General features: G+C 46.9%; 70 protein-coding genes across 70 annotated transcripts; 33 read left to right on the top strand and 37 right to left on the bottom strand.

The window, feature by feature from the left end:
- Window positions 1-116: 116 nt before the first annotated feature.
- N7496_010712 (uncharacterized protein) lies at window positions 117-1,117 on the bottom strand (the record flags this gene model as incomplete). The annotated part of the gene is made up of 3 exons (XM_056703625.1): window positions 117-343; window positions 608-905; window positions 959-1,117. 3 exons carry the CDS (start codon window positions 1,115-1,117, stop codon window positions 117-119), a joined length of 684 nt encoding a protein of 227 aa, XP_056552625.1.
- A 2,064-nt stretch (window positions 1,118-3,181) lies between these two features.
- N7496_010711 (uncharacterized protein) lies at window positions 3,182-4,490 on the top strand (the record flags this gene model as incomplete). Its single annotated transcript, XM_056703624.1, has 3 exons — window positions 3,182-3,329; window positions 3,385-4,135; window positions 4,199-4,490. The coding sequence occupies 3 exons, from the start codon at window positions 3,182-3,184 to the stop codon at window positions 4,488-4,490; spliced, it is 1,191 nt and encodes a 396-aa protein (XP_056552624.1).
- Window positions 4,491-8,111: 3,621 nt separating this feature from the next.
- Window positions 8,112-10,320, top strand: N7496_010710 (uncharacterized protein; the record flags this gene model as incomplete). The annotated part of the gene is made up of 3 exons (XM_056703623.1): window positions 8,112-8,195; window positions 8,249-10,227; window positions 10,275-10,320. The coding sequence occupies 3 exons, from the start codon at window positions 8,112-8,114 to the stop codon at window positions 10,318-10,320; spliced, it is 2,109 nt and encodes a 702-aa protein (XP_056552623.1).
- An 823-nt stretch (window positions 10,321-11,143) lies between these two features.
- N7496_010709 (uncharacterized protein) lies at window positions 11,144-12,108 on the bottom strand (the record flags this gene model as incomplete). The annotated part of the gene is made up of 2 exons (XM_056703622.1): window positions 11,144-11,703; window positions 11,751-12,108. The coding sequence occupies 2 exons, from the start codon at window positions 12,106-12,108 to the stop codon at window positions 11,144-11,146; spliced, it is 918 nt and encodes a 305-aa protein (XP_056552622.1).
- Window positions 12,109-12,141: 33 nt separating this feature from the next.
- N7496_010708 (uncharacterized protein) lies at window positions 12,142-12,397 on the bottom strand (the record flags this gene model as incomplete). The annotated part of the gene is made up of 2 exons (XM_056703621.1): window positions 12,142-12,252; window positions 12,329-12,397. 2 exons carry the CDS (start codon window positions 12,395-12,397, stop codon window positions 12,142-12,144), a joined length of 180 nt encoding a protein of 59 aa, XP_056552621.1.
- A 5,259-nt stretch (window positions 12,398-17,656) lies between these two features.
- On the bottom strand, window positions 17,657-17,968 carry N7496_010707 (uncharacterized protein; the record flags this gene model as incomplete). Its single annotated transcript, XM_056703620.1, has 1 exon — window positions 17,657-17,968. The coding sequence occupies one exon, from the start codon at window positions 17,966-17,968 to the stop codon at window positions 17,657-17,659; it is 312 nt and encodes a 103-aa protein (XP_056552620.1).
- A 351-nt stretch (window positions 17,969-18,319) lies between these two features.
- On the bottom strand, window positions 18,320-19,489 carry N7496_010706 (uncharacterized protein; the record flags this gene model as incomplete). Its single annotated transcript, XM_056703619.1, has 3 exons — window positions 18,320-18,721; window positions 18,773-18,997; window positions 19,058-19,489. 3 exons carry the CDS (start codon window positions 19,487-19,489, stop codon window positions 18,320-18,322), a joined length of 1,059 nt encoding a protein of 352 aa, XP_056552619.1.
- Window positions 19,490-19,500: 11 nt separating this feature from the next.
- On the bottom strand, window positions 19,501-20,289 carry N7496_010705 (zinc finger BED domain-containing protein; the record flags this gene model as incomplete). The annotated part of the gene is made up of 2 exons (XM_056703618.1): window positions 19,501-19,677; window positions 19,738-20,289. The coding sequence occupies 2 exons, from the start codon at window positions 20,287-20,289 to the stop codon at window positions 19,501-19,503; spliced, it is 729 nt and encodes a 242-aa protein (XP_056552618.1).
- Window positions 20,290-22,727: 2,438 nt separating this feature from the next.
- Window positions 22,728-25,478, top strand: N7496_010704 (uncharacterized protein; the record flags this gene model as incomplete). Its single annotated transcript, XM_056703617.1, has 4 exons — window positions 22,728-23,264; window positions 23,326-24,036; window positions 24,101-24,845; window positions 24,904-25,478. The coding sequence occupies 4 exons, from the start codon at window positions 22,728-22,730 to the stop codon at window positions 25,476-25,478; spliced, it is 2,568 nt and encodes an 855-aa protein (XP_056552617.1).
- Window positions 25,479-26,503: 1,025 nt separating this feature from the next.
- Window positions 26,504-28,852, bottom strand: N7496_010703 (uncharacterized protein; the record flags this gene model as incomplete). The annotated part of the gene is made up of 3 exons (XM_056703616.1): window positions 26,504-27,581; window positions 27,649-28,470; window positions 28,527-28,852. 3 exons carry the CDS (start codon window positions 28,850-28,852, stop codon window positions 26,504-26,506), a joined length of 2,226 nt encoding a protein of 741 aa, XP_056552616.1.
- Window positions 28,853-33,015: 4,163 nt separating this feature from the next.
- On the top strand, window positions 33,016-33,428 carry N7496_010702 (DUF2841 domain-containing protein; the record flags this gene model as incomplete). The annotated part of the gene is made up of 2 exons (XM_056703615.1): window positions 33,016-33,235; window positions 33,286-33,428. 2 exons carry the CDS (start codon window positions 33,016-33,018, stop codon window positions 33,426-33,428), a joined length of 363 nt encoding a protein of 120 aa, XP_056552615.1.
- A 10,743-nt stretch (window positions 33,429-44,171) lies between these two features.
- On the top strand, window positions 44,172-45,795 carry N7496_010701 (alpha/beta hydrolase family protein; the record flags this gene model as incomplete). Its single annotated transcript, XM_056703614.1, has 3 exons — window positions 44,172-44,756; window positions 44,841-45,025; window positions 45,123-45,795. 3 exons carry the CDS (start codon window positions 44,172-44,174, stop codon window positions 45,793-45,795), a joined length of 1,443 nt encoding a protein of 480 aa, XP_056552614.1.
- A 1,131-nt stretch (window positions 45,796-46,926) lies between these two features.
- N7496_010700 (ankyrin repeat domain-containing protein) lies at window positions 46,927-47,301 on the top strand (the record flags this gene model as incomplete). Its single annotated transcript, XM_056703613.1, has 1 exon — window positions 46,927-47,301. One exon carries the CDS (start codon window positions 46,927-46,929, stop codon window positions 47,299-47,301), a length of 375 nt encoding a protein of 124 aa, XP_056552613.1.
- Window positions 47,302-52,012: 4,711 nt separating this feature from the next.
- On the top strand, window positions 52,013-54,271 carry N7496_010699 (uncharacterized protein; the record flags this gene model as incomplete). The annotated part of the gene is made up of 8 exons (XM_056703612.1): window positions 52,013-52,178; window positions 52,237-52,477; window positions 52,544-52,802; window positions 52,839-53,310; window positions 53,359-53,438; window positions 53,491-53,644; window positions 53,701-53,978; window positions 54,029-54,271. 8 exons carry the CDS (start codon window positions 52,013-52,015, stop codon window positions 54,269-54,271), a joined length of 1,893 nt encoding a protein of 630 aa, XP_056552612.1.
- Window positions 54,272-56,625: 2,354 nt separating this feature from the next.
- N7496_010698 (uncharacterized protein) lies at window positions 56,626-58,323 on the bottom strand (the record flags this gene model as incomplete). Its single annotated transcript, XM_056703611.1, has 1 exon — window positions 56,626-58,323. One exon carries the CDS (start codon window positions 58,321-58,323, stop codon window positions 56,626-56,628), a length of 1,698 nt encoding a protein of 565 aa, XP_056552611.1.
- A 520-nt stretch (window positions 58,324-58,843) lies between these two features.
- N7496_010697 (UDP-glucose-sterol transferase) lies at window positions 58,844-59,635 on the top strand (the record flags this gene model as incomplete). Its single annotated transcript, XM_056703610.1, has 2 exons — window positions 58,844-58,896; window positions 59,020-59,635. 2 exons carry the CDS (start codon window positions 58,844-58,846, stop codon window positions 59,633-59,635), a joined length of 669 nt encoding a protein of 222 aa, XP_056552610.1.
- A 92-nt stretch (window positions 59,636-59,727) lies between these two features.
- On the top strand, window positions 59,728-61,668 carry N7496_010696 (glycosyltransferase; the record flags this gene model as incomplete). Its single annotated transcript, XM_056703609.1, has 3 exons — window positions 59,728-60,800; window positions 60,855-61,458; window positions 61,522-61,668. 3 exons carry the CDS (start codon window positions 59,728-59,730, stop codon window positions 61,666-61,668), a joined length of 1,824 nt encoding a protein of 607 aa, XP_056552609.1.
- Window positions 61,669-63,496: 1,828 nt separating this feature from the next.
- Window positions 63,497-64,618, top strand: N7496_010695 (uncharacterized protein; the record flags this gene model as incomplete). Its single annotated transcript, XM_056703608.1, has 1 exon — window positions 63,497-64,618. One exon carries the CDS (start codon window positions 63,497-63,499, stop codon window positions 64,616-64,618), a length of 1,122 nt encoding a protein of 373 aa, XP_056552608.1.
- Window positions 64,619-64,702: 84 nt separating this feature from the next.
- N7496_010694 (HAT dimerization) lies at window positions 64,703-66,704 on the top strand (the record flags this gene model as incomplete). Its single annotated transcript, XM_056703607.1, has 3 exons — window positions 64,703-64,951; window positions 65,256-65,394; window positions 65,995-66,704. 3 exons carry the CDS (start codon window positions 64,703-64,705, stop codon window positions 66,702-66,704), a joined length of 1,098 nt encoding a protein of 365 aa, XP_056552607.1.
- A 923-nt stretch (window positions 66,705-67,627) lies between these two features.
- On the bottom strand, window positions 67,628-69,519 carry N7496_010693 (ankyrin repeat domain-containing protein; the record flags this gene model as incomplete). The annotated part of the gene is given in 2 exon segments (XM_056703606.1): window positions 67,628-69,073; window positions 69,088-69,519. The coding sequence occupies 2 exon segments, from the start codon at window positions 69,517-69,519 to the stop codon at window positions 67,628-67,630; spliced, it is 1,878 nt and encodes a 625-aa protein (XP_056552606.1).
- A 5,028-nt stretch (window positions 69,520-74,547) lies between these two features.
- N7496_010692 (uncharacterized protein) lies at window positions 74,548-75,443 on the top strand (the record flags this gene model as incomplete). The annotated part of the gene is made up of 3 exons (XM_056703605.1): window positions 74,548-75,050; window positions 75,105-75,111; window positions 75,213-75,443. 3 exons carry the CDS (start codon window positions 74,548-74,550, stop codon window positions 75,441-75,443), a joined length of 741 nt encoding a protein of 246 aa, XP_056552605.1.
- Window positions 75,444-76,335: 892 nt separating this feature from the next.
- Window positions 76,336-76,662, top strand: N7496_010691 (uncharacterized protein; the record flags this gene model as incomplete). Its single annotated transcript, XM_056703604.1, has 2 exons — window positions 76,336-76,468; window positions 76,493-76,662. 2 exons carry the CDS (start codon window positions 76,336-76,338, stop codon window positions 76,660-76,662), a joined length of 303 nt encoding a protein of 100 aa, XP_056552604.1.
- Window positions 76,663-76,666: 4 nt separating this feature from the next.
- Window positions 76,667-79,349, top strand: N7496_010690 (uncharacterized protein; the record flags this gene model as incomplete). Its single annotated transcript, XM_056703603.1, has 5 exons — window positions 76,667-76,693; window positions 76,773-76,919; window positions 76,977-77,294; window positions 77,676-78,804; window positions 78,862-79,349. 5 exons carry the CDS (start codon window positions 76,667-76,669, stop codon window positions 79,347-79,349), a joined length of 2,109 nt encoding a protein of 702 aa, XP_056552603.1.
- Window positions 79,350-81,016: 1,667 nt separating this feature from the next.
- N7496_010689 (GFA family protein) lies at window positions 81,017-81,471 on the top strand (the record flags this gene model as incomplete). The annotated part of the gene is made up of 2 exons (XM_056703602.1): window positions 81,017-81,091; window positions 81,151-81,471. The coding sequence occupies 2 exons, from the start codon at window positions 81,017-81,019 to the stop codon at window positions 81,469-81,471; spliced, it is 396 nt and encodes a 131-aa protein (XP_056552602.1).
- Window positions 81,472-83,488: 2,017 nt separating this feature from the next.
- Window positions 83,489-85,692, top strand: N7496_010688 (arrestin C-terminal domain-containing protein; the record flags this gene model as incomplete). The annotated part of the gene is made up of 4 exons (XM_056703601.1): window positions 83,489-83,852; window positions 84,071-84,906; window positions 85,175-85,250; window positions 85,310-85,692. 4 exons carry the CDS (start codon window positions 83,489-83,491, stop codon window positions 85,690-85,692), a joined length of 1,659 nt encoding a protein of 552 aa, XP_056552601.1.
- A 9,764-nt stretch (window positions 85,693-95,456) lies between these two features.
- On the bottom strand, window positions 95,457-96,302 carry N7496_010687 (alpha/beta fold hydrolase; the record flags this gene model as incomplete). The annotated part of the gene is made up of 1 exon (XM_056703600.1): window positions 95,457-96,302. One exon carries the CDS (start codon window positions 96,300-96,302, stop codon window positions 95,457-95,459), a length of 846 nt encoding a protein of 281 aa, XP_056552600.1.
- A 2,290-nt stretch (window positions 96,303-98,592) lies between these two features.
- On the bottom strand, window positions 98,593-99,243 carry N7496_010686 (uncharacterized protein; the record flags this gene model as incomplete). Its single annotated transcript, XM_056703599.1, has 1 exon — window positions 98,593-99,243. The coding sequence occupies one exon, from the start codon at window positions 99,241-99,243 to the stop codon at window positions 98,593-98,595; it is 651 nt and encodes a 216-aa protein (XP_056552599.1).
- A 4,549-nt stretch (window positions 99,244-103,792) lies between these two features.
- On the bottom strand, window positions 103,793-105,582 carry N7496_010685 (MFS transporter; the record flags this gene model as incomplete). The annotated part of the gene is made up of 2 exons (XM_056703598.1): window positions 103,793-104,974; window positions 105,064-105,582. 2 exons carry the CDS (start codon window positions 105,580-105,582, stop codon window positions 103,793-103,795), a joined length of 1,701 nt encoding a protein of 566 aa, XP_056552598.1.
- A 3,458-nt stretch (window positions 105,583-109,040) lies between these two features.
- On the bottom strand, window positions 109,041-109,369 carry N7496_010684 (uncharacterized protein; the record flags this gene model as incomplete). The annotated part of the gene is made up of 3 exons (XM_056703597.1): window positions 109,041-109,068; window positions 109,148-109,158; window positions 109,211-109,369. 3 exons carry the CDS (start codon window positions 109,367-109,369, stop codon window positions 109,041-109,043), a joined length of 198 nt encoding a protein of 65 aa, XP_056552597.1.
- Window positions 109,370-112,568: 3,199 nt separating this feature from the next.
- Window positions 112,569-114,170, bottom strand: N7496_010683 (uncharacterized protein; the record flags this gene model as incomplete). The annotated part of the gene is made up of 6 exons (XM_056703596.1): window positions 112,569-112,671; window positions 112,735-113,066; window positions 113,121-113,161; window positions 113,218-113,583; window positions 113,634-114,052; window positions 114,103-114,170. 6 exons carry the CDS (start codon window positions 114,168-114,170, stop codon window positions 112,569-112,571), a joined length of 1,329 nt encoding a protein of 442 aa, XP_056552596.1.
- Window positions 114,171-117,386: 3,216 nt separating this feature from the next.
- On the top strand, window positions 117,387-118,177 carry N7496_010682 (uncharacterized protein; the record flags this gene model as incomplete). The annotated part of the gene is made up of 3 exons (XM_056703595.1): window positions 117,387-117,868; window positions 117,921-118,042; window positions 118,119-118,177. 3 exons carry the CDS (start codon window positions 117,387-117,389, stop codon window positions 118,175-118,177), a joined length of 663 nt encoding a protein of 220 aa, XP_056552595.1.
- Window positions 118,178-121,351: 3,174 nt separating this feature from the next.
- N7496_010681 (uncharacterized protein) lies at window positions 121,352-121,765 on the top strand (the record flags this gene model as incomplete). Its single annotated transcript, XM_056703594.1, has 1 exon — window positions 121,352-121,765. The coding sequence occupies one exon, from the start codon at window positions 121,352-121,354 to the stop codon at window positions 121,763-121,765; it is 414 nt and encodes a 137-aa protein (XP_056552594.1).
- A 3,272-nt stretch (window positions 121,766-125,037) lies between these two features.
- Window positions 125,038-125,659, bottom strand: N7496_010680 (uncharacterized protein; the record flags this gene model as incomplete). The annotated part of the gene is made up of 3 exons (XM_056703593.1): window positions 125,038-125,395; window positions 125,478-125,517; window positions 125,647-125,659. The coding sequence occupies 3 exons, from the start codon at window positions 125,657-125,659 to the stop codon at window positions 125,038-125,040; spliced, it is 411 nt and encodes a 136-aa protein (XP_056552593.1).
- Window positions 125,660-130,109: 4,450 nt separating this feature from the next.
- On the bottom strand, window positions 130,110-130,298 carry N7496_010679 (uncharacterized protein; the record flags this gene model as incomplete). Its single annotated transcript, XM_056703592.1, has 1 exon — window positions 130,110-130,298. One exon carries the CDS (start codon window positions 130,296-130,298, stop codon window positions 130,110-130,112), a length of 189 nt encoding a protein of 62 aa, XP_056552592.1.
- A 323-nt stretch (window positions 130,299-130,621) lies between these two features.
- Window positions 130,622-131,442, bottom strand: N7496_010678 (alpha/beta hydrolase; the record flags this gene model as incomplete). Its single annotated transcript, XM_056703591.1, has 2 exons — window positions 130,622-130,972; window positions 131,029-131,442. 2 exons carry the CDS (start codon window positions 131,440-131,442, stop codon window positions 130,622-130,624), a joined length of 765 nt encoding a protein of 254 aa, XP_056552591.1.
- Window positions 131,443-132,116: 674 nt separating this feature from the next.
- N7496_010677 (uncharacterized protein) lies at window positions 132,117-132,403 on the bottom strand (the record flags this gene model as incomplete). The annotated part of the gene is made up of 2 exons (XM_056703590.1): window positions 132,117-132,251; window positions 132,338-132,403. The coding sequence occupies 2 exons, from the start codon at window positions 132,401-132,403 to the stop codon at window positions 132,117-132,119; spliced, it is 201 nt and encodes a 66-aa protein (XP_056552590.1).
- Window positions 132,404-132,436: 33 nt separating this feature from the next.
- On the bottom strand, window positions 132,437-132,828 carry N7496_010676 (uncharacterized protein; the record flags this gene model as incomplete). The annotated part of the gene is made up of 2 exons (XM_056703589.1): window positions 132,437-132,593; window positions 132,671-132,828. The coding sequence occupies 2 exons, from the start codon at window positions 132,826-132,828 to the stop codon at window positions 132,437-132,439; spliced, it is 315 nt and encodes a 104-aa protein (XP_056552589.1).
- A 241-nt stretch (window positions 132,829-133,069) lies between these two features.
- On the top strand, window positions 133,070-134,193 carry N7496_010675 (uncharacterized protein; the record flags this gene model as incomplete). The annotated part of the gene is made up of 2 exons (XM_056703588.1): window positions 133,070-133,860; window positions 133,911-134,193. 2 exons carry the CDS (start codon window positions 133,070-133,072, stop codon window positions 134,191-134,193), a joined length of 1,074 nt encoding a protein of 357 aa, XP_056552588.1.
- Window positions 134,194-134,708: 515 nt separating this feature from the next.
- Window positions 134,709-137,035, bottom strand: N7496_010674 (uncharacterized protein; the record flags this gene model as incomplete). The annotated part of the gene is made up of 4 exons (XM_056703587.1): window positions 134,709-134,819; window positions 134,869-135,559; window positions 135,808-136,672; window positions 137,011-137,035. 4 exons carry the CDS (start codon window positions 137,033-137,035, stop codon window positions 134,709-134,711), a joined length of 1,692 nt encoding a protein of 563 aa, XP_056552587.1.
- A 207-nt stretch (window positions 137,036-137,242) lies between these two features.
- Window positions 137,243-138,094, bottom strand: N7496_010673 (Methylenetetrahydrofolate reductase 1; the record flags this gene model as incomplete). Its single annotated transcript, XM_056703586.1, has 3 exons — window positions 137,243-137,348; window positions 137,464-137,606; window positions 137,681-138,094. The coding sequence occupies 3 exons, from the start codon at window positions 138,092-138,094 to the stop codon at window positions 137,243-137,245; spliced, it is 663 nt and encodes a 220-aa protein (XP_056552586.1).
- A 3-nt stretch (window positions 138,095-138,097) lies between these two features.
- On the bottom strand, window positions 138,098-138,511 carry N7496_010672 (Methylenetetrahydrofolate reductase 1; the record flags this gene model as incomplete). The annotated part of the gene is made up of 2 exons (XM_056703585.1): window positions 138,098-138,334; window positions 138,491-138,511. The coding sequence occupies 2 exons, from the start codon at window positions 138,509-138,511 to the stop codon at window positions 138,098-138,100; spliced, it is 258 nt and encodes an 85-aa protein (XP_056552585.1).
- A 592-nt stretch (window positions 138,512-139,103) lies between these two features.
- On the top strand, window positions 139,104-140,475 carry N7496_010671 (methionine adenosyltransferase; the record flags this gene model as incomplete). Its single annotated transcript, XM_056703584.1, has 3 exons — window positions 139,104-139,213; window positions 139,286-139,371; window positions 139,475-140,475. The coding sequence occupies 3 exons, from the start codon at window positions 139,104-139,106 to the stop codon at window positions 140,473-140,475; spliced, it is 1,197 nt and encodes a 398-aa protein (XP_056552584.1).
- A 4,848-nt stretch (window positions 140,476-145,323) lies between these two features.
- On the top strand, window positions 145,324-146,052 carry N7496_010670 (uncharacterized protein; the record flags this gene model as incomplete). The annotated part of the gene is made up of 2 exons (XM_056703583.1): window positions 145,324-145,857; window positions 145,912-146,052. 2 exons carry the CDS (start codon window positions 145,324-145,326, stop codon window positions 146,050-146,052), a joined length of 675 nt encoding a protein of 224 aa, XP_056552583.1.
- Window positions 146,053-147,292: 1,240 nt separating this feature from the next.
- On the top strand, window positions 147,293-148,486 carry N7496_010669 (zinc-dependent alcohol dehydrogenase; the record flags this gene model as incomplete). The annotated part of the gene is made up of 3 exons (XM_056703582.1): window positions 147,293-147,949; window positions 148,022-148,376; window positions 148,440-148,486. The coding sequence occupies 3 exons, from the start codon at window positions 147,293-147,295 to the stop codon at window positions 148,484-148,486; spliced, it is 1,059 nt and encodes a 352-aa protein (XP_056552582.1).
- Window positions 148,487-149,736: 1,250 nt separating this feature from the next.
- Window positions 149,737-150,843, bottom strand: N7496_010668 (uncharacterized protein; the record flags this gene model as incomplete). Its single annotated transcript, XM_056703581.1, has 3 exons — window positions 149,737-149,816; window positions 149,879-150,021; window positions 150,140-150,843. 3 exons carry the CDS (start codon window positions 150,841-150,843, stop codon window positions 149,737-149,739), a joined length of 927 nt encoding a protein of 308 aa, XP_056552581.1.
- Window positions 150,844-151,546: 703 nt separating this feature from the next.
- Window positions 151,547-152,899, top strand: N7496_010667 (uncharacterized protein; the record flags this gene model as incomplete). The annotated part of the gene is made up of 1 exon (XM_056703580.1): window positions 151,547-152,899. The coding sequence occupies one exon, from the start codon at window positions 151,547-151,549 to the stop codon at window positions 152,897-152,899; it is 1,353 nt and encodes a 450-aa protein (XP_056552580.1).
- Window positions 152,900-157,242: 4,343 nt separating this feature from the next.
- N7496_010666 (uncharacterized protein) lies at window positions 157,243-158,105 on the bottom strand (the record flags this gene model as incomplete). Its single annotated transcript, XM_056703579.1, has 2 exons — window positions 157,243-157,481; window positions 157,541-158,105. The coding sequence occupies 2 exons, from the start codon at window positions 158,103-158,105 to the stop codon at window positions 157,243-157,245; spliced, it is 804 nt and encodes a 267-aa protein (XP_056552579.1).
- A 493-nt stretch (window positions 158,106-158,598) lies between these two features.
- On the top strand, window positions 158,599-160,573 carry N7496_010665 (Velvet factor; the record flags this gene model as incomplete). The annotated part of the gene is made up of 5 exons (XM_056703578.1): window positions 158,599-158,617; window positions 159,334-159,504; window positions 159,583-159,679; window positions 159,727-160,300; window positions 160,517-160,573. The coding sequence occupies 5 exons, from the start codon at window positions 158,599-158,601 to the stop codon at window positions 160,571-160,573; spliced, it is 918 nt and encodes a 305-aa protein (XP_056552578.1).
- Window positions 160,574-164,117: 3,544 nt separating this feature from the next.
- On the bottom strand, window positions 164,118-164,531 carry N7496_010664 (ribonuclease H family protein; the record flags this gene model as incomplete). The annotated part of the gene is made up of 1 exon (XM_056703577.1): window positions 164,118-164,531. The coding sequence occupies one exon, from the start codon at window positions 164,529-164,531 to the stop codon at window positions 164,118-164,120; it is 414 nt and encodes a 137-aa protein (XP_056552577.1).
- A 1,749-nt stretch (window positions 164,532-166,280) lies between these two features.
- On the bottom strand, window positions 166,281-167,242 carry N7496_010663 (uncharacterized protein; the record flags this gene model as incomplete). The annotated part of the gene is made up of 2 exons (XM_056703576.1): window positions 166,281-166,865; window positions 166,934-167,242. The coding sequence occupies 2 exons, from the start codon at window positions 167,240-167,242 to the stop codon at window positions 166,281-166,283; spliced, it is 894 nt and encodes a 297-aa protein (XP_056552576.1).
- Window positions 167,243-169,023: 1,781 nt separating this feature from the next.
- N7496_010662 (uncharacterized protein) lies at window positions 169,024-169,773 on the top strand (the record flags this gene model as incomplete). The annotated part of the gene is made up of 1 exon (XM_056703575.1): window positions 169,024-169,773. One exon carries the CDS (start codon window positions 169,024-169,026, stop codon window positions 169,771-169,773), a length of 750 nt encoding a protein of 249 aa, XP_056552575.1.
- A 2,203-nt stretch (window positions 169,774-171,976) lies between these two features.
- N7496_010661 (uncharacterized protein) lies at window positions 171,977-172,834 on the top strand (the record flags this gene model as incomplete). The annotated part of the gene is made up of 2 exons (XM_056703574.1): window positions 171,977-172,213; window positions 172,418-172,834. The coding sequence occupies 2 exons, from the start codon at window positions 171,977-171,979 to the stop codon at window positions 172,832-172,834; spliced, it is 654 nt and encodes a 217-aa protein (XP_056552574.1).
- A 638-nt stretch (window positions 172,835-173,472) lies between these two features.
- Window positions 173,473-175,238, bottom strand: N7496_010660 (arrestin C-terminal domain-containing protein; the record flags this gene model as incomplete). Its single annotated transcript, XM_056703573.1, has 3 exons — window positions 173,473-173,832; window positions 173,914-174,875; window positions 174,959-175,238. The coding sequence occupies 3 exons, from the start codon at window positions 175,236-175,238 to the stop codon at window positions 173,473-173,475; spliced, it is 1,602 nt and encodes a 533-aa protein (XP_056552573.1).
- A 1,814-nt stretch (window positions 175,239-177,052) lies between these two features.
- N7496_010659 (uncharacterized protein) lies at window positions 177,053-177,268 on the top strand (the record flags this gene model as incomplete). The annotated part of the gene is made up of 1 exon (XM_056703572.1): window positions 177,053-177,268. One exon carries the CDS (start codon window positions 177,053-177,055, stop codon window positions 177,266-177,268), a length of 216 nt encoding a protein of 71 aa, XP_056552572.1.
- A 100-nt stretch (window positions 177,269-177,368) lies between these two features.
- N7496_010658 (uncharacterized protein) lies at window positions 177,369-177,745 on the top strand (the record flags this gene model as incomplete). Its single annotated transcript, XM_056703571.1, has 2 exons — window positions 177,369-177,411; window positions 177,480-177,745. Coding segments are annotated over 2 exons (309 nt in total), but the record flags the coding sequence as incomplete, so codon positions are not given.
- A 2,759-nt stretch (window positions 177,746-180,504) lies between these two features.
- N7496_010657 (uncharacterized protein) lies at window positions 180,505-182,048 on the bottom strand (the record flags this gene model as incomplete). The annotated part of the gene is made up of 3 exons (XM_056703570.1): window positions 180,505-181,217; window positions 181,648-181,804; window positions 181,860-182,048. 3 exons carry the CDS (start codon window positions 182,046-182,048, stop codon window positions 180,505-180,507), a joined length of 1,059 nt encoding a protein of 352 aa, XP_056552570.1.
- Window positions 182,049-184,974: 2,926 nt separating this feature from the next.
- Window positions 184,975-185,694, bottom strand: N7496_010656 (ankyrin repeat domain-containing protein; the record flags this gene model as incomplete). Its single annotated transcript, XM_056703569.1, has 2 exons — window positions 184,975-185,378; window positions 185,418-185,694. 2 exons carry the CDS (start codon window positions 185,692-185,694, stop codon window positions 184,975-184,977), a joined length of 681 nt encoding a protein of 226 aa, XP_056552569.1.
- A 9,038-nt stretch (window positions 185,695-194,732) lies between these two features.
- N7496_010655 (Ty1/Copia family ribonuclease HI) lies at window positions 194,733-194,981 on the bottom strand (the record flags this gene model as incomplete). Its single annotated transcript, XM_056703568.1, has 1 exon — window positions 194,733-194,981. The coding sequence occupies one exon, from the start codon at window positions 194,979-194,981 to the stop codon at window positions 194,733-194,735; it is 249 nt and encodes an 82-aa protein (XP_056552568.1).
- A 38-nt stretch (window positions 194,982-195,019) lies between these two features.
- Window positions 195,020-195,512, bottom strand: N7496_010654 (Ty1/Copia family ribonuclease HI; the record flags this gene model as incomplete). Its single annotated transcript, XM_056703567.1, has 1 exon — window positions 195,020-195,512. One exon carries the CDS (start codon window positions 195,510-195,512, stop codon window positions 195,036-195,038), a length of 477 nt encoding a protein of 158 aa, XP_056552567.1. The 3' UTR covers window positions 195,020-195,035.
- A 1,671-nt stretch (window positions 195,513-197,183) lies between these two features.
- Window positions 197,184-197,621, bottom strand: N7496_010653 (uncharacterized protein; the record flags this gene model as incomplete). The annotated part of the gene is made up of 3 exons (XM_056703566.1): window positions 197,184-197,244; window positions 197,363-197,446; window positions 197,527-197,621. The coding sequence occupies 3 exons, from the start codon at window positions 197,619-197,621 to the stop codon at window positions 197,184-197,186; spliced, it is 240 nt and encodes a 79-aa protein (XP_056552566.1).
- A 645-nt stretch (window positions 197,622-198,266) lies between these two features.
- N7496_010652 (uncharacterized protein) lies at window positions 198,267-198,680 on the bottom strand (the record flags this gene model as incomplete). The annotated part of the gene is made up of 3 exons (XM_056703565.1): window positions 198,267-198,326; window positions 198,405-198,496; window positions 198,593-198,680. The coding sequence occupies 3 exons, from the start codon at window positions 198,678-198,680 to the stop codon at window positions 198,267-198,269; spliced, it is 240 nt and encodes a 79-aa protein (XP_056552565.1).
- A 2,733-nt stretch (window positions 198,681-201,413) lies between these two features.
- On the top strand, window positions 201,414-201,890 carry N7496_010651 (uncharacterized protein; the record flags this gene model as incomplete). Its single annotated transcript, XM_056703564.1, has 2 exons — window positions 201,414-201,649; window positions 201,866-201,890. 2 exons carry the CDS (start codon window positions 201,414-201,416, stop codon window positions 201,888-201,890), a joined length of 261 nt encoding a protein of 86 aa, XP_056552564.1.
- An 8,513-nt stretch (window positions 201,891-210,403) lies between these two features.
- Window positions 210,404-212,307, bottom strand: N7496_010650 (uncharacterized protein; the record flags this gene model as incomplete). The annotated part of the gene is made up of 3 exons (XM_056703563.1): window positions 210,404-211,137; window positions 211,177-211,356; window positions 211,422-212,307. The coding sequence occupies 3 exons, from the start codon at window positions 212,305-212,307 to the stop codon at window positions 210,404-210,406; spliced, it is 1,800 nt and encodes a 599-aa protein (XP_056552563.1).
- Window positions 212,308-212,742: 435 nt separating this feature from the next.
- On the bottom strand, window positions 212,743-214,617 carry N7496_010649 (uncharacterized protein; the record flags this gene model as incomplete). The annotated part of the gene is made up of 3 exons (XM_056703562.1): window positions 212,743-212,924; window positions 213,000-214,007; window positions 214,068-214,617. 3 exons carry the CDS (start codon window positions 214,615-214,617, stop codon window positions 212,743-212,745), a joined length of 1,740 nt encoding a protein of 579 aa, XP_056552562.1.
- Window positions 214,618-217,731: 3,114 nt separating this feature from the next.
- Window positions 217,732-219,499, bottom strand: N7496_010648 (Glutamate decarboxylase 4; the record flags this gene model as incomplete). Its single annotated transcript, XM_056703561.1, has 5 exons — window positions 217,732-217,764; window positions 217,814-217,919; window positions 217,966-219,071; window positions 219,186-219,213; window positions 219,267-219,499. 5 exons carry the CDS (start codon window positions 219,497-219,499, stop codon window positions 217,732-217,734), a joined length of 1,506 nt encoding a protein of 501 aa, XP_056552561.1.
- A 1,053-nt stretch (window positions 219,500-220,552) lies between these two features.
- N7496_010647 (SBDS family protein) lies at window positions 220,553-221,140 on the top strand (the record flags this gene model as incomplete). The annotated part of the gene is made up of 3 exons (XM_056703560.1): window positions 220,553-220,716; window positions 220,842-220,965; window positions 221,084-221,140. The coding sequence occupies 3 exons, from the start codon at window positions 220,553-220,555 to the stop codon at window positions 221,138-221,140; spliced, it is 345 nt and encodes a 114-aa protein (XP_056552560.1).
- A 347-nt stretch (window positions 221,141-221,487) lies between these two features.
- N7496_010646 (ATP synthase alpha subunit vacuolar) lies at window positions 221,488-223,544 on the bottom strand (the record flags this gene model as incomplete). Its single annotated transcript, XM_056703559.1, has 4 exons — window positions 221,488-221,544; window positions 221,595-222,491; window positions 222,547-223,214; window positions 223,424-223,544. Coding segments are annotated over 4 exons (1,743 nt in total), but the record flags the coding sequence as incomplete, so codon positions are not given.
- A 481-nt stretch (window positions 223,545-224,025) lies between these two features.
- Window positions 224,026-225,690, top strand: N7496_010645 (F0F1 ATP synthase subunit alpha; the record flags this gene model as incomplete). The annotated part of the gene is made up of 1 exon (XM_056703558.1): window positions 224,026-225,690. One exon carries the CDS (start codon window positions 224,026-224,028, stop codon window positions 225,688-225,690), a length of 1,665 nt encoding a protein of 554 aa, XP_056552558.1.
- An 886-nt stretch (window positions 225,691-226,576) lies between these two features.
- Window positions 226,577-226,981, top strand: N7496_010644 (uncharacterized protein; the record flags this gene model as incomplete). The annotated part of the gene is made up of 2 exons (XM_056703557.1): window positions 226,577-226,712; window positions 226,809-226,981. 2 exons carry the CDS (start codon window positions 226,577-226,579, stop codon window positions 226,979-226,981), a joined length of 309 nt encoding a protein of 102 aa, XP_056552557.1.
- A 2,723-nt stretch (window positions 226,982-229,704) lies between these two features.
- Window positions 229,705-230,700, top strand: N7496_010643 (uncharacterized protein; the record flags this gene model as incomplete). The annotated part of the gene is made up of 1 exon (XM_056703556.1): window positions 229,705-230,700. One exon carries the CDS (start codon window positions 229,705-229,707, stop codon window positions 230,698-230,700), a length of 996 nt encoding a protein of 331 aa, XP_056552556.1.
- Window positions 230,701-231,052: the final 352 nt, after the last annotated feature.

The raw sequence follows: 231,052 nt of genomic DNA, 5'->3' as shown, positions 1-231,052 counted from the left end.
CTAAAACCCTAAACCCTAAAAAAGACGCAATAGACGTCTTTGCGGAACGCACGCAGGCAGAGGTCTACTAGCAGCTGGAGCAGGAGTCGAGATCGCCCTACGTCAGCCCGGTGCTCTTAGAGGCGACTAAAGATGTCATAGAAAAGGATAAAGTCCTCCCGGGCGCGGACGATCTGCCAGTACCGCGCGTGATAGGCAGATTGGAGACTAGGCGTGTTAAACACAAGGTGTGGACGGTGGGTAGGCAGGAAGATCATCGCCGCCCAATCGATCTTATCGGCCATCCAGGCGTAGCCGGTGCGATTAAGATGTACGCCAAGCGCCATGCCCTCCTGCACCCGCTCTGTATCGGAGCCATCACGGGGGCGACGGGTACGGCGATCGATCTAGAGTCCCACACTGCGGCGGAGATAGGCGCCCTAGCCGCCGTACGTACAAGAGAGACACCGGAGGAACATCATCATCACCCGGCTGTGCTCCCAATAGACAAAGTTCCGCGGCTATATACTATATATCAACTCAAATCCAAGACAGAGCTTATTAATATTCCAGCGCCACTAGTCTATTATCACGGGCGTCGGATACACAAAGAAGGGCCGGGAGGTACCAGGCAGGATAAGCGGCATATCGGCCGTTCCGCGTGCACGCCAGATAGCGTCCATAGCTTTGAAAACGGCCCCGGTCACTCTGTATTCCTCGCGGGTCCCGTAGGACCGGAACCGATAGCCTTCGAGAGCGGCATGGCACCGGAGCTTCGTATAGAGGTAAGCCCGGAGCACTATTAGTGGAGAGTGGCTAACGGCCCCGCCAATATACTGCCAGGACCGCACTATACCCGGATCGAGGGCAAGGGTGTCTAAGCCTTGGTGGGTAAACGGGTAGTGGTTCCCAGCGGCGAAGATCTCCTTTGACGTGTTGTAGAACTAGATGTATCGAAGGCCGCGCTTCTAGATCGGACTAGACTTAGCGGGTGCGATGGTGAGAGAATCGTGATCCCGCACGAGGGACTGGGGGTAGTGCTCGATATGCTACCCGGGTGGAGGACGGCAGGAAGGTACTGCAGGGGGTCGTTCGGCGGAGGAAGTAGAGTCCCTAGATAAGCTCTCACCCGAGTCATCCTCGGAGGTTGGTGAGTCGTGAGGTGGTGGGATAGCCGCGTCACTAGTAGTAACCTACTGAGAAAATCGATCGAGGCAGCACCGGCGCCAGCATAGGGTCAGAGGGAGATCATTAGAGGGATAAGAGTAGAAGGAGCTGCGATGGGAGATGACCTCTTTAGCAAGATCGTAAAAGTCCTGCTGGAGATACGCTAGGTCGACGCCCCGAGTCTAATCACGGAGGAATGTATCCCGGGCACCGGCCCAAGTGGACCGCTAGGTGGCGGTCTTAAGATTTTTAGCTATCAGGATGATCTGAGTATCTAGAAAATGCGAATAGCCATCGTGGGAGACCCGACGTTAGATCTCGGTCCACAACGTAGCCAGACCACTAGGCTGAAGCCGGTAATGTAAGTCCTGCGCATAAGACGGCCCGGACGTAGCGCCTATGCGAGTTTCTCGGCTGCGAGCGAGGGCGGTTCGCTCAATATGCTCGGCACTAGACGGGAAGTGCTACGTGGCCGACGAGGGATAGACCGTATGGACAGCGGGCAAGAAGATCTCGTCCGTCCAAACCTGCTAGTCTGCCTTAGGGATCACGAAATGGTCGAGGTCAGGATGAAAGAGGCGGGGGAAGAGGAAATAGACTTTAACGTCCGAGAAACCCGCAAGACGACCGAGTAGAAGATAGGGGACGCGATAGAGAGGCTGTTACCGACGCCGAAGCCGGCCGTTCGCCGCGAACCACTACACCCGAATCGGGTCTACGTGGAGGGAGCTTTGGAGGTTGCTTACTTAGGGACGGGCGGCTTTCCAGTGAAGGCCTTCGCGCGCGACTGCTAAGCTCGACGCAAACCCGCCAGCACTGTCGATATCAAGCGCAACACGAAGACTCCTATCGTCGGGGACCGTATCCGATTCTAGGTCGATAGTAGGCGGCTGGAGGGCTTGCTCCTCTCCAACGGAACGTAAGCCAGTGAAGATCTTACGACGCTCGGCTAGGGGGAAAAGAGAGTCCCATGCAGTCGGATGCTAAGCAATCTGTCCATTCGCAGGCGGCTGGAGTAAGTCTGGAGCCGCCCAGCCAGTCATAGTTAACAGGCTGACTGTTTGGGTTGGACCCGTAGGGGTTGATGTCTAATGCGAGCCAGTATCGCAGCCATGATGCGTCACGAGTTGATCGACAAGAGCGGTAGCTAAGGTGTCTAGTAGGAGGCTTCCTGATGCGACCGGCGCGGTAGCAAAGTCAGGGTAATCTACCGTAGGACTAGGAGTAGGATTTGCTATAGGCTCCTGGGAATCTCTAGGTAGTTCGTCGTCGTTCAATGGGCTAGGTTCGGGGACGAAAAACTCCGGCTCTAGTGGAGAACATAGTCGTCAGTGAATGGTTCTACGGAGTGATAGACGTCCTTCTATCGTCAATCACTAACTAGTAGGATCTAGGTCCAGAGGCCCCCCGGATACCCCTATCGAAGTAGCGCCACCGAGACCCTCGGACCGATCAGGTTCCTCGTTATATACCGGAGGGATAGCGTAAAGGGTATTGTGCAGGTCGTCTAATTAAGTGGCTACACTATGGTTCTCGAGTGGAGGCGCTGGCATCGCCCGGGGATCGTGGTTGAGAAAGATATTCAAGAACGTGTCTGGGGTCTCGGTGGCCTCTGCCTGGCGCCTACGACTCCGAAGCTGAGCTACCCGTGCTCGTGTGGCTACTCGTTAAGTGGCATACTCAGTAGATCGGTCAGGCCGGGCCATTTTGGAAGCCTAAACCAACAGGAACTGCCATTGTATAATAATAGAAAGCAACCAGCAACAGATAGAAGTCTAGGCGAGAGTAATTACCGCTATTGTGCGGAATAGACGGGTGCCTCTTTGAATGCGATACATCGCATTTAGATGTGGACCCCTCGACGGCTCACGAGCAAGTCAGAGTAGCGCCAGAGCGCCCTCGTGCAGGAAAGCCCCTAAAGTAGCGGGGTTTGACCTTAAGGACTGTTAGGGCTCAGCGGTTGGATGGATAGCGTCGACTCGCTTCCACATCGTTTTCTAACCCGATAGTTCGTTAATATTATAATCGAGAACCGATGTCGAACCCGAGGAGATTTGCCGCTAGTGTGTCAACTGTTGCTGAGAGCGCTTCCGACAGTATTAGTTTACCAGAAGTAACAGTACCGATCTCACGGGCACTTAGCACCGTGGAGCGGCGCGGGGAGAAGCGTACTCGCTCGCCTGGTAGGTTCAACTCCTCTAGCGAGATAATCAGGTCTAATACGTTGCCGGATACTAGATCCGACCGATAAAAGCAGCGAAGACAGTGACGTTCCGCTGTGGCTCCGAGGCGCGGAAACCTCAGAATCCGACGAAGACGATAGTCCTGCTGCGTCTACGCCTGTAGCGCCTACCCCGATTAGTCGTACGCCGCGACACAGTCCAATCGGTCCAAAGGCTAGCACTCGGTCAGGAGTGAATATAGCGGATGAAGGAAACCCTGCGGATAATGTCTCTAGCAAAAGCTTGCCCGCTAAGGCAAACCAGATCGAGGTAGTAGATCTCACGAACGTGGGACGAATGCCTCCCCCTCCTCATCCAGTCGAGAGGCTTATGCAGTCAGAAAGCCCGGCCCCAAGGTCGACAGCCAATTTTGGGGCGTTATACGACAAGGGGGATATGCTCACTGCGGATAGACATACACGCATGCAGGAATGGATCGCGACGGCTGAAGTGGCCCACCTAAGTCAGGCACCTGTCTCACGATCGCATGAAGGGTTAAGGAGATCTTCATCGCTTATATCAACAGATCCTCGATTTGTGCATCTCACTGAGAGGACGCCGAGAGAATCTCGCGGGCGCCCTAATGATAGGTCGACGACAAGTAGTAGTCGGCCCCGACAGAGATCTAGCGTCCTAGCCGATCTGACTACCGCCGCCCGGCTAGAGCGCAGTGTAGACTGGGCCTCGGTGATGGATGAGGGATCATCGACAACAAGCAGACCGTCGAGAGAATCCGAGCGGGCTTCACTAGCACTAACCGATATAACGTAGCTAAGCGTCCGATCTACAATCCCCGGATTCGACGTAGATAGCTTAAGGACACGATATAGGGAGCCATTAAGGGATAAAGCGCCAACCAGCCGACGGCCGCAGCCCCGTGCAAGGTTTGCGGCACCGGTCTTGCAGGCGAATCTCAAGAGAGAGGATAAGCTAATCGACGAGTGTGTCCGACAACTATCTAATAGTCGCCCAAAGCCGCCGGATCCAAAGAAGCGACGACGGGAGCGGGTGCTATGGTCCCGTGAGGAGATTGCGGCCCTGATACGGCTATGGTGCGTCCACGGAAATTCCTGGGCGTGGATTAAGGCAGAGGATGAGAATGCTATAAGACCTGTGTTGTAGCTCCGTACCTAGGTGGACCTAAAAGACAAAGTGCGGAATATCAAGCAATACATACTACGGTACGTTTATTCCGCGGCCAGTATTCGTGGCCGACACTAATCGAGGCATAGACATAGAATCCAACTCCCAACAGAGTTCGGCCAGATCACGCTCGGCCGAGATCGGATTAAGTCGGTTACAAGGGCGCTAGCTCAGCGATAAAGGATGAATGGAGATCCTAGAGACTTATTACGCGGGAGGGTAGGCCCTATAGGGCTTGACTAGATCGAGTGGGTCGAAATTAAGTTGAATGGCATAGAGTACATACCCGCGCCTGTCCCTCAGCCAAGGCGGTAGAGAAAACCTAAACCCTAGATCGCGAGTAGGGCCAGGGGGCGTTTTTTAAGCCCCTTATATCTCCACAAAAAATAAGTATTTCTGTACTAAAACTTATTACTAAGTGCTGCCTGCATCTGTTATTATGAATGAGAAGTTTCAGAGCCTCCCAACATATATTTAGTGAGAAAAAAGGGGTTTGGGATTAGCTTCCCGATTAGGCCAGAAATTGTAACGGGAGTGGTTCTGCGGCCAGGGCGACCGTACATTTCCACAATGAAGAATTATTATTTAACAAAAATTTGACACAAGGTACTTACTCGCTCTATGATACAGATTTGAAATTTATATAGCACTTTACGACGTGGTTGTCGAGAAAAGGGGGAGTTGTGACTGTTATCCCGATTAGGCCAGAAAATGTAACGGAAGAGATATATATTCTGCCGTCCCCACGGGAGTCCAACGGCAAGCTCGATTTTGCCAACTTTAGACAGCTCCCACGTCATCTACAAAGCTTCGATTGGAAAGATAATAGTACCATAAGAATCCTGAAGATTATCTCTATCGAATGATGTTATTTTTATGTTGATCTAACGAACTGGTTTCGGGCTCGATTCGCCTTCTAGAACCAACGCCGCCAGCCTGAGACCCTCACCGTGATATACTACGAGAAGGTCGTGGGTGTCCTTGGTGGTGAAGCCTAGACAAAGGGCATCAATGGGGGGTTGCGTGCATGCATTTGCTATGGGTACTGGAGCGGCCTTCTTTTCGTATTAGATGAAACCCAACGCGCATCGACCCTCGGTGTTGGCTGGCCCGTTGGCGAGACTCTGGTCGGGAACAATAATCGAGGGATGGTCACTGTGGTCTTCTAAGAATGGCTAGAAGCTTTGACGGTCAAAATCGAATCTTTCCATGATGGCGTCTTTCCTGCGTAAATCAGCGCGTGTCCAGTGGAGAAGATCGGCACGTACTAGTTCTGATATACTTCTCGAAACCCATCCGCCGCCATCCACTCTTTGACATAGCCGGGGGAGATGCCGAGAGACACCACACGTCGGGAGATCAGGCATGTGGCGAGCGTACCCCTCTGACTCCGGAATCGTGTCAACTGCTCATTCGCTTGGGCTATGAGGCTATCATCCTCCCATGGGTTAGCGTCGGAATGGTGCATTCTCCTTGGATGTCAGATGTGGGAATCAGATGTGAGTTGATGTCAAACAGAGTACTGACTCGAATCCAGTGAGGATATTTATAATTTGGCTTCCATACCGAACTCATGGCTCTCCTTTGAAACGTTGAGCAACGGTGATCAATTGCCATCAGAGGCAACAATCTGAGTGGTGAGAAGGAAACTTGACTCGCTTACTTCAGATTCGTAGATCGAGTTTGGTATGATGATTGGGATCGCCCAGTGAATGCTGCTAGATTGTTGGTTATGGATTTGGTGCTCAACGTTGAGCGAGAAGCTCGCTCTACCCAAGCAGTGCATTAGGGCATAGTTGATGGAGACATCCAACCAGCGCTTTTCTGGTGTCCGCTGAAAGGTTAATTCAACGTTTTTACACACTGCTATGTTTTTTAAGCAGGCACGTTGATACCTCAACTACTGGTAGTTGCACCAAACCTACAGAAAAAGCCGTCACATTATCGAACTCCACTCTCGGAAAGCAAAGTTCCTCAACGTCGACTCGCGGGCCCAACAGGCAGGTAATTCCTTGAGGACTTCACACAGTTTGACCTGCTCGCGGCATGCAAAGAGCATACCCTTGACGCCAATCTCCCCTCGCCAAGCACAAGGCACAAAGCAGACATGTTTGCTACTGATGCATAGGCCCAAAATACGCCTTCGGCCGTTTTGGGAACTACTGTACGTGGACCCCAGGAGACTGAACACTTTCTGGCTTGTTTGTCACTTCCCCAGCAGAGGCTCTAGGAACTTGACGCCGATTGATTGATTGATTGATCGATTCATAGACTGTCCCAGCCGCCCTATTCTACAGTGCCGCCCGTTATTGCCTTCCATATCTGGAAACAGAGAGATAGTCTTTCAAACCCTAGTCACGTGGTCAGCTAACCTCTATATGGCTAGCTTGGTACTTTAGGATTTGTTCCAGGGTTGCGTGATATTACTGGAAGACGCGCGCGTCGCACGCATCGGCCCTGAAACGAAAGGCAGGGGGAATAGGAATTGGAAGGCAAAAGCAACGTTGAAGTGTTTTGAATGAAGCGGGAGTGCGATTCAAAAGTAAATGAACCAATGAAAAAAAGCCTACCAGATGACTAATACCCGCAACACAAGAGATGACATAAGCTTTCGAGTCAGGCGCATTCTTATTTAGATCGTGGAAGTATATCAGCGTAGGAGGTCTTTCTTGGTCTTTGTGAACGCCTCTCCGGAGTGGGTGTACTTGTTTGTAGTGAATCCTTAACTTCATCGAGCGTGTCAGACCACGTAATCTGAGTGCTTTCCGCGTCTTCGTCAACAGGAGTGTTTGATCTGATAGGCGTTGCAAGCGGAGCCCCATGAGATTGCGATGTGGATTTGAACGGTGTTGTTGAACCAGCTCTGTGGGACCATCGGTCAAGGCGTTTTCTTTTCCCGATCGTGGAAGAAGGTGTTGGCGGAAGACTACTTGTTGGTGTTGGCAGAAAATGTATGTCGTCTGCCACGACAGCTAGTTGACGATCCTCTTTTGTGACGCCGAAAATACGACCCGTTAAAAACACATGGGTGCCCACATTGAGTAGTGGAAAATTTGCCCAACGCTGCCCATTCTTAAAAAAAGCGGTGATGGGAAAAGTATGGGGGGTACGGGTGGACGGGTTGTAAACAGTCGTTTGAAGACGATACTGCCAAATTCGAAATCAGATTCCCCCTCTTCCACTCGTAGATTGTTTCCCAAACCCTAATGCGAAGCACACTAGTCAAGATTTAACTAGCGTGATAAAGACCCCTGTCTAGCTGCTTCGTCTTGCATAAACGGTAACAAACGGGTCATTCGTATCATACAGTAAAGCTCCTTGGAGTCTCCTGGAATTAGTGATGGTGTAATTACAAAATCGGCCAACTGATTACGAAATCTTGAAATTTCACTTTTTTTTCTCATTTCAATTACATTTCAAGGGGCTGGTGCCGCTGAGTAATCAAAGACGGTAACGCATTACAGCCAATAGGAGTAACACATCCTGTTTCTGCCGAATATTCTTTTGGATATGTTGTAGCTCATGGCAACAGCTACCAGGATATAGATCTGTGAGATGTTTGGGATGCTCCTACCCCTTTATAGCTATATGCCCTTGGAAATGGCTAGTCAGTCTTCTGCAAAGGCTTCCTACACCGAGCTCGAGCTTCAGAGGTGCTTTGAAATCTTACAAGGCGATAAAAAGGTAGCAATAATATTGATTCACAAGCCTATGCGTGCTCCCCTGACTTCGGCTAGGTGCCTCAAGCAAAATGCCTCGGGTGCTTGAAGATTCGCGCCAAAAACACGACGCGGCAGAGCGAGCATGTTAATAAATGCACGAAAGCACAGGCTCTGATGGATCCTGAAACCAACACGGGGAAGAAACAGAAACTCCTAAGTTTCTCTGCTTCTCAACCATCTCGAAATATTGATCAGTTAATAGCTCAGGTCTGCTTCACCGGAGCTAGGCCCTTCAACCTCTTCGAACAGCATGAGATGCGCGACCTCATCTATGCATTAAGTCCAACATACCAAATCCCTTCCCGCCACCGAATCGCCGATGATCTCCTAGATGAAGCATATAATAGACTACGGGAGGAGGTGCTGAAGGAACTGCGGAGAACCGAGTTCTTGAATATAACGGTGGATGAGACTACTAATATCCGATCCCAGCGGGTAATTGTGATGACTATAACAACTCCAATGAAGTCATGGTTTATCTACTTGAATGATATGGAAGACAAGACACTTGATGCTGCTGCTATTAGCAGTTGGATCTTGAACAGGCTCCAATGTCTTCTGTTACAGCTAGATAAAATAGCTGACTGGAAGAGAATCAATTCTATCTCGACGGATACTTGTTGTGTTATGAAGTCGGTCTGGGAGAAGCTTGAGCAAACACCAGAACTCAGGCACTGCTTCATGATTCCCTGTGACTCTCACGGGCTACAGTTGATCATGAAGGATATCGTTGACCCAAAGAGCTCCAAGGTCCCTCGAGCAGGGTCAGTGTTTAAGCAGGCTCTTGAAATCGTTGTCTTCTTCCACCACTCACCACTCGAGTACGCAAGGATGCAAGCAAAGCAGATTGAGAAGTGGGGTAATAGAAAGGCTTTAATTGCATCCGTCATTACCAGATGGGGAACGCAATATACTATGCTATCCTCGCTTCACGACTGCCAAGAAGCTATCTGCGAGTGGACACTTATCACTCCTGCTACTTCGACTGCTAGGGGAAGGGAGATTATTCGGATAGCGAACTCGCATTCGTTCTGGTGGGAACTAAAGGGATTAATCAAAATCCTTAAGCCTCTACATGTTGCCCAGAAACAGTCCGAAGCTCGGAACTCGTCGATTATGGAGGTAACGCAGCGGTGGCTAGATCTTCATGAAGATCTACGAACATTAGCCTCCCAAACATCTCTTAAGGACGATTTCTTATCCTATTTGGATGGCATAGGCTGGCAAAGTCGAATACTACGTCAGCTTGAGCCTATTCACTGGGTAGCCTATCATCTTGATCCTGCTAGAGTCCCTGGGAAAGTTGACCAGAGCTCTCGAAATTATATCGAAGGTGTCCTGCGGCCTGTACAGAACGACGATAGAAGCTCTTCCGCTTGGCACGAATTTCTTTCATTTAGGCAGAGAACGGGAGCTTTTTATAATGCCTCCTGCTGGAAGGCCCAGAGCCCATCTCTCTTTTGGCTTGAAGCAGTACGTTATACTATCCCCTATTACAACGGAGACCTTACTTACGATATTCGTATACAGGAGGACTTTGCTCCGCTTCTTGCACCCTTTGCTCGTCGTCTCTGCAATACTGTCGCGAATTCGGCGGCAGCGGAGAGAGCCTTTTCACAGATGAACCTTCAGCATACAAAAGTCCGAAATAGACTCGAGCCTCACCGCGTTGAGAAATTGCTCTTCGTGCAGATCAATAAACGACAATTCCGGGCAGACCGTCCTCCCGAAGTCGCGCAAGAATCACTACTTCAAGAAGAGGATGACGAGATAGAGAGGGTTTTACAGCGAAACCAAGTGCTAGACGATCTATCAGAGGGCTCAGACCAACATCAAGAGCAACCACCAGAGCAGCCATCAGAGCAGCCACCAGAGCAGCCACCAGAGCAGCCATCAGAGCAGCCATCAGAGCAGCCATCAGAGCAGCCACCAGAGCAGCCACCAGAGCAGCCATCAGAGCAGCCACCAAGGCAATCATCAGAGCAATCACCAACGTCTGCCCTAGTTTCAGCATTGAATTCAGCATTGACTTCAGCTTCAGCATCAACGAATCCCGCCCTCATTTCTGCGTTGAATTTGAGGCTTAACTCATTGTTGAAGCCAACTTCGGAGCTTCCCCTTAGCCCTTCAACGATACCCACAACAGATTCAGGTTCAGCTAATCTTATGCGGACGAGGTCGAAGCGTGTCTCTGAACGGTCTGAAGGAGCTGCAGATAATTCCGGGCGGCCAAGCCGGCGGCGGCGGGGATAGAAGCACCTGATGTCGATGTCCCGCCCGTCAGTTTGAAGCTTTTTATTGGTAGAATAGCGGATAATCATTACTATTTTGGGACTAGCGCCATTTCAAGATTTCAAGGCCCATTTCAAATTACATTTCAAGCAGCCAAATTTCAGTAATTTCGAAATTTTGAAATTACATTTTGCCTACACTACCTGAAGATCTACATGTAAACAAGGCAAACACTCGTGGATCACCTAAGGGCGTTGTCAGGATCAACCTCCTTTTGCAGCATCCCGACACCCACAGCTAGACCTGGCACCAACCCGCGGGTAACCCTCATAACCCTCCACCTAACCCTCCGCTTGGGCGGATCAGGTTCCAAGATTCCGACCCTCAGGTGCGGTAGCTCGAGGGTCGACCCTCAAGAGGGTAACCCGCGGGTAAACCTGAGGTGCGACAAACATGACAAACAGGTAAAAAACGTCACTCGGGGTCAATTGCATATATTATGTAGAAACAGGCCGTTTTCTCTTGTAATTGTAAACTAAAACTTCATTACTATATGGCCTTACAGGAGCATTTAGTGTATATCATAGGTTTATCTTCGAATGGGTTATAGGGCTTTGAATGATTAATTATTTACATGATCATTTAGATTCGAATACAGGGTTCTCAAGTCTTAAACTATTAAACTATATACCTATCCAGAAGTCTTGACCTTTTCCGCATCCTACCTGATACACGATGCTGCGTATTAGGTAAGGGTGATACCGAGTTCTCTTCTGGATCCGCAAATTCATCGACGTTAGAGACTCCCTCATCATCAAAAGTGACCGCCGGCCGCTTTCCAGCAGCGACCTCTGAGAGTGGTGGTGCGACCGGTGTATCAAGGTGCAACTCGATGTCTTCCTCAGTATCACTGATAGCCTCGGAGCAATGTGTCTCGATGTCGAGTTCTTCAGACGTGGCTGCGATCTCTTGCTCTGAAAAATACTCCTGGAGAATCAGCCGCTGCTCCTCCTTGATATCGAACCTTGTTGTACACAAATATAACATGATATCGCGAACAGTTTCTGGGTTCAACAAACCCCGGCGGTAGTGGCAAACGTCCCGAGCAGAGTTGAAAAGACGCTCAACTCCGGCACCAGTCGCTGGAATAGACATCATATCACGGGTAATGCTTATAAGAATAGGGAACTCCTTCTTATTATTTCTCCAGAAGATCCGCGCGGATTCATCGATAGTGTCTAAGAAGGTCAGTTTGATAATTCATTTAGTAGGTTTACCCACTTACCACTCTGAAGATATCTAGTAAGCTTATCGTGCTGCGGACCGGTTGATAGCTTCGATAGATCACGCATATAAGCCCTCTCAAGCGCTGATTTGGTTATTGATAGCCTACTATCAGACTGTGTCATATCTGATGGTATACGTCGGCTATATCTCTCGAAAAGAGACTGGAGGCTCTCACGGTATTCCTTCTTATAGTTCTTTCCTGTGTGATCCGGGGCCCAATCACTTATTGAAAAGAACTCCATCTTGTTTAACGGATCCAAGATCGTTCCAATTACATAGAGATCACCTTCGACATCATCTGTCATACCGTAGTATTTCGAGAGTTTATCTTTCGCAGCCTCAAGGGAGGAAAGCATTAGCTACTTCCAGGAAACCTTCTTTCGACGAAGCTAACGCATAGATCTTTCAAGATGATCAAAGAGCCTATTATAAATACTAAAGATGAGATGAATACTCGAGTCTTTAGTTTGACAAACTAGCGTAGTGAACGTGAAGAAGGGCTAAAGGATATAAAGTAGATAGTCAATCTGTCGCCATCCCTCTATACTTAAAGTAAAATAGGGTTAATCATGGTACGAACAGTACTCGTCGAATATAATATAAAGCCTTTTCGCCCGTCGGAGCATAAGAAACGTCGAATTCCATCGCGTACGAACGTCCTGGATTAGGACAAGCTTTTACCCATTAGACTGGAGATTCAGGAAGGCTTCCTTACGTTAAGGGCTTCCGTTAATATAAACCGCAAGACCTCGAACCTATAAGGATAGTTAGTGATTTATATAAGACACTTAAATAGAAACCTACCTTGTTTAGAGTATCGGCGATCTCATGTTTCTGCTAGCGCGCACGAAGTAAACGTACACGATCATCAGACCATGCTAATTCGGCAGTGTCGTTTTGTGGTGAAGCCTTGATTTTACCAAGTAAATCAATCAGACTTAATTAAATGATATGCGCAAGGCAGGGCACTTGAATAATCGTAGAATCTGTCTTTAGCTATAGTTCGCGGATTAAATCATTCACCGCTGTGATTAGCGTCTTGTTATTAGACGCATTATCAGTTATTACCGCTAATACACGATCGGTGATTTAGTGTTTTTATAAAATCTGGAGAACAACCTCACCGAGGTTCACGCCAGAGTGAGTTCCAGAAAGTGGCTCAAACCCAAGGAGAACCTCGCGATACTCCCATTCCTAGTCTATGAAATATCCCGTTATAGCCATGAATGCATCCTAGAATAGTGAAGTCCAGCAGTCAAGCGCAAGTAATAGTTTTGCACTAGATAGGAGCCGTTATAGTGTGTCTTGTTGATACTCTATAACGAAACTCCGGAGGCGCTCGCGAATGACCTTTCTCGATAGGACGCTTAGTGGTGTAGGTGCTAGCCGTGCGTAGGAAAGGAGGTCGTGGAATTCTTAATGCTCGAGGAGTCGGAAGGGTAATTACGATGTAGTGATAAGATTAAGAATCTTCTGCTCCCATATTCGTTGGGTAAAGGTAGGCGCTAGTCTTCTTTCGGCCTAAGGGAGAGTGAACTAAGTATTAGTATTAACGTTAATATAGGCTAGTTCGAACATACCGCGTCACTAATTAGTTAATGGATACTACCAGTACCTTTCTTCGGTAGTCGTTATCGGCACCTTAGTCCATCGAGATGTTTCTGCATCGTCGACGTTCCAGTATGGTTCGTAGCTAGATGCGCGAGAACTATACGGCAGTGATTGCATATAACCCCTGGCTTTCCATCTTTGGCATTTGCAACTTGCTGAAACCCTTCCCAGCACTTTGCACGACGGCTTCCAGGGCTTATATCCCAGTTAATACGCTTCGACTTACCGTAGTCAGTGTGAAGCCACCACTAAACGAATTCTGTAGACATCGCTAGTGTGCAGATAATGAACTCGTTAATACGGTCGGGCCTGATTCGCGGAAGGGTATCTAGGGCCTAAGATACCGCACGAATCTGAACTCGATTATTCGGAAGGTCAAGGGCTAAATCAAACTGGCTCTCGGACTAGAAGTGACTCTGGCTTTCGCGTTGGGAGAGGGAATCGTTAGGGAGGAGGAATTGGATCGCGTCTAATAGCACCCTGTCTGGAGTTTCGAAGCTAGACGATGAGTAGACTTCGGAGAGCTAAGACATAATAGATTTAGTAAACCAGAAGATAGTATATTAACTGAGGATGGAGATAATAGAGAACTTACTGATTTGTTTACGCGAAAAGACGTGCGATTTTCTTGGGGTATCTATTTGACCCTGTTGTATATGCTAGAATTGATGTATCGTTTTTTGTATCTACCTATCGAGATCTTATTCGCTAGTATAGTGGATAACCCGAGAATTAACCCTCCCCGCACCTCAATACACCTCAATACACCTCAAAGAGACCCTCGATTAACCCTCCCCGCACCTCAGTACACCTTAGTACACCTCAAAAAGACCCCCCATTACCCCTAAACGCACCTCAATACACCTCAAAGAGACCCTCAGTTTAAGAAAATATTCTTGACCAGAATGTCTAAGTCCAACAATTAGCATATTTGAACCGAATTGACGACCTACCTATATCATCTGACCTAAATTCTTAATAGTAATTTGATAGGAGAAGACTTAACGATTCAAATAATATAAGAATAAGGGAATTTAAACTCTATCTTTACAGCTTTCTTAAAAAATAGTAGTACTACTCATAAAGATACACATGCTTTACAGGCTCTACGATATATATATCTACAACTTTACATGCTGTTTTGCCGATGACCTTCATTAACCACCTACCGCATCAATATTATTGAATATCACTTGACATTTATATATGACCATGCCTGCTATTTACTTTTGTATGATTATTTCTCCAAAATTCATCATATTGATAGAGTATTCGATGAAATGTCTATAGGTTGACGGAACAGCTGTAAAAAACAGAGATGAATCATCCATTTTATCCAGCCAAAAGAGGAAAAGCGTCGAAAAATTATGCAAATGCGGGTTCATGCGGGTCGATGAGGGTTACCCTCCAGCGACCCTCCCGACCCTCAGGGTCGGTTGAGGTGCGAAAGTCTGCACCTACACCTCTTAAGGTGCGGTGCAGGTTCTGAAATTTCGCACCGCGGGGAGGTGCAAAGCCAGGTCTACGCGCAACAAAGCGGCCGCCCTTACGATAGGGAATCCTCGGCAACAGTCGGGCCAGGAGTTTGTCTGCCAAACGTATAAGTTGATGAAAAGACTGCAGAGAAACGGAAACCACATCAACATCTGTTGGGTCCCTACTAGCAAAGACAATAAACTGCTAGGTCTGGCCAAAGAGCAGGCCAGAACCGCGACCCAGAAGGATGCCGTCCCACAAGAATCGGTCCCCAGGATGAAGTCGACAACACTGAAGATCGCTCGGTCTCAAGCAGCTCCTAAAAATGACTTGCCGGAGAAAGTAGGAAGACACGTGAAACGAATCGATGCAGCACTGCCAGGGAAACACACTCGACGGCTGTATGATCGATTATCGTGGAAGGAAGCGAGCGTGCTGGCTCAACTCCTGGCATGGCCAGACTCAATGGCTATCTCTATCGGATCAACGTTGCAGACACAGACCAGTGCGCATGTGGACAAGCAAGAGAGACCGTGGAACACTTCCTCTTCCGATGTCGCAAGTGGACCATACAACGAACAGCACTGCTGCAATGTAGCCAAACTCACCGGGGCAATCTCTCCTTCTTCCTGGGCGGGAAATCACCCTCTGACAATCAGCAATGGACACCGAATTTGGAAGCTGTGCGAGCCTCAATACGATTCGCGATCGCCACGGGCCGACTCGACGCCACCTAACCACGTCAACCAACACAACGACACCCTCCTCCCCCTTCACCAACCTACACCTATCACCTTGTGCCACAAATGGTGGACGCGCTTCAACTGCCGAAGATAGGATGTTGAACACTTGAAGAAGCGCCTTCAAGTCAGTCTACTAACCAACTTACTAACCCACAAGGATCCCTTTGATATCGACAGCTGAGAGGACATATGCTGCAAGGATCTATGTATGGGCTCGAAGGAGAAGGAGACACGGCATATGTATATTAGGACGTGTATCGATAGATCAGTTTTAGTTGCCCTTTCGGCTCAGCCGCCGGGCGTTAATGAATTGTGTGTGTGTGTGTGTGTGTGTGTGTGTGTGTGTGTGTGTGTGTGTGTGTGTGTGTACAGCACGGATTTATTCCGTACGAAACCAAATTGGATTTCCAAGAACAGTTCCTTTGGAAGAAAGAACTTGGAGGAGAAAGGCGAAGTCCCTCGGAAAGTGGCTGGGACCAATGAGTCACCCGTTGTGAGGTAGCGCCAGGCGACCATGTGAGTGTTCTTATGGTTCCAGTGTGTTCGACGCAACAGATTTCAGAGAAGCCCAGCGTTTGAGAGAAAACGAAAAGGGCAAAAAGAAGGGTGTTTTTCTTGAAGCCTTAGAAAGCCATTCAAGCAAAAAGCGGGGGCAGTAAAGAACTTCTCCCGTCATCAATGTGTTCAACATCTATTGGAAGCAATGGGTTCATCAAATCACAGGCAGAGCTGGGAAGATCTTGACGCTCCTCAAAAAAGCGCAAGTCTCGAAATAAAATATTGGTTGAACACTTGAACCACAAGAACGGCCCACATGGAGGCTTCACCAGTGACTCATTGACCCACTACTTCAGGGTCAAAGCCATCGATCGCCCACTTTCTGGTCACTGGACTCCTACCTCTCCGCTAATTTTGGTGGGGTAATGGACCACGCTGAAGAGTTAGTTATCTTGGAAAAAGGTCAACGGAGGTCAAAAACAATAGCGGCTCATATCGTCAGGATCTAGTCATAGACAGCAATTTGCTTCAGTGTTCATAAAGGTGGGAGGCCTGACGCCAGTCGCGCCGATTTCCTTGGAAATTGCCGGCGCCACTTTCAGCTAACGATTATGTCGTGACAGGCCCGTCAGTCCCTCTCGCCCTAGTCCGCATTTTGCTGCCTCACTTAGTCATTATTACTGTCTTAGACGGACCAACAGGCCACCCCTTTCAATGGGTGCTCGCCTCTTAGCCTCTTAGCCTCTTAGGTGAGCATTGATGCCTATTCAGGGGGCGAGCAAGCCTCATAGAATTGGCAATCATCTCAGCATGGAACGCGCTCAAATTTGAACAATTTATCGCTGCTATTCTAATGCAAGTGTTGGCCAATTAAGTGAAAATGACAACAGCCCCCATCGTGCTCAGGAACTCGCACTGCAGATACAGCATCTAGATGCTCAGGGAACGTTGTGTGCAGCTCAGAACCTGTGTTAACACCAGGAATTGACTATATAGCCTGATCACGATAATATGGAGTTGGTCAGATGTCCTACGGATGGTGTATATACCCTGACTCAGGCGCCCTGAGGAACCATACTCCCCTTAATTTCGATCCCCCTGTCAAATCACGAACGGCCTGAGAGGCAGATGCACCACTCTTGGACGACCAATGGGCTGGGTTAAGTTTGCACCGAGTGCGGATATTTAGCCGATACTGTTGATCGCACTGGAGATGGATTGAGTACTGAAGCGCACGACTCTATCACATACATACGCATAGGCTTCATCAGAGCCCACGTCGGCCCAGGCCCAACCCAGCCCAACCCACGAATGGGTTGGGCTTTGGGCCGAGTTCTATAGCCCACAGTGGGCCATGGGCCGAGACCTTTAGCCCATGATGGGCTCTGGGCCCCCAATTGGGCCACAAACAGTACAAACATGCCTAGGTTCCGTGACTGCATAATTTATGCAATTTCTGGCTATAATATTAAGTATTTCCTTTACATCTCGTCTTTCGATTGGAAAATTTTGAAGCAATTGAGATTAAGATTACAGCTTGAATTCAAAATGAATAGATTGGAATAATTATCACAAATCAATGATACTCAAACGCATCATCCTCTCGACTCTTACGCTTCCGTCCTGAAGCCCGTAGCTGAGTGTTATTCTCTGGCAGTTCGGGCTCAGTGTGGTCCTGGATAGTAGAAGAAGGAGCCACTTCTGCCACTATCTCATTATTCAATTCATTATTTGACTCCTCAGTATCACTGATTGGTTCCACTTCAATCTCATCAATCCTTTCGTCCTTCTCTTCCTTTGCTGCTTCAATCTCTTCACGAGAGAAGAATTTCTCTAGCCGATGAGACTCCTTCTCTTCAAGATCAAATCTTGAAGTATAAAGGAACATCATCAGCTCTTGAATTGTTTCGGATTTCATCCTTCCTCGTCGATAATAACAGATATCTCGAGCAGTGTTAAACAGTCGTTCAACACCAGCACCGGTTACTGGAACTGAGAGAACATCTCGCGCAAGAGCTGCAATCGCCGGAAAGCGGCACTGATTTTCTCTCCAGAACGCAAGAGGCCCGATATCAATTGTATCTATTAATCGGTTAATACTATTTAAATCAGAATTACGTTAAAATATACCACTGTCAAGATATTATATCATTTCATCAGCGGCTGCCTTTGGCTGCTTTTTACTTCCATTCAACATCTTGTCAAGTTTTGAACTTGGCCTAACTACTACTTCAAAGACTTATGAGCCTTGAGTATTAGAAAGACGATCTTGGTATGGAGCGAGAGCTTCTTGAAAGGATTTACGATAAGTATCGCGCCACTTTTGATCCCAATCATCAGTCAGAAAGAACTGAAACTTGTTGACAGGCGCAAGCATTGTATTGACCGCATAGATATGCCCTCGAACGTTATCAGTCTGAGAGTAACACTCATCCAACTTTAATCGACCAGCTTCGAGTGCGTCAAGCATATATTTTTTCCATAGGACACGCTTTCGCCGGAGCTGCTTCATTGACTGTTCAAGATGTTCAAAGAGTTTGTTGTAGACTCTGAACACATAATGCGCAGTGATATCTCGAGTCTTTGAAAGCTGAGTGGTATAGTCAAAGAATGGCTTAGTGATGCAAAGAAGATAGTCGACCTAACGCCACTCTTCATTATTAAGTAATAGATCCTCACGATCATACTCAACGCAGAAGGGTGTAAAGATAGCACAGAGCCGCTTTACACGACGAAGCATTAGGAATGTTGAATTCCACCGAGTCTTCACATCCTGGATCGGCATAAGCTTTGTGTCCTTAGTCTGGAGATTACTGAATGTCTCCCGACGCTGAGAACTTGCGTTCACGTAGATCGCAAGATAGCGGATCTTATTCAATGTGTAGAAGATCTCTCGCTTCCGGTGCTGTGCATTTACCTAGGCCATTAAAGACTGTTGCTCTGTCCACTTTGTCTCAGCTGTGTCGTTTGATGGGACTGCCTTGATATGACCAAGAAGCTGGTTAAGGCTGAGCTGGATAATATGTACAAGGCACGGAATCCGGATAATAAGAACACCATCCGATAAAGCTTGCTGGAGCGAATCAACTAATGTCTTGTTGTTTGATGCGTTATCCGTAGTCAAACCAAACACCCGGTCTTCAATCCTATGCTTCACGAGGGTTTCCACAAGAACACTACTCAAGTTTGTACCAGTATGCGCCCCATAAATAGGTTTGAAATCAAGTAGTACCTCCCGATAGACCCAATCCGCATCGATAAAATAGCCAGTGATCGCCATGAAAGCCTGAGAAAATGGGGATGTCCAGCAGTCAAGCGCGATAGATAGCTTACAACCAGCAGGAAGCATCCGAAGAATACGCTGTTGCCGATCCTTGACTAAGCTTTCTAGCCGACGACGGATTGTCATTGCGGAGGGGATTATAGGAGGAGATAGGGCAGAGCGAGCAACGATAGGGCAGAGCGAGCCATATTGATTAGGCTCTTGAACGTTGGGTGCTCAATGAGATGAAATGGAAGCCGATTCATAGATAGAAACGATAAGATCTCTTCTTCCCAGCCTTCTTGCGAAAAAGTAGCTTCGGTCGGAGTATCATCCTAAAGTAGCCAAAGTGGATTAGCAAAGTAATAATAATAATTATACGTAGTATAACCTACACCCTTCTTGAGAAATTCAGTGATTTCTGCGTTGTGTCCTTTATTGGCTTTTTGACACCCAGCGGTCGTGAGATGTCTTTTCATCGTTGATAAGCCATGACGCTGGTCCTTCCCGTCGGCTCCTTTACTTAGAGAATAAGGATGCTCAAGAATCTGGCCGCAGCGTTTACACATAACCTTTGGCGAGCCATCTGTTCCATGTGCCACTTGGTGAAAGTGGCTCCAAATATCTGACTGATGACTTGAATCCCAATGTATCTTGCTCTTTCTTCCATAGTCAGTCTGTAACCACCAGTCCACCCAATCACTATGAGTCATTTCGTCATAAAGAACAAATGCCTTTCTACGGTCAGGACCAACGCGTGTAAGAGAAGATGGAACCACAAGTGGGATAACTGGACGGAGGAATTCAGAGTCAAAGGTATCAAATGTTTGCTGACTGCTAGATGGACCTGGAGTAACTGGTCGATTTGAAGGCGTAAGATAAGCAAGAGTATCTATATCTCCGTCATAAAGCGACGACGCAAAGTCAGATTGCTGGCTTTCTGACATGGTAGTAGAAAGATGAGGATTTGAAATAAGGTGTTAGGAAGGGAAAGGGTAGGAAAGGAGAAAGGGGATATATACAGTAATAAGGCTAGGAGACGTGTTGACTTAGTGGTAAACACCGAGTTCAGGAAACAAGTACTTCTGATATATCAAGTTAATCGCTAATTGGTTAGATATCACGGGTTTAAGTGGGCCGAGCTCCTTAAAGCCCACTACAGCCCACCAGAGCCCACGAAAGCCCATTAATAGCCCACCAGAGCCCATAAGAGCCCATTAATAGCCCACCAGAGCCCATAAGAGCCCATTGATAGCCCACTAGAGCCCATAAGAGCCCATAATTAGCCCATTCCCAGCCCATTCCTATCTCCAGAATCTTCAAAATTTTCATTTCACCCTGAGAGTAAAAGCAGCCGACAATTTTCCACTCATCTTATCACCCTCTTTCGATATAAATTTATGATTAAAGAAGAGACTCATTTAATTTAGAATATAACGCTTTGTGCAGTAATGGTACAGATTGTATGTCCACGGAATCTAGAATAAGAATAGTCGCTAGTATAATTTGTTCAGTGTCAAAGATACACTTCGCCAAAAATATATCTCTGGAAGTTCAGACCCCATAACTCTTGCGACTATCCAAACACCACCATAATAAGTGATAGTATTGATATTAGGTAGTAGTTAATTGGTAACGGGTTGCTTCAGGTTGATCATGCAAATATTAACCTACATTTCATTCATTTTAGAGAAGGAAGTCTTGTTCATAAGAGTAAGAACTAGAACGGCGAAAAATGACAGTATTTTATTCTGATGATTCAGCAGTTTTATGAACGCCAAGACCTTGATTTTATGCAAAAATGGGCTTCTATGGGCCCCCAATGGGGGCCCATCGTGGGCTGGGGGTTGGGTCTTGGGCCGAAGTCCTCGGCCCATTCGTGGGCCCTGATGAAGCCTACATACGCACCACACCAGAACACAGATTTTGCTCAACTGCGACGGAAAGCTTACTATTCTTGGGGACAATCCAAGCGCCAGGGGCATTACCAATGAGTTCTTTGGAGCTCGACGCTCAAACGCATGGCTTGTCCGAAGCAAAGCTTGGTTTTGTGCTTGATCGGCGCAGGGGGTGTCTCATCTAGATTGCGGGTGCCCCGCTTATTTAAGGACGTGCAACACCGACCCAGGCCGCAAGGGGCAGAGAGGCGTCGGAAAATTCATCTCACTTCTCTTGCCATTGAGCACTCGCATCAGAATGCCGTTTTGAGCAGTCACCATCTTTTTGGGATAAGCAGTTGCCTCCAAAGACATCGCTCCTAGGAGCCCGCCCCATGCTCCTAGAGCGACGCGGACGTGCAGGCTATATTGTTAGTGCCAGTTTCTGATTCACACATAATCACTAGGCCTCTGCATGGTGCGGTCTTGGTCCTTAGGTCGAGGACCGCGGACCGGACCGCACGGTCTTGCGGTCTCGAATTCGGGGGTTGAGACCGCACCATAGTGAACCGCGGTCCCTTGCGGTCTTCACCACGGTGAACCGCAATTGCATAATTCTACCAAGACCTTCTCTTTTCGGCTACATAAATTGATGATTCATCCCATTTAATTACTGTTATTAAACACTGTTTTGGTCCCTTCATAAACATTTACTGTATTTCAGCATCAGCCACTATGAAAACAGATGAAATATACTCGTATATAGAAAATCTACTATTTAAAATACCTAGACCTGCCAGTACTAGTATATTTCTAAGTTCTAATAGAGAGGTTTAGTAATAATTATTGCTGGCTAGGTGTATGAGGTAAGAAATATATATTTCGATATCAGTACCTGACCCTATCTTCATCTGAGACTTCTTCGTTGAGTGTACATAACCCCCTACATACAGCTAAAATAGGTATTAAGGGTATTATCAGAGAGCTTAGATTCTCTAGTTAACTATTTATCTTGAAATTCTATATTCTACTACTAATATATCATAATAATCTCTTTTCAAAATTGGTTTCTCTGATATGAAGTGTAGACTTAGAAAGAAAAGGAGGATTATACTATTATATGGGCCTTCTAGCGGTCCTTTTCGGTCCTGTGCGGTCCTCCTCATGGTTCTCTGCGGTCCTCTGCGGTCAATCATAGTATTTCCTACTAGCTGTCTATGCGGTCTTCTGCGGTCTTTGCAGCCCTCTATGCGGTCTATCGCGGTTTTTCCTGCGGTTCTATGCGGTCTTCTGCGGTCTTCGTAGCCCTTATCCTATCGGATTGTAGTAAAGTGGAGCCTACTGCCTAATCACTATTACAATTCAATTTGATCTATCTAAATCATGCCTATAGCTTTCTCCTAGAGAAAATCCTTTATTCAGCTTTTTCTAGTAGACGGAAATATTTTAGCAGGTATCTCCTTAAGTCCTTTACCTCCCCCGTCCTATCCTATACTCATTTCGTCAAAATGTTACAGAGTCAGGCCTCCTCTCAGTTCTCTGATCAGTATCCCTCATCGGCTTTTGAGGATAATCCACGAGATACTTTCTCCTTCTTCACATCTGATGGGCTGTTTAACCTCGACGGGCGCGAAACGCCAACTTCTACTCCTAACGTGAACTTACTCCGACCGGCGATTCCTCCTGTTATCCCAGAAACACTCGAACGCGTTGGTCCTCCTAAAAGGAAAAACTATATCCTCTGGACAGAAATGGCGAATGAGGATTTCATCGTCTGGTGGTTAAAGACGGAGTATGGAAGTAAGATGAAACGGAATATCTTTGAGGGTAGACGCAATGCAGAATGTTGGGACCACTTCTACCAGGTCGCTACTATCCAGGATGGGTCTCCTAAGGTAATATGCAAGAATTGCGACCATATCCTTGCCCATCCTGCCGATAAGCGCCGGGGAACATCTACTATGAATAGGCATTATTCGCAAGTAGGTACCTGTCGGAGAGGACCGACTCAGTCGCAAGATATTAGGAAGGCTATCAAGAACGGGGTATGGATAATCAGTCTACCTTTTTCTAATTATTACTAATCTTATAAAATACCCCTTCTAGGCATATCTGTCGTCTCGTAAAGCATCATTTACGCCGCAAGCTTGGATGGAAAGGTTAATTACCTTTATTGCTGCCTCGCGGCTACCCTTCCAGCTTATTGAGCATCCTGAATTTCGCGCCCTTCTTGAGATGGCCCGGCTTGCTCCCTGCTTCCCCGAAATCCCAACTGCAACCACAGTCCGCCGTCATCTTCAAGAGATCGTGGAAGAACGCCAGTATACTCTTCTACAGAAGCTTCCTAATAGTGCTAAGCTCTCTATTGCATTAGATTGCTGGACCTCACCATTTCGCCAAGCTTTTATGGCAATAACGGGCTATTTCATTGACCAAGAGTGGAATTACCGAGAGCTCTTGCTTGGCTTTGAACCTCTACAGGGCTCACATACGGGGGCCTATCTAAGCACTGTCCTGCTTGACCTTCTTGAGAAGCATCGGATTACTGAGAGGGTGTTAACTATTACTACTGATAACGCATCTAATAACGGAACATTACTCGGTAGCCTTCAAGAGGTCGTCGAATCCCTACAGCTACCTAGTAGTATACCGGTTATTCGTATACCATGTATTGCACATGTTATACAGCTCAGTTTGAAGGAGCTCCTTGGTCAGATGGACGCGAACCCAGGAAACGAGAGGGAAGAGATTGAATGGACCGAGAAAGGGCATATAGCTCGGCAAGAGAATAGAAAGATCGTGGATACTCTGAACAAGGTCTAGCTCTCTCTAATCTCTTACTATTATCTCTCTTTCTTTACTAACTCGCACTATATTCTAGGTTCGGAAGGTAGCAGTCTACATCAACAAAAGTCCCCAGCGCCGCGAGAGCTTCATAAGGCTTCAGACGAAAGAGCCTAAGCTTATGCCTATACAAGATGTTCGGACACGATGGAATTCGACGTTCCTCATGCTCAGGCGTGCCCGGCGATTGCAGTCTGCCTTTGATGACTTCTGTGTCCAATTCAACCTCGCTGATGTAAAGATAGACAGAGATAAATGGCGACAAGTTGACTATCTTCTGTCAATCACTTATCCCTTCTTCAAATTCACTTCGTCTCTTTCGGCAACTACAGACGTGACTATCCATAACGTCTTTGGTATCTATAACGCCCTATTCACACATATTGATAAGGCGAAAGTGCAGCTAGCGCGAAAGAAGGTTGGTTGGAAGAGAGTGATGAAGTCCGCGCTTGACCGTGCGCGCGATAAGCTTACAGAGTATTATGGAAAGACTGATGATATTCCTGGTGATCTCTATGCAATTGCGACTATCCTAGGACCACGGAACAAGCTAGAGTTCTTCACAACATCTGAATGGGAACCTCACTGGGGGCCTCGCTATAAGCAGTCGCTAGAGGCTTACATTCAGCCTTACCGGCAGCGCTACGAAGAGGCACAGTCTACATCAACTCTCCAGCCCACAATTCAAGACGTCTCTGACATTGATATCCTTCTGAGACCTACTGTATCTCTTCAGTCAAACGTGACGGCTCCAGATGAGCTTACACGGTATCTTAGAAGTAGTAAGTTAATCTATATACCTCTTCTTATATACTCCTTCTCTTATACCACCCTCACTAGGTACTGTCGAAGCAACCCCTCTCGTTTTCTGGAAAGAACACCAAAATGAATATCCTATTCTGGCAAGCCTTGCTCGAGACATCCTTACAACACCAGCCAGTGGTTCTGGCGTTGAGCGGTTATTTAACTCTGCGCGTGATATCTGCCATTATCGCCGGGGCTCACTGAAACCGCAGACAATCAAGGAATTGATGTTGTTTATGTGTACAACAAAATTTGACGTGGAGTCAGAGCAGCTTGCCCTAGTTGATGAGTATCTTTCTACGCAAGAGAAGCAAGCAAAGAAAGAGCAGAAGGACGCCCAGAAGAAAGAGGAACAATTTGATCCAATTAGTGATAACGAGGAAGACCTATCCACTACTGAAGATTCTGCCGAAACTATCCAACTTCCTAGTGCGCGAGCGCTTGGAAAGAGAAGGGCTACCCCGGATCAGCTATTTGAACTTGACGATGATGACGATGAGGTTCCCCTGCCTGATAATAGCCACTTAGAAGAAGGGAGGACTACTCAGAGGCGTTCATCTGGGCGTGTTCCAAAGCGCTTGAGACAGGATGAGGATTTTGTATATCTTTAATAGAAACAAGAACCACATAAGCTATTCATAAGGAAATCAGTCAATCCTCGCTTTTTCGGTAGAAATCAACAGACACCAAACAAAGAATTATTCTTTACTCCTACCTCAGAATTATATAAAATTAAATATCATTTGAAAGCAGAATACTCAAAAATACAGGCGACTTCTACATAAATTATGCATACCTTGGGTCTAAGATGTTTTGCTTGTTTGCAGGACCGCAGGACCGCACCAAACCGCAGTGGTGCGGTCCCTAAAAATGTAGGACCGCCCAGCGGTCTCAAGGTCTGGGACCAAAGACCGCGCGGTGCGGTCTAATGCGGTCTTGGGTGCGGTCTTTCCGGTCCCGTGCAGAGGCCTAATAATCACTCAGGTTCCCAGGAGCTCAAAGTATTTTTCTACCCTAAAATGTTACAAAGTTAAGCGGTGATACTGTAGTTGCCATAATGTATCTATCTGAGTCCTCCTCCCCTCTCATTAAGCATTATATCGATCTGCTCCGTTCATCAAAAATGGGTCTAAAGTCATAGATCACACTCTGGTACAGTACTGCTATGAGCTTCCCCCTGGATTTTGTCTTGAGATGCGTCAACTAATACTACTTTCGTCTTTCCCTTACAATAACTGAAGCAACAAGTATTAACAATCCTAATGCGCAAGCCGCAAAAGCGGTACAGTGTTGCGTCCTTGCTTTTTTAGAAAATACCAAGGGAGCCGAATGCATACCGCGGCCTTAAATGAGCTTTGTCATCGACTATCCTCCATAGAAGAGATATTGAGGAGATTTGCATCGACTTTTGACCGACCAGGCACTTGCAAGCTCAGTCTTGAAGTGCAGCGCCATACTCCTATGCGTGCTCAAGCTTGGAGTGGGACTCGTATCGGGACTCGAACTTAGCCCTGCCCTCGGCGCGAAGCGAAGCGACCACATACTAGCAGATGAGGTTTCCTCTCTCTGTTAATAACGTAATCCACCACACCTCGGTATCAGATGTCCTGTAGGTACAGTAAGTCTAGGGTAATCGTCATAGATTGAGCCCAGGTTCAACTTCCAATCCAAGCTTAGAGGCGTGGCGCGAGAGAAGATCCATATAGATAAGCCAAGCTCGCTGCGAGGAGGTATCTTTGGCTGACATTTTGTTCAGCCACCGAGTAGCCTTCTTGACCCTCTCTGCGATATTATCTGCATCGGCTATGACAAACCGGATTCGCGTGAATAGTGCGATTAAAAGGATCGTGCTGGATTGCATGATATGGTGAAGAATACACCACCACGGGGATATCTCGTATAACCATACCGTGTCTACCTCATTAGGTAGAAGGTCGAGAATCTGTCCCGCAACTTGAACACACAAAGCAGCCATAGTATTGCACACAGCGCTGGGAAAGGTCGCAATGGGTAGGTTGGCAAGGTGGCGAAGACAGGGCTGTGAAATGATTATCTTGGTGGTGTAGAAGCGCAAGGCTAGACTGGCACGCTCCCAAGCAAAAGGCCGCGATGTATCGAGTTCGACGAAGTGGAATTCCGCAGGAAGACGAGATAGCCATCTGTCGGCCTGGCTATTAAGGGTAGAAATCTTGATTTCAGTTTCTAACCATGATCGTCTCTTCGCTCGAGGCGCGTACAGAGTTTCCACGGCCTCACGGGTGAGTAACGTTAAGTCCACTGCGTACAAAAAGTAAAGCGAACTATTTGGGGCAAGAGTCTGAGCTTTCCGCTCGACCTGCTTTCTTTTGCTGTCCAACTGTGCGGAACGGGTGTGACCGACGAGGCTCTCCCTGGCTGCAATCGCTGGCTCCGTGGAAAGCAGGGAAGACATCAACACACCCCGGGCTTCTTGATCCGTGATAAGCTGCATGATCTGCTTATTATTAAATTCCTCCTCGGTATACGGCAGCGGGAGAGGCGTAGAGCAGAAGGACTCAATGGTGCTGGGCGGTCGGCCGGTCATCACACATAGTATGGTATCTAACATAAAGAGCGCCCACCACACCCGAGATCTTATCTCCTTGGAAAGGTGATCAATGATAGAGCTCTCGCTACGGAGGTTGAGCCCCATAGTCACGGCTGATCGGATCGCAATACCAATAATTCTCCATGACCTAGACACAAAGATTCCCATCGGTCAGCCACCAGCTCACGCAAAAATAAATAAGCAGAAAACCAGACCTGTTAACCTGTCCGACAGACAGAAGATAGAAGGCTGTTAAGCCCTCGACTTGGACCTGCTGTAGGTCCGGGTGTGAAAGCAACGCTACATTGTCAATGCCGAGGCGCCACGCCCGCGTGAAATATACTAAATGGCTATCCGCCTCCGAGTGGGGCGAATGGCCCATCAGCAGCAAACGTCTCGCTGTAATAGCAAATATCAAATTCAACACTGCCAACCATCGTTTGCCAGGCCGGACTCTGGGATTCATGTAGAAGGAGTCACATTGACCAAGAAATGTGGTCATGCCAATGATCGGGAAGGCAGGGTGCACCGAAAGGAAGTAGCCGTTGATGAGTTGACTAGCGACGTTTTGAGGAGGGCGGGTCGAAAGGTCTACTTCGTCGAGGACAGAGATTTCTAGCTCATCTTGGAAGTAGTTGACTGACGAGATAGAAGGGCGATCGAAAGAGGTGCGGGCCGGTGTCGTGGTGTCTTGGTCCAGGTCCCGTTTGAGTCTATACAGCCAGGCCACCTCCGAGTGCTCGCCCACAAACCCCATAGCCTGGAGTTTCTCATCTCTGTTAAAATCTTCTTCAGTGTAGTCGATAGCCCCGGGAGTCAAGGGCGTGCCCTCGGGATCAGGGTGAGGCGTTAAAGGATCTGAATACTGGACAAAATGAGATGGTGAGGAGGCAATAATAGAGGGGCGAGGATGACTAGAACACACCTCCTTAAGAGTCTGGTCAACATGGCGGGCCGAAAGATTGTCTAGTCTGGGATAGAGGTCTTGCAGGAGAGTTTTGTAGGTTTCCAATCGTGCAGTAAGATCACTGAGTTGCCTAAGGAGTCGTTAGATGTGAGCTGATGCTCCATCAGAACTTCAGAAGCCACCCACTTGGCCATCTTCTCCCTCTTCCGATCGCTATACGAACACCGGACACCAGCATCCTTGCAACGAAGGCAGACGGGATGGTGTCCGCTACATTTAGCCTTTTGCTCTTGGCAGTTTTCGCAAGCCCGACTGACTCGACCGCTTCTCGCCCAGCTAATGGGCTGCGGGTTTCGAGGGATCGGGACTTTAGTAGTCGGCTGGTCGCCGGTGGTCAAGTCGCCACGGCCAAGGAGGGGGGTCTCAGGGAATTGGAATTCAGTAGGCTGTGTGTAGGAGGGGAACAGCGCCGATTCGGTCTCAGCTTGGTCCAATGGGTATTCGGGATTCATTCTGCAAGGCGTGAAGGGGAAAGATGCGCAAGAAACACGAGCCGAAAACCACAGAATATGGTTGATAAAAAGCTGTCTCTGTAATAGAATGAAATAAAAAAACAGAGAAAAAAAATATCCTGGACCTTTGAGCTGTGTGGGTTCTTGGAACGAGACTGGCGTACTGCGATATGCTAGACGCGAGAGCCGCGCTGACGAATGAGGCTTCGCAAACTTCCCTTGCATCACATTGACCACCATCGCATAGATCAATAATGCATGATTAAGTTTTCTTTTTGAATCTGAAGAGCAAAATGTCAAATTTGGTGCAGTTATTATCATAGGGTAGACCGGAAGATAGTCATGGTCCAAGAGCACGGAACTGGAAGTAGTGAGTGTGAGTCAATGACGCAAGTTCTAGTGGGCCTGGACCCACCCATGAAGACCTATACCCCTTAACAAAATCAGGTAGCACCCACAGAAGCCAAAAAAAGAAGACAAGCCATTTTACATTAAATTGTGCTGATAAAGTATCTGTCGATGCCAAAAGGTTGCTTTCTAAGCTTAATATCTCTCTGCGAACGCCTACACTACCAAGCAGTTGACCAAGTAGCAGTTTTAGCCAATTCACACCAAGGTACTTCCTCGTTGACCTAAGATCTCTAGCAGTCGGGTAAATTTTTCGGCAGCATCGTGAGAAACCTCAAGTTCAATAACCATAGCCGGCCACATAACTATGTTAAGAGTCTTAGTTCAACCAGCGTCCGCCACTTGGATCCTCCAGGAAGGCCAAGTGCCGGGAAAGTGAGGAATGTCCATTCACAATCCTGCAGCTGACTCTACTTCTGGCATTCGAGGCATGTAAGGGATATGACATGGATCGCATGGCTTGAACATAACAAAGCTATGAAAGTGTGGGTCGGACCCAGAAACAAACAACTATGTTGATCTAAAGTTGACAACAGGAGCCGCGCCAAGACCTAGCAAGCAGTCGGGCCGGTTATGGTTCTCGCATATCGTACTTCTGATAAGGCCCGAGTTAAACTTCCTTAGCCCCTCTAGTCCGGCTAAGGCTTCCGACAAATAACAGTGTTCCTACTGTACTTCTGAATAGCCAAATATGCGCTGCATATAACCCCTGTTATAGCTGTGAATTCCACGAAGTGAGACGTCAATCACTCCTTTATTCTAGGTAAAAGATCTAAGAGCCTTGCATGTTTCAGTTTTTTGTAAGAGTTAACTTGAACGGTATTGTAATTCGTATGACGTGTAGACATCGTGCCGTGGCCTATGACAAATTCTGACCGTGTAAGGTGCTCATTTTCTCGGACTTTGGTAGACGCTATCCGGTACAGCCTAAAATCTCGAAAAAGCTTGGGGCAAACCGAAAAATTGATTGCGCCTCGCCTGCGGGTCCAAACCTATTAGTGTGGATTAAGCGGAAATTCCCCACAACTAATCCGCTGATATTATTTTTTTTTCCAAGTACTCCTACAGGGTCGCTGCCCACCAGACGTCATGGGGAACCACTCCCCGCATTCACGGTTGCAGATGGAAGATATTTACAGCATTCTATCGAACATCAAGCAAAGTGAACTTCGCGATATCGCCGACCGACAAGATCATTCTCAGACGTTGAAGAAAGAGCTCGAATGAGGCTTTCAGATACCATCCCATTCTAAGTTTGGGTTTTAAGGTCCACAAACCCTTATGTGGTTAAATTGAGCTTTTCCGACAAGAGAGCCATGCATTGTAGGATAGCCTCGCTCATAAACAGGCGCGCTGCGCGCTAGGTAACTGCTAAAATGGTTAAAAAACCGGGTGTCTTATCCTTTCAACGTACACCGCAACGATGTTTGTTCTGTGGTTAGTTCACAGCGGCAGCATTAGTTTGTGCTAGAGGTCACCCTTAAGGACCTCCTGAGATCTAGGAGGAGGCCCGAGGGGCTTTCTGGATTTTGAATGCGCGGTATTGTCTTGGTTCAAGGCACAATACTTGGTACGTCTCGCAGGGGTTTACAGTTGTAAAAGGCAAAACAAAATCTCCTTGTACATGTACCCTTTCATATGACCTGGCGTGTCTGAGGCTGCAGCTGCACCAAGGTGAACTTACGCACGGACCCTTTGTAGGTTCATGCGCGTACCTTGTCAAAGTCAGGGACAGTTCTGCGGGAAACTTTCATAATGACGGTTAATTACATTAGTGCGCATGAACTGCCCCCGCCTACTAAGCGGGTGCACTAACATGATCCACGTTGTATAACCCTTGAAGCACTCGTACAGAATGGGCCGTGAGCCCCCATGTGAGATAAGATATTGGTTGGAGTATGCGAACCGTGTCGAAACCAGGATTTTTTTGTGACGCGATAAGTAGTATTTAGCGAAGGCTGCTCACGAATTTCTGCCAACATCGAGGGGTTGGTCTTTCATCATGACCCGATATTGCAGACTGAAACGCGCCTACACACGTCCGTGAGAGTACAAGGAACCTTGAAATAATTGAACGGGGCCGCACGACAGGTTCATCAATAAAATTCTGAGACCTATTCCTGACAATACTTCTGTTCTTCTTAACATTGTGATGCCACCTTCCGTTCTGTGGCCGGCCAGTTCTTCTGATCGGGAACTTGATCGTCGCGGCAGAGCGATCTAGCCAGGAAAGCATGTGGACACCCCCGACCAATCATTCAATTCTCCTTACATCAAGTAAATCCCGAGTCGCTTTGGCTACTGCTTTGGGGTATAATTAGGAGACTAGCACTTGGGTTGGAGGCAACTGAAGCAAGTAAAAGGTTCTTGCGACAGATTGCACAAAGGCGAAGCGCAGTGCGAACGCCCTCTAGCTGCCTTACCTGAAACAAAAGTACCGCGAACCAAGCGCCTGCGTTATCGCATACCTCAGCATCGTTGATCTGCTCTAAAGTGCGTACACTACTTTGTGAGACTCGCCTTGACTGATCGCCACTCGGGAAAAAAATGCCAACTGCCGACATGCGTCGCTAACTTTCGTGGTACAGCTGACAGTCGGATGTAGCCCGTGCGCGTGCCAACGCGGGAGGACTCTGGCAGCCACAGTGGGAACTATTGTGTGCTCGAGCCACCCACTTATCCTAGGCACTACAGAATAGTTAGTCCTCTAACTAGCTCGCTGCTCGCCGAGCGTTTACTTTCTACCCGCACCGTTATATCCGGCTCTACTATAACCACTCCTAGTCCCTCCAGTTCTCGTGTTAATGCTATCTTGCCGATCGCTATAAGTTGGCTCTCGCCATTTGGAGCCCATGCAGAAAACACCTGCAAGCCATGTCCCATGCCCCGTGAACTAAACTCAGCTATCATGTAGAGCTAGAACTTTTTTCGTGATGCATGGGCAGTGCAATCTTCCTTATTGGGAAGTGAAGCTGTCTCCGCAGACTGAAAGAAGGCGGGTCTAATTTGTTACGAATCGGAAAACGTGGAAATAATAGGTAAGATATAAATTTCGTGTCCTAGGTCTCTTCTCATTTCTTCATTCCAAAAGCATTCACAGTATCTTCTTGCTGGCTATTGTTTGATTCAGGCAACTCACATCCCCATCCTAGAGTCACTAGGTGCAAATTTTTAATTCAACGAACCGACTCTGAGGGAGAGGTGAAACGGGTTTCCACCACGACATATTTAAAATTAAAGCTGTTTCAATTTGAGTCTCTCGAATTGAAAATTTGGTCGATTTTTGACCTGAGTCTGCCTCAACCAGTCAGCAGTCGGCATTATTTGGTCGGTAGGTTGGCGCCAGAAACTGTCTGTCTGTCTACCTAAACGTGAGGCTCGGAAATTCAACGTAAGCAGTACGTTCATTCTTGTGTGCTCAGATCTAATTGACGGGACTGATCAACTTTGATCACTGTTTACCAGTGGCCTCTATTGAAATGTCCCGCATTATTTCTCAGCGGCCACCGTCTGCACACGTGCCTTATGAGACCTACACGCCAACGAGGTCCCGAAAGCTGCGGCAAACGAAGCAGCCAGGGCAGAGGATGCCACTTTCGCACCATGCGAATTGTCTGTGTCACTTGCAGCCTTACTCTTGCAGAATTCAAGATTCTGAATTTAAAGAGCACGACTTTGGTTTAGACGCTGGGTTGAAGGGTCTTCCATGCAGTGGAGGCCTTATATCAATTCATGAACCACACACTCTGGTCCGAATGTACGAAAAGGCCTTTCAAAATCTTCAACAGACCAATTGCCGCGTCCTCGCCAAAGCTTATATCAAGGTGGTGGAACCAAGGAAGCAAGTCAACTATCCATATAATGGACGGAAAGCAATCGGAGGGAGAACAGTCCAACTAGACCCCGAGCAGACCAAGCCGCCATGGTGGCCTCCCCAAGTTCGCCACCGCGAGCCAGACCATCTCCCTAAAGTTGGTACGTTCCTCGGATAACTCCATTCACGTGGATCTATTTAACCTCCATAGAGCGTATTCGACTACTGGTTCACATTCTTCGTGAGCTGCGTACAAGCCATGGTATTACTGTTAGAAAACTCAAAGAGGCGGATCGGGCTATTCGGGATCTGATTCGGCCCAAGGGCCGAAGGCCGAATCAGATTTCTGGATGAGCTCTACGAAATTAGAGAGCAGGAGGAACGGTCCTTAGACAGACAAGCTGGTAAGAAGTTCGAAGAAATCATAGTCATTTATGAGGCTAATATATTTCATGAAACAACCAAGTGTTTGAGCAGTCTTCACAAACTGCCACTTGTGACACAACGCGGAAGGCTGGCCACACTTCCGCATTTGGAGATGAAAGCCCCAATGCCCTAGACACCTTCCGATATATAGGGGCTTCCATCGGCAAATGGGCATATGGCCCTGAGTTGAATGGGCCTCTCGCTCAGTTCACAAATTCCTGGGGCTTGTCTAAATCCAAGCCCAGCTATCACGTCATCCCACATCAAGGTGCGAACGGCGAAGGCAACGAACTATTATTGTCCTACCCGGGTCAACATCCTGCACTTTTCAGTAATCGACATTCAAATTGGGAAGCTAGTGCTGTTGGGATATGGCCGGTTATGGGAAATGCTGCTAACACATCTCAACTTCCGAGTTACCATGCTAGTCCCGATGCTCAAATTCAAGTAGACGGATATGGTACGGTTTACCCTATGAGGGCCCCCGGAACACCATGGACCGTATATTCTGCAGAGTCACCGTGGGAGGAGCCATTTATGGGTGCAGGAGCGAATCAAGGTTAGGATAACTGATGATGCGGCAAGAGGGAGTGACAAGTGCTTGGTGTGGACAATGATCGTCTTCTGCTGTTTTGACAATAGAAATCAGAGGAAGTCGTTGGAGAAATAAGTTTCGCGGGCTGAAATATCTGAAGAGCGAATAATAGCAAATGGATTGTTTGATTTGATTCAGCACAAGATCGATTGGATATAGAGATTGACTTGTTTGGAAGCGTCAATCTGTGATCGAACGCTTGTCTAGATACCCATAGTAGGCTCCGAAGCTCGGCGGATAGAATGCAAATCGCTATCTACGAACCCAAGTGGTCAGGAGCCTGGCTGGGGAACGCTATACGCGAACGTAAAATGGGTAAGGGTGGGGAAATCGGGTATACGGTACAATCCTGTCATGTAAAGTGTGATAAATTCAACGCGCACAAACTGTCGGAGTAGGACCAGAAGTGGGTACTCGGAAGAAGGAATTACTATAGATCCGCATGTATTAGTCATTGTATTGCCCACCAAATTGCCAGCTAGGGGCTTCTTTGCAATTTAGACCTGTTGAAATCCGATTGGTGCACCTAGATGAGCTCAGCAGCCCAGTTCCGATACAAACCACAAACCTGAGGCATCCTACCCATGTAATAAATCTTAGTCAGTAAAAAGTCATGTGATAAAACCGAGTGCTCCATTGCCAAGAGTACTCCCTGGATGCTCCCGGGGCAGTCCCTCAGCACTTAAGTTTGCTTTCCCCAGTGCTGAGCTCACTTTTCACTCACTTTGCTCAGGGCAGGCGATCAAGATGACGTAAGAGCCTGCTCTATTCCATACCCGCTTATAGTGCTCCTCGCTAAAGGAGAAAGGCGGTTTGTGTTACGGGGCGTACCATAGACGCCTCAACGCCTTTGTGATCTGTTAGGGTTTGAACCTTTTTCTGCACAATGGGATCGTGTGTTTGATTCGCTTCCGAATCCCCGGTTAAGTCGCTGGAGAACCATTCTCGTATATAAACCCTTGAAGATCGGATTCAGAGATTTTCAAGATTCAGTCTTGTTTCCAATCTACTGCTACCTTTACATCTTCTTCTCCTTGCCCAGTTGACAGGCCCTACCCTGTTAAAGCAGACCCCCCTTACACCAGGATTCTGGTGCAAGGCTGGTCGAGCCGAAAGAAAGCACATCTGCAATCTAATCACACTACACGCCATGTAACCTGATAAAATTCTAATTTGACAAGAAAAATGGTTTCAGTTTTTAAGGGCTAAGGGTAGTAGAAGCTAAGGCCCAAGTAAATCTGTAATTACTACGAGATGTAGGTGACCATTTATGACCGGCAAATGTGTAAAGGATGGATATTATCTTTTACTCCAGGGGCTCTAGCTGTCTTCCTACTCTAGGAGATTGTTGGTGTTGTGTGTTTCAAAAGGAAGCTTACTTCTTCTTTTTGAGGGAATACATGAGGCTATATATACAACATGAAGTCCAAAGTTGATTGGAAACCAACTTCTTTCTTCCTATACATAGTGCAGGAATCATTTCCGATGTTGCGGTTTCAATCCTGATCGGCAACTGCCTCACATTACAACGAGCAGCCAATTCGGCCGGCAGAAGCTGCTGAGGTAGTATCGCATGAACAGGGCGATTTACCCTCTCAGCCGATTCAACCGGCTAAACGGGCTCCACCTAGGTGTAGTGGGTGTAGGCAGATTAATACATGTAAAAATCACTATATCTAGTTGAATTAATAGGTGTTGGTTGAATTAATCGTTTTTGAAATTCTCTAATGGGGGTTGGTGTACGGCTCGCTTATAAAATACGTTATCAAATGGTTCGTATGACAGATGCTGTGGGTGTAGTGAATAGGGCCTTGAAACTGACGCCGAAGCCTCATCACAGTACAGCGAACAGGCTTGTCCGGCGTTTGTGCTCGGACGCCGTCCTTTTGACACAGAACATTCCCGCTTGTTCGAACCAGGCGACCGGCTGAAAATTCAAACAAATAAAAATACCAACGACGGGATTCCTGTTAACGTCCCTTCCCTCAGCCGCAATGCGCCGCAACGCCGAGCCGACCTCCGCAATAGATTCCGCACTATATCCGTGCCTACCGCCCACCCAAAGCGGATCCGGAAGCGGTGGGTAGGCAGAAAGGCACTGACACCGTGCTAGGAAGGAGGTCCCCACAAGCCTTGCGTACTGTACCTTCTTCGCATGGAAGAACTGTGTAATCACATTACAACAAAATGTTACCTTAAAAAAAGGGAGCTACTAGAAAGGAACAAGTTATGAGGAGGATTATAAAGGTTCAGGAAGATGATCCGGTGTCAATTCAATGACAGAGTCGCGTATAACTCAGAATTAACTGCTAGCTTTTGACAGCCTGCAGTTTTTGGTCGCTTTTATGGTCCATGTAAGTCTCTCGAGATGAGACTGAGCACGAGAAACTTGCGGTTTACGTTTGAAATGTCATCCAACAGAAATTTTATTTTTCGAGGTGGTTGGATAGCAATCATCATCAGAGCGGCTCATTGTAGAGCGACAAGTTCGAAGTTATCAAGATGGCTTTGAGCTAGTTATCCTTTCATCATGAATTGGACTACCAATATAAAGGGATGTGAGTTTCCTGTACGATACACGACCCATTTGCGGCAAGGAGGAGCGTGGTGTACGATACAACCTTCTCTACGTGTCTAGGCAACAGGCAGGTGACGGCACCTCTTACTAAACAATGATCTTATAATATACCAAACAAAAAATTTAATGAGCATTCTCATCGGTTGCCTAAGTGCTGCTGTGTCGTATAAGAACAGAATAACATCCTGCCATCAACAGTATCTCCTCGGCAATGCATATGCGGATGAGGTTAGCTTCACCTGGTGCGGAAAGGGCAAAGTTTTTCCGTCGCCACGGATTGCATCCACGAAGCGTTGTGCATCCTATGGCGCAAGTGGCAATGAGGGAAACCTAAGAGCCAAGAAGGACTTGTTGAAGTTCTCAGCCGAAAGCTGGAAAAAGTCTCTGTGCTCCCAGACAGTCGTACGGAAAGTCTAAGAATCGCGGACTTTCTTATAAAAATTTAATTTCAACTTAACATCCGCCAAACATTGGACTGTACGGACGATAGGGCAGTACTCAAAAAAGCTTCCTGATAGATCTATTCAGGACCTTGGCCTAAACGGTGCCTTTGGCTCTAAGAAGAAGCAGAATTTACTTGCGCTGTACCTAGGTGAAATCGTTGTTTTCTCAGCGCAGGTAACAGCACTTCCAAGATGATGAGGGAGTGCCCATTTTTCTGGTTGGGAAGTACCCTGAAGAGGTCCTTAAGAGCGACATTTTGGCCCTCCCCTGTGATTAGTGCTCAATAGCTTCAAGATCCTGCCCCTTTCGCGTCCCCGTGACCAAGGTGAGCGAGTCCAGACGACGGCAATCGCAACGTGCAGATCTTTATCCCCATAGAGCTTAGGTGACAGTTCGAGCAGCCTTAAATATACATTGTCATGAAGAATGATGAACACAGCAAATAATGAAGCAATACGCACGATAACCGTGCTCTGGTCTTGGATAGAATCCCCGCAATGAACTTATTCGAAGGTACTAAATAGGTGGAACATTCTGAATATAGTGTCCTGCCGGCGTTGAAGGTGATGTTGAAATCACCGGTTAAAAATCAGGAATCTGGCAAAAAAAGGGGAAGGGCCTGTCAAAGATCTGAGAATGTCTGTATATGTACAACAAGAAGGGGCCTCCGGCTCTCCCGGATGGGCACTCTGGAAGAGCTGATACCACCGGCGAAAATCTCTGAAAAACTTGGCAGGTAGATCCCGTGGAGACTTCATTCAAGTCTTGGATGGCGGGGGGAGAGGGCCCACTCTCAACCCCCCACTTGCTATGAGCTGCCTGTCAAATTGTACTGCATTATCTTCCTTGGGCTCCAGTCAAGAAAATGGAAATATATCCGCCGACGATGATGATTATGAAAAGTTCTCTATGGAGCATCTTCGGGGTATGAAGCGTTGAAAGATTAGGACATGTACATGTCTCTACATATCAAAAGTGAGCCAACCACTTGTCTGCCTCGCTAAGACGACATACGATTGTCAATATCGTAAAATGGACCTAATTTCCACCCTCAACATAGAATTTTGCACGCACGGATAGGAGCACTTATCGATGGGCTTCAGAAGCGCAGGTGACAACGGCAACGCACGTCCGAGTTATTGGGCTTTGCACAACAAATAGAAATAGTAAACATTTTTTTTCGGCCAGAAGCCGTTCTCTTTGTGCATTTGCTAACAAATAATGGACTCTCAGTGGATATGCTTCGGAAAATCGAGACATTGCTGTACTTCCTGTCTGAAACGAACTCGGCGTAATTTCTTTCCCGTATGAGGTAACCCGAACTGTTTTCTCGGTAATGGTGAACACGGTACTTGCAAACTGCGGGATCAACGGATGAACCCATACCTTTCTCTGTGTCTGCCTATGTGATAGTACGGAATCTCGAGCCAGCAGAGCGCCTCGGTATACACCTGTACCCATTGTCCTTTGGCGAGGGCCCTGGACCACTATTGACGATGGTATACTGTTAGACTGCCCTAGCGGCAATTGATATACTGACGGACCAATGCCAGCACTTCTTTTCCAAGGGCCGTAGAGCCAAGTAATATCGGTGTCTTTATCCCTAATAAGAATAGAAAGTCAATCCCCAACCGTCTGTTAGAGTTACCGTAAGGAGAATGGCCCACCATTGAATTGACTTCGCAGGAGAGCACTGTAGCCTTCGATCTTGTTTTGCCCATGATCTCCAAATCGCGTTTTCTAGCCGCCAGTAACGCTCTAGCTGTGTCTTCCGTCGTCGAAGATAGCGTCTGGTAGACCACAGATCTTCGGGTTCCCAATAGAAAGACAAATAGTCCACATTTTGTGATATTTCATCTTCGACCAGAAGATCATCGAGGGGAGGTCGTGTCATTTTCGCTGTTTGCGACCGACTTTTGTCAGATATAGATGCTGGAAATTGTGAAATTCTCCAAAAGAATTGCTAGATTAGGTTCGCAGGGCATACAAGCTGGCGGTCGATTCTATTTAACTATCGTGCCCTCTCTCGTAAGTACGAAGGGCTAGAATGAGTGATTGTGGGCCTTCTTTGCACAAGCGGAAAAGTACATAAGTACGTATCTCGATTGCGGGTAATTGGAATGTCGAATTGTTCCAATCTGCTTTGGTTCCGGCAAGCACTGAACGATCGGAAAACCCCAGCCGTTCGCTCTACCATTGATAGAACAAATTGATTCTAGCTACAACCTTGAAGTGGATTATCGTATCTGTTATAAACCACCCAAGCGTCCACATCGTGCCACTACCTATAGTCGACTGAGTTTACTTACTGAAAAACTCAAAAATTTAACACGCCCGTTGAACATATTCTATTACATGGAAGGCATATCTAGGAACGAAAATGCTAGCTAGGGATGGGAAACGGAACAGTGGATCAAGGACCATCCGTTGGCGGTTAGCCACGTGCCTGTCCCATTCATTGCCCTTGTAATTTTGGCTAGGGTTCTTGTATTTTGATGCGATCATTCTTCGCGAGTAAGGTTATTCGAAGCGGGACTGGCCCACGGAGTAGGCTTCTGGAGCGGCTCTGAACTCTGCGAAGTAGACGACAAGTCCCAGCGTAGTAGATGAAGAGTCCCCTTACCCCAAGAAACAACAAGACCAAGATATTCCTTGACGAGACCCCTAAATCTTTTTTGAGAGATGCCGTTCCCTATGTAGGGCATAGCTCGCTTCCGCGAGAGCTAGTCTTAATTTTTATTTATTGTTCGCTCGCACTTTACGTAGGTAGTAGACCTTAGGCGCAAAGGCCAACCGGCTTCGGTATTCACAAGGTCCCAACAATTGGGTCACACATGAGGCCATTTGTTTAGAAAATAATGTCCACAAATATCTGGCAATATTTGTAAACCCAAAGTAACGACTTCCTGGTAGATATACATGCCAGTTCCCTTTAAAGCAAGAATCCAGTTATAATGTGGCCTTCCAACCTCAGTTTCAGACTGTACGAAAAGCTTAGAGGCCGAGGCCACAATGGCAGATCGAACCCCATCCTCTCGAAGAGAAAGGCCGAATTTCCTCGTTGGTTGGTGCTACCGACTGTGATCCTTAGCAACAGCATCGCATTGGCGGGCTGAAATTCTTGTTCGCTAGTCACTCTGGGTCTTGCTGCGTGTCTTAGGGACAAAAGTAAGGAATTAGGAAGACATGGACTCAGCCAATGTGTGCTAATTGGATGTACCATGCGGCGTGGAGGAATTTCACATTCTCAGCTCCAGTTTGTTGACTAGACCGCATAGGTAATTTTTACCCTTGTCTGTGTCCATTGCGGTAGCAATATTGTCATGGTCGCAGAATTCCAAATGGACAAAGTTGGTGAAATTTGCGCAACGATCGCCGAGCTTTTGGGGGCAATTCCTTCCAGCCAATTAAAATCCCTGGGACCGGAATGGGTGTTTTAGCCATGTCATGTGATACTTACCGGCCTTCCTCGTAACGTAATTCCCGATTAAGTCGGAGACCCAGTTGGACCGAACACACCCAAATACTATACTAAATGCAGGAAGACGTCATCTTTACTGGATTTGTAGAAGGACAGTACTCCATAAGCGTAAGAAATGACGCAACTTCAATGAGATATAGATTATATGATATTTCCTTGCATTGCCAAAAATACGCCCTGGTTGAGTGTTGCAGAGATATATGTCTACAACATGAGGCATATAACATTCATTGACCCGATAAAATACTTGGACAGGAACTTCAACTACTAGGATTTATTTAGATCTGATACGAAGCCTTGAATGCTGATTATCTAGTTATACAATATCGCACTTACTAGGCGTTTTGGGTGTCCGATTTGACTGGGTGTCTAGTTTAATTGGAAATTACGTTATCGCAATATTACATCTCTGAGATTCCTCGGTTTCATGTATTTTATCTCCAGTCGTGTAGTTCTTCGTACCGTTTGATTCGGCAGCAGCATATGACGAGAATGCGATACGCTCATTGTTTTACGGATAACGTGTCTGTGTGCAGCGTTTTTTGCTGTGTCAATAAACCGCTATACTATGGTTGCAATTAATGAGGCCAATGTCCAGTGTCCCAGGAAAGCTTTCTTGGCAATACTTGCTGTTGACACTGCAGTGACAAAGGTGGACAAGTTTGGAATAGAAACGGGTTTAGCACACATTTGCGATTTTTTGGGGCCGGGTCTTGACTAAAGTACAGTAGTCCTGGCATTAAACTCAATATAAATGCGGGTACTGTGTCGAAGTCCTCTAACTATACGAAAAAAAGAACCCTACAGCGCTGTTGTCTTATTAAACAGCGATATGAGACCGCAGGCGACCCCTTGAGACACAATAGCAAATTCACTTCCGAGGTGTACTCGCGGATACCGAGATGCTTCTTGACGGTTTTGACTGTGTGACTGGACGCGAGGGCTTTGACCGGAGAGAAGGGTAGTTAATGGCTCAAGTAATGCATTATTAAGCAGATCACAAAGCTACCCGCCGATCTTGATATGTTTGCAACAAGAATACCTACAAATTGGTTTCTCTACGTGAATCATATCTAGCATAAGCGATAGCATTGGAATATGCAACGAGAATAAAGTGAGACTCTAGCCCCGCCGGTCGCGTTCGTCAGGTTTTTCTTTGAGAAAATTTTCTCTACTTGCATAATTTGCTTGGGTAGAGTAACGTTTGCAATTGTCATATCCTCAAATATTCTCGGTATCGCACATTCACCACCAGCAACCCAGACATGCGAGGAACGAATCAGTGGCCAGGTATAGCTCACCAAAACTTCTATTGCTTCGATAATTTCGCTTCAACTTTTATAGGCAGATTATCAGGGTGGTGTCAAAAACTGTGGCATACCGTTACAAAGGTATGTCTTGTGTGAAGAAACCATGTTCATCTATTGATACTAAAGCAGGCCGGTTACTCGAGCGAAACAAGGCTTACTCGCAACCCGCGGTCAACTTCGACTTCCCTGGTATCGTCTACGGCAACGTTCTCTCTAAGCTCGATCGAATTCAGACTCGTCACGAACAAGACAGTTGAGTCAGCGGAAGACTTTGCAGACGACGATAGCTACGGCTCCTATGCATCCGAACCGGAGATCCCAGTAGATGAAACACAGCATGTCATCTAGAGTTTACAAGTCTCATATTGCCCAGAGCAGCCTTAGAGACAGCACTCCCGTAAACTTTGGAAAGTACAGTGAAGTTCCAATCATTATATTCGAGAAAGAGAGATATAACTCGGAGACTAGGAGGCGTTTGGCGACATAAATGGCATTCCCGAATAGGTTGCACCCGGAGAATTACATGTGTGAGGAGCACGAGTGTCTAGCCTTGTGTAGCGATTAGCTTAGGACATGAATAGAATATATGTTATTACGATGTTTGAGGCTCAAGCCAATTCCAGAACACAGATATAGCAAACTACCGGGCATATAACGATGATGGATTCATTGGCCCGATGTAGCTTGCTCTAATATATGCTGCAATGCGGGAGTGCTGTTAGGCCTGCCGACAGCTTTAAAGTGGTTGCCAGCCCCCTGAACGAGCTAACCATTGGGATCGCTAGGCGGGAACCCCTGAATGGACCCCTTCAAGAATAAAACGCGATCATGTAAGCACAATCATCAAAGGAAACTCGAACATTGATAGCGACATTTAGCAGTCGGAATCTAAGATTTGTTTCAGAGGCTCTACACAGTCCGTCGAGATCGACGGGAATGTTAATTAACAAGACTCACATCAGCCAATTGGCCGAATCTAGCTGAACCAACTTGACAATTAAAGCCATTATTCATTGGTTAGATAATAGCGAGTCTAAATCAGTCCAGAGTCAATGATTCCACTGCATATGGCAGAGACATGTGCGAGGAAACCTCTAGTAGAAACTGGCGACATCAAAGTCGTCATGTTGCTGGCATAATGGCTGCGAGTGCAAGGGCGAATTATTTCTATATAGTATGATTAGTATCGTCATAATCGTACCAAGCAACTTGACCTATGAAACCATGAACAGTGCCATCTCCTCTAGAGGGTCTCGCGGTTCCCATGTAATCATAGCCGCCCCATTCAAGTGAAAGAGAGGAAGTCCGAATTTTGCGAGTGCTTTAGAATTAGGTACCTCAGTTTCACACTTTGGCGATCTCTTTGCCGCAGTGATTATCTTCATGCAATACATCAGATGCCTCACTTTAATGCTTTTTGCACTTTACAGCTGCTATTCACATGAATAGTTCTTTGCGTTCTTGGGCACTGCAGTAAGCTCACTATGTCTACGCTTCTTTTATAGAGGATTTCCAAAACAGATTCCCCTCTAAGACACACACGCTTTCTATCCCAGCGCTCCACTTAGATTGCGCTAAACTAATTTTGGCTAGATAGAGCCCCTTCCCCGAGACATGGCGCTGTATCATTCATTGGCTGTAGGAGAATCTAGAACCAGGGCGATCCGGACGAGGCGCTAAAGTGGGTCTCCGGGAGAGTAAAAGTAAATGTCTAGGGGGTAAATTGTTCTCGAAATCTACTGTAACTGCGTTTAAATTCAGTCCTGGGGGAGTCAAAATCACCCCAGGATACTGTGAGACTGAAACTTTAAGTCTGAACGCTTACTGCCAGATTTGTACGTACGCGCCTCGTGCCCAAGATAGTTCATGGATCCTAACCGTGGTTACAACTAATAGTTGCCACGTACTTAACTCATACTGAATTCCACAATCTCTAAGCGCAGTTGTTCTCAAAACCTCATTCCCCGTTTTTCCGACCATGAGAATGGAGCTCGAGTATTTAGAAACTTTGTCCTTCCTAATCTCTTGGCGCATTCTCAGCTTACATACCTTTCACATGGGTTTTAGAAGGATTAGAATAGAAATACCAAGGGGGATAACAACGGCAAGGAAATGGGAAAATTCGCATTTTCCGGAATGCGAACTATAAATGATTAATCTCTCCTTTCTCTGATCTAGAGGGAAGGATCTTGCCAAATTTCATTAATCACTTTGGTAGAGAGAAGACTTTCTCAGAAATCGTTTCGCCTCTGACTCTTACAATATGGCCTGGAGAAAGCCGCTCGTCCTGAACTGGGGTTCGGAGAAGGCGCAATCTGTGACTTTGACGGCGTTATGCTTCACTCGCTGCTTCTTACGCATGGCTGTTGAACAGATCGTTGTCACCATCAGGGCAGCGTACGAAAGTATAAGTGTATTCCTTCTACCTTACATTATATTCCAGCTGTTCGCAATCAGCGTCCTTCTCCCCACATACATTCTACAAGTCCTGATTGGTTTGATACCGAACATCTTCGGAAATATCTGGTGCCTTATCCTCCCGTGGAACAAGCTCATTGAGCAAACCGAATCCCATAGGAGGCAGTTGGCGATGCTGGCTCAACTTCAGCTTGAGGGAAAATATATTTTCCGAGACGATGATTTGATCAGGGTCGAACAATCCGGAAAGGAGTGGATGAAGGACCTTTCATGGAATGAACACACTGAAGAGCTTAGCGTTTGCGGTGCAAGAGCGAGATTCGTCCATTTGAGGCCAGAGGAAGGTGATAACGGGAGCTGTTCACCTCCGACGAAAAAGCCCATTCTGTTTCTACACGGAAGTCGGAGCTGGAGTTATATGTGGAGAAAGGTGCGTCTGAATATGTTTGAGCGTTTTCAGATGATCCTGTTATACGGACCCGTTGCGACACTACTTACAAGTGCCCCTATGTAGATTATGCCTCGACTTCTCGCGGAGGGCCATGAAATTTATGCGCTCGATTGGATCGGCCACGGACGAAGCGACAAGCCAACACGAAGAGAGTCTGTTACGTTTCAGCTTCACATGCAAACGTTGATGGCCTTTGTAAACCATGTGCAGCTCAAAGATGCTGTGCTGGTAGGACATAACTGGGGTGGGTAAGTTGAATTTGCCTTTTCCTCATACATACGGCAACCGCGTATTTGCCCATTCCTCTACGGCTCTGTTTTTAACGAAATAATAACAACATTATAGCTATGTGGCTCTATGTTCTATCCCCTATCTTCCTCCTTCATCATGCAGTGGGCTCTTCCTCGTCAACTCATTCTTACCATGCCAACCCAACGAAATGGGCCCGAATGGCCGTGTTCTCTACGGGCTCTGGTTTCTACTCACTCGAGTCCTAGATGGATATGTTTCCCAATCCACTATCACGCGGCTCATGTTTTATGAAATTCCAGGAGAGGATGCTAAAGGCTACGGTGCACCTTACCGGCACCTACCAGCCAATTCTGGACCGAGCGTTGAGCCTTTTGCCTACATGAGCACCGGAATACCGCCACATTTCCTCAAGGATTTGCGCGAGAAGCCACTGTGGAAGGTTTGTGAAGCTTTTTGTCTAAAAGGCTTCAATGATCTGAACACCCTAGCCCTGCTATCGGAGAGAATTGACGGTGCACGTCGCTACCTGAGGGAGAATCGAAGTGGCGACCAGGACGAGACCACTGCGAGACGATTGAGAAGCGTCGTCGTGTTCGGAGAACGGGATCCATTGGGGAGAGGTTACAAGGAGGCCCTTTTGTGTGTAATCGGCAAAAACAATATGGCTGACTGGGCACTAGACGGTATTATGCTCGAAAATGGTGGTCACTACCCCATGGAGAAAAAGCCAGGGGATGTTGCGCAATTGATAATTAGATTTGCCTGATCGTTCTATCAGGATAGCTTTAGTTAGTCGACCTAGTAATTTTGTATTTCTTTGACTTCATTCATGTTCTCACTTCCTGTCTATTGAGGAAGCAAGTTCTATGCAGACCGTGTCTGGATTTCTTAGCGCAAGGGAGCTGGGCTCACAGTTGCGGGGAAATCCCAAAATCCGAGCTAATCGAAGGCTGTCCAAAAGTTATATGTCGGGAGCTCATTCAGCCATTCATTTGGGGCTAGATCTAACTCGTACAATAGACATTTAATTATTGCTTTCCCGATCAATTCTAGATCAGAAAAAGGACAAAAACCTATTGAAAGCCCAGAAAACCTTGGGATGTCAATGGACTTGCGGGAGGAACAGTGGACAACCATCAACCCATTCGGAGTTTTTTGTGCACTTTGGGCCCACTGGTAACTGTTCTCACTTCCAGGTCATGCGTTAGAATCCACTGCGCATCATGATTTTCGGACAATGTTCAAATATTTGAACCATCAACTCCCTGCACCGTACAACGCTGTATATGAATCGCCGCCGCGGGTGTGGCTGGAGTGTTCGTGATTGCCACAGCTAAGGCGTGTGAATCCTTCGAAGTCTTGCCAGGATGTTGTCCTCCAACCGCCATTGTGCGTCTTGGCAGGCGTGCTCCCGCTTATATTTGGCTTGGTTGCACTGTATGGCTGGACAATGGGATTTCTCGCGAATACCTCTACTCCCAACTCGAGTACAGACCTGTCTTGAGCTCAGTCCATATTATGCACTTGATCCTGCTGGGCAGGGGCATAAGGGGAACGTTACCAAGCTTCTTTTGAGCACGTGTGGAATTGAAAAATAGAACGCAACGAAGGAGCTACACCTCTCTGTGCGGCTGCTCGTGAAGACCGCCGATCCGTCGCATTGCAGATTTTGGCCGAGGAACCAGCCAATCTCAATGGACGCTGCCTTGGCCACAAGACTACTCTTCACTTTGCAGTTGAAATTAGAAACTTCATCTCGCTTGTATGCTGGTGGGCTTGAATTTACTGGGCCCAAACATTTGCGATGAGCAGGGGTGGACGGCCCTCAGCTACGCGGCAGGCCAGGGCGATCTGCGGATGTTGGAGCTTCTCCTTACTAGGAGCGATCTAGATTTGAATGTACCGCACGCTCCTCCCATATCTTGCCGCCGACAGGGGACATCTGGAAGTTGTCCGCCGACTTGTCTCTCTTGAAGAGGTCGATGTCAATCAAACCTACCGGCACAAGTTTCCACTATTCATCGCGATCGAGATCGGCTACCATGGTGTTGCAAAACTGCTTCTTGAACAAGGGTCTCGACTGGACGTTAACGCCAAGACCTCTCTTGGCAACACAACACTACATATTGCTGCCTCTTATGGGAATCTGGATATTGTGAAGCTGTTGCTCCGAGACGATCGACTCGATGTCGCGGGGACTAATCGATATGGGGAGTCAGCCCTGCGAGTGGCAGCCCGGAACGGAAAGGAGTACGTTGTCAGGCGCCTTTGACGCGACTACCGGGGAAGAGATGTTTGCCACTTCCGAAGTGCCATGGAAGCCGCATCAAATCCTCGGATTCTATATTTCCTTCATGGGCAGTTGATGAGACATAGCGTGTAACACGGTGTGCGTCGGTCAGCTCGGCTTGCCCCAGGAAGTTCTTAGGTCTTAGAATCTCGCATCAGGCCGTCACTTCGACGGTCGGCGCGCTTGCCACAGTCAAGAGTCAGTAGATCTTAGATGACGGATTCTGGCCAAATTGAATCCTAGGTGACTCGTTTTCAGGATTCAGGATTGTTTTCCCTTCCTTAGGATTAGTAGAGGCCATGATCGGCAACTAGAAAATTCAGTAATTGGCAATAGGAGCATATTTATAATATCAGATCAGGAACGGGGAATGCGAAAGCGCGACCCGTTATCGTTTTCCACCGTCCGAATTTATTTCAACCGTCGCTTGTACGGCCCTATGGGTATCTGTTGATTGTCATGTCTGAAGCCATGACCGTTAGCAAGGGTAATTAAGAATCCACTAACACGCCTCCACAAGCGTTAATTCCGTGTTTAATCTATGGGAGTAAATACTCTCGAACGTGAGGTAATCGGCGAAAATTGCCAATATCCATCAGACAAAACGATCTAGTTCTCGAGGGGCAGTCGATCGGGCTTCCGCGAGCGAGATCCACGTATCTGAGAGTTTTTCATGGATACTGTACATAGAGTTTGACAGTGTCGTGGAATCATCAATAGACACGAAGGAACCGTATAGTGGGTTGGCCCTGGATCCCAATATGTAGAGTGAGAAATCAATGTAACAGGGCTTCCTCGCGTCTAGGGTGACCCATATTTGGAGCAAAATGGTGGCATCCGCCTAGATACTACAGTATACGGAAGAACAGAGATATGAGATGCAAGAATACTCAGTGGCCTACACCATGAGCAGCAGATGGGTTTCTTTATTATGTCACCGTCCGCCCTGTAGGCTTCATGTATGATCCTGACAGGGTTTTCATTAGATAACTCGCAGAAGTGAGGACTAGCAGCCTGCGCGTGGAACCAAAGTACCCGTCGCAGTGATATCCTACTTGAACCCTTGAAAGCACATTCCTGGCCCCGGGACCAAGAGCAGAGGTTCCAGGATCTGGCTCGAGAGTCCTAAGAACCAAGTGGCTCCTGGGGCGAGTGGATGCATTCCCAGATTCGGTTCAGTCATTCGCGGGATCACCAGTGGAGATCCCAGGACCCTTCGTCTCGTAACCAGCTCCGGTCAGAAGCCTGCGCGTAGATTCAAAGTGCCCGCCCCAGGAGCATCTCACCTAGATCCCCAAAACCAAAGGTCTGGCCTGGGATCTTGTGTAGGAGCGCTACAGCTTCCAGGATGAGGTAAGATGATCCTAAAACCGACCGTGTCGTAAATAGGTTAACGTACTTTTCGTGAGTGTACTCATCATTTCACATCCCGCACAGCCGCAGTAGTCACAAATATGAGTGTCTGCCCTCATCTCTAAGCCTATGCCTTCTATGAGGAAAGTTTTGTAGCGAGCGGTGGGCTATACAGAGATTGGGCGCCAGGCTTCGGGGGTCACTCAAGCATTCGCAATGGGTAACTGTGAGAGGCTTTACCAGAGCGAGCAGCATTTCGGACGAAATCTTGAGGCAATAGCACCTAGGAAGAGAGGCCTTTGTGCGCGTCGTTATTGGCTCGCAACGAGGAAGGGAGTACAATAGGACACTGTTCGGGTAGGTCTTGGTCTCCGGCTCATCTGCATATACCTCGCAGTGAGCCGGTGATCCGCTGCACATCATTTTTCAACTGCTGACATCACGGTCGTTGATACAAGGTTGAACCCTGACAAAACCCAGGTGAATTAAGTTGGGAAAAGTCATCGCTGCTTCAACATATGTAGCACAAAGAACTGATGCCATTATATGCCTCTTGAAAGAGCCCTTCACCAAATCACCTTCATTGTCCATCCGATCACCTAATAGAGGAACGTGCAACAAGCCTCACTTTGCATAGGCTTCAAGGCTGTTTAAAATGGCGACAGACAGACAAGTTTATACCGATGCAATATGAAGCAGGCGGCAACAAGATAAGCTGATACTTTATAAATACGGACTTCCCCCGGGTTCTCCGTCAAAATAAACATCTGCGTCGCATTAGATGGATTCCCTCGTACCAAGAAGCCGTTAGATGCTCTGCAGCAGCCAACCCATGATAAGTTGTTCACCTTTCATTCCCTCGGAGCCTTTCACTCATTCAATTGAACAGTACACACCCAACCCATAAGCTACCCAGCTCTCGTTAGGCCCTCAGCGGTTCACTCCACTCGACTCGTGTTCGTGCCGGCTAGCCAGGCCCTCGGTCTAGTCTTGGCCCAAACTTTCTGTACATTTGCATATACTTACCAGCTGAGTCGAGTCGAGATAATAATGTTCAATTTTAATAACACTTTGACGATGAGAAGGCAAACGAGTCTTCCTGCGCAGGTAAGTTCCTTGTCAGCCCAATTTAATCGGAGACTGTGCTGAAACACCAATGTTACGATCAGCCGGTCTATTTAGATTCAACCGCTCGAAGTTAACACTACGAATAATCTACACCCACCAGCCAGCCATAGGCAATAGCCAAATCACCCATTCTCTCCAGAGTGTGTGGGGCAGGTTGAGCTGTCCCATGGCGGTGTAACCGGGTATTCGAGTGACCATACCGATGTCGAAAGGTTACCCGCATATTACATACAAACACATACTGTAGTGGGAGAACAGGTGACAATGTAGAGAAGGTGATTGGGTGAGAGTACACTGAGGTGTATTGGAATACGCTGAGGAGTATTGATTGAACAGTCATTTACCAGTCAGCCTCCTTTTCCTCTTTTGTACTAGTCTGAGATTCTGTTTCCTGAGGTATTCAGGCCTCTCAACACTCATTACTTCGAAGAGGAAGAGGGGACAAGAAGAACACACTGACGAATATACACTCTTTTACGGATACCTATCTTTCACGACTCGGTCTCTCAGCACGATTTCTAGGCTTGGTGGTAGATATTCTCTCATCTCGACCCGTCTGATTGGTCAGACTGCCGTCGAGCGCTTCCCTCTTCAATACAAAATCTGGGAAGGAAATGGACCAATCCGAGGTCACTGTAATAAAACTCTCCACTTTTCCACGACAGTTAGTTGTGTGCACGGTCCAACAGGTCAGGTGATGATTAAGGATTGGATCCAGTGTCGGAAACCCTCCTCTAGTACTTCAGGATATCGATAACTCTCTCAGAAGCCTAACTTATGTAACTCAACAGGCTCTGGTGAGCACAAAAGTGGGTGGATTATCAAAAACTCATGATAATATCGCGCTATTACATCTCTGCGTGTTCCTCGCTCCGAGATTGGAAAGCGGTAGGTCACTATTCTAGGCGGTCTGGAGTGAGTCCCGAGAGGGTGTCCAAACTTTTGCGTAGTCACGGTACACCGTTCATTGTTCTGACAGTTTCCGTTGGCTATTTAAGCTGTTTTATTTCTCCTCAATAAGGCATGAAACCTCGTTGAACAAAGTTCCGCGCAAGCGGGTGCGAACGCGGCTTGAAAAAGTCAATCCTGGCCAGAACATTCTCTATGTCGTCATGACGACATCGAATGATCTTGAAAGAATTTAGTACTTCAAGTATCACAGTTTAAATCCATTACGACCGCAGATCTCTTTGAAACAGATACTCCTTCCCCCGTGCTTGACCCTCGAGCAGCTGATTAAGGCAATTAATCATTTATTTTCCTGCTAGTATGGAGAAAGGTACGCGCTTATGCATATCTGCCTAGTGTGTGATCAGTTAGTAACGAGTCACTCACTGACTAGGTGATTCCCCGCAAGATCCACGCATAGAGCGTACAAACGAACATACGCTTCGGCACCACCATAAGCATCATCATAACGACGATGACCACCACCATCATGGTGATGACGACCACCACCATCATGGGGATGACCACCACCATGATGATGACCACCATCATCGCGACCATCATGGTAAAGATAGCGATAAACCCCATGATTGAAAGGGTCGTTTAGGGACGATTATTTCAAAATTTGCAATCGCAGAAGAGGAAAGCTTCATAGTGGCCGAATATCGGTGCCAGGCACTGTGATCTATTGAAAAATTCTACTCAGTTTTCTCATTGCGACCGGGCAAAAATGACCATGCAAGTTCATTTCATGGAAATGGTTGTCCTACTTTTATCTATCGGGAAGGAATAATCCGCCGCGAAATCCCGTTGTACGCATTACCGGTTAGCCACCGTGAGCAAGTGCGGATTAAGGGGCAAGTGCTTTCTGTAACAATAGAAATCCTCAGTATATATCAATGTCGTATAGCTCAAGAACGCTGCTCTCCCAAGGTCAGCTCAAGTCCTGTAGTCTGAAAAGGGTATTGGCAAAGTATGGCAGAGACCCACTTGATAATTCATGGAATCATCGCCTTGGCCAAATACTGGATCCTCTGCGTTGTGGTCTAGAATCTTTAATCACCTCATAATCGGCAAGTCACGCCATTGTATTTTCACAAGATCAGGACTGATAATCATACTTTTTTTCAGGCTTGGTGAGAAAGTCCACTTCCCCGAGCCCAGCAAAGCTTTTAATTTAACCTCTTTGTTGTGTCCCTCCATCTATTAAAGCGTTAAAGCTAGGTCTTCCCCGCCAATCCTGTAGCACAACCCATACAACAACATGGAAGACCAGCATTTTGACCTCGAGCGCAATAGCGATAGCCGCTTCTTGGCTAATCATGTGGTACAAAGTTTCCACTGGAAGGACTTGACTGTCACTGTTAAGGACCGTAGCTCGGGGAATCCACTAAACTTGATTACTGAAGTCAACGGCTTTGTAGAACAAGGTATGACGAAAAGGCAAGACGAGTATGTGAAGCACCGGCAATACTTACGTTGTCACAGGAGAGCTTTTGGCGCTTATGGGCCCATCGGGTTGTGGGAAAACTACCCTATTGAACCTACTCGCTCGCAGGGATGCTAGTCCCAGGGCCAAGGTTAGGGGAGAGGCGCTCATAAACGGCACCCAGGTAGACCGACAAAGTTTTCAACTTCTTAGCTCTTACGTGGAGCAAGAAGACGTCTTGATCGGGTCATTAACCGTCAAAGAAACAATGAAGTTCGCTGCAGACCTCTCCCTACCTGAGTACGTAATATTTGCTTTCTATCAGCTTTGCTTCATGGTCTTGATCTGATGGACGGATTTCAACAGTTACATATCAAAGGATGAGCGTCTAAGCCGTACCAGCAAGCTTTTGCATTCATTTGGAATCCAAAAACAAGCCGACACCCTGGTGGGAACTCCTATTCGCAAAGGAATCAGCGGCGGACAGAAGCGACGCCTTAGCGTCGCTAGTCAACTCATCACTTCCCCCAAAATCTTGTTCATGGATGAGCCGACCAGTGGGTTGGACTCCACTGCTAGCTTTGAGGTGATATCATTCACTAGAAAGCTTGCGCGAGACAATAATGTGAGCAGAAATATCCTGAAGGCGTGTCGTTACTAGTCACAATGCCTCATTGTCCATAAGCTTCTAGTGATATTGAGTATCCACCAGCCGTCCACGACAACTTTTGAGCTTTTCGACAAATTATTACTCCTTGCTGATGGCAAAACTTGCTACTTTGGCTCCCTGCACCAAATAGAGGGATATTTTAGCAAGATTGGGTATCCAATACCTTCTCGCACGAACCCAGCAGAGTTTCTACTGGACCTCGTAACGGCTGACTTTGTCCGAGCAAGCGGATCAGCGGCAGGGAAAAGAGAAAGAATTCAGTCTGCGTGGGCGGCGTCGACCGAGTCAGAGGCGTTGATGATGCAGGTATCAATGCAGCCCCATTCTACAGAGAAGCGCATGGTTGCTCAGGACCTGGATCGGCCAAGTTTACTCAAGATTACACATACCCTCCTGCATCGCTTATTCGTCAAGAGCTATCGCGATTTTGTCGCCTACGAGATACGAATCCTAATGTATCTTGGTATGTTATCTAACAGATTTGTAAAATCAGAGACTAAGCAAGGAATAGCCCTAGCAATCATGATGGGCACCGTATGGTTGCGCTTACAGACATCACAGAACTATATCCAGCCCTTCATTAATGCTATTGTATGTGTGTCGCCGAAAAGTCCTAAGACAACCATTCACAATATATCGATAGTTCTTCGGCTCCGCATTCATGTCTTTTATGGCAGTAGCCTATGTACCCGCGTTTCTGGAAGACCGCGCAACGTTTGTCAAAGAGCGCGCCAACGGCCTTTATGGACCTTTGCCATTTATGGTATCGAACTTTCTTATTGGCCTGCCATATCTATGTACGTCTGCAGGGTGACCGTTCAATTTTTGAGTCTACTATTGACTAAGGTCGCAGTTTTGATTTCAGTGCTATTCTCGGTCATTTCGTATTGGCTTTCGAATTTTTATCCCAATGCCGATGCTTTTTTTACGTGGGTAATGTGGATTTTTTTGGATCTCGTCGCTGCCGAATCCCTGGTTGTATTCGCATCATCAATGTTCCCGAACTTTGTCATCGCATTGGCTATCGTGGCGTTCGCGAATGGATTATGGATGTGTGTTGGGGGATTCCTGGTTCCATTGGGGCTGCTCAATCCATTTTGGAAATACGTTTTCCATTATATTGACTATCAGGTGAGCAGCGGATATGCCCTGGTGAAACTGGTGCTAAGACCTGCCAATAGGCGTATGTGTTCCAGGGAATGTTGGTAAACGAGTTATCACGCAGGGTCTATTCATGCGATGCGAATTGTCATTGCATGTTTTCGACAGATTTGGCCCCTCAGTGCCAGATTCGAGGATCGGGAATTTTGGAACTTTATGGGTATTCAACAGGCAAGACGGCCGAGTGGGTGGGAATACTACTTGCAATTATTGCTGTATACCGCCTCTTGGGTTGGATTGCCATCGCTCTGCGCCATAGATAAGCCACGTCAAAGAGCCGCTACGTCAAAGCATGAGAATGTTTCTTCTTGTGTAGTTTGAACAGACCTGGGGCTTAGTCAAGTATTATGGGTCACTATTGATTTTTCGTCTAGCCATATCAGATCCGTGGATGAGTATGATACCGGACGATATCGATGTCTTAGCGATCGATAGTCACGATAAAGGCGCACAAAGATCTCCTTCAGTACTTCATCGATGACTCGTAACATTTCATAATAATGAAGCTTGATAGCCATCTCAATATCCAGGGCCAGGAAAGCTTGTCTGTCAAAGTACTTCACCGCGAAGACGCTTGATCCCGATTCAGTTGCAGCACCTTGTAGTTTTGGCGTGTGTATTTCAATAAACCCGCGCCTCTCGAGGGCGCTGCGAAATATGCTTCCAATGCCAGCCTGGATACGAAAAGTCGCTTGGGACGTTTGTGTACGTAAGTCGAGTATTCGGTTTTGCAGGCGGGCGTAGTCAGTTATCAATGTACAGTAGCCACTAATAGGTCTCGCCTTCTCGGGACAGATTTCGGCTTCGTAAACGCTGAAAGGCAGTCTTTCCTCGTGATGGACTAGGACATGAAGTTTTTCAATCCATATCTCTTTATACATCATAGAACATCCTCTAATATGCTGCTTTGGTCGTCTCAACACTCCCCGCACATGCATAATGTCGCCTGAGTTGAGATGGCTAGCCCATTGCATCATGTTTGGGGACACTCTGTCACTTTGACATAGGACACCTTGAACAGTGTATGCTTGCCGGCGAAATGTAAAAAAGACTAGCTTCGAGCCTATGCGACGAAATGCATGCAAACGACCTGATAGTCCGACCGGTCGGTCGAGTAGGTTGTCTGTCAGGCGGTTCATCTCAATGAACTCGTATTGATTATCTTCCGCAATATTCATGAACGAGAGGGCTCCATAATGTTCTTTTGCTTCAACGGAATCTTCTGGTAGGCTAGCATATTTCTTTTCTTGTGGCTCGAGACTTTCCGGTTTGTGAACGATATTTGTTTCCCTATCTTTCTGCCGAGATAGACATTTTTATTGCTTCGTACTGAGCGATTGGTGGTAATTTTGGACATTATAACCTCCAGAGGTCCGCTTTTCATGTCGTTTGAAAGGACGTAGAGGGCTGCTCCATTTGAACTGAGAACGGTTATCATCGTCAGAAGTCCTCCGATTCTGAGCGAGTTGACCGAAAATACGGGATTGGGACATATTTGCTTTAAGATAATGGCGTGAAAAAGTTGAGGAATTGCCAAGAGCCTTTATGGGCAGAAAACTCATTTGAGCAAATAGCATGACCCAGTTGTCATCGGACCCGTCTCCGACCAGTTCTGGGGCGTGGCAGGGATGGAACGTATAGTTACCAGTGAAAAGTAAAGTTACATATCTGAGGACCTCTGCTCAAAATACAAGAACATAAGTTAGAAAGCTATCTAAATGTCTAATATTTTGGTGCGAACTGAAACCTGTGAAGTCGAAATGATCTTTTTTAACAGATTTTTGGCTTCAGGTCGGAAGAAATCTAATCCCAATAGACGCGAAGACCGCCCCCCACCCGTACAATGTTAGGTCGAATATACCCAAACAGAAGCACCGCAATTCCTCGTCAAAGTTGGGATTCATTGATCATTGAAAGTTCTTTGACTGCATTCTGTCCTGGCTGCTATGTGAATATTCTATACACGGCTCTACGATACCATACGGACCGAGACATATATCCAAGGAGTAAACTACGTATGTAGCCGTCAGTCGTGATATCATCGACCATGCTATAAACTGTATCACGCGTCCGGATATGGCATGATGCTAGACAATTTTTCACTCAAATATGACGTGCGCACAAGGTGGCGACTATTGTAAATCGACTGGACGTCTGTTTCGGCTCACTCGTGGCTAATCCCTATAGTGGTGGTTTTCGAAAACAGTTTCCCCCCACGAGACGCGCTTTCTTTACACGCGGTTTCTTTCCCAGGACGCACTATTGGTCTAGGTCTAGATTGTCGAACGTAAATGGCCAATGGCCCAACCAGCCAATCAACGAACTAGACTGTACTAGAAGAGGCCTAGTCTCTGCCGTATCCGGATTGAACAATCGGAGTGGGGTGCTGGGGAAGAAAGCGTGTGTCTGGAGGGGAAACTGTTTCCGAAATCCTCTTTAGTTTTATACAGAATGCATTCATTCAAAAGTATAAGTCTGCCGAAAGCAATGATGCCATTGATCCAGCAATAGGACGCTTTCTGCAGCCTTTTATAAAAATCAACCTTCAGTGTCTCTAAGAGGGGAAGAGTTTATCAACGAGTAAGACGTGCTTGAAAAAGATGCTCAATTGGATTAATCAATTTCGATGCTGGACAATTTTTTCTTTTCGACTGACTGTGTTTATCAAATCTCCAAAGCCGCCTTGCACAACAGACTTAAAGCCTCCGTCCAGATTTGCGACTTTGAAGCCGGCTTGTTGTAGTATTCTGTAGGCAATATAACCACGATATCCCACCCAACAATAGACCAGAACTGGAGATTCCTTCCGTAAATGTTGGACATTCTGCCGCACTTGTTCCAAAGGAATATTGCGAGCAGATGGAATATGTCCTCGAGAGAATTCATCAGGAGAACGGACGTCAACAATTTGCCAACTAGCATCTAGAGCTTGGACCTTCTCGGTGTGCACAATTTCGACTATTCCGTGGAGAAGGTTGCTCCCGACAAATCCTGCCATGTTGATAGGATCTTTAGCCGAACCATATGGTGGCGCATAACCCAATTCGACATGTTCCAAATCAAAGATGGACATATTGGCCTGCAGTGCGATCGAAAGGACGTCAATGCGCTTATCAACACCTTTACTTCCAACTGCTTGAGCTCCAAGAAGACGGCCTGTCCCAGGTTCGAAAGCAACCCGGAGTGTTATTGGGCTCGCGGAAGGGTAGTAGCCGGCATGATCAAGTGGGTGGACGGTCACCCAAAGTGGACGGAAACCAAGTCTCTTTAAGCGCTGGACTGAAAATCCTGTAATTGCAACTGAGAGGTTGAATATTTGGCACACAAATGTGCCAACATTCCCTCTATACGGTGTCGACTCTCCAAAGATGTGATCAGCAGCAATACGGCCTTGTCTGTTAGCCGGACCCCCAAGTGCCAACGACGTAGCTTGATGAGAAATTCGATTCTCGACCTCAACCATGTCTCCGACAGCATATATATCTGGATCAGATGTTTGCATAAAGATGTTAACAGAAACTCCACTTCTTCCAACATGAAGACCGGCAGTTTCGGCTATAGTTGATCGCGCACGTACACCGATTGCCACAATGACGACGTCTGCAGATATGAGTTGGCCCCCAGAAAGATGAAGGTTGACAGAGGATCGGTCATCTTGTATCTCTGTTACTGTGTTGTTGGTAATCAGATGAACTTGATGATTTTCCAATTCCTCGTGTATAATTCTTGCTAAGTCGTCATCAAAGGGCGGAAAGACGTGGCTGGAACTTTCAATCATGCAAACGTTAAGTCCAAGTTTGCGTAGGTTTTCCGCCGCTTCTAGTCCTATAAATCCTCCTCCAATAATAGCTGCACGTTTGCAGCTATTTTTCACGATGAATTCTCGGATCCTTTGCAAGTCTGGTATCGTTTGCATCGTGAAGATCTGTGCCAAACTCATGCCAGGGATTGCAGGGCGAACCGATTGGGCTCCCTGGGCAAGAATCAGTCTATCGTAGCACATTTTGTAGAAGGTATCGCTTTGTATATCGTGTATGTTGACTTCATGCTTTTGTGGGCTGATTTCCATGAGTTCTGACCGCAACCGTATGTCGATGTTGAATCGCGCTTCCAAGCTAGCTTCTGTTTGAAGTACCAAGCTTTTGTCGGATTCGATAACACCCCCCAAGGCGTATGGGACACCACAATTTGCGTAGCTCACGAAAGATCCTCGCTCAAGAACAGTAATCGAAGCATTCTCATCCAAGCGGCGGGCTCGGGCTGCAGCTGACATTCCACCAGCTACCCCGCCCACGATGATGATTCTTGGCGGCATTTTCATCCACCGCAGTATACTGTGAGCGATAATAACAAATATATTTTAAAGGCCGATTTGGAAAAGCCATGAAATTTCGAGATCGGTGGTCATACCTGGGGAAATGGGGCTTCTTAAATCCCCCACTTCATAAGCACCGACTGGCTAACCTCAATCCAGGGAACTGTTGGCGCCCGCGACCAATCAGAAATCAGTAGGTTTAAAAATGGATCAGACAACGTGGACCGCCTAGAACATGCATCACACGTTCGGACCCACTCAGACTGTTCCAAGGTTGTCAACGTCATTCGTTTTCGCTTGACCTATGTCATTTATTAACATATTCCTTTAGATACATCAAGAGTGAAGATGATACCCACTGGTAGACCGCCATCCACCGCCTTTCTACCTACTTACGTGTTCACTAGCGAGTAGGCGGGGGTTTTCCACGACACGCTTATTACGCACTATTATACACTTCGTCAGGCCCCCTACTCTGGTCCAATAATTTGCACTCATACGCAGAAAACAATCTACGCCAATGAGTATCTTCGACAGTGGTGTTGGTGACGAGATGGGATTTCCGCAACCTGCGTATGATGATATGTCACACAATAGATTCAACGAAAGAAGACTGGACGGGAAATCCCGCTTACAAGGTCTGTAAATATGTTGGATGAGACAAAGCGTGTATCAAAAATTTTACTGACATCGTAGATTAACAGGGGATGGGCGAGTGGACATACACGTTAGCGAGCAAGATCCGGAGATCGCCAGATTGTTTACCCAGCTCAAATGTACTACCCCGCCCAAGCAAATTTCTCGCCGATTCGCAGCGGATGATGTCCAATTGCGTCTCAACATTGTCATCCAAGTTATTGGATCTCGTGGTGATATCCAGCCATTCATTGCGCTAGGGAAGCAGTTAAAGAGTGTTGGACATCGTGTTAGATTTGCCACTCATCTCACTTTCAGAAATGTCGTTCTCTCCGAGGGCCTCGAGTTCTTTAGTATAGGTGGAAACCCGACAGAATTAATGGCATTCATGGTGAGGAACTCGGGATTGATCCCAAAACTCGAATCTATCAGAAGTGGGTCTATTCAGAAGCGTCGACGCGAAATGAGGCAAATTATTGACGGATGTTGGCACTCCTGTTTTGAAACGGGCGATGGGACGCATCTTCATCATATCATGGATGACCTCTTGGGTGATGCGGTGGATTATCGGCGGCGAGCCTTCGTGGCGGATGCGATCATCGCCAATCCTCCTAGCCTGGCTCATATCCATTGCGCACAACGGCTTGGAATTCCACTGCATCTAATGTTCACGTGAGTTCCTACTTGCACCAGTCCTTATAAAATTGTGACTGTCACAGCGCATATATATATATCAATATATATACAACACGCTTACTCTTCGTCAGAATGCCTTGGTCGCCCACGCAGTTATTCCCACATCCCTTGGCCATAACCCACCCACAAGAGTGTCAGCGGTCTATCGCGAACTACCTTTCCTATGCAATGGTGGATTTAATGATTTGGGAAGGGCTTGGTGATTTGGTGAACAAGTTCAGAAAAACCTGCCTAACCCTTGACCCTTTGGATACAATCACTGGCTCCAGCGTGACCCACAGGCTGAGGATACCCTATACATACTTCTGGTACGATCTTACAGAAGGCCACCTATCTATACCAAATAGATCGCTTTTGCTTACATATACTGGTTTAAGGTCACAGGCACTGTTACCGAAGCCACTGGATTGGTCCGATCACATCGAAGTATGTGGGTTTATCTCTTTTCCACACGAGCCAGAATACCAGCCCCCGCAGGAAATCGTCGACTTTCTCAATGCCGGGAAAAAGCCAATATATGTCGGATTTGGATCGATCGTGGTGGACAATCCAACTCGACTGTTGACGATCGTTCTCGAAGCTATTGCCAGCATCGGCGAGCGTGTCATAATCTCTAGGGGATGGGCCGATCTAGGACGGGAGGAACTGGATCTCCCAGACAATGTCCTCGTCATTGGAAGCATACCGCATGACTGGCTCTTCCAGCATGTTTCTTGCGTGATACATCATGGGGGTGCGGGAACAACTGCTGCCGGACTTGCCCATCGCTGTCCAACTGTCATAATTCCTTTTTTTGGTGACCAGCATTTCTGGGGTAATGTTGTTGCCAGAGCTGGGGCTGGCCCCGCACCGATTCCTTACCGGGATTTGAGTCCGAAGAAATTAATCGAACGTATTAAGGTCGCACTTCAGCCACAAATTCAACAAGCGGCACAGCAGATTCAGATCGAGATGTCCAATGAATCGGGACTTCGTGACGGCGTACGAAGTTTCCACAGACACCTTGATCCTCAGCTAATACAATGTGACCTGTGTCCACAGCGGGCAGCAGCCTGGCGTGTCAGGCATATGAATACCAAGCTGAGTGCTTTTGCAGCTTCTGTTCTCGTTGAAAGCGGGAAAATATTCCCGCAAGATCTTGTTCTGTAAGCAATTTTCTTCTACGATTGATAGATCCTTCTGATGTTGGAGCACTCTAGGTATCATTCTGCAGCATACGACACCTATCGTAATCCCGCTGAGCCAGTCAGTGCAGTATCCCAGATAATTCTGGGTACCCTTGCCGGCCTTGTCGCTAGTATTTTTGATGTTCCAGGTGCGATCTCATCGTGCCTGCTTTCCGTACACAGTGTTTTGGGTGAACCCCACGAACATTTTGACCCATACGTCCAATGTCAACGACACAGTATAGCCGAGAGAAAGAAGGACATCATGGATAAGCTACATGCTCGCAGAATCAACAAGCCCTTCCGTCTCTGCAATGAGAAGCGTGTGAAACATATCCTGGCTAAGTTAACTCTGCGGGGCAGTGGTGGACCGAAGAGGAGTCTCCGGCTTACAGAGCAGAAATCGTCGTGCGACAATGGAAAGCTGCTGAAAATGCGTCAGACCACCTCTGAGACTGCATTTATTCTTAGCATCACCTCGAAGAAAGCTCTGCGTGTTTTCATTAAATTACCAGCCGACATCTTGCTGACACTGAGTAAGGGTTTTCACAACGCTCCATTATTATACAATGATCACCTGGTAAAGCCATGTCCACAAGTTACAGGCGTTTGGACCGGCTTCGAAGCCGCTGGAAAGGTACTTAAATCTCTTAGTCAAGCTGTGTTCGGCCCCTAAATATTGTCTGGCACATCGGTACAGGAACTCAAAGACAGCCTTCATGACAGCGTCACTGGGCTATATATTCAACCACTGTATAGCTTCAAGCACGGCGGTGCTAGAAAACTTCCCAGTGGTCTTGCTAAGGGTTTGGCTGGCCTTTTGATTAAACCTCTAGCAGGTTGGTAGCAAATGAGTTTTCCACCTACTTTCGCTCGGACATGACTGACATGCAAATAGGATTGGTTGGGGTGCCTGGCTATCCTCTGCATGGCCTACGCAAAGAGATCAATGTTTCCTTGAGCAAACCCGTGGATGCATATCTTGAGGCATCCCGGTTTGAACAAGGTCGCGAAGAGATGCACATGTCTTCCACAGAGGAGAGAATGGAAGTACTTGAGAACTTCGAAGTGTTGCACGAGGCAGGTCTTAAACGGCGGCAATGGCGTATGGTGAAGATGCTGGGACTTAGTAATATTAAGAGTGGTAGGCAAACAAGAGCTTAACGTACAACGTTAGCGTCTATCACCATCTGTTCGGCTCATTGGTAATGCTAGGTCTGACCAGAAGAGCAACCAGTGCTCAGTTCACTTGGAACTGCCAAGATACGGAGCGTTAGATTAACTTACCGCTTGACAGATATATTACCTAGTGATACCGCTCCGCACGAATCGAATCGAATCGGCCAAAAGTTCGATTCGATTCGATTCGAAATAATATCGAACATAACGATTCGTACGAGGTCGAATTCAAGATCGATTCGAATTCGATTCGAAGTTCGCGAACTTTTTGGTACTAAAGCCTCATTGGGAAGGCGGTAAATCACTCTGACATTATCTGTTGTTCAACACCATAGCGAGCAATCGACACTTCATACTGTAGGTAGTTTAATAATCAGCTAATAAATGAATACAAAGATAGCTACATTTAGTCTGATATAAAGATTGAGCAATTTGGTCTTGAGTTGAATAAGCTGTAGGGCACTTTCAATTTCGGCAATTTTTTGCCCAATGCTCTATCCGAAATATATAGTTCTACTCCCAAGAGTTCCTAACAAGATCGCAATCCAATGCGTGGTCAGTTTTGCTTTAAATTATACCAGCTCATAGAACGTATTGAGATACACGTAGTCTATCAATACAGAGCCAAAATATCAATAGTTGCACATTGTATTCAATGCAGAGTCTATGGATAGTCTAATCGGGCTAGCGGGGATTCTACAAGAAACGCGTCTCCGCGCGTACGTGCATTTACCAAGAACAACATCCGAACCCTGGTCAAAAGCTACTGAGAACCACCCCTTCTGGTGCTCCAAAGTAAGCGATCAATTAAGACACAAGCACGATGTACTAATATAGCGTTATAGATGACATCTCCACTTGCTACGATATTCGACTGTCCTAATACTAGGAAGAATAAACGCGATTATGCGGCGCTTAATAAATATGGCCTCCTTACAGAGGATAAACCACTTCCGCGGCCACGAAAGAAGGCGGCGGTCCGGACCGCCGCCAAGTCACCGACTCCGATTTCAACCTCTCCTACGGCTCCTAGCAATGTTTCTAGGAATTTATCGAACCTTGATACGGAGATATGCCCTTCACAATCAATATCTTAGGTCGAATGCGAGGTTGAGACGGCCGAAATCAAGCAGAATGATGAGACTAGGTCGAAAGAGCGGAGCTGGGTATGGAAATACTATCGTACAACACCTGAATCTGGTACCTGGAGATTCGGAAATAAGGAGCGGCTCGAACTTAAACACCTGTGTATTGTATCGCCATCCACTTGTCGATTCTTTCGATTTGCATCGAAACTACGATCTTCAACTACAGCGTTGAAACAATACCTGCAGCAAACCCACAGGCTCTTTGAGGACGGTCATCCAGAGCGCCAAGGACCGTTAAGCTCGTGGATTTCCAAGGAAAAGAAACTTCCATTCGAAGAGGCTATCTTGAATTGGATTGTATCGACCTGTCAGCCATTTACATGCGTCGAGCAACCTTCATTTAAGGCTATGTTGAAGTCGGCGGGATTTGAGGAGTCTATACCGGGTGCGGATACTGTTTCGCGCCGGTTGTGTCTTCGACTTGATGCTCTTGATAGTGAACTTCGAATCTTGATGGCTTCGGCTTCCTCAATCGCGCTATCTCTTGATGGTTGGACAAGCCAGAATTCATTGTCAATGCTAGCAATCAATGCTCACTGGATGTCGTCTGCTTTCCAGCAATATCGAGCTTGTATTGAGTTTGTTGAAATCGAAGGCAACCACTCTGGAAAGAACCTTGCTAATATCGTCGCGACGGTTCTTGAGAGGTTTCATATATCTGATAAAGTTATGACTATTACAGCTGACAACGCATCTAACAATGATACGCTACACCGGTGTCTCTTCCAAAAGCTGTCTCGGCGGTACGATGAGTACCTGGCCGATACCGTTATCCGAGAAGGGACCATGAAATTTACTCAGAACTCCCAAATCCGCTGCTTTGCACACATCCTGAATCTGGTTATGAAAACAATATTGAGGTCTTTACGCGCTAGTTCACATAAGGAAGCCTGTGACCTCCTTGATGATGTTGCTAAGAGGAGCTGGAAGGCGATCAACGCTCCTGCTTCCCCTATTGCAAAGCTTCGACTACTTGTCCTTTGGATTGCGCGATCTCCTCAGCGAATACAAAAGTGGGATAATCGACCTGGCTGTACAAAAGCCATCCACTACGATGTTGATACTCGATGGAACTCTACTTTTGTTATGATCGAGAGAGCTGAAGAGTGTCGCCGGCAGCTCGAAGATACAGTCAACGATGAGCCAGATATCGAAGCCTTACGTCTCACACCCGAGGACTGGAGGCAGCTCTCAGATATCAAGAAAATCCTGGCTCCCTTCAACGAATATACTGAGTATGTCTCTCGAGATAGCCCTTCAATTCATATGGCGGCGCGGATGTTTAAGGAGCTCCGTTCTATACTCTTAGCTATTAAGGAACGGCGAGGCGAGTGGCAGAATGTCTCGCTAGCACTAACTATTCCTATCTCTGATGGAATCACACTTCTGGAGCAGTACCACGACCGCGTCAAAGACAACGACATATACTATATCGCAAGTATTCTGGACCCTCGAATCAAGACCAAGTAGCTCAAAACGCTGCCAGGTAGAGAGGAGATCATCGACCGAATCAGGACGTTCCTGAAAAAAGCATATCCCACCCCCAAACAGCCTATGTCGACGGCTCCGAATACCAGTTACAAGAGCTTTGAATATCGATTTCTGGAAGCCTTTCAGCCTACACAGTATAACGTCGCTGAGTCTGATATCGACCAGTATTTCGACACTCCTACAATCAGTACTGGTTTCGATATAAGCCAGAGCCAGACTGAGTTCATACGAAATTGGTGGAAGGCCAACAGCCTTGAATTTACTTGTATGGCCCAGGTAGCACAAGATCACCTTGCGATACCAGCAGCAGAGGTAGATATTGAGAGATTATTCAATGGTGGGAGAGATGTACTGGGAATTCGACGTTTCTCCATGAAAGGCAAAATGCTTGGGACCTTATTAAGGCTGAAAGATGCTCAACGTTGGAAGTCTGAATAGTTATGGTTTCTACGTTAGATTGATGTTCTACGCGTAGTTTAACATGTTTACAGCTCAGAATCAAAATTATGAACCGTGCTTAGAACACCATTCTATGTGCGAATCCAATGCATAAAGTGGTCACGGTTGTTGAGGTTAAGGCTGTCTGCAGGAGCGAACCCTTCATAATAGATATTAGTTCGCGAACCTGTTCGAAATTCGCGAATTTCGACGAATCGAATCGCCCATAGATTCGAAGCCCGAAAACCAAGGTTCGAATTCGATTCGATTCGTTGAAATTCGCGAACTTCGAACAGTTCGAAAATTCGTGCGGAGCGGTACCAACAGGGCTTTTTGTTCACTGCAACACTTGTTGACTCAACCGCACTCGCAACATCAAAATTACATTTCTGTGCTGTGACTATTCCATGGTTGAGGCGGTAGACTGGAATATTTGGCAGCTCACTTCGCAAATAAACATGGGTGATATGAATTGCGGCTTTGCCAATTAGAACCGATTGGTGTTAATTTGCGGTCGCGATTTCTGACATTAGGAACCACAACAGACATTTTACCAGATCCGATGGGATCCGTTACATTTGTGGACGGCGCGACTTGTTTGCTCTTATTTCTTGAATTTTGAATGGCTCGCATGTTTCTTTGCCGTGTGTTGGGAATAGTGTATGCAGATTCAAGGGTACATAATACTCTAATGCCTTCTAGACCTGATTGTACAAAATATATATCTTGTCCTTTCGATTCGAACGTATATTATACCCAAGACCAACACGTAGAAATGGCCACAGGTGCACAGCCATTTAGCAAGACTGCGTGCTTTAAAAAGCCTTTGCCTTTTTAACAACTTTCCTTGGCCTGAATAATCCCAACTGAGACCGAAGAAAAATAAAAATCCATCCGGAACTTTTGAGAGGGAACAGAGAGTGACGAAGAGCAGCCAACGAAGAAAAGAAGAAAATTTGAGGATAGCGACAAGGAAAGCGACAACGACGAAGATGAAGAAGAAGATGACAGTGCATCCGAGAGATCACATGCTGATTCTTTGGCCGACGTTTACTATGAATTCAAAGAACTACGTGAAGAACGAAAAAGGGAGCTTGCACGGGAACGACAGGATATCCTGGACATAATTCAGTCCGAAAGCGAAATAGAAAACAAGGTCAACCAGGCATACCGTTCTTCCATGGACGCCCCAAAGGAGGACAACCTGACCTCCATGCCTTCTTTGCATGCCACCAGGTACATCATTCATTGCCGAGACCAATATAGGTATTTCTATAATGGATTGGGACCAGGATATGTTGAATTTTACCACCTATCGTTGGAGGATGATTTTGGTTCCAATCCACGACCAGATTTTGACCCGAAGAGGATGTACGGGCATATCTACATCAACGCAAGCAACGGCGTCCAGTTTGAACCATTTGATCCACCCCAGGAATTCAGTGGGTCGGTTTTCATAATATCACCCTTACCAAGTGGCCCCCATGATGTGCGAATCAAGTTTTTCAGCAAGGATTACATCAAGATGAGCCTCCCTAAAGAGCTAGCATTTGAGAATAAGGAGCCACCTGCCGATGCCCCTGATGTCTTTGAGTACGTGGGTGTTCGGCGCGATTGGGAAAAGTGAAAGGCAGAAAGAAAAAGAATGCGGGAAGAAGCGGAGAAAAACCGCCCCCCGTCTCCTCGTGATACTTGGTTTGAGAGAACCCATCCGATGGGGTACTGGAATCAAGGACGGTGGTAATACCCTGATACCAACCTTGGGGCTATCTGACAGGGAGAATCTGCGTACGGACTAGTATCCATAAGACCAGAGATGTGTGTAGATGCAGAGATCCGCTGAGAGATCCCTGGCAGACCGCCATGGCGTGTTAAGACGTCGTGCTTCCGACGTGCTTCCGAGATACCGTCCGGCACTTTGCGGTTATTCTGCGGGGCCGCGCGAGATCTAGCGACAACACGGCATTTACCCCGCGGAATATCTCCCATCAATCTCATCTCCTAAACAAAGGCCATAGGAGATGCGCGTTCCTTTATTTATTTGAGAAACCCCATTTTCCTCTATCCCAAGTCGCGCATTCTGTTTGTTGCCTTCTCCCGCTCAGATACCACCCCGCCGTTGTGGTAATATAGATGTCGAGATCAATTCTGAAATGTCTGGAGCACCGAAGGAAACTCCCACTGATTCGGGTTGGGCAACCCGGGCATGATCACAGCCTGATGATGGCCGTCCATTGCGTGCGAGTTACACCTGAAGTCAACCAAACGGAGAAAGATGACGAGTTATCGGCGATAACAACGTAGAACCATGCCAATTTCTATACATATAATCCAACTAGACCACCGCTCAATCTCATTTCGCATACCTAATTGAAGACGCTCGATCTTGAACAGTGGCTCTTAACTGGATTCTCGTTCGAACATTTCCTGGCGATCGCATTCTACCTTTTCCATGCGACCCATTTGCAGCAGGTCACGAATGAACTATGGACCATCGTCTCCAACACTTTGTCAATCTATCCAAAATCCGCGCCAACCTGAATCCGTCATCTAAGATCTGTCAAGGCGCGGTTGTGACATGCGTGTTGACCGGCGAAGCGATGGCGACCTTCTAGACTCCGTGAATTGGTATGATCCTCTGGCAAGTCGAGCTGGCCGACGGCCACCGTGTTCCACTCCATGTCTCAACAACTGCCCCTGAAGAAAATAAAGAATCCGGATATTCGATGCTGCTTCCATGGCACTCCGGAAGTGGCAAACAATTCTTGCTCGGCGGTCGCGCCAAAGACACCTGACAACGTGCTCCTTCCCATTACGGGCTGCCAGCTCCAGGGCTGACTCTCCATATCGATTAGTACCCGTGACATCTAGTCGATCGTCCTTGAGCAATAGCTCCACAATATCTAGATTCCCATAAGAGACAGCCATGTGCAGTGCGGTGTCCCCAAGAGCGGTCTTTGCATTAACATCCAGTCGAGACCCTTGTTCAAGAAGCAACTTTGCAACACCACGGTAGCCGTTTTCGATCGCAATAAATAGAGGAGACTTGTGCCAGACAGTCTGATTGATATCAACCTCTTCAAGGGAGACAAGTCGGCGGACCACTTCCAAATGTCCTCTTTCGGCAGCAAGATAAATGGGAGATGCTCGTTCTACATTCAAATCCAGATCGGTGCGAGTAAGGAGGAGCTCCAACATCTGCAGATCGCCCTGGCCCGCCGCGTAGCTGAGGGCTGTCCACCCCTGGTCATCGCAGATTTTTGGGTCCAGTGAATCCAAATCTACCAGCAGACAAGCGAGGAGAACGTTTCTATTTTCAACCGCAAAGTGAAGAGCAGTCTTTTGGCCAAGGCAGCGTGCATTGACATTGGCTGGCTCCTCGGCCAAGATGTGCAATGCGACGGATCGGTGGTTTCCACGGGCGGCCGCACAGAGAGCTGTAGCTCCTTCGCCGTCACAAGCAGCAATGTCAATTCCAGGCCTGCTCAAAAGTAGCTTTGTGGTTGACTTGTGCCCATAAAATGCAGCGAAATGCAGTGCTGTGTGGCCCCCTGGGTCGGTACTATTGACATCGACTCCATGGCCCAGCAACAGTCGGATGACACGATCATGCCCGTTGCTGGCGGCTTGGTGCAACAAGGGCTGGCCGTATCTGTCCGTGATATGGAGATCTGCACCATATTTGATCAGAGTATGGGCAATTTCTTTCAGACCAGCCTGGACTGCCAAGCAAAGCGGGTGGTCTCCAGCATGGACGTCCACTAGTCGAGGCTGTGAAGGATGAGCTTGTGAATGATCAAGCAGCAACTGGATGATAGGCAAATTTCGATTGGAAATCGCCAGGCTGAGAGTGGTAGTCTGTCGGCAGTCCATCATCCATATATCGCTTCGCAGTTCTAAGAGAAAGCGTACCAATTCCTCATCGCAATTGGCAACAGCATACCGGATAGCATTTCGACCCTTGGAATCCATACAATTTACTGATGGATTGAAATGCTGCAATAAAACACGCGCCAGGATAGGTGTCCCCGCTGCAGAGCATATAGCAGTGGGGTCTGCTTTTGGTCATCTTTCCAATTGATGTCTGCCGCACTTTCCAAAAGAGTTTGAATCATTTCTTCACTTCTAAATTGAATAGCGTGGAAAACAGGCGTGCGAGATCTATTATCTGTCGTGTTGGCATTTGCTCGATATTCCTTTAGCAAACGATTTGCCAGAGCGATTTTGTTATTTTGAGCGGCCCAGATCAACGCGGAGCTTTCTTGATGGCGAACATTGAAGGTGTAGAGACACGGCAGGAAAAAATCTTTTGAATTTCTGTTAACGCAGGCCATCGCAAACAGATCTCGTGATGAGTGAAAGAATTTTGAAAGGTAGATAAGGATTTCTAGAGGAAGCTGAAACAGCAACTCTGAGCTCTTACATCTGAGATTTTGCGACATGATTTGGATTTTTACGTACAGTACATCTCTCGGTACTCCCCGTCACCAGAGCTAGTTTATCTACGACCCATTTCAGCTCGCGGTCGAAACCCGTGCAATCGTCATGCGAGATCACGCGAGACCAAGCCACACCATATCCGATCACTCCATGCTAGCTATCATGTTCGATGATATGTTGACCAACGTACTTAAAAGCATGTTGATTCTTGCTCTCCCTCCGGCTTTGTTGTCTGCATTTGGGCTCATCCTCGCCGCCTACCTGCGACTTGTACGGGAGAGAAACGGGTTCCGGTATTCTTTCGTCTACATTCAGTTCGTTCGAAGCCTGGCAATCCTATTTTTGATGGGTTATATCGCAAGCAATATCTATGGACTCCGGATCTTGTTTGCGAGCTTTAATGACATACCGAGCGGCTTTCTGTACTACAGCATGATATACTTCGGGGGTCTTGGTCTGGTTATCAACGGGTCCATGGCGGTCATTTACTTTGCGGCACAGCGGCATTGATTTAGGATTGGGAGGTTCTTCTGATGAGAGATCGGATATGTGCGCGCGTGGAACAATAACTCCCACTGAACTGTCCTCTCGCAGTGATTGAAGGCAGTAAATGAACGGCGAGCGAGCGTGGACCGGATTTTCTTTTTTTTCCTGGTGTGCGTCCTTCCAGAACTCACGATAGCTATGTTTAAGAATGACAACCTTGTGAGAAACAAAGTAAAAAGAGCTTCAAGAGTAGTTGTCTATGTCCCACATTATTTCGGCAAGAGATTCCCTCATGGCCAAATCTGGAGTCCTTTTTTCCAGGTGCTCACTCTATGGTATACATATATCAAGCGTCGTGACAAAATTTATCCGATAATAGGCTGTATTCACATTCCCTCAGAGAAACTAATGTCGTTTCGCTTAGCCTGACTAGAAGGGTAGGGGCATATCGATGATGTATTTCCGTAGGTCCTTTGCAACCAAACGCTGGGAATAAATAAAAATTTGCCAGTAAAGGGTTACAGCAGTAGCTTAGTAGGGATTTGAGTGCCATCGCCGAAGTTCAGCTTCCGACAGCTAGCTACACTCCTGCCAGGTGGGTCTTTCTCCAATTAAATGCCGATGAGAGTTCCGGACAGGTTTGATTTATCAGAGGAATAATTCTTGTGTGTCTGGCAGATAAAGCTGTTTTAATAACTTCTGTACTGACCAAGACCCTTTAACCCAGCAAAAAGGTAAGGAAACTACAGAGCCAGCAATCAAATCGGTTACCAGATTCTCCTGGCTTTCTTTATACATGTGTCATCGTACTTCAATAGTTGCACTAAACTGCAATCTTCGCAAAGGATTCAGTCAAACAATTAGAGAAACCTGAGCCCGGGCAATTAGGGCATAGGAGATACAGGACATAGCAAGAAATTCATAGGTCACATGGTGTTCCCGGTCCCCGGGTGAGTTCAATTTCGACAGACAAGATTGCAAATCAAGCAGCAAAGTGGCCTTGATAAATGAAGGTTTTTTAAACTAACAGCCGCACGCAGAATCAATGAAGCTCGAGTTCGAAAGGGTTGTGGTCAATACAGTTGTCACAAATGAAGCCTGGGAGGACATAGCGTCAGGTGAAGTCGGTTGAGGATTTTCGCTTGGTATCACAGTCCTTGAAGTGCTTTCCGCAGTGCATAAGCTACCCTTTTGTAGAGCTTTATCGATCTTGCAGTTCACTGCGTCTCCCTGATCATTATGGAAGTACAGTAGACCACTCCGATACACCTCCACCCAGGCGAAATGTTCGTTAGAGATACATAAATTGACTTTGACTGTATCGGACTCGGATTTGGTGTGTTTCCGCGCTGTGATCAGATCTTGAAGTCGTTAGTACTAGCTTTTAAGCATCGATGGTCGCCTTACTGGAGCAAGAAGTGCCATTCAAAGAGGCAAATGGCTCTGAAATCCCGGTACAGTCGGAATTTTCCGTAGAGTACACAAAGCATTGCCCCTCGTGGTCCACTATCTGAAGTGTCCCGGCAAGAACCACTGAGATAGAGGTAAAAAGTGCTAGTAAGAGGTTCATGTCTGAATCACCCTATGAGATATAATCCCTGTCTGGTAGGAAAAAGTATTCTATCTTGCGCGAGTCACAGGGTGTCTTGTCCTTGCATTTATAGTTTTACTTATCTATTCGGTATCTACCAAACTTGGCAAATTTTACTGCGGCCATCAAGTTTTTCGTTTGTCCTAGACCCCTGAAATATAATTGAGGAGCGAATGCGATACAGACTGATTTGTTGCCTTCTTCCTGGTCTACTGTGCATTCCGTTTCTCTCTGCCTTCGCTGTATACAATCGCTTGTTTCGGTGATATCCAAATCGATGTTCCTGGACTGTGTGCGCGAGATCTCACCCACGAAGAAGGTAGCCTTAAAATCAATGCGGCTTTCCACTCTCACCGTCCATCCCCTTCGTTTCCACTCAAATCCCAGTATAAAGGAAAATAGAATGGCTTCTTAGAATCATGATCGACTCGCATTCAAGGTCCTAGTTGAAGATTGTGATGATTCTGATGCTTGCCCCACTACAATGACCGCTGTCCACACATACATCTATCCCTGAGACTATGTCGAGGAGTCAGCAGTCACCCTTTTCGTGTCATTGGTGTCAAATTCACGGCCATTCATCTCTCCAATAATAACGGCCATAAGCTTTGTTCCACTGACGTCAATAAAAAGCATAAGTTGCCGCTTCAACGTAGAGCAAAAGTTGTATATTGCAGCTAGTGATGGTTCTCTGAACATTTGATTGTGCATATCACGGATGGAAGAGGACCTCCTATTATGCCCCGTTAGCGTTGAATACCATCAGCAGGCAAAAAGGGCTCAGCAAGCCAGTAACATTGGGTGTTGAAGTAGGTTTATATTATATGCTAGTCTTCTGTTTCTAAGGCATGGATCGTCATCGCCGGAATCGCCCAAGTTTTCTGATCTACTTGGACAATTTTCCATTTCAACAATTATAGCCTCCCCCATATTGATCATTCGCCAATGAAGGCAGTGGTAGGGAATCGATAGTCTATTCCAGTACATATCAATGTCCTGCCCAGTTTTGAATCTATTCAACTTACCCGTCCAGGTTTCAATCTCATTCATGGCTTGAGCATAGGCTCCGTAAACACTAGCTCTTTTTTTGCTGATCTCTTCGAAACCCAATTCGCCTCTTGTTATTTGTCGACGGAATGCCTTGACATTAATCATCGCTTGAGATAGGATGTACTTTCGGTATTGCAGATCCTGGGGCGATGTGACCAATTGGCGTGATTTCAAAAATGCTCGATCGATACGAAATGCTTCTCGAAGTTTTCGGAAGAATGACCAAGAGTCTCTCATATCCCAGAAGCGTTCAGCACTCTGCCGGTCTGCATTCTCTTAACCCGGTCCACTACTGCCAGACTGGACAAAAAGACGTACCATGTTTTTTGTATTGTGGAGGCTCTGCGGAGTATGTTTGATACAGCTTAGAACAGGCTGCCATCTCTGAATTGGTGGAATAATTTTGCATGATGTAAGGAAGCGCCGGCAGTCACCTGGTTGGTTTATATATTAGACAACTTTTGATCTCATATTTGTATATACGTTTGTCTTAGATATCGCATTTATCGTATAAATAAATCCGTAGCTCCAGTAAACCTAGGCACGCAGTAAACCTCGTATGCCATTCTCGGTGGAGGGGTGATCTGATTCAACGCCTCATAGAAATATTGTCAGGAAGCTCCAAATAGTGACGGGGGCAATAATTCAACCTGCCCCGTCAAAGATGCCTCTCACGTAGGGTTTTGGCTTGGTCGTTTCCAGAAAGAAACAACGCACATATGGCATCCTCCGTGAGAAAGAATCAAACTTGCTCCTGTGAGATATCCTATAGTGAGCGGACCCTGTGTTTGGTGGCCTTTTGAATGATGTTGGTCCCTTTATTGAATACAAAACGATGTATTATTTTTGAATTGAGAAAGGAAACGAGAAAAATGAGGTTAAAGCCGTAAAAACCTTTGGCAGGTTTAGACTAGACCTGGCTTTGCACCTCCCCGCGGTGCGAAATTTCAGAACCTGCACCGCACCTTAAGAGGTGTAGGTGCAGACTTTCGCACCTCAACCGACCCTGAGGGTCGGGAGGGTCGCTGGAGGGTAACCCTCATCGACCCGCATGAACCCGCATTTGCATAATTTTTCGACGCTTTTCCTCTTTTGGCTGGATAAAATGGATGATTCATCTCTGTTTTTTACAGCTGTTCCGTCAACCTATAGACATTTCATCGAATACTCTATCAACATGATGAATTTTGGAGAAATAATCATACAAAAGTAAACAGCAGGCATAGTCATATATAAATGTCAAGTGATATTCAATAATATTGATGCGGTAGGTAGTTAATGAAGGTCATCGGCAAAACAGCATATAAAGTTATAGATATATATATCGCAGAGCCTATAAAGCATATGTATCTTCATAAGTAGTACTACTATTTTTTAAGAAAGCTATAAAGATAGAGTTTAAATTCCCTCATTCTTATATCATTTGAATCGTTAAGTCTTCTCCTATCAAATTACTATTAAGAATTCAGGTCAGATGATATAGGTAGGTCGTCAATTCGGTTCAAATATACTAATTGTTAGACTTAGACATTCTGGTCAAGAATATTTTCTTAAACTAAGGGTCTCTTTAAGGTGCATTAAGGTGCGTTCAGGGGTAATGGGGGGTCTTTTTGAGGTGTACTAAGGTGTACTAAGGTGCGGGGAGGGTTAATCGAGGGTCTCTTTAAGGTATATTAAGGTGTATTAAGGTACGGGGAGGGTTAATTCTCGGGTTATCCACTATACTAGCGAATAAGATCTCGATAGGTAGATACAAAAAACGATACATCAATTCTAGCATATACAACAGGGTCAAACAGATACCCCAAGAAAATCGCACGTCTTTTCGCGTAAACAAATCAGTAAGTTCTCTATTATCTCCATCCTCAGTTAATATACTATCTTCTGGTTTACTAAATCTATTATGTCTCAGCTCTCCGAAGTCTACTCATCGTCTAGCTTCGAAACTCCAGACAGGGTGCCATTAGACGCGATCCAATTCCTCCTCCCTAACGATTCCCTCTCCCAACGCGAAAGCCAGAGTCACTTCCAGTCCGAGAGCCAGTTTAATTCAGCCCTTGACCTTCCGAATAATCGAGTTCAGATTCGTGCGGTATCTCAGGCCCCAGATACCCTTCCGCGAATCAGGCCCGACCGTATTAACGAGTTCATCATCTACACACCAGCGATATCTGCAGAATTCGTTCAGTGGTGGCTTCACACTGACTACGGTAAGTCGAAGCGTATTAACTGGGATATAAGCCCTAGAAGCCGTCGTGCAAAGTGCTGGGAAGGGTTTCAGCAAGTTACAAATGCCAAAGATAGAAAGCCAGGGGTTATATACAATCACTGCCGTACAGTTCTCGCGTATCCAGCTACGAACCATACTAGAACGTCGACGATACAGAAACATCTCGATAGACCAAGGTACCGACAACGACTACCGAAGAAAGGTACTAGTAGTATCCATTAACTAATTAGTGACGCGGTATGTTCGAACTAGCCTATATTAACGTTAATACTAATACTTAGTTCACTCTCCCTTAGGCCGAAAGAAGACCAGCGCCTACCTTTACCCAACGAACATAGGAGCAGAAGATTCTTAATCTCATCACTACATCGCAATTACCCTTCCGACTCCTCGAGCATCAAGAATTCCACGACCTCCTTTCCTACGCACGGCTAGTACCTACACCACCAAGCGTCCCATCGAGAAAGGTCATTCGCGAGCGCCTCCGGAGTTTCGTTATAGAGTATCAACAAGACACACTACAACGGCTCCCATCTAGTGCAAAACTATCACTTACGCTTGACTACTAGACTTCACCATTCCAGGATACATTCATGGCTATAACGGGATATTTCATAGACCAGGAATAGGAGTATCGCGAGGTTCTCCTTAGGTTTAAGCCACTTTCTGGAACTCACTCTGGCGTGAACCTCGGTGAGGTTGTTCTCCAGATTTTACAAAAACACCAAATCACCGATCGTGTACTAGCGGTAACAACTGATAATACGTCTAATAACAAGACGCTAATCACAGCGGTGAATGATTCAATCCGCGAACTACAGCTAAAGACAGATTCTACGATTATTCAAGTGCCCTGCCTTGCGCATATCATTCAATTAAGTCTAATTGATTTACTTAGTAAAATCAAGGCTTCACCACAAAACGACACTGCCGAATCAGCATAGTCTAATGATCGTGTACGTTTACTTCGTGCGCGCCAGCAGAAACATAAGATCGCCGATACTCTAAACAAGGTAGGTTTCTATTTAAGTGTCTTATATAAATCACTAACTATCCTTATAGGTTCGAGGTCTTACGGTTTATATCAACAGAAGCCCTCAACGTAAGGAAGCCTTCCTGAATCTCCAGTCCAATAGGCAAAAGCTTATCCCAATCCAGGACGTTCGTACGCGATGGAATTCGACGTTTCTTATACTCCAACGGGCGAAAAGGCTTTATATTACATTCGACGAGTACTATTCGCACCATGATCAACCCCATTTTGCTTTAAGTACAGAGGGATAGCGACAGATTGACTATCTACTTTACATCCTTCAGCCCTTCTTCACGTTCACTACGCTAGTTTATCAAACTAAAGACTCGAGTATTCATCTCATCTTTAGTATTTATAATAGGCTCTTTGATCATCTTGAAAGATCTATACGTTAGCTTCGTCGAAAGAAGGTTTCCTAGAAGCAGCTAATGCTTTCCTCCCTTAAGGCTGCGAAAGACAAACTCTCGAAATACTACGGTATAACAGATAATGTCGAAGGTAATCTCTATGCAATTAGAACGATCTTGGATCCGTCAAACAAGATAGAGTTCTTTTCAACAAGTGATTAGGCCCCGGATCACACAGGAAAGAACTATAAGAAGGAATACCGTGAGAGCCTCCAGTCTCTTTTCGAGAGATATAGCCGACGTATACCATCAGATATGACACAGTCTGATAGTAGGCTATCAACAACCAAATCAGCGCTTAAGAGGGCTTATATGCGTGATCTATCGAAGCCATCAACCGGTCCGTAGCACGATGAGCTTACTAGATATCTTCAGAGTGGTAAGTGGGTAAACCTACTAAATAAATTATCAAACTGACCTTCTTAGACACTATCGATGAATCCGCGCGGATCTTCTAGAGAAATAATGAGAAGGAGTTCCCTATTCTTGCAAGCATTACCCGTGATGTGATGTCTATTCCAGCGACTGGTGCCGGAGTTAAGCGTCTTTTCAACTCTGCTCGGGACGTTTGCCACTACCGCCGGGGTTTGTTGAACCCAGAAACTGTTCGCGATATCATGTTATATTTATGTACAACAAGGTTCGATATCAAGGAGGAGTAGCGGCTGATTCTCCAGGAGTATTTTTCAGAGCAAGAGATCGCAGCCACGTCTGAAGAACTCGACATCGAGACACATTGCTCCGAGGCTATCAGTGATACTGAGGAAGACATCGAGTTGCACCTTGATACACCGGTCGCACCACCACTCTTAGAGGTCGCTGCTGGAAAGCGGCCGGCGGTCACTTTTGATGATGAGGGAGTCTCTAACGTCGATGAATTTGCGGATCCAGAAGAGAACTCGGTATCACCCTTACCTGATACGCAGCATCGTGTATCAGGTAGGATGCGGAAAAGGTCAAGACTTCTGGATGGGTATATAGTTTAATAGTTTAAGACTTGAGAACCCTGTATTCGAATCTAAATGATCATGTAAATAATTAATCATTCAAAGCCCTATAACCCATTCGAAGATAAACCTATGATATACACTAAATGCTCCTGTAAGGCCATATAGTAATGAAGTTTTAGTTTACAATTACAAGAGAAAACGGCCTGTTTCTACATAATATATGCAATTGACCCCGAGTGACGTTTTTTACCTGTTTGTCATGTTTGTCGCACCTCAGGTTTACCCGCGGGTTACCCTCTTGAGGGTCGACCCTCGAGCTACCGCACCTGAGGGTCGGAATCTTGGAACCTGATCCGCCCAAGCGGAGGGTTAGGTGGAGGGTTATGAGGGTTACCCGCGGGTTGGTGCCAGGTCTACCGCGAGGTGCTTCTTGGTTTTAAGCCCCTTCATGGAGCTCATACTGGGAACAATTTAAGTAGTGTTCTTCTGCAGACCCTAAATGACCATAAGATCCAAGATCGAGTCTTTGGAGTGACAGCTGATAACGCGTCAAACAACAAGACACTTATTGATTCTCTCCAACAGGCTTTATCCGATGATGTTAATATCATCCGGATCCCCTGTCTTGCTCATGTCATTCAACTTAGCTTGAATCAGCTGCTTGATCGTATCAAAGCAGTCCCATTGAATGATACTACAGAGACGAAATGGACCGACCGGCAGTCAATACTCGCGAAGGCAAATGCACGGCATCAGACACGGGAAATCTCCTATACCTTGAATAAGGTACGGTACCTCGCAGTCTATGTTCGTGCAAGCCCTCAGCGACGGGAGGCATTCAACAAACTACAGATCGCAACCAACACACAGAAACTTCTACCGATTCAGGATGTGAAAACTCGGTGGAATTCAACATTTCTTATGCTTCGTCGTGCGAAACGCTTACGGTCGTTCTTTACACTATTCTGCGAGGAATACGATTGCAAAGAAATGTTATTAGACAAGGAAGAATGGCGTCAGATTGACTATCTTCTTTGTCTCACGGAGCCATTCTTTGAATACACACAGGCACTCTCAAAGACTCGAGACGTGACCGCACATCTTGTTTTCAGGATTTATAATGCACTGTTTGAGCATCTTGAGCAGTCAATGAAGCAGCTCCGAAGAAAGCGTGTTCTATGGAAGAAGCAGATGCTTGAGGCCCTTGAAGCTAGCAGATCAAAGCTCACTGAGTACTACTCGCAGACAGATCATGCTCGAGGGCATATCTATGCTATTAGTACTATGCTGGCCCCAGATAGCAGGTTTCAATTCTTTCTTTCAGATGACTGGGATCAAGAATGGCGTGTTAAGTATCGGGATTCGTTCCGGGAGGCTCTAGTTCCTTACCAGAACTCTATCACTGAGATAAATGGCACCGCAACTTCCCCTGTTGAAGAAAGGCCAAATTCAAAGCTCAACAAACTGTTGAATGGGCAAAAGGCACTAGCAAAGGTCCCAAAGCCACCTAGAGATGAGATGACTCAATATCTTGATGGAGGTAAGTTAGGATCACGATAATGCCTTTGACAGACCTTAAAGCTTACATAATTTCCAGATCTTACTGATGTTGAACCTCTTCAGTTCTGGAGAGAACACCAAGGGCGCTTCCCCGCGATTGCATCACTAGCACGGGATATTCTATCTTTCCCAGCAACAGGTGCTGGCGTCGAACGACTCTTTAATACTGCGCGTGATATATGTCATTACCGTCGTGGTCGTATGAAGCCTGAGACTATTGAGGAGCTTATGCTTTTCCTTTGCACATCAAGGTTTGATCTCGAGGAGCAGCAAGCAAAGGAGCTTGAAAAGTTCTTCTCTTTAGATGAGCTTGAAACCGCGAAGGAAGAGATGGATGAGAAGCCAGAGGAGATAGAGGTCGAGCTAATTAGTGATACAGAGGAGCAGGATAATGAGTTCAGTAATCTCATAGATGTAGACGATGATGATGACGCTGAGGTGCGACTACCAGAGAACAGCACCCAGGTCAGGGTTTCAGGGAGAAAGCGAAGAATCAGGGAGGACGATATGTATGAGCGCTACTGAAGAATTGAGTTACTTTTGATCCAATAAGAATTTTCGACGAAAGAAATCCTAGATCATGGAATTAGAGGATTGTAAACGAAATACTTCTAGATTACAGGCGAAGATGCATAATTTATGCAGTCCCAGGGACTTGGCTTGTTTGTTAAGTATGTAACCCCAATGGGGTCCCCCATACCCCATCTGGGGTCCTCGATAGAAACCCCAGAACCCATCTGGGGTCCAAGAGTCATATCCCAAACCCCATCCCATTTGGGGTTGGGGTGGGGTGGGGTTGGGATTTTCTGGGGTCGTGCGGAAGACTAATTACTACTGTCGGCAATTCATGTACTTAATAATCATATAGTTTAAATCATCGCTTTATAATATTAGTCCTTAATAACGATAGAAGAGCATTCAATGGTGATAGAGGAGTATTCGATGGTGATGGAGTATTCGATGGTGATGGACTTAGAAGTTTAGATGTAATTCTGCCGTTTTTCTGCCAGTTCTATCTATAGGTTTTGAAAAATGGCAAGGGGTTATGAAAAATGGCGTCTATCGGCCGCCGTACGCGGTGTAGGTCGGCTGAATTCTAAAGACATTCATTAGTTCACTTCTAACACGTCAGATAGAATGTGCCATCACTATAACCAAACTCAACTCCGTTCGACATTAGGTAAATCGGATCTAAATAGAGCTTTTTGCAATAAGTAGATCGCAGAGTATTTGTATCTTTCCCGCCGAGCACAGCTGTGTCAAAACCACAACCCAAACCAAATCGTGGCTACGAGCTGAAGACCTACTTCAGCAGCCCGACCAAGGAACAAAGATCCTATTCCCTGGTCTATATCTCTATACCCGGAATATGCCGGCCGTGATACTGACAACTATTTGTTCACGTATTGACCAAGTGGACGGGACGATCGGAATAGCGGTAGGCGTAGTTCAAGACTCAACAGTCAAGTCGTCTTTCTCCCGAAAATATTCAACACGTAAGTTTCCCTATCAGCGCTGAAATTGACAACCTCTACATGTTTCACAAAACCGCCCGTATGTCTTTTGTGGAGATTGAACCGACCGCAATCCGCGGAATTGGACGACCATGAGCTTTCCACAATACCTGTTTTTTCATTAGAACGGTCCATCTCCATAAAAGGCTTCTCTGTACGAAGAAGACAGATGCCAATATGCCCAGCTTTCTGCCCAACCGACTACAAAGTCCAAGGTTCAACCCTCACTGAGGCCGTCGTTGACCTCAAATAACGATCCCACCAGACGGGGATGGGATGCTCACAGAAAATACTGCTCTCTGTCGAACTGTCTAGACTTCGATCACTCAACGGATTTCATCTCCTGTAGAAGATTTCCATGGAAGATATTGAGTTTTCACCTGACACACGGTAGTATCTGAGATTAAACGGCTCCCAATGCTTCAAGAAGAAACCATCGCTAGCTGGAATAACACTAACTTGCAGATTTGTTAAGATTTGTTGCTAGAAGTATTAGATGTATACACATGTGGTGTTAAGGACGGCCGGGCGTTCAGGTCGGCCGGGAATTACGTTAGTGGAGTCGAAGACGTCATCAGTGACCGCGAGAGAGTCTGATGTTCTACCTATATTTCAATGTGTCAACGAACACCTTCTTGTAACGCTCTCGCCAAGAGTCATACCCCCGAAAGACTCGCCATGTTGACCGGTTCGTGTCTTTGCACCGTGAACAAATACACAATCATAAATAAGGATGCTGCTGTATTCAGGAAGGTGAAGATCTCATACTAGCGAGGTTCCTTTCTTTATCTACTTATTTGACTTTCTACTAGATAATATGTCACTGTGCTCGCTGCCGTAAGATCAGCGGTGAATACACTACCACTAACATTGTCGTGCCGAAGACGAGCTTCAAATTGACAAGGGTTTCGAAGTGGCCCTCTCTCGTTCCTGGTCTATTAAAGAGCACCCACACTTTCAACGCTGTCCTGCCAGATGATAAGCATGGACATATTTGTTTTTGCAGCCATTGTGGGTCGGTTCTCTATCGCGAATCTGAAATGCAGGGAATGCGCGGCCTAATTTTTGTGCCAGTGGGCACTCTTGATGACATTGACTCGGTCAGCGACTTGAGAAAGGAAGAATGGTACTGAGTGGGTGAATTTAGATTTGCGGATGTAATTTATAGGAAATAAATTTGACTTGAGTCGTATGTTGGAATGTGAGATTCTTTTTATGCCCTTGAAGAACAAACAGTGAAAATAATTGTTGGACCACCAGCTAGGTACTGTGTACACAGTTAAGTGGACAGCATATATGCTCGAAAAGCAAAGGTCAATTGATTCATGTAGGTAAATGTCGATTCTCAGTGTAGTTGGAAAACACCCCTGGATCCAACACACTGGCCCTCAGTGGTCACAACACCAAGCCGCACGCAAGAATTCGTGCACTAAGCAAGGAGTGTTATCCATCAGTCACTGGCAGCAAGTCACCGCTGGTTTGTTCTGACGGGGGGATATGTCCCGACAGTAATAGTAACTTTTTCACGCCTTATTGTCGTTTGCCTGTTCGTTTCCGCTCGTTTCCGAATTATTAACTTTTCTTCTATCAGAGAGGTAACAGCACTGCTCCTCTCTCCAAGTACCGGTCATCTCTAATCTTCTAGCCATTGTAAAGTTATAGCCTATGTCACTCTCATCATTTCCTCCAGCCGCACAGCGAGTGTTATTAGAAAGCGTATTTTCCACGAATTTCTGGGAATTTCAAGTGAGCTAATGATTAGTGTTTCTAGAAACTCATCATTTTTTATTACATGTTACAACTTCGCGACAAAATGACAAGGGCGACCTTTGTAGGCATATGACAGATGAAAACCCTCATTTCCAAAGCCATCCAAACAAAATTCTCTCACTTCGTGATAACTTACTAGAAACTGCCCTAGGCTGGACGTACCTGACCTGGTGCTTCTACCACGGCAAGAAGCCTGTTACAATTCCCGCAGTAATGTTCACATTCTTGACAACTTTTCATGACGCAGGGCAGAACAGCTCCACAAGGCCCAAGGAAAATGCAGCAAAGACAGGACCAAAGCCTAGTACAATAGATTTACGAGTCAGTGTTGTGTACTTAACCATTGTCACGCCCCTTATGTAGAGGAAGTACGGAAATTTACTTAGCACGACGCCCAACTCGAAATTCAATCTTCGTGACCTCCTGCTTATGACAATAATGGCAGTGGATGGACGTAGGATAAGTCGATAAGGAGGACAAGGCCATCGGCCCGAGAGTCCCAGCACCTCTGTGGTCCCCTACTTGATCCTGATGGGATTGTGTTGATCGGGCACCCTCAGGTAGATTCGTAGAGCTTCTAGAAACTGATCGTTCTTTGGTATTACTAGTTGCTAGATGTAAGAGTATATTCCTATTCAAAACAATAAAATTTAATGACCTACTTGTCACAGACGTCTGGAGCTGTGCTTATTCCAGCGCTAGCGTCAGATCGATTTCCTTGAGACTTTGTAGGACCTTTATGTGGATCACTACTATAGCCTTCTTGTGAGTGCTTTTCTGACATGGTGAATTATCGCAAAGTGATCACTTTGAGAAACAATATGGAAGTACTCTTCCTACTTTCCAACTCGACGACTCGGAATCGGAATGCGAATAGTTAGAAGAGCAAAGCGAGCATATATATCCTCTAAATACCCTCTGTTTAGCAACATGAACCGTCATACGCCTATTATTTTATGGCATGAGACACAAGGCCTAGGCACTGAACCAAATGTTGGTAAATTATTAAATAAGCCACTACCAGTATCTACTGTGTGCATTCCAGAGCAGGGTTTTCGAGTTATCATGTGACTTTAGACTCTCGGTCTGCTGCGGTCTAGATCTACCTAGGCCGTACCAAAAACCCAACCCACGGTTTGGGTTTACCTTTGCACTTCGTGCGGCCGTCTATGACGTCGGAATGCAGATATTTTTCTTCCAAACTCAAATCAAGAAAATCACGCAACCAAAATCACGCATCTAATAGGGAGACTGAGTAGCCACTGTAACTGGGGTGATTGCACTGAAATATCAAGCGATTTCTTGGCTATGCCTGCCCAAACCCTTGCAGATACACCAGGATATGCGAATGGCTGAATACCGCCAGACGACATCAAAGATATGCTAGCACCAATAACTAGTGAGATGGGGTCGGTTACGGAGCAAAATGCTGTTGAGAAGGGTAAGGAGGTTGCAACCGCTTCCTTGGACCTGTATAGGAACTTGTGGGTGATGAGTTCAACTCCTGCACCCGCTATCACACCTTTGCCCAACGAGGCGGTCGCGACCAGCGCCAATGGGATCACGGTCGCTTTGGCTCTGACTGAACCGGTAGTCTATTTGCCTCAGTTTGATCCAGCCGACCCAGCTGCTTCAAGATCAGTTATGCTGAGTGGAAATTTGCGACTCAGATTGACGAAGGCTATCAAGATAAAGAGAATTGAACTGGTGTTCAAAGGCGTCGCACAAACGAAGATGTCTAATGGTAGGTGATACTTGCTGCCGCTTTTCAACTTTCACGTTAGTGCGCTGAGTATTTATATCAATCAAACCTAGGGATATTTCCAAAGAAAGAACAAATCCAAAACGTGAAAGAGCTTAACAAACACGTATGGCCACTATTTCTTGCGGGTGCGCAAGACGGACTTTCAATGTTCAATATTAAATACAGGGCAAAAAAATTCCAAATTTCAAGCCCTCTAGTTGCGACAACGATGAAGGTACGCGGGACAAACGAGGCGATAACGAACTTCAATCAAAACAAAGAGACCATGGATATCTCTCTCCAAACGAATTATGATCACGGTTATGGAGCTGGTAGCGGCGAGCCCTGGGCCCGTCGAGTTTTGAGGTTACACCGAGGCTACAAAGTCTTTGCTCCAGGCGATTACACTTATGAATTTGAACAATTGATCGATTCACATAACCCAGAAACAATTGAAAACGAGATGGTTTCTGTCAAATGGCTCCTTCAAGCTGTCGTTGAACGGTCAGGAGTGTTTCGGTCTAACCTCGCTGGCATTCGCTATATCCCCTTCATCCGGAGCCCTATGGAGGGATGCCTAAAGCAGATTGAGCCCGTTGCGATATCGAGAATCTGGGAGGGTCAACTCTATTACAACATCACTATTTTCGGAAAATCGTTCCCTTTGGGGTCACAGATACCTATTGCTATAAAGCTCATCCCATTCGCAAAAGTTACTTGCCGTCGTATCCAAGTCTGGGTGATAGAAAATGTGCATTTTCGTGGCAAGGCCAAGCATCACGCCGAGCCAATTAAAAGGTTCCTACTTTTCGAGGAAATGGCGCATTCGGCAAGTTCCAGCAAATATCCCAATCGAGGGGCCACGGTCACAGGAGAGGATTTTATTGATCACAAGCGGAACAAGTTTCTAGGTGGTCTCAGTCAAGCCGGGCCAACTGAAATAGAATTGAATGTACAGATCCCCAACTTCCAATCCATCGCGCATAAAGGGGAAATGGAAATGTTGCATTCCGACGCGACATATGAAGGTATCGAAATCGCTCATCAGGTTATGGTAAGCGCATACCAAGTAAAGCAGAATAAATCCATTCCATTGCCCGGTTATAGGTTGCTCAACTTTATATTCCATGGCTTGAAATGCATCGAAGAGCTGCTATGAAATTTCCTGACGGTGTAACAGATAACGTTACATATGTCTGACGTTTCCGAGGAAGAACCTTCCCACCAACATCACTTTGTTGTTTCGGTGCATACTTCGATCCGTATCCTCTCTTGTTTTACTTCGCAATCATATATTGATCTGCCTGCATATTCACCTACAGTATGATATGAAGGATCGCAACACTAGCGGAAGCAACTCCAAACTTCAAAGCCCTAGAAATACAGCTCAAGTTCTCGGTACATCAAAAAATAAAGTATTCGTCCTAAACACTAGTCTGCTTAATATCTTTACATAGCTTTTGACTTCCAAGCAACCCATATCGTTATACCTACATATCGGAAACGGCTTTTGGTGCTCTTCTATTTTGAATTTGGTCCAAAGCAACAATTCCTCTTCGTGCTTGCTTCGTTTCAGGGCCACAGCGCGCGTGCCCTGAAACGAGGAACGAGTGAAGGGGTTACTACCCTGCGTGAGCGGCCCGCAAAGTTTGGCAGCATACGTACTGCAAAATCGGTCTACATTCTCGCCGCTAATTGGTCAATTTTCGCCGCCAAGACCGTCTCTATCTGTCTTAGCTGTTCGGGTTCTAGGGTTCTAGGGCTTCTTTCTGCGCTTCTTGTTACGTTTTACTTCTATGACTGGCTCGTCCTTCGTTGTAAAACTCTCTTCTTGGCTTAAGTTTAGTATTTTGTTGACTTTCACGCTTACCGTCGCCGATTCGCTGACTTGTGGAATCCTTACTAAGCTTGGCTATTGCTGGTCCAAGACGCTCTATAGCTTTATCTGCACTGGTCGTAAGTTTACCTTTTGTTCTTACCTCTCTTCTGCTCCATAGCTCTTACTATAGCCTACTGGAACTTATTCCTACGCCTTACTTCGCTGATATATAAGACTACATAGAATGCACTCGGACCTTCGGTTACGGTTACTTAGTGTTATAGTTTGACTCGATTATTTAGGCTATTTATAATTCACGTACATCCAATCGGCTTTCGCTACTATCGTCCGTAACTTTAAGTGCGCTATAATTCTACAACCGTGCACGCACTCCCACTATACCCGATATATTCGACGGTTACGTCACGAAAGCAAGAGATTCCCTAGCTTATTTCATTTGTGGGATTTTACTTTAATGTTTTATTCTACCTAGTTTTAATATATGTCTACTCCTCTTAATATATTTGACTTTACGGATATGCTCTTGTATCTATGCTCGTCCAATTATTATATCCTACGCCGTATTCTACTACGGTACTCTACTTAGTTATATATATAATTGGCCGACCCAGCGAATATGCGTGTGTACCTTTTCCGTGCAGTGTCAAACCTGACCGTTCGACTTGCTATGTTATCACCAAATTTACGATTTGCCTTTCGTACTTGTTTCGTTTCAGGGCCACAGCGTGCGACAGCGCGCGTCACCAGTTTATCTATACCCAATTCCTAAACTAGCGGCTTGGCAGTGGGGCCCAAAAAGAATAAGTGAGTGTAAATTGGTGAAGCTGGATTTGCACGTCTCTGTACTAAATAGGATCCCAAAAAAGGCATGCGAGTATTCGAAAGCGATTCGAAACTGAGTGCTCTGATTGATACTATTGCGAAATAAAACGTGGTAGTGTGCCGAACGGGAACTAACCCCGGACCGATGGCCGACCCACCCGCGGGAGGGCCCGAGCCCTCCCCCACAAACACCCAAGGAGGGGCACAACTGTTCTCGCTGGAAAACTTCGAACCGTCGATTGTACCTCGAAAGAGAAGAAGCCTTCGCCATGGAAACGAAGTCACCACGGCTGCACGCTCGAATCCCGAGTTTGCAGGCTCGGAAGACAATAACGGACGGGTGACGACTAAGGAGGTGCGACAACTCATCAACAGCCTGAAGGAAATTATCTCCCACCAAACCACGGTCATCGAATCCACCAAAGCCGAGATCCTAGAGGTTAAACACGACCAGAACGTACTCAGAGACCAGAATGAGAAGCTCCACGAAGAAATCAGAGCTTTGTGAGAACAAATTGAAACCCGGACGCCAGCAACCCCAACCAGATCTTGGGCTGCAGTAGCAGCCAACGTCGGCGACAATCCTACCCAGCTCAGCCATCAGCCGCCCGAGAAAGAGCGGAACTGCGTCCGAATCAGCACTCAGAGAACGTTAGTAGACCCAAGAGATAATGACGACACCGACGGGAGCACCTTCTGCCGATACCTCCCCACTGAGGCCGCCAACACCCACATCCGCACCGCCCTACTGAACGCCCCCTCCACACAGGATGCCCAGGTTGCCGGTATCGGGACCACCAAGACGGGATATGTTATCCGCTTCAAGGACGCAGAGTCGGCCGAAGTGGCCCGCAACAACACCGAATGGCTGAGCGAGCTAGGGAATAACACGAAGCTAGTAAAACCACGATTCGGCGTCGTCGTGCACCGTACCCCGACAGAGGACTTCGACCTAGAAAACGCTACCACTCTAGCAATTGAGAAAATCATTGAAGAAAACGACTTAGCGGAACGCGGCTTCCGAATCGAAGAGCTGGCGTGGCTGAAAAGGAAGGATAAGGTGCTAGGGAAATTTGCATCGCTGGGTATCTGGTTCGACTCCGCTGAGGGAGCCGACTATGTCCTTAAAAATGGTCTCCTTGTTGGACAAAGACAAATTGGAAGCGTGGAACGTCGCGAAATCAAGAAAAAGAGGTGCTTCCGATGCCAACGGTTCGGTCACTTAGCGTGGTCGTGTAGGGAAACCCCACGCTGTGGACATTGTGCGGGCCAACATGAGCGGCAACGATGCCCTCCCGGAATCAGGGCCAGATGCCTCGATTGCGGCGGCGAACACCCAACCGGCGACCGACAGTGCCCAACCCCCGCAACCTCCAACCCCCATCAATGTTAGAGACGAACCTACGTATACTACAGTTGAATATCATGAAATCAGGACCACGGATGGAAGCACTCATCAACGATCACGAAAACCAAAACTTGGATGTGCTCCTAATCCAAGAACCCTCAATTACTACCTACCAAACACATGTCAACCACAGCGCCTGGCGGCTATATCGACCAACCGTCGAGACGGATGCTGATCGGTTCCGGAGCCTTATCTACGTCAACAAGAGAGTCTCAACGTCCTCCCACCGACAGATCCACTGTGACCACCCAGACCTTACCGCAATCAAGATTTGGACAGCGGACTCTCAACTCCTCCTCTTTTCTGTTTACATCCCATCGGTCCCACTGTGTACACCGGCCGATACGTCAGCGGAACCAGCATTCAACGCTATTCAAAACACGATCGCATCCGCTACACAGGACAACCGGAGGTCCACAAGTGTCATTCTCGCGGGAGATTTCAACCGCCATCACCCAACCTGGGGTGGTAACCACATCCAACCGCGATTCATTGAAGAAGCAAGCGACCTGATCACCTTCTTCGAAGCCAATGGCCTATACAGCTGCCTCCCACGAGGAACGGCTACATACTGGGCTCTAAACGATCCGGGAAGAAACTCCACCATTGACCAGACGGTGACGAACCGACCAGACCTACTCATCAAATGCCATCTCTACCACGAGAACTACGGGTCAGACCACCGTGCCACGTATTCGGAATGGAACCTCCAAGCTCAGCACAAGCCCGCCACTAAGCCAAAGAAGGCGTTTAACCGCGCAGAATGGAACAAGATTGGCGAGGATGTGGTGCAGCGGATCGGCCCATGGAAGGATATCAAAACACGACCGGCACTAGATGAGGCTGTGATGAAACTCATCGAAGCAACGACAGCAGCCATAGATCGGTACACACCAGACACACGCCCAACGCCATACTCTAAGCGGTGGTTCACTCCGGACCTCAAAGCTCAACAGACCGAGGTCAACCAGCTACGCCGAAGATGGCAGTCAGCCTGTGCCGAGCTTGGACGAGAGCACCCTTCGTCCACAACCCTTTTCCGAGAGATGCAAGAAAAACGCCGGGCGTGGACTCGGGCCATTGAGAAAGCTAAAGCATCACATTGGAGACAATTCCTCGACGAGGCAGGGGAAGGGAAACTATGGAAAGCGGCTACCTACATGAAACCCCGAGAGGCGTGGGGGTGTATCCCAGCGCTGAAGGTCGGTACCAGCGAGCTTACTGGAAACGAAGAGAAGGCGCAGGCTTTCATAGACTCCTTCTTCCCCGAAATGAATACTCCCTCCGATAGCCAACCAACCTCGACAGCACTGGAGCTCCCGTGGCAACCCATCACTGAGCTAGAGATCCAACGATCTCTTAAAGCGGCGAAAGGAACTACTGCACGGGGCGATGACAATCTGCCAATGCTCGTGTGGAAGCAACTGTGGAAACACCTAAAGGACGTTATCACTAGAATCCTCAATGTATCCATGAACCTAGGCCACCACCCAAAGCTATGGCGGAATGCAAAGATCGTGGTGCTAAGGAAGCCTGGGAAACCGGATTACTCGGCCCCAGAGGCCTACCGCCCGATCTCACTCCTAAACACACTGGGCAAGCTCCTCGAGGCAGTAGTAGCCCGCCGACTGTCATATCTAGCAGAAAAACACGGCCTACTACCGGACACCCAGTTCGGTGGACGGCCGGGAAGAACCACTGAACAAGCTTTGCTGGTGCTCTCGAATGCGATCGACCGGGCGTGGTATAAAAATAAAGTGGTAACTCTCGTGTCATTTGACCTAAAAGGAGCCTTCAATGGGGTCAATCAAGTGAGTCTAGATGCCTGCCTACGAGCTAGGAGGATCCCCGCGGTGGCGAGAAAGTGGATCGCGAGCTTCATGAGCGACCGATATGCTAGCATAGGATTCGACGATTTTCGCACAGATATGGCACCGCTGGCCAACGCAGGACTCGCACAAGGATCACCTCTCTCCCCGATTCTTTTCACATTCTTCAACTCCGAACTAGTCGACCAACCCGTCACCTTTCACGGTGGCGCATCAGCCTTCATCGATGACTACTTCCGCTGGCGAGTAGGTCGCTCGGCAGAGGAGAACTTAGTCAAGATACAGACCGAAGATATTCCTCGCATCGAAGCCTGGGCGCGGCGAACTGGGTCCTGCTTCACAACCAAGAAAACCGAACTCATCCACCTAACCCGGAAACGAGGGGACCAGTTGCAGGGCCAGGTTGTTGTGAATGGAACGACCGTCACGCCATCGCCCACGGCTAAGCTGCTAGGGGTGATTTTTGACCAGGAGTTAAGATGGAAAGAACATGTGCAACAAGCTGTTAAGCGCGCAACAAAAGTCACTATCGCTTTGAATGGACTACGACACCTGCGACCCGAACAGATGCGACAACTTTACCAGGCGTGTGTAACACCAGTAGTGGACTATGCGTCAACGATCTGGCACGACCCACTACGAGACAAAACCCACCTTCGACAGCTGAACACCGTACAAAGGACCTCGCTGATCCGGGTTCTGTCGGCATTCCGAACAGCGGCCACGACGACCTTGGAGGTAGAAGCATACGTTCCCCCCACCCACCTGCGTCTCCGTCACCGAGCCCAGAGGACCATCGCTAGCCTCCACACGCTGCCAAGGGATCATCCCATCTGGAGTGCACTCTCACGAGCCCAGAAACGTAGGAATAATATCGGATCATATGCTCGCTTCCCACTCGCGGAGGCGATGAAGACCATGAACATCGAGAGGCTAAACGAACTGGAAACTATCGACCCACGTCCATTACCGCCGTGGCGTCTCAATCCGTTTGCTGAAATCGAGATTGGGACTGACCGCGAAGCAGCGGCACAAAAGGCCGAGGCTACTCGCTCAACATCCGACGTTGTGGTCTACTCTGACGCCTCTGGTCGACAGGACTGCCTGGGTGCTGCCGCTGTAGCCTAGACAACAATCAAGAGATCGTCGAGGCGCAGCAGATCCAAGTAGGACCGATGAGCCGCTGGTCTGTCCACGTCGCGGAGCTCATAGGCATCTTCTACGCGATCAGCATCGTGTTTAAAATCGCCCACCAGCACCCAAGAACTGCAGATAGGCAACTAACAGCAACGATCCTATGCGACAGCCGGTCCGCCCTACAGGCGGTTCAGAGCGCGAGAAACAGATCAGGGCAACGTATCGTTCACGCAATCCTCCAGGCTGCCGCTGAGGTTCCAGCGGCGGGAATCATACTCCGCCTTCAATGGGTGCCAGGGCATTGTGACAATCCGGGAAACGACGCTGCAGATCGATTAGCAAAGAACGCCGCCAGCCCGGGCAAAACCCATCCTTTCCGCCCGCTCCTTACCAGGGAGAGGGCATTCATACGTCGAAATATCTACGCGCAGTGGGAACAAGAGTGGAAGTCATCCACTAAGGGTGGTCACTTGCGAAAGATCGATAACACCCTACCAGCAAGCCATACGAGAAGACTATACGGGAACCTTCCGAGGAACCGCGCGTACCTCTTGACACAGTTGCGCACGGGCCATAACTGGCTATCCAGCTACCGCAAGAAAGTTGGCTATAGTGACGACGACCAGTGCGTATGCGGCGCACAAGAAACAGTCACCCATGTACTGGTGGACTGCCCGAACCTGAGGGAGCTTCGAAGAGAGTTAAGGAAAGAAGCTGGAGACGCATTCAATAGCGTGTCGAGTCTGCTGGGAGGCTCAAAACAAGGTGAGAAAGGTAAACCAGACACCGTCTCACGAGCCAAGACGGTCAAGGCCGTACTGGATTTTGCTGAGGCGTCACAACGGTTTCAGAGTCGCGCACCACAAGGGCAGCCTAACAATAGGAACGGCAATTAGGCCACGGTAGGCCTTGACGAGGCTCTAAGTTCGTTTTCAGGAAGTGGAACACTCTACATGTACATACACGGATATATAGTTGTTGTATCCTGCATGTCGTTTCGACGAGAGGTCAAGGTAAATGAATTCACACACACACACACACTCTCTCTCTCTGTATCTCCTTCTTCTTGGGTGGAAAATCGCCCTCCGATGACCAGAAGTGGACGCCCAATTTGGATGCAGTGCGAGCCTCAGTACAGTTTGCCATCGCTACGGGCCGACTTGAGGCCACTTAACCTTGCCGACGAACGAACAAAATAACCCCTCTTACTAACCCCAACCCCTTGTGACAGACGGTAGACGCGCTTCAACTGCCGAAGATAGGAGGTTGAACACTTGAAGAAGCGCCTTCAAGCCAGTCTACTCACCAATACTAACCCACAGGGACCTGCTATGAGATTGGCAATTGAAAGGGCAAATACGGAAGGAAATACTGTATGGGCTCCAAGGAGACACGGCTTATACCCAAACATGCATGTACTGGTAGATTAGTGATAGTTGCCCTTTCGGCTCAGCCGCCGGGCGTTAATGAATTGTGTGTGTGTGTACTGTAGACCTTCCCAGACCATACTTTCATAGTCTCTTTTATTCAACCTTCCGACTTTGCTAGTTCGCTCATGAAGTCATCCATTTCCGCAGCTTTGCGTTTCTCCTTCTCTTTCAAGTTTCCGAGCACTGGGTCGTATGGTGTGGTTCTCATCCACGCAGACCATTTTTTAATAACCGCAAATGCATCTGCAGCAGAGATCTGGAACCATTCTCGATGCTCACTCAAACACCCTGTACAATCAACCTGGACTTGATAATCAACCAATTCCGCATGGCATAATTCCTCAACGCGCCAGGCATTCGGCACTGAGTTCACAGATTCAGGGGGAGTAGGGAATAGCACCTTCATTTCCCTGTTGCAGTCAAATACCAACGATCGGAGGCGCTCGAGAACGGGTCTAGTCGTATATCCTATTTTGATATACCCCGGGTTACTCTTTGCTTGAAAAGCATAGATATATCCGCGTTTCCGATGCCTTGAACTCAGATTTCGGCAAAGTTTTTCATGGACATAGTCGTTCAGGGTTTTTGTGCCGCGTCTATTCCTTCTTGGAAGGATTTGAAAGGGGGTAGTGTCAAACCCCTCCAGCAAAACCAAGGCTGAATCTTCCTGTATTCTCAAGCTTGATATTTGTTGACCCTTCAAATCAAACTCGTCGCAGTCCTCGGTAGATTCTGAACCTAACGACTTACATTCAGGTTCATAGGGTACCTCAGACCGAGTCGGCAGTCCCACACCGAAGCCTGCCGTTGTGCAAATTCCCAGGATTTCGGACTTCCAACAATCCCCTTTTTTAAGATGCATGGTAAGCTCGTGGTCGGAGCAGCACATATTTTTTTTTCAAAATTCCGAGATGATAGTCAATATCTGAGACTCTGTGGTACATACTGAGCCTCACGATTTCGTCAGTTATTCTCTGGAAATTTTGAACCTTTCGGCCTCCGATCTTGTTCGGATATGGATTTGACTCTGTTTTTGCACCGCATAGAGTGGAAGCAGACCCAAGTAATTCCGTGACCTGCACCTCGACATAACGCACGTCACTAGGCTGCACCGGAAAAGCAGCCATCCATTTTGTCTTTCGCGCATCTTCTTGATCTTTGCGTCGGTGGGAATGACAATTCGCGAGCGCACTAAGCTCTTCCATCTTCAAGATCAATTCTGGAGATTCCTGGTAGAGGAAAATCATGGACTTAATCAAGGCCTCAATTTGATCTCGATTCTTTCCGGGTATCGAATTAGCGCACGCTGTTCCTGCCCGTGTGCAACGCCGCCCACACTTCCAATTCCGAAGACCAAGCCGAGTTCTTAAAGTACACGTTTTCACCAAGGATTGGCATGTTTGAAGCTGTTTTTCTTGGCAATTTGACTTGTGCAAATCACCACCAGCATTTTTGGGGGCAGGGCGGTGCACCAGGGTAAAGCTGGCTGATGTACAGCAAGGAACAATCGAGGGACTGGGGCAAGCTGGAGACATTCTGATTTACGACTGTATTCTCACCGCTCGCCTGGGCAGCCAGATTACGCATCTCCAGGTAGAGCCAAGGATGATGGAAGGCTTTAAGGCTTTTAAAAAACATTGAGCTTAATTGTCTCCTTATTAATAGGAAATTCAAAAAGGCGAGCGGGATACACTAGACCACGAACGTACATAGATAAGGCACTGAGGGGCAATTCGCCAGCCCCGCATTTCAGGCCCAGAGACGGTTATGGGGATAAGGTCAAGTGTTCTTTTTGGAAATGTTACAGTACGTGGCTACACGCTTATCTCCTTTCATACTTATATTCTTGGCGCTCTCGCCCGAGAGAACAAGTCCAGCCTCTTCATTTTCGAAGAGACATGGTAAGTTGAAAGTCTGAAAATCAAGGAGACTTTCCCAGAGAGCAATGGAGCCCGAGGCGCACTTTTTCTCGGAACCATACAAGGCCTCCCATAGACCCACCGGGGCGCCAAAAGCGCCAGGAATCCTGCTGCGAAGAGCACCCGTCACATGAGGTGTTGGCTGCCAGCCCTTTCGCAAATGTCCTTTCTATACCCTTCCAGTTGGCACTGGCCATCAACAATCACTAGTGAAACTTGGCACCTTATCTAACTTAGGCCTTCCTTCTCGAGAGAAATAGGAAACAAAACCATTCAGTGTTTAAACGGAGCGCTTTGACCTGTCCAGACATATTAGTACATATTCTTACTCACATACTGTAACATGTCTGCGCCTCTGAGACTAAAATTATCTACGGCTAGCCAAAATAGGCTTCAGTCTAAGGCAGCAAAGCGATTTCAGTCAGCCGCCTAAAATGCCCGTCAAGCCTCACGTACGTTGAGATTGTTTTTGTGACACCCAAAACATCAATTCCGACTACAATCATCACAAAAAAAGATCTATTGAAAATGTAAACCGTATTGTGTGACGATAATTCCTCTCAGGAAGCGATCGCTCGAGCTCGACTTCAGCGAGATTTTCTTTCTATGATCACGTCTGTAATCACATCTGCAAAAAGGAGACCAAAACTGCTTAAGAGAAAGACCGAAAAGCTCGAAAATTACCTGAGAGATTCATTACTGGACATCAATTTCCAGATAGACGGCATGTCACCCTTGGCGAAGGCGACATCGGAGTGGAGAGTGCTCAATGAACTGTTGCAGCACAAAGGAATCAACTTGAATTTCTGCAACTCTGACGGCCGAACAAGCATCTTCTCCGCTGTGGAATGCCGTCCTACTGATTCATTAAGGCTCCTTATAGATAAAGGGGCTCTTCTCGACTGGGTGGATAATGAAGGCCGTACTGCGCTGTCACTAGCGGCAGAGCTTGGGCATCTTGACCACAAGTCCAGTGCGTTATAGCTTGGCGGGTAACCTCTCATATAGATAGAACAATCTGTCGAGAAGCTGATTAAGCTCTGAGGCAACAAGATCTGGCCGTTCTAAGTGTATGAAGTGACCGCTTCCTCTTGCAATAGTAGGACCCTTACGAAGGTTCGGGTCAACAAGTTTGGAAAATTCTTCGAGATACTGGAACCAATTTGGCGAATTGTAATTTTGGGTCGTTCTCTCGTCTGCACCTGTTATCTGCTCTTTGTCAGTCCTTGGACGTTGATATTCCGATTCCCCACATAGCAAGCTTGGTGTGATTCACGATGGATCGACTGACCTTCTTTACCTGCTTTGCAAATGGAACCGGATCATGCGCCATTACGGTAAGCAGCGGGGTACCATCAGTTGGACCCTCTAGTTTGGGAGCACCAACTATCGGGATATAGTCTGAAACATTGCTCCACCTTAATTGCTCACCGTTTACGCTGTTCGGGTTGTAGACACTTGCTCGCTGTTGCTTTCTTGCCCTTCGCAAGAGCTCGGCCGTGACCCCCTCGGGCAGTGCAGCCGGTGAAAAGTCTAAAGTATCAGGGTCTGGATACCAGTTCTGCCCATCAGAATTTGTGGGTGCTCCATCGAGCACAAGCAATGCGGCCACGGTTCTCGGGTATGTCTTGGCGTAGAGCTCCGCGATGATAGCGCCCATCGAATGGGCCACGAACACTAGTCGCAGAGCATCGATCTCAGTTGGCAGTACGGCAAGGTGCCGCTGTGCTATGCAGATAAGCAGTTCTCGCAGGTCGTGAACAGAGTCCATAACATCGTGCGTATCCTTTGCGCCTTTGCCTTTGTCTGTCGGATCCGGACCAGTTGCACCAGAACCAAAGCGATCGTAAAGGAGCATCGGGAGGAGGGGCTTCTGCTTTCTCTTTCTTGCTATGGCCGCGAGCGTTGGCAGCCAGACATTCATCGGATCACACAGACCGCTGCAAAATATCACGAGGGCCTTGGATCCTTGGAGCTGTTGAGGACTCTCGACGAAAGAGTACATTATAGGAACCGAAGGCTTAGTTGGGATGATCATCTCATGCTGAGGAGGCACCGTTGGCATGCTGAGCGAACACGGTATAGAAAAAACAGTCGAAGAGTTTATTAAAAGAAAATTGAAGGGTTTGCGCGTTGTCGACTTGGTCTTCTTGTCTTCTTTTCTGGGCTTTTTTATCCAACCCATCCCTGTGTATGGTTTCACTATTTATTTGTATCAGTCAGTCAATTGCAAAATTAGGTTGCATTGCTATATCATTGGATACGAGCCAGTTACTACTCATGAACAGGAACATCAAGACTTGGAGTTGATCCACCTGCCACATTAGTTAAGTAGCCAGGTAAGACCGCTAAGCAACCTCCAGTCTGTCCACTTGCCCCTCTGAGTAAGTCAGCTCAGTCAGTGACCGCTATTCTTATGACAGCTTTTTTTATGGCCGCTATTCTTATTCAACTATTTTACGTACTCAGTCTTTTGTATTCCATATTCCAGCCACAATACCTTTTTTAGATCATGTTCACGTTCAGATTCATGATTGTTGTGGAGTCAATCGCACGATAAGCATTTCATACAACAACCAGGGCATCTACATCGGCCTATAGGCCAGCATTATTTACTCTCAGTCGTTAACAGGCATCGTGAAAATGGCACTTTACGTTTGTAATTTTCCGTGGGTACATTATCGAAAAGGCCCGATTCAGGTAGCTACTAATCAAGACTGGAGTATTTTTCGCTAAGCTTATTAGAGGTTTTAATTTGTAAAATTACTGGTAAAGTTGTGATTCTTTCCTTTAAATGCCGCTGAAAGGTTTATTAGAGACTACGTATACACGGATATTCGTCGCCTGGAGACAAGAAACCTCGTCGTATGTCTGCTCATTGGATGACACTTAACATAAGCCCTAACAGTAGTACGTCCGTCGGAAAGGGCCGTCGCCATTGTTGCCTAGCTAGGACTAGCGGTAGAAGCCGTGAAATAGCAAAGTGGCGGATGCATGTGCGGACCGCGGAGACGAAAATCAGATAAGCGGCTTCCGTTGCAGTAGAAATCGCGCAGCACCTTACCCCATACAATTTAAATGTAAAAGGGGAAATAAAATCTTGCTATGAGCGCCTAGTTAATCATCTGCACTCCCGCTCACGTAAGTCTCGAAGGGACTTATTTGAATAGACTCAAATACTAATGCAGATTTCCGTCACCGACAGTGCCGGCTTCATCGGTGAGGGAGGGCAGTCTCAAGGCGATCATGACTACGAGTTAAGTTCTCCGAACGAGTGACAACCAGAGATACTGAAATTATACAATATTTGCGATATTAAAATCTACGTCTCAGAAAAGAAAACAAAGGTTTGTATAGCATGGCGGCCGTTTTACAAGGATACCAAAAGCAGACTAGCGGATGTGCGGACTGCCAGATGTGCGGGCTAGCGGGCTGGACTTTGTACACTTTGTGGATGAAGTTCGCACTTTGCCCCGGTCCAGGCCTGTGGAGTCATGAAAGTTTGGAAAGCGTTCATGGTACTCTAGTCTCTACTCACGGTTCAGTCGAATTGTCTAAAAATGAAAAGACATTAGCGCCACAGAGGTCTATAGTAGAGACGGTGTTCCGCTCCGCCGTGTGTTCGGTTCGGGTGTGAACTACGTTATACGGATATCGTACGATATCTATTTAATATCCGTATATCTGTATATCTATAATACTCTGAAACTTCTAAGTCTTAAATTAAAAAAGAAGCTGAAATTTCTCCCTTATGTTGTAGAATATAATAGTAATGAAATGAAAAGTTATATTAATTAGTGTATCCCTATGTTATGATACTAAATACGAAAATATTAGTGCATTTTCTATAGAGTTATATTATTTTATGTGTGTTCAATAGGAAATGAACTGACTTCGTTGAGTAGGAATATATACTTCTACAACAACGCCATAGACAAATAAACAGATTAAGATTACTGGCTACTAGAACGCAGTAGCCTAATATCTTAGGTTGAGCAAGGCAAACTGATATAACTTATTTCTTAATACAGGCATGTTTCTTACTATTTCAGCAGGGAAGTAGGAGAATCTCTTAAAGAGTACTGGTATAACGAGAACTCACGTATATTAACATTAAAAACAAGTATCTGTCAGCGGCATAAGAGTTACATGGTGATCTATAATAGGATAAACTAGCGATATTTATGCAACTGCGGATATGCCGCAGCCTATTAAATGTATTTGATATCTCCTATGCATCGAATGATTGGAAGAAATGTGCTGGATGAACCCCCACCATCTATTATTACACTAAATTAAGAACACAGATAAAACAAATAGTAATATTCTTGACGGATTCTGAAGAAGAAGTTCATTTAAGCTTTAGCGATTTGCTCATGCACATTTCGCATCACACCCTCCAGATTGTCATCATCATAGAGCAGCCCCTTCGTCATCGATAAAAGCCCACCATCAGCTTTATTGATCTCCAAAAACTTTCCCTGCGAGCTGTAGATGACTTCTCCGTGCCGAGTCTCATCAGCGAAAAGCAGCACCACATTCTGCGCAACAGCCTCAGGCGACTGAACTGGCACACCCATAGCCTGAATAATTTCCATCGGGGCCATCCGTGTCCTAGTCCAAGAGGGTGCGACCGCGTTCAATCGAATTCTACCGTCTGCTTCAAGCTTGTGCACTAGACCACGGATCATGCCTAAAATACCGTGCTTGGCGATTGTATAGTCGCCAGCACTGAAGTTTTGGAAGGAAACAGCAGAGGCTGCGAGGACAACACTGCCTGTTTTCATCATAGGACGACGGCTTGCAAGTTGTCTCATATAGGCCTGCGCCAAGTTAATTGTGTATAGTGGGCCGATGAGATTGACATTGATAGTTCGGAGAGGGGGAGGCTCGAGTTGCCCGTCGTCGTTGAGTTTTATACCCCAAAAGTCCGTGGTCGGGCCGACGCCAGCGTTGGCAAAGACGTGGTCGATACCACCGAAGATTTCATCCGCTCGAGCGAACATTTTCCGAAGGCTTTCCCAGGAGGACACGTTCACCTCCAAGTAATGAACTTTTTCGGTGTCTTTGAATTCGGGACTAGGGGAGTTCAGATCTCCAATGACGACTTTGGCGCCCAGGTCTAGACATAATTGTGCGGTCGCTCTGCCAATACCAGATGACCCACCTTGACTTGTGAGTTTGGGTTACGGCGAATTGGAATAGAAGATGCCGACTCGGTCTGAGGTACCCTATGAATCTGAATGTAAATCGTTAGTTCAGAATCTACCGAGCACTGCGACGGGTTTTATTTGAAGGGATAATAAATATCAAGCTTGAAATTTCCAGAAGATTCAGCCTTGGTTTTGCTGGAGGGGCTTAACACTTCCTTCCCTCTTTGAAATCCTTCCAATAAGGAATAGACGCAGCACAATAACCCTGAACGACTCTATTTATGGAAGAATATATCGAAATCTGAGTTCGCGGCGTAACTAGATATGTACAGTAAACTCCCGTTTTCGGCACTCCCAGGTTAGGCACACATTTTTATTAGGCACCAAAATCTGTTGGATGGACCCACTTCTTAGAGTTTTCCCATATATAAGAGGCCAACCGGCACACCTTTTTGTCTGGCACACAAAATTCTCTTCAATTTTTGCTTAGTCATATAAACCGACCAATCAGAATGCAGGATTTTTCCCCTTCCAACCCTTCCACCCCTTCTTCGGTCGCTCTTTCAGCTAAACTGGCTATACCAAAACAACCCAACAAAGGTATATCCGATGCTCAGAAAAAAGCATTACGTATCTATGCATCGGAGACACGCCCTAAACCTACTCAGAGAGAATGCGCTGAGTGGTTTTTATCTCAATTTAATCGTCATATCAACCGTGCGACCGTCTCCAAGATTCTTTTATCTAAATACGAGTACCTTGATACTGGTTTAGCTGGTCAGAATAAACGCCCGTTAGCATCTCGGTGGCCTCTATTAGATAAGGCCCTATATATCTAGTAGCAGCGTTACGAGAATGCCGGTTTTCCTATAATAGGCCCATTGATTTAGAGCAAAGCCGTCGAATATTGGAAGAAAATACCCTAGTATAAAGATCTCGACCCGCCACTTTTCTCTGAAGGGTGGCTATTACGGTTTAAATAGCGCTATTCAATCCGATATTATACCTCCTATAGCGAATCTGTATCGGTTCCGGCTTCGATGTATTCCGACATAGAAGCTATTCGGGCTATCTACGACTAATATTAGCTAAACGATGTCTATAATATAGATGAAATAGGTCTATTCTGGCGTCGAATGCTAAATGGGGGTCTATCGAGTAAGGGTAGTCCTAGTTATAAAAAAGATAAGACTAGGATTACTCTCGTAGTAACGACTAATGCTACTAGTTCAGATCGAATGCCTCTATGGTTAATAGGTACTGCGAAGATGCCTCGTGCTCTACGAAAACTTAATATCCTAGTACTTGGATATGTCTAGCGATAGAACAAGAACGCATGGATACGCGGTAATGTTATGTAAGAATGGTTCCGCTCGTTTTATAGGTATATTGGTATATAAAGACGAGTCGTGCTATTGCTCGATAACTTTAGCGCGTATCTCTCTGCGCTTGAATATGCGCCACCGCTGTCTAATATTAAAGTCGTTTTTTTGCCACTAAACGCGACCTCGGTTTACTAGCTATTAGACTAGGGTATTATCAGAAACCTTAAGTACTATTATCGGAAGAAATAGTTGATATAGATAGTTAATATAATAGACCGCGGCGTCGATCCTACGTAGAGAATAAGCCTCTATTATATACTATATTGGATCACCTAGGCTTAGAGACGTGACGTCCTAGATGAGACTATTCAGAAGTGCTTTATTAAGAGCACGCTTATTAGTCCTAGCACTAATGAGATGAATACGTCTCCGTCTGAGGACCTTCAACTAGGTGATTTATACGCAGAGGTGACCGACCGGCTTCCTGGTACAGAGGTTATGGCATTAGATGAATTTCTAGACCCTCCAGGAGAAAACATCGACGTGGAAGAGCCTGATTTATCTGATATTATCGTTCATTTTTCAGAAGAAAATACAGGTGGGGATAATGGGGTTCAGGATAGCGAGGACGACCAGGACGAATATATATTCGGACCACCGCTGGATATCCTCTCGCGTGTTGAAGCTATTGAATATATGCATAAAGCTCTTCAATTTGCCCAGCACCAAGAGGGAATTACTGAGAGAGATCTACGTGATATAGAGAGGATCGCTCATCTTTTTTCTCGATTCGAGATCAATGGGAGGAAGCAGAGAAGGGTGGATGACTACTTTAGACCAAAAACAGACTAGTTCTTACTAGATGAGGTTTAGCGCGATATTAGTGGCACACTTTCATTAGGCACATCGGAATTCTGTTGCACGGAGGCCCGTGCCGAAAACGGGAGTTTACTGTATATGCTTTTTAAGCAAAGAGTAACCTAGGGGATATTAAGATAGGATATATAACTGGACCCGTTATTGAGCGCCTCTAATCGTTGATATTTGACTGTAATAGGGAGATGAAGGTGCTATTTCCTACTCCCCCTGAATCTGTGAAATTAGTTCTGAATGCCTAGCGCGTTGAGGAATTAAGTGTTATGCAATAACAATATTACACGCTACTATATATATTGGCTCCTGAGTCACATCCGCTGATCGCGGATATAGTGGTCTTTTTGGCCTAGTATGATCATGTGACACAGGCATGTATCGTAACATTAAGCTAGGCGGAATTGGTTGATTAACGTAATTCACGGCCGACCGGGTCACCTAAATCAGAAAGGGCCAATAGGATTCTGCCCTCTTGATTAGCCAATTTATGGCTAGATTCAGTGCGAATTGGTGGCATAGTAGGTGGTTGAATCAGGTAGGTTGGTAGGAATACGCGATTTTGGATGGGGTGACCCGGTCGGCCGTGAATTACGTTATAGGGCGTTTTAGTAGGTATCGAGACTAGCTCTAGATCTCTGCCCTCGTTCTATCTCTATGTACCTGTTAGACCTTAGATTGTGTATTTCCTAGATAATTAGTAGCTCTTTAGGGTTACCTTTGTAGTCATAGCTAGCGGATCTCTACTAATCCTGATTTTGTATATATAGAACGAGCGCAGGAACAATACTAAGATAGATAGTATCGGAGGGAAGCTTTCCTACACGCTTGCTCCGAATCCCTTATCGTGTGAGACGATAGCTAACGGGAAAATATTTATCTGGATTCTATGCTATTATTCGTTAGAGAAATATTCTTCCGTTCTTCTATGTGCTTATAGTGAAGGGGCTTACCCGGTACTTATTCTGGCTTATCGACTCCTTTATCATTTTGCTAACCTCCGCCTTCAACTAAGTATCCTAGTGGACATTGTCGTACTTTTCTAAATCAACCAGTAGGTCAATCTCGTTCTCAAGGTGGGTGTGGAGATCGGCCATAAGGAGTCGATGAGGCTCTTCACCTTTTCTCTGTGAAGCTTCTTTTTGCCCTTGATAACTTCGTTTAGATATTCTATATATTGATTGATGCAATCGTAAAACCCGGTGTGCTCCTAGGAATTGACGTTCATCAAACCCGGCACCCCGGCGGTTTTGCCTATAGACGGAAATAACTTAATATCCTCACTGTTATGATGCTCATGAAGTATCTCCGTGCACTGGAACGCATAGTTTGCGAAGTTCAGTTTCTTGCGTCGCAACATTAATGCTCTAGTTTTACACCGAATTAATTGGACGTACTGTATCACTCAAAAGGCGGTAATTGGTTTTTATTCCGACATGGCAGCAAGCCGTGTTAAGTGAATTAGTTCAGACAATTCCACTTCTATCGAACTGGGCCTACCAGAAAGTATTGCGGTAGATCTACATTGAGAGATATGCATCCTAGGGACTAGTCTCCTATTTAAAATTGGGAGAAAGTAAATGGCCAACACACACACTGCGTCAATGCCGTCGAAACCTTGCGCCCATGTAGTTTGTAGCCCTAGGGCCCGGTTGCACTTTCAACTCTCGCCAACAGTCTGTATGGGCTCGGAAGACTTTAACGGGAGGATACGCTCTCACTGCAAATGTAAAATCGTTCCGCAAAGCCACAATATTCTCAATCCCTATTGCTTGGCCGGAATTCGTGTGTTAAAAGGGGGGAAATTGTAATGGAAAAAGAAAACGCCTACTTTCATTTTTCAAGAGAGAGAACTATTGGAGGAAGGTCAGTGGCTGATGGGAATGGATAAGATGATGGAATTATACAAATTGGTCTATGGACTGGAAGTTACAGAGTATAAAGTACATATTTGTATGTACTACAGTTCCTAGTTCATTCCTTACTGAAGAGAAGGGGAAAGAGCTGAACACGCAAAACTCAAGAAATCAGGCACACTCTTCGTGAGCGCTTATTGGCCAGGGACTTTGAAGTTGTTGATTCCGCAGGCTCGGCTCGGCCCGCTGCCACCAACTTACGAAATTTTTCGCCCATGTCAGCCGCTCCTCACCTACCCAAATCCAATGCTGATGCTGATCTTGCTGATCTGACTTTCTGTGTCATGCATTTCAACCATCCAGGTTCACGGGAAACTTCTCTCGAATGCGCTGTCCGTACCGTGAGAAAAATATCGGGACCGGCAGGAATGCGAGCGCAATGAATCCCAGTAAAGAATTGCCCCAGCCAAGACCAAGAGCCTTGAACAATTGCGGTCCAGCCAATGGAAGCACAGCTCCAATTAGAGATCGGATAGTCGTGAGACTCGCGTTTCCTGACGCGGCATATCTCGAGTAAGCGTCGATGATATACGTTTGGACCGGGAGGAAAACCCCCATCATCCCTATACCGTACGGGGCCATGCCGATAATAGGCACAATCCAATGCGCATTTTTTTCCACTGACCAGCCATACCAGAAAAAGCTGATAGGTAGGAGGCTTGAGAAGGCGATCATTGCCGGTAAGCGCATCTCCGGCTCATATTTACCACCATTGCGTACGGTGAGCTTCAGGACAACACGGTCATTAGTCACGCCGTATAAGATCAATCCAATAACGAAGCCGAGGCCAATGCCTAGAAAAGCTAGGCCTGACAAGCCTGTGGAGAAGCCGTACTGACTCTCAAATACTATCGCAATAGTCGTAAAGAAGAGGTAAAGCAGACCGTAGACAACAGCCACATAAAGGGACAGGAGCAAGACCATGGGCGATCGAAGTAAGAGAACAATAGGCCGCTTCAAGCCACGTTTCATAGTCAAGGAGAGAGAAGCTCGCTCCACACTCGTCTCATAGGCGCTTCGAAGATCACTGCGACCTAGCTCCTTAGACAAGTGTTCAGTCTTACGACGGATAAGAACGATAGCATAGGTCTCACGGTTCAAAACTTCAATGCCAAATGACACTAAGCCAGCCGCAATCATAACCATCCAAAAGATCCAGCGCCAGCCAATTGTCTCTCCCATAAAACCACCGGCAATAGGTCCAACAACAGGGCCGATCAAGGGACCGCAACTCCACAGGGCCGTAGCCAGGCCCCGTTGCTCAATTGGGAAAAGATCAGCAATAAGACCCGCTCCAAGGGTGAGACAACCCGCGCCACCCATACCAGCAAACATGCGACAGATGATTAAAGTCTCGATATTCGGGGCTAAGGCACAGCCAATCTGCCACAGCACAAGAAACCAGTTTGCACAACTAAGCACAATTCGACGGCCGTAGATCTCGCTCATCGGGGCGAGCACGAGTGGGCCGACCTAAATCGTAAGATTGTCATGTCAGTTGAATCTAGGCTCAATAGATCAAAGCTACAAATAGGAGACTATATTTTCAAAGGCCGACTTACAGTATATCCGAGCAAGAAGATACTAACACCTAGTGAGAGAACGGTCTGATTATCTTCGTGCAGATCGACTGCAACATAACTCACAGCAGGCGAAAATGCACTTGATGCTAGAGGCGAAATGAACGTCATGGCAGTCATCAAGGCCAAAAGACCCCATTTCTGACTCATGGCGAAGTTTTGAGGATTCTCGGGATCATCTTGGCTATCCCAGCCGATGATTCCCTGGTCTAGGTTTGTGATTGGGAAGAGTTTTGTTGTGATTGTTCGTTGTTCGTTCGCTTCGACGTCTGTTGCGCCCGAATTGGCATTCAAATTAACTCTGGTCAAAAATTTCGGCGTGGTTACTGATTGCCCGTCGGTTCCCTCCTTTGATCTGCCGTCCTCCGATTTCGTGGCTGTTGGTCCATCGGGCTGGGGTGTGTCGTCTGAGATATTGAAGTTAAGCGACTCGTCTAACTTTTCCGAAGAGACGGACTCTGCAAGAGCCTTCTCCGAGGGTTCGCGATTGGTGGACTCCATAGGCGTGGCGAATGTTAATGCAAACCCGGTCTGGGTATCAAAGCTAGGAGCTTCTGCAGCTCTCCAAAATCCTGTATAAAACAATGGACAATAATGTCCTAAACAAAAGAGGTGTCAATGAAAGTTGGAAGTTGAGAATCAAGAAACAAGGGCGAATGAGCATCAGGGCACGAATTCTGGCTATATTTATGACATGTTCAACAGCGGCAAAAAAAGATATGCGGACCCTATCATGCACTTAGGTTGAGGCAGGTCTGTCGGATTATGCCATGCGGCCGCTAGCGGACCCTTCGGTAATACTGTAGATTATCTCCGTCAATTGGAGAAGGATTGATGGAGATCTTCAATTGGAAAATGTGGTTCACTCTTTCTGATGATCAGCATGCACCACCCTTTCCTCAAATAGGCATGTGGATAAAAGCTGAGCCAGTTGTGTTACATCATTGCGGCCTTGCCTGATTGTGGCAAGCCTTCAGAGGGATGAACGATCTCTAACAGTATTCTCATACGTCAAAGAATACTCAGAATTTGGGTTCGTGGCGAATTGGCCAAGAAGAAAAAGATTATTCTTGCATTGGCCGCTCTTCTCGGCAGAAAGTCCGAAACACCAAGAGATTAATGGCAAGTGGCTCGAAGATGTGGCCGCAAGGTATGGCACCACAGCGGTAAGATACCTGAAGATAAATACGGATCTATTTACCATGATGATCTATCTATTCGCGCAAGTCACTTACTGTATCCTCCACCCAGTAGTTGGAGGTTCACCCTCTCGCCTTATCAGAGGCTCCAGCCCAAGAATGATAGCAATACCACTAGGATGTCTATCGAGATATGGTTTGAACAGAAGTCTCTGGATCTTTCTAATTAAGCATTTCATGTCACTAAGGGGTGTTCAACTATCTATGGGAACAATTAAGTGCTGGACTGGAAATGCGGGCTGACCGCCTCCTCCACTTGACTCAACGCTCAGGCAAATGCGGGAACATACACTTTCCTAAACAGAGATATCAATTGTTCAGCATTTCGATTCCGCTTCATTAATCTCAGAATCTGTGAATCTATCCCCACAATCATAGCTATCGGCAATTGATATAATAAAGTCAGTTATAATGGCCTCCAGTACAGCACACGGAGATATCTTAACTCCGGTAGACTACAGTACAAAAATGTTGGGGTAAGCCTGGACTTTCTTTGAGAAGGGATGCCAAGCCCAGGGCCGACAGGTAGCCTATGCCCAATTCGGCCAAGGTTCCGGCTATGGTTGCCAAGTCTAGTCAGTTAAACTAGTTAAATGTAGCTATCGGAAGGCAGAATTGATTATGTGACACGGATATTACATGGTTGCTGTGCGGCTAGCAAAAAGCTGCTGCATCCGTAGCAGTTCCCCTCACGTATTTCCTGGCCGATCGGGCCACCCCAAAACACCATACTGGAGGCAGATTTTTAGGGTCATTATATATCAACAACGATAAGTTATTCTTATGTGATTCTTGGTAGAGAACGTTTTCTGATAATTGGAAATAGTAGAGCACAACTAATATATTCATAACACAATTATTTACACGTAATACCAAAAATACGCTACTTCAGACCGACGTAGATGTATTTATCTACATTGTCACACCCTGAAATATTTTTAGCCTTAAGTAGAATACGTATTATGGTATATTAAATCCTAATATATCTTAAGACGAGATAATCAGCTTCGAGCGTTGAAATATCAAGCTGTGAAATATTACATTTAGTATGGTGTTTTGGGGTGGCCCGATCGGCTAGGAAATACGTTATCGGAAATGCTGCTTATTTAATCATGTCGCACACCAATTGGAGGTCACGAAGTCTGATATGCCCCATATCGCCCTTTGCTGGCAATCTATATTGGCATAATCATTACTAAGTGGTGGATATATAGCAATGTAATCCACGCCCAGTCGGGACTAGACCTGGACAGGAGTCGCGATTCTCCAGGTCCGGTTCGGTTCTAGGTCCTTGGAACTATTAAGATTTTGTCGCAATTTCCTTCAAATATTGGTGCTGGAAAAATGGTGTCGCCCTGACAAAAATATATCGATCTCAAGGTCAACCATCCACCCCCATTACTACCTACTACTACTGATATCTGACGGTCGTACCTTTGTAATATTTTCATACCATCTATAAATATATCGAAATTACATATACAGTACTAATGTTACATAGCAGATAGTAGTATATTGCAGTTTATTCTACCGTCTAACCGTCTAACGCGCGACATGTGTATATTATACATAATTATTAACAGAAGTATCTAGCTAAAATAGGAAATTTCTTGGCAGAATTATGGGCTCCAGTGTCCTGCAGGCGCGAATTGGGAAGAACGTAAAGTGCTCGAAATTCACGTTAATAGTCGCGTGTGTCCCGACTAAACCTCGACATGGTCCGGTTCCGGTTCTCGAGATCGGAACCTGGAGTCGGACCATACGGGTCTCAAGTTCCAACCTTTAGAATTGGAACCGGACCAAGAACCCTGCAGGTCTTGCATGGAGCATTCTCTTAATTCCCGCAGCCGGTGCGGGAGTTGAACAGCTCTTTAAATTATTATCGTCGAGATTCGCTTAAGCCTCAAAACTATTAGTGATCTTATAAAGTTCATGTGTACATTAAATTTTGATATCGAGGACGATCAACGTTTGTTGATTAATGAGTGTCTCTCCTATCAGGAGAAACAGGCAGCGATAGAGGAACATGACAGAAAGAAGAATAATTTCATTCCAATCAATGACGATGAAGCTGATGATCTAGCATTAACTCGATCACAGCCTCCGGTTTAGCCCTAAGTAAAAAAGCGCCCGGTAACTGGCGAAGGAGCGTGACATCTGAGCTGGATGAAGAAGAGAACAACGATGATGCTGAAGGTCACTTACCTGATACACAATACCGAGTATCAGGGAGGTCCGAAAGCGCTCCGAGCGTCCCGATGGGTATGAGTTGGGCTCGGTGTAATGAAATCGATCGAGTAGATTAATGAAAGAGACTTTTAAGTCGGTTTCTGTCTGCCCTCATGAGTCCATAAGCGTAGAGCTGTAACGTAAATACTCAAAGTACAGCCAAACGCTGCGCAATGTATGCGCACTAAGGCAAGTCGTAAGTATACTATGTTTGGCCTTTTTGACGACCCGCCCAGAGGGTCACACTGTTCGGAACCTGACCCTCAAAAATAAGGGTCAGGGTCAGGGCTAGGATCGTGAGGGTCACCCGCGGGTCGTGCCAAGGCCTACTTAGGATAGACTTTTCGATACTCTTCGTTGGTCACTAGGAAATATCTACTTCCGCATTCGCGACAGCTGCCTCATTTAATTCACTGATATTCAATTATTTACCTCGTTCACGGTATTCCAGCATCGTATATAACACAGGAGACTCTGACTCTCTTCAGACAAGGTTCCGTTATCCACGAATTGAACTCGTAATACTGGCCATTAGCCCTCCAAGACCCGCCCATCTGCCCTGAGTCATACACACATTGGTTGATGATATTCCTGCTGGCGTTAGAATACAAACATACGCAAGGTCTATTAAGACTTACTCGGTGGCGTCCTATTAGAGATGATTAGTTAACTGATATTCTTTGATAGGATATAAATCATACCCAACAATCTTTGAACCCGCCGCTTCCTCCATCCTTCTGCCGCTTGAGCTGGACGTTATCGGTCAACGTGATAGTTCCGTGCACCGTCTTTGAAGAAGACGTTGTACAATCCTTCTGGTATTGACAGCTTCCACCTCCAGATGAGCTGGTCGAGCACATTTTCTGACGAGCATCCCAGTATGCGTCCCCGAAATTCTTTCCTAATTGACTGACCGGGGATTGACCAAAGCAATCCGCTGCAAGAGCAGACACAATGAAGCAACTCAAGGCCGAAGCAGTCAGAAATCTCATTCTGAATCACTGAATAACCCGGAATAAGGGAGAGCAGACCTAGAAATGTGATTGGGGTACAATATCGATGTTTCCCGTGCTTTATATACCCATTAGCTAGTCCCTGTGAGCCTCGGTATGCCTTTACATAGTGCTATCAATACTCCGTACAGAGTCCGCCCCACCTCGCCTGAGCCTTGAGTCCGTGGCGTCCAATCCCAGCACTACTATAGCCACTAGGCCTGGACTCTATGCAAATTTCTAACTCAGTATCGATTAGCGATCACCACAGTCCGCTCCCGCGGTTAAGTGAGGGGAGCATTCAGCCGTCAAGGATATGAAAAGAGTAATGATGATGTTCTTTCAATAAGATAGTCAAAAAATTACCGTCGAAGAGGTACCATGGGCTTCGTAGGTGGCTCTTTTTACCATTGTACAGGTTGTTTATGGAGTACCGGCATTCGGCCGAGGAAAACGGCAAAACGACAACTATATAAAGACCACAATTATCTAAAGGGGAAAACGAACACAAAATAGTTCTCTTGAGGCGATAATCACATAAGACGATAACAGGCACGGAGATCGTAGAACGCGGTCCCGTACTCAAGTAACGGAATAACACGGGTAAGCAGATCCTATCGCAAGAAGCCGACATTCAGCAAAGGCTTCTTCATATAATTTAACAAGTTATTTTATTACTCCCACGATCCGCTTTTGAATACTTATATACTTGCAATCTCTTTATAGTTTCCACAATGTCTTCTACGGTCCAGTATATGGTCTTCACCAGACCGGCTCGCGAGCACGCGATACTTTGACATGAACTTGAACAACTCGGGTCAACTTTCTTTTCAAATATTCTCGATGACGTCCACCCCACCACTATTGCCCCGCGCTGTTCAGAACTCGCACCGAACGGAATATCCAACAGTCCAAAGTCTGATTACTCTTGACGAAAATTGTTATTTAGGATTCGCTCCAGGTGATATCGACAACATCCGGAATTGGTCAATGCGCCGTCGAACTGGTGTGAAGGTGGCCGCGGTGCCATTAGTCGTGAATGCTATATTCGCATCGAGGTCGCCGACTGGATGTTTCCCGTCAATTTCAGAACATCTTGGTGTTTCCAGTGAAGCTGCGGGCTTGACCATAACACTATTTTTACTGGGTTATTGCGCTGGGCCCTCGATTATCGCTCCGTTGAGCGAGTTTTACGGACGCCGCTATATCTTTTATACGAAATTTTTGCTTTACTTCGCTTTCACCTTTCTTTGTGCATTTCCGCCGAATTTTGCAGGCATGTTATTTGGTAGATTTCTGGTGGGAATATTTGTCTCAGCTCCATTGAGCAACCGCCCCGGTATTTTGGCTTATTTAAGGAATCCACTAGAGTGCGCTAACGCTATGGCTGGTTTTTTAGCAATGGTTATAATCGGGCCAACATTAGGGCCGGTGGTCGCAGGTTTTCTCCAGCTCAAAAAAGATTGGCGGCGGCGTGTCAGCTATTATGATGTTGACTATCCCTGAAACTTATATCAAAAAGGCCGATGTAACCTTTATACAAAGAAACTAGGGTAAGAAAGTGTGAAAGCTCCGGTGGAGGACAGTGACCGAAACCTAGTGGGCGTTTATAAGATTGCTCTTACTCGACCGTGGATAGTTCTGTTCGACCCGATCTCTCTGCTATCTAACATATGTTGTTCACGATATACCCTATTGTGGTTCAAAAATAACAGGGGTGGAAACCATGGTGTTGGGCAGCTACCGCTACTAGGTACTGTCATAGGTACTCTGTTCGGTGGTGTCATTGTCCTGGTCGATACCCAGGTACGCCAGAGGAAGATTGGACTAGGTATTATCAAGCAAGAGAATGTTGTGCCGGAAGACCGCTTACCGCTTGCAATTGGTGGAGGTATTGGTTTTGCCCTGGCTATGTTCTGGTTTGCCTGGTCCGCTAAATCTGAGTTCGTCCCCGTGACTTGGAAAAGCACTACTAGCGATAAGAAGCTAACCTCTTCATAGCTCTGTACACTGGATTGTACCAACTACTTGGGGGGCTTTCCTTACGAGTGCCCTCTTGGTTATCTTTATCGGGTTGTTGAACTACCTCGTCGATGTTTATCAGATATACGCTGCATCTGCAATTGGTGCGAATACAATCGCACGTTCGGCCTGTGGGTTTTCTTAGGGGGTTTTTTAAACCCTAGAGGCATTCCCTACCTTGTCTGGCTCACCTAGCTTCATCTCGCTATGAATTACATAATTCTGCTTCTTCGTATCACTGATTTAGTCAATGTGAATTTCATCAAGCTTTTCATCACTCTCCTCCTTCGCAGCTTCTATCTCTTCATGAGAGAAGATGTTGGACTTTAGATAGTGGCTATAAGCCCCGTCGAGTGCACTGTAGTGTAATGTCCAGTCGGGGTAAAGCAGAACCTTATCATAAGATTTTGTAGGTTCGTGCTATATAGAACAAAGATCCACGATGGTATAGGATAACTTTATGACAGGAAATCAATATGAGTCACACTTAGTCAACCTAGCTCTAGAAACAGGTGGCATTCATATCTTTCTTAGACATGCTAAAGTACCATAAAAATCCCGAAATAAACATAAAGGCACACGAGAGAGTTGGAAATCTGGTTGCTTTTTCCATCTGACGTGATAGTTGATCACCATCATCGTAGCTGTCTACCTGGTATGCAGTATTCATCCAATAATACTCGCGTACATAAGCATGCATACATTTAGTGCGGGGCTATTGCACAAACACATGTTGGCAGTATGTTAGGGTCAAATCGTACGACGGCTACATATGATTATAGAAGCCAAAAAAGCTAAGTATAGACTTTGTATAACTTAGACTTCTAGAATTTGTTAAATGAATCGTATTAGAAAAAGTGCTTGCAGCCAGGTAAGGAAAAGACCCTGGGGTGAGGATTGTGGGTCCAAATTCTGCCTATATAATGCTTCCCTACACAGCCATGCAGTGAGGGATAGGTAGATGCTAAGGTAAAGAATCATAAGAAAAGAAATTATGCTAGCTTTCGGTCATGAGTTTATCTAAATGGACTCCAAGACACAAGAATTAGTCTGAGATCAATTGAATATTCGCCTTCTCAAATGCCGCACTTCTCCCCGGAACCTTCATTAGTTTCTTGTTCGCTGTTTCGGTCAATCCAATGAAGTATCTAGAAGTTAAGACAGTCAGAGATGATACTTAAATGTACATCAAACTCAAAGTAATAACTCACTTGCTCTCAAACAACATTCCCAAATTTCCGGGAGGTATCTTCTCTGGCACCAGCACCTTTTCAGTCGCTTGTTTCCAGCTCTCTGCGTCCGCTCCATGGGCACACATAGTGTTGGCTAATGAGAACAAGCCTTCTAACTGTGGAGGCAACGGAGTAACATCAAATCCGCCTTTAATGAGGAAAGCAAACTCCGACATAGTGTTGCGATGGAAGTATGGCGGACGGTAGGTCTTCTCCATGACAAGCCAGCGAGAACCAAGGACTGCAACGTCAACGACGGCTTCTCCTGGAACAGATGAAGGCGCAGTGAGGACTGTGAAGATTGAAGGATCCTAGGAAAGTCAGCAAAATTTGCTAGTTTAGTCTCGTGAACAGCAAGAGCTTACTGTGTGATCGTATGAGATTGAGCCGATAGTGTTGAATTTTCCTAATTTCGGGTCTTAGTTACCTATAATAGATATTTAGACGCAAGTTTCACTATACCTAGATCATACTTAAAAGGGTAATATGTTCCCGACCACCCAGCAACGTTAAAGATACTACCCTGATACATAGCGTGGTGCATCTGGCCAGCAAACTTAGCGATAATCTCCGTATCAACATCAGAGTTTTCGAAGCTAGCAGTAGGAATCTCGAAATCACGAATATTTGCAAGGCCGGTAGAGCCAATTGGCCCAAGCTCTGGTAACTCGAAATGGCCCTCGAACAGTTCGAGTGCAAAGCCTCGCACCTGACCTGCTGGGAGCGAAACGTGGAAACGAATTCCTCGGGGAACAACGCAAATCTCCCCAGATCGGACGCGAAGATTGCCCATTTCCGTGCGTAAATCGAGAGTGCCCTTCTGCGGAACTAAAATACTTATAAGACAGCGTTGTAGATAAAAGGGTTAGGAAGCGTACCTAAAAGGATATCTCCATCTGCGCTATAGAATGCCTGGTTAGGTGGCATTGACTTTCCAGCTGTGAAGGCATAGTATGCTAGTCCTTGTTTCATAGTAGGATCACCAGCGCCTCCAATCAATTGAAGACCAGTAAGAAAATCTGCTTCCTCGGCAATTTGCACAGGGGCCCAGGTAAACCGATTAGGAGAATACTGGTACTTCAAGTTCAAGGTATTGTTGAAATTGAACGGATTAGCTTCGAGTAAGCTAAAATCTTTATGGCATGTCGATGGAAGAAGCCGGTATAGCCACGTTTGCTTTGAGTCCTTCCTCGGCACGGTAAAAGAGCTTCCGGAGATACGTTCAGTATAGAGCCCGTGGGAGGATTTTTGAGGGATATTAATAACCGATGGAATAGCACCCTCTACTGCTTCAGACCTATACTTGATCAGTAGCCATAATAAGGCACTAGAAGAGAATCCGCATACTGGTGAAAGCCGTTGAAGCCATTCAAGTATTTGAGGTTATCATCGATCTTGAACGTGGAAGTTGTCATGGCTGCTGCTTAATTGGTGAAGATTTAGTAATGAAAGAAGTTTTCTTTGTTCTTCAATCTCTATTTTAAAAGCTGGCGACCTTGAATATAAATAGTGGCCATTTTCCGGTTCCCGCTAGCTGAGGTTCGGCTAATGTGTTCGAAAGCTTGCCGGCCAAAGGCACCCGGCATCGAGCTGTTTCCACTTTCGGTAGCTGCACCAGTTCTCAGCTATCAATCATATGTGTGTTTTTGAAAATTTCACGCATGCAGTAGGAACTAATTATTAATTTTTCAGGATATAAAAAATTCAGTGGAGAGGTGGGGCGTCCCATTTGAGCCCTTAAATTACCTGAGACATTTTCCTTAGTGCAGGATCCTACTAACGAAGACATATAGATTTTTCCTCTTTTACATTCCTAGTCTTTCTATATGCTTCGAACCCTACGAGATAGAATGTAGGACCTTATTTCATTCCTGAAGGAGCTAGTCAATTAGTGACATATCACAAATATCCCATATTAGCCATACAGCCGCACTTGGTGCCACCACGTTTTCATAACAATCTGTCAGCAGGTAAAGAGTCAGGTGGACAATTTTCAGCTGTCAACATAAATTATCAGCTGAAAAATTGTCAGCATGGAAAATTGTCAGGGCGTGAGCTAACGATCTACAGTGACCACGCAAAAGTTTGGACACCTCAGGACCCACATTTGCTGGTACCATAATATATGCCGGTCGTAAATACTCCCTAAGCACCTCATGATATCAAAACACTTCCATGAAAAGGTTTCTTAAAAGAAAAAAAATTTCTGGTAAGCACGAAAGTAGATAGGTTGTTGATAACTCGTGATAATATCGGCTTTTCATATCTCTGCGTGTTCCTAGCACGGAGGTTTAGAAAGCGGTATGTACTCTATATTAGGCGGTCTGTAAGGGGGTCTTTAGGGGGTGTCCAAACTTTTGCGTAGTCACTGTATAGTGAGGTTCTACTCCGTACTTAGTTACAGGTTTCCAAGGGACGGGTGTGTTAAAAGCTTTTGTAACATCACTGTAGGTAGGATGGTAAGGAGACGTGATTTTGGGTGGGGTGGCCAGCTCGCTTGCGTGATCAGCTCGCTGGTTCTTTTACGGCCACCAGGGTTGGCACTAACTAGTCTTTAGTCGAGTCGCGGTTCTAGAACCGAACTAGACCTAGAGAATTGCGGCTCTTACTGAGGTCTTTTCACGCAGACTTTGGCAGTAAATTAAGTAATTAAAGTCGGGGGAGGGGGAATTGATACGGACACATACTTGTACGGAGTACACAGTGTTTCTATCAGTTCCCGGTGTTGAGCTATTGTGTTGCGTAGTCACTGTACCTTGCTCTACTCCATCTTTCTTTGCTGCTCGCGGGATATTTGCGCCTCAGTCTATTCAATGATACGGTATCTAAACTTGCTTCAATATAAACTAGTGAGCGCAATGTTTGCAAAACGCCATGATCGGAGGCTGATGTTCTTGGCAGGCCGTGCAAATTCCTTATTGGGTTAGTGGCAGTACGCCCCGACTAACCAGACTTTTGACGGTATTGGTGGCGGCAGATATTTTTACTCAACTCGATGCAAGAAAGATTCTCTTTTTTTTTCTTTTTTCTCTTCAAAAAGAACGGTGTCTCAAAGCCCGTCTTTCTAAGGATGTAAGAAAGAGGAAGAACTTCATGCCATTCAAGGTACTGTATTCACCCATTTTCTACTAATATTTGTGTCTTCCGGCTCAGTTATGAATTAGGTAAGCGGGCCAACGATGGCAGTGAAGAGAGTTGTCGTGAAAAGTGGAAGTGAATATTACAGTGATATGGGATTGTCGAGTCACCCAGTTTTCCTTTCAGTTTGTATGTAAATCGAGGGTAACATCTTGACTCCATTACACCGCCCAGGGACAGGTCAACTTGCCCCTTTTCCTCCTACATGGAGGATTTGGACTTAGTCTTTTTAATCAATCAACTCTACATGACTCCGATAGCTCCCATTCGCCTACTGTCTTACTAGTCTATACGATATCGGATTGCTTTGATAAGAGCTTTGACCTTTCGAGTTTTTGAAACACTCACCGTACGAAGTATATTTGGTTCAGTACGGTGTACATGACGTCAAGCCAAGCGATCATATATAAAATTACGAGGGCCACCTGAGGATCTGAAAGGACTACGGTGTCTAGGGTCTTCAGGTTGGATGCTCCCTATCCGCACGAAGGCGTTGTACTAATCCCACGAACTCCTTACCACTGTATTAAATCTTGCAACGATGAGAGGTGCTCTACTTGACAAGGAGCATGCAGCGAAAGCATGTGTTGCGTGTCGGTCTAAAAAGCGGAGATGCGACAAGGTCCTTCCAGCTTGAATGAGGTGTACACGGTTAGTAGAGCGTGCTTACCATCCTTCCATAACAGGTGTTGATATAATTTGGTTCGGCTAGCGTGTGTCAGAATTGCCAGTATGATAGCAACGAGCCAAACTCACAACGACTTTCGAGAAGGGGCACGAAGGCAATCTCGAGCTCAAAGTATGTGGCTTTCATGATCCCCCTTTCCTCCAGAATATACAGGCTGTCTCAGCGGTCCCTTTGGCGCAATAAGCCCTCAGCAAGTCGTACCTATCGACCAAAACCCGACGAAATCCAGCCTATCTTGCTCAAAGTGTAGGACAGGGAAGAGGCAATGTAGCAGACCTGTACCAGCCTGCACACGTTGTATTCGGTAAGCTACCTAGTGAAAAATCGATTACGCCCCTCTGACTCCAAAAATAAAAAGAACAGGCAGCGTTTGCAGATATGCGGGCTCGCCACTTGCAAACTCAGCGCAAGCCTCTACTTCACTACAGCCCTCAGACAGACCTGCAGGTTTGCTAGAAAGCCACCATGCTCCCAGACCCTTTGCTTATATAAAGTTTACTCTTTCTAAATCTTCGAACCCGACAAGCGCAATTGATAGCAAAACCAATGAAGACCTCACAGCAAATGAACTAGCGAGCATTTCCTCCTCAGAATGTCAAGGACATGAAAAACAATTTCCAGTTACCAGGCGGATACCGAGTCTGCTGACGATTGATCATGATAGCCACCGCTTCTTAGACCCTTTCCATACTTATCCATCTCATCTGGACCGTGAAACCATCACTCGAACCTTTCACTACTGTGAGTACACCTAGCAGGGGGATTGAAGCTATCATGCTGACAAAGATTTATAGCTATTCAAGAAATGTGGCCGGAACTTTTCCCTGGTATGACGTACAAGGGTCAGAGCTTCATTCACGAGTGGATGAAATTGGCCATGAAATGCCCACCTCTATTCAGCGCGTGGCTCCACTCGGGTGCAGAGCACCTACTCATCCGGCAGAGAGCATCTGGATCACAGAGTCCCACGCACCAGAAGGACACATTCAAACTGCTTTTTATGCGACAAGAGGCCCTCACGGCCCTAAGAAAAGCTGTGGATGACAGCGGTTCCAGCACTATCACTGATGAGATTATCATGGCTGCTTTTGCCTTGGCGTTACATGCGCACGAGCGAGACGAAGGCGCGCGGATGAAACTGCCTCTTCTCTCCAATCTGCAACTTTTGACGCGGTTTACGGATATAGTGATTCTGGATGGCCATGTTCGGGGACTACGGTACCTCGTGCATGCAAGAGGTGGGTACGATAAAATCGAGATGCCAGGACTTTCCGCAGGTCCTTTGACGTAAGTAAACCCACATGCTATATCTCCGACCCTTTAGTTAATAATTTTAAAGCTGGGATCTTCTCACGGCCAGTAAATGGCTTACACGGCCTTTCAGGCCACTGCAGACGGCACTGCGGTCTGACAGTGCTGCTGAGTTCTTGACCAAGTTCGAAAGCACCAACATTGGAATGAGTGATTTACAGTCGCTTCTCCACACAAAATTTCCTCGGAAGGCGATGTGGGTATTTCACGCTCTTCGCGGTTATAGTTCTCTGCTGCAAGGTTACTCTGATGGACGTCACCTACTGGCTCAAGAGAGACGGCTAAATATCGACTGCTGACTCTGGTCCGCTTCGATATTGGGTGCTACGGCAGCGACCCTGGAGTATGTCTGTCATGTCCCTGACTCCGAATCGGCAGCTTCATACCACTGCTGACCAAGCCAGGCAGCCTGTCGCGGCCAGTCCAATCTGGCACAGAGAAAGTGTCCCGCGATATCACATAAGATGGATCGTAATATCAAGTGTCAACTGGCAGTCCGGCAAGAATTGCCAGTTGTTGCCTTGGAAATTGGTTTCGCTCTTGCATGGTGCACCCACCTTGGTGGTTCCGCAACAGATTCGAGCCTCAGTAGGTTGACTGATGCCCATCTCATTAGGAAAATAATCCCAATCTCAAGAAGACATAGCTTCGTAAGCTGGAAATGACAAACGATTCAATAATGGAAATGGGGTGGCTGAGGGAGCTGAGATGCCAACGTGGGCCACCTCTCGTGCGTCCTGTTGCTGCCTCCCGCTGTGAAGGAATGCGCCCCTTTCGTAGCGGAGGCCTGGACCATTTTGAAGTAAACAGAGGCGAAAACCCATCCACGTAGTCCTGGAATATCCTGGCAGGTCATACCCCACCACAAGTCACTTTCAGCTTCTGACTATCTCAGAAGAGCTCCTACAATATCCCGGGGCCCCTGGAGCTCAGAATCATGATCTCCGGGGCGGACACACTGTCTCCAGGGACGTAGAATTGGCTCTCTGGAGCTGTCTATTTAGAAAAGAAGCCTCAAGAAGCCGTGTCCAATATAAAAGTCTCAGAACCCCTCCTTAAAAGGCAGTGACAAGTTCGTCTCATTCCACAAACTTGCGCTCTTCCGCATATTCCTCGTAGTCTACAAGAGTTATCTTTCACGATGGTCTGTCCCATGTTACTACTGAAAAATCTCAATTCTTTAGTGAAGGCAGTTGATTTCCTGCAGGCAATCCTCCAAAGCCTACCAAATCAAATTCTCGTGCTCGTTGCTAGTCAGCTGAGCGTCCATGACACGATCTCCTTGGGCAAATCATGTTAGAATCTTTACTGCAGGTTGCAGCCCAGCATCTTCAAGTACAACATTCGATACCAGAAAAGCAGTCTCCTGCATCTAGCGGCCAGAGACAATGACTATGCCCGGGCCGAGCTCATGCTTCTTTATGGTGCCAATTCCAACACCTTCCTGCATGGAAACCCTCCTTTGATGAGAGCTATTCAACAGGGATCAATAGATGTTCTCGAACTTCTGCTCAATCATAAAGGAGATTGACCTTCGGATGCAAAATCGAGAGGGAGAAAATGCCCTGACGTACGCCGTCAAATACGGAACTTGTGCAGGCAACGGAAGGCTGTTCAAGCCCCAACTTGATATCACAATCCGAGACGAACACGACCGATCTGTCTGTGCTTCCTGTGGCCACTTGCACAGGTCACATGGGACTTCTTCCTTGGCTATTGGTTCCGTTCAATGGTCTGAGAGTTAACGGTCGAGGCTATCGACTTAAAGACTGGATTCGGCGGGTCAAGTCTCAACGGTGATGGAACTTGATCGTTTCCGTGGAGAGCATCTGGACTTTCACAACTGTGATCACCAAAGCTATGAAGTCTACCGCTGAACTGGTACAGTAGAGAATGTATATATTATATCATGAAGAGATCTGCGGCCTATTTAACGCACTCATGATAGTCAGATTACATCCAGCAACAAAAAGAACACTATGAGCTCTTCGAAACGTCCTTTGTCTTCTCCTACTTTCCAGTCCTCCAAAAGACAACATGTACACCGAGAGGATGACAATGAGCTTCCGGAGCAACTCACAATTAATGACCTGAGAAAGTCAATTCGGATGGTGAGAACAAGGTCAAATAGCCCTCCCCCTGATTGTATAACAATGCTGATTCGAGATAATTCAGGCCCCCGCTACTCCAGCAAGCCTCACCACGGAGTTTGAATACATATTGCGTCATCACAATGCCCTCGCAGCCCCCATCGTCAGCCTTCTCGACTGGTAGCTCCGCTTATGGAATTGTTACATCGTCGATGATGCATTGAAGATACGGCTCGAAGAAGAGCAGGGCCAGCTTCAGCGGTCAATTGCATGGCTGAGAGCCGAATGCAATATATTACTCCAATGCTGCAACGGTCAGGCTCTGGAGCTACTTGGCAGCCGGAAAGCTGTGGCTGCCCTTAATGATGGAATCGTCGAGGCTTTGAACGCAAGCGAGAAACGCGCTTCTAGGATGATCGAGTAGAACCAGTCTTGCAAAGACGATGCAATGGGATAGCAGCCGAGTTGATCATCTCATTCCTGGTCTAACATGTATGTAATATGTTCGCTACCTTTGTTTCGTAATTTTTTTCAGCTGTTCTCAGCATCACTGTGCCTAGTTTTGTGCGCAAGTTCTTAACTGCCAAGTGGATGGTTTCAGAAAAGATACAACTCTATTCTCACTCTCCAACCCTTTATTTACACCCAAATTCCAGCATTAATAGCACTGGAACGGCCTTAGGATAGTATTGTTTTGGCTTGGGGGTATTTGCCGGAGATTGGTGTCATTGTGAGAACTATGATACTCTCTAACCTGCGGTATGGCTGACCACACTCGGCTTTATCACGGGGACGCTATGCGGATGAATACCAGTCGCTTTTCCGTCTTCTTAACTGATAATAATGATGGTCCGTTCATGATGCAGTCCTTCATATACCGTAAAATACTGTATAGAGGTGAGGCAGTTCAGAGTGGTCAAGAAATCCTTTTGCTGGTTGCGGTGCCTGTCGATACATTATTCTCTTTTTCTCGAACAAAATCGCAAAGTCGGTTGTGTGGTTGCGACTTTTAGGTTCTGTTGAGTCACAACTTTGAGTGTGAATGTTTGAGCAAGCGTGCATATGCAATCTTGAGCGGGTGACAACAAAAATTCAATCGAACGTCACTATTGTCTAACGCATCACCTCAGCTAATGAACACAGGAAGGATGCCATCATCGAAAGATTCAATCTTGACCGCCAGAGCTTCCTGCCGTTCTTGGAATACCACGGCGATCATCTCTCAATCATGATTCCCGAGCCTCACCTTGCCGACCGACCAGTTGAGCATGAGAATTGACGCGCATTGGGATTCATTCAGTACGAAAAAAAGAATGGCCGCATCACGATCGCAAATGTATGTATGCAACTACCTATCGATGGTCTGACTATGGGATTCTCAATCAAAGATGCGCACGCTGCCCAAAACCATCTGGTTGGACGCCACGGCGACGGTCTCAAGCTGGCCGCCCTGATTCTCTCTCGAGATCGCTACAATGTAAGTATCGCCGGGAGTGGGTGCAATTGGAGGTTTGACATGCACGCAGACACCGCTTCGGTATATTGTACGGTCGTACCGTCTCAAAAAACCAACTCGATCGAGTGGAACGACCCCGCCCTGGATATGGCAAACCTTCGTTACCATGTGGGAAGGGACGTGGCAGTTGTGATCGGCGCGACGCGGGCCAAGTCCAGCCCACCGGTAGCGCCAGACGCGTTTTTGAATTGGCTCCGCTTGGCGACGATGAACATTCGTGGCCTCACCTACCCTTCCGGCTTATCCCCACACCACATGGGGACTTGATTCTTGATCCCCAGCTCCGAGGTTAGCTTTATCACAATGGGATCTAGAATAAAAGAATCATGGACAAATTATGCATGGCAAAACACTTGCGGTTTAAACACTGGGTTATTCAACGCCTTCATCTAAAGGATGGTCCTCCGTTAGTTGATTGTCCCGTATAAAGAGATGGGCTACAAGTATTCTGCTCTTCAAGTGTATTGACCATTCTCGGATCACTCATATACCCAAAGGCCGTTTCAAACCCCTCAAATATGATATATAAATATACCATAGGACTCATTTATGGTATTTTCTGCCTGAAAATATTCCTATCCATTTGTGTGCTGGCTGTTGTGTCAGCCGTTGGGGTAATGTTGGTACAGATCTGAAAGCCAGATTTTGTCGGCAGTCTAAGTGGCGGCATGCTAGAATGCGGTTGATACTGACCTTGGCGCTGAGTCCAGAGCGGTGTATACCACCTAGATGGAACATAGGCAACTGGAGATATTAAATCGCTTCTAGATTTTGATAAAACTTTTGTTAGTCAGGTTGGAGCATCTGAAGCCAGGAGAGAGGCTCAAGTAGGAGTTCACTGTATTTGACCTTGATGATAATTATCACGTGGGTGAGGGCATTTTTTCCTTACGTAGGGCTAGGATGAATTCCACGTGGGACAATCTTTGGAATACAGTACAAATTGGTTTCATAACCCTCTATCATGCTAACCGTGACAAATTCAATCATGGTACGCAAGAGTCGTGGACAAGGAGGCGAGCACTGCGCAGAGGTGTCTGCCCATCGCTGTGAGTACTGTATAGTACGGTGAGCTTCGAGAATTATTTCTCTTTCGAGACAAGCATTCCCTCCCAGTGCCACACTTCAAACTAACTCGCGAGTTATTAGGGTAAAGGAAATGATCATCATCATTGACAGTATGGAGACGGAGATATATTGGTAGTGTAGATATTCAGATTCGACATACATTCGGAGAGACCAGCTTTACTATCATTCTTTGGCTGGTTCTTCGGAACATTTCTGCAAGTCGATCTGATGTCGAATAGTGCTTCTCACCAAGCCCTTCCCCGTTCGACTCACTGCGTCCTTCATGTAGCGGGTCGACAACCTTCCGTCTTTAAGCAGTTCGCTGACCACCTGTATATTTCCTCGCTTAGCTGCGAGGAGCAATGGATGCTCAAAATGATTATTCTCCAAGTTTGGATTGAGATGAAAGTGCTGTGATAGTGCCCTCACAATCTCTACGTTTCCATGGCGGGCCGCGATGCATAGGGCGGTATCTCTAATCATGCAGGTTCGCTCGTTGACCAACACCTTTTCACCTTGATTCACAAGTAGTTGAACCGTCTTCAGCGTTCCTATCTTCACGGCTTGGCAAAGGGGCGGATCACCTCCCCTCGCATTGATGGCAATCCCCGGGAAGTCGAGGAGCATCTTCAACGCATCATTTCGCCCTAACTGCACAGCGAGTTCCAGAGAGGACTGCCCTCCGGCCGTTTGATTCACATCAACCCCCGGTGTCTCCAGCTAGGCTTGTAGAATCGTTGTATCTAGCCTCAGTATGGCGTGATGTAGAGAGCTCAAGGGCGTGTCATACTTCCCGCGACCGCCGATGAAGTTGATGTCTACACCTTCATGCCGGAGGAACCGTTTTGTAATTTCATCGAACTGTGAGCCTGACGCTATCCATAGCGGCGTGTTGCCATTTTTGCTAATGGGATTGGGATTGATACCGGGATGGCTTAGGAGAAGATCAACCAGTCTAGGGGAATTTATTCGCACGGCAAGATGGAGCGGTGTGTGACCCTTCCGATCATACCTTTGCATATCGTCTTTTCTTTCCCCTAGAAGTTGTTTTATTGCCTTGGGTGAGCTATATGGTATGGCTTGGTGTAGGGGTGGATCGTCGCTCTCCAGAATTTGTTGCCTGAAGGCTACAGGGAGCAGAGGGTGCGATGTTATTAACTCCACCATCGGAGCTCGGTTTGCCTGAATCGCTAAATCTCGTGGAGAGTGGCCGGCATAGTTCTTGATATCAAGGTTGGCTCCGCGTATTAATAGCATTCGTGTAATACCAATCCGGCCCCAGAAGACTGCCAAGTGTAGCGCCGTCCCTGCTTGCCTATATTGTGTGTGAAGAGTAAGGCGAGATTGATGCAAGACCTTCTTTAATAGATTCTTAGCGATACTAAATCCGGCGTATCTGACGACATACCACAGGGCATCTTTCTGTTTGCGGTTCTTAAGGCGGGTGTCTAAATTGGGCTGCTTGTATAAGACCTTAATCACAGCCACGGACGAGTGCTTGATCGCTCTTATCAAAACAGTCTCTCCTCGGTAGAACGAGTTGACATTGGCCCCGTGCGTAATCAAGTCCTCGAAGAGAACATAATTGTTGCACTTTGCTGCTAGGTGGAGCAGGTTGCTGTTGCGATACTTGATATTCAACCGGAGGGTGAAGAGTCGCAACTTGGAGAAGAGTTGAACCGAGGATCGTGTCAAAGAAGTCACGTCTTCCACATCTAATTAGAATACAATCAACTCCATAAGCTCATTCGGTAAGTTCGGTAAGTTTGTCTAGAAAGTCTTAGTTCTTCCCGTTCTTCGATTGCCGGCGGTTAAGAGAAAAGCAGATAATACACACCATGGTCAGATTTAGACGTGGTCGTATTAGGGATGCGTTGCTGGACTCCCCTCGGACAAGGGTGTTTTTATAGCAATTTTAGCCAAGAACCTTATGATTAAACTGAATTTGAAAACCACTCAAAGTACATTTGTGCTCCTGGGAGCTTTAGGGCTCTGATCCAGGAACCACACGGTGGGGAATGGTCTAGGTGACATCGATATTAAAATTTTCAAGTGGTACCCGCAAATCGAATTAGACGAGACTTCCTTCTTGGAAGGCTTCTGCCCTGCTCAGCATCCCGGCCGGATCTAGACGCCGGCCTTTTGCAGATTTTGTCCACAGTTGACTTGACTCATTCCAAGCTAATAATCCCCCACTAGAATATGCGAATCCCAGGCACACACGTTTTCTTTTAACCTCAATTACGGCTACATTATCACGTATGAAAATGGGTTCTCGTGGGAATCCGAATAATGGCGGTGCAAAATTAATGGCACAGCACTACAATTCAGCCTTTCAAAGAGACTCTTAAACAATACAAATCCATTCTTCCTGCTGTAAATCAAAATTTCCAATGTTGGAACAAACAAATTCAAAACTGACATGTACAATAGAAAATCGCAGTAAGCTAAGTGTCGCCCGCGACATCAGTCTATTCCTTCGCATACCTCACTTCAAAAGCTCTGATCGACGTTTTCTGAATTTCCTCCTCCTCATCGTCATCGTCTCGTTCTTCAATATCGCCCATTCTGAGCCGTTCTTCTCTGTAGTGGTGATATCTTGCAAGCGCTTCGGCTTTGCGGTTTGCCTTTTCTTTTTCACTCATAGTGTCCCACTTCTCTGAGCGTCTTAATTCCGCTATGTAAGTCCATTTGTTGAATCGGAGTAGCTCTTGTTTCTCAGCTTTCTGCCCGGCGCTGGGAATATCGGCGTTTGACGACAGAGGCGGCTCTCCCGTTTCTTTAGGTTGTTGGGAAAAAGTACTGTCTTCCTCTGGCTCCTGCTTCACTCTGATCTACGGACAGTCATTCTCGAAATTGCCTTGACAAGTACACACGGTGACTTTTAGCGCAGATCATCTATTAGACCCACCCCATTAAGTTGCGGTCCGGTGTGTTCCCCCGAGCTTGTACTGTGACGTTCAAAACGTGGGGCCCTCAACTTGATGCGTCAAGCCCAATAGATGATCTGCGCTAAAGCTTAGCAGAGGGGCCAGGAAAAGTACCCCTAATATGGCTAACATGAATTCTCAGAAACTCACAAAACACTCCCATGTGTGGAGACTCACCAAAGAGTGAAAGGGAAGGGCTAACACTCAGGCGTCAAGAAGCAACGGGATACGTGCATGAGTAAAGCTCCCATAAAGGCATGACTCGGATCTAGTTTTAATAAGTATTCGCCCCCGCCTGGTTCTCTAAGCGTAGCGAAACGCTGGTTCCTGGAGTCACCGCGAAAAGCACAAAGTCTAGTCTGTGCTCCCTGTCGGCTAAGGTCGCTCCGTCAGAAAGAACCCTTGTACGAAGGTTTCGGTTGCTACGGATTCTGGTATACCACCTGCTTAGGAAGCATCATGTCTCATGCTGCGGAATGTCCCGTTGACCCGCCCCCTTACACCAGACACGGTTCGTCGCAATTGCTCCTGACAGGTACATTCTCATCTAAAATATCACAGACTGGATAAGTGCACTTGACTTTTGGTCGACTTTTGAATCCTGGTCCATCTTAAGAAAGTTGAAGGAGAACTGGCGTTTTTCCAAAGCGATCTTGAAGACCGCGGACTGGAACTCGGCCAAAAACGCCTTACAAGCTCGCGGGGAAATCGTTAAGGCTTTTCGGTAAGCCAAATATTTGGGCGATCGGGTTGAAAAAGGAGCATCACTGGAAAGGAGAGAGGCGGATCAGAGAGTGAAAACTGTCTTTGCACAGTTCGCTGACTCAATGAACAAAGTGGAGTTTTTTACAGGTGGGAACAATCTAGCCTAAATGTATCCAAACTGTGGGCTGACTAAGCGTAGATTATCGGTTTGCGGCTGCGATGAACTTTGTGGACAAGAGTTGCGTGGAAGTGTAGTCTCAGTGTGTACTGGTCAACGGAATTTCGAGAATAACTGTACAAGGGATGGTTGCTAGAGGAGGCTCAGCTTCAGACTTCTGTAGTATCCTCCTGTTTTCTATACTTCCTACACTTCGTCTTTTGATACAGTACAGGGATTTCGAAAACAGTTTACCCCCCAGACACACACGCTTTCTTTCCCAGCGCCCCACTAAGATTGTGCTAGGCTAATTTTGGCTAGATGATGCCCCTTCCCCGAGATATGACGCCGTATCATTGGCTTCGGCAGGATCTAGAACTCGGGCGATGCGGACTAGGCGCCAAAGTGTGTCTCTGGGAGATGGCGAAAAGGCAGAGAAGGGACACATACTGTAGTAGAGGAAGTTCATTCTCTTTACCGCTCCGCACGAATTTTCGAACTGTTCGAAGTTCGCGAATTTCAACGAATCGAATCGAATTCGAACCTTGGTTTTCGGGCTTCGAATCTATGGGCGATTCGATTCGTCGAAATTCGCGAATTTCGAACAGGTTCGCGAACTAATATCTATTATGAAGGGTTCGCTCCTGCAGACAGCCTTAACCTCAACAACCGTGACCACTTTATGCATTGGATTCGCACATAGAATGGTGTTCTAAGCACGGTTCATAATTTTGATTCTGAGCTGTAAATATGTTAAACTACGCGTAGAACATTAATCTAATGTAGAAACCATAACTATTCAGACTTCCAACGTTGAGCATCTTTCAGCCTTAATAAGGTCCTAAGCATTTTGCCTTTTATGGAGAAACGTCGAATTCCCAGTACATCTCTCCCACCATTGAATAATCTCTCAATATCTACCTCTGCTGCTGGTATCGCAAGGTGATCTTGTGCTACCTGGGCCATACAAGTAAATTCAAGGCTGTTGGCCTTCTACCAATTTCGTATGAACTCAGTCTGGCTCTGGCTTATATCGAAACTAGTACTGATTGTAGGAGTGTCGAAATACTGGTCGATATCAGACTTAGCGACGTTATACTGTGTAGGCTGAAAGGCTTCCAGAAATCGATATTTAAAGCTCTTGTAACTAGTATTCGGAGCCGTCGACATAGGCTGTTTGGGGGTGGGATATGCTTTTTTTAGGAACGTCCTGATTCGGTCGATGATCTCCTCTCCACCTGGTAGCGTTTTGAGCTACTTGGTCTTGATTCGAGGGTCCAGAATACTTGCGATATATTATATGTCGTTGTCTTTGACGCGGTCGTGGTACTGCTCTAGAAGTGTGATTCCATCAGAGATAGGAATAGTTAGTGCTGGCGAGATATTCTGCCACTCGCCTCGCCGTTCCTTAATAGCTAAGAGTATAGAACGGAGCTCCTTAAATATCCGCGCCGCCATATGAATTGAAGGGCTATCTCGAGAGATATACTTAGTATATTCGTTGAAGGGAGCCAGGATTTTCTTGATATCTGAGAGCTGCCTCTAGTCCTTAGGTGTGAGACGTAAGGCTTCGATATCTGGCTCATCGTTGACTGTATCTTCGAGCTGCCGGCGACACTCTTTAGCTCTCTCGATCATAACAAAAGTAGAGTTCTATCGAGTATCAACATCGTAGTGGATGGCTTTTGTACAGCTAGGTCGATTATCCCACTTTTGTATTCGCTGAGGAGATCGCGCAATCTAAAGGATAAGTAGTCGAAGCTTTGTAATAGGGGAAGCAGGAGCGTTGATCGCCTTCTAGCTCCTCTTAGCAATATCATCAAGGAGGTCACAGGCTTCCTTATGTGAACTAGCGCGTAAAGACCTCAATATTGTTTTTATAACCAGATTCAGGATGTGTGTAAAGCAGCGGATTTGGGAGTTCTGAGTAAATTTCATGGTCCCTTCTCGGATAACGGTATCGGCTAGGTACTCATCGTACCGCCGAGATAGCTTTTGGAAGAGACACCGGTGTAGCGTATCATTGTTAGATGCGTTATCAGCTATAATACAGTAGTCATAACTTTATTAGATATATGAAACCTCTCAAGAGCCGTCGCGACGATATTAGTAAGGTTCTTTCTAGAGTGGTTGCCTTCGATTTTAACAAACTTAATATAAGCTCGATATTGCTGGAAAGCAGACGACATCCAGTGAGCATTGATTGCTAGTATTGATAATGAATTCTGGCTTGTCCAACCATCAAGAGATAGCGCGATTGAGGAAGCCGAAGCCATTAAGATTCGAAGTTCACTATCAAGAGCATTAAGTCGAAGATATAACCGGCGCGAAACAGTATCCGCACCCGGTATAGACTCCTTAAATCCCGCCGACTTCAACATAGCCTTAAATGAAGGTTGCTCGACGTATGTAAATGGCTGATAGGTCGATATAATCTAATTCAAGATAGCCTCTTCGAATAGAAGTTTCTTTTCCTTGGAAATCCACGAGCTTAACAGTCCTTGGCGCTCTGGATGACCGTCCTCAAAGAGCCTGTGGGTTTGCTGTAGGTGTTGTTTTAACGCTGTAGTTGAAGATCGTAGTTTCGATGTAAATCGAAAGAATCGATAAGTGGATGGCGATACAATATATAGGTGTTTAAGTTCGAGCCGCTCCTTATTTCCGAATCTCTAGGTACTAGATTCAGGTGTTATACGATAGTATTTCTATACCCAGCTCCGCTCTTTCGACCTAGTCTTATCATTCTGCTTGATTTCGGCCGTCTCAACCTCGTATTCGACCTGAGATATTGATTGTGAAGGGTATATCTCCGTATCAAGGTTCGATAAATTCCTAGAAACATTGCTAGGAGCCGTAGGAGAGGTTGAAATCGGAGTCGGTGACTTAGCGGCGGTCCGGACCGCCGCCTTCTTTCGTGGCCGCGGAAGTGGTTTATCCTCTGTAAGGAGGCCATATTTATTAAGCGCCGCATAATCGCGTTTATTCTTCCTAGTATTAGGATAGTCGAATATCGTAGCAAGTGGAGATGTCATCTGTAACGCTATATTAGTACATCGTGCTTGTGTCTTAATTGATCGCTTACTTTGGAGCACCAGAAGGGGTGGTTCTTAGTAGCTTTTGACTAGGGTTCGGATGTTGTTCTTGGTAAATGCACGTACGCGCGGAGACGCGTTTCTTGTAGAATCCCCGCTAGCCCGATTAGACTATCCATAGACTCTGCATTGAATACAATGTGTAACTATTGATATTTTGGCTCTGTATTGATAGACTACGTGTATCTTAATACGTTCTATGAGCTGGTATAATTTAAAGCAAAACTGACCACGTATTGGATTGCGGTCTTGTTAGGAACTCTTGGGAGTAGAACTATATATTTCGGAAAGAGCATTGGGCAAAAAATTGCCGAAATTGAAAGTGCCCTACAGCTTATTCAACTCAAGACCAAATTGCTCAATCTTTATATCAGACTAAATGTAGCTATCTTTGTATTCATTTATTAGCTGATTATTAAACTACCTATAGTATGAAGTGTCGATTGCTCGCTATGGTGTTGAACAACAGATAATGTCAGAGTGATTTACCGCCTTCCCAATGAGGCTTTAGTACCAAAAAGTTCGCGAACTTCGAATCGAATTCGAATCGATCTTGAATTCGACCTCGTACGAATCGTTATGTTCGATATTATTTCGAATCGAATCGAATCGGCCAAAAGTTCGATTCGATTCGATTCGTGCGGAGCGGTAAGCCTCCGCTACCATGTGGGGAGGGACGTGGCAGTGGTGATCGGCGCGAGGCGGGCGCTGCGACCGCCGCCGCCAAAGCGGTGTGAGTTTCGGCCACGCTTGCCGTCAAAGCCAGCCACAATGCGTTGACCGATGGCCTTGGACGAGACGCCAGCGCCAATTTCGATATCTGGCTCCTCGACAACCATTCCCGACATGAGGATACCAGTGACTCGGTGGTTACAATCCGAGGTGGTAAGCAGTGGCGAAAGTACGCGCAATACAAAGAGGGGGTCTTACATGATTGCAAATCTCAGGTTGCCTCAGTGGTACCTGACGAGTCAATACAATGCTGATATCTATTTTCCTGACATTTTCAAACTCTGGTTAACAAGTTTGTTACAAATTAATGCACATGACTTCAGATCTCTCAGGCTCAGTTACCCTGCAATAGCAATGCTACCCTCTCAGAGAGTATGCGGAGGCTTGCTTTCTTTGCCCCTCATGGTGAAACCCGTCGCAAAGTTGATCGAGTTCTTTCCTATAGTTTCCTGCTTTCGCATTTTTCACGGCCAATCTTTGCAGCCAGTTCACAGGCTTCAGCAACCTTGTCAGGCATGCTCAAGAATGGAGAATAGGAGCTCGAGCATCTAAACTGACTGTACTCGACGAGCAAGCTAGCCATAGACTCCTGAACTGCCAAAGGAATTGCCTTATCATCTTCACAGAAGAGGTACATGCAGGCCAGGTCATGCCAAGGCTCGTGAGCGACTATATCCTCAAACACAGCGCGCGAAGTGTGCACAGTCCTAGAGCTCCATTTCTCCTGATCCTGCGGGGAGGGGTCATTATAGCAAATCTCTGGTGCCGCTTCGGCTCGGCAATAGTCGCCCTGTATGCAATTAATGCGTGCAAAATCACACGTGCAGTGAAGAGGGAAATACTAACATCAAGTTTCATCCATGGTAGCCATTTTCCTCCAAGCATATCCAACAGGCTGGTTCCTGACTTGGCAACAAATGCAGCCATATATACCAGCATAATGACTCCACCGTCCTTGCCTGCCTTCTGCCTTTCGGTATATCCAAGTCCTTTCACTGCGCCGGCTCCAACCATACCTCCATATGAATGTGCCACAACCACAATTTGATTGCCCTCGTCAGATAATCTCTCGATCTCGTTATGCACGGCGACTGTGTCGTCTACGAGGCCCTTGGTTGGAGGCTCTGCCCCAATAGCTGGGAGTCCCACGGCCACACTATGAAAGCCACGAGCGGCCAGGACGGCCCGAGTGTCATCAAAGACATCGGGAAGATGCCAAGCTCCGGGGATGAAAAGAATAGTAGGTTTGGATGAAGTCATTTTGCTCAAGGATGTAGGTCTCTGTGAAGGTGAGTTATTCGCGAATTGGCATGGTTCTTATACATGCGGCCAGAATGGTGTCGACTAGAGCACGGAAATAAGCATCGGCAAGGATCATGATCCATCGGAAGTAGGTGAGCGAAAAGTTAGAGATAAAGTAAAGCTTCCGATGTGAATGGTTCTTTCCTCGATCGATGTAACCAATCGTGAAGACTCTTTGGCCTACTAAAGGTTACGCTTCCGAAGTGGGTCATTCCCCACATCCGAAACACGAGGTTCATCATGCGGGTGAGTTTATTTTGCGGGGAAGTGATCAATCCGCAAGTGCGGGGATGGCAACATAGGGTTGTTGGGTAGGCATAGCCTTTGTTATGGCCACATTTGCTACCTTCCTAAATCTGTAGTACAGCAAACTGGGTCTGAAGTCTCGTTCACATGCGAAATTTTGCCTTGGGCGCTCAATACAGGCCATGCCAAAATAGCCGATATTGCGTTCCGGCACTTTAGCTTCAACCTAAAGGAGAATCTCGGGGCAAATATCGGACAATAATGTCTCAGAGGTAATCAAATCCCGCCATGGAGCACAAATGGCTCTTGGATCCTACGAATCTCGGTTGTTTTTGGAATTGCTCTGACCCTTGACTCTATTCCTGGCGAGTCTCATTCAAATCGGACTAAAGGTCCGCCCATTTCAGCACCGGCTTGATGACCTTTCCTGAGTGGAGAACTTTCAATGCTTGTACTAGACGGTCTGCATCATAAACCTTGGCCAACTTGTCGACCGGGAATTTGCCCTCTTTGTAACCACCCTATCAATTGAGGCAATAGCTAGAGAAAAAGAACGCAGGAGACATTAGCTTAGCACAAAATTACCAGTTGCAGAATAGTGACTTACCTTGGCTGGGTTAGAAGATCCCTCGATGGCACCGACAATACGTTTGCAATTGATCATAAACGACATGCAGGCACCTCTCCGTGGTGCTAGGGACAGTATTCAAGCATCGCTTCGGCGCTTGAAGAAGCCAAGACCTGCACGACTCATCTCTGGGTACATTATGTAGGCCCGAACCATGGGGGAAGTCGATAGCATAGCAATGAAGACAAATTCTCGATTCTGGCTTGTCCAAACGTAGAGATAGATCTTGTAAGCTCTGTCACTGAAATTCCAATATCAGGATGGCACTACGTGGAAACCCTCAAATCACACGGGAAGAAAGAGCATACATACCGTATTGTCTTTGCGAATAGAGACAATTGGATCGCAGGCGACCCGTCAGTATGAGATGCAATTGTCTGTTCACACCGGTGTCTCCCATGTAATTCACGGATATTGAGATGCTTGTTGACGGTGTGGAAGGTGTGGACGTTGGACGGTGAGGACTGCATAGAGAGGCGGTAGCCTTCGTTCAATTCATGACCATAAAGGCAAGGAGACCTCAGCTACAGAAAAGACACATTCCTTCACTGCGGTAGGCAGCTACGTATGAGAGATGTTGCTGATGAGGTGAATTCGTATGATTTCAGACGAAGCCATACTGGGGTATAAAGGAGTGGCTTCGGCCCCCGGTTGGCATCTCAATCATCGCAATCATTAGAATCGTTTCTCATTCCGGCATATCACCAAGTCATGTCTTCGTACCAACCGTGGGGCCGTTTTATTCTTAACGAGATAGGTATCGAGGAGGCTCGAATCTGCTGCGGGACTACCAAGACGGGCGTCCCGTGCAAGAACTCCATCAAAATCCAAGACATCAAGGCTGGCCAACAGCAACTGGCAAATCTTGCAACACGATCACTCGACTTCTCGACTTTACGACCTATTTTATGTGATATTGCAAAAAACTTTCTCTGTGCCAGATGGCACCGGCAGCGACAGGCAAACCACGTTGGCCAGAAGTGGTATGAGGCCGTGGCTCGCAACGCGGAACAAGCGGGTCACATCTCCGAGGATGCTTCTGTCGCATTTGATACGGATGCCAGTCAGAGCCAGCGGCCCACTCTCACGACTCCCTCAGAGTCGGAGATTCCCCGCAGGGTTACTCGTCAGAACGAGGAGAGACAAATGCCACCGGGCCGTGACCCCGTTCCTCTCGAGCCATTAGAAAGGACAGTTCGATACGTCACGGCATCGATGCTGCGCACCGACAGTGTTCCGTGGTGTATCTCGTCGGCCGAACCAGCCACTCTATCCGGGTTCAATATCGGGGCGGGGATGCAACATCTGGAACTGCACAGTCTCACTCGTAGCGACGAGGTGTCTCTTATACATTGTCCCTTTTGTCTGGGTGATGGGGAAGACCAGGCGGATGAGAGCGTGATCCTACGTTGCAAAGCGTGCCGGGGATTAGCTCATCTAGGCTGCGTGGAGGAGTGGCTGGAGAAGCGCGAGGTGGTATCTAACGTGTCCTGCTGTACCTGGTAAGTCTCAATTAGCCTCCCTAGTTACTTCAATTGCTCATACGCCGTAGCCGAAGGGACGACGCTCTGGATGCCCTGCTCCGCTTGCCGAGGACCATCACGACAAATCCCGACATCGATGTTGAAAACGCGAGAGTACATGCATCTCCAGTGGCGGAAGAGACGAATACCATCGAAAACCCTCGGCGGGCCGGTTCAGCCCGTCTCCCGGCGCAGTCAGGGTCGTCGCGCCGCAGATCAACGGTGTCTGACGCGAGACGCAGTGTCCGTCGGTCAGCCCGTCTGGCTAACACCACTCCGCTTCGCCGGTCGTCGCGTCTGAACCGATCATAACCACAAGGTGGTGCATACGTCGGTGGTAGGTAGATGAATGAGTGTGTGGGCAAGGGGTCAATATTCATTCGCAATGTTTCCTCACATACCTAGACAGTTGTTAGATGACAATCCATTCTGGTCACCGCCACGAATCAAATTGCGCTGCATATGTGCGAGAAGACTAGTAACACGCACCCTCAATAATCCATCAAACTTTAGTGGTATGGATGCGGAGGCGCGGAGATTTGGGTGTTCGATTGTAGACTGTCACGGGCGTGCAATAGCGTTGAATAATACGAATCAGAGCCAACTGGACGCCTGCGGAACACGTAGAATGTTATATCATACTTGAACGGAATACAATGAAATTACCGTCTGTGCTCTTCGCGCCTTCCCATCAAAGCCTCATATGCTGCAGAGAGTGCAGACCTTGTCCGAATGTTACTGGAGAGTAGCTTTGGCGTCCTCATATGCCCCTGGCGAGACTCGATCGGACGGGACTCCATAAAAAGCTCGATCATCGTTCAGCGCAATCATGGCATAATATGTCGATGTGTGAGACAGACCGGTAAAGAGGCACATTCGGTGTGTTTGACGAGCGAACTGCTGGCGGCAGCCACAGGGCACCATGTCGCTGGGGAGGGCTGTACCAAAGGGTCAGAGTTGTTCCTCGGATGATTAATGACCACTTACCTGCTTTATCGTGGAGAAGCGCTGTTTCGCCACTTGCGCAATTACCTTCATGCAGCACAACATGATAGTCTGGGCCGCCGGGGCCGAGCGTGCGAAAGGATTCCGCCTCATTGTCTTCCCAACTGACCAGAATGCCCCCCGGTATGGCTTCAACTTGATGCTGTGTGGCAGATATCGTAGTCGACGTCCAATCTGGCACATGAATTTCATTTCTGCAGGTCGAGACGTCGGATGTGCTTTGAACATGGATGCAATCGATCGAACCAAGAGCTCTTCCACCACATGGCAACAGAAAAACGGAGCGTTCGGGTCTGCCAGTTTGCTCGGAGACCAGGGCCGGCAGAATGACCGGTGGTGCATACAAGCAAAGTCCAACCATCGGCAATGTATCTTAAGCGTACCCTGTCCTTTGTCAAAGTATACGTCGACGTTGCCGGCCGATCCTCGGATGTAGACTACCTGAATATGGTCGGTGAACTTCAGCAGAGCGAGGCAGGCTCGCAGCGCTCGGTCGACTGCTCTCGCGAATGTGGTGTCTGGGACGGTGCAGGGCTTTGCAACCTCAAACAGTTCTTGCAGGTGCTCTTCGACGGTCCGGATAGGGCAGTGGGTACGCAGCATGTGCCACAGCGTGTCGGGGAGGCGTGTCGGGCGCTTGCCGAGGCTGTCCCGGATTGTGTTCGTGGTCTGTCTGCATCAGTTATCAAAATGCGACATTGTCTATCCCCAAGTACATACCTGATAATTGCTTCTCTCGCTGTAAAAGAATTCCTTATCAGCTGACTCACGCAGCAAGTATTGCCAGATCCGACGCACCGCCAGTGGCTTTAAAAGAGGGCCTATCATCTCGGCGTCGGCGGAACGGGCGTGCCTCCGCAGGAGATCGACAAGTAGAGGCAATACTGTGTCTTCCTGCTTGCGTAGAGCTTCCTCCCATACCTGTTGCACTTGGCGAGCCGCATTCCGCCAGGATGCCAGTCTGCGTCGATCGCGGCAGGTGGTCGAATAGGCGAAATTGTACGCGAAGAGGAATGCGCCGCCCACATGGAATTGGTCAAGGTGATCCCATTGTGATACAGCTGCCCTCGAAGCTGGGGATCAAGAATTAAGTCGCCATGTGGTGTGGAAATGATACCGGCAGGGTAGGTGAGCCCGCGAATGTCCATCGTCGTCAAGCGGAGCCAATTCACAAACGCGTCTAGCGCGACCGGTCGGCCTGACTTGGCCCGCGTCGCGCCGATCACCACTGCCACGTCCCTCCCCACATGGTATCGTACGCTTGCCATGTCGAGGGCAGGATCGGTCCACTCGATCGACTTGGTTTTCTGAGATGGCGCCACAGTACAAGAAACCGATGCGTCTGTGTGCATGTCAAACCTCCAATTGCAACCACTTGCGGTGATACTCACGTTGTAGCTATCTCGAGAGAGAACCAGGGCCGCTAGCTTGAGACCTTCGCCGTGACGCCCGACAAGATGGTCGTGAGCGTCTTTAGTTAAGCATCCCATACCAAGAGCATTGATGGGGAGTCGCATGCAAGCATTTGCGATGGTGATGAAACCTAGTGCGCGTCGATTCTCACGCTCCGCTGGCTGGTCAGCCAGGTTTGGGTCGGGAACAACGAATGAGAGATGGTCATCGTGATCTTCCAAGAATGGCTGGAAGCTCTGACGGTCAAGAGTGAATCTTTCTATGAAGGTGTCCTTCCTGCGTCGATCAGCGTTTGTCCAGCGAAGGAGGTCGGTACGTACCAAATTTGATACAATTCCCGAAAGAATATCCTGGCATCCAGTCCTTGACGTAGCTGGGGAGATGCCGCAAGACACCACGCGTCAGGGCGACGCTCGGTAAGCGAATGGCGGTTTCTGACTCTGGAGCAACTCCCGTTCAAGCTGCTCGTACTTCTGCGCTATCGGACTATCATTCTCGCTCGCGTCGGTGCTGTGATCCGTTGTGATTCTTAAATATCGCATAGGTGAATCAGGTGTGAGTTGGCACTGGGAAGGGAATTGACTGGAGAAGGGTGGCGGCATTTATATTCTGGCTTCCGTATTGAACTCGCGAAGCCTATTACAAATATTGAGGAACGGTCAACCTTCTATCATACAATAACAGTCTCATTATGAGGGACAAGCGCCTCACTTCCTTGAGACTTGTCTGTCGACATTAAGAAGCGAACCCTGTTATATTGTTGGCGCTATGAAATTGATCTTTAACGTTGACGGCGGGACTCACCCTTTTCGGGTGATGCGTTAGGCAACGGTGACGGTGTTCAACCGCTGCTTTCCTGTTACCCGCTCAATATTGAGTCTACACGCTTGCCGCTCGGTACTCATCCCATGTCTGTGTGCGAGCGACGTATGATAAGTTCCGGTTATGCCAGAATATCGGCCGCATGCCTTCGATTCTCCGGCACAAAGTAAGTGACGGCCACCATGGCAGCACTCGCTGAATGGGGGATTCTTTCGATGGAGTGAGACCTAGTTTCCCAAACATGAGTTTTGTTGCCTGCTCCAGGTTCATTGTGTAGTTAACCCAAGGGTGTCAGCAGTGGCTCATGAACTGGAGCGATCAAATCGATTGCATCAATTTTACAAGCGCAGATGGTTGATGCCAGAGGCAATCAACTTTCGGCACATGTCTGCAATCAGGCACTTGCTAATCTCTCGCACAGCAGTATCGTTGTTGTTGACGGGCTCCAGGGCTTTCATCCACCCTGGCGGCACACGACTCTTGGTCTAGTTAGCTCGTCGAATGAAAAAAGCATATTGCTAGATAGTCATGATACCAGGGATGATTAGCACTATAACACCCTTAGCTCGGCACTTTTTCGCCCACTCAATGAATTTGTTGTCCACATCATAAAACATTTGTGTAATGACGAAGAACTACCAGCATCGACTTTCTTCTTCAAATGATCAATCAGGATATCTACATCCGCATTATCATCGGTACCTTCCGGGTAGCCTCCCACACCAATGTCAAAGTGGCTGCCGTACTTCTCGCGAATGTATTTCACCGGGTCCTTCGCATATTGAAATCCGTTCTCTTTGGCGTCCCGAGTTTCCATGTCCCGAGGCGGGTCGCCACGCAGAGCCAAAATGTTAGTGCAGCTAGCCTTATAGACAGCCAGAAAAGCCCGGTCTATCCTTTCGAGCGGCATATCGGTGGAGGTCAAATGCATGCATGTCTCCAGACCATAGACCGATTGAGCCACATTGACCATTTCTCAGGTCAGGTCAGAGTGATGGCTGTCCGGACTCCATGTAATATTGATGATTAACGGACCCAAGACGTGCATGCGGCCCATTCTGTCATAGAGATTCTGCACACCCTGATCGGTCTTGGGAGGAAAGAACTCGAACGAGATGCTCACCTCCCCGGCAGCCTCCTTGCTCGCCAGCTCCTCTCTATATGCGTCGTATCGCGTCAGAGCCCCGTGTTCCGTGTTCACAATCTTGAGACTCTACTATCTTGAGAAAGAGAACAGTTGGGGAGGACAAGACGAGTGATTCCTGGTAAAAATTCCCGGAAGAGGGGGAAACTCTCACCAAAACTTGGTGATGAAATGAAATGGTCCTGGGCTGTATCATGATGAGAGTGTTGAGATAGGGCTAATTACAGCGTAGCCGTTCTCGATCATCGGGATTCTCAACTAGTGTGCAGTAGCACCCACAAATCGATCGCGGCTCGCGACGGATATGTGATTGGCTTGGCAGCGATCATGTCACGTCTTTTTGGTTCCAGTCTTCAGGTTAAATCACCACAGTCCCCCATTGTTAAAATAAAATGTTAAATAGAATTTGCAGATGAGTTTGGTGGATTTTGAAAGTTCTACTAGTTGTTGATGTTTGTTTTCCAAACCCATGAGTTGATGCTGAAGTCCGACCTGAGCCATCCATGACCGGAAGAGCAGGGGACGCCTAAAGGCGGTCTCAATCCGCTCCACAAAGTATTTGTGACAGGATGTGAAGATGTGGAAGCCTTGGGCCAAAGTCAAGAGTTAAATGAGTGTCATGTGCTTACGTGAGGTCTTGTGCGGCGGTCCGAGCCACAGTTCCTTGTTCTTGTGGTCCTCTAGCCTATCAGTCACTGGTGCATGTGTTGGGCCCAACATTCGGTACGGAATCTGGGCATGCGGATACTTGTGGCGTGACCAGCGTATATCGAAATTCCTGTTTCCACTCGTTCCTTTAGTTCTATTCCTTTTTTCTTTTCTACTCTAAGACCCTCCAATGCATGCCTCTAAATTAATAACAATGAATTCGAATTCCACCTCTTCGCAGCGCAATACCTTTCTCTTCACCTCCGAATCTGTTGGTGAAGGCCACCCCGATAAGATTGCGTAGGTTTTCCTGCTGATAGAATTTCCTCATTCGTCTCTCTTCAAGCATAATAAGCAATCCTTCTTTAATAGCGACCAGGTCTCCGATGCCATCCTTGATGCCTGCCTGGCGGAGGATCCGCTCTCCAAGGTTGCTTGCGAGACTGCCGTCAAGACTGGTAAGCTTATTGGATTCATTGAATCACAAAGGCAGGGTTTCGTCCGACGAAAATCGGGAATGTCTTTCAAATCTTCAAATGTCGACGAGTCTTTATCTGACAGGTATGATCATGGTCTTCGGTGAGATCACCACCAAAGCCGCGCTGGACTACCAGAAAATCATCCGTAGCACTATCAAGGACGTCGGTTACGATGCATCTGAGAAAGGCCTCGACTACAAGACCTGCAACGTATTGGTTGCCATCGAGCAGCAGTCGCCCGATATTGCTCAGTGTCTTCACTACGACGAGGCCCTCGAGAAGCTCAGTGCTGGGGATCAGGGTATTATGTTTGGCTACGCCACTGACGAGACACCTGAGCTCCTACCTCTCACCATTCTACTCTCCCACAAGCTCAATGCCGCCATGAAGGCTGCCCGCCAGGATGGCTCTATCCCTTGGCTTCTCCCAGACACCAAGACCCAGGTAACTATCGAGTACGCACACGACAATGGTGCCGTCAACCCCCTCCGAGTTCACACTGTCGTCATCTCTGCCCAGCATACTGACGACGTCGCTACTGACGAGCTGCGCGCCGTCCTCAAGGAAAAAATCGTCCGCAAGGTCATACCCTCTAACTTTCTTGATGACCGCACAATTTACCACATGCAGCCCTCTGGCCGCTTCGTCATTGGAGGTCCTCAGGGTGACGCAGGGCTCACTGGCCGTAAGATTATCGTTGACACCTACGGTGGATGGGGTGCCCACGGTGGTGGCGCCTTTTCTGGCAAAGACTATTCCAAAGTTGACCGATCGGCTGCCTATGCTGCGCGCTGGATCACGAAGTCTCTGGTCAACGCCAAACTGGTGCGCCGTGCCTTAGTCCAGCTGTCGTACGCAATTGGTGTGGTAGAACCCTTGTCGATCTTCGTCGAGACATATGGTACCTCATCGAAGTCGTCGGAAGAACTGGTGCAGATCATCCGCAACAACTTTGATCTCCGGCCTGGTGGAATCGTGCGAGAGCTGGGCCTGACCAAGCCCATCTACCTCAAGACAGCCAAGAATGGTCACTTCACCGACCAGAGCTTCCCATGGGAAATACCTAAAACTCTCAAGTTCTGAACGGGGACGCTCGCACGCTAAACCCCGTATACTGGAAATAATTTGTGCAACGACAATGATGCATATTCTTTGTTTTGAACAGCGCAATATGTGCCAGGCTCTTTGATTTCTTCCATAAAAATTGATCATCGTTTTGTTTCACAACCTGGAACCACTCTGGGGTTTGTTTACCTGCAAACCTTTCCCTTGATTCCCGTTCATACCAAACAAAATGGATAGACGAGGGCCTGTGGCGACGAACATGACGAGGCCGAGAAACGATACTTCCCACCCAAAAGATATCGCGTTTTCCCATAGCAAACACCACCTTCCACTACGCGACCTCCCGCCACAACCATGGCTAAATCGAAAGAAAATGCATCTATCAAATCTCACGTCCAATTGGCCATTCTTGAATCAGAGAACGTTGAATCGCCTAAGTAAGGCATAGGCGCGCGCTAAAAACATGCCGTACCAGTGGCTTCTTGCGTAGTATCAGGGTCGCCCATCACTCTCTGAACGGCCACCTAACGGTCGCAGATCGGATGAATCGCAAGAATTTGCCCTTTGCCAGCATATAGATATCCTCGATTCGATCTTCTGTCCTCCTAATCGACCGGTTATTGCGGCTGCTGCTAATGCAATCCTGGCTAGCAGCCATCGCGGAAATTCCACTAAACCGCCTACAATCAGCGACCACTGGCTAAGACGCTTCCTCCAATGTCATCCTGAGTATCTCTCTCGCCGCCAGCGAGCCATGGATATAGAGAGAAAGAAGTGCCTAACTAGTAAACAGGGGGATGCACTAACGGCAGTCTGAACAAAACAGACAAGTCGAGGCACAAATGGGATAACCACCACCAAGCAGAGGAAAGCACCGAGGACAGATAGAGATAGAAGAATCCGGCTAAGAAGACAGCTTCATCGCACAAGATCCTTATTCCCCTCTGAAATTTCTGTAGCCTGTAGGGTACTCGAGAGAAGAATGCGAAGAGGATCAATCCATTGAGCGTAATGAGCGACTAGTAAGAGCAACCTACTTCGAACGAACGGTCGGTTGTCCCATGAAGCATCTCCTCCTTCTTTCTTCCTGGATAGCCAATTTCCTCCTTAAACGAAAGAGAAGGCGTTGATGAACACCAAATCCTGTATGCCAAGATGCAAGCAAGACCCAAGCACCCAATACTAACAGCCTACTACAGACCCGTCAGCGGTTCCCCCACTACACTAGGCAGGTTGCAAGCGATTGGTTCAGTTTCTATAAGGAGGCAATTGCTAAGAACGGAATCACTTCAGACGGTATCTGGAACTTCCATGAGACCGGTTTCGATACCGGTGTAGGCAAAGCCCAGTGAATTATTACCCGCGAGCCTGAGCGCCAAATCTCTGGCGGTTTCAGTATTAATCGCGAGTATGCAACTGCTATTGAAGCGGTCTCAGCCATTGAAATTACTATCGCACCGGTAGTAATCCTAAGCGAGAAGATCCTTCTGCAGCGGTGGTTCGAGATAGTAGATGATGAGAGGATTTCCTTAACCGATACTGGCTATTTGAATAACATCCTTGCCCTATAGTGGATACAGCTAAGGGCAGATATCGTATGGTTATATGCGATCAATTCGGCTCGCATCTTACGTACGAATTCATTAAGTAATGCGAGGATAACCGAATTATCCTCTTCTTCCAACCTCCTCACTCCAGTCATATCCTTCAACCGCTAAACGTTGGTATTTTAGTGAATATGAGCACTGGCATAGTGAGTGTCTATACGAAGCAACCGTCAGCGGCTATGAGAAGGACGATTTCGTTAGTGCGATCACACAGGTTCGGCAGAAGACCTTCAAACCTTCTACAATCAAGCAAGGCTTTCAACTGACAGGCCTATGGCCAATCAATCATAAGATAGTACTCGATGAATTCAATTGGTCGAGGATATCGGGGAGGATTTCGGATTTAATGCACCAAGTCCGCCGTCATCGGCTACTAGAGATTGATCCAATGCTAGTACGTCAAAGACTAGGCGCGTGAAGATGCTAGAAGAGCGGCTAGAGGATAAGATTAATCGTATGCAACAAACTGGTATCGAATTCGCATATCTTGTAGATGAGCTACAGGGTAACATCATGAATTCGAATTACCTACGAGAAATCCGCTACGCTCGCGAAAATCGGTCACCAGTCGTATAAGCCAAATAAACGCCTTAGGTAGTTCCGGAACTAGACATGTCCCGGGAGATCAAATGCTTCCTTGATTGTTGAAACGTACTAGTCTTATTTGCCTTTGAAAATGCAGAGGAAGGCAAAATACAGAGGGAAGAACTTTATCACATCAGCGGCACAGCACGAGAGATGTTTCTATTGGCAAAATGAGAGACCCCGTAACATACTCAGAACTTAAAACGCAAGGACTGTGGGAAATCTATACAACATACACCCGAAGGGAATGTTTGTTCAACCCTTTGGCTATCATTTCATCATGCGTTGTACTTCCTTTGAACATCATTTGTGGGTTCCTGGTTCTCCAGAATCCTCTGTCTGAGAGTTCCCACCTTCTCTAGTTGTTCATCAGTTGGCTCCCATATCAAATCCCACTGAAACAGCTCGGGCAACGTCAAACCATGCCGCCGACATAAGATATAATAGTACGACAGCAGGAAAGGGGATGCGAGCGACGGCATAAAATCCACCCAGCTCCATATAACATCATGTGCCGCTATTAGCCTCCAAAGATGCTTCAAATAGCGTCTCAGGGTCACCTTTCTATGATCCCACATGAACATTCCGGGTATTACTTCTGTCTTAACTCCTCGATCGGGTTTTGTATACGGCGGGTTGATAGATCCGGCCGCTAGCGTGCCTGCCATTGCCCACGCCAAAAATGGGGTTCCGGTCCAAAGGTGGATACCACTTGTTGCTCGAGGATTGCAGTCAATGGCCACCAGCCTGTCCTTAGTCTCGATGAAATCCAGGCCTATCTGCCCATGTAACTGGAATAGACCTGCCGCGAGACGCTCCACGTACTTCCTGATTCCTGGATGGCTGCATGCCTCAAAATAAACACATGAGCTACCATCAATCGTTTCGAGAACTGGGTAGACTCCATGCGCCCTGAGGGACCCATGATCAAATACACTATATGAGCAATAGCGGCTTCCCCCGAACCCACTCCTGGGCAACGTATTGAACCTTGTCGCTAACCTGTATATGTGGAGAAGGATTTGCTGGCTGAAGGTGGTGGACATTTGTATTTGCCCGCCCAAAAACAGGCTTGACTGCCCATTCTGTATTTTGGTCAAGATTTTGGATATCCTCCATAGTCTTGCAAAGATATGCTGTCGGTACGTCAAGCCCGAGTGCTTGTGTCATTTTGGAAAACTCCCATTTACTATGAAGAAGCATGATCGTTTCCCACGGGGGGGGCGTACAGTCGTTTCAGAATCTCTGGGTCCTTAGATTCTGCCAGACAAAACTCTTCCTCATGTATGGGTATGATAAGCTGTATTTTCCATGATCTGACGGTTTTCTTCACAGCTTTAATATAACCTTCAGGATCAGAACGTGGCGATGGTACTGTCTTGCTCCCTTTCACAAATCGGGAAAATCGACATATATGATAGCGCATAGGATCTACACAGTATACGTTATATCCTGCAAGGGTAAACTGCCTGGCAAGGTCTAGGGAAACAGGGAATCGGCCATTGGTGAGAAGGACATTTGACGGCAGTCGGGATTGGCGGGGCATCTTGGTTTGGAGAAGCTTTTGTAACGAGAACTTTACGTTGTTCTAGCGTCGTGGGGTAGTGGAATAAAATGGTATCATACTCGGGCCGACGTCCAGTGGTCTCTACCAGCAGATGCCAACCTGTAGGAAATATCCCATCATAAAGAGTACAGTATTGAAAGAAAAGGAAGTATTATGACTATAGGTTGGCTCTAGTCACGTTAAATGTCACCTTGTCCCGGCTGGTTCAGAAAACGCCCTTTTAACATTGGGTCATTGACGTCATATATCTGGTCTCGATTCCGAAATTCCACTCCAGCAATTAACATTCTCGCAATGAGTTGGAACCATTCCACTTCATTAAAACGAGAGAGCTTAGTCGCCGGAAATGTACGAGGAAACCATGGACGAATGGTCACGGAGGATATTAGATAACCACTTTGGTTGTTAATCTGTTTGCCACCTAGGTTCTGTCCAAGTGTCTCCGTGCGCTCTTGATTAGAGTTCCGACTTGATCTAACAATACTGTCCCAAGCTCCAGAAAGTGTTTTACGACGCAGACAGGATGTCACACCCAACTAGTCTCACAATACTAGAGTATGCGGACCTAGCCTGGAAATTACTCAAGGCTTGTATGTACGACATGTGAAATAGGCTTGTGTGTGCAGCCCTGACATCTCCACGCTTACATACTGTGGCGACAGGTCTTTTCGCCGCCTTGACGTTTCCCCTGAGTAGAGGGAATGTCTCAAGTTCATACCGAGCTCATGTGACGCATGCAGCTCTGCGGAAGCTCACATCGAGCCTAACCGTGCGACAGATACAGTGCGTGCGAAAAACCATTTATCTTCTGATATTAGACTGCTCTGACAATTTGCGTTACGACTAGAATTAGCACCACAGCGACCTCCTATGAAAATTTTTCGGTTTCGAAAGGTGTCGAGTCACGAACGGTGATATGGGGCAACACTGGGAAAGGTCATTGGGTTGGGAGTCATGACGCTCCGAAAATCTTGGTATGGTTTCACGGTACGATAACCTTTCATTTGGGCCTGCCGGACGTCATTACGAGCAACAACTTATCAGAAAGACATAGGTGGAAACTACTATACCCCTGCCCAACCAGCCCATTTTGAATTCTTGAACAACATGGTCAATGCATTGCGCATGTCTGCGAAAGATTTTGCCATCTTTGTGCCGTCATATTCACTCGCTCCTCACGCACAGTATCCCACCCAGCTAGTTGAAGGGCTCGACGTATTACGGTTTTTGATTGAAGAGGAAGGTAAGCTCGCCAGCAACATTGTGATTGGAGGTGACTCTGCTGGTGGAAATCTGGTTCTTGGGATTTTGTCACACATCTCACATCCACATCCCCGAATCTCTGGGGGTTTTGTCCCAGATGAACCGTTTGCTGGAGCCTTGATGTTATGCCCTTGGGTAACGTTTGACCAGAGATGGCCATCTGTTGAGCGGAATAGAATGAAAGATAGTATTCCGCTCCTTCCTAACAGCATCCATGCTAAGTACTTTCTGGGAAACATGCCTTCAGACTGGTACAATGAACCTCTCAAAGCACCACTGGAGTGGTGGATGGACCTGAGTGCACGTCGACTACTATTGCTCACAGGGGAGGACGACATTATGGTCGATTCTCACCAAGCTTTTGCGAAGATTCTTGCGGTATGTGTGGCATGTGGCATTCTTACAAGGTTGCCCCTGTTAATTTGGAGGTAGACTGCAAATCCCTACAACATGGAAACCGTGGTGGCACCAAGGGAAGGTCATGTCGCTCCAGTGTTGGATCTAATGCTTGGGGATCGGAGAGAATTCGCGAGCAGCAAAACTATGAAGGAATGGTTGTTATCATGCTTATAGGTTTGTTGTATGCTTTCAAAATGCATGACAAACAGGACACTGTAAATTCTAGTACTTTGAATAAATTGAATAAATTGTTACAGTCAAGAGGGAGTTGAAACAATCCTGTATATTCAACGAAGGAATCAAATCTAGAGAAAGGAAAGAAGAGAATCTATCTAGTAGGGAGGTGGTGTTTGATGTATCTAGACTCCAGCAGCATCCTCAATATCCATGGATATCCAATATCCTATTTTTAATCTTCAGGGTGCAAAAGTAAGTTGCCGAAAATGTACGTCATGGATACGTACTATTGGGTTTGATGTGTACCTCACACGGAAATCTGAAGATCGAGACCAGTCTATGAATTACAGTTTGTATTTTGCTTATTTTCTTTAAGTAAATTACGGGATCAGCGGTATATGGCTGAAGAATACTTGATTTGAGAGCTCTCGGGTTCAGGTTAGTTATGTGATAAGTCTGGGACTGAGCATATTAATAGCTGAAGGGAACTAATTAATATCATATTCTTGAAGCTATTGCTCTGAATGGTAAGGCGTCTTACGGCTCAAAGGCCCAGTTTTCGGCGTGTTACAACGCTGGTATTCGGAGGAAATCTTCCATACAATACCAAAACAGTGCGAAAATGGGACCCTGTGGTAGGGATGTTGTAATTTCGAAATTGGCCAATGGGTTTCGAAATATTGAAATTTCACTTTTTTTTCCGATTTCAATTTAATTCAATATATCTTGGCATTGATGAGTCATCATTCCCTTGAACCTGACCAAGCCAATGACTGAAGATTAGGTGTGATTTCCCACCGCCCCAGTCGGAACCAGCCAGTTGCCTTGATTGGTCAGCTGATTTATCTATTGCCTATTTAGGACTAGCGCATATTTCAAGTTTCAAGGTCCGTTTCAAATTTCATTTCAAGCGACCAAATTTCAGGAATTTCGAAATTTTGAAATTTCATTTTGACATCCCTGTGGAACCTCATGTTTCTGGTGGTAAAGTGGTAAAATATCCTCTGTCAAGTTGACAGAACGTATCGGACTTTGCAGGATGTGTTCGCACGTCACGCCCACTGGAAATTGGCCTTGAGTGGCAGTCCACTGCTCGTTCCCCGCTACACTCTGGCAAACACTTTAGGCAGTCTTCGCCTACTCTTCTATTCACCTACGCCTCACTTGGCCTCAACCACTTCCTACTTCTCACACCATAATCCTGTAACCATAGCTCTAAAGCAGACACAACATTAAAATGTCCCCGACCATCCCCGAGAACCAATGGGCCCAGGTAGTTGAAAAGAAAGGCGGCCCTCCGGTGTACAAGCAGATCTCCGTCATCAAGCCGGGCCCAGATGAGGTGCTTGTGAAAATAAAATACTCAGGAGTATGCCACACAGATCTGCACGCAATGAAGGGTGACTGGCCGTTACCGCTGAAGTTGCCGCTGGTGGGCGGACACGAAGGCGCGGGCGTGGTGGTGGCCAAGGGCGCGCGGGCCAAGGGGATCGAAGTCGGTGACCACGCTGGTATCAAATGGCTAAACGGATCGTGCCTAGCGTGTGAGTTCTGCGAGACCGCCGACGAGCCGCTCTGCGCAAAAGCTCAGCTGTCGGGTTACACTGTGAACGGCACCTTTCAGCAGTACGCGATCGGCAAGGCGACCCATGTGTCCAAGCTGCCAAAAGAGGTGCCTCTCGATGCAGTGGCACCCATCCTCTGTGCGGGAATCACTGTCTATAAGGGTCTCAAGGAGTCTGGTGCGCGTCCCGGCCAGACGATTGCTATTGTCGGCGCGGGCGGTGGCCTGGGCTCGCTGGCGCAGCAATATGCGCGGGCGATGGGGTTGCGCATCATTGCGATCGATGGTGGAGATGAGAAGCGTGATATGTGCTTGAAGCTTGGTTCCGAGGTACTTTCCGTTTTTCTTCTTCCCTAGTAATCATCCTGGTATGGTGGCCCTCGAGCTCACTCCGATATCCAGGTTTACATCGACTTCACCAAATCCAAGGACCTCGTCGGTGACATCAAGGCCGCCACTCACGAAGCGCTAGGTGTCCACGCCGTAATTCTGCTCGCTGTCTCCGAGAAGCCATTCCAGCAGGCGATCGAGTATGTCCGCCCCCGCGGCGCCATCGTGGCCATTGGGATGCCCGCCAACGCATTTCTCAAGGCTCCCGTCTTCGAGACCGTCGTCAAGATGATCGAGATTAAGGGCAGCTATGTCGGTAACCGCCAAGATGGGGTCGAGGCTGTCGACTTTTTTTCCCGCGGCCTGATCAAGGCGCCGTTCCAGACTGTTCCGCTGAAGGACCTGCCGCAGGTGTTTGAGCTGATGGGTATGTGTTCCAAGTGACGATGCTACTTACCGATTTGTGGATAGAGATGCTAATGCAATACAGAACAAGGCAAGATTGCTGGCCGATACATCCTTGAAATTCCCGAATGAATGGGGCAGATCGTGTTTTCTTGGGGAGAACACAGGGTTTAGGATACCAACAACGAAATGCTAGGTAATATGTCATTAGTCTGATCCAGGTCTTAAACAGCCAGCTCTGTAACAACTTTTTCAGAATGAAAATCTCACACATGATTGCCCGATCATTTCGTCAAGACCCTCGACAACCCGAATTCAGTAGGCGGGCCGGATTTGCCTACTTTGCCGTTGCCGTTCGAGTATGTTAGGCCCCCCAAATGGATATTCTGACAAACAATAAGGGCTACATCAAGATGCTTACTATTATCGGACGCCATCGGATAATCTGCATCCAACACATTTAAAATCTGCCACCTTGTGCGTGATCCTCCCGAGTACCTTAAATGTTGTCAACACATCTGCTCACCGCTATGTAAATCTTATTACAGCGGAATCCATATAAGGATCTCTGGAACAGAGCACTAAATCTCTCAGTTTGGACGCTATACCCCCGGCTCTTGGGAAGACAGTGATGTGGCCATCGTTTCTAGGCTGAATGGATGCCCAGATTGTTGTGATACAAGACGCAGCACATCAGGACAAAGCCGCAAAATCGGAAATAAATTCCTGCATTTATTTATATATGAAGAACCAAATTGATTTCTAATTGATTAGAAATCAAGAGTCCTTCACGTTGTGTATACATTAACCTGTTGCATATCATCAGAAAGGAGAATTAATGAATTTTCCTCTGAAATACAACACTATTATCTGTAGAAAAATTTGCCAACCAAACTCAATGAACTTAGAGATCCTTATGTGTACTCTTCCCACAACTCTCCACCAGATGCGTTCGACTGACCAGGGATACCTCTATCAGCGCCGACTAGACCTAACTCTTTCTCGGCATTGGCGGACCAATACGGCTCAGATAACAATTTAAAGACAAAGGGGACTATTATCACCCGCAAGCAAGGTAAGTCGGGGTCAAACCCTTTAAGTCAAAGTCCTAGTTTTCGATGTCTACAATCACTCCAGCATTGAGGTCTCCTAATTTAGTCGAATAGCTTTGCCTGAATCAAGTTAATCGCATTCGAGGTGGTGGTTTGTTGGGACAGGGCAGAAAACTACAGTGATCGAAGAAATGGGAAATCAGCCAAGTAGCCCGAGACCTGCGGGCTTGATGAAACGCGGAACAGTGCAAATTGTTTACAATACGATATACACAAAATCAAACTCCGTAGCATTTCCAGCACGACCCATGAAATGAGTATAAGATAGCACTAGTATTGATCCCAATCTGTAGAGATTTTGGGATAGTGGTGGACCTCCAATCCCAAGTCACCATAAACTGGATCTAATCCTGAGAGGGAGAGTTAGCCAATTCTAATCACGAAAGGACTATAAAGATAAGATAAATAATACCCCGAAATTTCTTCTCCTTTTCGTCCAATTTAAGTGCTATTTCCTCCAGTTGCCTATCTGGTTCCTCTATGTTCTCAAGTTTCACCCTAGTTGTAATGGAGAATTCCTTGTGTCTAGACCGGCCAATTAGGAGGAACTGTGCACTGGGGTAGTTAATTAAATCAGGTTGCAATGGTACCCAACGGTGGTCGCCGAAAATTTCATCAAAACTGTACCTTGGTGGTTAGGATCATTGAGCAGAACTAAGGAACTCAGACTTACCTCTCAGGATACTCTGGTTTATTAGGAAGGCTCATGGATGGCGGACTAAATAGCTTCGGGTTTTTCGACTGCACAATCCAACTTCCTCGCTGATGGAGACCGAAGTCTTCCTGGACAGGACCGAGTCTCTTAGGATATGTAAGGATGTAGGCCAAATCAGAGCTTCGCTTTGTTGAAGAAATCACATAGACACCTTTTGCGTACATTTTTGCTTCTGGTATGGTCCTTGTGCCGTGAGTTTGGGTCTTATAATCTATCGCGGCGATAAACGTCTCCTGAAGCTCTTTTAGGGTAATTCCAGCCTTTTCCACAAATCCCATCTCTTTTATCCCCCCAGATTTCGGGAGTACCTTCTTGGGCACGACAAGGAGTCGAAACTTTTCCCCGAACTGAAATGAATCCATTTTTGGGTCCGAATATGTCTCCGAAGGTGCTGGACGAAGAACAATGAAGCTTCTTGCAACATCGTCGATTTCACGAGCCCCCAAAAGATTAACTCGGGATCGATAAAAGAAATAAATAATACCCCCCTCGAGAATCTTGTGTGAATCCGTATCTTTTCTTTGCTGAGACTTTTGACCTCCAATCATAGGAACGGCCTTGGTTTCGAGACTTGCTTTTTCAAGCTCTGCTGCAAGAAAATCTTCCTTTTCATGTTTCACTGCAGCCTCCGAAGGGTTCACCTTTGGCTCCTCATGATCCATATTGTCAATTTGCCCAGGAAGCTTGTTTGAGAATGATTTCGCTCTTGTCTTCACTTGATTTTCCATCATTTGCCACTCCTGCTTTTGGTATGCGAATTCATCTGCCCCAGTGGTGGAAATAGCTAGAACGGGTCAGCTGGCTGTCCTTCTAGTTACTGCCACGGGAGAAAGATAAAATATTTCTTAATAATAACAAGTTGGAAGATTTGAACGAACAAACTGAACAACGTCGTCCAGATTTATAAAAGGAGCAAGAGCGTCTTGGTTCGAAATATAAAATAAGTACGGATCTGAAGTCATCTTCTGGGTTCATAACCAAATGGAGCCACAGGAATTATGGAATTGGGCAAAATTGACCGTGGTTTGCTGCCGCGGCATATCATCTCGGAAGGCTAGACTGTACAAGCAATTGCTGCACGGAAGCTAATGTTGACCGACAAGTCTAGAGCCAGCCTATCACAAGTACACACAAGCTGATTGGCTCGGATTTTCGGGAGCTAGGTTAGACTGACAGTCTAGACCGGGGTGGCGAATGTTAGCGCAGATGAGGGAATCTGTCCACATTTCTGAGGCAGTTATAGATATCATCTTCTAAAATATAAGTCGAAGACAGTACCGAACAGCGTGCTATACCCTCAATAGAAGCTTTCGATGCTTGACCACTTGTATTTTTATGCGGTCTCGGGGTCATCATTGAAAATCCATGACACCCATCCAAGAGCTCTTCAATAGGGCCATAGAGCCTCTTCCGGCTATCGAAGAGGCTAGCTTTGCATCCCACTTTGACAGATTCGCGGACCGCCAGGTGGTCCTTTTAGGGGATGGAAGTCACGGCACGTCGGAGCACTACCGTGCTCGAGCAGAAATTACCAAACGGTTCATTGAGAGACATGGCTACACCATTGTTGCAGTTGAAGCGGATTGGCCAGACGCCGAATTAATTGACCGTTATGTACGCCTCAGGCCAAGCTCTGCCCAAAGCTCTGAACCTTTCAAGCGATTTCCGACTTGGATGTGGCGTAACTGTGAGATGCGAGACCTCATCCAGTGGATGCGCAAATGGAATGAGACACGCCCACCGGACAGACGGGTAGGCTTCTACGGGCTGGATCTTTATAGCATGAGCGTGTCGATCCAGTCTGTGATCGATTATCTTAACCGTGTCGACCCAGCAGCAGCTAAAGAAGCCAAGAAAAGATATAGTTGTCTGGATCCTTGGGTGGACGATCCTGCAGCCTACGGTCTAGCGGCCTTGCGTGGTATGAGGGATTGCGAACTATTTGTCACGCAGATGTTAAGTGATCTCCTGAAGAAAAGACTGGATTATATTGAGAACGATGTTCTAGACGGGGAGGAATACGAGAGTGGAAAGCAAAATGCTTTTCTGGTGCGAGATGCAGAGAGATACTATAAAGCGATGTATTGGAGCTCCGCTAGCTCATGGACGTTGCGTGATACACACATGTTTGACACATTAGTCCGCCTTCTGCAGCATTGCTCTCCGTCAAAATCTGGACCAAACCCCCCGTCGAATTGTAAGGCTATTGTTTGGGCACACAATTCCCACGTCGGGGATGCTCGTTACACGAGCATGGGATTGCATCGCGGCGAACTCAACATCGGGCAACTTTGTCGGGAACACCTAGGCCACAAGCACGTGGCGATCCTTGGATGTGGCACTCATACTGGTACAGTGGCCGCAGCCCATGAGTGGGATGGAGATTTGGAAATCATGACTATTCGACCATCCAGACCAGATAGCTGGGAAATGATAGCCCACAAGGCTGGAGTCTCTAGGTTTCTACTGGATCTGCGTCATGGTCATATCGATCCTGCTTTACATCGGGCTTTATCGGCAGAGAATCGTCTTGAACGTTTCGTTGGTGTTATATACCGGCCTGACACAGAGCGGCTTTCTCATTATTCTCAAGCATTTATGCACGGACAATTTGACGGCTATATTTGGTTTGATTGCACTGAGGCCATTAAACCTCTCAGGGACGATCAGTCTGTTATAACGCCTGGAGCAAGCAAGATTGATTTGTCTGGAATCTGAGGCAGCCTTTACCCCTAAATCTACCTTCAAGAACAGTCTCTCCATGGTTGATTTATGATGGGAGAATGAGCATTTCGTTCCACTCAAAATCCATCCCGGTTTGTTAGTCAAAAAATCTCAGCCATGTAATCCCTCAGATACATGGCCTTTGCTGAAATAGACACGTTTTGAGTAACTATATTAATGTGAACTAGCAGTGAGTAGTTACTATCCGGTTGATATTTCTCGCTATAAGTTCAAAGGGTGAAACTAAATCTCAAATTACCAATGAACCGAACATACAAGATTCCACTTCCCCAATTTGACCTGCCCTCGTTTTCAGTTTCCCTTGTTTTATGGAAGGCAGCGATGTTATTACAAGAATGTATTTATCGAGATTTCGTACATAGCAAAGTGGGGAAGCCCAAGCAGACCGGTTGGTACAGGCAGGCCGAGGTAGGAGAGAAAGCGAAGGACAGATGTAGACGTAAAGTCGAACACGATAGAGAAGAATGAGACAAGAAACGAGAAGAATCAAACTCAAAAATGAATTTCGTCGATTGTACATCCCTTCGTCCACAGCGTCGTCCGTTCTGCATGTCTACCATCTCCCATCCATGTCTTTTTCACGTCTATTACCGGGTTTTCGCTAAGGTTGCCCCCAACAAAAACCGCCGTACACACAAGCCAGCAAAACGAGAACAACTAAATCTACCATGTCGCCGAACCCACTACAGTAAGTAATTTACGTACCTACATGAGTAATTCAAGAATGAATTCATTAGTTAGTGTCTGGCTTGTGATGACAAATCGGTTATATTCGTCCACCTATCAATGTGGGGCTTCCGAAGAGCGAATCGATTACTATTATCCAAGAGCAGCAAGCCGCGGTAGGCATCTGAGTTAAGGTTTAGTGGCGCGCCCCATATCGTGGACTTCTACGCAGGGTAAAACCATAATGACAAGTCGCCATGGGTAAAATCATGCGGATCGGAATGGTGAGGCGGGGGTTCCGAATTTAATCCAAGCTGCTATTCTGAGTGTGGCGATCCAATAGTAACGACAATCAGCCCGCTTGGTTTCATAATCACCGTTCGTTCTTTGTCTTTTCCGTGTGGAAATGAGCCAATCATCCTCTAACCAACTCAGAGCGTGGCATGACCAGTCTAGGCCTAGTTAGTGGTATGGAATCATTACTCGAACCCTGATCATTTGTGGTAAAATGCCACCTCTCAGTTCGAGAACCTTTTCGGTGGGATATCACAACTGTGGCTGAACGACGAAATTGATCCCTTGTCGTATGATACGCTACGTATGATTCTAAACGTAATATATAGTACCACCATGACCCCGCTAAACGATGATCATTAAGTCCAGTGAGGCAAACTAAATTATGATCCAATCAAGACCCGATTCTGGTCAAGATGAGCATTTACCTTTGCTGACTTTGTACATTATCATTTTAATATATGCTGCCATTATAATTTTGTAGGTACAAATTCTTACGTCACTTCACTAGAAATTAATTAATCACAATAGAGCGTTCTCCAACGTCAACCTCCTGCGCGCTATGCCGCTAGATCCTGAAATACGCACAACATGGCAACTCCCCACTAATGAATGCAACGCCCGAAGATTGAATAAATTCAAGCATGCGGTGCCAACAATGCCGCTAATGGTCTGGTGGGCATCCGTCCAAACGGAGCGGGATGGCTTGATGGAATTTGATCGTGTATTCAATTGGTAAATGTTAATTTATATCAAAGAGCTTGATATAAACTAATTGAGATGGTAAACCAGTCCAATATGTCTCGATGTGGTCTCAAAATCGCAATTAATCCACACGCTTCCATGTCGCCACGTATTCCACGATCAGTGTCTCGAAGGTTGGGTTTCAGCCGGTCATAATAGCTGCCCGATTTGTCTCATGTCCTTACAGGCTGACTATATAGTTTAAACTATACCATATGTCAAATTGAACCTGGAATACATGTTTAATTCCTATCTTGAACCTGGCTGGTATTTTAGATAAATGAGTCAGATTACATTACTCCGTACTACGATCGAATTAAACTGTACATATGTATCTCTACCTTCTTATTAACAGTGACCTTGACTGCAGAATAAACGCAGTTCATATCGATTTTAATGGTCATAAGTATTTCCACGAAGTCTCAGTCCATGGTTCAAAAATCCCTTTCGCTGGGATTTACTCAAAATGCTGGACAATAAAGGTACGATAGTTTTGTTGGAACTCTGCGTAAGTTTTCATAGTTAGTTCAAGTTTTGAGAGCACATGTCATAAATCTGCTTCTCTCAATACCTACGATTATCGCCTCTGACAAATTCATCCCATTGTAGCACAATTTGTCATTCCTAAGCATCACTCCGGTCTCGAAGGTCTCCGTTCACATCTCACGGCCTCGCACCAGAGGAAGATCGTGCATTGAATTTATCCTGGTCTGACTCTTGGTCATGCTCATGTCGATGAGCCCGAAGATGAAGTCGTCGACGATTTTCAAAGGTTTGCGCAAGCAGTGCCACTGATTTGAACCTGAAGATTGACGTGAGCCTGCCCCTGATCATGATCACGTAAATGTGCGGGATCGTGAAACTACATATGGAAAAGAAGTCAGAAAGGGGCCACCAGGGAGAATACTTCTTCCGCAGCATCATGCTAGGGCTAGAATTCGCTTTCTGCTCATGACCACGCCAGGGGGTGCATCAGGCTGATCTCGATCTTGAAGGGGTTCTTCGATACGTTGATGTTGCATATGGCCCCCCTTCAGGCTCGCGTAGACGTTCACTAGTCTATCACTACTGGAATCAGCCTACCGTGCATGAATAATCACCTTGGTTGCCACTGAAGCTAGGCTGGAACATCTTGAAGTCCATTCTTGAGGTCGCGATCCTTATTATCGTCTTGTGTGCGTCGCATCTGACGCTGGCAGTGAGGCTCCTGCCCAGGCCTAAGAGTCATGCTACTCTGAATATGGAGACGCTTTAGGTTGGATTAGGATCGTGTTGTAAAACAGCTTCATGAGGCTATTGGTGCTATAATTTATGAGGTACCCGAATTCAGCGGCTCGTTATGACGGTTAGTCAACTCTTTCGACTTTTCGCATGAACCGGGGATAGAGCGACGATCCAGATCTCGGGCGTGGCTGGAATCATCCCTATGTGCTTTATCTCTTCGACGCGGCCGATCCAGTATTCGGAAAGGTTCAGGATCCTGGTTTTCAACGCGCTCACGCCGTCGCCGAGAATGAAAATCGTACATCTACTATTAGGCAGGAAGCTTTCCGTGATCCTGAGCTGATGTGTGATCAACGAGATCTCGTGACCGTAAGCGCCTTCTAGTAGAAGCTCGACGAGCTAGTACAATTAGCCGTTCGTTATCACGATCCTGAACAGATCCGCAATCATGTTCTAGTACGACCGCGAAATTGGGAACTTGTACACCTAGCTCTTCACCGTGCCGATGAGTTTCATGCTAGGTCTAGTACGTTTTTGTAGTTCTGCTATAATCCCAACAATCACATCAACACATCAACACATCAACACATCAACACATCAACACATCAACACATCAACACATCAACACATCAACACATCAACACATCAACACATCAACACATCAACACATCAACACATCAACACATCAACACATCAACACAACAGACACCACCGTCCCGGCTCAAGCACTGTTTAAGGCCGGATTATGTCTACACGTAGTGTATAGTCCGCTATCAACAATTCCGCACGTTAAAAGGAATACAACCCAAGAGCGAAGTTTATTTTAGAACTAAAAACATGCCAACATCACATCCACTTTCAAAGGCTGCGGCTAAGTTGAGAGATTGACACAGATCTTATCCGGCGCAGAGTTGATCACAGAGTTGGCAGGCAGTGGGCACTTCTGTATCTACCGGTAGCGTCTGTAGTATGCCGGGATAGTGGAACGCTCTAATGTGAGTTATTGTCGAGAAAAGTGGGGTTTCTATCAGTGGCATGGAATTGACCCAGATTGTTGCAGCACCAGGATTGGTGGATACTCGGAGAAAGGAGATACTGCACGGAGTAAATCGGGGTGACAGTGAAAAGGCCACGATTGTGCGTGGCTTTTGGAGGGAGAATCGTAGTCTTTCCACCTGGCGCTGACTCCACGGCGATAGCCGAATTAGGCCTAGGAAAATCCCCATCGTACGTGTACGTACACAAGGACAATCCCAGCGCGTAAATCATATTGCGCGCAGTTATAAATGAGCCTCGACCTCAAACATTTTTTTCTTTACTTCTCGAGGCGATATTGTTGCTATCCCGTATACTAATATACAAAACTCAATAGGCATAGCCGGCGAAGGTCAATGAAGGTTGGAATGATCAATGCCATATACAACACCATAACTAGCACCCGCGGCTATAGCTCCAACAGAGAGCGTTTGGATTGCCCCGAATAACCCAGATCGCGTCATTTTTATAGTTGCGTAATTTTTGATGAATCCAAAAAGTAACAGAACGACTGTAGTGATACCGATCGAAATAAACAATGCACGGGTGACATTTTTTGTCACAAAGTACGGAATCATTGGTAAGAGGCCACCTTCAAAGATAAGCAATGTTCATGGGGTTAGGGAGAAGGCTGCCAAGAGCGGTACTTACCAATCAAGTAGGAAAGCCCCATAGTGATAGCAGAAAACCATGCGCGCGATCTCTTTGGTTTCTTAAAATTGAACTTGAATTCCATTATAAAATGTAGTGATGGATGAGTATCATGGGTCGTCTCCAAACAGTGGCTAGAACTTACCTTGGCCAAAGTATCTTCTGTGGTAAGACAGTTTACAACGCACTCGCTCACCTCGTTGCTTACCCCATAGTCTCCCAATAGCCCAGTAATATCAGATAATTCACTATGTTGACCGCAGACAATGTCTTCCCTTACTGATTTTTCCTGGCTAAGGTAACGTTCTCGGTCCGTCAATGCGGCAAGGTATGCACCCATTCCCATTGAGATTGCTCCACTAAGGAGCTCTGCCAGTCCACCGATGACAACAAGTCGTGAGGACCCGAGGCTAGATAGGCCTGCGGTCAATGCAAATGGGACGGTTAAACCATCTGCAAAACCAATTATAACGTCTCGAAATATCGATCGGGTGATCGATTGATCATTTGGTGTAAACCAACGATGGTTACCAACCGCTATCCGAGGTGATGTCGGCGTTGGCATTTAGCATGCGGCCAGCGAGTAACTAGGCAGTCGTCAGAGCACGTTGACAAAATGAGAATGTCTAATCAAATTTTACTAAATTTAAAGACCCTCATTCCACATTCTTAGCGGCACAGGCGGCTCTCGCATCATCTGACACTGGAATACCAAGGTAACCAGACATACTGTCGATGTCGCTTCAGTCGTGACGTAATATCATGCGTCGGCTTCGAGATAATTTCTACGCCAAGAGTTGCACCTGAGAGAAGACCAACCTCGAGGACTGGCTTTCCGTTCCCTCTACTCAATTCTAGTAGCTTCTCGAAGGTCTATATCATTGAATCGTACCAGCTCAATTATCCACTAAACTGATTCACAACAATTTTGTAGTCTGACGACAGTAGACTATAAATGACTTGAGCCCATTGAATGGTCGCTTCCGAACCAATGTCACAACCGTGACCTGGACCGGTTCCTCCTTTACTGGCCGTTTGAGATCATGTAAACGAACAAGATGACTGAGATCCGAAACCGTAAGAATTTCGGCTAATTTAGTCGCAGCACCACAGCCGGATAGAAATCAAAACGAATGCAGATGTTGCGACAAGGTGGTCACCACTCAGTGCTATGGCATTCGTATTCCTCTAAAGCTACTCGGCATTCCCTTTAAGACCCTCGGGGCTGTTGTAGAATCTATTGCACTCCAATACCCCGATTAAAACGTAGCCGAGATGACATGAAAACAACCAGATTCTCATTCCCGGAAATGTCGCGACTTTGTCCGCATGCTCCGTTGCAGCAGTCTTCTAGAAGATACTGTACACGCCCTTTGCCATATCTTTCGTCGCACAGGTCTTATTCTACCATGAGGCAGTGACCCAGTCCCATATCCATGGAAATTCGAACCGGCCACAGGTCCCAGTCATCTAGACTGACTCCACCCATGCCCATGGACCGCCTGGCTATTGTAACTCAACAAGGGTTTAATTAGGCGACCGTGGCCACCAGGAAACAAAAGAAATCAACTCCCATGAGGTTTTGGCGGGGGGGGGGGGATTGACAACGACTAAGAAGCGCCTCGGGTCCGATTCGAACGCGATCGGGTCGCGTACCAGAAAAGTACAGAAAAGAAACAATCACGGCCACGTACATGTCTCATGCTCGACTATTTCTAGTTTAGTGACTGTTCCACCCACCGCTTGCCAATCCGATTGCTGATCTCGCTACGACCGATAAAATTATTCCCTAGAGGACGATATTAATACCATACTGAACATTGCGGCCCGATCACACATTACGCCGACTCATATCGAGACGCAGACTCCGTCAGTGGATCACTCGCGATGGCAAGAACTCACATACAATCTGAGTGTGATACAACAACCAGAGCGCACCAGAGCCTGTGGTGCTAGCGCCAACTGTGAGTGGCCTTCTTACCATGGTGTCCTCTAAGGTGTCTAGTCTTGGAGGGGTTTGCTAATTATTTCATCTCGAACAGCAGCCGCCGACCGCCGCCCTGTTGACCCTCCGCCTGTGGTCGAATTGCGTATTTCAGAGTCTGATCCTGCATACGAAGCGCAGAAGACCGATGTCACGTTCACCTATAATGCTAACTTCTTTCTCTACGCAACTTTGCGTACAGCACGCCCCATCTCCCGTGGGCGGGTAGCGGGACTACGGTCGTGTCCCGTCTCAAAGGTGTGCCAGTCGCCAGGGTGGCATATCTCGATCGTCCTTCCCAAGCCGGCTACTTCATCTTCCCTGATTTATCGGTGCATCATGAAAGCCGATATCGTTTGAGTTTCTATATTTATGAACTGATTAAGAATGTAATGGACGCTGATCAAGATTCGAACCCGGCACTACCAAACCAGGTATCCGGCTCCAATGCAGCAAAGCCATCATCACCGCTAACATATCTGTATTTCCGTCTAGAGGTGAAGTCGATTCCATTCATTGTTTACGGCACGCACAATTTCCTTCGTCTGGCGACCGGCACTTCCCTCCGCTGCATTATTGCGGAGCGTGGATATCGCGTTCGCATCCGTCGTAATGTTCGTATGAGCGGCGGGGTGACAATGGCGAAGAAGAATATGAATATTATGAAGGGAGTGCGGCGGTATACGCACCGTCTGATCGGCATTCAGTACCAGATCGTTACGTTCAGACAGTTGAACTTCCTGGATCGAACAACAACGGGTAGTGCCATGGACTTTGTGAGTCACTCCGTACAAGAAAACGATATTAGTCACCGGCAGCAGATGGTGAAGAAAAGAATTTTGAAATCGTCCCGCCCAGATTGTTTCAGATGGAGATATTCGAAGATTGGCGCCTATCAATATTACTGTTGATCCAATGTATATTGTACCATGGCCCATGGTTCCTACAATCGCCGTGTCTCGCCCCACAGTGGTGATATCACTACTATCCAGGCTTCGCGGCTCCCACGAAGCATTGCTTCGGTTTTTGAAAGTTTACCCGACAAGTGACGGGTTGTTTCATGGAGAACTTTAACCGCCACTTTGTGCCCCGCTGTTCTCGGAAGATCCGAGTAATCAATTCAATCAATTCACCCTTCAGAAGCCCGACATTAAAGAGATGCATGAATATCCGGAATTGTCAAACTGGACGACATTAAGAACCAGCTACTAGTCCCTTTTAGGTATCTTTGTATGTATGTAATCGCGTAATCGCCCGCATCTAACTAATCGTGTCTTATTGACCGCTCGAAAGAACACAGTTACCTTGGGTTAAATGGTACGCTGGACCAGTTTATTGCCTGCGTATCATCTAGTTTCCATATAAATTGGTTTGAACTCGCCTCTTCCCTGCTTCCCCGCACCGCAGACTTTTAAAGCGCCAATTACCAATCATCCTGTGACCATTTTCCCCACCCCCAACCCCCCAATATGAACGATCATACCGACAAGAAAGAGTCCATACACCTCTACATCAAAAAAGGTTCTTCAAACGGCTTTGAAATAATAATTCTACTTGAAGAACTGGGGTGGGCCAACCCAATACTTTTTCCCCCTAGTTAAACCCTATTTTCGCTGATTACTTGAAGGCTTCCCTACTATCTCTGCGTCGTTAACCACATCGAAGAAATTGCAGACGAGACATTCAACTTTGTTGATATTCACAGCCATCTTCCGATATTAACAGATAATCACTCTAACAGCCAGAGGTTCAGACTCCAAGAACCTGGAGCAATCTCCCAATACCTGATTGCGCACTATGATATACGTCACAAGCTCTCGTTCCCTACTTCATCTGCGGAAGATACTGAAGTTAATAACTGGCTGTTTTTCCTGGCTTCACGTCTAGGACCAAGCCACAAGGAGGCGGTTCACTTTCCCCAAGCCCCAGCAAAAGTATCTTATGGTATCTCACGATTTGCGGACAAAACAATGCAGCTATACCTCGTCCTCGAGCGGCACCTTCAAAGGTCCCAAACACGGTATATTGTGGACAATAAATGGTAAATGACTAGAACATGATTCCAAGTACTCAACCCAAACACGGTATATTGTGGACAATAAATGGTAAATGACTAGAACATGATTCCAAGCACTTTGAGTACCGGTAATAATTTATAATGTAGCACAGTTGCCGATGTCGACCATGTCTCATACGTTGCTGAAGCAAAATCCGTCGGCATTGACATTAAGCAATTTCCTGCTCTAAGTTCCTGGTACAAGGAAATGCTTCAACGTCCCGCTGTTGTGAGAGGCTTAAATATGATAACAAGTCAACAATGACAAGAGTACTTATTGTAGATTGACTGTAATATCATATTCGTAGCAGGCTTCTGGGCATTTTTGTATATTTCCCAGCGCATGTTAATTTCGGTTCTACATCGCCGTTGAGAATTTAAAATGGAGCCAATAAGTAGTCATCAGTAGCAATTTCACTCAACTAGAGTGATTGATTCACCGTATACCTCATTGCAGTACAATTGCTTTTGGAGAGCCTGGCGCTTGCCTTCGCCTAGAACGAAGTGGCTTTCGTCAAATTCATCAACTCCATCCGGTCTGAATCATTCTACTGAAGATCTTCTGCGTCTTTGTCGAGGCGACAAGGACTTCCTCGAGCTGGAAGGCTCTTTGAAGGCTCGGTACCATCGATTGTAGTTGGTGTATTGAGATCTTGGCTTGAAAAAGTGGCGATTTTTTAGTTGGAAAGCCATCGTGGAAAGAAATTCTTCGCCACGTAACCAGATCTCCTTGGACTCACATCCCTCCAGGTCTGTGGCTTTGATTCCCATAAAGGTGTGGTAAATCAGCGCGATACTTGCTTTGGTCCCAGAAGGCCAATATGAAGGAAGTAGTCGCTGATAGCATGTATGAAAGAAACTTGAATGACGCGATGCATGTTGTCCTAGAATGAACAGGGTGTACCTGATCCGGAGCTCCAAATCTTCCAGAGACACGCGATGTAGGTCTTCAGATTAGGTTAAAGCCTCGCGTGCGCTGACAAACCACGACAACAGTCCATCGTATTGTAAAACAAACCCTTTTTCCCAGTCGTTTCCGCTACGATAGATGATACGCCACAATGCCCCTTCATCTCCGGGAAGCATTGCAGGAATGAAGAGGTAGCTCAGTACTAGCTGGAGTTGGTGAATTGTATGCGGCTTCTTTTCAGCTGCATTGGACCATGGTATGATACTGGCAAGGTAGCCTGTTCAATCGTCAGCTCTGGGTTCCAACACACCAGTACCGTAGGATAAACTCTACCAAGAGGGGCATTTCAAGTATGCTTTCGTCCAACAAAGCTTTGATTGGCACAAGACGTTATTGGATAGAGTCGTAGAAGGGAGGCAGTCATAGGCAGTTGTGTGGAGGGCGTTGTTCATTTTCCCATAGGTCTCGTTGAAGGAGTGTTCTTCTGTTAATATCTCAAGGGATTTAGTGCACGAAGGATGCTTAACGGACGTGGGGAGCTTGTTCTTCGTCTCGATGCTGGGTGGCGGGTTGCATTGTTTGACCGCAATATTGTAGGACTGTTGTCCCATTGTTGGGCGACTCTTGGGATTGCATCTGATGACATTCCAAGGTGGATTTGCACTGATCCCGTCGCTTGGATTGTCGTGGCTGCCGATTATCACGGCCTGGAGGACTCGTGTCTTCATAAACACAGGGCGAGGAATTACCGCGAGCAACGCAAGTCTGGCAAGAAGGCCCTTCGCGACTGCATCGTTGTTTGAAATGCGGCACGGTAAGCAGGATCAGCGGTATGGAGGCATTGTGGACGGAGAGATTTAAGTGAATTAGTGAAACCGGTGGCGGGAGTAATACCAAGGTGCGGGAATGACAAGTCAGATAGACGTGCTGACTCCCTGTGTGATCGTTGAGATCGTCTCGGAACGTAAGGAGAGGGATCATCCATTGTAGGTGATGAACAAATACAGCTCTTGCTCATTGCGATAAAATATAGAGGCTGAAATATCTCACATCATGTCGGAAATATTTATGAGGAGATCGTGGTAAACAAAGAGTATGCGACGAAGCCACGCTAAGTCGGACGAGATTTATTTGGGCGTCAGCCAATCATTTCACGCGATTGAAATTCTGCCAAGAACGGATATTTTTCGAATATTCGAATATTGAATACGAACAATGTCTCCTAAATATTTCCGGTTTCGAATAAGACCATATAAAGATCTTTTCGAATACGAATAGGGAAAATCTCTTTTTGATTCCACCCCTACATTGATTTACTCTGTGAGATGTATCCAGAAATTACAGTCGCCAGTTTGACAATACACCGCTTTTTGATTGTCAGTGCAACGGTCGCCAGCGAAGGTTTGAGTGACTCCTTCTGGAGGATAGCTCCGATGGCTGCATGTCCACTCTTCAATTGGTCCATTGTCCAGCCTCGATCGGGTCGGTAGGCTCGCTGCCTGCTGCAAGAGCGTTTTGCTAGTGTCTGGGCAAGCCAGGCTTCTTTGCGATTTCGGATGTTCTCCGTGTAGGTCCGGTTGACAAACGCCAGTGAGAGTCCTGCGACTCCTTCTGGATGGCATCCTGGTCAACTGGCCGCGAGCTTTGCCGCCTCATCAACTTTTTCATTCCCTTCCACACGAGAATGGCCAGGCACCCATTGAATGATGGGTTCTCGGCCTCGCTCTTGTAGAGCCCTGGCTACTGCATGTGCTCGAAGTGTCAGTTCCTGACCGGGGCCTGCTTGCGTGTGTTGCAGCCTTGCAATCGCCGCTTGGGAATCTGGTAGAACTGTCATTGGGCCGCTGCCATCCATTTTCAGTGCGGCCTGGAGGGCCTGCACGGCTCCCACAAGCTCTGCATCAAAGACCTCTTGTCCCTTTCCAAGGGGGAAGCTCCATGTCCTCCACTCTTCGGAAGTCTCCTGCCAGGCGATCTCGGCTCCGCTTCGGCCATTTTCGGGTCTTGGCCCATCTGACCAGATCGCGTGGCCTGGTTGCATTGTCCGCGCCGCAGTGAGAGCGTCCTCGGTCCTTTGGATGATGATTCGCCCTGGAAATCCACTGCTATCGCCGTGCCGAGCGCCGTCAAAGCCCGCAGAGGGATCGGCTGGTAGGATGTTGGCTAGTTGTCGAGCTAGGTGCTGTCCTAATGACCTGGTCCCCGGCCGTGCGGTTCAGCCCGGAGTCGGTTTCCAGGGGTATGCTCCCCGGATGAGACTGTACATAAATTGAGACGTGATGAGGAGGTATTACGTTCCTCAAGAAACAGTCTTTGACTTCTCTTTGAACAATCTGACTTGGTTCCTTTCTCCTACCTGATTGACAGGCCTCTACCCTGACTTGTAGCGTATATTCTTACAGAGACCAACAGTGTAGCAGAGAAGAAAACGCCCAAAGCCAATATACCACTCAGCACCAAGCACCAAAATAGTAAGTGTTGGTATCACCAGCTAGGTACTGTGTACACAGTTAAGTGGACAGTTTATGCTTCTAAGCAAAGGTTGATTCGTGTATATGATAGATGGTGTTCCCCGTCAAGGCCATACGGCGGGAGCCGCAGCTTATCCAAGAGACAAGACCGAACAAAAAGATATAATAAGGTGACCTAGAGTTGTGTTGGATGATATTAGCGATTACGAATGGGTGACGGAGAATCTAGCCAGCATTAAAAATAGCCCTATTGGAGTACCTGTTCTACTATATAGATTTGACTAAGGGCACGAAGAAGAGTCAGCTCAAGTCACGCCAAGGGCTCAGTTCTGATACATTGTTCAAGGTCAAGGCCAACAATATCCTTATTGGGCCGCACAGCTTGCTGTACCAGGAAAGAGCATCATTGGGATGTGTATTGCAGATATGGGCGATTCCTGAATCTGATTGAACATTACGATCTATTCCGCTCAGGTTGCGCGGCACTTCGGAGTTTTTGCTTTTCAGATTATTCGTTCTTGCAAGGATGGTTTGTCTCGTGATTCAATGAGCTCATACTGTCGAGGAAAATGGACCCGTTATTTACGCCCACAACTGATTGGTTCGCCAAGTGTCCACTCTTGTACGTAGTTTATGGTGTTGGCATTTAGGGAATTCGGCCATGCCAACTCCGAATCCCGTCTTTGTAAGCAAGGACAACTCAAATTGTCCTCGCAAAGGTTCAATGTTCTTAGTTTCTTAATCAATCAATTCATCCTGTTTGGGTTGGTTCCGCCTGATCCTCATTCGTCAGAGTGTATACTAGCAGATACGATTTCACAACGTTTTGTTACATACCGTTGGTATCACCAGCTAGGTACTGTGTACACAATTAAGCAGACAATTGATGCTTCTAAGCAAAAGTTGAGTGATTCGGATATGATAGATGTGTTCCAGGTCCTCGTCCAATGCCCCTGAATCCATACGGGGGGCCGCAGCTTAGCAAGATCACGTACAACATACAGGTAACTAACATGTCTTTGCTTATCTTTTGTCGAGAAAGTGGAGGTTTATATTACAGTGGCACAGGATTGGCCCAGAGTACACCGCCTAGAGACCGCATAATCTGCCCCTTTTCCACATTCTCCCCTAGATTCTCAATCAATCAATCGTGTTTCTTATGGTTCCGGTTGTTCTCATTCGTCCATATGCATACTAGTCTTAACCGATTCAGCTCGCTTTGATATCTTTGCTTATTCTGACGGGAGGATATGTCCCGACAGAATCATCATGAAGGTCAATGTAATCCGAAGAACAATAGAAATGTATTCAGGACTGGATCACATTCCCCCGGAAACAAGCCCCTGCTTCAACAGCGCTAACTCCTTCTGCGCCGCAAGATTCTCCTGCTGAATGCCCTCAATGTACGTCAACGCACTACTCAGAATTTCGGATTTCTTGAGCGACCCCGCACCCGTGCTCGCTCTCCTGGGAGACGATTTCTGCACACCGGCTGGGGAAATTACTTTTTCCAGGGCCAGGTATTTGGCGCTCATGTTCGTGCGGTAGCGCTTTTCGATAATGTTGTGGGCGGCGCGTTTCGCGGCGTCGCGGCCTTGGGAGTCTTTTGGGGCGGGGACATATGTGCACGTCGAACGTTGGGCTTGGGATTGGGTAGATGTGGTGGATTCGTTGAAAAGAGAGCGGGTTCTGTGGCGCTTGTTGGTACGGGTAGGGATGTATTCTTTGGGTTTGATTTCGGGGCTGGAGGACCAGTGGGTGGAGGATGTTGATGCTGACGGTGAGGTGTTGGTGTTGTTTGTGAGGGAGTTGGTGGAGGCGCGTGTGGATGGTTTTGATGGTGCGGAGGATGTGGGGGATGTCATGGCCATGCCGATTGAAGGGCGTGTACCGCTATCGAGATCCTGCTGGATTGCGGTTAGTCGAGGGATGTCACATGTGATATGGTGGGAGTGAGTGGTGAGTATCATACTGAAGAGAGCGAGACGGTGTCTTCAGCTGTGGGCATGCTAAACCCGCCGATGGCTGCGGGTATGCCTGAGGAATCCATGGAGTCGGCTGCTGTCATATCACCAAAATTGAAGGAGACGGGATCCATATCGGCCAGGTTGAGGAAGAACAGATCAACGGCGCTGTCGTAGGACCAATCGCCCGGCAAAGGATCAGAGGCCTTCGTTGTAGGGAATAGCTCCATTAGGCGTGACTGTGGACTGACTTGTTGGTCGAGGAAGCTCTCGTTGTCGAGAGAAAGTTTGTATAAAGCAGTATGGTTGAATGCCATGGTTGGACTAGGTTGGGAGGAGGCTGCGACCCTGCAGGAGTGTTGTTGGCACTGCATGGCGGGGTTGATGACTATAAATATCGATGCAGGAGACTGGGGATCGTGGGCAATGTAGGGTTTAGTAGTTCGGAGTAATTGGTCAAAAGACCGAGCTTGATTGCTTGGTTTGTGAATGTACAGTATTGTACTATGTATGGATGAGCCGGTTTGGGGGGAGGAAGCCGGGAAGGAGAATATATATCACGAAAATCTTCGAGCTGAAGTTCAAAGTCGAGAATGGATTGGATGAAACCATAGAAACCAGAATTCTCCTGTTCCCCGGCTGTGTTAGCGCTATATAATGCCTGAGTTTTCTTCGAAGGGAGTCAAACCTCGAAAACGGACAGGGAAAACGTGGACAAGGCCGGACCGGATGATGACTCGGATCGTGGCTTGTTGGCCGGGTTTACCAGCCAAGGGAGATTCAAATTGACTTCTGATGTCAGAGGTTTTTTTTATTTGGCGGGTTGAAAACGGTATACACCTGGCTGGAACTGTGTATGTATCTGATTCAGCTTAGACAGTTAGATTATGCCCTGTACACGGCGTACGTGCAATGAGAGTTTCGGATTCAACTATTCGCTTGGTGTATTCCGGCCGAGATCACCTTAGCTACCTAGGAACATGATACCTTCCTCCTTCCTCGGCCGGCTCCGAAGGGGGCTTCAGCTGCAAGCAATTCCGAGTCTTCACCGTAGGTCCCGTATTCGGTTCTGCAAAGCCAACAAGGTCCATCAATCTGGGGTATCAGGTGACCAAGGATCTGGGCTCGAAAGTTGAGGGTCTAGGCCATGGACCGACCAAGCCTCCCGCCAGCAGGAGTGATTGCAGGAGTGATTACATGACGATCTCTTTTTTACTATTAGTATCTCCCTCCAGTTGCGCCCCGTCTTAGTCACCTGTAAATAGAAGTAGTCCCCTAATAGGAACACGGTGTGCTTCCAGACTGGACGATCGATTTTGACAAAATTTGTCCAGTCCGACCACTTGTGCATATCGTCCATAGAGATGTGAAATTCTGAACCCTTAATACGCGTCGAACGCGGAGGATGTATTGACTAGTATCTGACTAGCCACGGTGACCAACAGTGTGTAGCAGAGAAGAAAACGCCCAGGACCAATATATATCGCTCAGCTCGCCCATGTGAATTAGCGCGAAGACATTCCCCTGACACCATTGCTGGGCGAGTACGGAGTAATCTGACACTGAAGCAAAGGATTTGTGGGAAACAGTGAAGCCGTGATAATGATATCACGACTGTGGAGCGAGATGCGGCAATAGTAGGAACCATGGTCCAGGATACCGGGGATAAACAGCAATATTGGTAGGCGCCGATCTCCGAATAGTTTCATCCGAACAGGATCACAAAATTCTTTCTTTGTCTGCTACCCCTCCCAGCCAAGATTGAAATCATTTGCCTGTATTTGTTCCCGGTATGATTGGTGGTATTAAATCCCGACGCTTCAAGTGGCGGTTACACTAAATTATCACTCCCCACATATCCCGAGCATTTTGCTATGATCAAAGAATACTACGACCGAGAGCCGGCCGAACCCAGAGTGCGAAAATGCTATATATGGATCTGTTCTGAGAAATCTGAGATAAGGTCGCGAGGAAGAATTTTGCACAGGGTTATAACATTTGTCCACTTGCCATATATCGATCTGGTTATTACCATCTACACGCTATACCTACCGTGGAGAAAGTTATTGATGGCTTTTGGCCAACAAAGGCTGCTCTCATGTCCTTGCAATATTTCATATCCCCCGGAAGTCGGATTTACGATGACGAGGCTTCATTGGGAAATTCCTCTGAGATTTGGATTAACTCCTCGGAGTTATCGGTGGACCCGCACTTCCTTTTCAATTCCGACTACGTATGGAGGCACTATTCCAATTCCGTGGCGAACCATACTAATAATTCTGCTAAGGAATTTTCCTTCGATGATGAGCTCCCACAAAACTTTCAGAAAGACTCCTTCCTAGCTGATGCCCCTGGATTCGAGGACCTCAAAATCAGCCACAAGGAGGACTATAGGTGTGACTACGAAGGGCTGGTCTGTCCTACGGTGCCAGGAAACTTGACTCAATCTATTTGCCGGGCATCTCTGTCAGACTCCCTCGCCGCCGGGACTGAGAATACCATTTCGAAATTAGGAGCTGTTCCGAACCCAACTTCTAGTCCAGAAACTGAAACCGTCGATGATGGAACACGCCGAAAAATAGCCCACGGCCTGACAGAAAGGAGATATCGTGAAAATGTGAATCTCAAGTTTCTACAACTGGAGGAGGTCTTGGATGACCACCACTGCTCCGCGGGCAATTCACTGGAGAAAATGAACCAGCGAGTCAAGCGAACAAAAATCCTCCAAGAAGCCCACGAAAATATTTTGCAGCTCCGTGAAGAGGTCAAATTCCTCAAAGAAAATCTTAGAATTTTAGTGCAGACTGCCTTTCCGGACACTTACAAGTACGTGCTAAACGTTGGCTGATAAGGCTTTAGGGGACTTTGAAGAGCGGAGCAAGGTCTGTATATTACCAACATAGCTGTCAACAGGTGCTTTAATGGGTGGAGACGCGCTACCATTTTGTCAGCACATGAATTGTCGACCGAATCACTAGCAACTGATTCGTTGTCTAAAAACCCACCTTTCTTTAGTTTTTGTATGAAGTTTTTTAGTCTATGTAAACCAAGTTTTCGCTCGTGAATCAAGACCATGAATGGTTTTATCACAATGTGTGGTGCGCCGGCTGGCTTCTGATGGGATAGGTTGGGGGACAACATCGGGACGGTGAGCTACACTTCGTCGGAACTGGTTGCAATACCAGCTGAATTTTGTCGTGAAAAGTGGGAGATGTTTATTACATTGACATAACCAACCCATAGTCTCTATACAAACCCATAGTCTCTATACAGTGGCGCCGCAAAAGTCTGTGACCCCCTTGTTGACCGCTTTTGTCTCCGCCTACCTATGTTGGACTAGTAACTACCTTAAGTAGTATAGTGTGGTCTAACACTTCTAGTTTTGTCGAACACTAGTCTATATTAAGAAGGCGGTCAGTACAGGGGGTCACAGACTTTTGCGGCGCCACTGTATGTTTTGTATGTAATGTGCGGGTAACACTCGACATCAGTATTGTCACTTGAATACTGGGTTACACCGCCATGGGACAGTTCAACCTGCCCCTCTTTCCTATTCGTTTCTGTTTCCTTCCTCAATCAATCAATCAATCACTCTTTTCTGATGATTCTGATAGTTATCATTCGTCCATATGCATACTAGTCTATACAGATTCAGCTCGCTTTTACAAATTTTCTTCCGCCGGGTTTGCAGATCTTGTATTTCAATACAGTCCTGTGTATTAGTTCGGAACACTGCAGACTCGGCCTTGTAAGCCTTAGAGATCCAAGCTCCGAAAAGAGATGCGAAATACAGCTGAATATCAAAAGCTCACGAGGCAGTGACAGTGCATTAAGGACCAATTCGACGGAGACCCATTGCCACGTTCTGGCCTCTACGTACTGTGAGGTGACAGACAGCATCATTTTACAGAGGGAACCTAGTGAAGCGGCATGGCCCGTTTGCCAAATCAGATGTAGCTCTATACTGTTTTAGACTCATGTATGTTAGTATCCAGAACTTCATCGTCCAAGGATTTCGATGTTTCCGGTCCTTGCTGCTATATTCGAACAGGATCAGTGTATTAAGCGTATCAGATATGATACGGCAGCCATATTATGCGAGCCCAGTGCTGCCATTTCTCCAAGATACGAATACGACTTTCCAGGCATGCAGAATGAGCTGAACACAATCTCTGAAGCGACCAGAAGGATCCTCTCGCAGTGCTATTATCTGTAGATAATTTGCCAACCAACTTAATGAACTTAGAGATCCTTATGTGGTGTATTTTTCCCACAACTCTCCACCAGCTGCGTTCGACTGACCAGGGATACCTCTATCAGGACCGACTCTACTAACTCTTTCCCGGCATTGGCGGACCAATACGGCTCAGATAACAATCTGAAGACAGAGGGGACTATTATCACCCACAAACACAAGGTAAGTCGGGCTTGACGAACGCGCGACAGTGCAAATTGTGTACAATAATATACGCAAAAATCAAAATCGGTAGCATTTCCACAATAGTCCATGAAGTGAATATAAGAAAGCACTAGTATTGATCCCAATCTGTAGAGATTTTGGGATAGTGGTGTACCTTCGTGCCATTACCCATTACCTAAAATAAATACCGATCTGAAGCCATCTTCTGGGTTCATAACCAAATGGAGCCACAGGAATAATGGAATTGGGCAAAATTGACCGTGGTTTGCTGCCGCGGCATATCATCTCGGAAGGCTAGACCGTATCCGTGCCTTTCTGCCCACCAAAGTGGGAAACACGCAGTTGATGCACGGAAGCTAATGTAGACCGACAAGCCTAGAGCTGGGGGGCGAACTCCAGCCTATCGCAAGCTGATTGGCCCGGGTTTTCGGAAGCTAGGTTAGACAGTCTAGACCCGGGTGGCGAATGCCAGCGCACATAAGAGAATCCGTCCACATTTCTGGAGCATTAGATATCGTCTTCTAGAATATAATAAGTCGAAGCGAAAAGCATGCTATATCTCCAAGAGGCCGCATTGATTCACAGTGTCACCTTGGTACAAAGCTGGGTAACCAGCCTTTTTGCCCCTATAATGATGGCCCCTGTTGAGACTACGGGCCGCTACAGCAATATTTCTCGTGGGATATCGGATGATCTACTCTTTCGCCTCTGCTGGCGTCGCCAGTCGTGCTCGTCATGCCTAGCGGGTGACGTTGGTTGCAGCTGGTGCCCAATAGTAAGTCTCGCTGCTTACTGTCTTCGATCTGCGGAATTGTTATGGAAAGTATACCTGTTTCCTATTTTTATTGCGATTGTGATCATTCTTACTGTAAATTCCTACTTGTAAAGTTTATTATTTCAGGGCTTCCGTTCGATCAACAATGTTTTGCTTTATCAGCCTTGTTCATCCCCTCTCAACTAGTGCATTTCATGATTCCTCTTTCTTATCTCAATGCCGTTGTTACCCTTGTAAATAAGCTATACCAAACTCCAGTGGAGTTTTGTATTCCAGCCTGCTAACCGCTCTATTTAGTCTTCTGCCTGCGTGCCCAACTCCGCACGGCTACCAATCCTAGCACCCATAGGCTCCTCCCACATCTGTCCACTTGGTTTCGAGGAGAGATGGGAACTTCGAACTCTTCCATTTGGATGCAATGCTAGCTCCTTGACGGTAATCTCTGTTGTTGTTTCAATACTGGGGACTTTGGCAGCAATCGCGACCGGGTTTGGGATCACATACCTTGCGAACAGCGTGCGGCGTCGCTGGACAGGAACAAATCGCGGGAACTTGAATGACCAAGGAGAAGGGTTGGCATTCGGTACTTTGTTTTACAAGCTGCCTTTTGCACTGGTTAGAATCTTTGGGAAATGCCGCCAAAGAGATGGACAGAGTCAACTTTTGGTAGAAGAAGCTCGAGACAATGGGGAAACGAGACCTTTGCTAGAGTAGATCAAGCTTCACCAAAAGAGCGCCCCTCAGAACAGACGATATATTATAATATTTACTTTGAGAAGAGTGTCAGATGATATAACTCCCATGTGGAGTGTGTTATTGAAGCAGTAGCTACCACCGGTGGCTGGGAGAGGCCCAGGATACCCAAAAGGACCCATAAACATACACATGGCATCAATAGGTTGTATACAGGGAGTAAGCCACGAGATACAGCGTATTTTTCGTGCACTCCTCCAAGGCTTGGTCTGAGATATAGATTTATTTCACTGCCGGAAAGCGTTATACTGTATATTCTTAACACCAACACCTGAAAATGGCCGCAGGTGCACAGCAATTTAGCAGAACTGCTTTTCTTTTTGGAAAAGCTTTTGCCCTTTTGAACAGCTTTCTTTGGCCTAATAGCTGAGACCGAAGAATAATAAAAAGCTACCTGGACGCTTGAAATTGTGGGGCAATCGATAGTTCGGAAGAAACACCTGTCATTCCATTCACAGCGCAATTCAAAACAAACATACTGCTTTTGGCCCCCTGGTTACATCCTACATTAGGATCGCACGTTCGAATTCACTGCGTGTCATCACAGGTCGCTCCTCACAGGCTCGCTCTTCGGGAAAGTTCAGGAAGACCCCGGATAGCTATGTGGACTTGAGCTGGCGGCTTAACGCCGCTGGAACTCTGTCGAAACTGAGTGGCCTCGTCAAGATGTCCGGCAAGATTGTTTCGACAGACGTGGATTGTTCGGCTATGCACAAGTCGGTTTTGTGCAGGGGTGTGAAAGTCTTTGGAAAGTCACTCTCAACACAATCGCATTCCAAATTTCGTGATGGCAGTGGATTTATATTGGGTTCATTCGTATATGGCGGAACGTAAATGTTGGACGGGGTCGCCTTGCAGGACAGAACAGTGATAGGCGTTTCAATAATCAGGAGCTGGAAAGCATTCTGTTTTCTCGTGGCCGTCTCATCCTTATCTTTCACGGAAAGACACAGAACGATCTATATGTGCGTTAACAAAACTGCATAGACAGCCCAATATCTAGTGATCAAGACACTTTGGCAGATTTGGCGACTCCTTACCTGAATCCAGTGGTTCACATCAAGTTTTCCTGCTTTAGCGCTTGTTTGAAGCCGTTGCCATTGTGGCCTTTCTTTCAATTCGTGGCACCTGGGTAACTGCACCTCTAATTCAATCTGACGCGTTTCCAGTATTTTCCCGAGTAGACTTAAAGTTTGCATATCTGCGGATCGTGTCGAGTCTTCGTCTGAAGTGATTTGAAATCTACTGCCAGGAAAAGTGCTTTTCCATTCCGTTCCAGCCTCTTTTTCGAACAGAAGCACTTTCCTTCTGCCTAGCTGTAATAAGCGAGTCTCTCGTCCCATTTTCCAATACTGGATGTGCTGAGACACGTAGACTTTAATCCAGCAACATTTCAGATCCACGAAAGGCGTCAATTTCAACTTTATTGGTATCCCCGAGCCAAAACAGAAGCTTCTGCCGAGGATGCAAGCTTCATAGTGGAGCAGCTCACGCCAGTCCTTAGAGATAATAATCGGCTCAATCAACTCCAACGAATGCTCTGGAGGCAATCGAAGAAGCGGGATCTCGAGTTTCGAACGCATTTTTGAACGGAATATTCCAGGACATTCGACTTTAGCTTCGACGTAGTAACCAATAGATATCAGCTCGGTGCTGATAGTTTCAGGAAGGGAGCTGTGCACGAGAAACTCGAAGGGGTATATATAATCCCCGGCAGGAAATATCCCATAATTGCCTTTCAGATGACTATTGATAGTATGTCGTGGGTTTTCGCTACGAGCGCTCAGATGACCAGATTGATATAAGCTTCCTGGATCATAATTGGGCGGAGAAACCTGCTCGTCCCAAAATGCTGTAGCGGCGATTTTGACATGTTGGCCAGTCTCTATAGCGGCCATAGACCCCTCGCACAAGCGGTAGTATCCTCTGTCTGAGAGCATCGTATGCCCGTCCTCGACGTAGGTAAGACAAGATGTGATCAGATTCTGTTTTCTTGTACTCTCTAGTAAGAGCATAGAATTATGCGTTAGCTCGTGAAACGTCCGGCGGTTCCGTGCTAGCACCCAGGGCAAATAAAGGACATACCTCCCAACGTTTGGAAGCTGGCCAGACCTTGAAAGGAGACACATATGCTCTTGATTTTGGTCTGTTGAGTGACTTTCAGATGGAGGTAGCTGCGAGTGACAGCTGGCTTGCCCTCAGAATGGTGACCACGCCTGCCGTCTCCTTGCAAGAATATGACAGGCTCGAGCAGTATGAAGCAGAGCTGAATTGCTCCTCGAATGCCCACAGCATGCCGCATGGAATCGCAGTTAATAACTGGAGGGTCTAATGACACTATAATTTGCTCCCCACAAGTAGGCATGTCTGTGATCAAATTCGCACATATTCCTGCAATATCAGATAAAGGCACATACTCCACGTCGATGTACTGCCGTTCCAAATTCAATTCTAGGAGAAAAGCGACTTGAAGGTTCCAGACCGAGCTGATCTCGCAGGTGGCGTTGATATTCAATCGAAATGATGCTTCGAGTAGGCTAGCTTTAGCAGTGGCTAAGGGATCCGCTTTTTATGATGTTGCAAAATTCGACAGTACAAGTGCAGGACCGATTATGATAAATGCTTCGCAATGGCCTCATGTCCTTTCGGCCGTCGGCGTGCGGGACGTATGGATTGTTTTGAGGTGGCAATTTTTCCGAAGCTCGAGATCGAGCAATTTGCTATCCCTTCCTAGCTGCTATGTTTTTGAAAGGCCCAGGCCAGACTTGCCCTGTGGCACAGCAACATGTGACAGCGGCGGAACGAGCCATGTTTCTGCCCTGTGGCTCACGCCACTTTCTCATGGTTTTCATCCCTGTTGAATCATTTGGAGTGAGGTGAGATGGAGAAGTTTTCCAAAGATAGCGTCATGGTCAATCAGGAGCCACGGGTAGCGCTGTACCGAGCCACATTTGCCCACGAGCCGTGCATGTGGTTAGTTAGTTTCCCGTAATTACCAGCCACTCTACAGTGGATTTCGACAACAGATTACCCCCAAGACATACACGTTGAGTCTCCCAATGACCCACTTTTGCGCCTGGCCCGGATCGCCCGGGCTCTAGATTCTCCCGCAGCCAATGATATGGCGTTACACCGCGGGAAAGGGGCTTTATCTAGCCCCAATTAGTTTAGCGTAACCTTAGCGGGACGCTGGGAAAGAAAGCGTGTGTGTCTGGGGGTAATCTGTTTTCGAAATCCTCTGTAACTGTATTGTGGCTCCGGGGAGAGGAAGAGGGGGTGATTTTGTTTCCCGGTTTCCACCCTCAAACCACCTGTTGCGATACAGCAAGTGTACATCAGGAACAAAGCCGCAACACTGGAAATACTTGCTGCATTTCTATATGAAGAACTAAATTGATTGGAAATCAACTTGGTCTTCACGTTGGTGTATATATATCCTCTTGTATCGCATCAGAAACAACAATTCAACAACTTTCCTCAGAAAGACAACAGGTTATGAGCCCGAGAGCGAACCTCTCGGGTGCGGTTTCTACTCACTCAGAAAGTCCATCCATCTTGAACTATATTTACCCCGCTTTACGGAAACAACACAATATATCAGCTTCAGTCCAGGATTCCTTCGACCAAACAGTCGCGGCCATTGAGCCCCTGACAGGAAGCGAAAACTACGCCACCCGGAAACGCCAGATGACCTCCTACCTTAAAGCAAGGCAGGTCTGGGACGTTAGTGGCGGGCACCCTTCAGGGCCGTAAATGTTTATTCAAGTATGCCAAGCCTATCTCGGCAGATATCAGCCCACTAGTGGAGCCCCACTAAATGGAACTGTGATGTAGCGAGCTATCGATGCTGTTGTGATTTGAGGCTGTTGCTGCTCAAGAATGAAGCCGCAACATCGGAAATAATTCCTGCACTATCTATACGAAGTTCCAAGTTGATTTCCAATCAACTTGGACTTCATGCTGTATATATGGCCTCTTTGTATCCCTCTGAAATAAGAAGTAATCAAGCTTCCTTTTGCAATACAACAGATGCTCGCCTCGAAGTGGAGGTCCAAGCTTTCGAGCGCCACCGTGAATGGGCGCGACATGAAGCCGATGCCTACCATATTATCTTGTGGTACCTGTCCCCTAACGTTAGCATCCACGTCGCCGGGCTAGAGACGTCCCGCGACCTGTGGAATGAACTCGAACGGTACCGACGCATGGAACTCGGACGTTTTGCGAACTGTTCACCCAGCTTCGCGAAAGGACCGGCGAGTTTGCGGCAACGCGAGCGAATTTGTCGACGGCGTGCAACTGCTAGTACATCGATTGAATACCATCGAACCCGCGTTGATTGGCGACCGAGCACACATTGCGATCTGGTTGATCCGACCACTGTTGGAAACCGTCTAGCGAATGCCAAACAGACGGTGCGGGGGATGGACTCTCTTACGCCACCACAAAGGGGGCCGGGACTATATTAAGGGACCATTGATTAATATAGTCCAAACCAATGCACGAAAGTGCTCCTATTGCAAGAAGCGAGGCATGTGCCCGTCAATTGTTGAAAGAAACACCCTGAATTGCGTTCCACAGAAGGACCCTTGCCGACAAGGCTGAACAGAGTGCTTCCGGCTCACCAAGAAATACCACACAAATCTTATCATCAGGCCAGATGAAGGAACGGCAGTGCCCGGCGACTTCCAAGAGACCAAGGGTCAATATCGTGAGGGCGGGGGTGACGACCCTTTATACCCACACGCCGCAACCCTGGTGGATCCTGGACTCAGCCGCGACTATAGCCATCGCCAAAAGATTCCGTGCACTAACGCGCTTCGACGCGTCGTGCCAACTAACCCTCCTATTTACAACCAACCAGCTATGCTTCCACGTACGCCTTTATCATCTATTGATGGTAAGAGGCAGTGGAAAAAAGAGTTATCTCCATTCCTCCGAGGCTAGATTACAGCATTCCCCAAGGCTAATTACTCAATTCGGAAAATCGCGACCGAACTATTGTCAATGAGCCGAGTAGCTGATCTGCACAATATTGTCTCCAGCGGATGCAAATTCAGTGTTCAGCATGCGAAAGTGATAATTTGTTTCCACGGCGCGGGATCCTTGGCGCGAGAAACAATTGACGGTTCGAAGTTCTTCATTGAAAATGGTTTGTCGTTGCGTTGGAGTGTGGGAGGTCTCAGGAACCACAGGTGGATCTGCATGCGGCGACCGCATTTCTTTCTCGTTTCTCTATTTACGGTCGGTCAGCTGATTGCAGTGTGGTTTCAGATCACAGGACTTGGAGTGGCTTCAAACAATTCACAAACCTTGGCGAGCTCTATTCCGGTCCCGTTCTTGGAGCACATTCCCGGTCGCAGGGTTTCACAGTTGGTAGAACGGGTGGCGCGATCACTGATACTACCAGCGCCGCTAGCTAGAAAAAACTCTCTAAGCTTCAGCTTTGTGGTACCAATCATTCATGGTGGCGCTCGAAAGCTTGCGATTCCATTCTAAGGCGCAACTTGCGATTTGCTGCCAGCCATTAACCAATTGGTGGGCATCGGGAATTGGGAGTTCCACATACAATGCACTTGTGTATTCAGGCCATATACACACAATTCTAGGCCGTACAAAGAGTTTTCGAGATTGGTATCAGGCAAGGCAAGGGGAACGAGGCACATACCCGTATCATAGTCCCGTTTTTGCACTGTTGAAAATGAAGGCGGGTCTTGATAGCGAAGGGGCCAACTCGATTGGGCAGCCGTGACATTTCCAATAAACGGGATTTTTGTCAAGGAGCCCGAGTTTCTTCTCGTTGGCTTTCTAAGCTCAAACAGGATAATGCGAGATGATAACCGGATGGTCAATAAAGCGAAGGAGCGTGTCTTCACGCGGTATTGTCAAAGACACTGACTGACACTCATGAGTCAACGAGGTGCTCTGTCTGTATCAGTATACTGAAATGGAAGAGTCCAGGGGTGATTAATAGTGGAAGAAGAACTCATCGCCTATCCGATGATAGTGTATGGCACTGTCAAGTCCGAACGATTAGAGCAAAGGACCGGGGGAGTAGAGGGTATTTATAGACATCTCGACTTGTCCTGTCCCTCACATGGTTGTTAGCACCAGTTTAACTTCTACTAGCAGTGGCAACCTTTATCGTAATTGTGCGTGAAGCTGTCCAAATCTACGGCCCGTTGAAAATTATGTTTACCTTCAATATGCGTTAATTTGAGTGACGCTTGGAATGCCAACTTGAGACTGTCACCAGAGAAGCCAAGCTCATGTAGTGTAGGAATAGCCGTGATGAGTTTATGGACATGGCATCGTTTAAAAAAGCGTTGATTGACAAACAAATTTTTAGCGGGATTCCAGGTCAAGGCCTCGAAATACCGCGACGATTGGACTACGATCAATGAAATGATGGGAGCTTCAGAGTTTACTGGTTCTTTCTGTTCACAGTTCAAAGTTGACTCAACAATCATATTTTCAAGCACCGAGAAATAATCCCTAATTCGATTACTTGAACCTATAGGCATGGACACTTCGGCCTGCCAGCACAAACAAAGGCCCTCGCTTCACTGTCGACCCAACGCTGAACTCATCACCGACGCCAGAATAAGCCACGTCTAGCTAACACAAGGTTGCGGACCTATTTTAGAAAATCTGCCGGTCCGCATTCCAGTACGTAAATAGATATCAGTGATGCGTATAACCGTTGAAGCTGGTGAACAACAGTAACGAAGTATTTCCAGTTAATGCATTGGTGTGGTCAACATGGAACCAACTAATACCATAATGCCCTCCAAGCGGCCTATCAAATGTCCCAGGAATTTTCTTCTCGCCAGGCATTCCTCAAACTCAATTTGCATGGTTCAACGCACTGTTGAACCCACATTTCAACGACTGTGGAAGGTGATTCACCCTCAACATCAATATATATGAGGCAATTACCAAGTTATGGATCCAAGGTGGTGCCCCGCCTAGATCGACACACGCCATGGTTCGAAGTGGGGCGCCTTGTGAGATTTGCCGCAAACTCTAGCTCGCCTACTTCAACAGATGTTGAATCACCTCAACTGGCGGCAAAAATGAAATATTTTCTGCGGAATTACAGCATAGTCCATCATCTCTCCTATAAATCTGCATATCTGGTTACGAGTGGCCGAAGGCGAAAAGGCATGAAAAGTTTTCGTAGGTACAGTACACTTCATCAGCTGTGAAGATTGGACATTCACTAGGGATGGCTCAACGTTGATATTTGCAAGCTTACCCAGCCACAGAGCCCCACTTTCAACTCAACTCTCCACCTTCAGCCATTCTCAGGGAATGAATGAATGTAGCACTACACGAGTGAGTGGCCACTGATAAATTTCCTGTCAGCACGTTTTCAAATAGCAGATGGGACCTTCCCCTCAATCTATTTCAGAACATCCTTTTTTTTGGACAGGCCCTCATCCTTGACCACGTCAGAGATCCTTCGTTGACAATGGCGCAGTACAGTCGGTTGGTTGGTTGATGTCATTTACGCTGACCCCTCGCTCGAGAGCGATATGCAGCATACGACTACTATATATATGTTTACGTACATGTAGAGTGTTCCACTTCCTGAAAAACGAACTTAGAGCCTCGTCAAGGCCTGCCGTGGCCTAACTGCCGTTCCCATTGTTAGGCTGCCCTCGTAGCGCGCGACTCCAAAACCGATGTGACGCCTCGGCGAAGTCTAAAACGGCGTTGACCGTTTTTGCCCTTGAGACGGTGTCTGGTTTACCTTTCTTACCTTCGGCTGAGCCTCCCAGCAGGCTCGAGACGCTTCTGAACGCGTCCCCCACTTCCCTCCGTAACTCCATTCGAATATCCCTCAAAAGTGGACAATCCACTAGTACATGAGTGACAGTCTCTTGTGCTCCGCACGCGCAGTGGTCGTCGTCACGGAAGCCAAATTTCTTGGCGTAAGTAGATAGCCAGTTGTGGCCAGTACGAAGCTGCGCTAACAGGTACGCCCGGTTTCTGGGTAGGTTCCCATATAGCGTCCTCGTGTAGGTTGCTGGTAGAGTGCTGTCGATATTTCGTAGGTGACTGCCTTTGCTGGACGATCTCCATTCCTGCTCCCACTGGCTGAGGATATTGACGCGCAGGCGTGCATTCTCCCTCGAGAGTAGCGGGCGGAACGAGTGGGTTTTACCTGGGCACGCGGCGTTTTTGGCTAGTCGATCCGCCACGTCGTTTCCAGGGTTGTTGCAGTGCCCTGGCACCCATTGGAGACGGAGGGCAACTCCCTCGGCTTGAACCTCTGTGGCAGCTTGTAGGATCGCATGCACGATCCGCTGGCCCGATTTGTTCCTTGTGGCGCAGTATGTATCTATAAGGACAATAAGCAGATAGAAATTGAATCTCGAATGGGCAATTAAGATTTTGTACGATGAAAATTCGCCACGCGGTACACTACGTTGCCAGGATGCCCCAACAGGTTAAAACTGGATCGTCGAGTTTTACGAAAGCCCTTTCGACTCATCATCCATCTAGCCTCTACCTGGATACCGCGCCATGTGCTGTCTTAGACTTAGAATAGTCGGAGTGGGGTTCAGGAATGGTGTGGCTAGAGGAGAAATTTTTCGATATTTCCTCTGTATCTGAAAGAACTCAACAATACAAGTCGATACTAATCCAGTGAATAAGAGACGGTCAAAATTCATCAAAGATTGGAAACATCTACTATCGGTGCGTCTAGAACATGTCGGAGATACAGTATGCGCCTTCGTGTCAACGGAATCAGCCCTCATTCGATATACCATTCTGCTTTATGTACCAGGCCAGTCGATCCCAGATACTGTCCTGACGAATCAGCGGCTCGGCCGTGGAGGTCTTTTGTTCAATTGGCTGCGGTTTCTGCCCCACGCCATCATAATCGCATGGTGTTTTTCGTCCTGATGGTTTGGATTGCTGCTCCTATAATCTCTTCAGTGGCCAGGCCGAATCAACTGTAGCAAAACGGTCCGCTTACGATTTTCGCACGACTTGGAGGTGCCCTATCAGGATGTGAATGATATGTGAATATCTGCCCATCTGGCATTTCCATAATGAGCCAGCTTTTAATCGCGTATAGGAGCCAAAATTCATTGTGGCGGCGCAAAAGATTATTTCGACGCTTCCGCAGCTGTTCCTTTTTGACACGACTCAAAGAAGTAGCCATTGGGAGTCGTTCTCTGGGGTCGATTATAGGTTCTGACTCAAACGTACTTATGCTTGGAGACTTCAGGCGCCATCGAATGTCAGTCTTCGCTTGGACTTTCTGAGGGAAAGCATTTAAATGCCGACCGATAAAACACTTTCAACATGCATCCGCCCTTTTGTTGAAATTTCAACATCTCAACTGCTCTAAACTCCATGATGACTTTTTGGGTGTAGGCCTCTTGGATTAAATGTGCGGCTGGACTCCTTGCAGGAAATTGCGGGCCGGAATCTTATCGTCGGCACTCTCGTTGCTTCAAAGAATGTTGAGGAGGACTCAATCCATCTAATATTGAAGTCTCGTATAGACAAACACACACTGGATGGTCGCGCAGATGTGGTAAACGGTTTGGTTCGTTCACGTCCTTAAAAGCTTGTCGCATCTCACATTGCACTACGGCATGCTTCGCACATGTACAGGCCCAAGATTTCGCACCTCCATTGTCTGTCCACAACCCGACCTATGCAAAGATTATCGCTGGGAACTGCAGTCCCGTATTTCTCAATGCAGTCCGGTTGCGATGAAATTTCTTTCTGGAGATTCCTTGTATGCGTGATGTGGAAGATGGCGGAAGACCCACCTTATCTGCACGACCTCTGCACTACCCGACCGATAACCCAAACACCCTTTCGAGTGTCGACCACCGATAAACCGAACTCGACCCTGAATCATCCCATCACGGAGAATGAGCATATATCGCTTCAACGACCAGCCGCGGGCGCCACCAGGCCATATTCTCGCAGGAGCCGGCCACGTTCATTCAGGATGGGGAAGCAAGTAGCTCTGAGGCGACTGTCCCGGGCCGTTCGCCAAAGCTCCCTGCGATTTTTATCGATAGTTTTCTCCACCGACTCATTGTCGGATTCGCATCTGGAATTAGATGGCTTTATCAGAGACACAGTCAGGTCACATTCTAGCAATTCCATATCATACAAACCACCATCTTCCAGCTTGAGTCGTATGGCGGTCGTACTGTTGTTCCAATATATATCTTCTGCATGGTCAGCACCCCCTTCAACAAGCACCCATACGCACATGAAACGACTGGTGATTCAAATCCTGCACCATATGAACCGCAATTATTTATTGCAGGCTCCTGTACTAGGTTCCGAACGAGATAAATCGAGCTTTGAAATGAAAAAAGGGCTGAGCAATGACAAGGATTCGAGCGACATGTACTCGTCCTTTCAATGAACGTCTTCACAGAATGTTGCAAGGCCGGATAGAGTTGAGTGTACCTGCTAGCCATTGGCAACCGGGGGCCTCGTCGTCGAAGTCCAACGTCACTGGAGCATGCGATGTGGCGATGACCGTACATTGCGTATTTAGCCATCCTTTGGCGAATCATCTATGTTCTTTTGGTTCGAGAGATTTGCACAAAGACTATTACTATTACCCCTTGCCCCTGTCGCCTCCTTTGAGTGGCCGTAGGCGGTCAGGAAGTGCTGCAGTGCATGGAGACTTTGGTTTTACACGCTTATCTACAGGCTGTACTAAACTAGCTGGCAAATTCTCGATATCATCTCCGGGCCTATGGATAAACAGCGAAGCCTCTTCCGATTGTCTTTACGACCGCGCACAGAGCTACCCACACGTTTCCCAGACCCAGCATGCCCTTTGCACACAACGCATCCCACGGCAACATGCTTGAATCCGGATGTCTTGGTACAAAACTTGACAGATAAACAATGGCCTCTCTGGTAAACCAATGAAATGGCTAATTGTCACTGCACAATATATTTTTGGTCATTTTATGCCTATTGAAGCAAGGTACAGAGAAGTACAAAACCAGCTTCACTACTGTACTCTCTTTCATTCTTTCTGGGCCCTACCGCTAAGACGCTAGGTCAAGAAATGGGTACATCTAAATGGACCTCCACACATTACGTCATGGGAATTCTGCAACATGTGTGTCGAAATAGAAAAGGGTGCAATCACTTAGAGGCAAAGCGGACGAATCATATTCGTAAGAAAGCGTGGGTGTCTAGGGAGGACTGTTTTCGAAATCCTCTGTATATCTAGACGAAACGGCAGAGTTCTTGTGTAATAAATTCGGCGTGCTCGTATCTACATACACTATCAGTCGAGTCCTTCGAGCGCATAGATGGTCCTAGAAAGAGGCTAGATGGATAGAACCAAAAAAGTTGTGAGACGGAGTTAGCAAAAACACCCAGATCAAGACTCCAAAGATTGTCTTGAATGGAGCCTAGATATCGTCGGGGTTGGAGGAGAAAGTGCAGAAGGCCTTTTCCGACATACGCGCGTTAGGTTAAAGAGCAATACAAAAAGAGGTGCTATATATTATAGATTATAGCACGCTTTTGCCTAGTATTATAGTAATGAACGCTGACCGTACATGGCCCACTCACTTCTGTTTCAACAGATCCAACTACAAAAGTGCAACTTGTCCAATATAGACTGAGTACCTCTTTCCTGGCCCCGCCGCCACGGCCTCAGTGTGGATAGATTATCGAGCAAGAAACATTAAACTGAGAGGCAACAGCAAGATAGTTAGGTATAATCCAGTATCTTAGGTGATAACAATTGAAATTGCCTTATCGAAGAACGCCTGTGGGTCCGTGGTCGTTATGTAGTGTGGCTGAAATTGTGTTTTGAGGTTACTATGAGCGTGGATTCCGCCAAAAAAAACCCTTAGGGGCGTATCGCGGGACAGAAGCGATATAAACGAAAAAGAAAAAAGTGAGAGAGAGAGAATCTATGAGCGGGCCTTGATAGAAGAGGGAAAATTCAAGCTATTCCAACGAATCTGCCGATATAAGTTAAAAGAGGGCGGCGGTCGTCCATATGAGTCCTTGGGGTCTAGATCGACGCCCTCAGTTGAAAGTAGTAGCTGGAACACAGCCCCATGATCATATTCTGCTACATATTACCATAGCGGCGACCGTCCGTTATTATCCCTGGAGTCTGGATTGACACCCTCCGTCGCGATCAGTAACTCTAGCACTGGCGGCTTCCCAAATCGTGCTGCATGCGAAAGCGGCGTTTGTCTATTGGAGTCCCTGGAGTCCGGATTGACACCCTCAGTCGCGATCAGGAGCTCTGCTATTTCCAGATAACCTCTTTGTGCCGCACGCGAAAGCGGCGTTTGTTCATTAAAATCCCTAGAGTCTGGATCGACGCCGTCCGTTCCGAGAAGTTGCTTAACCGTTACTCCGCGGCCTATACTTACTACCATTGATAGTGGAGTTACCCCGTTAGAATCCTCGGAGTCGGGGTCGACATCCTCTGTTGTAAGTAATAGCCTAGCTACTTCCACATGCCCCCCTCGCGCTACGTACCATAGCGGGGTTCAGTCATCATAGTCCTTACATTCTGGGTCGACGCCCTCCATTACGAGCAGAAGCTTGAACACAGCTATATTCACATTTCCCGTGGTATATAATAGCGGTATTCGTCCGACTGAGTCCTTGGAGTCTAGGTTGACGCCCGGAGTTGCGAGCAGTAGCTTGGACACGGCCTCATGCCCATATTCTGCTGTATACGATAGCGGCGTTCGTCCGTCTAAGCCTTTGGAGTCTGGGTGGACGCCCTCAGTTCTCAGCAAAAGTTCGACCACTTCTTTATGATCCTTTACTGCTGCTAGCATCAGCGAGTAAGCCAGAGACTCTAAGTCAGCCCCCGCCGCTATCGAATTTTGAGCCGTCTTCATTTCCCCGTGTCGTGCAGCCCACAATAATACCGAACTTGTATAATTTTGTACATCGTTATGATAGAGAAATAGATTTAGTACTTTGTAAAGGTAGGTGTTAGTTCGAGCAAAAGCATTTATATGTTTTGCGGCTGTCAAGTGCTCTACGATACATACCAGTAGCTCACGTGGTAATTAAAGTAATATTTATGAGATGATCGTCTGCTTAAAATGAGCTTGGGGTTTGAATATTCAGTCTAGGGTGACTAAAAATGAAGAAGGGTGTTGTGGAGATTGTCCGCTTGAATTTTTCGGAAGCAAAATCCTCTTAAGGCAATAAGACTAAAGCGTTTTATATAGAAAATTCCGGCCGGTTCACTCGTTCTGGTTCTGGTCGATCCGTTCCTAGGAAGCATGACCTCCTTGAGAAGCCGTGTGGGTGGGGTTAGTACCTGAAGTTACATGATGACGAAGCCGAGGACGCGCCCCACAGCCATAGTATTTCCCCCCTCTCCCGTTGGCCCGTAAATATCTATTATGACGATATAGGGGATCTCGAAAACAGATTATCCCCCCCCCCCCCCCCCCCCTAGGCACACCAAGTTTCACGAATTGCTATTGTTCTGTCCTGATCCCTTGGGACAGGACTGAGTTCCTGCTTAGTGCACACGTCTTGGGGGTTTCACGGTAAATTAAGCCTCGTTAAAATGGCAGTCGCCCATCTTGTGCGTAAGGTTATCTTAATGTTGGTGAAAGGGACAACTTTGCGAGGTGGAAATTACGAACGATTCAGTTGTTGAAATAGGATGGTTGAGGCAGTTAAGATGTCATCCTGGGCCTAGGTGCTGTTTTTACCTATATTATGGTTTCGTCTCACCTGAGTAGAACGAATCTCTTAGCATCACCTCGGGTGAGTAGTATTGCCGCCTCCTGCCATGAAAGAATGCGCACCTTCTCCACGTAGGCCCGAATATCCTGATAGTTCTTACGTTGCTATAAGTCACGCATCTGCTTCTAGGAATCTGTACTGGGGTTCCTGGAACTCACAAGCAGGATCCTTAAGTAGACATATTGCCTTCAAAACTGTTTAGTTAGCTCTTAGGAGCTATCTACAAGAAGTGGTGTCGAGTATAAAATCGCAGAACCATCCTAGAAAAGCAGTGAAAAGCTCATCTTATTCACAAATCTGCCGCCTTCTAGATACTTCTCGCCGTGTACACACTTGTTTTCAATGATGGTAAGTTTAATGTCACTACTGCAAACCCTCAGTTCTCTACCAAGGTATACGTTAATTTCCTGTAGGGAATTCTCCAAACCCTACTAGATCAGATTATCGTACTTGTTGGAATTCAGTTAAACTGCCATGGCCTGAGCTCGTTAAGTATATCAGGCCGAGATCTTTACTGCAGACTGCAGGCCTACTTCCTTAGCTACAACATTCAGGGCTAGGATAGTTACCTCCTGCACCTAGCGGCCACAGATAACGACTATGCTTAGGCTGATCTAATGCTTCTTCGTGGTGCCGATGCTAATATATTCTTGAGTTAGAAGACTCCTTTGATGAAGGCTATCCAATACGGATCGTTAGATGTTCTTAAACTCCTGCCCAGTCATCGGAATATTGATATTCGTATGCAAAATCAAGAGAGAGAGAAAGTGCCTTAACGTACGCCATAAATAACGAATCCTGTCGAGGCAAAAGAAGGTCGATCAAGCCTCGGCCTAGAATCGAAATCTGCGACGGACGCGATCGACGTCTGCTTCCAATGGCCACTTATAAAAGTCTGAAAGGATGTCTTCGGTGGCTATGGATGGCATGCATCGATCCAAGAGCTAAGGTCGGTTGAGGTCATCGGCTAAAGGGCAGGGTATGACGGGCTAATATTGAACATTGAATCAACTTGATTGTGGGTGGATTTAAAGTTCAAGAAACAGTGAACTCCACCGTTGGACGTTACAACTGTGCGCTACTAGGCACGACACATGCTATATTATGAAGGGTTGTACGGTCTATTTAACACACTCGTGAGTCAGGTTTCCATCCAGCAACCAATCGACCGCTATGAGTTCTCCGAAACGACCTTTGTCTTCTCCCACTTCGCAGTCCCCCAAAAGATAACACGTTGATACAAGTGCAGATGGGGAGACACAGAAGGGATCACACAATCGGGCGCCTAGAAAAATCACTTATGCTAGCGAAAACCAGGTCAGAGAGCCACCCAAACTTTGAAATAGCAATGCTAATCAGAGTGGAAACAGCGTCCTACTCCTTCAGCAAGCCTCTCGACAGAGTTTGAATATATCCTACGTCATCACATCTCCCTCGTGGCTCCCATCAGCAGCCTTCTCGACTGGTACCTCCGCTTATGGAATTGTTATGTCGTCGATTCTGCATTAAAGATATAGCTCGAAGAGGAGCAGGTTTAGCTTCAGCGGTCAATTATATAGCTAACCGCGGAATGCGATGCATTACTCCAGTGCTGCAATGATCAGGCTCTAGATCTATTCGGTAGCCGTTAAGCCGCGGCTGCTCTCAATGATGGGATTGTCGAGGTTTTGAAGGCAAGCGAGAAACGCGCTTATAAAATGATCGAGTTGAACTAGTCTTGAAAACACGATGCAATGGGATACTAGCCGAGTTGGATGCTTACAGTGGTTGGTTGGTTGGTTGATATCATTTACCCTGACCTCTCGCAATGCAAAGTTGGATCCCAGATTAGGTGATGTATATATATTGTGGCAGCCTATTAGGCTGCCACTACCACTCTAGGCAGAAGGCCGCTACTGTGACTACAAATAGCTGCACATCCTTGCCTAGTTAGAGAATGACAATTACACTTGTACTTCAATCCAGGGTTTCAACTTGCAAAGCGATATGCAGGCTACCTCAACTATATATACATCCGCGTACGTACATGTAGAGTGTTCCACTTCCTGAAAACGAACTTAGAGCCTCGTCAAGGCCTGCCGTGGCCTAATTGCCGTTTCCGTTGTTAGGCTACCCTCGTGGCGCGCGACTACGGAATCGCTATAACGCCTCTGCGAAGTCCAAGACAGCATTGACTGTCCTGGACCGCGAGACGGTGTCTGGTTTACCTTTCCTACCTTCAGCTGAACCTCCCAGCAGGTTCGATATGCAACTGAATACGTCCCCAACTTCTTTCCTCAGCTCCCGTCTCAGTTCCCTCAAATTCGGACAGTCTACTAGCACATGAGTGACTGTTTCTTGCGCGCCGCAAACGCAGAGATCATCGTCGCGAAATTTATGCGCCTTAGCGTATGTGGATAACCAGTTGTGGCTAGTACGCAGCTGCGTGAGTAGGTACGCCCGGTTCCTCGGCAGACTGCTATACAGTTTCCTCGTGTATGTGGCCGGCAGTGCGTTGTCGATTTTTCGCAGATAGCTACCTTTGGGGGTAGACTTCTATTCGTGCGCCTACTGCGCGGAAATCTTGCTTTGGATCAATGCTTTCTTCCTCGTGAGCAGAGGGCGAAAGGGGTGTATTTTCCCTGGGTGCGCGGCATCCTTCGCTAGTCGATCTGCTACGTCGTTTCCCGCATTCTCACAGTGCCCCGGAAGCCATTGTAAGCGGAGCGCAATTCCTTCCGCTTGAACCTCTGTCGCTGCCTGGAGGATTGCGTGAATGATTCGTTGTCCTGATTTGTTCCCGGGGTTTCGGGTTGCTTGTAGGGCGGATTTGCTGTCGTAGAGAATCGTGGCTGTGGTCGTTCCTCCGCTTAGCCTAGGACGGCCGTGAGCGATCTTAAACACCGTGCTGATTGCTTAGAAAATGCCTATTAATTCCGCTACGTGGACTGACCATCGGTCTATTAGCCCCACCTGGACCTGTTGCGATTCTATGACCTCGAGGTTGTCGTTGAGCGCTACGACGGCAGCTCCTAGGTGACCGTCTCGTCCAGAAGCGTCCGAGTAGACGACCAAGTCGGATGTGGCCCGTACTGCTTCGGCACGTTCTCTCGCTATCTCCCGGTCCGGTTCGACCTCAATCTCAGTGAAGGACTCGGCTCGCTACGGTAGTAGTGGTCTTGGGTCAATCGTCTCTAGTTCGTCTAACCTTTCTAGGTCCATCGTCTTTAACGCTTCCGCCAGCGGGAAGCGAGCATACGATGGGACGTTATTCCGCCGTTTCTGGGCTCGTACCAGCGCGTTCCAGATGGGGTGGCTCCGAGGTAGTGTGTGGAGCCTTACGATGGTGTTTTGAGCTCGTTGGCGGAGACGGAGGTGGGTGGGGAGGACGTAGGCCTCGACCTCCAGGGTTATAGTGGCTACCGTCCTGAACGCTGACAAGATGCGAATCAATGCGGTCCTTTAGACCGTGTTTAGGTTGCGGAGGTAGGTTTTATCCCGGAGTGGGTTATGCCAGACTATCGACGCGTAGTCTACGACCGGCGTCACGCAGGCCTGGTAGATTTGCCGCATCTGTTCCGGCCGTAGGTGCCGTAACCCGCTTAGTGCGATAGTCACTTTGGTTACTCGTTTTATAGCCTGCTAGACGTGCTCTTTCCACCGAAGCTCCTAGTCAAAGATCACTCCTAGCAGCTTAGCTTTAGGCGAGGCTTCGATAACCATACCACCCATGACTACCTGCCCCTGGAGCTATTCACCTCTTTTCCTAGTGAGGTGGATAAGTTCGGTCTTCTCCGCTACAAAGCAGGATCCTGTTCGTCGGGCCCATGCTTCGATACGTGGGATGTCTTCCGATTGGATCTTGGCTATGTTTTCCTCGGCCGAACGGCCTACCCGCCATCGGAAGTAGTCGTCGATGAAGGCTGATGCGCCCCCGCGAAAGGTGATAGGTTGGTCGACTAGGTCGGAGTTGAAAAACGCGAACAGAATCGGGGAGAGAGGCGAGCATTATGCTAATCCCGCATTCGCTAGTGGGGTCACCTCTGTGCGGAAGTCGTCGAATCCTATACTCGCGTGGCGATCGCTCATGAAGCTTGCGATCTACCTGCGCGCTATTGCTAGGATCCCCTTTGCCCGGAGGCGGGCATCTAGGCTCACTTTATTGACCCCGTTAAAGGCATCCTTCAGGTCGAAAGCGATGAGGGTCACTACCTTATATTTAAGCCACGCGCGGTCGATTGCGCTAGTAAGGACTAGTAGGGCTTACTCGGTTATCCTGCCCGGTCGTCCTCCGAATTGCGTGTCTGGTAGCAAACCGTGCTTTTCGGCGAAGTACGATAGTCGTCGAGCTATAACCGCTTCGAGTAACTTGCCTAACGTGTTAAGGAGTGAAATCGGGCGGTAGGCTCCGGGAATCGAGTAGTCCGATTTTCCGGGTTTCCGTAGCACCGCGATCTTCGCGCTCCTCCAACGCTTTGGGTGATATCCTAGGTTGATAGACGCAGTGAAAATTCTAGTGATGATCTCTTTCAGGGGCTTCCAAAGGTATTTCCATACGAGCGTCGGTAAGCTATCCTCGCTAGGGGCTGTGGAGCCTTTTGCGGTTTTAAGAGACCGTTGAATCTCTAACGCGGTGATCGGTTGCCACGGTAGTTCCAGAGGTAGATGGCTTAGCGGATCCTCGTGGGGTTCGTCCATCTCGGGGAAGAAAGCGTCCAGGAAGGCCTGCGCTTTGCCTTCGTTCTTCGTGATCTCATTTACGTCGATATGTAAGGCTAGGACATAGCCCCAGGTCTCTCTCGGTTTTATGTATATAGCCGCTTTCCAGAGCTTCCCCTTACCGGCTTTGTCCAGGAACTGCTTCTAATGCGCTGCCTTAGCTTTCTCGATAGTTCGGGTCTATACACGTCGTTTCTATTGTATCTCTTGGAAGAGAGTCGCCGAACGTGTATGGTGTCGCCTAAGCTCCGCGTAGCTCTCTTGCCACCTCCGGCGTAAGCGATTAACTTTAGTCTGCTGGATTTTGAGTTCTGGCGTGAACCAGCGTTTAGAGTATGGTGTTGGTCGGAGGTCAGGGGTGTGTTTGTCCACTGCCGCTGCGGTCGCTTCCGTGAGCTTATTAACCATCGCATCCAGCGCTGGTCTCGTTTTGATCTCTGTCCATGGGCTAACCAGCAGGAGCACTTCGGTCCTAATCTTGCCCTAATCCGCTCGTTCGTACGCTTTCTTCGCTTTGGCGGTGGGTTTACGCTGGGCTCTTAAGCTCTATTCCGAGTATGTGGCACGGTGGTCCGAACCATAGTTATCGTGGTGCAGATGACATTTTATTAGCAGATCTAGCCGGTTCGTTACAGTCTGGTTAATTATGGAGTTTTTCCCTGGGTCGCTGAGAGACCAGAATGTTGCTGTTCCTCGGGGGAGACAGCCATGTAGGCCATTGGCCTGGAAGAAGTTGATTAGCTCGCTTGCGTCCTCTATGAACTGCGGTTGGATGTGATTGCCACCCTAGGTCGGGTAGTGACGGTTAAAGTCACCCGAGAGGATCACGCTCGCTAGCTTTGGATCGTCTCGGAGAGCGGTGGTTATTGTGTTCTGGATTGCTGCGAGTGCTGGTTCCGCTGACGCCCCGTTAGGCGTGAACAGCGGTACGGGTGGGATGTAAACTGAAAAGATGATTATTTGAGAGTCTGCTGTCCATATCTTGATTGCGGTAAGGTCTGTATGGTTGTAGGTGATCTGCCGATGTGAGGAGGTCGAGATACTTCGGTTAATATAGATCAGGCTACGATACCGAACTGCGTCGGTTTCGATAGTCGGTCGGTATAGCCGCTAGGCGCTATGGTTAACGTGCGTTTGATAGGTAGTGATAGATGGTTCTTGGATCAAGAGTATATCCAGGTTCTGGCTCTAGTGGTCGTTGATAAGGGCTTCCATCCGCGGCCCTGATTTCATGATGTTCAACTGTAATACGCGTAAATTGGTCCCTAACATTGAGAGGGGTTGGATGTCGCGGGGGTCGGACACTGACGGTTACTAGTCTGGTGTTCCCCACTGCAGTCGAGGCATCGTGGCCGCACGCCAGGTGGGTAATGCTCACGGAGGTGGTGGCCGGCGCAGTGGCCGCAGCGTGGGGTTTCCCTGCACGACCACGCTAGGTGTCTAAACCGTTGGCACCGGAAGCATCTCTTCTTCTTGATCTCACGTCGTTCCACGCTATCGATATATCTTTAGCTAACTAGTAGTCCGCGTTCCAGGATCCGCTCTGCCCCCTCTGCCGAGTCGAACCAGATTCCTAGGGACGTAAATTTCCCTAGTGGCTTATCTCTGGCTTTTAGCCATGCTAATTCTTCGATTTAGAAGCCCCGCTCGGTCAGCTCGTTTTCTTCCATGATTTTCTCGATCGCTTATGTGCTTGCGTTGTCCAGATCAAAGTCCTCTGTCGGAGTACGGTGCACGACGACGCCGAACCGTGGCTTAACGAGTTTCGTGTTATTTCCGAGCTCGTTCAGCCATTCGATGTTGTTGCGGGCCGCGTCCGCCGACTCCGCATTCTTGAATCGAATCACATATCCTGTTTTGGTGGTGCTAATACCGGCAACCTAGGCGTCCTGTGTTGACGGCGCGCTCAACAACGCCGTGCGGATGTGGGCGTTCGCAGCCTCCGTTGGGAGGTATCGGCCAAAGGTGTTTTCGTCGCTGTTATTGTCTCTTGGGTCTACGAACGAGCGCTGAGTGTTGATTCGGACGTAGTTCTGATCTTTGTTGGTGCGTAGGTGGTTCATAGGAGAATGCTGCTGGCCGTTGCTAGCCGCCACCGCGGCCCAGGATCTGACCGGGGGTGTTGATGGTAGCGCTTCAACTTGCGTTCGTAGCGCTCGAATTTCTTTATGGAGCTTCTCGTTCTGGGTTTGGAGGATATTCTGGTCGTGCTTGACCTCCTGTAGCTCCGCTTTGGTTGATTCGATGAGGGTGGTTTGGTGGTGTATGATTTGCTTTAGGTTCTCGATGAGTTGTCGGATTTCCTTGGTCGTGACACGTCCGTTGTTGTCCCCGAGCTTGGCGGTACTGCCGTGATTATCTCCATGGCGAGTCTGCCTTCTCGTGCGGGGTGCGGTCGACCATCCCTGGTCCTCCAGTGTAGGGGTCGCTGCCGATCCTCGTCCGTTTGTGGGAGGAGATTCGGTAGCCCTTGTAGGTGGGTCCTCCATTGATCCGCGGTTAGCTTCCGCTCGGTACACAATCGCAATTCAGAGTCAATATCAACGCTACCCTTTTCCTTTTCGATCGTGTCTCGTGGTATAGTCACTAGCGAAATCTGCTTCCACCCCGAGGATAGCTTTCTTGAGTCGAGTCCCACTCCCGAGGCCTTAGCGCGGCTCTTTTATTTATTGGAGAATGCAAAGTTGACGACCACCGTACAATATGTATTATATGATACTGCCTTCTTCGGGGGTTCACCACCTAATGTTCACCGGTGAGTCCATTCTTACGGAAGGGAATACGGTATTATACACAGTGAATTGTTCAACGCCCCTCAAATTAATATCGGCCAATCAATAAAAGATCCGCGCTAAGGCCTCGGGATACGGCGGCCGATAACGGCCAATCTCCAAAACCCCTAGATAGAACTGGCAGAAAAACGGCAGAATTACATCTAAACTTCTAAGTCCATCACCCAATACTCCTCCATCACCATCCAATGCTCCTCCATCACCATCCAATGCTCCTCCATCGCCATTGAATGCTCTTCTATCGTCATTAAGGACTGATATAATAAAAGGATAATTTAAATTATATAACTATTAAGTACATGATTTACCGACAGTAGTAATTGTTGTAAATACAAAAGGAAGCTTAATTCTTCTTCTTGAGGAAGTACATGAGGCTATATATACAGCATGAAGTCCAAGTTGATTTCCAATCAACTTGGTTCTTCCTATACATAGAGCAGGAATTATTTCCGATGTTGCGGCTTCATTCCTGAGCAGCAAGTGCCATGTATCACAACATTCCCCCTCAGGATCGCCTTGCTAGCGAGGCGATACTGAATATATGCACATCGGTCAGGCCTCGGTAAAACCACTCAAAACCTCGAAGAGGAGAAATAGTGGAAAGAGCGCTATCCCTGTTACACATCTTCCTTCATGTGTTCTTCAGTGCAGATTCCCAAAAGCTTGCAGAACTTAATAAATGGAGAAGGCCCTAAAGGCTTGGTGAGTCCATCAGCTGCTTGTTCCTCGGTTGGAATATATTCGAGACTAATCTCTCCTGAATTCAGAACAGCTCGCTGGTAATGGAACTTCACGTTGAAATGCTTCGTCCGTTTGTGAAACTCAGGATTACGGGAGAGAGCAATGGCGGATTGGTTGTTAGCCATGATGTTGGTCACCGGCGATCGAAATAGGTCGGTCTCTGCTAGGAACGTGCGGAGCTATTGTAGGTGAAGGATGGCATTGTATTGGCCAATATACTCGGCGTGAGTCGTGGACGTCGCTACTTCCCCCTGTCTTTTGGACGACCAGGAAACTGGTGCTCCCGCAAGTTTGAATATATAGCCGGACGTGGAGTATGCACCATCAGTGACGACCGAGCCACTAAAGTCGGCATCGGTGTATCCGATCAACTGCCCGCTGCGGTATGTGATGCGATAGAATTGAGTGGCCTTGACATAGCGTAGCAGTCTCTGCAGTACGGCTTGATGATGCGACTGCGGTCGGGATGTGAAACGACTCAACGTCCTAAGCGTAAACGCGATGTCAGGGCGCGTACCGACTATAAGATACATTAGTGATCCGATTGCGGTCCCGAACCGAGCCTTCGTATCTTTATCTAGGTCGCTCCCGTCGGGAACGTTATTTAGGAGAACTTTCGGAGCTATCGGTGTAGACTTCGGTTGACAGGTCTCCATGCAAAAGTCAGAGAGGACCTTTTGGATGTATTGATGTTGGTGAATCGAAATCGATCTGTCCGCGTGGAAGTTAAACTGAATTCCTAGGAATGAACGCGGCTTTCCTAGATCGTTCAGTTTGAACTCCGATTCTAAGGCCCTTCGAAGCTGCTGGATCTCGGCGTCGTCCGCGGCTGCGACTAGAAAGTCGTTAACGTACACGCAGACGACATAGTTAGGCTTATAGAAAATATAGTTGTCGGACTGGGCTATAGTAAAGCCGTGAGCTACTAGGACACGGTGGACGTATTAGTACCAAATCCGTGGTGCCTGCTTTAGTCCGTATAAGGAGCGTCGAAGGCGGCAAACGTATCCATCTTCCTTAAAGCCCTCTGGTAGCTCTATGTAGATTGACGAGTCGATATCACCGTGGAGGAACGCAGTGACGGTATCGAATTGGTGGAGTTTCCACCTACGCAGCACGGCACTCGTAACGATGCTACGGACCGAATCTATTCGGGATATAGCCGCGAAGGTTTCGTGATAGTCGATGCTATGTTTCTGTCGGTAGCCTTTAATCACTAATCGCGCTTTCCGGATTCTATTAGTCTTCGTCTTGAATACCCACTTACAGCCAATAATCCGATCCCCGGGGGGAACTTTATTTCGTGGAACTTTCTCCTATGTGCTATGCTCGAGAAGAGAAGCGTATTCTTTCTGGATCGCAGCCCACTATTCTAGCTGATTGGGTCCTGATACAGCTTCGTGGAAGGTCAGAGGATCCACGTCTTTTGCGATAGTTGCATTCAATGTCCCTGTCGTATACACCTTGCCTAGAGACTCTAAGAGACGCCTGGAAGGTCTTCGTCTTCGGCTATACAAAGAATAACTAAGGTCCTGTGTGGCCTCTGTTTCGTGCTAGATTGGATTGACTAGTGAGGGAACATTAACCGGTTCAGAATCAGACGGCACGTTATTAACTCGCTCACAAGGAGTAGCGTTCTCTAGTTTGTTAGGAGATGGCGGCGGCGTAGGTGGCCCACCAGATGGAGGTAGTATTAGTTTAGGAAAGATAGGTGATGGAGGAGTATTATCCGGGAGGTCGTTGCTTGTTTCCCCCTCGATGAGTGGCGCTATAGGGGTCCTTTTATCGAACTCGACATCACGGGAAAAGATGGTCCTTCCAGAGTGTACTTTATAAAGCTTATACTGATTGGGTTCGTAGTACCCGAGTAGTCGGCACTCTGACGATCGTGGTCCGATCTTCGCCCGATGCTCTTTAGGGATCAATACCTATACGCGGGAGCCGATCCGTCGTAGATGTAATAGCTTGGGTGGCTTCCCGTAGATGACTTTATACGGTGTCTTCTTCTGTAGGATTGATGCTGGCGCGCGTAGCTTAAGATAGACTACCGTGTCTAAGAGCTCGGTCTACTAGGAAGGAGGAAGTTTCGCATCGGATAGGAGCGTGTTGATCCGCTCCCGGATAGTGCGATTCGTGTGTTCCGCCAGCCCGTTCTGCCCTTTACAGTATGGCGGCGACGTGTTAAACTTAACTCCCTGGGACTCGAGGTGTATTCCGATCGGTAAGTATTCTCTCCTATTATCGGTGAGGAACCTTTTGATCTGGGCGCCGAACTGTCGGTGTACCTAGGCCTCGAATTGTCGAAACTTCTGTAGCGCTTCATATTTCTATCTTATAGCATAGGCCCAGGAGCCGCGCGAATAATCGTCAGTAAAGGTGATTACGTACCTAGAGCCATCTTTAGTAACTGGTATTTCCATAATGTCCGAATAGATCATTTTAAAGATTCTTGACGAGTGCAGACGTGGCCGTCTTACACGGGAGTTCCTCTTCTGATGCTACTTACCCGACATACACGCTAGACACTGCGGCGTTGCTAGTAGTTCGCTGTGCGTTAGCGGTCGGTACGGAGTGCCGGTCTGCCGGAGGACTACCCTTAAGTCACCCCGGTTTAGATGTCCTATCCGAGCGTGCTATAATGCTTCGGAGGCCTGGTTCACTCCTATGCACGTATCTTCTTCGAGTATCCGAGCTTTACTACCGATTTTAGAGGTTGGCGATGCGTATCCTACGCCACTTGACTCCTGAGGGTCGTCGACATCCATGACTACCGCCTGCGGTTCTAGGGGATCTGTATGCCCACGGTTTGTCGGCGCCCTCGCTAGTTAGACTCGCTCTCGGGATCTTAGGCTCACATGGCACCGTAGGATTAATAGATCCTCCTCCGCATAGTAGGCGGTCCCCACGGTTCGTCCTCGGCGCTGTATAAAGACGTTCTGTGGGTGCGCTACTACCGAGTAGCGGTCGCGTAATAGCTTCGGCACGCTGATTAGGTTCATCCCGATACGTGGCGCGAAATACACGTTCTTTAACACTAGGGGGTGGCTGGACTTCCCCCGGAGCGTGAGCTTCACCGTACTAATCCCTTCGGCTTCTACTGGATCGCCCGCCGTGTCTAACATCTCACGGTACGGCCGTAAGCTAATAAAGTAGCTCCGATCCTAATAGATATGGCTGGTAGCGGCCGAATCTAGGATCCACCGAGAGGAGGAAGCCGGCGCGTGGGTATAAAGGGTCGTTACCCTCGCCCTCACGATATTAATCCGCGGTCTCTTAGAAGTCGGCGGGCCCTACCGTTCTTCCCTCTGGCTTACTGGTATGGTTTGTAAATTATGTCTTGGTGAGCCAGAAACACTCCTTTCCGTCTTTAGGGTATGGTCCCTTGGTGGTTGCTATTCGCGCTGTTTCTTCTAGCAGTCCACGGCTATATAGCCGCGCTTCTTATAGTAGGTGCATTTCTTTGCGGTCTTCTACACCGTATTAATAGAGGCGTTGTTTGAGGGTCCTGATACTCCGTGCGGGACCGTAGTAGCGTCCTTTCGCTATACCGTCTGCTCGGCGTTGGCGAGACGGTTTCCAATCGTCGTTGGATTGACCGGGTCCTTGTCGTTCTGGATGGTATCCACGACGAGGACGTATTCTGGTCCGATTTAGGTCAACAGAATCGCGATGTGTGTTCGGTCACTGATGGATCCCGGAGTAATGGCATTTAGCCGGTGTACTAGTAACCGCATACGATCGACAAATTCCCGTGTGCTGGCGTATCGGGCGGCCGTGGTTTCGCGAAGCTGGGCGAACAGCTCGCAAAACGTGGCTAGCTCCATTCGCCGATATCGTTCTTCCAGCTCATTCCAGAGCTCCCGGGATGTCTCTAGTCCCGCGACGTGTATACTGATATTGGGCGATAGATACCGGAAGATGATATGGTAGGCCTCGGCTTCGCGCCGCGACTATTCCTTATAACGCTCGAAAGCTTGGACCTCCACTTCGAGGCGTGCTTCGATGGCCCTCTGCCGCACCGCCCTATTAAGGTGGGGCTCCACAAGCGGAGTGATATCCGCCGTGATTGGCTTGGTATATTTGAACTGGCAATCTGGACGCTGGAGGTCGCCCGACACTATATCCTAGACCTGCCTGGCTTTCAAGTAGGAAGTTATGAGGCGCTTCTAGGTAGCGTAGTTATCGCTTCCTGTCAGAGGCTTAATGGCTGTGACGGCTCGGTCAGGGGAGTCCTGGACGAGAGCCGATATGATATTGAGGAAGCGGGGTAATATATAATCATAAGTCAAAGAATTGAATGGGTCTCGGTGTGGGTAGAGACGGTACCCGAGTGGTTGCACTCGGGCTCATAACCTGTTGTAAATACAAAAGGAAGCTTAATTCTTCTTCTTGAGGAAGTATATGAGGCTATATATACAGCATGAAGTCCAAGTTGATTTCCAATTAACTTGGTTCTTCCTATACATAGAGCAGGAATTATTTCCGATGTTGCGGCTTCATTCCTGAGTAGCAAGTGCCATGTATCACAATAGTAATTCCCTCCTCTAGTATAAATACATAGTCTCTGTCATCCTTGTAGTCGCCGACGTAAGTTCCGCCGCGTCACTGGTGGTGGTGTAGCACGTCTTCGCTTCCTTCGTGGTAGGTCTTCCATGATGCCCACCGGGTCTTCCATGATGCCCGCCGGGTCTTCCATAGATCCTAGCTGTCTTTCAATTGATATCGTAGCTCGAGATGGTAGTCCATGTGCCATCCTTTCCACGGTCTCTTTTGATCGTTTTATAATAACATAGAAGACCTTTGCCCCCTTCTCCTGGTTGACCAATCGGCATAACTGACCAGAAGTCCACCTAGTAGACCCAGATGGACTAGTAGGTAGGAGATACTGCGCTTCTAATGGTCCTTTCTTTGTATACTGTGTAACCGTCCTAGCTAGGAATGCCTCATCGTCGTGGTTGAATTCGAAATTAATAGGTAGGTAACATAGTTTTTGTACCAGAGAGTATGCAAAACTACCTATAGTGAGCTATTCCTGCGAAGGAATTATGTTGGTAGAGATATGTGCACCTATAGAAGTAAATGGTAAGAATATAGAAGTATATGATAGAGGGAAGATAGTATATTACCTTCAATTGGTATAATATCCTCACTCTCTATTAATAGATAGAAGGATACATTGATTGTGACCTCTTCTGGTGGTGGTGGCGGTATAGTTGCCTGTGGGCGTCCAATATAAGCACTGCGAACCTGGCTAGTAGTACTAGAAAGCATTCCAAAACGCGAATTGAGCTGCGATGGTATACGCGAAGCTGATGCTGGAATATGCGAAGCTGATGCTGGAATATGCGAAGCTGATGTCGAAATATCAGATATCGATGATGATAATGGTGTTGGTGTAGCTGTTGGTGTTCTTGTTGATGATGATGTAGATGAAGAAGGATCTATAGCTGCCGATATAGTCTCTAATAGCTGTTTAAGAGTAGCCTATAGAGTAGCGAGGGGGATAGATAGTTCAGATGCCATCCTGATAGAAGAGAGAATATGTTCGATGGAAGAGAGAATATGTTCGATGAAAGAGAGAATATGTTCGATGAAAGAGAGAATATGTTCGATGAAAGAGAGAATATGTTCGATGAAAGAGAGAATATGTTCGATGAAAGAGAGAATATGCTATGCCGTCTTCTAATCTTATAGATTAAGTAGCTTATGCGCCCTGATGCCATTGGGCGCTCGGACCCCATGAGAATGCACCGGTAGGTTTTATACTTAGTGTTAATATAGGTAAAGTACCTAATTGGTCGTGTAGAAGGGCCCGAGCACGCATAGTCTCATATACCTTCCGATATGGCTGCTTTCTATCACCTAGAAGCTGAATGAGAGGGTCTTCAGGGTCAAACGGCTCGCCCACTTCTTGCTGGCCAATTTCTATCAATTGTAGACGGCACCAAGCTAGTGTAGAAGGTGGAAGGTATTCAGCAGGATCCCATTCTGCCACATCCTCCTGGAGCCTAATATAAGATGAATTAATTATAGTATACGATCAATGAATCATAGTATACGATTAATGAATCATAGAATAGAAGGAATTGACCATAGAATATAAGGAATTAACCATAGAATCATACCTCTGGAGAAGAGAAGGGTCAAAAGATTCCTTACAATCAGGAATACCTTCGGGAGGATAGTGGTAATTCATCATTGGTTTACCAGAAACGACATGTGGCCGCTTAGGCTGTTTACGAATCGGGTGTACATTCCATACACTGCTCACGAATGATTGAATGCGAGCTCGTAGAATAGGCATGTAGATGGCAAGAAGTACTATCTAGACATCTTTTAGTAGGGATTACTAGGTTAAATTGTCGAGGATATACCGCTGCTTACCTGCTCAGGAATGCACTGCTTTGAATAGATTCCATCGCCTAAGAGTATATTAAAATACTCATGATAGACGAAGAGACTTGACTGTGTAAGCTGCCCCCACCAGGATTCAATACGTTGATTATCAATACTACGCCCGTAGATAAAGTAGTTTCGAAACCGAGAAACTGATGATAATGTCGATGGAAGAGCATTCGATGGTGATGGAAGAGCATTCGATGGTGATCGAGGAGCATTCGATGGTGATCGAGGAGCATTCGATGGTGATAGAGGAGCATTCGATGGTGACGGAGGAGCATTCGATGGTGATAGAGGAGCATTCGATGGTGACGGAGGAGCATTCGATGGTGATGGAGGAGCATTCGATGGTGATGGAGGAGTATTCGATGGTGATAGAAGCGATTCTCGTAGAGTAAGATGGGCATCACCAATCAATACCGTCTCACTACCAAGATCAACCCGAAGCTTTCGTGGTATATACCCATTCGATCTCACACAATCAAGATACTGCCGAAGGACACTTACTGCAGTACGTGCAGATATCCCGATATATATCCATATAACATATCGAGAGTAGCCATCAATTGCTGCGTAGATTTCAATACCAAAAGGTTCTAATTTCATATAGCCATCAAGATGCCAAATTGCATTAGGCCCATCGCATATATAGGCACCTCGTCGGCGTTGAAAGCCAGACCGGCGGTCATCAATCGCATCTGGGTTAATAGTTCGGTAGATTTCATAGGCACGATCTCTATATAATCGTTAGTAAACATATCGCTAACCAACACGACCATATGACCGATAACCACAACCATATGACCGATGAACACGACTATATGACCGATAAACACGACCATATGATACTTACCTTGCGATGAAAACTCCCTGGCTACGCAGGTGAATTTGCTGGTAACGTCGGCCATATCCTTCAATATCTCCAATCTGATCCTCTGCAGTAAGAATCCTCTCAATAATTCTTTCCTGAGACGCTCGTTCAGCAGCATCGTTAACACGTAGCTTAACACCAAGCTTTTGCCGTATACGATAAAGAGAACGTTCAGATGATGGTATCCCCTTCTTTTGTAAGAGACGAAGGATTTCCTGCGTATCTAACGATAGCTGAAGAAGGTTATATACTATCTGATTACGATTGATCTCATTAGGAGTATCCTTTTGGTAGTAAGCCCGTGGAGTATGAAGACCCCATGCATTTCGCCGTCTACATAAAGTAGTAGGAGAGATCCTAATACCATATGTATTTAGCAAGAAAGCACAGATATCCTCATTGGTAGAATTCGCATAAACAAGCCTAGTAATTTCCTCCTGGTAAGGATCAAGGTTAACAGAAGGCCGGGGCATAGTGATATTCGATGATAATGGAGGAGCATTCGATGATAATGGAGGAGCATTCGATGGTGATGGAGGAGGATTAGGTGATTGATTGGTTATATAAGATAGTTAAGGGCGGTGACAAGGGCCTAGTAGGCTAGTCTACTTATGGGGGCGGTAGTAAGGGCGGGAAGGGGTTTTGGAGATTGGCCGATATCGTCCGCCGTACCCAGCCATCAGTAAGTTGTCTCAATGGCACCAAGGCGCAACATTTTGATGTTAATTCAGCATTTGCATGGCCTGAATTCTGGCTAGCGGCGTCTCATGTTTCATGTTCTGTGTTATGATCACCTATATATAATCGATCAGTTCCCCAGTAAGGGGAGCGACTATCATCTTTATTCTTCTTACTCGCGAACTTCTAATTATCCTCGGCTGAAATTCCACGATGCAGCCCAATATTAAGTCTACGCAGACTGAGACAGGTAGCTCAAGATCAAAGGCAGACCGTAACATACGCGAATTAGCAAGAGCTCATTCGCGACGATTAGCTGCCTCTAACACCACCGAACACCGTGTACTACGATCAGTCAAGCGCTCGGCTATAGATCAGGTAGGTTTCTTCAGCTTCTTGAATCCGTCAATTAAAAGCAGCCTTTTAATCGCCCTTTTCACAATATTTGATCCCATGTTAACCTTGACTGCAAGTTACCATCCCCACACAAAAGACCTCGAGAAGGCGACAGCCAAGACACTTAGTCAATTCACAGAGAATACTTCAAACACATGGACAGGGCCCAAGAAAAGCTTGACAAGGCCAGGGAGGACCAGGACCGAGAGCGAACTGAAAGTACCCAGAAAATTCAGCAGCTCCAAATGGAAAAGGCAGAAGAGATAGCCAAATTGAAAAAGGTACTGGCGGAGAACGAGAAACTCTCGGGCGAAGCAAAAAAATTGCATATGGAGGCTGGTCAGTTGCAACAGTAGCTTGAGTCTTTCAATTCCACCATACAGGGCCAAGTGGCATAGAATGATATCCAGCCGGCGTTGTATCAGGCACATAGTGACCTGGTAGCAGCTGCCACGCAGTTCTGGAGGAGTGTGGAAGCGATTCAAAACCGAGAGCTAGCTACCTATTTACCCGGTTCTGGAGTGGTGCATGGGATGTGGCCTGGTCAAGGAAGCGCACCAGAGCCTCTGATTTCTACTCCACTACCCGAACTTTCCGGAATAGGCGAATATTCCATTCTGCCCCGCCAAGCGCCAACTATAAGCTAAAACACCACCCTTACTATAGGGTGAATAGCTATAGTTGTGGTGCGATTATATCTTTGCCGTTGAGTTAGTTTCTAAGGATTAAATGTGATTTATCTAGAACAAAGCCGACATGTTCTAATATCAGAAATCTACGTAGGCCAGAGTCCTTCTAGAACTATGCTTTATAGAGATAATGCATAACGCACAACATTCTGGTTGTGGGACCGCCCCACGTTTGAAAAAGCCTGCCCTTCGGGCCGCACGGGGGGAAATCGGTAAAGGGGTCCGCTAGGCCCGTACTTTGTTCACCTTTGGTTAGATCTCTTCCGCAATGGCAAATTCTTCTCCAGAGGATGTTCCGCGCCACCGCCGATCAAGGTTTACGGTCTGGCCCTCGTATTAAATGACTCCAAAAACTCAATTGAGTCTGACCCACCGAATTAAGGTTCACAGATTCTCCTCAGAGCGTTCGATACGCAATATGGGTCGGCACTTACAGAAATCATAGGCAAAGTCTAGCCTTCCCTACCTGGCAGAGTGCCCGAAATACTTTCAAACTGTCGACGGTAATCATGATCGGCCGGGATCTACGATCTCGTAAAAGTTTTATGGTACTATATAGAGTTTCCTCAGTCCTCCAGTTCTAATTCTCGCCGTTCTCCGGATACCACATCTTTCCCCTTTTTATAAGGGTTCGCGTTCTAGATGCAGTGCATGAGTTCGCAATATTATTATAGATCAGCTATCGGCGAATGCCATACTCAGAACGTCGATTCCCTTAAACTGTCGATTTTTACCAGTCTTTTAACCAAAATATATGATAGTCCTTTATAATCACAAAGTAACGAGGTCACCATTATTGAGATTAATTCATGGAGTAGCAAAAGGCTGATGACTGAAACAGGTCTCGTTCATCGCCTCGAAACCCGTCTTCGCTCGGTCTGGCGATTTTCCGAAGACGCCTGCCTCTCGTCTAGGTCGGCCTTGCTGATTTTCTCCTCCATAATAGCTAATCGACTGAGGATGTTCGCCAAATCACTGCGGACCACTTCATTCAGGCTTTCTTGGTTATTTATGGAGGATTCCACATTCCTATGTCAATATTTAGCGCACAAATTCCCTCAGATAATGCACCCTAGATCGGCTTACTTCATTCGGACATCTAGCCTTTGCTAAATGTAATCTTAGCGTAAGTAATTCAAAGGTCACGGCTGTGATACTTACTCTGTAATACATTCTAAGGCAATTAGGTCGCGATCCTCAGGAAGATCTCTCTGACCTTTAATCTTTTCCACATCTCGAGCAGTCGAAAGTAACGTAGGATCAATCTGGGCTTCGTGGTTACTACTAACACTGCCGCTTTACACGCTAGATCCATCGTTCTCCGAGTGAATTGATAGCTGGTCCTCGGTAGTGCCACTAGCGGATGACTTTGACGCACTATGAGTCTCCACTGTTTTAAAAGAGGACAGGCTTAGGGCACGTTATAGTTGTCTCCGAAAATCGGGCCGTCGTGTAGAATACGTAGACTTTCGAACTGCTCCCATGTTGGCGTCTAGGACCCGGGAAGAGGTCGCGTGGCTCTTGTTTCACGTTGTTTAGATGAGGGCTATTATATAGATTCTTAAATCGAGCTACGGTATTTTGTTTTTTTGCTTTTAATTCACAACTCGTTGCCCATTGAGTTGTAGCCAAAAATCCCATGGTTTTCTAAACTTTCTATTTCCGGCACTATATGTTGTGATTAGTTTGAGACCGTCTGAAGTTTTCTCAGGTCAACGTTGATGGTCCTATAAACTCAACGTGTACTTTGTCCTATTAGATAGTAACCAGATTGTGTCTACTAGGTACAGAGCCATGTATGCATGAAGTTGAATGGCGCTAACTTGAAACCCTTCGTTTCACCGTTGAGATGTTTAATTATCAACATGATAAATGATTTGTTCTTAGTCCTATGGTTGACCTCGAAGTATATTTGACGTTACATTCTCCACCTCCCTGGCAAAAGCGTGTGAAGTACGTCCCCGGTTCTTTTTAGCAACGATGAAAATTACTTTTGTTGTCAACGTTAAAACGGGCTCTGTCAATCAATTTAGTTGACCTAAATTGAACACCCGGAATATATTACCTAATTGTGAGGCGCTCTGTTGCTAAATGGAGCAGGTATGAAATTATGCGACACGAGAGGATTAAAGCTCAACAAAGCCTACCTACCTGTCCTCTATTTGTTGTCATAACCAGCCTCCAACCATCTGGGTCAAGATTATTACTATGTACTCGCGCAGTGCAACACCGTGGTCTAAACGGGAGGAAGATAACCTTCTTCCCTGGTTAAAGGAGAATAGCGAACTTCCATGGATCGCTCGCCCTGATGCCTATTTGGAACAAGTTGGGGTGAAACGGTCGGTTGAATCCTTACGAGGGAAGAAATACCATATCATACGAAAACGTCGCCTTGGTCGTGTCAGACCATCGCGGCGGGCGACAACCTCAGAGGGCTGGGGAAAATCCCGACGTCTGAGAGCTACTACACGATGCAATCTTTCGAGCAGTGATTCTAGCAGTTGCGGAAATGTTAGACGATGGCTCCATGACATTCCTGAGGTTGCGCCAGATAGCGTTAAGTGTCAAGAACTGCCGTCGGCCGAAGCACCGTCATATGGTATGAGAAGATCTTCACTTTTTCTCTGGCTTAAGGCTTATTATTTTTGTAGCTCATGAATCATATTCACCGGGTCGCGATGGACGAGAGAATCGATCATTTTCTAAGCTCTGGAACTATGTGCATTGGGTCTGTGAGCAAAGATGACTTATTTAATGCAATTAACCATGTTAGTGATTGAATCTTCAGGCACGCTTTGGGTGATGGAAAAGCAAAGGCATTTCAAAGTCTTTGAAGACTATTCAGCATAGGATTTCATCATAAAGCCTACGTGGTAATGTATGTAGTCTTATTCAACCAGAATACAGCCCAACGAGATAACATGCTCTTGGAGATAACACGATGTACTTCCGTATCATGCCGATAGTGAGGCGGTGTTTTGCAATAGCCCAAGGGCCAACCATCTAAAGCATGGCATAATGCCACCAGCATTCGCTATGAAATACTTGGGGCTCTGGCATCCTTTTAGATCCCACCAATTGGGTCAATTCACGTAATTTTACTATGCTCAATAGTTATGTTTTAATGACGGGTGCCTGAAGTCACTCTATATTAATTTGAACTATACTTGGTATACTACTTACCTCTCGAATTGCTTACAGCCATTATCATCCCATTTACCACTCTGATCCATCGGACTACGTGAAGAGAAAGATAAAGTAGCCAGCAGGAATGACCTTTTTCCAGTTTGTCAAGTGAATTGGGTGAACAGTCTCCGTTTACAGTAGTAGGTGAAAACCCCGACTACCGGAGTCGAATTGATTTCACACGCAATTATGAATAAGGGGAAATATTGGTCATGTGTTGATACTGGTACTGATGGTGTTGAAGTGTTGAAGTGTTGACGGTGTTGATGTGTTGATGTGTTGATGTGTTGATGTGTTGATGTGTTGAAGGTGTTGAAGGTGTTGAAGGTATTGATGTTGAACGGCTCCACATGCCTTAGCCGACGTCAACATCCCGGCGTTGGGATTTCCGACTATACCGCACATTTTGATTGCCCTCAATTCCAACATTTTACCGGTGCTAGCTAAAAAACAAAGAAGCTTGGGTGAATCAAATTTCACAATACCTGTCAATACAGTATCAATTTAGAGCAAGCTATTCATGCTAGGTAACCAGCTGTAACTCATTCGGTAGGAAATCCTCAAGAGTAATAAATATTCAGGTCGCCTTTCCATACCGAAACTAAATCTATGAAAGGTCGGAGATTATTTATAAAACGTATTTTTCACGGAGCAACCCTCAATTTGGTAGCAGGAGGGAATAGACTAGATGTTCCCAGGGTAGGCGAGGCTCCCTGGAGTCTGCGTGGCGAATCCTGGACTTATATCCTCTACGCGCAAGATCGCTAACGAAGCGACCGTACGCGCGCTTAACCACTGCAAAACACCCAACATCTAGTGGTTGTAGTAGATGCGATGAATGCGCAGGCATACAAAGAGGTATAATATCGTTTTCTGTGCAGATTCGGTTGAATTGGGGTGTAAGGTGGCTACCATGACCGTCAAGGATTAATAGCCGAAACCGACCTCGTACGCGCGAATTCGTGTATGGTATAAAGATCTTTTGTAACCAGCGTAGGCCAATCTCATGGGTAGTCCAACCGTTAGCAGAGACCTCGATTCGCCAGTCTTTCGGTAGATTTTCGTTAAACCATCCCGCAATAGCCACTTTGCCTTTGAAGACTATACATGGCGGTAGTGAATAGCCATCTGCGCAGATTGCTTCGATCGCAGTAACCCATTCGCGATTTCCTGGTTGTAGAAGAGACCTCCGACCGTAGTATTCAGCTCTTGTAACTACTTTCTGCGAAGATATAAGGCCCATTGCAAAGCCTGTCTCATCAAAGTTGTAGATATCCTCCGGTTGTATACCGTTCTCGTCAATCACACTTTGTACGGTCGCGAACCACTGCCGAATCGATTTTGGATCTTCGTTTAGGGGTCTTTGGTAATCGTATCTTCGCGAGAAGCGAGATCGAAGCTCATCGCGGCGTTTAATAAAGCTTGATGGCCAATTAACACCAATAGTAGACGGAGGGTTACTACCGCGCGCAGCAAGTAGGATATTAGCCATTTCTCCCACAGTAGCCGGTCTAGGCGCTGCTCCACGTGAATCCATAGAGATTATCCACTCAGCAAGCGCATCCTCTTCGGTTTGGGTCAATTTATGACCAGATGGGCGTTTATCAACGCGTGAGACTCGGCCATCGGCGCGCGCTTGCAGTGTAGCGAAGGGTATTTCGTATAGCTTCGCTGCCGCGCGGAGAGATTTAACACGGCCATCTTTCAAATCAGAAAGAGCCAATAGGATCCTGCCCTCTTGATTGGCCAATTTATGGCTAGATTCAGTGCGAATCGGTGGCATGGTAGGTGGTTGAATTAGGTAGGTTGGTAGGAATACGCGATTTTGGATGTGGTGACCCGGTCGGCCGTGTGACCCGGTCGGCCGTGAATTACGTTAACTAACGTAATTCACCAACGAGCGAGCCACACGGCCGAGCGGGCCACCCCAGAACATCATACTAGAGGCAAATTTTTAGGTCATTGTATATCAACAACGAGAACTGATTCTTACTTGATTCTTGATAGAGAATTCTTTTTGAGCATTATTAATAGTAAAGTATAGCTGATATATTCAGAATTTGATTATTTACACTTAATACCAAAATTACGGTACCACCGACCGATGTAGATATACTTATATACTTATCTCTATTATCGCACCGTAGAATATTTCCTGTATCAGGGAGAATACGTATGATGGTATATTAAATATTGAGATAACTTAAGGCTAGATGATTAGCTTCGAACGTTGAAATATAAATTATGAAATATCTGATTTAGTATGATGTTTTGGCGTGGCCCGCTCGGCCGTGTGGCTCGCTCGTTGGTGAATTACGTTAGTTGTTCCGGGCAGGTATTCATGTTATACGGATATCAACAAGTAACTAACGGGATTCCAGTATTTGTCATTATATCTAAGATTGATACTCTATTATTTTCACCTTGTAGCTTAAATGAGATCATTTTGAAACACCTTTCACTGGTCAGACTCGGTGAATTCCATCAAAATCTTGAGAAGCTTTAAAGCTACAGCATCTTTGTACGAAATGTCACCACTCTATGAATAACGGTATCAGAGGATGGTCAAATTTTGTGACTATAGATTCTTGATACTGTTCTGTATTTGCCCGACCGAATTGATCGTCGTGTGTTCCGTAATCAAATCTCATTCCTGCAAATTCGCCGAATAATGGTGATGGTATCCATAGTTTGTCCCCAAAAGTCGTAGGCGTGACCGTTGAAAATTACGTGTTGATTTGAACACTGTTATTTGAACATACTTAACGGCGCAAAATGTAGTGATGAAAAAAGAACGAATATAGCTGTTAATCAACAGCCTTTGAACTACAGCACGTGCAAATAAGCTGAAGCGTTCAGAACCGACCTTACATAGCGCGACTTCTCACTGTTGAACAAGAAGCGGCAAAGTAAATATTGTCAGTGGAACACGGGCGGTCATAAAAAAAAATGATGGTTGACCGTCAACGTTTGAGCAAATACCAGTGCGTCCCTTCCAGCAATTCCGTCGTTGAGCAGTTTTCACCAACACCGTTTGACGAGATTCGAATTACCCGTGGCTCTGACCACCCTCCCCCTACCGGGTGAGGGTGGTCCAACTTCCAACGTAAAAAACTTTCCAACGTCAAAATCTACCGAGTCTACCAACTTTGTAATACCACCAAGCGCCACAACCATGCCTAAATTTATTAATAAATAGTAGGAATTCTTCTTAAATACTAGTATAATATATGCGAAAACGAGAAAATGCAATTGGACTTTTATGGCGCGCGATATTCGTGTATCTTCGCTGCGCATGGGTAAGGTAATCTACCTACCAACTAACTATTTACACCATCAACGAGCTGTCCCCTTCAGTATCCACCCTGAAAATACCAAAGGGCTCGAACATACTATCGATACTTCCGTCAAATGCCGCTTTAGCCTCTGCCTCAGCGATTTTCCTATCAATTTCGGCCTTCCGAGCATTTTCCCTACGTACCCGCCGTACCCACGCCTGGTTCTCTTTTTCCGACCGTTCAACCATCCTTCTATTTGCATCGCGCGGTGTAAGGACCTTAACCTTAGTAATCTGACGCCTCGACTTGTTGGTGCTTGTGAATTCGGTTTGTACACTTTTATACTTCGAAATCACCGAGTCTTTGATAATACTCTCTTCGAATTCGGTGATAGTAAAGCGTTCGAGGCGCTCAATTCGCCGGATAACCTTCTCTTTTCTCTCACTTTCGGCACCCAAAGGACTCTTAATTACTCTTTGTAGCTTGGTAAAGCTCTTCTTTACACTCCGAGGGGTGTTTGGTAACTCAATTGAACTTGAAGAGAGTGTAGGTGATTGGGATGAGCGGGTACGCTCACGGGTACGATTAATACCATGCGCATCGTCCCCATCAACCTGGTCAAAGCCTTGGAGCGGTATAAATTCGTCTTCCTCCCGGTCGGTAAGGGGTTTAACTATTAATTCTGGGTTAAATGGATAGATCCATCGCTTTCTAAAGCTTCCGCGAATGATATGAGGTGTGAAGGTCTCATCGCGAATCTCACGTATCCCCCGTAAGAAGACCGCTTTATCGGTAGGATTACCACCCCATTAAGTAACCGTACGGTTCCAGTTGCGGAAGTAGGTCTTATACGTAAGAAATGCATCGCCGTCAAGAGGTTGTAAGAGATGTGTGGCGTGAGAAATGAAGCAGAACGGAAGGATTCGGGCCTGTGCGCAGTACTCGAAGAATTCGGCTGTTAAGTGCGCAGTATGCCCATCAAATAGTAGTAAGCGTGGCTCATCTACATAAATCCTTCGAGGTTAGCCTCTAAATACTATAAATCCTCGGCGATTTCATTTGACATACCCTTTTCAACGCGATTTATAGTGTGTTCATCAAAGTGTTGAAGCCATTCGAATGCCAATTCCGAGTTCACATAGCCAGTAGGGGACACGGAGATTACCCAATCGTTAGGCAATGGCTCATCAAACCATCTCTCGAGAACCACAGAGCCTTCAAAGATAAAGAAGGGTGGTATTACTCGACCGTCAGCCGATATACACTCAATTGAAGTAAGCATCTCTCGAGTATCCGCCTTCTCTGATCGTGCCTGTCTAGCCCCTTTACGCCCAATTGAGTGAGATCGAGAGGCTTGTTGGCCTAATATAAAGCCAGTCTCATCGAAATTGAATATATTATAGTGCTTTACCTGCCGAATCACTGGTTCGAGTCCGTCAAACCAATGTTGCATTTCGGCAGCAGTAATACGCGCACGTTCCGATGAGATCTGCTCATCAGCGACCGGTACCAAATTAGGATCTACTCGCTTAATAAACGAATAGGCCCATTGGTGATTAACTAGTTTTAGACCAGGGGGACGGTTTTTGGCCTTAGCCAATCGTGGAAGGACTGCAGTGGTCTTTGGTAAGGTAGCCTCGGGATGGTCCCTTTCGTACTGGCGCCAAAGTAGTAGATTTGCATAGTCCTCGATATCTCTACCGTTCAATTTGATATTGTACCGGCGTAAGCTATCGATTACCCTTACAATTGCAGCTTCTTGGGCCTCAGTAAGCAGTCGTGGGCGGTTCTTGTTGCCAAGTTTCGAAGAGATCCCATTAGCTCTGCGCCGTAGGCGCGAGTAGGATACGCCATAATCGCGCGCCAATGCAGATAGATTCCGATTTCTACCAGAACTATAAGCTTCTAAGGCCTTTTCAATTTGACCCTCTTCTTCTTCGTAAGATTTAGGCATGGTGGTGGCGATTGGTAGTAGTAGAAAGTTGATGGACTCGGTAGATTTTGACGTTGGAAAGTTTTTGACGTTGGAAGTTGGACCACCCTCACGTGCAACGGGAGGGTGGTCAAAGCCACGGGTATATATCAAGAGAGGTTGGCCCTTGGACCATGTCCGTTATGTCGTTCTCTCCACGAGAACGTAAAAGGGATCTAGCCTCTATATATGGCACCGTCGTAGACGATCAATTCAGCTTCTTCTGGCATGCCATTTTCCACATTCTGCGAGATCTGATCTTCTCCTGGAAAGCGGGCTTCTTGCCCCAGTCACAATTCGTAAAACTCGGACAACAATTCATCGTATATCAATTCTCTGCGATCTGCGAGTTTACTGGACAGTTAATTCACACTTTGCAAGGACATGAAACTTTTGGGAAATGAACCGTACATAGGGTCACTCATCAGAGCCATTCCCGCTGGCTCTGCCAGTGATGTCCTGCCAGGAGGCATTAAAGCGTCTTCTAGTGCTAGCCAATAATCCTTCCTCCTCGGGCTCCTCGGCATCTTCGCCGAGCTGCCTCTCGCCCAAATTCGGGAAGCGAACCAGAGAGGTGAGAAAGGTGATAAGGGAAAAGCCTATTTTGTTGATACATCGTTAGCTCGAGAACCATTTGACTAGGACAGGGCTAATTAAAGAAAAAAAACCCCTACCTAGAAAGAGGAATTGCGCCCAAAAGAACACGGCGCCGAAGAAAGGAAAATTCAGAGTGACACGATTAAGCAAGGTGCTGCCAATACAGGGTGTACAGACTCGCTGTGCTGCAGGGTTGTCTGCCAGCTCCGAGCATGGTTTGATGAGATCTTTGTTGTTTGAGCAGTCCGGCTGGTGCAGCGGCGGCTCAGGCGCACGATCACAGAAAGTTTGTGGGCCAAATGTTGCGTACTGCGGAGCAATTACCATCAAAATGGAATAATTTAATGCTAAGATGATCAGCATCAACATAGCGGTCGCTAGGAGTAGAGCCTGGGGAGACGTGTGCCCCTGTCGGATTTGAAGGATTCTGATCCACAAGAATCGGATTCCCACTGCAGCAATCCCGGCAATAGAACTGCAGAAGAAAAAAAGCACAAGCACGGTGAAAATAGCATAGTCAACGGGAAAGATATTAGCGCATTGGACAAGAGCCCAGTTAACGGGATTGAAAAAAGTGACGTGTCCGAGGATATATCCACAAAGGATCTTGCAGATCGAGTTTTTTGCTTTGTCAACAGAAGTCAAAAGCATAGATACCCATGTAATGGACGCAACCAAAAGTAGTAGAATGCCACCCAGGAGCTTGAAGGGACGGCAAATCGCTTCGATCTTGAACCATGCCCTCACCAAGCAGCTCCAACATTCGCCCTGAGCTTCTTCCACCAGGCGCTGTCGTTGAATAAGGGTCCTCTCCTCCCGTACAAGAATATTGAGCTCCCTGCGATCATTGGATGATAGGAGATCAGGATTTCCTCCGCAAGAACCTTCCAGCTGACGTTGCCGCTCACGATTTGTCTCGAGATGTACCGCCGTTCTGGCTCGCAAGCGCATGCTGGAGATTGATGGGGCGGTCTTGATCAAGCTGATTGGGAAGAGCGCGAGACCTGAGGAGGTATATATGACATAGAGGCAGATTCCGATGGTCGTCAGCACCCCAAGGACAAAAGTCAAAGCACGTTCCCCATCTGTCAATTTGTATCAACTTTGCGGTCCCAAAATCCCTAGGGGAGGTCGGAAATGCTCACGATTCTCATTGAATAACTTTTTGAAATAATCCAGGTCCATACCATTCTTATTCCTTGACACTGGGACAAAAAATCCGACAAGGAACAGGATAATCACAACCGTAGCGAATGACATGGTGTACTTGAGGGCGCCCCAAAGCCGCTGCCCAGCTGTTTGCTGACCTGTTTCTGTCGTAGTCTCGTCATATTCATCGTACCAGAAATACGCAAATGGAATTCCCAGGAGACAAAGCAATACGTCCAAGGAATATAGGAGATCATAGGCAACTGTCAAGGAGGAGGTGATCTTGTCAACCTCGTCCTGCGTGGCCCAGTCTTTCCGACGGCCAAGCTTGGACGAGGTTGTTAATGAAACAAGCGCCACGTCCACCGGGAGAAGAAACAGCGTCGCAAGAAGACTGGTGATCGCGAGGACGCATGTGAAAGTAACAGATGGATGGTGAAATCGAGGAGTTTGGTAAACATGAACAAACACAGCAGCGACTATAAGCAGGAGAGCTACCACAAATACATACAAGGTCCAAATTAGGGATATCTGAACGAGTGCCATATTGGGCAACTGCTCTCACTGGCAATCTTACATGAGCGAGTAAAAAACTAGAACAGCCGCAGGTTAGAGACTTTTAGAAGTATGGATGGAGTCATCAAACTGCCCGAGTAGAACCCAGGAAGGATGGTGAGAATGAGAAAAAGCCTAGTCCCAGACGCAGCGCCTAGATGCTTTTTGTATAGAAGTTATTTGGATGGGGCACTAGCTGAAGTCTGAAAGATGATGACGCTTGTTAATCAGGCGCGTCTTTCGTCATCGCCCCTAGTTTAGACTAACGCTTTTGGGACTGAACAGACTCGATATGATAATTGGTCACATGGCCCATTTTGAACTAGCTCTCGTCGCTTGTACTTTGCTTGGACTCTCATAACTCCGTTCACTGTCTAAATTACTGCACAGGATTTGGGGTGAATTAATGAAATAATGAAATAATTATACCAGCTACTGCAATTTAGCACGACATAGTCTTGCTTGTACTCCCATGAATAAGGAGATAGTCGTCGACTTGAGTTCTGATTTTTGGAAAGCAGATTTAGCTAGTCTTTCTTTCCTTCCTGGTCATTGGTCATGTCGTGACTAGAGAGGCAGCCGGAGATGAACTATTAGCCAATTGAACATGTCTCTCGACGCAGAAAGAGCACACACATATGTTTCGTCAGTTCCTCGAGATGAGGTTGCAGAATTTTCAATTTCTCTTTGATTAGTTTCACCCTGCCAAAGAAAGGAAGGGGGAAAGAAGTTAACCAGGGTTCAAAAATATCCACAATATTTGGGGTCTTTTCATTACTTTTCCATTTCATGCCTGTGGACGTAAAGGGCTTCTTGGGCAGCCCCATGTTGGCTAAATTCATCCCGTCTAGATGTGTTAGTTTTGTTTCAGTATTACAGATTGTTACCTGGTTCCTATTTGCACAAGAAACAGAAAACAAACAATGGGAATCAGATGGAACCTAGGAAACAATGACGTACAGATCCAGGGATCCTGTAGGTCGAGGAGCTCCTGTATCGCTGTCTTTCCTCGGAGTTGACATAACCGAAAATGGCCGGTCAGCTAGTAGGAAGCCAGTTCGCAGGGAAAGCTGCCGCACTGATCGAAGCATCACTGAGTCAAGAGATATAAGCTATGAATTCGATCGAAACTAGATGCCGGTTGTCAGGCCCCCGAAAGCACTGGAAACAAGATGCCTGGTGACCTTACAACTTATAAAGGCTCAAGAAAACTCCGAAGCTGTGCCTGTCCTTTTATTGGCGTTACAGATTCAATGACTTCATGGGGCAGAATGATGCCGTCATACGGGGACGTCTAATCTAGTCCTCGCCAAAGCGCGGGTCAGGCTCCACCAAGTGAATTTGTCAGCGCATGGAGTGGTAACTAGCTTACTACAGCAAGATATTGGCTACTCATTTGTATAGTTTATACGGTCAAGTTCGTAACCCTGGTTTTGTAAGCATCGAGTATCACCGAGAGTATTTCAACCTGCTGCACTCAAAACACATGCTGATGATCTTCATTCAATCAACTCCTTTCTGCTGATTCGGTTCCCCTTGGTCTCATTCGCCACCGATGCGTACTAGTTCATGCTATTTTGGCTTGCTCAGGCAAGCGCCTGCGCAGCTCAACATGGTAACCCGGGGAAAGTCGGAAGCATAGTGCTGTAACGCACTATAATTGTGCAAGGGAGGTCTCTTATCAGATCTCCCTTCATACACATACCTTCAGTATACGTCTGGCTCAAATGAACCTCTCTATTACCAGTTAATAGGTCTATCTGCCGGCTCCATACTTTCAATCCAAGTTCGTAGAGAATTTCATGAAGAACTGAGACAGCTGGAACGAAAATAGTTCGTAGAAATATTGTGAACATCCTTAGTCGACTAGCCACCATGGAGATGAAAATGGAGAATTCAAAGTCGGACAGCATACAACTTCGAGGACTATACTAAAACTGTGAGGGCTCGGCCTTCAAAGCAATGACTGAGATCCACTGTGATTGGATAAGATGCTCAGCGAAGTCAGTTGTGTGCTAGCTGATGTCGGGGCGAGAAGATGAACATAATTTTGGATATTAGAAAATGTACCCACTAGCTTCTAGATCGCCGCTATTTCTTCCGCATTTTAGGATCTACCATAAGCACCGCACTTGCTGGCTATCGGAAGAGGAACGATCGATGCCGTATCTGCATATCTGGCATTATGCTTCGCGACACAAGCTATCTCCCACATAGACTCTGCCGCTGTCAATATGCCTGATTGGCTGCAGAGGTGCGAAACAGCAAGGAAACCGGGGATAGATGCGATATCTGAGCGATCATTTCGCGAGCTTAGAGGTGATCAGATGCTTCGGCATTTAAGTTCTCGCAGAGATTTAGATCCCGGTCGATCATGGATTGTCACTCGCCCAAGTCGCCCATATCACGTCCAAGGGCCTCGGACTGTTTGGGGTTGGGGGACCGGATTGTGGTGGTGGAAACATGGTGGGCCAGGGAATACTGAAGAAAATTGTTCACGTCGTGCGGCCAAGCATTTTAGAGGCGCTAATTGCTGTCGAACTGAGCAGGGATATTTTACCGCTAAGGATGGGACGATTGAACATTGTCAAGGAAATGGAGCCGATACTTGCGGCTAACTCGTTTCGGTTGTTCCGCCTCCATATCTTTCTTGCATTTTGTATGTAACTTCATGCTTTTCAGCAAGTAACCTTGTGATCCTGCGCTAAAACTGTCGAGTATCTCGCGGGTACAACGGCATCTAGTAAATGCCCTCTGGGGGTATTTAACATACCCTCTCGCCTTCCACTCCTTTACTTCCTCAATCAATTCAGTTATTTCAATCTCTACTAATTCGTTTTCTTTGCAAGATTTCTCCACGTAATGCATACTAGTCAATACTGTTTTAGCTTGCTCTGACAAATATGCAATCTCCCTAGTGTTTTGTATGGTAAATCGGGTCAAGTTGAACTACCCAAATCGCAACATGCCAACAATAGCCTCTTAGGCTAAAGACGCTCTCAACATCGATTGCCTATATAGCTCTTCAGTCAATCATATGAACTTGGTTCTTTCAGTACTAGGGCGTACGGAGATCCTGCGATCCATCAACGACTTGTCTATGTTTTAACGTGCCCACTTGAAATAATTCGTAACGAACTAGTAATCTGTTCAAGACGGTATCAGGGTGTTTGAACAATCAACACACCCCGTATGTCTTGCCGCTCTTGCCCTGCAGCGAGTGTCTCTCTTTTTGGTAGAAAGGAAGAGTTCGCTCCTGGTGCTGTGCGTGGGCGCGCTGGCTCCGTATATTCCTGAAGAATGTCAGAAGGGCCGGAAGCGAAGGAAAGGCCGACTTACGCTTTGTAATTGGTTATCATAGCCTGATCCATGCCTTCCAGAATCAGTAGGGCCATTTTGATATCCTGCAGCAAGCTGTCACAGAGGTTCATACTGAAGTCCTCGCGAATGACGGCGCGCATTAGTTGCATTTCATTGCTGTGGGGTGCCATAGTGTACGCAGGAACGACCCAACCGTACTCTCGCAATTTGTGTGCTAGAGAGAACTCGTCGTACAAGCGGTCGGGTTTTGGGGGCAGACGAAATGCCACCAGTGGTAAGCCACGGCCCTTAGTCTGGTTGATGAGAATCATACCCATCTTCCGCAGCTCACCCGCCATATAATCGGCAATGCGAGTGAGATTAATCATAATTGACCGGTAGCCGTGTTTACCCAGCCGGATCAACTGATAGTACTGGCCGATGACCTGAGAGGCACCTTTAGAAAAGTTAAGGGTGAAACTAGCTTGATCGACGCCTGGGTAGTTGACGTTAAATAGCAATTCTTGGGGAAGGTACTGAGGGGAGCGCCAGATGACCCAACCAACACCAGGGTATACTAGGCCATACTTGTGGCCAGAGACGTTAATAGAAACTACCTTCTCAAGGCGGAAGTCCCATTCTAGATCCGGCCAGGTGAACGGGGCGACAAAGCCGCCACTGGCTGCGTCAACGTGGATAGGGCAATCAATACCATTTTGGATCAGCAGGTCGTTAATAGCCTTGACGTCCTCGTACTCGCCGGTGTAGGTGGTGCCGATGATGGCGCAGATGCCGATCGTGTTCTCATCCACTAGATCGACCGCCTGCTTAGGGTCGATCACGTAGCGACTTTCAGAGCAGTAGACATATTTCTCTTCAACATCGAAATACCGGGCAGCCTTCTCCCAACAAACCTGGACGGCGCTGTTCATAATGATGTTGGGATGGGAGAAATCCTTGTTCTCGGCCTTGCGCCTGTTCTGCCAGCGCTTCTTCATGGCGAGCGTACCCAGCATAATGGCTTCGGAGGATCCAACCGTCGACGTGCCCATGGCGTTCTCGCCTTTGGCATCAGTCGGGCAATTGAATGGGCGCCCGATCATGTTGACACAACGGTTGTGAATCTCGGCGGTGTGGGGATATCCCTCTTAGTCAATGAAATTCTTCCCAAATGAGTCGGTCATAATTGACTCAATCTCTTTTTCCTATATTTGTTTCATTTAGCGGACGGTGGGTGATCTCTTGCCTTCTTCACATACCATGTAAGTCGTGACAAAACTAGCTAGGCTGGGCAGATGTTAGTATATGCTGCCAGGAAATTAAGCAAGAGAGCAGCACACTTGAGTCTGGGGTTGGCATCGAGGCTTAGTTCCTCCGTGACCATGCGAGAAGCGATCTCGCGCGGCATCTCACGCTCTGGCATCTCATGTAAGGGAAGATGATCAGTGGCGAAATGGCTACCGTAAACATTAGTATAGTCATTTTTATCAGACCCACTCTCGATGGAACCAATCTTCTGGGTAGATAGGTCGAAGACCTCGTCGTCCTGTTCGACACGAGAGAGAAAAACCATAGTTGCGAGTAGTATTTGGGGGTTGGAAATGAGAGGGGTGGAAAAGAGAGGTGGAAAAGAGGGATACAGATCCACGTGCGGTAGCCTATGACGTGGTGCATCTGGGCAGGTGATAGAAATTACTCAATGGCCAATTCAACTACTCTGACAATTATACAGTGGCAGTGCAAAAGTTTGAGACTATGTACTTACTTTTGCTCGACTGACAATATTTACTTTTCTGTTCGTTTTCAACAGTTAGAGGGTGCGCTATCTAAGGCTAATTCTGAAAGCTTTAGCTTATCTCATGCTGTAGTCTAAAGCTGTTGATAAAAAGTTATACATATTCTTGTTTCATCACTACATTAAGCGCCACTAACTATGCTCAAAAAACAGTGTTCAAATCGTCACTTACTTTTCAACGGTCACACCTGCGAGGTATCTTGGTAAATCATGGATACTACATCACTATTATTGGCCGAATTTGCTGAAATGAATTGTGATTGCAAATGAAGATTCTGTGGTTTTTGGCCTTCTCAAGATTTTGATGGAATTCATTGAGTCCGACCGGTGAAAGATGTTTCGAAATAATCTCATTTAAGCTAGAGGTGAAATTAATCTTAGTACCAACCTAAGATACAGTAACATGTCCCTAGAAACCCTTACTTGCTGACATCCGTATAAGTTGCGGTATCTAGTCCAAAACCTTCTCACGATCTCAGTCTCCATAACTTGATTCTAAGTAGGACATACCTTACAGCAAGCATACTACGCTCAAAATTGTCCCGATGTCTCCGGCCCATCAACTCCTGAGACGGGCATCGTACGCAACCCGGTCGAGATCGACCGGGATCCCCGTATCAACCTTGTGGCTCTCGGTTCCCTTGCATCATCATGACAACGGGGCTTATCGAAAACTGCCGATATTGCCACCCCTGTGTTTCTTGATTATTGTTTTCGCCGCATTCTGAGGATGTTGCATGAATGTTGTCTTTGCTATCTTTCCACGCTACTTATCTTGTCACAACAACTATCTGATATAGCGGATACAAATCTGCACTACCACCATTCAGAATGACCCGAGGGAATACAAGGCAGTCCAAGGTCTATTATAAGGGCCAGACCGAAGACTTCGTTATTTTCGTTGGGGACATTACCGCGGTGCAGAACTGGAAGAAAGATCATACACTCCCACTTGCGCAGGTGATGGATGGGTGGAAGATATTTACTTCACACCAGTAGGTGCCTGTTTTCATTTATCCACATGCTTTACCCGAGTCCAGGGAATATCTGTCAGCCTAGTAATGAATGCCTTTTACGCGCACACAAGGCTATGTGCTAATGGAACCTTGCGACCTTGCAGACATGGACCTCAAGGGATGCATAATGAAGCCAGCAGGGATACTCTTGAGCACGAGTTCGGAACATCCAATGACCGAGAGGTCATATTTCACATTTTGCAGAAAGGAGAAATCCAGGAGAGTTTCGTAAGTACTGATTTCTCGTTTGTATCGCAAATCATTATCCATATTCATTACCGATGCCGATACCAAGACTTAATGCCATGTTCTTGAAGACAAGCCCTAACCATCAGTTCGCATACAGAATTCTGAGCGACAAGGAATCAAAAACGAATCCCAGGGACCACGAGGTATTCATTAAGACCTCTAAGAAAGCAGATTACGGATATCAATTTGGTTGGTGACTAATTATCGTTTCATCTATTGATTATGGTGGTCATGTTCAAGCTGCTTTGATCAAAGAGCTTCAACCTCATGCACAATACTGTTTTCAAAAGTAGCCGGAAGTCTATTTAGCTAGCTGATGTCCGTGTCAACGCTGTTTCCTAAAGGCAGCGGGCTTTCGTTTCGGTGAATTTGTCTAGTGTTGGTTGGTAAGGCTCGATTGAACTTATAATGAAGTAAATGAATTGGTGAATCCGTGGATTTGCAACATATATTGAAATATCAGGAAATTAGGTATCGGCGTCCATTTCTCTGTGGGCACTATCACTGGTTGGAAATGGAGACAAACCTTTCTGACATTTTTCGCAGGAAATTATCGTACTGTCAAGGTGTCAGGCTAAATTAATAAAGCAACCTTGGGCGCTCCCTACCTTGAATGAAACCGTGTCCTCAACATCAGGCATCTCAAACTTCATATTTCGGAGTGTGCTTAAAATCCCACCGGTGAGTTGTTTGATTTTTGCCCAGTTATGACCCTCAGATATAACTCGTTGGCTCTCATCATGGAAACGCATAAAAGCTTTCATCATATACTCAGTTTTCCATAAAGGGCAAAACTCGTCATACTCACTATATCCATTCTGCTGTAGAAAATCTTCTTCAACCAGAGAAGCCACATCAAGTGTTACCATGTCGTGGTCATCTAGTGCAGCCTTGCCGACCAGCTGTATTAGCTGTTTCAAGTTGTCAGAGGAATATAGAAGCTCTTTTATCCTTTCCCTCAGCTGTGGAAAGCCAGGGTGTTCTTTCTCGTAGTATTCATCCAATACTGCTAGGTATTTGCTGTAAGATAAAGAGATGTTGACGGACGGAAAGTGCTTTCTCTGTGCTAGCTTTTTGTCAAGGCCCCAAAACACCTGAACAATACCAAGAGTACTGCTGGTCACGGGGTCTGAAAAGTCTCCACCAGGAGGGCTCACTACACCGATAATGCTGACGCTACCCTTTCTTTTCGGGCTGCCATGAGCCACGATCCGTCCAGCACGTTCATAGAACGAAGCCAGCTTGGATCCTAGATACGCAGGGAACCCTTGATCCGCAGGCATTTCACCTAGGCGACCAGATATTTCACGTAAGGCTTCAGCCCAACGAGAGGTAGAATCGGCCATCAACGTTACGTTTTTTCCTTGATCACGGAAATACTCCGAGATAGTGATAGCAGTGTAGATTGAAGCTTCACGAGCGGCGACAGGCATGTTAGAGGTGTTGGCGATGAGACAAGTTCGCTTCAGTATAGGCTCTGATTTCCCCTCAAGCTTTATTGACCGCTGGGTTTCAAATTAGATCCTTAAAATCAACGTCCGTGCCGGATCGCCAACATACCATAGAAAACTCCATCAAGACCTCAGCCATTTCATTACCACGCTCCCCACAGCCAACGTATACGACAATATCACTATTCGAGAATTTGGAAATGCTTTGGCTGATGACGGTCTTGCCACTTCCGAACGCACCAGGGATACATACTGTACCGCCCTGGGCACATGGGAAGAGAGCATCTAGGGTCCTCTGTCCAGTGAGTAACGGGGCATCGCAGCGCAATCTCTCAGCAACTGGCCGAGAAACACGCACCGGCCAAACGTGCATCATGCTATACTCGGTGGTTTTCCCGTTAAACTTGACTGCCAAAAGCTTCTCTGTGACTGTATAGCTACCCGCCTCTGCTATTCGGGTAATCTGTCCCCTCGCACGCGGCGGAAGCATGATTTTGTGGTCATCAAGTAAATTATTCTCGATAACACTTCCCCAGATATCGCCACCTGTGATGTGATCTCCCACTCTGAAAGTTCCCGGCTTGAAATTCCAAGATTTTTCACGGTTGAGTGACGGGGCATCAATGCCACATGGGATGTAGATGGTTTTTGCCAGGGACGATATAGCTTCCAACAGTCTTTGGATTCCGTCGTAGATTGTGCCCATCAATCCAGGTCCAAGTTCGACAGCCAGGGGCTGTCCTGTGCCAGTGACAGGATCGCCGACTGCTATACCACCTGCGATTTTTGGCCGTATTAGCGGGTGTTGCTGAGCAAAACTTTGCAACACGTACTTGTTTCCTCGAAGGTTTGTATAGTAATCCTGTCTCTCTCTATTCTGATGACCTCTCCTACTAATTGGTCGTACCCTATTCGGCACTAGAGAAAGAGCAATCAGGAAAATTATGCTCAAACTAGCCCCGTTATACTCACAAGTTCGTACATACAACAGCCTCTCATGTTCTCCGCGATGATGACAGGTCCTGAAACAGAGAACACTGAGCCATGCCGTCCATTTTCAAGTTCTGGATAATCCACTTTGGATGACATCGTAGAATCCTTCTTAGGTACTGGATACCGTCAGAATATCGTATGATAACTTATACTGAGATTTATTGTCCAAATACCGTTGGAGATATGTCGGAGTGACCATTACGTCACCCTTGCGGGGGCCAGGCGAATTCATTGGTTGTAGCAATAGTGTGCACGTTAAGGAACCTCTGGACCCGCGGATTAAGACCAATTTAACTAATTAACTATGGCAGTCAGTCATATGACTCTGCTAGTTATACGTCACTACCCGCATACTAGTGCACAATATGTGTGTGCAGTCATAATCGCAGACAATTCTACCATAGCTTACCCCACTGCTAACAAAGGCTGGACGGACTCAAGACAAAGTATGTCGGAAAATAGACAGGTTAGTTGACTAGAAAGTTAATTCTCAGTCAAAATTCATAGTTACGTCATAATTTAGGGATCCGTTAACCTCCTCTTTTCTCCGACTTCTGCGAGGTCTTATCATTAACATTGTGGAATTTTGCTCGATATGCCCAACCCCACCTCGCGGCTATTTCATCGCACCGTCGATTGTGCTTCTGTCTGTAAGATCAGCAGGTCATTCTATGGCTCAACACCAGATTGGACGAAATTTCACAAGCAATTTCGTTCATATGCTATTAACGCCAAGGCTGGGTCCAATGAAGTCTCTTCAACGTTGGAACGCCGAATACACGGCATTGAGGAGGATACTAAGTTAACAGAGACAGGCCGAGTTTTGTCTGTTGGTGATGGTATCGTTCGCGCCCGTGGATTAACCAATATCCAAGCTGAAGAGCTGGTCGAATTTCCGTCCGGTGTGAAGGGTATGTGCATGAACCTGGAAGCTGCTCGTGTCGGTATCGTGCTCTTCGGTTCGGATCGCCTTGTTAAACAGGAAGATACTGTCAAGCGGACTGGCGAGATTGTTGATATTCCCGTCGGCCTTGAGATGCTGGGACGAGTGGTTGACGCACTCGGAAGTCCAATCGATGGCAAAGGGCCCATCAAAACTACCGAGAAGCGGCGGGCTCAGCTCAAGGCTCCTGGGATTTTACCTCGACATTCCGTCAATCAACCTGTTCAGACTGGTATAAAAGCAATTGATTCTATGGTGCCAATTGGCCGTGGTCAGCGTGAGCTGGTCATTGGGGACCGTCAAACTGGGAAGACGGCCATCACTCTAGACACCATCCTAAATCAGAGAAGGTGGAATAGCTCCTCCGCTGAATCCAACAGGCTGTACTGTATTTACGTCGCTATCGGCCAGAAACGCTCTACTGTGGCCCAGCTTGTCAAGACTCTTGAAGAAAATGATGCCATGAAATACTCGATCATTGTCGCAGCTACGGCCTCGGAAGCTGCTCCTCTACAATACCTTGCTCCCTTTGCTGGCTGTGCTCTGGGGGAGTGGTTTCGAGACAGCGGCAGACATGCTATTATTGTGTATGATGATCTATCAAAGCATGCAGTGGCCTACCGTCAAATGTCGCTGTTGCTTCGCCGGCCCCCTGGCCGTGAGGCTTACCCTGGAGATGTTTTCTACCTCCATTCACGTCTTTTGGAGCGTGCAGCAAAATTGAACGACAAGCATGGTGGCGGCTCTCTTACCGCCCTTCCTATCGTTGAGACTCAGGGCGGTGATGTTTCTGCGTACATCCCTACCAATGTGATCTCCATAACAGACGGGCAGATATTTTTGGAATCCGAACTCTTCTATAAGGGCATCCGTCCCGCGGTCAATGTTGGACTTTCCGTGTCTCGTGTTGGCTCTGCCGCGCAACTCAAATCCATGAAACAAGTTGCCAGTTCCCTCAAGCTATTTTTAGCCCAATATCGCGAAGTTGCGGCCTTTTCTCAGCTAGGCTCGGATCTGGATGCCGCCACGAAACAAACTCTTCGACGTGGAGAGCGTCTGATGGAGCTTTTAAAACAAAAACAGTACGCTCCTATGCCTGTCAATGAGATGGTACCCTTGATCTATGCTGGTATTAATGGTCTTCTTGATAATATACCTGTTAACAGGATTATGGATTGGGAAGCTGAGTTTCTCGCCCACTGCAGACACAACAAGCCAGAGCTGCTCTCCAGGATCGAAGATGAAGGCAAATTAAGCAATGACCTAGAAGCCCAAATGATGGAGGTCATTGTCGCCTTCAATAAAGTTTTCTCGTAGACCGTGAGTTATTTCTCAGAGCACTACTCGCCGTTGAATCTCTTTCGTTTGATGCTTGATTCCTGGAAGGTTTCTACTCAAGATCTTGGCACGTTTATTCAGATAGCCGAGAATAGGCCTGGATCGGCTTGATTAAGTGCATATCGCTACCTTAGCACTCGAAATTTCTCTGTACTACTAGGGGAAAAGATGAAATTTATATCAAATCCTCTACGGTATCCTCGTATGTCTATCAAATAACCTTTAACGCCGCTGATTTGGTTTTCTAAATTCGTAGTCTACTTCACACTTACGGAAGACTTCTGAAACCAATACTTCATCCTCCAATACTTCATCCTTAGATGACATGAACTTTTATTTTAGTAGCTAGTACCGTAGCTCTCTGGACATTGTTGGCTGTTTTCTCACCCGCAAGAGTTGTTTCTCTAGGCTTTTTGTTCTCATCATGGTAAGCTAGGATGATCAACTTGCCTGCTTTAGCACAAACAGCCCGTGTCGTGTTCTAGACATGTATAATGGGCATCATGAAGAGGTATTGAATACATTATATAAACCTACGCCCGCTCATGACGTATATTTTGGAGAGTTGATCTAGAGCTATATGAGTGGCGACAGAAGCTAAGGATAGCCGTGCCTTGGTTTGGATGGGGTGGTGAAATCTTATGTGTATTAGGACATCACATGATTAACGTAATACGCAAGCTACTAGACCCAAATTTTGCCACAGCGAAGGCCAAGTTCCGGCCTTTTAAAACGATTATTCTTTTCACTTCAGAGGTAGGAAAATACTGTTGTCTATATTGTCACAATGCAGAGCCTAAACAAAATGAGTCTTAAACGAGGCATGCGAACAACTTTCTTGATTTGTCGCTACTGTCAATATAATATGGCCCGCCCGGCAGGCATCGCGATTTTTATTCAAGACAAGCCCAAGGGTCTGGCGAACAAGGCAGAGGCTCGCGATGACGATGCCGAGAGTCCGCCGGACAGCAATCCAAATGAGGACCGTTCAGAGGACAAAGGTAATATTACACCTGGCTCTACTTCTTAGTTATTGCATCATGGATTTCATATGTTGGTATTAATTATATTTGCTGACAAAATGCCTAATATTTTAGAACTCCCAAAATCCACAGCAAGGAACGGAGCTAAAGAAAATGATGAATATTACAGCCTCAAAATGCACCGTGAAGGTCCCAATACTGAGAGTGGCGAATTGGGCCCGAAATCCAAATCAAATGGTGTTAAACGCCATAATGAAGACATGGCCAACCGTTATGATAAGCGTTGAATTCTTTTGGATCACCGCCTTGGTTCTTCAATATTTCGAAATATTAGATGATATGGGATATGGCATGATGGTCCTATGTGTAGATGAGCCAGTTAGCTGCGCCAGCAAAAGCACAAGCACAGATCAAACAAATCTTGGCCCTAAAGTCCAATAACCTCACCATCCATCGTTAATCTGCAGGTCTCAGACATAGTAGCCTCACGTAGAATCCGAAGCTCCCTCTTCGAATACATGACTTCTTTTGAAGTTCCAAGATAATCAGACGAGCCATCCCTAGTAATTGCACTCTCCGCAACCTTTTGGATGCCATAGGGCAATCCTTCGTGTTTTCGCCATGGTCCCGACTCACTACATCTTCTAATTGTAAGAACTCGGCGTCGAGATTCCGGCGGTACCGCCTTTCACTCTGACTGTGTGCAATCTTTTGTCTTGGAGTCATTACTTTGCAATTGATGCCTGATTTCGGTTCTGGGCTCCGGATTGCGTCGTTCTTTCAAAGGAAGAGTTGAGTAGTGGATAAGATTTGAGGGCACGATGTGTGGCTCTTGGTATGCTTGCACGCTACTGTGTCTACAAATAGAGCTATCAGACGGTTCTGGGACTTCAATATTCGGCAGTGCAGTTGAAGAGTACCAAGGGTGTTTTAGTATGACTGCACATTCATCATATGTCATGTCCTTGATATCGTTCTCAGCTCGATAGTGAAAAGTAATAGATGCTAAATGCAACTCACATTGTTCCAAAGGAAAGGAAGAACCTCGTTATTCAACAAGTTCGTGAATCCAGGCCCACAATTTTGCAGCTCGTGATCAAAAGTTGTTGGTTGTCGTAAGTCAGGCTACTCTCAGAGCCACAAGAGCCTAGACAATCTGAATCAAGAAACCCGTTTGACTCTTCCACCAGATCTGGTGTTTGAAGGAGATTTTGTGTAAGATGCTGCATGATCTGAGTCTCAAGGTTGACAGTCGGGAAGTTCTTCAGTCCTAGGCCTGAGGCATACGTAGGATACTTACGGTGGAAATTTATGCTCATTAAATCGTCAGTCTTCCCCTGCACTTGGTACTGGAAGCATAGGAGCCAGACTAGATGTGCCTCCGAACATCGTTTGAAACCATAGTTCTTCATAGATTGTCATAGATTGACCACGTATACTATGCATTGGAGGAAGCCTATAGGTGCGCTCATAACACTTAACCGGTCAGTTTTCTAAGGAGAATATATAGTCAATTGATTCGATAGTAGCTACTACTTCCTTGTTGCTCTCAGAACTATTGAGCAATGATGTAACCAAGGGCTATGGGCCATTTAGCCAGCCGGCCAGTTATAACCGCCACAGGTTTGATGGAAGAGCCCTCCGATGGGAATTGATACGGACACATTGATTCCAATGGATTGCCACATAGTTACGTAAGGCATCCGATAGCATTTAACTAGTTTGACGATGGACCTCCCAATGAGAGGGACAATCAACCCAGTGGGTATCTCAACCAAATGGGTGCATTAAAAATAGAACTCTGACTGGCAGTCGAAAAAAGATGACTGGCCAAAATTGGATCGTGGTTTTAATACCACTGGGTTCTAATGACTGTTGGTATCACCAGCTAGGTCCTGTGTACACAGTTAAGTGGACAGCGTGTATGTTCCAAAAGCAGAATGTAAATTGATTGATGTAGATAGATGTATCTTCCAGGTCCAATGCCCCTGAATTTACGCAGCGGGAGCCGCAGCTTAGCAGATTTAGGTATGACATGTCTCTGCTTATTCTGACGGGAGGATATGTTCCGACAATGACTGTAGTTCATAATACCCATGTGGTTTTAACACCAAGGTGGTTTAAAAACTACACCATATGTGCCCTTGTATGGATATGTAGAACAATAATTCCAAATAGCACGAGAGTAAAAATTATCTGCCGCTTATGTCTTCTCTATCGTTATGCCTACGTGTTAGATGCCTCCTAAAGAAGCTCGACAACTAGGCAAGGAAGGGGTCATGGTGCCCGAAAGTCAGAGTCTACTCTACACCGCCTTATTTATAACGCGCCAGAACACGCTAGTAGGTAAATCATAACACGCGTTTCCTCAGCCCGTTCGCTTAAATCCTAGTACTTTTATCACAGCCAGGTTCATCCTCCTCATCTAGGTAATATGAGCGATCGAACGGCACGACTGATAGTGTTATATAGATATGAACACGTCGAATTCATATAGCAAAACAGTTATATATAGTGGATATTATTACACCCTAAAATATTTCTCGAGCCTATAAAAATATCTAGTAGGATATATTTAATACAAGGTACCATAAGATCGTAGAATCAGCCTTAAGCGTTGAAATTTGAAGTTGTGAAATATTGCATTTAGTATGGTGTTTGGGGTGTCGCGCTCATGCAGGAATTACGTTAACTAACTACTGTAAGGATGAAAGTACGGGCCTAGTGGCCCGTGGCCCCCTTTTCCGCATTTGCCCCCGGCGGACTAGTCCGCCCTAGCTCGTTGAGGCGGTTAGCGGTGTGGCTAAGTTGCTTGGAGTAATAGTTTGTCCGAGGTCCGAGGTCGTTTGCCCCTCGTTTCGCGAGTTCGCGTGGGCAAGATGCCGTACGGACAAGGCAATACACGGAATTAGGTGTACACGCAAGTACGATCATCCCGAACAAACGACGATCTAAGCTTCTTGAATCAGAGATACGGCTCTGGAAGATTGGCGCTTTATGGCTCAGGGGAATGGTTAAAAACGCGCCTAAGAAAGAGGAGAACCCTTATCCTCCGTGGTTCTTTCGCGTCCTTGGTCCTTGTGTCCTTAGCGACCGTTCACCCTCTGGCTACGAATTTGATGAAGACCTTTCTGATTTAGCGTCAGAGCGAACAGCGGGCGAAGAAGAGCAGCCAACGAAGAAAAGAAGGAAACTTGAGGATAGCGACAAGGAAAGCGACGAAGACGAAGACAAAGAAGACGACGAAGAGGAAGACGATGACAAAGACGACAGTACATCTGAGAGGTCACATGCTGATTCTTTGGCCGACGTTTACTATGAATTCAAAGAAATACGCGAAGAACGAAAAAGGGAGCTTGAACGGGAACGACAAGATATACTCTTCATGATTCAGTCCGAAAGTGAAATAGAAAGCCAGGTCAACCAGGCATACCGTTCTTTCATTGACGCCCCAAAGGAGGATAAACTGACCTCCATGCTATCCCTTCATGCCACCACTTATATCATTCATTGCCGAGATCAACCTAAGTATTTCTACAATGGATTGGGACCAGGATATGTTGAATTTTACCACCTATCAGTGGAGGATAACTTTGGTTCCAATCCACCCCCGGATTTTGACCCGAAGAGGATGCACGGACATATCTATATCAACGCAAGCAACGGCGTCCAGTTTGAACCGTTTGATCCACCCGAGGAATTCAGTGGGTCGGATTTCATAATATCACCTGTCCCGAGTGGCCCGCATGATGTGCGAATCAAGTTCTTCAGCAGGGATTGCATCAAGATGAGTCTCCCTAAAGAGCTGACATTTGAGAACAAGGAGCCGCCTGCCGATGCTCCTGATCTTTTTGAGTACGTGGGTGTTCGACGCGATTGGGAAAAGTGGAAGGCAGAAAGAAAAAGAATGTGGGAAGAAGCGGAGAAAAACCGGCCCCCTTCACCTCGCGACAGTTGGTTTGAGAGAACCCATCCGGTGGGGTACTGGAATCAAGGACAGTGGTAATACCTTGATACCAGCCTTGGGACTATATGACAAGCAGAGGAATCTCCGTACGGACTAGTATTCATAAGAGCATTTGAATTGATTAAGATTTGTGTAGGTGCAAGATCCATTGAGAGACTTATAGTAGACTGCTAGGCCGTGTTACGATGCCGTACTTCCGAGATACTCTGGGGCACTTTGCGGTTATTCTGCAGGGCCAGGCGAGATCCAGCATTACAATATCAAATGACACCATGCTACACATCATGTTCGAAATTCTGAAGATAAACGTCCATGAGAGCATGATCATTGTGGCTCCGAGATTCCTATGAGAGAACAGCGGAGCACGACTTTACTTTAGTTGTATTTAGCT

Source organism: Penicillium cataractarum (assembly GCF_028827025.1).
Source record: "Penicillium cataractarum strain IBT 29864 chromosome Unknown utg000008l, whole genome shotgun sequence".
Taxonomy (NCBI): Eukaryota; Fungi; Ascomycota; class Eurotiomycetes; order Eurotiales; family Aspergillaceae; genus Penicillium; species Penicillium cataractarum.
Note: the sequence above shows the minus strand (reverse complement) of the source record. Positions and strands in the feature narration are given on the sequence as shown.